Source organism: Osmerus mordax, chromosome 10 (genome assembly GCF_038355195.1).
Source record: "Osmerus mordax isolate fOsmMor3 chromosome 10, fOsmMor3.pri, whole genome shotgun sequence".
NCBI classification, from domain to species: Eukaryota; Metazoa; Chordata; class Actinopteri; order Osmeriformes; family Osmeridae; genus Osmerus; species Osmerus mordax.
In genome coordinates this window covers 4,006,828-4,295,185 of record NC_090059.1, presented here as the reverse complement: position 1 = coordinate 4,295,185, position 288,358 = coordinate 4,006,828, and the positions used below count along the sequence as shown (strand labels likewise).

The following is a 288,358-nucleotide window of genomic DNA, read 5'->3' as shown; positions in this document are numbered from 1 at the left end:
TTAGGAAACACGTTTTTTTGCTACTTCTCCTACAATTCTTGTCCAATCTTCCCCAGAATTGGCAGGTATCATCGTCAGAGCAACCCTCACTGAATTCTTTAACAGATTTTTGAATTTCAAAACCGTTTGTCCGGTACAGCCAATCAAAATCGTCAACAAAGCAACCAAACAGGAAGTTGGATCAAATCTCAGCAAATCTTTGAAATATCAACACCAAACTTGGTGTGTCACGTGAAAGACACTACGTCATGTTCCCATGTAGGAAGGCAAATTAATATCTTCAAAAATGATTGAAATGAAGGAAATCAAATTTATTTCTAACGCTAAAATAATGCTTTACACATCCGCCAGTCAAAAAACTCTGATTCAATCACAAGTTCATGAAGACTTTTGAGAATGTTTAGTACACAAATCTCAGAAAAAGTTGACTGTAAGATGAAAAGTTGAATTTAGGTGAATATTTGAAAAATGCATGCTTGGCTAATTGTTAAGGAAATTTCCAATGAAATGTCTCCCCTGCTCCTCAGCACGCGCGCTCCACATTCTCACACACTCAGCCTTTCCCTTGACACACGCACAAGCTTGGCGAGACGCATACACAACATTTCAGGCAATTGTGGGCTGACCAAGCCCCACTCATTGCTTGGTCTTTAGCAAAGGACCATGTGGATCTTGATGGTATTGCATTTCCGATTTTGTATGCAATGGTAAAAAGTTCTCAAAATCCTGAAACATTGATAGTATAGGCCAAGAGTAACTACCACACCACAAATGGCCCAATATCACCCATAAGTGACGCTACAGGCCACGCCCTGGTACACAAAGATACAAGGCTTTCTGGAATGGGTAGGCTCACCAAGCCCCCTCCCTTCACTCCTTGGCTTGAAATAAAAGCCCTTGTGGATCTTGATGGTATTGCATTTCAGATTTGGTATCCCATTGGTAAGTCTGCAGCATGGATTTTTACAGTGACAATTTGTGAAGAATATAAATTTTTCAGTGGTTTGCAATGTTTGGAGGAATCCGCCATTGCTGCTTGCAGTTATATTTATTATTATTATTATTATTCTAGTTCCATGGGAGTCAATGGCAGCCCCTAGAACCCTTGGATAACTTTTTGTTAAATTTGGCACACTCATTAAGGACAGTTCCTTCTATACCTACACCAAGTTTCATGTATCCCATCAGACCACTCTAGCGCCACCAATGGGTCAAAGTTGGACTTGTGTTTACACACGCAACTTTTGAACCGTATAACTGATTTTCAAAAATGAGGTACCATTGGATTCCTTGGATCAAGACGAGTTCAACGCACCCTATGACGTCAATTTCCGGTTATATAGATCTTCCGCTATTTCCGGTTGTATCAAAAACCTTTGAAAGCCTACTCCTCCTACAATTTTTGTCATATCTTCTTCAAAATGACCCGAGATGAGCTTCAGACCAAGCCTCACAAAAGTTATCCCATGGCGTTTTGATTTTATAAACCGTTTGTCCGGCACAGCCAATCAAAATCAGCAATAAAATAAACCAAACAGGAACTTGGGTCAAATCTCAGCAAATCTTTGAGATATCAACACTAAACTTGGTATATCGGTGGACGACACTACAACATGTTACCATATGCAAAGGCTATTTCATATCTCCAAAAATGGTTGATATAAAGCAAATCAAATTTATCGCTAACGCTTAAATAATGCTTTACACATCCGCCAGTAAAAAACTGATACTCTGATTCAATCACAAGTTCATATGAAGACTCTTGAGAATGTTTAGTACACAAATCTGAGTAAAAGTTGACTGTAACATGAAAAGTCGATTTTATGTGAATATTTGAAACATGCATGCTTGGCTAATTTCTAACGAAATTTTCAATGAAATGTCTCCCTCTGCTCCTCAGCGCGCGCGCTCCACATTCTCACACACTCAGCCTTTCCCTTGACACACGCGCGGGCTTGGCGAGATGCATACACAACATTTCAGGCAATTGTGGGCTGACCAAGCCCCCACTCATTCCTTGGCTTGAAGTGAAGGCCCTTGTGGATCTTGATGGTAATGCATTTTAGAAAAAGTTCTCAAAATCCTGAAACATTGATAGTATAGGCCAGGAGTAACTACCACACCACAAATGACGCACCATTATCCATAGGTGGCGCTACGGCCAGGCCCCAATTGTCCATTTACAAAGTGATGCCATTTGCATCCCATTTGTCCCAAAATTCTGAAATTCATTAGATATGCCTTATTTCTCATGAGGAACAAAAAAGCCTCAATAACCTATAACGGCCGCCATATTGGATTTTTTTGTACAATAAAGATTTAGGAAACACATTTTGTTGCTACTTCTCCTACAATTTTTGTCCAATCTTCCCCAGAATTGGCAGGTATCATCGTCAGAGCAACCCTCACTGAATTCTTCAACAGATTTTTGAATTTCAAAACCGTTTGTCCGGTACAGCCAATCAAAATCGTCAACAAAGCAACCAAACAGGAAGTTGGATCAAATCTCAGCAAATCTTTGAAATATCACAACCAAACTTGGTGTGTCACGTGAAAGACACTACATCATGTTCCCATGTGAGAAGGCAAATTAATATCTTAAAAAATGATTGAAATAAAGTAAATCTAATTTATTTCTAACGCTAAAATAATGCTTTACACAAAGTTGACTGTAAGATGAAAAGTTGAATTTTGGTGAATATTTGAAAAATGCATGCTTGGCTAATTGTTAAGGAAATTTCCAATGAAACGTCTCCCATGCTCCTCAGTTCGCGCGCTACACATTCTCACACACTCAGCCTTTCCCTTGACACACGCGCGGGCTTGGCGAGACGCATACACAACATTTCAGGCAATTGTGGGCTGACCAAGCCCCCACTCATTCCTTGGCTTGAAGTGAAGGCCCTTTTGGATCTTGATGGTAATGCATTTTAGAAAAAGTTTTCAAAATCCTGAAACATTGATAGTATAGGCCAGGAGTAACTACCACAACACAAATGACGCACCATTATCCATAGGTGGCGCTACGGCCAAGCCCCAATTGTCCATTTACAAAGTGATGCCATTCGCATCCCATTTGTCCCAAAATTCTGAAATTCATTAGATATTCTCTTCTCCTGTCTGGCCCCCCAGTGGTGGAATCAACTCCCCACCTCCATCAGAGATACTGACTGTCTCTCCACCTTCAAGAAAAGGCTCAAGACGCACTTGTTCCGGGAGTACAACGGTACTTAGGAATTGTTCGCTTGACCCGATGTTAGGTTCCTCAAGGATCACAATGACTCTTGCTTAGAGACTTGTTGCTCTTGTGGTTAGTGGTAACTGTTTTAAAAAAAAATTCTCGCTGTGATATATTGTTTTTATTACTGTTGCTTGCTATTTTCCACAGGTACACTTGCACTTATAGCGGTTCATGTTGTTTAATTGTAACTTGTTTAACTACATGCTCTTATGGTTCTTCCCTTTGGCACTTACTTTGGTTGTTCACAATGTGTGCTTCATGTTTTGGCTACTCGCGATGTTTTTTGGCTATCTTGTTGTTATGATCAGTGACCTATGCACTTTGTAAAGCTCTCTCTTGGAAGTCGCTTTGGATAAAAGCGTCTGCTAAATGAATAAATGTAAATGTAATGTCTCCCCTGCTCCTAAGCGCGCGCGCTCCACATTCTCACACACTCAGCTTTTCCCTTGACACACGCGCAAGCTTGGCGAGACGCATACACAACATTTCAGGCAATTGTGGGTTGACCAAGCCCCCACTCATTGCTTGGTCTTTAGCAAAGGCCCGTGTGGATCTTGGTGGTATTGCATTTCCGATTTTGTATGCAATGGTAAAAAGTTCTCAAAATCCTGAAACATTGATAGTATAGGCCAAGAGTAACTACCACACCACAAATGGCCCAATATCACCCATAAGTGACGCTACAGGCCACGCCCTGATACACAAAAGATACAAGGCTTTCTGGAATGGGTAGGCTCACCAAGCCCCCTCCCTTCAATCCTTGGCTTGAAATAAAAGCCCTTGTGGATCTTGATGGTATTGCATTTCAGATTTGCTATCCCATTGGTAAGTCTGCAGCATGGAATTTTACAGTGACAATTTGTAAAGAATATACATTTTTCAGTGGTTTGCAATGTTTGGAGGAATCCGCCATTGCTGCTTGCAGTTATATTTATTATTATTATTCTAGTTCCATGGGAGTCAATGGCAGCCCCTAGAACCCTTGGATAACTTTTTGTTAAATTTGGCACACTCATTAAGGACAGTTCCTTCTATACCTACACCAAGTTTCATGTATCCCATCAGACCACTCTAGCGCCACCAATGGGTCAAAGTTGGACTTGTGTTTACACACGCAACTTTTGAACCGTATGACTGATTTACAAAAATGAGGTACCATTGGATTCCCTGGATGAAGACGAGTTCAACGCACCCTATGACGTCAATTTCCGGTTGTATAGATTTTCCGCTATTTCCGGTTGTATCAAAAACCTTTGAAAGCCTACTCCTCCTACAATTATTGTCATATCTTCTTCAAAATGACCATAGATGATCTTCAGACCAAGCCTCACAAAAGTTATCCCATGGCGTTTTGATTTTCTAAACCGTTTGTCCGGCACAACCAATCAAAATCAGCAAAAAAGTAACCAAACAGGAACTTGGGTCAAATCTCAGCAAATCTTTGAGATATCAACACTAAACTTGGTATATCGGTGGACGACACTACAACATGTTACCATGTGCAAAGGCAACTTCATATCTCAAAAGATGATTGATATAAAGCAAATCGAATTTATCGCTAACGCTAAAATAATGCTTTACACATCCGCCGGTCAAAAACTGATACTTTGATTCAATCACAAGTTCATATGAAGACTCTTGAGAATGTTTAGTACACAAATCTGAGGAAAAGTTGACTGTAACATGAAAAGTCGATTTTATGTGAATATTTGAAACATGCATGCTTGGCTAATTGCTAACGAAATTTTCAATGAAATGTCTCCCCTGCTCTTCAGCGCGCGCGTGCTCCACATTCTCACACACTCAGCCTTTCCCTTGACACACGCGCGGGCTTGGCGAGACGCATACACAACATTTCAGGCAATTGTGGGCTGACCAAGCCCCCACTCATTCCTTGGCTTGAAGTGAAGGCCCTTGTGGATCTTGATGGTAATGCATTTTAGAAAAAGTTCTCAAAATCCTGAAACATTGATAGTATAGGCCAGGAGTAACTACCACACCACAAATGACGCACCATTATCCATAGGTGGCGCTACGGCCAAGCCCCAATTTTCCATTTACAAAGTGATGCCATTCGCATCCCATTTGTCCCAAAATTCTGAAATTCATTAGATATGCCTTATTTCTCATGAGGAACAAAAAAGCCTCAATAACCTATAACGGCCGCCATATTGGATGTTTTTGTACAATAAAGATTTAGGAAACACGTTTTTTTGCTACTTCTCCTACAATTCTTGTCCAATCTTCCCCAGAATTGGCAGGTATCATCGTCAGAGCAACCCTCACTGAATTCTTTAACAGATTTTTGAATTTCAAAACCGTTTGTCCGGTACAGCCAATCAAAATCGTCAACAAAGCAACCAAACAGGAAGTTGGATCAAATCTCAGCAAATCTTTGAAATATCAACACCAAACTTGGTGTGTCACGTGAAAGACACTACGTCATGTTCCCATGTAGGAAGGCAAATTAATATCTTCAAAAATGATTGAAATGAAGGAAATCAAATTTATTTCTAACGCTAAAATAATGCTTTACACATCCGCCAGTCAAAAAACTCTGATTCAATCACAAGTTCATGAAGACTTTTGAGAATGTTTAGTACACAAATCTCAGAAAAAGTTGACTGTAAGATGAAAAGTTGAATTTAGGTGAATATTTGAAAAATGCATGCTTGGCTAATTGTTAAGGAAATTTCCAATGAAATGTCTCCCCTGCTCCTCAGCACGCGCGCTCCACATTCTCACACACTCAGCCTTTCCCTTGACACACGCACAAGCTTGGCGAGACGCATACACAACATTTCAGGCAATTGTGGGCTGACCAAGCCCCACTCATTGCTTGGTCTTTAGCAAAGGACCATGTGGATCTTGATGGTATTGCATTTCCGATTTTGTATGCAATGGTAAAAAGTTCTCAAAATCCTGAAACATTGATAGTATAGGCCAAGAGTAACTACCACACCACAAATGGCCCAATATCACCCATAAGTGACGCTACAGGCCACGCCCTGGTACACAAAGATACAAGGCTTTCTGGAATGGGTAGGCTCACCAAGCCCCCTCCCTTCACTCCTTGGCTTGAAATAAAAGCCCTTGTGGATCTTGATGGTATTGCATTTCAGATTTGGTATCCCATTGGTAAGTCTGCAGCATGGATTTTTACAGTGACAATTTGTGAAGAATATAAATTTTTCAGTGGTTTGCAATGTTTGGAGGAATCCGCCATTGCTGCTTGCAGTTATATTTAGGATTCCTCCGTAAGGAGGAAACCTATTGTTATTGTTAGTTTTATTATTATTAGGATTCCTCCGTAAGGAGGAAACCTATTGTTATTGTTAGTTTTATTATTATTATTATTATTATTATTATTATTATTCTAGTTCCATGGGAGTCAATGGCAGCCCCTAGAACCCTTGGATAACTTTTTGTTAAATTTGGCACACTCATTAAGGACAGTTCCTTCTATACCTACACCAAGTTTCATGTATCCCATCAGACCACTCTAGCGCCACCAATGGGTCAAAGTTGGACTTGTGTTTACACACGCAACTTTTGAACCGTATGACTGATTTACAAAAATGAGGTACCATTGGATTCCCTGGATGAAGACGAGTTCAACGCACCCTATGACGTCAATTTCCGGTTGTATAGATTTTCCGCTATTTCCGGTTGTATCAAAAACCTTTGAAAGCCTACTCCTCCTACAATTATTGTCATATCTTCTTCAAAATGACCATAGATGATCTTCAGACCAAGCCTCACAAAAGTTATCCCATGGCGTTTTGATTTTCTAAACCGTTTGTCCGGCACAACCAATCAAAATCAGCAAAAAAGTAACCAAACAGGAACTTGGGTCAAATCTCAGCAAATCTTTGAGATATCAACACTAAACTTGGTATATCGGTGGACGACACTACAACATGTTACCATGTGCAAAGGCAACTTCATATCTCAAAAGATGATTGATATAAAGCAAATCGAATTTATCGCTAACGCTAAAATAATGCTTTACACATCCGCCGGTCAAAAACTGATACTTTGATTCAATCACAAGTTCATATGAAGACTCTTGAGAATGTTTAGTACACAAATCTGAGGAAAAGTTGACTGTAACATGAAAAGTCGATTTTATGTGAATATTTGAAACATGCATGCTTGGCTAATTGCTAACGAAATTTTCAATGAAATGTCTCCCCTGCTCTTCAGCGCGCGCGTGCTCCACATTCTCACACACTCAGCCTTTCCCTTGACACACGCGCGGGCTTGGCGAGACGCATACACAACATTTCAGGCAATTGTGGGCTGACCAAGCCCCCACTCATTCCTTGGCTTGAAGTGAAGGCCCTTGTGGATCTTGATGGTAATGCATTTTAGAAAAAGTTCTCAAAATCCTGAAACATTGATAGTATAGGCCAGGAGTAACTACCACACCACAAATGACGCACCATTATCCATAGGTGGCGCTACGGCCAAGCCCCAATTTTCCATTTACAAAGTGATGCCATTCGCATCCCATTTGTCCCAAAATTCTGAAATTCATTAGATATGCCTTATTTCTCATGAGGAACAAAAAAGCCTCAATAACCTATAACGGCCGCCATATTGGATGTTTTTGTACAATAAAGATTTAGGAAACACGTTTTTTTGCTACTTCTCCTACAATTCTTGTCCAATCTTCCCCAGAATTGGCAGGTATCATCGTCAGAGCAACCCTCACTGAATTCTTTAACAGATTTTTGAATTTCAAAACCGTTTGTCCGGTACAGCCAATCAAAATCGTCAACAAAGCAACCAAACAGGAAGTTGGATCAAATCTCAGCAAATCTTTGAAATATCAACACCAAACTTGGTGTGTCACGTGAAAGACACTACGTCATGTTCCCATGTAGGAAGGCAAATTAATATCTTCAAAAATGATTGAAATGAAGGAAATCAAATTTATTTCTAACGCTAAAATAATGCTTTACACATCCGCCAGTCAAAAAACTCTGATTCAATCACATGTTCATAAAGACTCTTGAGAATGTTTAGTACACAAATCTCAGAAAAAGTTGACTGTAACATGAAAAGTTGAATTTTGGTGAATATTTGAAAAATGCATGCTTGGCTAATTCTTAAGGTAATTTCCAATGAATTTTCTCCCCTGCTCCTCAGCGCGCGCGCTCCACATTCTCACACACTCAGCCTTTCCCTTGACACACGCGCAAGCTTGGCGAGACGCATACACAACATTTCAGGCAATTGTGGGTTGACCAAGCCCCCACTCATTGCTTGGTCTTTAGCAAAGGCCCATGTGGATCTTGGTGGTATTGCATTTCCGATTATGTATGCAATGGTAAAAAGTTCACAAAATCCTGAAACATTGATAGTATAGGCCAAGAGTAACTACCACACCACAAATGGCCCAATATCACCCATAAGTGACGCTACAGGCCACGCCCTGATACACAAAGATACAAGGCTTTCTGGAATGGGTAAGCTCACCAAGCCCCCCCTCCCTTCACTCCTTGGCTTGAAATAAAAGCCCTTGTGGATCTTGATGGTATTGCATTTCAGATTTGTTATCCCATTGGTAAGTCTGCAGCATGGATGTTTCTATACAGTGACAATTTGTGAAGAATATACATTTTTCAGTGGTTTTCAATGTTTGGAGGAATCCGCCATTGCTGCTTGCAGTTATATTTATTATTATTATTATTCTAGTTCCATGGGAGTCAATGGCAGCCCCTAGACCCCTTGGATAACTTTTTGACAAATTTGGCACACTCATTAAGGACAGTTCCTTCTATACCTACACCAAGTTTCATGTATCCCATCAGACCACTCTAGCGCCACCAATGGGTCAAAGTTGGACTTGTGTTTACACACGCAACTTTTGAACCGTATGACTGATTTTCAAAAATGAGGTACCATTGGATTCCCTGGATCAAGACGAGTTCAACGCACCATATGACGTCAATTTCCGGTTATATAGATTTTCCGCTATTTCCGGTTGTATCAAAAACCTTTGAAAGCCTACTCCTCCTACAATTTTTGTCATATCTTCTTCAAAATGACCAGAGATGATCTTCAGACCAAGCCTCACAAAAGTTATCCCATGGCGTTTTGATTTTCTAAACCGTTTGTCCGGCACAGCCAATCAAAATCAGCAAAAAAGTAACCAAACAGGAACTTGGGTCAAATCTCAGCAAATCTTTGAGATATCAACACGTAACTTGGTATGTCACAAGGAAGACACTACAACATGTTACCATGTGCAAAGGCTATTTCATATCTCCAGAAATGGTTGATTTAAAGCAAATTGAATTTATCGCTAACGCAAAAATAATGCTTTACACATCCGCCGGTCAAAAACTGATACTTTGATTCAATCACAAGTTCATATGAAGACTCTTGAGAATGTTTAGTACACAAATCTGAGGAAAAGTTGACTGTAACATGAAAAGTCGATTTGTGGTGAATATTTGAAAAATGCATGCTTGGCTAATTGCTAACGAAATTTTCAATGAAATGTCTCCCCTGCTCTTCAGCGCGCGCGTGCTCCACATTCTCACACACTCAGCCTTTCCCTTGACACACACGCGGGCTTGGCGAGACGCATACACAACATTTCAGGCAATTGTGGGCTGACAAAGCCCCCACTCATTCCTTGGCTTGAAGTGAAGGCCCTTGTGGATCTTGATGGTAATGCATTTTAGAAAAAGTTCTCAAAATCCTGAAACATTGATAGTATTGGCCAGGAGTAACTACCACACCACAAATGACGCACCATTATCCATAGGTGGCGCTACGGCCAAGCCCCAATTGTCTATTTACAAAGTGATGCCATTCTCATCCCATTTGTCCCAAAATTCTGAAATTCAATTAGATATGCCTTATTTCTCACGAGGAACAAAAAAGCCTCAATAACCTATAACGGCCGCCATATTGGATTTTTTTGTACAATAAAGATTTAGGAAACACGTTTTTTCGCTACTTCTATTACAATTTTTGTCCAATCTTCCCCAGAATTGCCAGGTATCATCGTCAGATTAACCCTCACTGAAATCTTCAACAGATTTTTGAATTTCAAAACCGTTTGTCCGGTACAGCCAATCAAAATCGTCAACAGAGCAACCAAACAGGAAGTTGGATCAAATCTCAGCAAATCTTTGAAATATCAACACCAAACTTGGTGTGTCACGTGAAAGACACTACGTCATGTTCCCATGTGAGAAGGCAAATTAATATCTTAAAAAATGATTGAAATAAAGGAAATCTAATTTATTTCTAACGCTAAAATAATGCTTTACACATACGGCAGTCAAAAAACTCTGATTCAATCACAAGTTCATGAAGACTCTTGAGAATGTTTAGTACACAAATCTCAGAAAAAGTTGACTGTAAGATGAAAAGTTGAATTTAGGTGAATATTTGAAAAATGCTTGCTTGGCTAATTGTTAAGGAAATTTCCAATGAAATGTCTCCCCTGCTCCTCAGCGCGCGCGCTCCACATTCTCACACACTCAGCCTTTCCCTTGACACGCGCAAGCTTGGCGAGACGCATACACAACATTTCAGACAATTGTGGGCTGACCAAGCCCCCACTCATTGCTTGGTCTTTAGCAAAGGCCCATGTGGATCTTGATGGTATTGCATTTCCGATTTTGTATGCAATGGTAAAAAGTTCAAAAAATCCTGAGACATTGATAGTATAGGTTAACAGTAACTACCACACCACAAATGGCCCAACATCACCCATAGGTGACGCTACTGGCCACGCCCTGATGCACAAAGATACAAGGCTTTCTGGAATGGGTAGGCTCACCAAGCCCCCTCCCTTCACTCCTTGGCTCGGAATAAAAGCTCTTGTGGATCTTGATGGTATTGCATTTCAGATTTGGTGTCCCATCGGTAAGTCTGCAGCATGGATTTTTACAGTGACAATTTGTAAAGAATATAAATTTTTCAATGGTTTCCAATGTTTGGAGGAATCCGCCATTGCTGCTTGCAGTTATATTTAGGATTCCTCCGTAAGGAGGAAACCTATTGTTATTGTTAGTTTTATTAGGATTCCTCCGTAAGGAGGAAACCTATTGTTATTGTTAGTTTTATTATTATTATTATTATTATTATTATTATTATTCTAGTTCCATGGGAGTCAATGGCAGCCCCTAGAACCCTTGGATAACTTTTTGTTAAATTTGGCACACTCATTAAGGACAGTTCCTTCTATACCTACACCAAGTTTCATGTATCCCATCAGACCACTCTAGCGCCACCAATGGGTCAAAGTTGGACTTGTGTTTACACACGCAACTTTTGAACCGTATGACTGATTTACAAAAATGAGGTACCATTGGATTCCCTGGATGAAGACGAGTTCAACGCACCCTATGACGTCAATTTCCGGTTGTATAGATTTTCCGCTATTTCCGGTTGTATCAAAAACCTTTGAAAGCCTACTCCTCCTACAATTATTGTCATATCTTCTTCAAAATGACCATAGATGATCTTCAGACCAAGCCTCACAAAAGTTATCCCATGGCGTTTTGATTTTCTAAACCGTTTGTCCGGCACAACCAATCAAAATCAGCAAAAAAGTAACCAAACAGGAACTTGGGTCAAATCTCAGCAAATCTTTGAGATATCAACACTAAACTTGGTATATCGGTGGACGACACTACAACATGTTACCATGTGCAAAGGCAACTTCATATCTCAAAAGATGATTGATATAAAGCAAATCGAATTTATCGCTAACGCTAAAATAATGCTTTACACATCCGCCGGTCAAAAACTGATACTTTGATTCAATCACAAGTTCATATGAAGACTCTTGAGAATGTTTAGTACACAAATCTGAGGAAAAGTTGACTGTAACATGAAAAGTCGATTTTATGTGAATATTTGAAACATGCATGCTTGGCTAATTGCTAACGAAATTTTCAATGAAATGTCTCCCCTGCTCTTCAGCGCGCGCGTGCTCCACATTCTCACACACTCAGCCTTTCCCTTGACACACGCGCGGGCTTGGCGAGACGCATACACAACATTTCAGGCAATTGTGGGCTGACCAAGCCCCCACTCATTCCTTGGCTTGAAGTGAAGGCCCTTGTGGATCTTGATGGTAATGCATTTTAGAAAAAGTTCTCAAAATCCTGAAACATTGATAGTATAGGCCAGGAGTAACTACCACACCACAAATGACGCACCATTATCCATAGGTGGCGCTACGGCCAAGCCCCAATTTTCCATTTACAAAGTGATGCCATTCGCATCCCATTTGTCCCAAAATTCTGAAATTCATTAGATATGCCTTATTTCTCATGAGGAACAAAAAAGCCTCAATAACCTATAACGGCCGCCATATTGGATGTTTTTGTACAATAAAGATTTAGGAAACACGTTTTTTTGCTACTTCTCCTACAATTCTTGTCCAATCTTCCCCAGAATTGGCAGGTATCATCGTCAGAGCAACCCTCACTGAATTCTTTAACAGATTTTTGAATTTCAAAACCGTTTGTCCGGTACAGCCAATCAAAATCGTCAACAAAGCAACCAAACAGGAAGTTGGATCAAATCTCAGCAAATCTTTGAAATATCAACACCAAACTTGGTGTGTCACGTGAAAGACACTACGTCATGTTCCCATGTAGGAAGGCAAATTAATATCTTCAAAAATGATTGAAATGAAGGAAATCAAATTTATTTCTAACGCTAAAATAATGCTTTACACATCCGCCAGTCAAAAAACTCTGATTCAATCACAAGTTCATGAAGACTTTTGAGAATGTTTAGTACACAAATCTCAGAAAAAGTTGACTGTAAGATGAAAAGTTGAATTTAGGTGAATATTTGAAAAATGCATGCTTGGCTAATTGTTAAGGAAATTTCCAATGAAATGTCTCCCCTGCTCCTCAGCACGCGCGCTCCACATTCTCACACACTCAGCCTTTCCCTTGACACACGCACAAGCTTGGCGAGACGCATACACAACATTTCAGGCAATTGTGGGCTGACCAAGCCCCACTCATTGCTTGGTCTTTAGCAAAGGACCATGTGGATCTTGATGGTATTGCATTTCCGATTTTGTATGCAATGGTAAAAAGTTCTCAAAATCCTGAAACATTGATAGTATAGGCCAAGAGTAACTACCACACCACAAATGGCCCAATATCACCCATAAGTGACGCTACAGGCCACGCCCTGGTACACAAAGATACAAGGCTTTCTGGAATGGGTAGGCTCACCAAGCCCCCTCCCTTCACTCCTTGGCTTGAAATAAAAGCCCTTGTGGATCTTGATGGTATTGCATTTCAGATTTGGTATCCCATTGGTAAGTCTGCAGCATGGATTTTTACAGTGACAATTTGTGAAGAATATACATTTTTCAGTGGTTTGCAATGTTTGGAGGAATCCGCCATTGCTGCTTGCAGTTATATTTAGGATTCCTCCGTAAGGAGGAAACCTATTGTTATTGTTAGTTTTATTATTATTAGGATTCCTCCGTAAGGAGGAAACCTATTGTTATTGTTAGTTTTATTATTATTATTATTATTATTATTATTATTATTCTAGTTCCATGGGAGTCAATGGCAGCCCCTAGAACCCTTGGATAACTTTTTGTTAAATTTGGCACACTCATTAAGGACAGTTCCTTCTATACCTACACCAAGTTTCATGTATCCCATCAGACCACTCTAGCGCCACCAATGGGTCAAAGTTGGACTTGTGTTTACACACGCAACTTTTGAACCGTATGACTGATTTACAAAAATGAGGTACCATTGGATTCCCTGGATGAAGACGAGTTCAACGCACCCTATGACGTCAATTTCCGGTTGTATAGATTTTCCGCTATTTCCGGTTGTATCAAAAACCTTTGAAAGCCTACTCCTCCTACAATTATTGTCATATCTTCTTCAAAATGACCATAGATGATCTTCAGACCAAGCCTCACAAAAGTTATCCCATGGCGTTTTGATTTTCTAAACCGTTTGTCCGGCACAACCAATCAAAATCAGCAAAAAAGTAACCAAACAGGAACTTGGGTCAAATCTCAGCAAATCTTTGAGATATCAACACTAAACTTGGTATATCGGTGGACGACACTACAACATGTTACCATGTGCAAAGGCAACTTCATATCTCAAAAGATGATTGATATAAAGCAAATCGAATTTATCGCTAACGCTAAAATAATGCTTTACACATCCGCCGGTCAAAAACTGATACTTTGATTCAATCACAAGTTCATATGAAGACTCTTGAGAATGTTTAGTACACAAATCTGAGGAAAAGTTGACTGTAACATGAAAAGTCGATTTTATGTGAATATTTGAAACATGCATGCTTGGCTAATTGCTAACGAAATTTTCAATGAAATGTCTCCCCTGCTCTTCAGCGCGCGCGTGCTCCACATTCTCACACACTCAGCCTTTCCCTTGACACACGCGCGGGCTTGGCGAGACGCATACACAACATTTCAGGCAATTGTGGGCTGACCAAGCCCCCACTCATTCCTTGGCTTGAAGTGAAGGCCCTTGTGGATCTTGATGGTAATGCATTTTAGAAAAAGTTCTCAAAATCCTGAAACATTGATAGTATAGGCCAGGAGTAACTACCACACCACAAATGACGCACCATTATCCATAGGTGGCGCTACGGCCAAGCCCCAATTTTCCATTTACAAAGTGATGCCATTCGCATCCCATTTGTCCCAAAATTCTGAAATTCATTAGATATGCCTTATTTCTCATGAGGAACAAAAAAGCCTCAATAACCTATAACGGCCGCCATATTGGATGTTTTTGTACAATAAAGATTTAGGAAACACGTTTTTTTGCTACTTCTCCTACAATTCTTGTCCAATCTTCCCCAGAATTGGCAGGTATCATCGTCAGAGCAACCCTCACTGAATTCTTTAACAGATTTTTGAATTTCAAAACCGTTTGTCCGGTACAGCCAATCAAAATCGTCAACAAAGCAACCAAACAGGAAGTTGGATCAAATCTCAGCAAATCTTTGAAATATCAACACCAAACTTGGTGTGTCACGTGAAAGACACTACGTCATGTTCCCATGTAGGAAGGCAAATTAATATCTTCAAAAATGATTGAAATGAAGGAAATCAAATTTATTTCTAACGCTAAAATAATGCTTTACACATCCGCCAGTCAAAAAACTCTGATTCAATCACATGTTCATAAAGACTCTTGAGAATGTTTAGTACACAAATCTCAGAAAAAGTTGACTGTAACATGAAAAGTTGAATTTTGGTGAATATTTGAAAAATGCATGCTTGGCTAATTCTTAAGGTAATTTCCAATGAATTTTCTCCCCTGCTCCTCAGCGCGCGCGCTCCACATTCTCACACACTCAGCCTTTCCCTTGACACACGCGCAAGCTTGGCGAGACGCATACACAACATTTCAGGCAATTGTGGGTTGACCAAGCCCCCACTCATTGCTTGGTCTTTAGCAAAGGCCCATGTGGATCTTGGTGGTATTGCATTTCCGATTATGTATGCAATGGTAAAAAGTTCACAAAATCCTGAAACATTGATAGTATAGGCCAAGAGTAACTACCACACCACAAATGGCCCAATATCACCCATAAGTGACGCTACAGGCCACGCCCTGATACACAAAGATACAAGGCTTTCTGGAATGGGTAAGCTCACCAAGCCCCCCCTCCCTTCACTCCTTGGCTTGAAATAAAAGCCCTTGTGGATCTTGATGGTATTGCATTTCAGATTTGTTATCCCATTGGTAAGTCTGCAGCATGGATGTTTCTATACAGTGACAATTTGTGAAGAATATACATTTTTCAGTGGTTTTCAATGTTTGGAGGAATCCGCCATTGCTGCTTGCAGTTATATTTAGGATTCCTCCGTAAGGAGGAAACCTATTGTTATTGTTAGTTTTATTATTATTATTATTATTATTCTAGTTCCATGGGAGTCAATGGCAGCCCCTAGAACCCTTGGATAACTTTTTGTTAAATTTGGCACACTCATTAAGGACAGTTCCTTCTATACCTACACCAAGTTTCATGTATCCCATCAGACCACTCTAGCGCCACCAATGGGTCAAAGTTGGACTTGTGTTTACACATGCAACTTTTGAACCGTATAACTGAATTTCAAAAATGAGGTACCATTGGATTCCCTGGATCAAGACGAGTTCAACGCACCCTATGACGTCAATTTCCGGTTATATAGATTATCCGCTATTTCCGGTTGTATCAAAAACCTTTGAAAGCCTACTCCTCCTACAATTTTTGTCATATCTTCTTCAAAATGACCAGAGATGAGCTTCAGACCAAGCCTCACAAAAGTTATCCCATGGCGTTTTGATTTTATAAACCGTTTGTCCGGCACAGCCAATCAAAATCAGCAATAAAAGAAAACCAAACAGGAACTTGGGTCAAATCTCAGCAAATCTTTGAGATATCAACACGTAACTTGGTATGTCACAAGGAAGACACTACAACATGTTTCCATATGCAAAGGCTATTTCATATATCAAAAATTGGTTGATATAAAGCAAATCGAATTTATTGCTTACGCTAAAATAATGCTTTACACATCCGCCGGTCAAAAACTGATACTTTGATTCAATCACAAGTTTATATGAAGACTCTTGAGAATGTTTAGTACACAAATCTGAGGAAAAGTTGACTGTAACATGAAAAGTCGATTTTATGTGAATATTTGAAACATGCATGCTTGGCTAATTGCTAACGAAATTTTCAATGATATGTCTCCCCTGCTCTTTAGCACGCGCGTGCTCAGCATTCTCACACACTCAGCCTTTCCCTTGACCCACGCGCGGGCTTGGCGAGACACATACACAACATTTCAGGCAATTGTGGGCTGACTCATTCCTTGGCTTGAAGTGAAGGCCCTTGTGGATCTTGATGGTAATGCATTTTAGAAAAAGTTCTCAAAATCCTGAAACATTGATAGTATAGGCCAGGAGTAACTACCACACCACAAATGACGCACCATTATCCATAGGTGGCGCTACGGCCAAGCCCCAATTTTCCATTTACAAAGTGATGCCATTCGCATCCCATTTGTCCCAAAATTCTGAAATTCATTAGATATTCTCTTCTCCTGTCTGGCCCCCCAGTAGTGGAATCAACTCCCCACCTCCATCAGAGATACTGACTGTCTCTCCACCTTCAATAAAAGGCTCAAGACGCACTTGTTCCGGGAGTACAACGGTACTTAGGAATGGTTCGCTTGACCTGATGTTAGTTTCCTCAAGGATCACAATGACTCTTGCTTAGAGACTTGTTGCTCTTGTGGTTAGTGGTAACTGTTTTAAATTTTTGTTCTCGCTGTGATATATTGTTTTTATTACTGTTGCTTGCTTTTTTCCACAGGTACACTTGCACTTATAGCGGTTCATGTTGTTTAATTGTAACTTGTTTAACTGCATGCTCTTATGGTTCTTCCCTTTGGCACTTACTTTGGTTGTTCACAATGTGTGCTTCATGTTTTGGCTACTCGCGATGTTTTTTGGCTATCTTGTTGTTATGATCAGTGACCTATGATCTCTTGGAAGTCGCTTTGGATAAAAGCGTCTGCTAAATGAATAAATGTAAATGTAAATGTAGATATGCTTTATTTCTCACGAGGAACAAAAAAGCCTCAATAACCTATAACGGCCGCCATATTGGATTTTTTTGTACAATAAAGATTTAGGAAACACGTTTTTTCGCTACTTCTCCGACAATTTTTGTCCATTCTTCCCCAGAATTGGCAGGTATCATCGTCAGAGCAACCCTCACTGAATTCTTCAACAGATTTTTGAATTTCGAAACCGTTTGTCTGGTACAGCCAATCAAAATCGTCAACAAAGCAACCAAACAGGAAGTTGGATCAAATCTCAGCAAATCTTTGAAATATCAACACCAAACTTGGTGTGTCACGTGAAAGACACTACATCATGTTCGCATGTGAGAAGGCAAATTAATATCTTAAAAAATGATTGAAATAAAGGAAATCTAATTTATTTCTATCTAACGCTAAAATAATGCTTTACACATCCGCCAGTCAAAAAACTCTGATTCAATCACATGTTCATAAAGACTCTTGAGAATGTTTAGTACACAAATCTGAGAAAAAGTTGACTGTAACATTAAAAGTAGAAATTTGGTGAATATTTGAAAAATGCATGGAAAGGAAATTTCCAATGAAATGTCTCCCCTGCTCCTCAGCGCGCGCGCTCCACATTCTCACACACTCAGCCTTTCCCTTGACACACGCGCAAGCTTGACGAGACGCATACACAACATTTCAGGCAATTGTGGGCTGACAAAGCCCCCACTCATTGCTTGGTCTTTAGCAAAGGCCCATGTGGATCTTGATGGTATTGCATTTCCGATTTTGTATTATTATTATTTGTATTATTTTGTATATTGTTCATTTACAAAGTGATGCCATTCGCATCCCATTTGTCCCAAAATTCTGAAATTCATTAGATATGCCTTATTTCTCATGAGGAACAAAAAAGCCTCAATAACCTATAACGGCCGCCATATTGGATTTTTTTGTACAATAAAGATTTAGGACGTTTTTTCGCTACTTTTCCGACAATTTTTGTCCATTCTTCCCCAGAATTGGCAGGTATCATCGTCAGAGCAACCCTCACTGAATTCTTCAACAGATTTTTGAATTTCAAAACCGTTTGTCCGGTACAGCCAATCAAAATCTTCAACAAAGCAACCAAACAGGAAGTTGGATCAAATCTCAGCAAATCTTTGAAATATCAACACCAAACTTGGTAGGATGACTCGGAACCCTCTTCTGAGGATGTCCAATCAATTTGGTGTCATGTGATCGGCGTGGCCGCAGGAACCAAAAATGTGTTTTGGCCTATAACTGTTGATTTGTTTGCCTTTAGTTCATGAAAACTCTTGAGAATGTTTAGTACACAAATCTCAGAAAAAGTTGACTGTAAGATGAAAAGTTGAATTTTGGTGAATATTTGAAAAATGCATGCTTGGCTAATTGTTAAGGAAATTTCCAATGAAATGTCTCCCCTGCTCCTCAGCGCCCACGCTCCACATTCTCACACACTCAGCCTTTCCCTTGACACACGCGCAAGCTTGGCGAGACGCATACACAACATTTCAGGCAATTGTGGGCTGACCAAGCCCCCACTCATTGCTTGGTCTTTAGCAAAGGCCCATGTGGATCTTGATGGTATTGCATTTCCGATTTTGTATGCAATGGTAAAAAGTTCTCAAAATCCTGAAACATTGATAGTATAGGCCAAGAGTAACTACCACACCACAAATGGCCCAATATCACCCATAAGTGACGCTACAGGCCACACCCTGATACACAAAGATACAAGGCTTTCTGGAATGGGTAGGCTCACCAAGCCCCCTCCCTTCACTCCTTGGCTTGAAATAAAAGCCCTTGTGGATCTTGATGGTATTGCATTTCAGATTTGGTATCCCATTGGTAAGTCTGCAGCATGGAATTTTACAATGACAATTTGTAAAGAATATACATTTTTCAGTGGTTTGCAATGTTTGGAGGAATCCGCCATTGCTGCTTGCAGTTATATTTATTATTATTATTATTCTAGTTCCATGGGAGTCAATGGCAGCCCCTAGACCCCTTGGATAACTTTTTGACAAATTTGGCACACTCATTAAGGACAGTTCCTTCTATACCTACACCAAGTTTCATGTATCCCATCAGACCACTCTAGCGCCACCAATGGGTCAAAGTTGGACTTGTGTTTACACACGCAACTTTTGAACCGTATGACTGATTTTCAAAAATGAGGTACCATTGGATTCCCTGGATCAAGACGAGTTCAACGCACCATATGACGTCAATTTCCGGTTATATAGATTTTCCGCTATTTCCGGTTGTATCAAAAACCTTTGAAAGCCTACTCCTCCTACAATTTTTGTCATATCTTCTTCAAAATGACCAGAGATGATCTTCAGACCAAGCCTCACAAAAGTTATCCCATGGCGTTTTGATTTTCTAAACCGTTTGTCCGGCACAGCCAATCAAAATCAGCAAAAAAGTAACCAAACAGGAACTTGGGTCAAATCTCAGCAAATCTTTGAGATATCAACACGTAACTTGGTATGTCACAAGGAAGACACTACAACATGTTACCATGTGCAAAGGCTATTTCATATCTCCAGAAATGGTTGATTTAAAGCAAATTGAATTTATCGCTAACGCAAAAATAATGCTTTACACATCCGCCGGTCAAAAACTGATACTTTGATTCAATCACAAGTTCATATGAAGACTCTTGAGAATGTTTAGTACACAAATCTGAGGAAAAGTTGACTGTAACATGAAAAGTCGATTTGTGGTGAATATTTGAAAAATGCATGCTTGGCTAATTGCTAACGAAATTTTCAATGAAATGTCTCCCCTGCTCTTCAGCGCGCGCGTGCTCCACATTCTCACACACTCAGCCTTTCCCTTGACACACACGCGGGCTTGGCGAGACGCATACACAACATTTCAGGCAATTGTGGGCTGACAAAGCCCCCACTCATTCCTTGGCTTGAAGTGAAGGCCCTTGTGGATCTTGATGGTAATGCATTTTAGAAAAAGTTCTCAAAATCCTGAAACATTGATAGTATTGGCCAGGAGTAACTACCACACCACAAATGACGCACCATTATCCATAGGTGGCGCTACGGCCAAGCCCCAATTGTCTATTTACAAAGTGATGCCATTCTCATCCCATTTGTCCCAAAATTCTGAAATTCAATTAGATATGCCTTATTTCTCACGAGGAACAAAAAAGCCTCAATAACCTATAACGGCCGCCATATTGGATTTTTTTGTACAATAAAGATTTAGGAAACACGTTTTTTCGCTACTTCTATTACAATTTTTGTCCAATCTTCCCCAGAATTGCCAGGTATCATCGTCAGATTAACCCTCACTGAAATCTTCAACAGATTTTTGAATTTCAAAACCGTTTGTCCGGTACAGCCAATCAAAATCGTCAACAGAGCAACCAAACAGGAAGTTGGATCAAATCTCAGCAAATCTTTGAAATATCAACACCAAACTTGGTGTGTCACGTGAAAGACACTACGTCATGTTCCCATGTGAGAAGGCAAATTAATATCTTAAAAAATGATTGAAATAAAGGAAATCTAATTTATTTCTAACGCTAAAATAATGCTTTACACATACGGCAGTCAAAAAACTCTGATTCAATCACAAGTTCATGAAGACTCTTGAGAATGTTTAGTACACAAATCTCAGAAAAAGTTGACTGTAAGATGAAAAGTTGAATTTAGGTGAATATTTGAAAAATGCTTGCTTGGCTAATTGTTAAGGAAATTTCCAATGAAATGTCTCCCCTGCTCCTCAGCGCGCGCGCTCCACATTCTCACACACTCAGCCTTTCCCTTGACACGCGCAAGCTTGGCGAGACGCATACACAACATTTCAGACAATTGTGGGCTGACCAAGCCCCCACTCATTGCTTGGTCTTTAGCAAAGGCCCATGTGGATCTTGATGGTATTGCATTTCCGATTTTGTATGCAATGGTAAAAAGTTCTAAAAATCCTGAGACATTGATAGTATAGGTTAACAGTAACTACCACACCACAAATGGCCCAACATCACCCATAGGTGACGCTACTGGCCACGCCCTGATGCACAAAGATACAAGGCTTTCTGGAATGGGTAGGCTCACCAAGCCCCCTCCCTTCACTCCTTGGCTCGGAATAAAAGCTCTTGTGGATCTTGATGGTATTGCATTTCAGATTTGGTGTCCCATCGGTAAGTCTGCAGCATGGATTTTTACAGTGACAATTTGTAAAGAATATAAATTTTTCAATGGTTTGCAATGTTTGGAGGAATCCGCCATTGCTGCTTGCAGTTATATTTAGGATTCCTCCGTAAGGAGGAAACCTATTGTTATTGTTAGTTTTATTAGGATTCCTCCGTAAGGAGGAAACCTATTGTTATTGTTAGTTTTATTATTAGGATTCCTCCGTAAGGAGGAAACCTATTGTTATTGTTAGTTTTATTATTATTATTATTATTATTCTAGTTCCATGGGAGTCAATGGCAGCCCCTAGAACCCTTGGATAACTTTTTGTTAAATTTGGCACACTCATTAAGGACAGTTCCTTCTATACCTACACCAAGTTTCATGTATCCCATCAGACCACTCTAGCGCCACCAATGGGTCAAAGTTGGACTTGTGTTTACACACGCAACTTTTGAACCGTATGACTGATTTTCAAAAATGAGGTACCATTGGATTCCCTGGATCAAGACGAGTTCAACGCACCCTATGACGTCAATTTCCGGTTATATAGATTTTCCGCTATTTCCGGTTGTATCAAAAACCTTTGAAAGCCTACTCCTCCTACAATTTTTGTCATATCTTCTTCAAAATGACCAGAGATTATCTTCAGACCAAGCCTCACAAAAGTTATCCCATGGCGTTTTGATTTTATAAACCGTTTGTCCGGCACAGCCAATCAAAATCAGCAAAAAAGTAACCAAACAGGAACTTGGGTCAAATCTCAGCAAATCTTTGAGATATCAACACTAAACTTGGTATATCGGTGGACGACACTACAACATTATACCATGTGCAAAGGCAACTTCATATCTCAAAAAATGATTGATATAAAGCAAATCGAATTTATCGCTAACGCTAAAATAATGCTTTACACATCCGCCGGTCAAAAACTGATACTTTGATTCAATCACAAGTTCATATGAAGACTCTTGAGAATGTTTAGTACACAAATCTGAGGAAAAGTTGACTGTAACATGAAAAGTCGATTTTATGTGAATATTTGAAACATGCATGCTTGGCTAATTGCTAACGAAATTTTCAATGAAATGTCTCCCCTGCTCTTCAGCGCGCGCGTGCTCCACATTCTCACACACTCAGCCTTTCCCTTGACACACGCGCGGGCTTGGCGAGACGCACACACAACATTTCAGGCAATTGTGGGCTGACCAAGCCCCCACTCATTCCTTGGCTTGAAGTGAAGGCCCTTGTGGATCTTGATGGTAATGCATTTTAGAAAATGTTCTCAAAATCCTGAAACATTGATAGTAAGTAAGTAAGTAAGACTTTATTTATATAGCACATTTCATACAAGAATTGTAGCTCAAGGTGCTTTACATAAAATCAATAAAAACAATAATACAAGTGATAAATAATTCAAACAATAATAAAAATCCCAATAAGATCTCTGTTCAAGAGAGAAAACAACTTTAAAAAGTAGGAAAACCCTTTTGAGATCAAATTACTTAAATGCTTCGGTAAAAAGGTAGGTTTTAAGCTGTCTTTTAAAAATGTCTAGAGTGTTAGCTTCCCTAATATTTATGGGTAATTTGTTCCATAGTTTTGGGGCGTAATTGACAAAGGCCGAATCACCAATCTTCTTATGACTGCTTCTGGTGACCTCTAATAGGCCTGCATTTGATGATCGCAGTGTTCTAGCTGGTGTGTAGTTTATAAAGGAGTTAGCAATGTAGCTAGGTCCTTGTCCGTGTAGAGCTTTGTATGTGAGAAAAAGGACCTTAAAGTCAATTCTGAAGGTAACAGGGAGCCAGTGTAAAGTAGCTAGGACAGGACTAATGTGTTTTCTCCTTTTAGTTTTGGTTAATAATCTAGCTGCAGAATTTTGAATGAGCTGTAGTCTTTCAGTGGTTTTCTTGGGAAGACCAGTGAAAAGTGCGTTACAGTAGTCCAGCCGGCTGGATATAAAAGCATGAATTAACTTCTCTGCATCATTTTGGTTTATGAATGGTCGTACCTTTGCTATATTCCTCAGGTGAAAGAAAGCTGTTTTGGTCACTTTATTAATGTGAGAGTTGAAATTCAAATCTGAGTCCAGGATTACGCAGAGACTCGTCACCTCTGGTTTAAGACAGGGGGTTAAGCCTCCAAGATTCTTAATAAGCATCTCTCTTTTGGATTTGGGGCCACATAGTAGGACTTCGGTTTTGTCTTCATTTAATTTAAGAAAGTTATCATTCATCCATTTGTTTATTGCCAACAGGCAGTTTGTAATGGAATTGATGGCCGTTGCATCGTTGGGTTCAGTGGATATATATAGTTGTGTGTCATCCGCATAGCTATGGAAATCTATGTTATGTTCTCTGATTATGTCGCCGAGTGGTAACATATAAAGAGAAAAAAGTAATGGACCTAACAGCTTCCTTGAGCAACCCCGTAGCAGTTCTGATGTTTCTTGGACCTATGGTCACCTAAACTAACATAAAACTTCCTTCCTGTGATATATGATTTCAGCCAGTTCAATACACTATCCGTGAACCCAATAAGCTTTTCCAGTCTATTGATTAGGATGTCGTGATCAATTGTATCAAATGCTGCACTGAGATCTAACAGGATAAGGATAGAGACTTTATTTGCATCAGAGTTTAGTCTGAGGTCGCTAATTATTTTGGTGAGAGCAGTTTCAGTACTGTGATATTTCCTGAAACCTGACTGCGAGACTTCCAGGATGTTATTTTCTTCAAGAAAATAATTTAATTGGACTAAAACTATCTTTTCCAGTACTTTACTAATAAATGGGAGGTTTGATATTGGTCTGTAATTTGCAAGTAGACTGTTATCCAATTTGGGTTTCTTTAATAGGGGCTTTACAACAGCTGTTTTGAAGGCATCTGGGAAGACGCCAGTTCTAAGGGATGTGTTTATAATCTCTAGCACCGGACCTGAGACACTATCAAACACTCGCTTAAAGAATGTTGTGGGTATAGGATCAATATCTGAGGTTGTGGAGTTAGATTCGCTGACAATTTTGGAAAGTTCACTAAGTGTGATACAGGTAAATGTGCTCATGGTTATGTTGCAGAATCTACTGATGTCAGTTTCGACCCCACTATTAATAATACTCGCTCTAATCAAAGTTATTTTGTTCTTGAAGAACAAAGCAAGCTCTTCACATTTAACTGCTGAGGATGGAGGTGGGGCAGGGACAGTGTTTAGCAGCTGGTCAATGGTGGAGAAAAGAACTCTGGAATTTCTGGCATTTTCTGTAATAATGTTGGAGAAATATTCTCTCCTTGCTAGACGGATGGTTTTGTTAAAGGTGGTTAGTGTATCTTTGTAGATATTGTAGTGGATAGTGATCTTTGTTTTCCTCCATTTTCTCTCTGCTGCACGGCATTTTCTTTTCGTTTCACTAACATTTTTATTTCTCAGCAATGGGGAGGTTCTGCTTGTGCACTTCTTTTTGGTTTTCAGTGGTGCAACTGAGTCTAACACAGATAATAGTGCATAATTGAGGTTCTCTACCATTTCATTCAGAGAGCAATCATGGTAAGTCGGCTCATGTAGAACAAATTGTTCAGAAAATGTCATCATAGCTGTATCGTCTAAATATCTTCTATGGACTAAGAATTCTTTTTTGGTTTTTGTTAGGATAATTTCCACATTAAAAAGTATATAATGATGGTCTGAGAGGGGTAGATCAGTTATTGAAATATTATTGATATTTAGTCCAGTTGTTATCACTAGATCTAGTGTGTTTCCGATAGTATAGGCCAGGAGTAACTACCACACCACAAATGACGCACCATTATCCATAGGTGGCGCTACGGCCAAGCCCCAATTTTCCATTTACAAAGTGATGCCATTCGCATCCCATTTGTCCCAAAATTCTGAAATTCATTATATATGCCTTATTTCTCATGAGGAACAAAAAAGCCTCAATAACCTATAACGGCCGCCATATTGGATTTTTTTGTACAATAAAGATTTAGGAAACACGTTTTTTTGCTACTTCTCCTACAATTTGTCCAATCTTCCCCAGAATTGGCAGGTATCATCGTCAGAGCAACCCTCACTGAAATCTTCAACAGATTTTTGAATTTCATAACCGTTTGTCCGGTACAGCCAATCAAAATCGTCAACAAAGCAACCAAACAGGCAGTTGGATCAAATCTCAGCAAATCTTTGAAATATCACCACCAAACTTGGTGTGTCACGTGAAAGACACCACATCATGTTCCCATGTGAGAAGGCAAATTAATATCTTAAAAAATGATTGAAATAAAGGAAATCTAATTTATTTCTATCTAACGCTAAAATAATGCTTTACACTTCCGCCAGTCAAAAAACTCTAATTCAATCACAAGTTCATGAAGACTCTTGCGAATGTTTAGTACACAAATCTCAGAAAAAGTTGACTCTAAGATGAAAAGCTGATTTTTGGTGAATATTTGAAAAATGCATGCTTGGCTAATTATTAAGGAAATTTCCAACTAAATGTCTCCCCTGACCCTCAACGCGCGCGCTCCACATTCTCACACACTCAGCCTTTCCCTTGACACACGCGCAAGCTTGGCGAGACGCATACACAACATTTCAGGCAATTGTGGGCTGACCAAGCCCCCACTCATTGCTTGGTCTTTAGCAAAGGCCCATGTGGATCTTGGTGGTATTGCATTTCCGATTTTGTATGCAATGGTAAAAAGTTCTCAAAATCCTGAAACATTGATAGTATAGGCCAAGAGTAACTACCACACCACAAATGGCCCAATATCACCCATAAGTGACGCTACAGGCCACGCCCTGATACACAAAGATACAAGGCTTTCTGGAATGGGTAGGCTCACCAAGCCCCCTCCCTTCACTCCTTGGCTTGAAATAAAAGCCCTTGTGGATCTTGATGGTATTGCATTTCAGATTTGGTATCCCATTGGTAAGTCTGCAGCATGGAATTTTACAGTGACAATTTGTAAAGAATATACATTTTTCAGTGGTTTGCAATGTTTGGAGGAATCCGCCATTGCTGCTTGCAGTTATATTTATTATTATTATTCTAGTTCCATGGGAGTCAATGGCAGCCCCTAGAACCCTTGGATAACTTTTTGTTAAATTTGGCACACTCATTAAGAACAGTTCCTTCTATACCTACACCAAGTTTCATGTATCCCATCAGACCACTCTAGCGCCACCAATGGGTCAAAGTTGGACTTGTGTTTACACACGCAACTTTTGAACCGTATGACTGATTTTCAAAAATGAGGTACCATTGGATTCCCTGGATCAAGACGAGTTCAACGCACCCTATGACGTCAATTTCCGGTTATATAGATTTTCCGCTATTTCCGGTTGTATCAAAAACCTTTGAAAGCCTACTCCTCCTACAATTTTTGTCATATCTTCTTCAAAATGACCAGAGATGATCTTCAGACCAAGCCTCACAAAAGTTATCCCATGGCGTTTTGATTTTCTAAACCGTCTGTCCGGCACAGCCAATCAAAATCAGCAAAAAAGTAACCAAACAGGAACTTGGGTCAAATCTCAGCAAATCTTTGAGATATCAACACTAAACTTGGTATATCGGTGGACGACACTACAACATGTTACCATGTGCAAAGGCAACTTCATATCTCCAAAAATGATTGATATAAAGCAAATCGAATTTATCGCTAACGCTAAAATAATGCTTTACACATCCGCCGGTCAAACACTGATACTTTGATTCAATCACAAGTTCATATGAAGACTCTTGAGAATGTTTAGTACACAAATCTGAGGAAAGGTTGACTGTAACATGAAAAGTCGATTTTATGTGAATATTTGAAACATGCATGCTTGGCTAATTGCTGACGAAATTTTCAATGAAATGTCTCCCCTGCTCTTCAGCGCGCGCGTGCTCCACATTCTCACACACTCAGCCTTTCCCTTGACACACGCGCGGGCTTGGCGAGACGCATACACAACATTTCAGGCAATTGTGGGCTGACCAAGCCCCCACTCATTCCTTGGCTTGAAGTGAAGGCCCTTGTGGATCTTGATGGTAATGCATTTTAGAAAATGTTCTCAAAATCCTGAAACATTGATAGTAAGTAAGTAAGTAAGTAAGACTTTATTTATATAGCACATTTCATACAAGAACTGTAGCTCAAGGTGCTTTACATAAAATCAATAAAAACAATAATACAAGTGATAAATAATTCAAACAATAATAAAAATCCCAATAAGATCTCTGTTCAAGAGAGAAAACAACTTTAAAAAGTAGGAAAACCCTTTTGAGATAAAATTACTTAAATGCTTCGGTAAAAAGGTAGGTTTTAAGCTGTCTTTTAAAAATGTCTAGAGTGTTAGCTTCCCTAATATTTATGGGTAATTTGTTCCATAGTTTTGGGGCGTAATTGACAAAGGCCGAATCACCAATCTTCTTATGACTGCTTCTGGTGACCTCTAATAGGCCTGCATTTGATGATCGCAGTGTTCTAGCTGGTGTGTAGTTTATAAAGGAGTTAGCAATGTAGCTAGGTCCTTGTCCGTGTAGAGCTTTGTATGTGAGAAAAAGGACCTTAAAGTCAATTCTGAAGGTAACAGGGAGCCAGTGTAAAGTAGCTAGGACAGGACTAATGTGTTTTCTCCTTTTAGTTTTGGTTAATAATCTAGCTGCAGAATTTTGAATGAGCTGTAGTCTTTCAGTGGTTTTCTTGGGAAGACCAGTGAAAAGTGCGTTACAGTAGTCCAGCCGGCTGGATATAAAAGCATGAATTAACTTCTCTGCATCATTTTGGTTTATGAATGGTCGTACCTTTGCTATATTCCTCAGGTGAAAGAAAGCTGTTTTGGTCACTTTATTAATGTGAGAGTTGAAATTCAAATCTGAGTCCAGGATTACGCAGAGACTCGTCACCTCTGGTTTAAGACAGGGGGTTAAGCCTCCAAGATTCTTAATAAGCATCTCTCTTTTGGATTTGGGGCCACATAGTAGGACTTCGGTTTTGTCTTCATTTAATTTAAGAAAGTTATCATTCATCCATTTGTTTATTGCCAACAGGCAGTTTGTAATGGAATTGATGGCCGTTGCATCGTTGGGTTCAGTGGATATATATAGTTGTGTGTCATCCGCATAGCTATGGAAATCTATGTTATGTTTTCTGATTATGTCGCCGAGTGGTAACATATAAAGAGAAAAAAGTAATGGACCTAAGCAGCTTCCTTGAGCAACCCCGTAGCAGTTCTGATGTTTCTTGGACCTATGGTCACCTAAACTAACATAAAACTTCCTTCCTGTGATATATGATTTCAGCCAGTTCAATACACTATCCGTGAACCCAATAAGCTTTTCCAGTCTATTGATTAGGATGTCGTGATCAATTGTATCAAATGCTGCACTGAGATCTAACAGGATAAGGATAGAGACTTTATTTGCATCAGAGTTTAGTCTGAGGTCGCTAATTATTTTGGTGAGAGCAGTTTCAGTACTGTGATATTTCCTGAAACCTGACTGCGAGACTTCCAGGATGTTATTTTCTTCAAGAAAATAATTTAATTGGACTAAAACTATCTTTTCCAGTACTTTACTAATAAATGGGAGGTTTGATATTGGTCTGTAATTTGCAAGTAGACTGTTATCCAATTTGGGTTTCTTTAATAGGGGCTTTACAACAGCTGTTTTGAAGGCATCTGGGAAGACGCCAGTTCTAAGGGATGTGTTTATAATCTCTAGCACCGGACCTGAGACACTATCAAACACTCGCTTAAAGAATGTTGTGGGTATAGGATCAATATCTGAGGTTGTGGAGTTAGATTCGCTGACAATTTTGGAAAGTTCACTAAGTGTGATACAGGTAAATGTGCTCATGGTTATGTTGCAGAATCTACTGATGTCAGTTTCGACCCCACTATTAATAATACTCGCTCTAATCAAAGTTATTTTGTTCTTGAAGAACAAAGCAAGCTCTTCACATTTAACTGCTGAGGATGGAGGTGGGGCAGGGACAGTGTTTAGCAGCTGGTCAATGGTGGAGAAAATAACTCTGGAATTTCTGGCATTTTCTGTAATAATGTTGGAGAAATATTCTCTCCTTGCTAGACGGATGGTTTTGTTAAAGGTGGTTAGTGTATCTTTGTAGATATTGTAGTGGATAGTGATCTTTGTTTTCCTCCATTTTCTCTCTGCTGCACGGCATTTTCTTTTCGTTTCACTAACATTTTTATTTCTCAGCCATGGGGAGGTTCTGCTTGTGCACTTCTTTTTGGTTTTCAGTGGTGCAACAGAGTCTAACACAGATAATAGTGCATAATTGAGGTTCTCTACCATTTCATTCAGAGAGCAATCATGGTAAGTCGGCTCATGTAGAGCAAATTGTTCAGAAAATGTCATCATAGCTGTATCGTCTAAATATCTTCTATGGACTAAGAATTCTTTTTTGGTTTTTGTTAGGATAATTTCCACATTAAAAAGTATATAATGATGGTCTGAGAGGGGTAGATCAGTTATTGAAATATTATTGATATTTAGTCCAGTTGTTATCACTAGATCTAGTGTGTTTCTGATAGTATAGGCCAGGAGTAACTACCACACCACAAATGACGCACCATTATCCATAGGTGGCGCTACGGCCAAGCCCCAATTTTCCATTTACAAAGTGATGCCATTCACATCCCATTTGTCCCAAAATTCTGAAATTCATTATATATGCCTTATTTCTCATGAGGAACAAAAAAGCCTCAATAACCTATAACGGCCGCCATATTGGATTTTTTTGTACAATAAAGATTTAGGAAACACGTTTTTTTGCTACTTCTCCTACAATTCTTGTCCAATCTTCCCCAGAATTGGCAGGTATCATCGTCAGAGCAACCCTCACTGAAATCTTCAACAGATTTTTGAATTTCATAACCGTTTGTCCGGTACAGCCAATCAAAATCGTCAACAAAGCAACCAAACAGGCAGTTGGATCAAATCTCAGCAAATCTTTGAAATATCACCACCAAACTTGGTGTGTCACGTGAAAGACACTACATCATGTTCCCATGTGAGAAGGCAAATTAATATCTTAAAAAATGATTGAAATAAAGGAAATCTAATTTATTTCTATCTAACGCTAAAATAATGCTTTACACTTCCGCCAGTCAAAAAACTCTAATTCAATCACAAGTTCATGAAGACTCTTGCGAATGTTTAGTACTCAAATCTCAGAAAAAGTTGACTCTAAGATGAAAAGCTGATTTTTGGTGAATATTTGAAAAATTCATGCTTGGCTAATTATTAAGGAAATTTCCAACTAAATGTCTCCCCTGACCCTCAGCGCGCGCGCTCCACATTCTCACACACTCAGCCTTTCCCTTGACACACGCGCAAGCTTGGCGAGACGCATACACAACATTTCAGGCAATTGTGGGCTGACCAAGCCCCCACTCATTGCTTGGTCTTTAGCAAAGGCCCATGTGGATCTTGGTGGTATTGCATTTCCGATTTTGTATGCAATGGTAAAAAGTTCTCAAAATCCTGAAACATTGATAGTATAGGCCAAGAGTAACTACCACACCACAAATGTCCCAATATCACCCATAAGTGACGCTACAGGCCACGCCCTGATACACAAAGATACAAGGCTTTCTGGAATGGGTCGGCTCACCAAGCCCCCTCCCTTCACTCCTTGGCTTGAAATAAAAGCCCTTGTGGATCTTGATGGTATTGCATTTCAGATTTGGTATCCCATTGGTAAGTCTGCAGCATGGAATTTTACAGTGACAATTTGTAAAGAATATACATTTTTCAGTGGTTTGCAATGTTTGGAGGAATCCGCCATTGCTGCTTGCAGTTATATTTATTATTATTATTATTATTATTCTAGTTCCATGGGAGTCAATGGCAGCCCCTAGAACCCTTGGATAACTTTTTGTTAAATTTGGCACACTCATTAAGGACAGTTCCTTCTATACCTACACCAAGTTTCATGTATCCCATCAGACCACTCTAGCGCCACCAATGGGTCAAAGTTGGACTTGTGTTTACACACGCAACTTTTGAACCGTATGACTGATTTACAAAAATGAGGTACCATTGGATTCCCTGGATGAAGACGAGTTCAACGCACCCTATGACGTCAATTTCCGGTTGTATAGATTTTCCGCTATTTCCGGTTGTATCAAAAACCTTTGAAAGCCTACTCCTCCTACAATTATTGTCATATCTTCTTCAAAATGACCATAGATGATCTTCAGACCAAGCCTCACAAAAGTTATCCCATGGCGTTTTGATTTTCTAAACCGTTTGTCCGGCACAACCAATCAAAATCAGCAAAAAAGTAACCAAACAGGAACTTGGGTCAAATCTCAGCAAATCTTTGAGATATCAACACTAAACTTGGTATATCGGTGGACGACACTACAACATGTTACCATGTGCAAAGGCAACTTCATATCTCAAAAGATGATTGATATAAAGCAAATCGAATTTATCGCTAACGCTAAAATAATGCTTTACACATCCGCAGGTCAAAAACTGATACTTTGATTCAATCACAAGTTCATATGAAGACTCTTGAGAATGTTTAGTACACAAATCTGAGGAAAAGTTGACTGTAACATGAAAAGTCGATTTTATGTGAATATTTGAAACATGCATGCTTGGCTAATTGCTAACGAAATTTTCAATGAAATGTCTCCCCTGCTCTTCAGCGCGCGCGTGCTCCACATTCTCACACACTCAGCCTTTCCCTTGACACACGCGCGGGCTTGGCGAGACGCATACACAACATTTCAGGCAATTGTGGGCTGACCAAGCCCCCACTCATTCCTTGGCTTGAAGTGAAGGCCCTTGTGGATCTTGATGGTAATGCATTTTAGAAAAAGTTCTCAAAATCCTGAAACATTGATAGTATAGGCCAGGAGTAACTACCACACCACAAATGACGCACCATTATCCATAGGTGGCGCTACGGCCAAGCCCCAATTTTCCATTTACAAAGTGATGCCATTCGCATCCCATTTGTCCCAAAATTCTGAAATTCATTAGATATGCCTTATTTCTCATGAGGAACAAAAAAGCCTCAATAACCTATAACGGCCGCCATATTGGATTTTTTTGTACAATAAAGATTTAGGAAACACGTTTTTTCTTTACTTCTCCTACAATTTTTGTCCAATCGTCCCCAGAATTGGCAGGTATCATCGTCAGAGCAACCCTCACTGAATTCTTCAACAGATTTTTGAATTTCAAAGACATTACATCATGTTCCCATGTGAGAAGGCAAATTAATATCTTAAAAAACGATTGAAATAAAGGAAATCTAATTTATTTCTATCTAACGCTAAAATAATGCTTTACACACCCGCCAGTCAAAAACCTCTGATTCAATCACATGTTCATAAAGACTCTTGAGAATGTTTAGTACACAAATCTCAGAAAAAGTTGACTCTAAGATGAAAAGTTGATTTTTGGTGAATATTTGAAAAATGCATGCTCTGCTAATTGTTAAGGAAATTTCCAATGAAATGTCTCCCCTGACCCTCAGCGCGCGCGCTCCACATTCTCACACACTCAGCCTTTCCCTTGACACGCGCAAGCTTGGCGAGACGCATACACAACATTTCAGACAATTGTGGGCTGACCAAGCCCCCACTCATTGCTTGGTCTTTAGCAAAGGCCCATGTGGATCTTGATGGTATTGCATTTCCGATTTTGTATGCAATGGTAAAAAGTTCAAAAAATCCTGAGACATTGATAGTATAGGTTAACAGTAACTACCACACCACAAATGGCCCAACATCACCCATAGGTGACGCTACTGGCCACGCCCTGATGCACAAAGATACAAGGCTTTCTGGAATGGGTAGGCTCACCAAGCCCCCTCCCTTCACTCCTTGGCTCGGAATAAAAGCTCTTGTGGATCTTGATGGTATTGCATTTCAGATTTGGTGTCCCATCGGTAAGTCTGCAGCATGGATTTTTACAGTGACAATTTGTAAAGAATATAAATTTTTCAATGGTTTGCAATGTTTGGAGGAATCCGCCATTGCTGCTTGCAGTTATATTTAGGATTCCTCCGTAAGGAGGAAACCTATTGTTATTGTTAGTTTTATTAGGATTCCTCCGTAAGGAGGAAACCTATTGTTATTGTTAGTTTTATTATTATTATTATTATTATTATTATTATTATTCTAGTTCCATGGGAGTCAATGGCAGCCCCTAGAACCCTTGGATAACTTTTTGTTAAATTTGGCACACTCATTAAGGACAGTTCCTTCTATACCTACACCAAGTTTCATGTATCCCATCAGACCACTCTAGCGCCACCAATGGGTCAAAGTTGGACTTGTGTTTACACACGCAACTTTTGAACCGTATGACTGATTTACAAAAATGAGGTACCATTGGATTCCCTGGATGAAGACGAGTTCAACGCACCCTATGACGTCAATTTCCGGTTGTATAGATTTTCCGCTATTTCCGGTTGTATCAAAAACCTTTGAAAGCCTACTCCTCCTACAATTATTGTCATATCTTCTTCAAAATGACCATAGATGATCTTCAGACCAAGCCTCACAAAAGTTATCCCATGGCGTTTTGATTTTCTAAACCGTTTGTCCGGCACAACCAATCAAAATCAGCAAAAAAGTAACCAAACAGGAACTTGGGTCAAATCTCAGCAAATCTTTGAGATATCAACACTAAACTTGGTATATCGGTGGACGACACTACAACATGTTACCATGTGCAAAGGCAACTTCATATCTCAAAAGATGATTGATATAAAGCAAATCGAATTTATCGCTAACGCTAAAATAATGCTTTACACATCCGCCGGTCAAAAACTGATACTTTGATTCAATCACAAGTTCATATGAAGACTCTTGAGAATGTTTAGTACACAAATCTGAGGAAAAGTTGACTGTAACATGAAAAGTCGATTTTATGTGAATATTTGAAACATGCATGCTTGGCTAATTGCTAACGAAATTTTCAATGAAATGTCTCCCCTGCTCTTCAGCGCGCGCGTGCTCCACATTCTCACACACTCAGCCTTTCCCTTGACACACGCGCGGGCTTGGCGAGACGCATACACAACATTTCAGGCAATTGTGGGCTGACCAAGCCCCCACTCATTCCTTGGCTTGAAGTGAAGGCCCTTGTGGATCTTGATGGTAATGCATTTTAGAAAATGTTCTCAAAATCCTGAAACATTGATAGTAAGTAAGTAAGTAAGTAAGACTTTATTTATATAGCACATTTCATACAAGAATTGTAGCTCAAGGTGCTTTACATAAAATCAATAAAAACAATAATACAAGTGATAAATAATTCAAACAATAATAAAAATCCCAATAAGATCTCTGTTCAAGAGAGAAAACAACTTTAAAAAGTAGGAAAACCCTTTTGAGATAAAATTACTTAAATGCTTCGGTAAAAAGGTAGGTTTTAAGCTGTCTTTTAAAAATGTCTAGAGTGTTAGCTTCCCTAATATTTATGGGTAATTTGTTCCATAGTTTTGGGGCGTAATTGACAAAGGCCGAATCACCAATCTTCTTATGACTGCTTCTGGTGACCTCTAATAGGCCTGCATTTGATGATCGCAGTGTTCTAGCTGGTGTGTAGTTTATAAAGGAGTTAGCAATGTAGCTAGGTCCTTGTCCGTGTAGAGCTTTGTATGTGAGAAAAAGGACCTTAAAGTCAATTCTGAAGGTAACAGGGAGCCAGTGTAAAGTAGCTAGGACAGGACTAATGTGTTTTCTCCTTTTAGTTTTGGTTAATAATCTAGCTGCAGAATTTTGAATGAGCTGTAGTCTTTCAGTGGTTTTCTTGGGAAGACCAGTGAAAAGTGCGTTACAGTAGTCCAGCCGGCTGGATATAAAAGCATGAATTAACTTCTCTGCATCATTTTGGTTTATGAATGGTCGTACCTTTGCTATATTCCTCAGGTGAAAGAAAGCTGTTTTGGTCACTTTATTAATGTGAGAGTTGAAATTCAAATCTGAGTCCAGGATTACGCAGAGACTCGTCACCTCTGGTTTAAGACAGGGGGTTAAGCCTCCAAGATTCTTAATAAGCATCTCTCTTTTGGATTTGGGGCCACATAGTAGGACTTCGGTTTTGTCTTAATTTAATTTAAGAAAGTTATCATTCATCCATTTGTTTATTGCCAACAGGCAGTTTGTAATGGAATTGATGGCCGTTGCATCGTTGGGTTCAGTGGATATATATAGTTGTGTGTCATCCGCATAGCTATGGAAATCTATATTATGTTTTCTGATTATGTCGCCGAGTGGTAACATATAAAGAGAAAAAAGTAATGGACCTAAGCAGCTTCCTTGAGCAACCCCGTAGCAGTTCTGATGTTTCTTGGACCTATGGTCACCTAAACTAACATAAAACTTCCTTCCTGTGATATATGATTTCAGCCAGTTCAATACACTATCCGTGAACCCAATAAGCTTTTCCAGTCTATTGATTAGGATGTCGTGATCAATTGTATCAAATGCTGCACTGAGATCTAACAGGATAAGGATAGAGACTTTATTTGCATCAGAGTTTAGTCTGAGGTCGCTAATTATTTTGGTGAGAGCAGTTTCAGTACTGTGATATTTCCTGAAACCTGACTGCGAGACTTCCAGGATGTTATTTTCTTCAAGAAAATAATTTAATTGGACTAAAACTATCTTTTCCAGTACTTTACTAATAAATGGGAGGTTTGATATTGGTCTGTAATTTGCAAGTAGACTGTTATCCAATTTGGGTTTCTTTAATAGGGGCTTTACAACAGCTGTTTTGAAGGCATCTGGGAAGACGCCAGTTCTAAGGGATGTGTTTATAATCTCTAGCACCGGACCTGAGACACTATCAAACACTCGCTTAAAGAATGTTGTGGGTATAGGATCAATATCTGAGGTTGTGGAGTTAGATTCGCTGACAATTTTGGAAAGTTCACTAAGTGTGATACAGGTAAATGTGCTCATGGTTATGTTGCAGAATCTACTGATGTCAGTTTCGACCCCACTATTAATAATACTCGCTCTAATCAAAGTTATTTTGTTCTTGAAGAACAAAGCAAGCTCTTCACATTTAACTGCTGAGGATGGAGGTGGGGCAGGGACAGTGTTTAGCAGCTGGTCAATGGTGGAGAAAATAACTCTGGAATTTCTGGCATTTTCTGTAATAATGTTGGAGAAATATTCTCTCCTTGCTAGACGGATGGTTTTGTTAAAGGTGGTTAGTGTATCTTTGTAGATATTGTAGTGGATAGTGATCTTTGTTTTCCTCCATTTTCTCTCTGCTGCACGGCATTTTCTTTTCGTTTCACTAACATTTTTATTTCTCAGCCATGGGGAGGTTCTGCTTGTGCACTTCTTTTTGGTTTTCAGTGGTGCAACAGAGTCTAACACAGATAATAGTGCATAATTGAGGTTCTCTACCATTTCATTCAGAGAGCAATCATGGTAAGTCGGCTCATGTAGAGCAAATTGTTCAGAAAATGTCATCATAGCTGTATCGTCTAAATATCTTCTATGGACTAAGAATTCTTTTTTGGTTTTTGTTAGGATAATTTCCACATTAAAAAGTATATAATGATGGTCTGAGAGGGGTAGATCAGTTATTGAAATATTATTGATATTTAGTCCAGTTGTTATCACTAGATCTAGTGTGTTTCTGATAGTATAGGCCAGGAGTAACTACCACACCACAAATGACGCACCATTATCCATAGGTGGCGCTACGGCCAAGCCCCAATTTTCCATTTACAAAGTGATGCCATTCACATCCCATTTGTCCCAAAATTCTGAAATTCATTATATATGCCTTATTTCTCATGAGGAACAAAAAAGCCTCAATAACCTATAACGGCCGCCATATTGGATTTTTTTGTACAATAAAGATTTAGGAAACACGTTTTTTTGCTACTTCTCCTACAATTCTTGTCCAATCTTCCCCAGAATTGGCAGGTATCATCGTCAGAGCAACCCTCACTGAAATCTTCAACAGATTTTTGAATTTCATAACCGTTTGTCCGGTACAGCCAATCAAAATCGTCAACAAAGCAACCAAACAGGCAGTTGGATCAAATCTCAGCAAATCTTTGAAATATCACCACCAAACTTGGTGTGTCACGTGAAAGACACTACATCATGTTCCCATGTGAGAAGGCAAATTAATATCTTAAAAAATGATTGAAATAAAGGAAATCTAATTTATTTCTATCTAACGCTAAAATAATGCTTTACACTTCCGCCAGTCAAAAAACTCTAATTCAATCACAAGTTCATGAAGACTCTTGCGAATGTTTAGTACTCAAATCTCAGAAAAAGTTGACTCTAAGATGAAAAGCTGATTTTTGGTGAATATTTGAAAAATTCATGCTTGGCTAATTATTAAGGAAATTTCCAACTAAATGTCTCCCCTGACCCTCAGCGCGCGCGCTCCACATTCTCACACACTCAGCCTTTCCCTTGACACACGCGCAAGCTTGGCGAGACGCATACACAACATTTCAGGCAATTGTGGGCTGACCAAGCCCCCACTCATTGCTTGGTCTTTAGCAAAGGCCCATGTGGATCTTGGTGGTATTGCATTTCCGATTTTGTATGCAATGGTAAAAAGTTCTCAAAATCCTGAAACATTGATAGTATAGGCCAAGAGTAACTACCACACCACAAATGTCCCAATATCACCCATAAGTGACGCTACAGGCCACGCCCTGATACACAAAGATACAAGGCTTTCTGGAATGGGTCGGCTCACCAAGCCCCCTCCCTTCACTCCTTGGCTTGAAATAAAAGCCCTTGTGGATCTTGATGGTATTGCATTTCAGATTTGGTATCCCATTGGTAAGTCTGCAGCATGGAATTTTACAGTGACAATTTGTAAAGAATATACATTTTTCAGTGGTTTGCAATGTTTGGAGGAATCCGCCATTGCTGCTTGCAGTTATATTTAGGATTCCTCCGTAAGGAGGAAACCTATTGTTATTGTTAGTTTTATTATTATTATTATTATTATTCTAGTTCCATGGGAGTCAATGGCAGCCCCTAGAACCCTTGGATAACTTTTTGTGAAATTTGGCACACTCATTAAGGACAGTTCCTTCTATACCTACACCAAGTTTCATGTATCCCATCAGACCACTCTAGCGCCACCAATGGGTCAAAGTTGGACTTGTGTTTACACACGCAACTTTTGAACCGTATGCCTTATTTTCAAAAATTAGGTACCATTGGATTCCCTGGATCAAGACGAGTTCAACGCACCCTATGACGTAAATTTCCGGTTATATAGATTTTCCGCTATTTCCGGTTGTATCAAAAACCTTTGAAAGCCTACTCCTCCTACAGTTTTTGTCATATCTTCTTCAAAATGACCAGAGATGATCTTCAGACCAAGCCTCACAAAAGTTATCCCATGGCGTTTTGATTTTCTAAACCGTTTGTCCGGCACAGCCAATCAAAATCAGCAAAAAAGTAACCAAACAGGAACTTGGGTCAAATCTCAGCAAATCTTTGAGATATCAACACTAAACTTGGTATATCGGTGGACGACACTACAACATGTTACCATGTGCAAAGGCAACTTCATATCTCAAAAAATGATTGATATAAAGCAAATCGAATTTATCGCTAACGCTAAAATAATGCTTTACACATCCGCCGGTCAAAAACTGATACTTTGATTCAATCACAAGTTCATATGAAGACTCTTGAGAATGTTTAGTACACAAATCTGAGGAAAAGTTGACTGTAACATGAAAAGTCGATTTGTGGTGAATGTTTGAAACATGCATGCTTTTCAAATTGCTAACGAAATTTTCAATGAAATGTCTCCCCTGCTCTTCAGCGCGCGCGTGCTCCACATTCTCACACACTCAGCCTTTCCCTTGACACACGCGCGGGCTTGGCGAGACGCATACACAACATTTCAGGAAATTGTGGACTGACCAAGCCCCCACTCATTCCTTGGCTTGAAGTGAAGGCCCTTGTGGATCTTGATAGTAATGCATTTTAGAAAAAGTTCTCAAAATCCTGAAACATTGATAGTATAGGCCAGGAGTAACTACCACACCACAAATGACGCACCATTATCCATAGGTGGCGCTACGGCCAAGCCCCAATTTTCCATTTACAAAGTGATGCCATTCGCATCCCATTTGTCCCAAAATTCTGAAATTCATTAGATATACCTTGTGTCTCATGAGGAACAAAAAAGCCTCAATAACCTATAACGGCCGCCATATTGGATTTTTTTGTACAATAAAGATTTAGGAAACACGTTTTTTTGCTACTTCTCCTACAATTTTTGTCCAATCTTCCCCAGAATTGGCAGGTATCATCGTCAGAGCAACCCTCACTGAATTCTTCAACAGATTTTTGAATTTCAAAACCGTTTGTCCGGTACAGCCAATCAAAATCGTCAACAAAGCAACCAAACAGGAAGTTGGATCAAATCTCAGCAAATCTTTGAAATATCACCACCAAACTTGGTGTGTCACGTGAAAGACACTACATCATGTTCCCATGTGAGAAGGCAAATTAATATCTTCAAAAATGATTGAAATAAAGGAAATCTAATTTATTTCTAACGCTAAAATAATGCTTTACACATTCGCCGGTGCAAAACTGATACTCTGATACAATCACAAGTTCATGAAGACTCTTGAGAATGTTTAGTACACAAATCTCAGAAAAAGTTGACTGTAAGGTGAAAAGTTGAATTTTGGTGAATATTTGAAAAATGCATGCTTGGCTAATTGTTAAGGAAATTTCTAATTAAATGTCTCCCCTGCTCCTCAGTGCGCGCGCTCCACATTCTCACACACTCAGCCTTTCCCTTGACACACGCGCAAGCTTAGCGAGACGCATACACAACATTTCAGGCAATTGTGGGCTGACCAAGCCCCCACTCATTGCTTGGTCTTTAGCAAAGGCCCATGTGGATCTTGATGGTATTGCATTTCCGATTTTGTATGCAATGGTAAAAAGTTCTCAAAACCCTAAAACATTGATAGTATAGGCCAAGAGTAACTACCACACCACAAATGGCCCAATATCACCAATAGTTGACGCTACAGGCCACACCCTGATGCACAAAGACACAAGGCTTTCTGGAATGGGTAGGCTCACCATAGACCCTGAAGCCGACGCCAAGTGCCACCAAGCGGTGCCATTTGAGTTTCAGCCAAAGCCAGCTAATATTTTGTAAGCCAAATTGAGCCACCATCTGATATTTTTTGGCTCAGCAAGATGAAATTATTTGCGTCAAACAATAATTATATCTATCACATAGAGACATACACACTCAAAAAATCAATGATAAACTAAATCAATTTTGCACACCGGATTCGCCACAGTCTTGTGCTCGTTGCTATGATACACAGGACTCACAGTGAATTGATGACCAATTAAAATTGTGCCTTTTCCGATAGTGATGATCATAGACATAGACAGTAAAAGAAGCAATGCGTTTTTCTCTCACGCTGAGCTGAAATGGCGGAAACAACTAGAAAAGGTAATTGTGTTGTTCTCACATACTTTCTTAATTTCTATTTTGCATACTCAGACGTTTGTTAGATCTTCAGTTTTTGGAAGTAAGAATGCTGTTTTGTCAGGACTAGGGTTTTGTCGATATTTTTGTACTCTTTTAAAACTTGGAAATATTGAGATCTAGTAAATCAGTATAACATAAACATCTGTAGACATGAAGTGGCAGCTTCAGGCATTTGTAGCTATTAACATTTTGGCGGCTGCAGCAGCCATTTAGGTTTTGGCTGAGCTGGCTAGCCAGCCAATAACTTCATCAGCCAGCCATTATTCTCAAAACAAATGGCTTCGGGGTCTAGCTCACCAAGCCCCCTCCCTTCACTCCTTGGCTTGAAATAAAAGCCCTTGTGGATCTTGATGGTATTGCATTTCAGATTTGGTATCCCATTGGTAAGTCTACAGCATGGATGTTTCTATACAGTGACAATTTGTGAAGAATATACATTTTTCAATGGTTCGCAATGTTTTGGAGGAATCCGCCATTGCTGCTTGCAGCTATATTTAGGATTCCTCCGTAAGGAGGAAACCTATTGTTATTGTTAGTTTTATTATTATTATTATTATTATTATTATTATTCTAGTTCCATGGGAGTCAATGGCAGCCCCTAGAACCCTTGGATAACTTTTTGTTAAATTTGGCACACTCATTAAGGACAGTTCCTTCTATACCTACACCAAGTTTCATGTATCCCATCAGACCACTCTAGCGCCACCAATGGGTCAAAGTTGGACTTGTGTTTACACACGCAACTTTTGAACCGTATGACTGATTTACAAAAATGAGGTACCATTGGATTCCCTGGATGAAGACGAGTTCAACGCACCCTATGACGTCAATTTCCGGTTGTATAGATTTTCCGCTATTTCCGGTTGTATCAAAAACCTTTGAAAGCCTACTCCTCCTACAATTATTGTCATATCTTCTTCAAAATGACCATAGATGATCTTCAGACCAAGCCTCACAAAAGTTATCCCATGGCGTTTTGATTTTCTAAACCGTTTGTCCGGCACAACCAATCAAAATCAGCAAAAAAGTAACCAAACAGGAACTTGGGTCAAATCTCAGCAAATCTTTGAGATATCAACACTAAACTTGGTATATCGGTGGACGACACTACAACATGTTACCATGTGCAAAGGCAACTTCATATCTCAAAAGATGATTGATATAAAGCAAATCGAATTTATCGCTAACGCTAAAATAATGCTTTACACATCCGCCGGTCAAAAACTGATACTTTGATTCAATCACAAGTTCATATGAAGACTCTTGAGAATGTTTAGTACACAAATCTGAGGAAAAGTTGACTGTAACATGAAAAGTCGATTTTATGTGAATATTTGAAACATGCATGCTTGGCTAATTGCTAACGAAATTTTCAATGAAATGTCTCCCCTGCTCTTCAGCGCGCGCGTGCTCCACATTCTCACACACTCAGCCTTTCCCTTGACACACGCGCGGGCTTGGCGAGACGCATACACAACATTTCAGGCAATTGTGGGCTGACCAAGCCCCCACTCATTCCTTGGCTTGAAGTGAAGGCCCTTGTGGATCTTGATGGTAATGCATTTTAGAAAAAGTTCTCAAAATCCTGAAACATTGATAGTATAGGCCAGGAGTAACTACCACACCACAAATGACGCACCATTATCCATAGGTGGCGCTACGGCCAAGCCCCAATTTTCCATTTACAAAGTGATGCCATTCGCATCCCATTTGTCCCAAAATTCTGAAATTCATTAGATATGCCTTATTTCTCATGAGGAACAAAAAAGCCTCAATAACCTATAACGGCCGCCATATTGGATGTTTTTGTACAATAAAGATTTAGGAAACACGTTTTTTTGCTACTTCTCCTACAATTCTTGTCCAATCTTCCCCAGAATTGGCAGGTATCATCGTCAGAGCAACCCTCACTGAATTCTTTAACAGATTTTTGAATTTCAAAACCGTTTGTCCGGTACAGCCAATCAAAATCGTCAACAAAGCAACCAAACAGGAAGTTGGATCAAATCTCAGCAAATCTTTGAAATATCAACACCAAACTTGGTGTGTCACGTGAAAGACACTACGTCATGTTCCCATGTAGGAAGGCAAATTAATATCTTCAAAAATGATTGAAATGAAGGAAATCAAATTTATTTCTAACGCTAAAATAATGCTTTACACATCCGCCAGTCAAAAAACTCTGATTCAATCACAAGTTCATGAAGACTTTTGAGAATGTTTAGTACACAAATCTCAGAAAAAGTTGACTGTAAGATGAAAAGTTGAATTTAGGTGAATATTTGAAAAATGCATGCTTGGCTAATTGTTAAGGAAATTTCCAATGAAATGTCTCCCCTGCTCCTCAGCACGCGCGCTCCACATTCTCACACACTCAGCCTTTCCCTTGACACACGCACAAGCTTGGCGAGACGCATACACAACATTTCAGGCAATTGTGGGCTGACCAAGCCCCACTCATTGCTTGGTCTTTAGCAAAGGACCATGTGGATCTTGATGGTATTGCATTTCCGATTTTGTATGCAATGGTAAAAAGTTCTCAAAATCCTGAAACATTGATAGTATAGGCCAAGAGTAACTACCACACCACAAATGGCCCAATATCACCCATAAGTGACGCTACAGGCCACGCCCTGGTACACAAAGATACAAGGCTTTCTGGAATGGGTAGGCTCACCAAGCCCCCTCCCTTCACTCCTTGGCTTGAAATAAAAGCCCTTGTGGATCTTGATGGTATTGCATTTCAGATTTGGTATCCCATTGGTAAGTCTGCAGCATGGATTTTTACAGTGACAATTTGTGAAGAATATAAATTTTTCAGTGGTTTGCAATGTTTGGAGGAATCCGCCATTGCTGCTTGCAGTTATATTTAGGATTCCTCCGTAAGGAGGAAACCTATTGTTATTGTTAGTTTTATTATTAGGATTCCTCCGTAAGGAGGAAACCTATTGTTATTGTTAGTTTTATTATTATTATTATTATTATTATTATTATTATTCTAGTTCCATGGGAGTCAATGGCAGCCCCTAGAACCCTTGGATAACTTTTTGTTAAATTTGGCACACTCATTAAGGACAGTTCCTTCTATACCTACACCAAGTTTCATGTATCCCATCAGACCACTCTAGCGCCACCAATGGGTCAAAGTTGGACTTGTGTTTACACACGCAACTTTTGAACCGTATGACTGATTTACAAAAATGAGGTACCATTGGATTCCCTGGATGAAGACGAGTTCAACGCACCCTATGACGTCAATTTCCGGTTGTATAGATTTTCCGCTATTTCCGGTTGTATCAAAAACCTTTGAAAGCCTACTCCTCCTACAATTATTGTCATATCTTCTTCAAAATGACCATAGATGATCTTCAGACCAAGCCTCACAAAAGTTATCCCATGGCGTTTTGATTTTCTAAACCGTTTGTCCGGCACAACCAATCAAAATCAGCAAAAAAGTAACCAAACAGGAACTTGGGTCAAATCTCAGCAAATCTTTGAGATATCAACACTAAACTTGGTATATCGGTGGACGACACTACAACATGTTACCATGTGCAAAGGCAACTTCATATCTCAAAAGATGATTGATATAAAGCAAATCGAATTTATCGCTAACGCTAAAATAATGCTTTACACATCCGCCGGTCAAAAACTGATACTTTGATTCAATCACAAGTTCATATGAAGACTCTTGAGAATGTTTAGTACACAAATCTGAGGAAAAGTTGACTGTAACATGAAAAGTCGATTTTATGTGAATATTTGAAACATGCATGCTTGGCTAATTGCTAACGAAATTTTCAATGAAATGTCTCCCCTGCTCTTCAGCGCGCGCGTGCTCCACATTCTCACACACTCAGCCTTTCCCTTGACACACGCGCGGGCTTGGCGAGACGCATACACAACATTTCAGGCAATTGTGGGCTGACCAAGCCCCCACTCATTCCTTGGCTTGAAGTGAAGGCCCTTGTGGATCTTGATGGTAATGCATTTTAGAAAAAGTTCTCAAAATCCTGAAACATTGATAGTATAGGCCAGGAGTAACTACCACACCACAAATGACGCACCATTATCCATAGGTGGCGCTACGGCCAAGCCCCAATTTTCCATTTACAAAGTGATGCCATTCGCATCCCATTTGTCCCAAAATTCTGAAATTCATTAGATATGCCTTATTTCTCATGAGGAACAAAAAAGCCTCAATAACCTATAACGGCCGCCATATTGGATGTTTTTGTACAATAAAGATTTAGGAAACACGTTTTTTTGCTACTTCTCCTACAATTCTTGTCCAATCTTCCCCAGAATTGGCAGGTATCATCGTCAGAGCAACCCTCACTGAATTCTTTAACAGATTTTTGAATTTCAAAACCGTTTGTCCGGTACAGCCAATCAAAATCGTCAACAAAGCAACCAAACAGGAAGTTGGATCAAATCTCAGCAAATCTTTGAAATATCAACACCAAACTTGGTGTGTCACGTGAAAGACACTACGTCATGTTCCCATGTAGGAAGGCAAATTAATATCTTCAAAAATGATTGAAATGAAGGAAATCAAATTTATTTCTAACGCTAAAATAATGCTTTACACATCCGCCAGTCAAAAAACTCTGATTCAATCACAAGTTCATGAAGACTTTTGAGAATGTTTAGTACACAAATCTCAGAAAAAGTTGACTGTAAGATGAAAAGTCGATTTGTGGTGAATATTTGAAACATGCATGCTTGGCTAATTGATGACGAAATTTTCAATGCAATGTCTCCCCTGCTCTTCAGCGCGCGCGTGCTCCACATTCTCACACACTCAGCCTTTCCCTTGACACACACGCGGGCTTGGCGAGACGCATACACAACATTTCAGGCAATTGTGGGCTGACCAAGCCCCCACTCATTCCTTGGCTTGAAGTGAAGGCCCTTGTGGATCTTGATGGTAATGCATTTTAGAAAAAGTTCTCAAAATCCTGAAACATTGATAGTATAGGCCAGGAGTAACTACCACACCACAAATGATGCACCATTATCCATAGGTGGCGCTACGGCCAAGCCCCAATTTTCCACTTACAAAGTGATGCCATTCGCATCCCATTTGTCCCAAAATTCTGAAATGCCTTATTTCTCATGAGGAACAAAAAAGCCTCAATAACCTATAACGGCCGCCATATTGGATTTTTTGGACAATAAAGATTTAGGAAACACGTTTTTTTTGCTACTTCTCCTACAATTTTTGTCCAATCTTCCCCAGAATTGGCAGGTATCATCGTCAGAGCAACCCTCACTGAATTCTTCAACAGATTTTTGAATTTCAAAACCGTTTGTCCGGTACAGCCAATCAAAATCGTCAACAAAGCAACCAAACAGGAAGTTTGATCAAATCTCAGCAAATCTTTGAAATATCACCACCAAACTTGGTGTGTCACGTGAAAGACACTACATCATGTTCCCATGTGAGAAGGCAAATTAATATCTTAAAAAATTATTGAAATAAAGGAAATATTTTTTATTTCTAACGCTAAAATAATGCTTTACACATCCGCCAGTCAAAAACTGATACTCTGATTCAATCACAAGTTCATGAAGACTCTTGAGAATGTTTAGTACACAAATCTCAGAAAAAGTTGACTGTAAAATGAAAAGTTGATTTTTGGTGAATATTAAAAAAATGCATGCTTGGCTAATTGTTAAGGAAATTTCCAATGAAATGTCTCCCCTGCACCTCAGCGCGCGCGCTCCACATTCTCACACACTCAGCCTTTCCCTTGACACACGCGCAAGCTTGACGAGACGCATACACAACATTTCAGGCAATTGTGGGCTGACCAAGCCCCCACTCATAGCTTGGTCTTTAGCAAAGGCCCATGTGGATCTTGATGGTATTGCATTTCCGATTTTGTATGCAATGGTAAAAAGTTCTCAAAATCCTGAAACATTGATAGTATAGGCCATGAGAAACTACCACACCACAAATGACCCACCATTACCCATAGGTGGCGCTACGGCCACGCCCCAATTGTCCATTTTCAAAGTGATGGCATTTCCACACCATCAGTCTAAAACGTCGTAAACTATACATGCCTTATTTATAATGGGAAACTATACAGTGGTGACCCATACAGTCCACCATGTACGGTGAACATTTTGAAAACGTACAAATATCTTCTTATGAACCATGACTCCAATTGACTAGAAATTTTGTTTGATGTGTAGGCCACACGTAGTTATGCTTGTTTGCTACCACAATAGCTATGGGAATAAGAGTGAATGCAATGAGGAGGTTATTGAAACGCAATACTCTGAGTTGGTGCATGTCAGTTTAGGCAGAGGTAGCTTTTTAAACCTCTACAGCCATGCCCCAATTTGCCTATATTCAAAGTGATGCCATTTGCATCCCATTTGTCCCAAAATTCTGAAATTCATTAGATATGCCTTATTTCTCATGAGGAACAAAAAAGCCTCAAGAACCTATAACGGGCGCCATATTGGATTTTTCTGTACAATAAAGATTAAGGAAACACGTTTTTTCGCTACTCCTCCTTCAATTCTGGTGCAATCTTCCCCAGAATTGGCACACATCATCGTCAGAGCAACCCTCACTCATGTATTGAACAGATTTTTTATTTTCACAACCGTTTGTCTGGTACAGCTCCTCAGCGCGCGCGTGCTCCACATTCTCACACACTCAGCCTTTCCCTTGACACACGCGCAAGCTTGGCGAGACGCATACACAACATTTCAGGCAATTGTGGGCTGACCAAGCCCCCACTCATTGCTTGGTCTTTAGCAAAGGCCCATGTGGATCTTGATGGTATTGCATTTCCGATTTTGTATACAATGGTAAAAAGTTCTCAAAATCCTGAAACATTGATAGTATAGGCCAAGAGTAACTACCACACCACAAATGGCCCAATATCACCCATAAGTGACGCTACAGGCCACGCCCTGATACACAAAGATACAAGGCTTTCTGGAATGGGTAGGCTCACCAAGCCCTCTCCCTTCACTCCTTGGCTTGAAATAAAAGCCCTTGTGGATCTTGATGGTATTGCATTTCAGATTTGGTATCCCATTGGTAAGTCTGCAGCATGGAATTTTACAGTGACAATTTGTAAAGAATATACATTTTTCAGTGGTTTGCAATGTTTGGAGGAATCCGCCATTGCTGCTTGCAGTTATATTTAGGATTCCTCCGTAAGGAGGAAACCTATTGTTATTGTTAGTTTTATTATTATTATTATTATTATTATTATTATTATTATTCTAGTTCCATGGGAGTCAATGGCAGCCCCTAGAACCCTTGGATAACTTTTTGTTAAATTTGGCACACTCATTAAGGACAGTTCCTTCTATACCTACACCAAGTTTCATGTATCCCATCAGACCACTCTAGCGCCACCAATGGGTCAAAGTTGGACTTGTGTTTACACACGCAACTTTTGAACCGTATGACTGATTTACAAAAATGAGGTACCATTGGATTCCCTGGATGAAGACGAGTTCAACGCACCCTATGACGTCAATTTCCGGTTGTATAGATTTTCCGCTATTTCCGGTTGTATCAAAAACCTTTGAAAGCCTACTCCTCCTACAATTATTGTCATATCTTCTTCAAAATGACCATAGATGATCTTCAGACCAAGCCTCACAAAAGTTATCCCATGGCGTTTTGATTTTCTAAACCGTTTGTCCGGCACAACCAATCAAAATCAGCAAAAAAGTAACCAAACAGGAACTTGGGTCAAATCTCAGCAAATCTTTGAGATATCAACACTAAACTTGGTATATCGGTGGACGACACTACAACATGTTACCATGTGCAAAGGCAACTTCATATCTCAAAAGATGATTGATATAAAGCAAATCGAATTTATCGCTAACGCTAAAATAATGCTTTACACATCCGCCGGTCAAAAACTGATACTTTGATTCAATCACAAGTTCATATGAAGACTCTTGAGAATGTTTAGTACACAAATCTGAGGCAAAGTTGACTGTAACATGAAAAGTCGATTTTATGTGAATATTTGAAACATGCATGCTTGGCTAATTGCTAACGAAATTTTCAATGAAATGTCTCCCCTGCTCTTCAGCGCGCGCGTGCTCCACATTCTCACACACTCAGCCTTTCCCTTGACACACGCGCGGGCTTGGCGAGACGCATACACAACATTTCAGGCAATTGTGGGCTGACCAAGCCCCCACTCATTCCTTGGCTTGAAGTGAAGGCCCTTGTGGATCTTGATGGTAATGCATTTTAGAAAAAGTTCTCAAAATCCTGAAACATTGATAGTATAGGCCAGGAGTAACTACCACACCACAAATGACGCACCATTATCCATAGGTGGCGCTACGGCCAAGCCCCAATTTTCCATTTACAAAGTGATGCCATTCGCATCCCATTTGTCCCAAAATTCTGAAATTCATTAGATATGCCTTATTTCTCATGAGGAACAAAAAAGCCTCAATAACCTATAACGGCCGCCATATTGGATGTTTTTGTACAATAAAGATTTAGGAAACACGTTTTTTTGCTACTTCTCCTACAATTCTTGTCCAATCTTCCCCAGAATTGGCAGGTATCATCGTCAGAGCAACCCTCACTGAATTCTTTAACAGATTTTTGAATTTCAAAACCGTTTGTCCGGTACAGCCAATCAAAATCGTCAACAAAGCAACCAAACAGGAAGTTGGATCAAATCTCAGCAAATCTTTGAAATATCAACACCAAACTTGGTAAGATGACTCGGAACCGTCTTCTGAGGATGTCCAATCAATTTGGTGTCATGTGATCGTGTCATGTGATCGGCGTGGCCGCAGGAACCAAAAATGTTTTTTGGCCAATAACTGTTGATTTGTTTGCCTTTAGTTCATGAAAACTCTTGAGAATGTTTAGTACACAAATCTCAGAAAAAGTTGACTGTAAGATGAAAAGTTGAATTTTGGTGAATATTTGAAAAATGCATGCTTGGCTAATTGTTAAGGAAATTTCCAATGAAACGTCTCCCTCTGCTCCTCAGCGCGCGCGCTACACATTCTCACACACTCAGCCTTTCCCTTGACACACGCGCAAGCTTGACGAGACGCATACACAACATTTCAGGCAATTGTGGGCTGACCAAGCCCCCACTCATTGCTTGGTCTTTAGCAAAGGCCCATGTGGATCTTGATGGTATTGCATTTCCGATTTTGTATGCAATGGTAAAAGTTCTCAAAATCCTGAAACATTTATAGTATAGGCCAAGAGTAACTACCACACCACAAATGGCCCAATATCACCCATAAGTGACGCTACAGGCCACGCCCTGATACACAAAGATACAAGGCTTTCTGGAATGGGTAGGCTCAACCAAGCCCCCTCCCTTCACTCCTTGGCTTTAAATAAAAGCCCTTGTGGATCTTGATGGTATTGCATTTCATATTTGGTATCCCATTGGTAAGTCTGCGGCATGGAATTTTACAGTGACTATTTGTAAAGAATATACATTTTTCAGTGGTTTGCAATGTTTGGAGGAATCCGCCATTGCTGCTTGCAGTTATATTTATTATTATTATTCTAGTTCCATGGGAGTCAATGGCAGCCCCTAGAACCCTTGGATAACTTTTTGTTAAATTTGGCACACTCATTAAGGACAGTTCCTTCTATACCTACACCAAGTTTCATGTATCCCATCAGACCACTCTAGCGCCACCAATGGGTCAAAGTTGGACTTGTGTTTACACACGCAACTTTTGAACCGTATGACCGATTTTCAAAAATGAGGTACCATTGGATTCCCTGGATCAAGACGAGTTCAACGCACCCTTTGACGTCAATTTCCGGTTATATAGATTTTCCGCTATTTCCGGTTGTATCAAAAACCTTTGAAAGCCTACTCCTCCTACAATTTTTGTCATATCTTCTTCAAAATGACCAGAGATGATCTTCAGACCAAGCCTCACAAAAGTTATCCCATGGCGTTTTGATTTTCTAAACCGTTTGTCCTGCACAGCCAATCAAAATCAGCAAAAAAGTAACCAAACAGGAACTTGGGTCAAATCTAAGCAAATCTTTGAGATATAAACACTACACTTGGTATATCGGTGGACGACACTACAACATGTTACCATGTGCAAAGGCAACTTCATATCTCAAAAAATGATTGATATAAAGCAAATCGAATTTATCGCTAACGCTAAAATAATGCTTTACACATCCGCCGGTCAAAAACTGATACTTTGATTCAATCACAAGTTCATATGAAGACTCTTGAGAATGTTTAGTACACAAATCTGAGGAAAAGTTGGCTGTAACATGAAAAGTCGATTTTATGTGAATATTTGAAACATGCATGCTTGGCTAATTGCTAACGAAATTTCAATGAAATGTCTCCCCTGCTCTTCAGCGCGCGCGTGCTCCACATTCTCACACACTCAGCCTTTCCCTTGACACACGCGCGGGCTTGGCGAGACGCATACACAACATTTCAGGCAATTGTGGGCTGACCAAGCCCCCACTCATTCCTTGGCTTGAAGTGAAGGTCCTTGTGGATCTTGATGGTAATGCATTTTAGAAAAAGTTCTCAAAATCCTGAAACATTGATAGTATAGATCAGGAGTAACTACCACACCACAAATGACGCACCATTATCCATAGGTGGCGCTACGGCCAAGCCCCAATTTTCCATTTACAAAGTGATGCCATTCGCATCCCATTTGTCCCAAAATTCTGAAATTCATTAGATATGCCTTATTTCTCATGAGGAACAAAAAAGCCTCAATAACCTATAACGGCCGCCATATTGGATTGTTTTGTACAATAAAGATTTAGGAAACACGTTTTGTTGCTACTTCTCCTACAATTTTTGTCCAATCTTCCCCAGAATTGGCAGGTATCATCGTCAGAGCAACCCTCACTGAATTCTTCAACAGATTTTTGAATTTCAAAACCGTTTGTCCGGTACAGCCAATCAAAATCGTCAACAAAGCAACCAAACAGGAAGTTGGATCAAATCTCAGCAAATCTTTGAAATATCACCACCAAACTTGGTGTGTCACGTGAAAGACACTACATCATGTTCCCATGTGAGAAGGCAAATTAATATCTTAAAAAATGATTGAAATAAAGTAAATCTAATTTATTTCTAACGCTAAAATAATGCTTTACACAAAGTTGACTGTAAGATGAAAAGTTGAATTTTGTTGAATATTTGAAAAATGCATGCTTGGCTAATTGTTAAGGAAATTTCCAATGAAACGTCTCCCATGCTCCTCAGCGCGCGCGCTACACATTCTCACACACTCAGCCTTTCCCTTGACACACGCGTGGGCTTGGCGAGACGCATACACAACATTTCAGGCAATTGTTGGCTGACCAAGCCCCCACTCATTCCTTGGCTTGAAGTGAAGGCCCTTGTGGATCTTGATGGTAATGCATTTTAGAAAAGGTTCTCAAAATCCTGAAACATTGATAGTATAGGCCAGGAGTAACTACCACACCACAAATGACGCACCATTATCCATAGTTGGCGCTACGGCCAAGCCCCAATTGTCCATTTACAAAGTGATGCCATTCGCATCCCATTTGTCCCAAAATTCTGAAATTCATTAGATATTCTCTTCTCCTGTCTGGCCCCCCAGTGGTGGAATCAACTCCCCACCTCCATCAGAGATACTGACTGTCTCTCCACCTTCAAGAAAAGGCTCAAGACGCACTTGTTCCGGGAGTACAACGGTACTTAGGAATTGTTCGCTTGACCCGATGTTAGGTTCCTCAAGGATCACAATGACTCTTGCTTAGAGACTTGTTGCTCTTGTGGTTAGTGGTAACTGTTTTAAATTTTTGTTCTCGCTGTGATATATTGTTTTTATTACTGTTGCTTGCTTTTTTCCACAGGTACACTTGCACTTATAGCGGTTCATGTTGTTTAATTGTAACTTGTTTAACTACATGCTCTTATGGTTCTTCCCTTTGGCACTTACTTTGGTTGTTCACAATGTGTGCTTCATGGTTTGGCTACTCGCGATGTTTTTTGGCTATCTTGTTGTTATGATCAGTGACCTATGCACTTTGTAAAGCTCTCTCTTGGAAGTCGCTTTGGATAAAAGCGTCTGCTAAATGAATAAATGTTAATGTAATGTCTCCCCTGCTCCTCAGCGCGCGCGCTCCACATTCTCACACACTCAGCCTTTCCCTTGACACACGCGCAAGCTTAGCGAGACGCAAACACAACATTTCAGGCAATTGTGGGCTGACCAAGCCCCCACTCATTCCTTGGCTTGAAGTGAAGGCCCTTGTGGATCTTGATGGTAATGCATTTTAGAAAATGTTCTCAAAATCCTGAAACATTGATAGTAAGTAAGTAAGTAAGTAAGACTTTATTTATATAGCACATTTCATACAAGAATTGTAGCTCAAGGTGCTTTACATAAAATCAATAAAAACAATAATACAAGTGATAAATGATTCAGACAATAATAAAAATCCCAATAAGATCTCTGTTCAAGAGAGAAAACAACTTTAAAAAGTAGGAAAACCCTTTTGAGATAAAATTACTTAAATGCTTCGGTAAAAAGGTAGGTTTTAAGCTGTCTTTTAAAAATGTCTAGAGTGTTAGCTTCCCTAATATTTATGGGTAATTTGTTCCATAGTTTTGGGGCGTAATTGACAAAGGCCGAATCACCAATCTTCTTATGACTGCTTCTGGTGACCTCTAATAGGCCTGCATTTGATGATCGCAGTGTTCTAGCTGGTGTGTAGTTTATAAAGGAGTTAGCAATGTAGCTAGGTCCTTGTCCGTGTAGAGCTTTGTATGTGAGAAAAAGGACCTTAAAGTCAATTCTGAAGGTAACAGGGAGCCAGTGTAAAGTAGCTAGGACAGGACTAATGTGTTTTCTCCTTTTAGTTTTGGTTAATAATCTAGCTGCAGAATTTTGAATGAGCTGTAGTCTTTCAGTGGTTTTCTTGGGAAGACCAGTGAAAAGTGCGTTACAGTAGTCCAGCCGGCTGGATATAAAAGCATGAATTAACTTCTCTGCATCATTTTGGTTTATGAATGGTCGTACCTTTGCTATATTCCTCAGGTGAAAGAAAGCTGTTTTGGTCACTTTATTAATGTGAGAGTTGAAATTCAAATCTGAGTCCAGGATTACGCAGAGACTCGTCACCTCTGGTTTAAGACAGGGGGTTAAGCCTCCAAGATTCTTAATAAGCATCTCTCTTTTGGATTTGGGGCCACATAGTAGGACTTCGGTTTTGTCTTCATTTAATTTAAGAAAGTTATCATTCATCCATTTGTTTATTGCCAACAGGCAGTTTGTAATGGAATTGATGGCCGTTGCATCGTTGGGTTCAGTGGATATATATAGTTGTGTGTCATCCGCATAGCTATGGAAATCTATGTTATGTTCTCTGATTATGTCGCCGAGTGGTAACATATAAAGAGAAAAAAGTAATGGACCTAAGCAGCTTCCTTGAGCAACCCCGTAGCAGTTCTGATGTTTCTTGGACCTATGGTCACCTAAACTAACATAAAACTTCCTTCCTGTGATATATGATTTCAGCCAGTTCAATACACTATCCGTGAACCCAATAAGCTTTTCCAGTCTATTGATTAGGATGTCGTGATCAATTGTATCAAATGCTGCACTGAGATCTAACAGGATAAGGATAGAGACTTTATTTGCATCAGAGTTTAGTCTGAGGTCGCTAATTATTTTGGTGAGAGCAGTTTCAGTACTGTGATATTTCCTGAAACCTGACTGCGAGACTTCCAGGATGTTATTTTCTTCAAGAAAATAATTTAATTGGACTAAAACTATCTTTTCCAGTACTTTACTAATAAATGGGAGGTTTGATATTGGTCTGTAATTTGCAAGTAGACTGTTATCCAATTTGGGTTTCTTTAATAGGGGCTTTACAACAGCTGTTTTGAAGGCATCTGGGAAGACGCCAGTTCTAAGGGATGTGTTTATAATCTCTAGCACCGGACCTGAGACACTATCAAACACTCGCTTAAAGAATGTTGTGGGTATAGGATCAATATCTGAGGTTGTGGAGTTAGATTCGCTGACAATTTTGGAAAGTTCACTAAGTGTGATACAGGTAAATGTGCTCATGGTTATGTTGCAGAATCTACTGATGTCAGTTTCGACCCCACTATTAATAATACTCGCTCTAATCAAAGTTATTTTGTTCTTGAAGAACAAAGCAAGCTCTTCACATTTAACTGCTGAGGATGGAGGTGGGGCAGGGACAGTGTTTAGCAGCTGGTCAATGGTGGAGAAAAGAACTCTGGAATTTCTGGCATTTTCTGTAATAATGTTGGAGAAATATTCTCTCCTTGCTAGACGGATGGTTTTGTTAAAGGTGGTTAGTGTATCTTTGTAGATATTGTAGTGGATAGTGATCTTTGTTTTCCTCCATTTTCTCTCTGCTGCACGGCATTTTCTTTTCGTTTCACTAACATTTTTATTTCTCAGCCATGGGGAGGTTCTGCTTGTGCACTTCTTTTTGGTTTTCAGTGGTGCAACAGAGTCTAACACAGATAATAGTGCATAATTGAGGTTCTCTACCATTTCATTCAGAGAGCAATCATGGTAAGTCGGCTCATGTAGAGCAAATTGTTCAGAAAATGTCATCATAGCTGTATCGTCTAAATATCTTCTATGGACTAAGAATTCTTTTTTGGTTTTTGTTAGGATAATTTCCACATTAAAAAGTATATAATGATGGTCTGAGAGGGGTAGATCAGTTATTGAAATATTATTGATATTTAGTCCAGTTGTTATCACTAGATCTAGTGTGTTTCTGATAGTATAGGCCAGGAGTAACTACCACACCACAAATGACGCACCATTATCCATAGGTGGCGCTACGGCCAAGCCCCAATTTTCCATTTACAAAGTGATGCCATTCACATCCCATTTGTCCCAAAATTCTGAAATTCATTATATATGCCTTATTTCTCATGAGGAACAAAAAAGCCTCAATAACCTATAACGGCCGCCATATTGGATTTTTTTGTACAATAAAGATTTAGGAAACACGTTTTTTTGCTACTTCTCCTACAATTTTTGTCCAATCTTCCCCAGAATTGGCAGGTATCATCGTCAGAGCAACCTTCACTGAAATCTTCAACAGATTTTTGAATTTCATAACCGTTTGTCCGGTACAGCCAATCAAAATCGTCAACAAAGCAACCAAACAGGCAGTTGGATCAAATCTCAGCAAATCTTTGAAATATCACCACCAAACTTGGTGTGTCACGTGAAAGACACTACATCATGTTCCCATGTGAGAAGGCAAATTAATATCTTAAAAAATGATTGAAATAAAGGAAATCTAATTTATTTCTATCTAACGCTAAAATAATGCTTTACACTTCCGCCAGTCAAAAAACTCTAATTCAATCACAAGTTCATGAAGACTCTTGCGAATGTTTAGTACACAAATCTCAGAAAAAGTTGACTCTAAGATGAAAAGCTGATTTTTGGTGAATATTTGAAAAATGCATGCTTGGCTAATTATTAAGGAAATTTCCAACTAAATGTCTCCCCTGACCCTCAGCGCGCGCGCTCCACATTCTCACACACTCAGCCTTTCCCTTGACACACGCGCAAGCTTGGCGAGACGCATACACAACATTTCAGGCAATTGTGGGCTGACCAAGCCCCCACTCATTGCTTGGTCTTTAGCAAAGGCCCATGTGGATCTTGGTGGTATTGCATTTCCGATTTTGTATGCAATGGTAAAAAGTTCTCAAAATCCTGAAACATTGATAGTATAGGCCAAGAGTAACTACCACACCACAAATGGCCCAATATCAGCCATAAGTGACGCTACAGGCCACGCCCTGATACACAAAGATACAAGGCTTTCTGGAATGGGTAGGCTCACCAAGCCCCCTCCCTTCACTCCTTGGCTTGAAATAAAAGCCCTTGTGGATCTTGATGGTATTGCATTTCAGATTTGGTATCCCATTGGTAAGTCTGCAGCATGGAATTTTACAGTGACAATTTGTAAAGAATATACATTTTTCAGTGGTTTGCAATGTTTGGAGGAATCCGCCATTGCTGCTTGCAGTTATATTTATTAGGATTCCTCCGTAAGGAGGAAACCTATTGTTATTGTTAGTTTTATTATTATTATTATTATTATTCTAGTTCCATGGGAGTCAATGGCAGCCCCTAGAACCCTTGGATAACTTTTTGTTAAATTTGGCACAGTCATTAAGGACAGTTCCTTCTATACCTACACCAAGTTTCATGTATCCCATCAGACCACTCTAGCGCCACCAATGGGTCAAAGTTGGACTTGTGTTTACACACGCAACTTTTGAACCATATGACTGATTTTCAAAAATGAGGTACCATTGGATTCCCTGGATCAAGCCGAGTTCAACGCACCCTTTGACGTCAATTTCCGGTTATATAGATTTTCCGCTATTTCCGGTTGTATCAAAAACCTTTGAAAGCCTACTCCTCCTACAATTTTTGTCATATTTTCTTCAAAAAGACCAGAGATGATCTTCAGACCAAGCCTCACAAAAGTTATCCCATGGCGTTTTGATTTTCTAAACCGTTTGTCCGGCACAGCCAATCAAAATCAGCAAAAAAGTAACTAAACAGGAACTTGGGTCAAATCTCAGCAAATCTTTGAGATATCAACACTAAACTTGGTATATCAGTAGACGACACTACAACATGTTACCATGTGCAAAGGCAACTTCATATCTCAAAAAATTATTGATATAAAGCAAATCGAATTTATCGCTAACGCTAAAATAATGCTTTACACATCCGCCGGTCAAAAACTGATACTTTGATTCAATCACAAGTTCATATGAAGATTCTTGAGAATGTTTAGTACACAAATCTGAGGAAAAGTTGACTGTAACATGAAAAGTCGATTTGTGGTGAATATTTGAAACATGCATGCTTGGCTAATTGATGACGAAATTTTCAATGCAATGTCTCCCCTGCTCTTCAGCGCGCGCGTGCTCCACATTCTCACACACTCAGCCTTTCCCTTGACACACACGCGGGCTTGGCGAGACGCATACACAACATTTCAGGCAATTGTGGGCTGACCAAGCCCCCACTCATTCCTTGGCTTGAAGTGAAGGCCCTTGTGGATCTTGATGGTAATGCATTTTAGAAAAAGTTCTCAAAATCCTGAAACATTGATAGTATAGGCCAGGAGTAACTACCACACCACAAATGATGCACCATTATCCATAGGTGGCGCTACGGCCAAGCCCCAATTTTCCATTTACAAAGTGATGCCATTCGCATCCCATTTGTCCCAAAATTCTGAAATGCCTTATTTCTCATGAGGAACAAAAAAGCCTCAATAACCTATAACGGCCGCCATATTGGATTTTTTTGTACAATAAAGATTTAGGAAGCACGTTTTTTCTTTACTTCTCCTACAATTTTTGTCCAATCTTCCCCAGAATTGGCAGGTATCATCGTCAGAGCAACCCTCACTGAATTCTTCAACAGATGTTTGAATTTCAAAACCGTTTGTCCGGTACAGCCAATCAAAATCGTCAACAAAGCAACCAAACAGGAAGTTTGATCAAATCTCAGCAAATCTTTGAAATATCACCACCAAACTTGGTGTGTCACGTGAAAGACACTACATCATGTTCCCATGTGAGAAGGCAAATTAATATATTAAAAAATGATTGAAATAAAGGAAATCTAATTTATTTCTATCTAACGCTAAAATAATGCTTTACACATCCGCCAGTCAAAAAACTCTGATTAAATCACATGTTCATAAAGACTCTTGAGAATGTTTAGTACACAAATCTCAGAAAAAGTTGACTGTAACATGAAAAGTTGAAATTTGGCGAATATTTGAAAAATGCATGCTTGGCTAATTGTTAAGGAAATTTCCAATGAAATGTCTCCCCTGCTCCTCAGCGCGCGCGCTCCACATTCTCACACACTCAGCCTTTCCCTTGACACACGCGCAAGCTTGACGAGACGCATACACAACATTTCAGGCAATTGTGGGCTGACCAAGCCCCCACTCATTGCTTGGTCTTTAGCAAAGGCCCATGTGGATCTTGATGGTATTGCATTTCCGATTTTGTATGCAATGGTAAAAAGTTCTCAAAATCCTGAAACATTGATAGTATAGGCCAGGAGTAACTACCACACCACAAATGACGCACCATTATCCATAGGTGGCGCTACGGCCAAGCCCCAATTTTCCATTTACAAAGTGATGCCATTCGCATCCCATTTGTCCCAAAATTCTGAAATTCATTAGATATGACTTATTTCTCATGAGGAACAAAAAAGCCTCAATAACCTATAACGGCCGTCATATTTGATTTTTTTGTACAATAAAGATTTAGGAAACACGTATTTTTGCTACTTCTCCTACAATTCTTGTCCAATCTTCCCCAGAATTGGCAGGTATCATCGTCAGAGCAACCCTCACTGATTTCTTCAACAGATTTTTGATTTTCAAAACCGTTTGTCCGGTACAGCCAATCAAAATCGTCAACAAAGCAACCAAACAGGAAGTTGGATCAAATCTCAGCAAATCTTTGAAATGTCAACACCAAACTTGGTAAGATGACTCGGAACCCTCTTCTGAGGATGTCCAATCAATTTGGTGTCATGTGATCGTGTCATGTGATCGGCGTGGCCGCAGGAACCAAAAATGTGTTTTGGCCAATAACTGTTGATTTGTTTGCCTTTAGTTCATGAAAACTCTTGAGAATGTTTAGTACACAAATCTCAGAAAAAGTTGACTGTAAGATGAAAAGTTGAATTTTGGCGAATATTTGAAAAATGAATGCTTGGCTAATTGTTAAGGACATTTCCAATGAAATGTCTCCCCTGACTCTCAGCGCGCGCGCTCCACATTCTCACACACTCAGCCTTTCCCTTGACACACGCGCAAGCTTAGCGATTTTGTATGCAATGGTAAAAAGTTCTCAAAATCCTGAAACATTGATAGTATAGGCCATGAGAAACTACCACACCACAAATGACCCACCATTACCCATAGGTGGCGCTACGGCCACGCCCCAATTGTCCATTTTCAAAGTGATGGCATTTCCACACCATCAGTCTAAAACGTCGGAAACTATACATGCCTTATTTATAATGGGAAACTATACAGTGGTGACCCATACAGTCCACCATGTACGGTGAACATTTTGAAAACGTACAAATATCTTCTTATGAACCATGACTCCAATTGACTAGAAATTTTGTTTGATGTGTAGGCCACACGTAGTTATGCTTGTTTGCTACCACAATAGCTATGGGAATAAGAGTGAATGCAATGAGGAGGTTATTGAAACGCAATACTCTGAGTTGGTGCATGTCAGTTTAGGCAGAGTTAGCTTTTTAAACCTCTACAGCCATGCCCCAATTTGCCTATATTCAAAGTGATGCCATTTGCATCCCATTTGTCCCAAAATTCTGAAATTCATTAGATATGCCTTATTTCTCATGAGGAACAAAAAAGCCTCAAGAACCTATTACGGCCGCCATATTGGATTTTTTTGTACAATAAAGATTTAGGAAACACGTTTTTTCGCTACTTCTCCTACAATTTTTGTCCAATCTTCCCCAGAATTTGCAGGTATCATCGTCAGAGCAACCCTCACTGAACTCTTCAACAGATTTTTGAATTTCAAAACCGTTTGTCCGGTACAGCCAATCAAAATCGTCAACAAAGCAACCAAACAGGAAGTTGGATCAAATCTCAGCAAATCTTTGAAATATCACCACCAAACTTGGTGTGTCACGTGAAAGACACTACATCATGTTCCCATGTGAAAAGGCAAAGTAATATCTTAAAAAATGATTGAAATAATGGAAATCTAATTCATTTCTAACGCTAAAATAATGCTTTACACATCCGCCAGTCAAAAAACTCTCAATCACATGTTCATAAAGACTCTTGAGAATGTTTAGTACACAAATCTCAGAAAAAGTTGACTGTAAGATGAAAAGTTGAATTTTGGTGAATATTTGAAAAATGCATGCTTGGCTAATTGCTAACAAAATTTCCAATGAAATGTCTCCCCTACTCCTCAGCGCGCGCGCTCCACATTCTCACACACTCAGCCTTTCCCTTGACACACGCGCAAGCTTGACGAGACGCATACACAACATTTCAGGCAATTGTGGGCTGACCGAGCCCCCACTCATTGCTTGGTCTTTAGCAAAGGCCCATGCGGATCTTGATGGTATTGCATTTCCGATTTTGTATGCAATGGTAAAAAGTTCTTCAAATCCTGAAACATTGATAGTATAGGTTAACAGTAACTACCACACCACAAATGACCCACCATTACCCATAGGTGGCGCTACGGCCACGCCCCAATTGTCCATTTTCAAAGTGATGGCATTTCCACACCATCAGTCTAAAACGTCGGAAACTATACATGCCTTATTTATAATGGGAAACTATACAGTGGTGACCCATACAGTCCACCATGTACGGTGAACATTTTGAAAACGTACAAATATCTTCTTATGAACCATGACTCCAATTGACTAGAAATTTTGTTTGATGTGTAGGCCACACGTAGTTATGCTTGTTTGCTACCACAATAGCTATGGGAATAAGAGTGAATGCAATGAGGAGGTTATTGAAACGCAATACTCTGAGTTGGTGCATGTCAGTTTAGGCAGAGTTAGCTTTTTAAACCTCTACAGCCATGCCCCAATTTGCCTATATTCAAAGTGATGCCATTTGCATCCCATTTGTCCCAAAATTCTGAAATTAATTAGATATGCCTTATTTCTCATGAGGAACAAAAAAGCCTCAAGAACCTATTACGGCCGCCACATTGGATTTTTTTGTACAATAAAGATTTAGGAAACACGTTTTTTCGCTACTTCTCCTACAATTTTTGTCCAATCTTCCCCAGAATTTGCAGGTATCATCGTCAGAGCAACCCTCACTGAACTCTTCAACAGATTTTTGAATTTCAAAACCGTTTGTCCGGTACAGCCAATCAAAATCGTCAACAAAGCAACCAAACAGGAAGTTGGATCAAATCTCAGCAAATCTTTGAAATATCACCACCAAACTTGGTGTGTCACGTGAAAGACACTACATCATGTTCCCATGTGAGAAGGCAAATTAATATCTTCAAAAATGATTGAAATAAAGGAAATCTAATTTATTTCTAACGCTAAAATAATGCTTTACACATTCGCCGGTGCAAAACTGATACTCTGATACAATCACAAGTTCATGAAGACTCTTGAGAATGTTTAGTACACAAATCTCAGAAAAAGTTGACTGTAAGGTGAAAAGTAGAATTTTGGTGAATATTTGAAAAATGCATGCTTGGCTAATTGTTAAGGAAATTTCCAATGTAATGTCTCCTCTGCTCCTCAGCGCGCGCGCTCCACATTCTCACACACTCAGCCTTTCCCTTGACACACGCACAAGCTTGGCGAGACGCATACACAACATTTCAGGCAATTGTGGGCTGACCAAGCCCCCACTCATTGCTTGGTCTTTAGCAAAGGCCCATGTGGATCTTGATGGTATTGCATTTCCGATTTTGTATACAATGGTAAAAAGTTCTCAAAATCCTGAAACATTGATAGTATAGGCCAAGAGTAACTACCACACCACAAATGGCCCAATATCACCCATAAGTGACGCTACAGGCCACGCCCTGATACACAAAGATACAAGGCTTTCTGGAATGGGTAGGCTCACCAAGCCCTCTCCCTTCACTCCTTGGCTTGAAATAAAAGCCCTTGTGGATCTTGATGGTATTGCATTTCAGATTTGGTATCCCATTGGTAAGTCTGCAGCATGGAATTTTACAGTGACAATTTGTAAAGAATATACATTTTTCAGTGGTTTGCAATGTTTGGAGGAATCCGCCATTGCTGCTTGCAGTTATATTTATTATTATTATTATTATTCTAGTTCCATGGGAGTCAATGGCAGCCCCTAGAACCCTTGGATAACTTTTTGTTAAATTTGGCACACTCATTAAGGACAGTTCCTTCTATACCTACACCAAGTTTCATGTATCCCATCAGACCACTCTAGCGCCACCAATGGGTCAAAGTTGGACTTGTGTTTACACACGCAACTTTTGAACCGTATGACTGATTTACAAAAATGAGGTACCATTGGATTCCCTGGATGAAGACGAGTTCAACGCACCCTATGACGTCAATTTCCGGTTGTATAGATTTTCCGCTATTTCCGGTTGTATCAAAAACCTTTGAAAGCCTACTCCTCCTACAATTATTGTCATATCTTCTTCAAAATGACCATAGATGATCTTCAGACCAAGCCTCACAAAAGTTATCCCATGGCGTTTTGATTTTCTAAACCGTTTGTCCGGCACAACCAATCAAAATCAGCAAAAAAGTAACCAAACAGGAACTTGGGTCAAATCTCAGCAAATCTTTGAGATATCAACACTAAACTTGGTATATCGGTGGACGACACTACAACATGTTACCATGTGCAAAGGCAACTTCATATCTCAAAAGATGATTGATATAAAGCAAATCGAATTTATCGCTAACGCTAAAATAATGCTTTACACATCCGCAGGTCAAAAACTGATACTTTGATTCAATCACAAGTTCATATGAAGACTCTTGAGAATGTTTAGTACACAAATCTGAGGAAAAGTTGACTGTAACATGAAAAGTCGATTTTATGTGAATATTTGAAACATGCATGCTTGGCTAATTGCTAACGAAATTTTCAATGAAATGTCTCCCCTGCTCTTCAGCGCGCGCGTGCTCCACATTCTCACACACTCAGCCTTTCCCTTGACACACGCGCGGGCTTGGCGAGACGCATACACAACATTTCAGGCAATTGTGGGCTGACCAAGCCCCCACTCATTCCTTGGCTTGAAGTGAAGGCCCTTGTGGATCTTGATGGTAATGCATTTTAGAAAAAGTTCTCAAAATCCTGAAACATTGATAGTATAGGCCAGGAGTAACTACCACACCACAAATGACGCACCATTATCCATAGGTGGCGCTACGGCCAAGCCCCAATTTTCCATTTACAAAGTGATGCCATTCGCATCCCATTTGTCCCAAAATTCTGAAATTCATTAGATATGCCTTATTTCTCATGAGGAACAAAAAAGCCTCAATAACCTATAACGGCCGCCATATTGGATTTTTTTGTACAATAAAGATTTAGGAAACACGTTTTTTCTTTACTTCTCCTACAATTTTTGTCCAATCGTCCCCAGAATTGGCAGGTATCATCGTCAGAGCAACCCTCACTGAATTCTTCAACAGATTTTTGAATTTCAAAGACATTACATCATGTTCCCATGTGAGAAGGCAAATTAATATCTTAAAAAATGATTGAAATAAAGGAAATCTAATTTATTTCTATCTAACGCTAAAATAATGCTTTACACACCCGCCAGTCAAAAACCTCTGATTCAATCACATGTTCATAAAGACTCTTGAGAATGTTTAGTACACAAATCTCAGAAAAAGTTGACTCTAAGATGAAAAGTTGATTTTTGGTGAATATTTGAAAAATGCATGCTCTGCTAATTGTTAAGGAAATTTCCAATGAAATGTCTCCCCTGACCCTCAGCGCGCGCGCTCCACATTCTCACACACTCAGCCTTTCCCTTGACACGCGCAAGCTTGGCGAGACGCATACACAACATTTCAGACAATTGTGGGCTGACCAAGCCCCCACTCATTGCTTGGTCTTTAGCAAAGGCCCATGTGGATCTTGATGGTATTGCATTTCCGATTTTGTATGCAATGGTAAAAAGTTCTAAAAATCCTGAGACATTGATAGTATAGGTTAACAGTAACTACCACACCACAAATGGCCCAACATCACCCATAGGTGACGCTACTGGCCACGCCCTGATGCACAAAGATACAAGGCTTTCTGGAATGGGTAGGCTCACCAAGCCCCCTCCCTTCACTCCTTGGCTCGGAATAAAAGCTCTTGTGGATCTTGATGGTATTGCATTTCAGATTTGGTGTCCCATCGGTAAGTCTGCAGCATGGATTTTTACAGTGACAATTTGTAAAGAATATAAATTTTTCAATGGTTTGCAATGTTTGGAGGAATCCGCCATTGCTGCTTGCAGTTATATTTAGGATTCCTCCGTAAGGAGGAAACCTATTGTTATTGTTAGTTTTATTAGGATTCCTCCGTAAGGAGGAAACCTATTGTTATTGTTAGTTTTATTATTATTATTATTATTATTATTATTATTATTCTAGTTCCATGGGAGTCAATGGCAGCCCCTAGAACCCTTGGATAACTTTTTGTTAAATTTGGCACACTCATTAAGGACAGTTCCTTCTATACCTACACCAAGTTTCATGTATCCCATCAGACCACTCTAGCGCCACCAATGGGTCAAAGTTGGACTTGTGTTTACACACGCAACTTTTGAACCGTATGACTGATTTACAAAAATGAGGTACCATTGGATTCCCTGGATGAAGACGAGTTCAACGCACCCTATGACGTCAATTTCCGGTTGTATAGATTTTCCGCTATTTCCGGTTGTATCAAAAACCTTTGAAAGCCTACTCCTCCTACAATTATTGTCATATCTTCTTCAAAATGACCATAGATGATCTTCAGACCAAGCCTCACAAAAGTTATCCCATGGCGTTTTGATTTTCTAAACCGTTTGTCCGGCACAACCAATCAAAATCAGCAAAAAAGTAACCAAACAGGAACTTGGGTCAAATCTCAGCAAATCTTTGAGATATCAACACTAAACTTGGTATATCGGTGGACGACACTACAACATGTTACCATGTGCAAAGGCAACTTCATATCTCAAAAGATGATTGATATAAAGCAAATCGAATTTATCGCTAACGCTAAAATAATGCTTTACACATCCGCCGGTCAAAAACTGATACTTTGATTCAATCACAAGTTCATATGAAGACTCTTGAGAATGTTTAGTACACAAATCTGAGGAAAAGTTGACTGTAACATGAAAAGTCGATTTTATGTGAATATTTGAAACATGCATGCTTGGCTAATTGCTAACGAAATTTTCAATGAAATGTCTCCCCTGCTCTTCAGCGCGCGCGTGCTCCACATTCTCACACACTCAGCCTTTCCCTTGACACACGCGCGGGCTTGGCGAGACGCATACACAACATTTCAGGCAATTGTGGGCTGACCAAGCCCCCACTCATTCCTTGGCTTGAAGTGAAGGCCCTTGTGGATCTTGATGGTAATGCATTTTAGAAAATGTTCTCAAAATCCTGAAACATTGATAGTAAGTAAGTAAGTAAGTAAGACTTTATTTATATAGCACATTTCATACAAGAATTGTAGCTCAAGGTGCTTTACATAAAATCAATAAAAACAATAATACAAGTGATAAATAATTCAAACAATAATAAAAATCCCAATAAGATCTCTGTTCAAGAGAGAAAACAACTTTAAAAAGTAGGAAAACCCTTTTGAGATAAAATTACTTAAATGCTTCGGTAAAAAGGTAGGTTTTAAGCTGTCTTTTAAAAATGTCTAGAGTGTTAGCTTCCCTAATATTTATGGGTAATTTGTTCCATAGTTTTGGGGCGTAATTGACAAAGGCCGAATCACCAATCTTCTTATGACTGCTTCTGGTGACCTCTAATAGGCCTGCATTTGATGATCGCAGTGTTCTAGCTGGTGTGTAGTTTATAAAGGAGTTAGCAATGTAGCTAGGTCCTTGTCCGTGTAGAGCTTTGTATGTGAGAAAAAGGACCTTAAAGTCAATTCTGAAGGTAACAGGGAGCCAGTGTAAAGTAGCTAGGACAGGACTAATGTGTTTTCTCCTTTTAGTTTTGGTTAATAATCTAGCTGCAGAATTTTGAATGAGCTGTAGTCTTTCAGTGGTTTTCTTGGGAAGACCAGTGAAAAGTGCGTTACAGTAGTCCAGCCGGCTGGATATAAAAGCATGAATTAACTTCTCTGCATCATTTTGGTTTATGAATGGTCGTACCTTTGCTATATTCCTCAGGTGAAAGAAAGCTGTTTTGGTCACTTTATTAATGTGAGAGTTGAAATTCAAATCTGAGTCCAGGATTACGCAGAGACTCGTCACCTCTGGTTTAAGACAGGGGGTTAAGCCTCCAAGATTCTTAATAAGCATCTCTCTTTTGGATTTGGGGCCACATAGTAGGACTTCGGTTTTGTCTTAATTTAATTTAAGAAAGTTATCATTCATCCATTTGTTTATTGCCAACAGGCAGTTTGTAATGGAATTGATGGCCGTTGCATCGTTGGGTTCAGTGGATATATATAGTTGTGTGTCATCCGCATAGCTATGGAAATCTATATTATGTTTTCTGATTATGTCGCCGAGTGGTAACATATAAAGAGAAAAAAGTAATGGACCTAAGCAGCTTCCTTGAGCAACCCCGTAGCAGTTCTGATGTTTCTTGGACCTATGGTCACCTAAACTAACATAAAACTTCCTTCCTGTGATATATGATTTCAGCCAGTTCAATACACTATCCGTGAACCCAATAAGCTTTTCCAGTCTATTGATTAGGATGTCGTGATCAATTGTATCAAATGCTGCACTGAGATCTAACAGGATAAGGATAGAGACTTTATTTGCATCAGAGTTTAGTCTGAGGTCGCTAATTATTTTGGTGAGAGCAGTTTCAGTACTGTGATATTTCCTGAAACCTGACTGCGAGACTTCCAGGATGTTATTTTCTTCAAGAAAATAATTTAATTGGACTAAAACTATCTTTTCCAGTACTTTACTAATAAATGGGAGGTTTGATATTGGTCTGTAATTTGCAAGTAGACTGTTATCCAATTTGGGTTTCTTTAATAGGGGCTTTACAACAGCTGTTTTGAAGGCATCTGGGAAGACGCCAGTTCTAAGGGATGTGTTTATAATCTCTAGCACCGGACCTGAGACACTATCAAACACTCGCTTAAAGAATGTTGTGGGTATAGGATCAATATCTGAGGTTGTGGAGTTAGATTCGCTGACAATTTTGGAAAGTTCACTAAGTGTGATACAGGTAAATGTGCTCATGGTTATGTTGCAGAATCTACTGATGTCAGTTTCGACCCCACTATTAATAATACTCGCTCTAATCAAAGTTATTTTGTTCTTGAAGAACAAAGCAAGCTCTTCACATTTAACTGCTGAGGATGGAGGTGGGGCAGGGACAGTGTTTAGCAGCTGGTCAATGGTGGAGAAAATAACTCTGGAATTTCTGGCATTTTCTGTAATAATGTTGGAGAAATATTCTCTCCTTGCTAGACGGATGGTTTTGTTAAAGGTGGTTAGTGTATCTTTGTAGATATTGTAGTGGATAGTGATCTTTGTTTTCCTCCATTTTCTCTCTGCTGCACGGCATTTTCTTTTCGTTTCACTAACATTTTTATTTCTCAGCCATGGGGAGGTTCTGCTTGTGCACTTCTTTTTGGTTTTCAGTGGTGCAACAGAGTCTAACACAGATAATAGTGCATAATTGAGGTTCTCTACCATTTCATTCAGAGAGCAATCATGGTAAGTCGGCTCATGTAGAGCAAATTGTTCAGAAAATGTCATCATAGCTGTATCGTCTAAATATCTTCTATGGACTAAGAATTCTTTTTTGGTTTTTGTTAGGATAATTTCCACATTAAAAAGTATATAATGATGGTCTGAGAGGGGTAGATCAGTTATTGAAATATTATTGATATTTAGTCCAGTTGTTATCACTAGATCTAGTGTGTTTCTGATAGTATAGGCCAGGAGTAACTACCACACCACAAATGACGCACCATTATCCATAGGTGGCGCTACGGCCAAGCCCCAATTTTCCATTTACAAAGTGATGCCATTCACATCCCATTTGTCCCAAAATTCTGAAATTCATTATATATGCCTTATTTCTCATGAGGAACAAAAAAGCCTCAATAACCTATAACGGCCGCCATATTGGATTTTTTTGTACAATAAAGATTTAGGAAACACGTTTTTTTGCTACTTCTCCTACAATTCTTGTCCAATCTTCCCCAGAATTGGCAGGTATCATCGTCAGAGCAACCCTCACTGAAATCTTCAACAGATTTTTGAATTTCATAACCGTTTGTCCGGTACAGCCAATCAAAATCGTCAACAAAGCAACCAAACAGGCAGTTGGATCAAATCTCAGCAAATCTTTGAAATATCACCACCAAACTTGGTGTGTCACGTGAAAGACACTACATCATGTTCCCATGTGAGAAGGCAAATTAATATCTTAAAAAATGATTGAAATAAAGGAAATCTAATTTATTTCTATCTAACGCTAAAATAATGCTTTACACTTCCGCCAGTCAAAAAACTCTAATTCAATCACAAGTTCATGAAGACTCTTGCGAATGTTTAGTACTCAAATCTCAGAAAAAGTTGACTCTAAGATGAAAAGCTGATTTTTGGTGAATATTTGAAAAATTCATGCTTGGCTAATTATTAAGGAAATTTCCAACTAAATGTCTCCCCTGACCCTCAGCGCGCGCGCTCCACATTCTCACACACTCAGCCTTTCCCTTGACACACGCGCAAGCTTGGCGAGACGCATACACAACATTTCAGGCAATTGTGGGCTGACCAAGCCCCCACTCATTGCTTGGTCTTTAGCAAAGGCCCATGTGGATCTTGGTGGTATTGCATTTCCGATTTTGTATGCAATGGTAAAAAGTTCTCAAAATCCTGAAACATTGATAGTATAGGCCAAGAGTAACTACCACACCACAAATGTCCCAATATCACCCATAAGTGACGCTACAGGCCACGCCCTGATACACAAAGATACAAGGCTTTCTGGAATGGGTCGGCTCACCAAGCCCCCTCCCTTCACTCCTTGGCTTGAAATAAAAGCCCTTGTGGATCTTGATGGTATTGCATTTCAGATTTGGTATCCCATTGGTAAGTCTGCAGCATGGAATTTTACAGTGACAATTTGTAAAGAATATACATTTTTCAGTGGTTTGCAATGTTTGGAGGAATCCGCCATTGCTGCTTGCAGTTATATTTAGGATTCCTCCGTAAGGAGGAAACCTATTGTTATTGTTAGTTTTATTATTATTATTATTATTATTATTATTCTAGTTCCATGGGAGTCAATGGCAGCCCCTAGAACCCTTGGATAACTTTTTGTGAAATTTGGCACACTCATTAAGGACAGTTCCTTCTATACCTACACCAAGTTTCATGTATCCCATCAGACCACTCTAGCGCCACCAATGGGTCAAAGTTGGACTTGTGTTTACACACGCAACTTTTGAACCGTATGCCTTATTTTCAAAAATTAGGTACCATTGGATTCCCTGGATCAAGACGAGTTCAACGCACCCTATGACGTAAATTTCCGGTTATATAGATTTTCCGCTATTTCCGGTTGTATCAAAAACCTTTGAAAGCCTACTCCTCCTACAGTTTTTGTCATATCTTCTTCAAAATGACCAGAGATGATCTTCAGACCAAGCCTCACAAAAGTTATCCCATGGCGTTTTGATTTTCTAAACCGTTTGTCCGGCACAGCCAATCAAAATCAGCAAAAAAGTAACCAAACAGGAACTTGGGTCAAATCTCAGCAAATCTTTGAGATATCAACACTAAACTTGGTATATCGGTGGACGACACTACAACATGTTACCATGTGCAAAGGCAACTTCATATCTCAAAAAATGATTGATATAAAGCAAATCGAATTTATCGCTAACGCTAAAATAATGCTTTACACATCCGCCGGTCAAAAACTGATACTTTGATTCAATCACAAGTTCATATGAAGACTCTTGAGAATGTTTAGTACACAAATCTGAGGAAAAGTTGACTGTAACATGAAAAGTCGATTTTATGTGAATATTTGAAACATGCATGCTTGGCTAATTGCTAACGAAATTTTCAATGAAATGTCTCCCCTGCTCTTCAGCGCGCGCGTGCTCCACATTCTCACACACTCAGCCTTTCCCTTGACACACGCGCGGGCTTGGCGAGACGCATACACAACATTTCAGGCAATTGTGGGCTGACCAAGCCCCCACTCATTCCTTGGCTTGAAGTGAAGGCCCTTGTGGATCTTGATGGTAATGCATTTTAGAAAAAGTTCTCAAAATCCTGAAACATTGATAGTATAGGCCAGGAGTAACTACCACACCACAAATGACGCACCATTATCCATAGGTGGCGCTACGGCCAAGCCCCAATTTTCCATTTACAAAGTGATGCCATTCGCATCCCATTTGTCCCAAAATTCTGAAATTCATTAGATATGCCTTATTTCTCATGAGGAACAAAAAAGCCTCAATAACCTATAACGGCCGCCATATTGGATGTTTTTGTACAATAAAGATTTAGGAAACACGTTTTTTTGCTACTTCTCCTACAATTCTTGTCCAATCTTCCCCAGAATTGGCAGGTATCATCGTCAGAGCAACCCTCACTGAATTCTTTAACAGATTTTTGAATTTCAAAACCGTTTGTCCGGTACAGCCAATCAAAATCGTCAACAAAGCAACCAAACAGGAAGTTGGATCAAATCTCAGCAAATCTTTGAAATATCAACACCAAACTTGGTAAGATGACTCGGAACCGTCTTCTGAGGATGTCCAATCAATTTGGTGTCATGTGATCGTGTCATGTGATCGGCGTGGCCGCAGGAACCAAAAATGTTTTTTGGCCAATAACTGTTGATTTGTTTGCCTTTAGTTCATGAAAACTCTTGAGAATGTTTAGTACACAAATCTCAGAAAAAGTTGACTGTAAGATGAAAAGTTGAATTTTGGTGAATATTTGAAAAATGCATGCTTGGCTAATTGTTAAGGAAATTTCCAATGAAACGTCTCCCTCTGCTCCTCAGCGCGCGCGCTACACATTCTCACACACTCAGCCTTTCCCTTGACACACGCGCAAGCTTGACGAGACGCATACACAACATTTCAGGCAATTGTGGGCTGACCAAGCCCCCACTCATTGCTTGGTCTTTAGCAAAGGCCCATGTGGATCTTGATGGTATTGCATTTCCGATTTTGTATGCAATGGTAAAAGTTCTCAAAATCCTGAAACATTTATAGTTTAGGCCAAGAGTAACTACCACACCACAAATGGCCCAATATCACCCATAAGTGACGCTACAGGCCACGCCCTGATACACAAAGATACAAGGCTTTCTGGAATGGGTAGGCTCAACCAAGCCCCCTCCCTTCACTCCTTGGCTTTAAATAAAAGCCCTTGTGGATCTTGATGGTATTGCATTTCATATTTGGTATCCCATTGGTAAGTCTGCGGCATGGAATTTTACAGTGACTATTTGTAAAGAATATACATTTTTCAGTGGTTTGCAATGTTTGGAGGAATCCGCCATTGCTGCTTGCAGTTATATTTATTAGGATTCCTCCGTAAGGAGGAAACCTATTGTTATTGTTAGTTTTATTATTATTATTATTATTCTAGTTCCATGGGAGTCAATGGCAGCCCCTAGAACCCTTGGATAACTTTTTGTTAAATTTGGCACACTCATTAAGGACAGTTCTTTCTATACCTACACCAAGTTTCATGTATCCCATCAGAACACTCTAGCGCCACCAATGGGTCAAAGTTGGACTTGTGTTTACACATGCAACTTTTGAACCGTATAACTGATTTTCAAAAATGAGGTACCATTGGATTCCCTGGATCAAGACGAGTTCAACGCACCCTATGACGTCAATTTCCGGTTATATAGAATTTCTGCTATTTCCGGTTGTATCAAAAACCTTTGAAAGCCTACTCCTCCTACAATTTTTGTCATATCTTCTTCAAAATGACCGGAGATGAGCTTCAGACCAAGCCTCACAAAAGTTATCCCATGGCGTTTTGATTTTATAAACTGTTTGTCCGGCACAGCCAATCAAAATCAGCAATAAAAGAAACCAAACAGGAACTTGGGTCAAATCTCAGCAAATCTTTGAGATATCAACACTAAACTTGGTATATCGGTGGACGACACTACAACATGTTACCATATGCAAAGGCTATTTCATATATCCAAAAATGGTTGATATAAAGCATATCAAATTTATCGCTAACGCTAAAATAATGATTTACACATCCGCCAGTAAAAAACTGATACTCTGATTCAATCACAAGTTCATATGAAGACTCTTGAGAATGTTTAGTACACAAATCTGAGGAAAAGTTGACTGTAACATGAAAAGTCGATTTTTGGTGAATATTTGAAACATGCATGCTTGGCTAATTGCTAACAAAGTTTTCAATGTAATGTCTCCCTCTGCTCCTCAGCGCGCGCGCTCCACATTCTCACACACTCAGCCTTTCCCTTGACACACGCGCGGGCTTGGCGAGACGCATACACAACATTTCAGGCAATTGTGGCTGACCAAGCCCCCACTCATTCCTTGGCTTGAAGTGAAGGCCCTTGTGGATCTTGATGGTAATGCATTTTAGAAAAAGTTCTCAAAATCCTGAAACATTGATAGTATAGGCCAGGAGTAACTACCACACCACAAATGACGCACCATTATCCATAGGTGGCGCTACGGCCAAGCCCCAATTGTTCATTTACAAAGTGATGCCATTCGCATCCCATTTGTCCCAAAATTCTGAAATTCATTAGATATGCCTTATTTCTCATGAGGAACAAAAAAGCCTCAATAACCTATAACGGCCGCCATATTGGATTTTTTTGGACAATAAAGATTTAGGAAACACGTTTTTTCGCTACTTCTCCGACAATTTTTGTCCATTCTTCCCCAGAATTGGCAGGTATCATCGTCAGAGCAACCCTCACTGAATTCTTCAACAGATTTTTGAATTTCGAAACCGTTTGTCTGGTACAGCCAATCAAAATCGTCAACAAAGCAGCCAAACAGGAAGTTGGATCAAATCTCAGCAAATCTTTGAAATATCAACACCAAACTTGGTGTGTCACGTGAAAGACACTACATCATGTTCGCATGTGAGAAGGCAAATTAATATCTTAAAAAATGATTGAAATAAAGGAAATCTAATTTATTTCTATCTAACGCTAAAATAATGCTTTAGACATCCGCCAGTCAAAAAACTCTGATTCAATCACATGTTCATAAAGACTCTTGAGAATGTTTAGTACACAAATCTGAGAAAAAGTTGACTGTAACATTAAAAGTAGAAATTTGGTGAATATTTGAAAAATGCATGGAAAGGAAATTTCCAATGAAATGTCTCCCCTGCTCCTCAGCGCGCGCGCTCCACATTCTCACACACTCAGCCTTTCCCTTGACACACGCGCAAGCTTGACGAGACGCATACACAACATTTCAGGCAATTGTGGGCTGACAAAGCCCCCACTCATTGCTTGGTCTTTAGCAAAGGCCCATGTGGATCTTGATGGTATTGCATTTCCGATTTTGTATGCAATGGTAAAAAGTTCTCAAAATCCTGAAACATTGAGAGTATAGGCCAGGAGTAACTACCACACCACAAATGACGCACCATTATCCATAGGTGGCGCTACGGCCAAGCCCCAATTGTTCATTTACAAAGTGATGCCATTCGCATCCCATTTGTCCCAAAATTCTGAAATTCATTAGATATGCCTTATTTCTCATGAAGAACAAAAAAGCCTCAATAACCTATAACGGCCGCCATATTGGATTTTTTTGTACAATAAAGATTTAGGAAACACGTTTTTTCGCTACTTCTCCGACAATTTTTGTCCATTCTTCCCCAGAATTGGCAGGTATCATCGTCAGAGCAACCCTCACTGAATTCTTCAACAGATTTTTGAATTTCGAAACCGTTTGTCTGGTACAGCCAATCAAAATCGTCAACAAAGCAACCAAACAGGAAGTTGGATCAAATCTCAGCAAATCTTTGAAATATCAACACCAAACTTGGTGTGTCACGTGAAAGACACTACATCATGTTCGCATGTGAGAAGGCAAATTAATATCTTAAAAAATGATTGAAATAAAGGAAATCTAATTTATTTCTATCTAACGCTAAAATAATGCTTTACACATCCGCCAGTCAAAAAACTCTGATTCAATCACATGTTCATAAAGACTCTTGAGAATGTTTAGTACACAAATCTGAGAAAAAGTTGACTGTAACATTAAAAGTAGAAATTTGGTGAATATTTGAAAAATGCATGGAAAGGAAATTTCCAATGAAATGTCTCCCCTGCTCCTCAGCGCGCGCGCTCCACATTCTCACACACTCAGCCTTTCCCTTGACACACGCGCAAGCTTGACGAGACGCATACACAACATTTCAGGCAATTGTGGGCTGACAAAGCCCCCACTCATTGCTTGGTCTTTAGCAAAGGCCCATGTGGATCTTGATGGTATTGCATTTCCGATTTTGTATGCAATGGTAAAAAGTTCTCAAAATCCTGAAACTTTGATAGTATAGGCCAGGAGTAACTACCACACCACAAATGACGCACCATTATCCATAGGTGGCGCTACGGCCAAGCCCCAATTGTTCATTTACAAAGTGATGCCATTCGCATCCCATTTGTCCCAAAATTCTGAAATTCATTAGATATGCCTTATTTCTCATGAGGAACAAAAAAGCCTCAATAACCTATAACGGCCGCCATATTGGATTTTTTTGTACAATAAAGATTTAGGAAACACGTTTTTTCACTACTTCTCTGACAATTTTTGTCCATTCTTCCCCAGAATTGGCAGGTATCATCGTCAGAGCAACCCTCACTGAATTCTTCAACAGATTTTTGAATTTCAAAACCGTTTGTCCGGTACAGCCAATCAAAATCGTCAACAAAGCAACCAAACAGGAAGTTGGATCAAATCTCAGCAAATCTTTGAAATATCAACACCAAACTTGGTAGGATGACTCGGAACCCTCTTCTGAGGATGTCCAATCAATTTGGTGTCATGTGATCGGCGTGGCCGCAGGAACCAAAAATGTGTTTTGGCCAATAACTGTTGATTTGTTTGCCTTTAGTTCATGAAAACTCTTGAGAATGTTTAGTACACAAATCTCAGAAAAAGTTGACTGTAAGATGAAAAGTTGAATTTTGGTGAATATTTGAAAAATGCATGCTTGGCTAATTGTTAAGGAAATTTCCAATGAAATGTCTCCCCTGCTCCTCAGCGCGCGCGCTCCACATTCTCACACACTCAGCCTTTCCCTTGACACACGCGCAAGCTTGGCGAGACGCATACACAACATTTCAGGCAATTGTGGGCTGACCAAGCCCCCACTCATTGCTTGGTCTTTAGCAAAGGCCCATGTGGATCTTGGTGGTATTGCATTTCCGATTTTGTATGCAATGGTAAAAAGTTCTCAAAATCCTGAAACATTGATAGTATAGGCCAAGAGTAACTACCACACCACAAATGGCCCAATATCACCCATAAGTGACGCTACAGGCCACGCCCTGATACACAAAGATACAAGGCTTTCTGGAATGGGTAGGCTCACCAAGCCCCCTCCCTTCACTCCTTGGCTTGAAATAAAAGCCCTTGTGGATCTTGATGGTATTGCATTTCAGATTTGGTATCCCATTGGTAAGTCTGCAGCATGGAATTTTACAGTGACAATTTGTAAAGAATATACATTTTTCAGTGGTTTGCAATGTTTGGAGGAATCCGCCATTGCTGCTTGCAGTTATATTTAGGATTCCTCCGTAAGGAGGAAACCTATTGTTATTGTTAGTTTTATTATTATTATTATTATTATTATTATTATTATTATTATTCTAGTTCCATGGGAGTCAATGGCAGCCCCTAGAACCCTTGGATAACTTTTTGTTAAATTTGGCACACTCATTAAGGACAGTTCCTTCTATACCTACACCAAGTTTCATGTATCCCATCAGACCACTCTAGCGCCACCAATGGGTCAAAGTTGGACTTGTGTTTACACACGCAACTTTTGAACCGTATGACTGATTTACAAAAATGAGGTACCATTGGATTCCCTGGATGAAGACGAGTTCAACGCACCCTATGACGTCAATTTCCGGTTGTATAGATTTTCCGCTATTTCCGGTTGTATCAAAAACCTTTGAAAGCCTACTCCTCCTACAATTATTGTCATATCTTCTTCAAAATGACCATAGATGATCTTCAGACCAAGCCTCACAAAAGTTATCCCATGGCGTTTTGATTTTCTAAACCGTTTGTCCGGCACAACCAATCAAAATCAGCAAAAAAGTAACCAAACAGGAACTTGGGTCAAATCTCAGCAAATCTTTGAGATATCAACACTAAACTTGGTATATCGGTGGACGACACTACAACATGTTACCATGTGCAAAGGCAACTTCATATCTCAAAAGATGATTGATATAAAGCAAATCGAATTTATCGCTAACGCTAAAATAATGCTTTACACATCCGCCGGTCAAAAACTGATACTTTGATTCAATCACAAGTTCATATGAAGACTCTTGAGAATGTTTAGTACACAAATCTGAGGAAAAGTTGACTGTAACATGAAAAGTCGATTTTATGTGAATATTTGAAACATGCATGCTTGGCTAATTGCTAACGAAATTTTCAATGAAATGTCTCCCCTGCTCTTCAGCGCGCGCGTGCTCCACATTCTCACACACTCAGCCTTTCCCTTGACACACGCGCGGGCTTGGCGAGACGCATACACAACATTTCAGGCAATTGTGGGCTGACCAAGCCCCCACTCATTCCTTGGCTTGAAGTGAAGGCCCTTGTGGATCTTGATGGTAATGCATTTTAGAAAAAGTTCTCAAAATCCTGAAACATTGATAGTATAGGCCAGGAGTAACTACCACACCACAAATGACGCACCATTATCCATAGGTGGCGCTACGGCCAAGCCCCAATTTTCCATTTACAAAGTGATGCCATTCGCATCCCATTTGTCCCAAAATTCTGAAATTCATTAGATATGCCTTATTTCTCATGAGGAACAAAAAAGCCTCAATAACCTATAACGGCCGCCATATTGGATGTTTTTGTACAATAAAGATTTAGGAAACACGTTTTTTTGCTACTTCTCCTACAATTCTTGTCCAATCTTCCCCAGAATTGGCAGGTATCATCGTCAGAGCAACCCTCACTGAATTCTTTAACAGATTTTTGAATTTCAAAACCGTTTGTCCGGTACAGCCAATCAAAATCGTCAACAAAGCAACCAAACAGGAAGTTGGATCAAATCTCAGCAAATCTTTGAAATATCAACACCAAACTTGGTAAGATGACTCGGAACCGTCTTCTGAGGATGTCCAATCAATTTGGTGTCATGTGATCGTGTCATGTGATCGGCGTGGCCGCAGGAACCAAAAATGTTTTTTGGCCAATAACTGTTGATTTGTTTGCCTTTAGTTCATGAAAACTCTTGAGAATGTTTAGTACACAAATCTCAGAAAAAGTTGACTGTAAGATGAAAAGTTGAATTTTGGTGAATATTTGAAAAATGCATGCTTGGCTAATTGTTAAGGAAATTTCCAATGAAACGTCTCCCTCTGCTCCTCAGCGCGCGCGCTACACATTCTCACACACTCAGCCTTTCCCTTGACACACGCGCAAGCTTGACGAGACGCATACACAACATTTCAGGCAATTGTGGGCTGACCAAGCCCCCACTCATTGCTTGGTCTTTAGCAAAGGCCCATGTGGATCTTGATGGTATTGCATTTCCGATTTTGTATGCAATGGTAAAAGTTCTCAAAATCCTGAAACATTTATAGTATAGGCCAAGAGTAACTACCACACCACAAATGGCCCAATATCACCCATAAGTGACGCTACAGGCCACGCCCTGATACACAAAGATACAAGGCTTTCTGGAATGGGTAGGCTCAACCAAGCCCCCTCCCTTCACTCCTTGGCTTTAAATAAAAGCCCTTGTGGATCTTGATGGTATTGCATTTCATATTTGGTATCCCATTGGTAAGTCTGCGGCATGGAATTTTACAGTGACTATTTGTAAAGAATATACATTTTTCAGTGGTTTGCAATGTTTGGAGGAATCCGCCATTGCTGCTTGCAGTTATATTTATTATTATTATTCTAGTTATTATTATTATTCTAGTTCCATGGGAGTCAATGGCAGCCCCTAGAACCCTTGGATAACTTTTTGTTAAATTTGGCACACTCATTAAGGACAGTTCCTTCTATACCTACACCAAGTTTCATGTATCCCATCAGACCACTCTAGCGCCACCAATGGGTCAAAGTTGGACTTGTGTTTACACACGCAACTTTTGAACCGTATGACTGATTTACAAAAATGAGGTACCATTGGATTCCCTGGATGAAGACGAGTTCAACGCACCCTATGACGTCAATTTCCGGTTGTATAGATTTTCCGCTATTTCCGGTTGTATCAAAAACCTTTGAAAGCCTACTCCTCCTACAATTATTGTCATATCTTCTTCAAAATGACCATAGATGATCTTCAGACCAAGCCTCACAAAAGTTATCCCATGGCGTTTTGATTTTCTAAACCGTTTGTCCGGCACAACCAATCAAAATCAGCAAAAAAGTTACCAAACAGGAACTTGAGTCAAATCTCAGCAAATCTTTGAGATATCAACACTAAACTTGGTATATCGGTGGACGACACTACAACATGTTACCATGTGCAAAGGCAACTTCATATCTCAAAAGATGATTGATATAAAGCAAATCGAATTTATCGCTAACGCTAAAATAATGCTTTACACATCCGCCGGTCAAAAACTGATACTTTGATTCAATCACAAGTTCATATGAAGACTCTTGAGAATGTTTAGTACACAAATCTGAGGAAAAGTTGACTGTAACATGAAAAGTCGATTTTATGTGAATATTTGAAACATGCATGCTTGGCTAATTGCTAACGAAATTTTCAATGAAATGTCTCCCCTGCTCTTCAGCGCGCGCGTGCTCCACATTCTCACACACTCAGCCTTTCCCTTGACACACGCGCGGGCTTGGCGAGACGCATACACAACATTTCAGGCAATTGTGGGCTGACCAAGCCCCCACTCATTCCTTGGCTTGAAGTGAAGGCCCTTGTGGATCTTGATGGTAATGCATTTTAGAAAAAGTTCTCAAAATCCTGAAACATTGATAGTATAGGCCAGGAGTAACTACCACACCACAAATGACGCACCATTATCCATAGGTGGCGCTACGGCCAAGCCCCAATTTTCCATTTACAAAGTGATGCCATTCGCATCCCATTTGTCCCAAAATTCTGAAATTCATTAGATATGCCTTATTTCTCATGAGGAACAAAAAAGCCTCAATAACCTATAACGGCCGCCATATTGGATGTTTTTGTACAATAAAGATTTAGGAAACACGTTTTTTTGCTACTTCTCCTACAATTCTTGTCCAATCTTCCCCAGAATTGGCAGGTATCATCGTCAGAGCAACCCTCACTGAATTCTTTAACAGATTTTTGAATTTCAAAACCGTTTGTCCGGTACAGCCAATCAAAATCGTCAACAAAGCAACCAAACAGGAAGTTGGATCAAATCTCAGCAAATCTTTGAAATATCAACACCAAACTTGGTGTGTCACGTGAAAGACACTACGTCATGTTCCCATGTAGGAAGGCAAATTAATATCTTCAAAAATGATTGAAATGAAGGAAATCAAATTTATTTCTAACGCTAAAATAATGCTTTACACATCCGCCAGTCAAAAAACTCTGATTCAATCACAAGTTCATGAAGACTTTTGAGAATGTTTAGTACACAAATCTCAGAAAAAGTTGACTGTAAGATGAAAAGTTGAATTTAGGTGAATATTTGAAAAATGCATGCTTGGCTAATTGTTAAGGAAATTTCCAATGAAATGTCTCCCCTGCTCCTCAGCACGCGCGCTCCACATTCTCACACACTCAGCCTTTCCCTTGACACACGCACAAGCTTGGCGAGACGCATACACAACATTTCAGGCAATTGTGGGCTGACCAAGCCCCACTCATTGCTTGGTCTTTAGCAAAGGACCATGTGGATCTTGATGGTATTGCATTTCCGATTTTGTATGCAATGGTAAAAAGTTCTCAAAATCCTGAAACATTGATAGTATAGGCCAAGAGTAACTACCACACCACAAATGGCCCAATATCACCCATAAGTGACGCTACAGGCCACGCCCTGGTACACAAAGATACAAGGCTTTCTGGAATGGGTAGGCTCACCAAGCCCCCTCCCTTCACTCCTTGGCTTGAAATAAAAGCCCTTGTGGATCTTGATGGTATTGCATTTCAGATTTGGTATCCCATTGGTAAGTCTGCAGCATGGATTTTTACAGTGACAATTTGTGAAGAATATAAATTTTTCAGTGGTTTGCAATGTTTGGAGGAATCCGCCATTGCTGCTTGCAGTTATATTTAGGATTCCTCCGTAAGGAGGAAACCTATTGTTATTGTTAGTTTTATTATTATTATTAGGATTCCTCCGTAAGGAGGAAACCTATTGTTATTGTTAGTTTTATTATTATTATTATTATTATTATTCTAGTTCCATGGGAGTCAATGGCAGCCCCTAGAACCCTTGGATAACTTTTTGTTAAATTTGGCACACTCATTAAGGACAGTTCCTTCTATACCTACACCAAGTTTCATGTATCCCATCAGACCACTCTAGCGCCACCAATGGGTCAAAGTTGGACTTGTGTTTACACACGCAACTTTTGAACCGTATGACTGATTTACAAAAATGAGGTACCATTGGATTCCCTGGATGAAGACGAGTTCAACGCACCCTATGACGTCAATTTCCGGTTGTATAGATTTTCCGCTATTTCCGGTTGTATCAAAAACCTTTGAAAGCCTACTCCTCCTACAATTATTGTCATATCTTCTTCAAAATGACCATAGATGATCTTCAGACCAAGCCTCACAAAAGTTATCCCATGGCGTTTTGATTTTCTAAACCGTTTGTCCGGCACAACCAATCAAAATCAGCAAAAAAGTAACCAAACAGGAACTTGGGTCAAATCTCAGCAAATCTTTGAGATATCAACACTAAACTTGGTATATCGGTGGACGACACTACAACATGTTACCATGTGCAAAGGCAACTTCATATCTCAAAAGATGATTGATATAAAGCAAATCGAATTTATCGCTAACGCTAAAATAATGCTTTACACATCCGCCGGTCAAAAACTGATACTTTGATTCAATCACAAGTTCATATGAAGACTCTTGAGAATGTTTAGTACACAAATCTGAGGAAAAGTTGACTGTAACATGAAAAGTCGATTTTATGTGAATATTTGAAACATGCATGCTTGGCTAATTGCTAACGAAATTTTCAATGAAATGTCTCCCCTGCTCTTCAGCGCGCGCGTGCTCCACATTCTCACACACTCAGCCTTTCCCTTGACACACGCGCGGGCTTGGCGAGACGCATACACAACATTTCAGGCAATTGTGGGCTGACCAAGCCCCCACTCATTCCTTGGCTTGAAGTGAAGGCCCTTGTGGATCTTGATGGTAATGCATTTTAGAAAAAGTTCTCAAAATCCTGAAACATTGATAGTATAGGCCAGGAGTAACTACCACACCACAAATGACGCACCATTATCCATAGGTGGCGCTACGGCCAAGCCCCAATTTTCCATTTACAAAGTGATGCCATTCGCATCCCATTTGTCCCAAAATTCTGAAATTCATTAGATATGCCTTATTTCTCATGAGGAACAAAAAAGCCTCAATAACCTATAACGGCCGCCATATTGGATGTTTTTGTACAATAAAGATTTAGGAAACACGTTTTTTTGCTACTTCTCCTACAATTCTTGTCCAATCTTCCCCAGAATTGGCAGGTATCATCGTCAGAGCAACCCTCACTGAATTCTTTAACAGATTTTTGAATTTCAAAACCGTTTGTCCGGTACAGCCAATCAAAATCGTCAACAAAGCAACCAAACAGGAAGTTGGATCAAATCTCAGCAAATCTTTGAAATATCAACACCAAACTTGGTGTGTCACGTGAAAGACACTACGTCATGTTCCCATGTAGGAAGGCAAATTAATATCTTCAAAAATGATTGAAATGAAGGAAATCAAATTTATTTCTAACGCTAAAATAATGCTTTACACATCCGCCAGTCAAAAAACTCTGATTCAATCACAAGTTCATGAAGACTTTTGAGAATGTTTAGTACACAAATCTCAGAAAAAGTTGACTGTAAGATGAAAAGTCGATTTGTGGTGAATATTTGAAACATGCATGCTTGGCTAATTGATGACGAAATTTTCAATGCAATGTCTCCCCTGCTCTTCAGCGCGCGCGTGCTCCACATTCTCACACACTCAGCCTTTCCCTTGACACACACGCGGGCTTGGCGAGACGCATACACAACATTTCAGGCAATTGTGGGCTGACCAAGCCCCCACTCATTCCTTGGCTTGAAGTGAAGGCCCTTGTGGATCTTGATGGTAATGCATTTTAGAAAAAGTTCTCAAAATCCTGAAACATTGATAGTATAGGCCAGGAGTAACTACCACACCACAAATGATGCACCATTATCCATAGGTGGCGCTACGGCCAAGCCCCAATTTTCCACTTACAAAGTGATGCCATTCGCATCCCATTTGTCCCAAAATTCTGAAATGCCTTATTTCTCATGAGGAACAAAAAAGCCTCAATAACCTATAACGGCCGCCATATTGGATTTTTTTGGACAATAAAGATTTAGGAAACACGTTTTTTTTGCTACTTCTCCTACAATTTTTGTCCAATCTTCCCCAGAATTGGCAGGTATCATCGTCAGAGCAACCCTCACTGAATTCTTCAACAGATTTTTGAATTTCAAAACCGTTTGTCCGGTACAGCCAATCAAAATCGTCAACAAAGCAACCAAACAGGAAGTTTGATCAAATCTCAGCAAATCTTTGAAATATCACCACCAAACTTGGTGTGTCACGTGAAAGACACTACATCATGTTCCCATGTGAGAAGGCAAATTAATATCTTAAAAAATGATTGAAATAAAGGAAATCTAATTTATTTCTATCTAACGCTAAAATAATGCTTTACACTTCCGCCAGTCAAAAAACTCTAATTCAATCACAAGTTCATGAAGACTCTTGCGAATGTTTAGTACACAAATCTCAGAAAAAGTTGACTCTAAGATGAAAAGCTGATTTTTGGTGAATATTTGAAAAATGCATGCTTGGCTAATTATTAAGGAAATTTCCAACTAAATGTCTCCCCTGACCCTCAGCGCGCGCTCCACATTCTCACACACTCAGCCTTTCCCTTGACACACGCGCAAGCTTGGCGAGACGCATACACAACATTTCAGGCAATTGTGGGCTGACCAAGCCCCCACTCATTGCTTGGTCTTTAGCAAAGGCCCATGTGGATCTTGGTGGTATTGCATTTCCGATTTTGTATGCAATGGTAAAAAGTTCTCAAAATCCTGAAACATTGATAGTATAGGCCAAGAGTAACTACCACACCACAAATGGCCCAATATCACCCATAAGTGACGCTACAGGCCACGCCCTGATACACAAAGATACAAGGCTTTCTGGAATGGGTAGGCTCACCAAGCCCCCTCCCTTCACTCCTTGGCTTGAAATAAAAGCCCTTGTGGATCTTGATGGTATTGCATTTCAGATTTGGTATCCCATTGGTAAGTCTGCAGCATGGAATTTTACAGTGACAATTTGTAAAGAATATACATTTTTCAGTGGTTTGCAATGTTTGGAGGAATCCGCCATTGCTGCTTGCAGTTATATTTAGGATTCCTCCGTAAGGAGGAAACCTATTGTTATTGTTAGTTTTATTATTATTATTATTATTAGGATTCCTCCGTAAGGAGGAAACCTATTGTTATTGTTAGTTTTATTATTATTATTATTATTATTATTCTAGTTCCATGGGAGTCAATGGCAGCCCCTAGAACCCTTGGATAACTTTTTGTGAAATTTGGCACACTCATTAAGGACAGTTCCTTCTATACCTACACCAAGTTTCATGTATCCCATCAGACCACTCTAGCGCCACCAATGGGTCAAAGTTGGACTTGTGTTTACACACGCAACTTTTGAACCGTATGCCTTATTTTCAAAAATTAGGTACCATTGGATTCCCTGGATCAAGACGAGTTCAACGCACCCTATGACGTAAATTTCCGGTTATATAGATTTTCCGCTATTTCCGGTTGTATCAAAAACCTTTGAAAGCCTACTCCTCCTACAGTTTTTGTCATATCTTCTTCAAAATGACCAGAGATGATCTTCAGACCAAGCCTCACAAAAGTTATCCCATGGCGTTTTGATTTTCTAAACCGTTTGTCCGGCACAGCCAATCAAAATCAGCAAAAAAGTAACCAAACAGGAACTTGGGTCAAATCTCAGCAAATCTTTGAGATATCAACACTAAACTTGGTATATCGGTGGACGACACTACAACATGTTACCATGTGCAAAGGCAACTTCATATCTCAAAAAATGATTGATATAAAGCAAATCGAATTTATCGCTAACGCTAAAATAATGCTTTACACATCCGCCGGTCAAAAACTGATACTTTGATTCAATCACAAGTTCATATGAAGACTCTTGAGAATGTTTAGTACACAAATCTGAGGAAAAGTTGACTGTAACATGAAAAGTCGATTTGTGGTGAATGTTTGAAACATGCATGCTTTTCAAATTGCTAACGAAATTTTCAATGAAATGTCTCCCCTGCTCTTCAGCGCGCGCGTGCTCCACATTCTCACACACTCAGCCTTTCCCTTGACACACGCGCGGGCTTGGCGAGACGCATACACAACATTTCAGGAAATTGTGGACTGACCAAGCCCCCACTCATTCCTTGGCTTGAAGTGAAGGCCCTTGTGGATCTTGATAGTAATGCATTTTAGAAAAAGTTCTCAAAATCCTGAAACATTGATAGTATAGGCCAGGAGTAACTACCACACCACAAATGACGCACCATTATCCATAGGTGGCGCTACGGCCAAGCCCCAATTTTCCATTTACAAAGTGATGCCATTCGCATCCCATTTGTCCCAAAATTCTGAAATTCATTAGATATACCTTGTGTCTCATGAGGAACAAAAAAGCCTCAATAACCTATAACGGCCGCCATATTGGATTTTTTTGTACAATAAAGATTTAGGAAACACGTTTTTTTGCTACTTCTCCTACAATTTTTGTCCAATCTTCCCCAGAATTGGCAGGTATCATCGTCAGAGCAACCCTCACTGAATTCTTCAACAGATTTTTGAATTTCAAAACCGTTTGTCCGGTACAGCCAATCAAAATCGTCAACAAAGCAACCAAACAGGAAGTTGGATCAAATCTCAGCAAATCTTTGAAATATCACCACCAAACTTGGTGTGTCACGTGAAAGACACTACATCATGTTCCCATGTGAGAAGGCAAATTAATATCTTCAAAAATGATTGAAATAAAGGAAATCTAATTTATTTCTAACGCTAAAATAATGCTTTACACATTCGCCGGTGCAAAACTGATACTCTGATACAATCACAAGTTCATGAAGACTCTTGAGAATGTTTAGTACACAAATCTCAGAAAAAGTTGACTGTAAGGTGAAAAGTTGAATTTTGGTGAATATTTGAAAAATGCATGCTTGGCTAATTGTTAAGGAAATTTCTAATTAAATGTCTCCCCTGCTCCTCAGTGCGCGCGCTCCACATTCTCACACACTCAGCCTTTCCCTTGACACACGCGCAAGCTTAGCGAGACGCATACACAACATTTCAGGCAATTGTGGGCTGACCAAGCCCCCACTCATTGCTTGGTCTTTAGCAAAGGCCCATGTGGATCTTGATGGTATTGCATTTCCGATTTTGTATGCAATGGTAAAAAGTTCTCAAAACCCTAAAACATTGATAGTATAGGCCAAGAGTAACTACCACACCACAAATGGCCCAATATCACCAATAGTTGACGCTACAGGCCACACCCTGATGCACAAAGATACAAGGCTTTCTGGAATGGGTAGGCTCACCATAGACCCTGAAGCCGACGCCAAGTGCCACCAAGCGGTGCCATTTGAGTTTCAGCCAAAGCCAGCTAATATTTTGTAAGCCAAATTGAGCCACCATCTGATATTTTTTGGCTTAGCAAGATGAAATTATTTGCGTCAAACAATAATTATATCTATCACATAGAGACATACACACACAAAAAATCAATGATAAACTAAATCAATTTTGCACACCGGATTCGCCACAGTCTTGTGCTCGTTGCTATGATACACAGGACTCACAGTGAATTGATGACCAATTAAAATTGTGCGTTTTCCGATAGTGATGATCATAGACATAGACAGTAAAAGAAGCAATGCGTTTTTCTCTCACGCTGAGCTGAAATGGCGGAAACAACTAGAAAAGGTAATTGTGTTGTTCTCACATACTTTCTTAATTTCTATGTTGCATACTCAGACGTTTGTTAGATCTTCCGTTTTTGGAAGTAAGAATGCCGTTTTGTCAGGACTAGGGTTTTGTCGATATTTTTGTACTCTTTTAAAACTTGGAAATATTGAGATCTAGTAAATCAGTATAACATAAACATCTGTAGACATGAAGTGGCAGCTTCAGGCATTTGTAGCTATTAACATTTTGGCGGCTGCAGCAGCCATTTAGGTTTTGGCTGAGCTGGCTAGCCAGCCAATAACTTCATCAGCCAGCCATTATTCTCAAAACAAATGGCTTCGGGGTCTAGCTCACCAAGCCCCCTCCCTTCACTCCTTGGCTTGAAATAAAAGCCCTTGTGGATCTTGATGGTATTGCATTTCAGATTTGGTATCCCATTGGTAAGTCTACAGCATGGATTTTTCTATACAGTGACAATTTGTGAAGAATATACATTTTTCAATGGTTCGCAATCTTAGGAGGAATCCGCCATTGCTGCTTGCAGCTATATTTAGGATTCCTCCGTAAGGAGGAAACCTATTGTTATTGTTAGTTTTATTATTATTATTATTATTATTATTATTATTCTAGTTCCATGGGAGTCAATGGCAGCCCCTAGAACCCTTGGATAACTTTTTGTTAAATTTGGCACACTCATTAAGGACAGTTCCTTCTATACCTACACCAAGTTTCATGTATCCCATCAGACCACTCTAGCGCCACCAATGGGTCAAAGTTGGACTTGTGTTTACACACGCAACTTTTGAACCGTATGACTGATTTACAAAAATGAGGTACCATTGGATTCCCTGGATGAAGACGAGTTCAACGCACCCTATGACGTCAATTTCCGGTTGTATAGATTTTCCGCTATTTCCGGTTGTATCAAAAACCTTTGAAAGCCTACTCCTCCTACAATTATTGTCATATCTTCTTCAAAATGACCATAGATGATCTTCAGACCAAGCCTCACAAAAGTTATCCCATGGCGTTTTGATTTTCTAAACCGTTTGTCCGGCACAACCAATCAAAATCAGCAAAAAAGTAACCAAACAGGAACTTGGGTCAAATCTCAGCAAATCTTTGAGATATCAACACTAAACTTGGTATATCGGTGGACGACACTACAACATGTTACCATGTGCAAAGGCAACTTCATATCTCAAAAGATGATTGATATAAAGCAAATCGAATTTATCGCTAACGCTAAAATAATGCTTTACACATCCGCCGGTCAAAAACTGATACTTTGATTCAATCACAAGTTCATATGAAGACTCTTGAGAATGTTTAGTACACAAATCTGAGGAAAAGTTGACTGTAACATGAAAAGTCGATTTTATGTGAATATTTGAAACATGCATGCTTGGCTAATTGCTAACGAAATTTTCAATGAAATGTCTCCCCTGCTCTTCAGCGCGCGCGTGCTCCACATTCTCACACACTCAGCCTTTCCCTTGACACACGCGCGGGCTTGGCGAGACGCATACACAACATTTCAGGCAATTGTGGGCTGACCAAGCCCCCACTCATTCCTTGGCTTGAAGTGAAGGCCCTTGTGGATCTTGATGGTAATGCATTTTAGAAAAAGTTCTCAAAATCCTGAAACATTGATAGTATAGGCCAGGAGTAACTACCACACCACAAATGACGCACCATTATCCATAGGTGGCGCTACGGCCAAGCCCCAATTTTCCATTTACAAAGTGATGCCATTCGCATCCCATTTGTCCCAAAATTCTGAAATTCATTAGATATGCCTTATTTCTCATGAGGAACAAAAAAGCCTCAATAACCTATAACGGCCGCCATATTGGATGTTTTTGTACAATAAAGATTTAGGAAACACGTTTTTTTGCTACTTCTCCTACAATTCTTGTCCAATCTTCCCCAGAATTGGCAGGTATCATCGTCAGAGCAACCCTCACTGAATTCTTTAACAGATTTTTGAATTTCAAAACCGTTTGTCCGGTACAGCCAATCAAAATCGTCAACAAAGCAACCAAACAGGAAGTTGGATCAAATCTCAGCAAATCTTTGAAATATCACCACCAAACTTGGTGTGTCACGTGAAAGACACTACATCATGTTCCCATGTGAGAAGGCAAATTAATATCTTAAAAAATGATTGAAATAAAGGAAATCTAATTTATTTCTATCTAACGCTAAAATAATGCTTTACACTTCCGCCAGTCAAAAAACTCTAATTCAATCACAAGTTCATGAAGACTCTTGCGAATGTTTAGTACACAAATCTCAGAAAAAGTTGACTCTAAGATGAAAAGCTGATTTTTGGTGAATATTTGAAAAATGCATGCTTGGCTAATTATTAAGGAAATTTCCAACTAAATGTCTCCCCTGACCCTCAGCGCGCGCGCTCCACATTCTCACACACTCAGCCTTTCCCTTGACACACGCGCAATTTTGGCGAGACGCATACACAACATTTCAGGCAATTGTGGGCTGACCAAGCCCCCACTCATTGCTTGGTCTTTAGCAAAGGCCCATGTGGATCTTGGTGGTATTGCATTTCCGATTTTGTATGCAATGGTAAAAAGTTCTCAAAATCCTGAAACATTGATAGTATAGGCCAAGAGTAACTACCACACCACAAATGGCCCAATATCACCCATAAGTGACGCTACAGGCCACGCCCTGATACACAAAGATACAAGGCTTTCTGGAATGGGTCGGCTCACCAAGCCCCCTCCCTTCACTCCTTGGCTTGAAATAAAAGCCCTTGTGGATCTTGATGGTATTGCATTTCAGATTTGGTATCCCATTGGTAAGTCTGCAGCATGGAATTTTACAGTGACAATTTGTAAAGAATATACATTTTTCAGTGGTTTGCAATGTTTGGAGGAATCCGCCATTGCTGCTTGCAGTTATATTTATTATTATTATTATTCTAGTTCCATGGGAGTCAATGGCAGCCCCTAGAACCCTTGGATAACTTTTTGTGAAATTTGGCACACTCATTAAGGACAGTTCCTTCTATACCTACACCAAGTTTCATGTATCCCATCAGACCACTCTAGCGCCACCAATGGGTCAAAGTTGGACTTGTGTTTACACATGCAACTTTTGAACCGTATAACTGATTTTCAAAAATGAGGTACCATTGGATTCCCTGGATCAAGACGAGTTCAACGCACCCTATGACGTCAATTTCCGGTTATATAGATTTTCCGCTATTTCCGGTTGTATCAAAAACCTTTGAAAGCCTACTCCTCCTACAATTTTTGTCATATCTTCTTCAAAATGACCAGAGATGATCTTCAGACCAAGCCTCACAAAAGTTATCCCATGGCGTTTTGATTTTCTAAACCGTTTGTCCGGCACAGCCAATCAAAATCAGCAAAAAAGTAACCAAACAAGAACTTGGGTCAAATCTCAGCAAATCTTTGAGATATCAACACTAAACTTGGTATATCGGTGGACGACACTACAACATGTTACCATGTGCAAAGGCAACTTCATATCTCAAAAAATTATTGATATAAAGCAAATTGAATTTATCGCTAACGCTAAAATAATGCTTTACACATCCGCCGGTCAAAAACTGATACTTTGATTCAATCACAAGTTCATATGAAGACTCTTGAGAATGTTTAGTACACAAATCTGAGGAAAAGTTGACTGTAACATGAAAAGTCGATTTTATGTGAATATTTGAAACATGCATGCTTGGCTAATTGCTAACGAAATTTTCAATGAAATGTCTCCCCTGCTCTTCAGCGCGCGCGTGCTCCACATTCTCACACACTCAGCCTTTCCCTTGACACACGCGCGGGCTTGGCGAGACGCATACACAACATTTCAGGCAATTGTGGGCTGACCAAGCCCCCACTCATTCCTTGGCTTGAAGTGAAGGCCCTTGTGGATCTTGATGGAAATGCATTTTAGAAAAAGTTCTCAAAATCCTGAAACATTGATAGTATAGGCCAGGAGTAACTACCACACCACAAATGACGCACCATTATCCATAGGTGGCCCCACTCATTGCTTGGTCTTTAGCAAAGGCCCTTGTGGATCTTGATGGTAATGCATTTTAGAAAAAGTTCTCAAAATCCTGAAACATTGATAGTATAGGCCAGGAGTAACTACCACACCACAAATGACGCACCATTATCCATAGGTGGCGCTACGGCCAAGCCCCAATTGTCCATTTACAAAGTGATGCCATTCGCAACCCATTTGTCCCAAAATTCTGAAATTCATTAGATATGCCTTATTTCTCATGAGGAACAAAAAAGCCTCAATAACCTATAACGGCCGCCATATTGGATTTTTTTGTACAATAAAGATTTACGAAACAAGTTTTTTCGCTACTTCTCCTACAATTTTTGTCCAATATTCCCCAGAATTGGCAGGTATCATCGTCAGAGCAACCCTCACTGAATTCTTCAACAGATTTTTGAATTTCAAAACCGTTTGTCCGGTACAGCCAATCAAAATCGTCAACAAAGCAACCAAACAGGAAGTTGGATCAAATCTCATCAAATCTTTGAAATATCAACACCAATCTTGGTAGGATGACTCAGAACCCTCTTCTGAGGATGTCCAATCAATTTGGTGTCATGTGATCGTGTCATGTGATCAAAGTGGCCGCAGGAACCAAAAATGTGTTTTGGCCAATAACTGTTGATTTGTTTGCCTTTAGTTCATGAATACTCTTGAGATTGTTTAGTACACAAATCTCAGAAAAAGTTGACTGTAAGATGAAAAGTTGAATTTTGGTGAATGTTTGAAAAATGCATGCTTGGCTAATTGTTAAGGAAATTTCCAATGAAATGTCTCCCCTGCTCCTCAGCGCCCACGCTCCACATTCTCACACACTCAGCCTTTCCCTTGACACACGCGCAAGCTTGGCGAGACGCATACACAACATTTCAGGCAATTGTGGGCTGACCAAGCCCCCACTCATTGCTTGGTCTTTAGCAAAGGCCCATGTGGATCTTGATGGTATTGCATTTCCGATTTTGTATGCAATGGTAAAAAGTTCTCAAAATCCTGAAACATTGATAGTATAGGCCAAGAGTAACTACCACACCACAAATGGCCCAATATCACCCATAAGTGACGCTACAGGCCACGCCCTGATACACAAAGATACAAGGCTTTCTGGAATGGGTAGGCTCACCAAGCCCCCTCCCTTCACTCCTTGGCTTGAAATAAAAGCCCTTGTGGATCTTGATGGTATTGCATTTCAGATTTGGTATCCCATTGGTAAGTCTGCAGCATGGAATTTTACAGTGACAATTTGTAAAGAATATACATTTTTCAGTGGTTTGCAATGTTTGGAGGAATCCGCCATTGCTGCTTGCAGTTATATTTATTATTAGGATTCCTCCGTAAGGAGGAAACCTATTGTTATTGTTAGTTTTATTATTATTATTATTATTAGGATTCCTCCGTAAGGAGGAAACCTATTGTTATTGTTAGTTTTATTATTAGGATTCCTCCGTAAGGAGGAAACCTATTGTTATTGTTAGTTTTATTATTATTATTATTATTATTCTAGTTCCATGGGAGTCAATGGCAGCCCCTAGAACCCTTGGATAACTTTTTGTTAAATTTGGCACACTCATTAAGGACAGTTCCTTCTATACCTACACCAAGTTTCATGTATCCCATCAGACCACTCTAGCGCCACCAATGGGTCAAAGTTGGACTTGTGTTTACACACGCAACTTTTGAACCGTATGACTGATTTACAAAAATGAGGTACCATTGGATTCCCTGGATGAAGACGAGTTCAACGCACCCTATGACGTCAATTTCCGGTTGTATAGATTTTCCGCTATTTCCGGTTGTATCAAAAACCTTTGAAAGCCTACTCCTCCTACAATTATTGTCATATCTTCTTCAAAATGACCATAGATGATCTTCAGACCAAGCCTCACAAAAGTTATCCCATGGCGTTTTGATTTTCTAAACCGTTTGTCCGGCACAACCAATCAAAATCAGCAAAAAAGTAACCAAACAGGAACTTGGGTCAAATCTCAGCAAATCTTTGAGATATCAACACTAAACTTGGTATATCGGTGGACGACACTACAACATGTTACCATGTGCAAAGGCAACTTCATATCTCAAAAGATGATTGATATAAAGCAAATCGAATTTATCGCTAACGCTAAAATAATGCTTTACACATCCGCCGGTCAAAAACTGATACTTTGATTCAATCACAAGTTCATATGAAGACTCTTGAGAATGTTTAGTACACAAATCTGAGGAAAAGTTGACTGTAACATGAAAAGTCGATTTTATGTGAATATTTGAAACATGCATGCTTGGCTAATTGCTAACGAAATTTTCAATGAAATGTCTCCCCTGCTCTTCAGCGCGCGCGTGCTCCACATTCTCACACACTCAGCCTTTCCCTTGACACACGCGCGGGCTTGGCGAGACGCATACACAACATTTCAGGCAATTGTGGGCTGACCAAGCCCCCACTCATTCCTTGGCTTGAAGTGAAGGCCCTTGTGGATCTTGATGGTAATGCATTTTAGAAAAAGTTCTCAAAATCCTGAAACATTGATAGTATAGGCCAGGAGTAACTACCACACCACAAATGACGCACCATTATCCATAGGTGGCGCTACGGCCAAGCCCCAATTTTCCATTTACAAAGTGATGCCATTCGCATCCCATTTGTCCCAAAATTCTGAAATTCATTAGATATGCCTTATTTCTCATGAGGAACAAAAAAGCCTCAATAACCTATAACGGCCGCCATATTGGATGTTTTTGTACAATAAAGATTTAGGAAACACGTTTTTTTGCTACTTCTCCTACAATTCTTGTCCAATCTTCCCCAGAATTGGGAGGTATCATCGTCAGAGCAACCCTCACTGAATTCTTTAACAGATTTTTGAATTTCAAAACCGTTTGTCCGGTACAGCCAATCAAAATCGTCAACAAAGCAACCAAACAGGAAGTTGGATCAAATCTCAGCAAATCTTTGAAATATCAACACCAAACTTGGTGTGTCACGTGAAAGACACTACGTCATGTTCCCATGTAGGAAGGCAAATTAATATCTTCAAAAATGATTGAAATGAAGGAAATCAAATTTATTTCTAACGCTAAAATAATGCTTTACACATCCGCCAGTCAAAAAACTCTGATTCAATCACAAGTTCATGAAGACTTTTGAGAATGTTTAGTACACAAATCTCAGAAAAAGTTGACTGTAAGATGAAAAGTTGAATTTAGGTGAATATTTGAAAAATGCATGCTTGGCTAATTGTTAAGGAAATTTCCAATGAAATGTCTCCCCTGCTCCTCAGCACGCGCGCTCCACATTCTCACACACTCAGCCTTTCCCTTGACACACGCACAAGCTTGGCGAGACGCATACACAACATTTCAGGCAATTGTGGGCTGACCAAGCCCCACTCATTGCTTGGTCTTTAGCAAAGGACCATGTGGATCTTGATGGTATTGCATTTCCGATTTTGTATGCAATGGTAAAAAGTTCTCAAAATCCTGAAACATTGATAGTATAGGCCAAGAGTAACTACCACACCACAAATGGCCCAATATCACCCATAAGTGACGCTACAGGCCACGCCCTGGTACACAAAGATACAAGGCTTTCTGGAATGGGTAGGCTCACCAAGCCCCCTCCCTTCACTCCTTGGCTTGAAATAAAAGCCCTTGTGGATCTTGATGGTATTGCATTTCAGATTTGGTATCCCATTGGTAAGTCTGCAGCATGGATTTTTACAGTGACAATTTGTGAAGAATATAAATTTTTCAGTGGTTTGCAATGTTTGGAGGAATCCGCCATTGCTGCTTGCAGTTATATTTATTATTATTATTATTCTAGTTCCATGGGAGTCAATGGCAGCCCCTAGAACCCTTGGATAACTTTTTGTGAAATTTGGCACACTCATTAAGGACAGTTCCTTCTATACCTACACCAAGTTTCATGTATCCCATCAGACCACTCTAGCGCCACCAATGGGTCAAAGTTGGACTTGTGTTTACACACGCAACTTTTGAACCGTATGACCGATTTTCTAATATGAGGTACCATTGGATTCCCTGGATCAAGACGAGTTCAACGCACCCTATGACGTCAATTTCCGGTTATATAGATTTTCCGCTATTTCCGGTTGTATCAAAAACCTTTGAAAGCCTACTCCTCCTACAATTTTTGTCATATCTTCTTCAAAATGACCAGAGATGATCTTCAGACCAAGCCTCACAAAAGTTATCCCATGGCGTTTTGATTTTCTAAACCGTTTGTCCGGCACAGCCAATCAAAATCAGCAAAAAAGCAACCAAACAGGAAGTTGAGTCAAATCTCAGCAAATCTTTGAGATATCAACACTAAACTTGGTGTATCGGTGGACGACACTACAACATGTTACCATGTGCAAAGGCAACTTCATATCTCAAAAAATGATTGATAAAAAGCTAATCGAATTTATCGCTCACGCTAAAATAATACTTTACACATCCGCCAGTAAAAAACTGATACTCTGATTCAATCACAAGTTCATATGAAGACTCTTGAGAATGTTTAGTACACAAATCTGAGAAAAGGTTGACTGTGAGATGAAAAGTAGATTTTTGGTGAATATTTGAAACATGCATGCTTGGCTAATTGCTAATGAAATTTTCAATTTAATGTCTCTCTCTGCTCCTCAGCGCGCGCGCTCCACATTCTCACACACTCAGCCTTTCCCTTGACACACGCGAGCTTGGCGAGACACACACACACACAACATTTTTTGAAAAAGTGGGTCGACCTTGGCTTGAAGCAATGTGTCTTAGTAGCTATTCTGTGGCTAGTTAGGCTAGTAGCATATTTCTATTTTCTTGGAAATATTTACTCACAAATGAAAAGTCACCCTTTGCTTTTCCATGTTTGTGTTCCAAATTCTCTCACACACATGCTGGCCCCTTGACACTATTCATTCTATTTTCTTCAAAATATTTACTCACAAATGCAATAGTTTAGCTTTGAAAATGTGCTGTAAGAGGAGAATAGTGTGCAAAAAATATATAGTTTGGAAAAATGTATCTGAGGATCATTTGTAATTTAGAAGACATTTTCAAGGGGTCTGAATACTTTTGTAAGGAAATGTATGTGTAGGAAACATGTCTGGCAAATTCATATTCCTATGGAATTTGCTGTCAGATTTTTTATAATTGGATTAAAGGTGTCAATAACTTTTGTTTAATTGTATTTACTAGTTTGATCATGTATTTTGTATGATTTGTTTTGGATAATGGAACCAGATATACGGTTTGAAATAAGTATACGTTGGAAGGTGAACAGAAGGATAGTACCTTGTTGACATCAAGAGAAGAACACCATTTTTTTGTGTGCAGAAGATTTTCGTTTACATTTGATCGTAAGTAATAAAAGCATACCTATTACAGCGGTAAACAACATGTATTATAGTGTTTAATTCGTATGATAACTTCAACCTCATTTTATTCTGTTTTTGTTCTTGTTTAGTTGAGGTAGGGATTCGTCTTTGCTAGTAAACAGTAGGCTATGTATTTCAGCATAGCAAGCTATATATAACCTTTCTGCTTGTGTGAGACGGCGTATGGAATTAATGTTCTGTACGTGCCTGTACGGTTGGGTTATTCTATATTTCGTCATGTAATTGTGTTGTTTTAATGTGTGCCTTCCAAGTTTTGGTGACTGTACTTACAACCCAAATGTTTTGGTCGAAATGGTAGCTAACTAGCTTAGTTAGCTGCATAGTTACCTAGCATTAGGCAGAAGGCAATAAAGAGAGGCGATAGGAGCGATCGCTAGATGTTTGAGTAGTTAATTGTGTTCAGACAGTGATGAAACCAAACGATAGAAGTTTAACTTAGTTCGTGTGCGTTGATGAATACATAGTCAATGTTTCATTGACTTGTTCCAGTATCACTTTGTGACTCTGTACTGTGTTGTAGATATGTTGGCCTAATGTTAATGTCGAGAAAAGCAGAGATGGCCCTTCGACATGCGGTTAATACTATAAGTAAATGTACTTGCGGTATAGTTGGGTTAAATTGGCAGCGACAGTTGTGTGTAAATTGATGTGGGATCTTATAGTTAGTAATGTTCGTGGTAATTATTGTTTTCACTTGGTGATAGGTGGTGAAGTGTCTTGATCATTGTTCTGGGAGAACGGTCTTACAGATGTAACTTTACATGTGTCTGCACAGGTGATTGTGTAGGCTTCTAATGTTAGCATAGTCTTGCAGGGATTGACATTATTATGGTTTGTCTGCTTGTTTGGGACAAGTGTTTTTTTTGGTAGGGCAAGTGGAAAATAAATGTTCTTGCCCCACTGGACAAGGTAAAACTCAAACTAAATAAAATGCCATGTTACTTGCACTGGCCAGCGTGCAAATGTTGAGGATAGCCCACCGAAGTAGAGTTAGCCAATGTTTTAGCTAACTAATGTCAGTTTGCTAGTTGTATGTAACATTTCACTGGGTCTTGCAGCTGTTTGATTTACTGAAATAATTATGTAATGTTCTATTAGCCATTTCCTTAGTTTAGCAAGTCACAGTATTTTCAAGCTTTCATAGGTTAACTAAGAAGACACAGTAAATAATTCCTATTTTTATATAGACTTTAATAGTTTGCATATTTATTTTGTTTTAGACCACACAGACAAACAAACATATACAAACCCAAAGTTATTTTAGTAAAATAAATGAAGAATGCCTGTGCCTTGTTTAGTGTTCTTATCAACATTCTATGGTGACAACTAAACCCCAACCTTGAGTCAACAACACCCAAACTTCCCAACATGTGGTATGTTACATTGTATAGTGTTTGTAATGTTTTTTTGATGTGCTTTTAGATGCCACGATCCAGCAAGAAATCGACAGCAGCCAAGAAAAGGACAGCTGCAGAGGCCACTGTTGAGGTTTGACTTCCTTGTGAACAAAGCAAAACCAGCTTTTTTTACCCTCGTGCTGCCTTCGGGTCACATGACCCAAAGGTTCATAACGAACCATTGTTGTGTTTACCCAATTTTACCCAATACAAAAACAAATAAAAATAATTTTCTTTTAACCTTCGCAATGTGGGGGGTCTGAGACAGCCCAACGGTTAAAAGAAAATGCTTCACTTTGTTTTTGTATGCGGTAAAGTTGTCGCAATACGACGGTGGGTCACAATGACTGATGGGTCAGAACGACCCGAAGATAACACAAGGGTTAAGTGATAAGATTAATGTAGAAAAATGAATGTGAATGAGCATTCTTAAGAACCTCATTGTTACAGACCTATGTTTGTAATTTTCCTAATTTAGTCAGTGTTTGTATAGTTGTGGTTGTGTGTTTTTTATTTTCTATTCTCCCCTCTTTCTTCCTATTCACTGCATGCAGGTACGGTGTAGTTGGTGTTTCCCAATCCTGTGACCGGCAATCAGCTGCCCACTTCCAACCAGCTGTTTAGTTTCACATGAAATTACCGGAGTCGTCTGTTGTTTGGCAACACAGTTGCTTCTTTACAGTTTTTCAGACAGACTTCTAGTTGAAATCATTGCTAATATACCCTAACCCTATCAAACTGGCAACCTTTAGATTACTAGCCGCTTCCCTAACCGCTCAGCCACCTGACTCCCATGGACTTGCACATGGGGGCTTTAAAATTGGTAAACTGTTTAACATGGGCATATTCTCCATCACACACAGCGAACCTCTGGTAACACAGGAGGGAAGGAACGGGTGCCACCTCATGTATGTTTAGTCTAGGCTCTAGGTGTTTACTAGATCAGATACTTTTTTGGCATTTGCTTTTCTTAGGCATTGTTAAGCATTTATTGTTTTTCTGTTGTGACAATTGTGACAAACATCACTTTTAGTCACACAATTATCAATTAATGTTTCACGCATTGACATTCCCTCTTGTGTTAGGCAAAGAGGGTCATAACAGGTACTGACTAATGTTTGCATTAAGGGTTGGGGTTAAAGATGTATTTTCTGAAGTGAACTGTAGGGTCAATCAAAGTAAACAAACTAGTTTATCATTTAACAATGAGCAGAGACCTCATGTGATTTCCTTAATGCTTGTTTTTGCGAATGTTTAAATGCTAATTGATAGTGAAACAATTTTAATGTTGATGGCTATAGACACTGTCTGAATCATTTATTAATACATATGTCACTAATTTCATGTCATGCTATTGTCATTTAATGATATACTTGAAGGACTGTGTTCCTGTATTGACAAAATACAGACCATGACATTACATGGCCTTCCAAATGTTTTCCTGTTTTGTATTGTATAAAATGTAATTGTCTTAGGTTGCTGTCACTTATTTATGCACTACCATGTGTTTGAGAAGTCTTTACCTTTTTTCTGCCCCATAATTAAATAGCCATGTACTTTTGATGCCCAATATAAAAACGTGTTTGTTACTGCTAATAGCAGTAATGTACACTTGAGAAATATACCAATATAGCTTTATGAAGACTAGTCCTGCAGATGTGTAGTTATTATTCTTCTTTAATATTGTTTTCCTGTTTTTCAGATGCGAAGGGAGAGCAGGCGGAAAGGTGATGCTGTTGCAGCATTACAGTCTGATTTTTCTCTATCCACTGATCCCCCTTCTACCCCTTGTGATATCCCACCTCCTTCTTCATCCCCCACCCCAAGCTTCACCTACTCTGATTTTCCTCCTCTTCCGACCTCTCAGTCATCTGTCTTTAGGCCCTGTGATTCTCTTTCACAGTCTGTGCCTCTGTCGAGATGTGAGACAGAGACCTCACATTCTCATTCACAGGCCAGTGATAACCAAACTGTTCCTCTTAAATCTGCAAGGTGTGCTCCACTACCACACCGTTCTGATGGTGACTCTCACCATGTAATAAACTCTGAACAAAACTCTGAACAAAACTCTGAACAAAACTCTGAACAAAACTCTGAACAAAACTCTGAACCGAACTTTGAAAATCTTGAACTAATACCTTCTGCAGTGTTACTGAGCACCATGTATCCAAGCTGTAATAACAGGTTTCTACAAGGAACTTTTCATCAAGGACATGTGATGTTTGGAGAAAATGCAGGTGTACAATGTCTGACAAACAGTTTAACAGCAATTTTGATGAATGAATTAAAAGATGTGTGCACATGGCAATGTAGTGACGTTGATAATATTCTTGTGAATGGAAACAAGCTTTACACATCAGTGCAGAACTGCAATCAGGTAAATGATACTCATCTATTGGTAAGTGATTTGCCAAAGTCTCTTGTGCTTCATCATGTTGATTTTACAATAAATCTTGGGCAAGCATTTAGTGGCATAGTAGGACTACATGATTATGATCCAGAGTTGGCAGATATGTCAATAAGCCTTTATGAAGCACTGCAGAGAGTATTACTAGGAGATGACAGCTGTTTTTTGACAATGAATAAAAGTACATGTGCCATTATTAAACACACCAGTGGTTACGCAGTGTTTGATTCCCACGCACGCAGCTATGATGGCCTTGTTCATCCAACAGGAAAAAGTGTTGTGTGTTTCTTTCAAACCTTTGAGGATATGTACAGTCAGCTCATTAAAAGGCTTGCAAGTTCAATGAATGCCTTTGGAAAACCTTTTGAGGTAACTGGAATCAGCGTAATAATGAAATGTGAAGACGGACCCAACGTCAACACTAAACCAGTACACAGGTCTAGTAGACGGAAACGCAAAGTCAATGCCTTGAAACCACAAGTAACAACAGAGGTATTTGTTGATGTGAATATTCATGTTGCCGAGAGCACTTTTGAAACACAAACAGAGTGTGGTCATTCATTGCCATCACAAAATGAGAATGAGTTGTGTAAAAACAAAAGGCCTATCAATGCTACCAGTGATGAAAAACTTTCGACAACAAAAAGTATTGATCTAACTGTAGACAAATACAATGAGTGTGTTGATAACACACTGAATGTTATAGACTGTAGGGCTAGTGCAACAACAGAAACAGAAAATATGTGTACAGACAGAATAAAAAAATTTGACTTGAATGTCACAACTTTGGACGATGTTGATGAAGTGTGTAAAAATACTGATGATGTTGTAGTTGGTGATGTGACACTGCCAACGTGGACGTTTTCTCCCTTAACATTTATGCATCAAACTGCGTTATGTTCACAGTTCGATTTGCAGAATGTAAATGATAACCATGATTCAACCATAATTCAACAATGCACAGTATTAAGTTGTCCATGTGAATCAAAAGCTATCAGAAAAGATGGAAACTGCTTGTTCCGGTCACTGGCTATGGCAATTTGCGGCAATGAAAGCCCTCACATGAAAATACGAAAAAATGTGGTAAGACACTTAATGAAAAATGAGGAAACATTTCAAAAGTATTTGACAACTGAATACACTTCTGTAGAACACTACATAAAGTCTTCACGAATGATGTATGCAAACACATGGGGCACTGAATTGGAAATTATAGGTGCAGCAGATCTGTTCCGTACTGACATTTACACATTTAATTCTGATCGCTGGAACATCTACAAAAGTCTTTCAAGAACAAGTGACAATGCCATATATTTGAATCATGTCAATGGGAATCATTATGAATTGGTAACTTGTGTAACGGATACACATTGTGAAGGTGCATGCGCATCATTGTGCCAAGCAAAAAAAGCAATGCCAAAGTGTAATGTAAATTTGAGGAAAAGGTTATCAACAACTGGTAAAATACAACAAAGTCAAGATAAAGCTGCCATTAAGAAGCAAAAATATCAGAATGATATTCAATTCCGACAAAATTGCAAAATGTTGCAACAAAAATTATATGCAACGGATGATCAATTCAGAAAAACAAAATTGCAGTCCAGCCAAGATCAGTACAGAACAGATGAGGACTTTCAAACTAAAGTTAAAGAATACAGTCAAAGGAAATACAAATGTGATGAAGACTTTCAAACTAAAGTTAAGGAATACAGTCAAAGGAAATACAAATGTGATGAAGACTTTCAAACTAAAGTTAAAGAATACAGTCAAAGGAAATACAAATGTGATGAAGACTTTCAAACTAAAGTTAAAGAATACAGTCAAAGGAAATACAAATGTGATGAAGACTTTCAAACTAAAGTTAAAGAATACAGTCAAAGGAAATACAAGTGTGATGCAGATTTTAAAAAGAAAGTTAAAGAATTTAGCAAGAATAAATACAAATGTGATGCAGACTTTCAAAGCAGTGTAAAAACACAAGGCATGCAAACATATATTTCTAAGAAAAATCAGACATATTCCATGGATTTTGTCATCGAATCTTTTAGAAAAAATGTCAAAACAGGCCCTCAATTTGTTTGCTCAGTTTGTCATCGCCAGCTTTTTCGAAAGCAAGTCATTGAATGTAAACATGATACGTACACAACCAGTCTAACTGTTGTTGCTTTGGCTAAAAAATGCATTACAGAAACATATTTACAGACATGTAATGAAGAATGTGATGATAACTGCACTGCTCATATTCAATCATCTAAGTTGTGGATATGTCACACATGTCACCGTAAAATATGTGCTGGTAGAATGCCTGAACAAAGTGTAGCCAATAATTTGCATTTGGAAGCCATTCCTTCTCAGCTACAGTGCTTAAATTCTCTTGAGCAACACTTAATAGCGAAACATATTCCTTTTATGAAACTTTTGGCATTACCAAAAGGTGGACAAAATGGTTGTCATGGACCTGTCGTTTGTGTTCCATCTAATGTCAATCAAGTAACAAACATGCTTCCAAGAAATGATGGAAATGATTTAATGTTACGAATTAAACTGAAACGCAAATTAACATACAAGGGGCATTATGAATATAAACATGTACATACAAACCATGTCTATAATGCCTTAGAGTACTTAAAGTTAAATAACAAATGGTATCATGACATTAGCATCAATAAAGAATGGGTTAACCCTCTGGACAAAATAGACGATGTGCAAGTCAGTCATCATCAACAAAATGTCATCAGTGACACACTCCAAAATGCGGAAAATACTGATCATACACATATGGAAATTTGCAATAATAATAACACAACATCTCAAGTTGACACAACTGTTGGAGATGTAAATAAAAACAGTGAAATATGTATTACTGCTGTGCCAAATGACATGGTTAGTGAACCAATGCAAACAACAAGCGTTGCTAATGAAAGAAAAAAGAACACAACGGAAAATGATTCAGAAAGTGATGATCCTGAAGAAGAGTTGACATACACTGAACAAACACATGGAATGTTTCTAGACACATGTTTACAACCAGTAGATATTGCTCAAGAAGTGTTGGATCAACATTTTGACTCTGTGTTATCAGTTGCCCCTGCTGAGAATAATCACCCCATTAAACTGTTAGAAGATGCTACAAATGAAGGAAAATGTTTTCCTATGTTATATCCAACGGGAGCTCCTACTTTTCATGACCATCGCAAAGAAAAAATAACCCTGGCAAAATATTTAAACACGCGTCTACTAAATGCTGATGGCAGATTTGCTAAAAACACGGACTTTATATTCTATGCGCAGTACATATCAGAGGTGCAACAAGTTTTGTCAAATGTATCAATTGCCATGCGCAAAGGTTTAGGCACTGAATTGCCGTACAAAGAGCAACCCAATTTTCTAACTGATGCAGAATCTTTAAAACGAGTGTTAAAAAATGACGAAGGTTACAAGTTTTTACGACCTATACGTGGAACACCCCCCTTTTGGCAATCTGCACAAAAAGATCTGTTTGCTATGATACGCCAACTCGGAATCCCCACATGGTTTTGTTCGTTTTCCTCAGCTGACATGCGCTGGCCTGAAATGATAACAACACTCAGTCATGAACAAAATAAAAATGTTCCTACAGATGAACTGACTTGGTCAGAGAAATGTGCCTTGTTGAAACAAAACCCAGTTACAGCTGCAAGAATGTTTGACCACAGATGGCACAGTTTCTTGAAAGATGTGATCATGTCTCCAGCTGCTCCTATTGGAAAAATATCGGACTACTTTTACCGTGTAGAATTTCAAAACAGAGGCTCCCCTCATTGTCATTGCTTGTTCTGGGTGGAATCAGCCCCTCAAATTGACAAAGACCCTGATGATAAGGTTGTAGACTTTATTGACAAATATGTATCTTGTGAACTGCCATCATCCGACGATGAAGAAATGTGTGAGATTGTCAACACAGTGCAAAAGCATAGCACTAAGCACTCAAAAACCTGTAGGAAAAAGAAAACTGAATGTCGGTTTAACTTCCCACGACCCCCATCTTGTCGAACATTTATTGATCGTATTGTCAAACCTGCACAAAATCAATGCAATACAGAACAATCACATCAACCAATGACTGAGGAAGATGAATTGAGAAAACTGATGACACCAGACATGGCTGAAAAGATTTTGAAAATGGTCAGAACAACTTTACTAAATAGTGATCAAACATTTGAATCGCCAGAGGAACTCTTTGAAAGCATCGGAATTTCACAATTGCTTTTTGAAATTGCAAATTCACAACTAACCAATAAAACCAACGTTGTTTTAAAAAGAAAGCCCGGTGACATTTGGATTAACCAATTTAACAAAGACCTGTTACGAGCTTGGAATGCCAATATGGATATTCAGTACATTGTGGATGCATATTCTTGTGTAGTGTACATTATTTCTTATATATCCAAAGCAGAGAGAGAAATGGGATTGTTACTAGATTGTGCACAAAAAGAAGGAACTAAAGGCAATCTGGATGCCAAAGCTGCATTCAAATCACTTGGCAGTGTTTACCTTCATAATAGAGAAGTGTCTGCACAAGAAGCAGTATACAGACTGACTGGAATGCATTTAAAGGAATGCTCACGCAAAGTAACTTTCATACCAACAGGAGAACACCCTATGCGCATGAGTTTACCTTTGAGTGTATTGCAAGACAGAAAACTAAATGACAACAATGAACAAAACACTATATGGATGACAAGTGTAATAGAGAGGTATAAACATAGACCACAATCACCACCGTTCCAAAATATGTGCCTTGCCACGTTTTGCTCAGAATATCGAGTCTTGAGTCAAAGTGAAGTCCCAGCTAATCCAAGCGAATCTGTCATTCAACTTCAGGACAAATATGGTTACATTAAAAAAAGGTTGCGCACAGAACCAGCTGTTATTAGATATGCAAGACTGTCACCCACAAAAGATCCAGAAAAATACCATCATAGCCAGCTCCAATTGTTTTTGCCCCACTATGAAGACTGTCAATTGAAACCACATCCTTTTGTATCATTCGAAGAGTTTTACAATGTTGGAATTGTACGTGATTTCAGTGATAACATAGACACAGTTAAAGAAATTATTGAGAATAATAGGTCTTTGTATGAACAAAATTCTGACAAACTAGATGATGCTCAACTTGTCATGGAACAACAGGGTGATTTGGATGATGCATGGGCACATATTTGTCCGCAATCTGAAATGGAACGGCTTCAGTGTTTACAATCACAGGACATAATTCATGATGAAAATGATTTACAGCCCATTTCTGAAAATATTCCAGACTTGACAGAAACTGTGCCTATGACGGGTAACATAGAAGTTAGAAAAACATTTATGACTAAAGAAGCAGCATGGGACATAATGAGATCTTTAAATGATGAGCAAGCGCGCATATTTTACAAACTACGTCAGTGGAGTTTAGAAACAGTATGGGGACAAAAACCACAACCAATACACCTTTTTGTCACTGGTGGAGCAGGTACAGGAAAAAGCCATTTGATAAAAGCCATACATTATGAGTTGTCACAAATTCTAGTGCAACTATGCACAAACCCTGATGACACTACAGTGCTATTAACAGCTCCTACAGGCGTTGCCGCATATAACATTAATGCTGCTACAATACACAATACTTTTTGTATTGGCACAGATGTGCGATTACCTTACCAGCCGTTAGGTGAGGAAAAGATCAACTCTTTACGAGCAAAACTTTCCAATTTGCAATTACTGATCATCGATGAAATATCAATGGTAGACACCAGACTGTTTGCATACATTCACGGAAGACTAAGACAAATAAAACAGTGCGGAGATCATTCTTTGTTTGGAAAAGTTAGCATTGTTGCGGTTGGAGATTTTTACCAGTTACCACCTGTTAAAGGGAAACCTCTGTACAGTGATATGCCAGGACTAAACATTTGGAACGATCACTTTGAAATTGCAAATTTGACACAAGTTGTGAGACAAAAAGATTCTACTTTTGCTGAGCTGCTGAATCGCATACGTGTCCATGAAAAATCAACTCCTATGTTGCCTGCAGACGTTGAGATATTGAAACAATGCGAAACAGGAGGAGTCTTGAATGTATTGCACATTTTTGCAACAAATAAACAGGTTTGCTATTATAACTCTGAAATGCTCAATTCAATTTGCCCAAATGCTATAACTATTGAAGCACAAGACTTTGAGCGAAATCCAAAAACAGGACGTATGGAAAGAAAGAATGGCCACCACAGCAAAGTTTTTAATACCTGTCTTAAGCCAAGTGTCAATGTGGGAATACAAGCTCGCATCATGCTGACTAAAAACATTGATGTTTTAGATGGACTTGTTAATGGTGCTTTCGGGACAGTTTTCCAAATCATGTTTGATACAGACAAATACTTTCCCTCTTTAATACATGTTGAATTTGATGATGGCAAAATTGGACAACTGCAAAGAGCTAAAATAACTACACCAAACAATACTCATCGAAACATCACAATCATTAAACCCGTAGAAGACAGAGTCTCAAACAATGGTGGAATACGGCGGCAGTACCCATTACAATTAGCCTGGGCTTGTACCGTACACAAAGTTCAAGGTTTAACAGTTAACAGTGCAGTGGTAAACTTGAAAAAAATATTTTCACCAGGACAAGCTTACGTCGCTTTAAGTCGTGTCTCTTCTCTGTCAGGCTTAGTAATTGAAGACTTGAAAGAGTCAAAGATTTATTGCAACAGTAATATCAAAGATGTTCTTGCAACAATGCCAACATTCATCTCCAAAAACTCACCTTCAACCACTCCATTATTCACAATTGCTTTTCATAACATTCAAAGTCTCAATGCACATTTTAAAAACATGCAAGCAAACAACAGTATTTTGAAATCACAATGCATTTGTGTTGCTGAAACATGGCTTCAACCAAACTTTCCAACTGAACATTTACTTTTACCTAACTTCACGTTTTACAACAACACACGTTTCAATTGTTACAGTCCAATAAACAGTTTCACCAAGACTTTAAAACTTCAGGCAAATGGTGGTGTTGGAATATATTGTCAAACAGATCAAAACATTGAAGTCAACACACCATGTAATACAAATCTGGAATCATTAGTCTTCCACGTTCCACAGTTTCAATTAATCGCTGCAGTTCTATACAGGCCCCAAACATACCAAGTTGACATATTTAAAGAAAATCTATTACATCTTATTGCTGAAATTAACACATTTCCAGGAGCTAAAATGATCATGGGAGACTTTAATGAAAATCTGCTTACTTCTAAAACAATACAAACTGTTTTTGAACAACACCATTACATTCAATTAGTTGACTTTTCAACCACTGATGCTAACACAATAATAGATCATGTATACACAAAAGATGTCCAATTTCAAATATCGCTTGAATTGTTGTCAACATATTACAGTCATCATAATGCTATACTAATTCACATAAAGTAACTACACATTATCTGCTAAACAATGCATGTTAAAACAAAAGTCATAGCTTAAGTAAATCAACGTAGTATACACATTAACTAATATATTTTCAAACACACTATTTGTACAGCAGGTGAGAGATAAATTATATCATATTAATTGAATTTCCATATTTTTCTGTTAATTTATGAAAAAACACTTCAAGGACTTATATGACATTAACATGTCAACATGTAACAGGTAACTTATGCTTTGTATTTTATAAGCTTCATGTATTGTACAATGTTATGACACTTATTTGTATGAAATTACTAAATGTTAAAGTGCTATAACAACATGTTTTGTAGTCGTGTTGATATTTAAATATCATTCTGTAATTTTCTCTCCCAGCCTTCTGGCAGCACACACACACACACACACACACACACACACACACACACACACACACACACACACACACACACACACACACACACACACACATACACACTCACACAATGCTGTGCAATACTTTTCTCATCAGCACACTAATCCTTGTGCTTTAAAATGTTGGACTACATTCAACCACCCAACATCTGAAACCTCAAGTACCACATCAGGTAATGTAAATGACACATTTCATATGTTTTTACTGTAATAAAGCTTACGTTACACACCACACTCATACAATTTTCATGTTTGCTTTTCAGCAATCACCTCAAACCTTCAAGCCATGTGGACCTATCACTGCTTCCATCATTCATCAACCTTGGTTTGGCAAGACTAAAGCAACTTCAATTACAAGGTAGGTAATTACTTACTTACAATTGTATTCTTTCTGGGGCAAACATTTATTTTCTTTCTATATTGTTTCACTGCATTAAAATATATATTTACGTATCACTAAAGGAGCCTTGTCCAGATACCAAACACAGCATTGAAATCTTCTTGCTGAATCCTTATGCTTTGAAATGGTGGATTTCATTAAACCAGCCAACTACTGAAAACTCTCTCACCACCACTACTACATCAAGTAAAGTATATTATACATTTACCAAGTTTTTATTGTAATAAAGGTCACATTGTAAACATGATTCTCTTAAAATCTTAATGTTATGCTTTTCAGCTACCCACTTCAGGCCTTTAAACCTTGTGGAAGTACCAATGGTTTCATCATTCAGCAATTTCAGTCTGGAAACACTAAAACACCTGCACTAAAAAGTATGCTTTTATACCTACCTACTTACAATTAACAATTAGTCTCTCTTGGGGCAAAATGTCTGTTCTACCTAAATTGTTTTACTGCATCAACTAAATATTTATGTATAATTACAGGAGCCTAGTCCAGATTTCAACCAAGCATTGAGATATTCTCGCTGAATACCCTGAGAAACTACTATTACTATACTGACAACTAAGATGTCTCCTGGCTGGCTGATAAGACCCTACTCCTTCCTACCTTGTGGTAAATATATTTATAATTTATTTTTCTTTGGATTTCACAATCCATACACTGTAAACATATTAACATGAAGACAAAACATGTAGTTACAGCATAATAGTGCCTAGTAATCCTATACACAAAATATTGTACAGTACAACATGTACAACATATATATTTCAACAAACACAATCACATATGTGCTTAAAATAATTCACCTATACACTGCTTACTGTCAATAACATATTTGTAACACATGCAAATGTCACAAATGCACCTTTTAATGTTTCATTTATTCAATATTTTGTTTATATACATATACATGTTTCTCTATTTTGTGTTTCCACACAGGCTAACTACAATTATCTAAAATGTGAAGCATAACTCAATGAAAACTCTGGACCACTGGATACAACATCAAGAACTGGATGTACAGATATCAAAGAAGTCTGTGGCTGCCTGAAATTTCACAAGGATGTTGATGGACCATGTGTTTTAAATCCACCCTACTTAACAACCTTCTAATTCATAACAATCCAAAGTCACACATGAGAATTGTATTGCACTCAATATTACACATTACACGATTGCAGCATACAGTACATCACATTTTGTATTATATTGTGTCAGCATAGAATACGTAGAAAGACACACATTACACAAATTTAGCACTGCAAATACATTCCACAATCATTGCACAATTTTTCCCCACTTTTGTTCTCATTTACATTTTACTATAATACATGTGTTTCTGCATTTGTGCATATTTTGTTTCTTGTTACCTTAGCTATATATACAACAAGCTACCTTAAAAGAAATGACAAATGAAATGTTTCTATTTCTGAATTCCCACTTAAACATTTTTAACACCACTTCCCTTACTTAATATTGATAACAGTTTTCAATGCAATTTTCTTTGTTAATATGTCAAATGTATACCTTTACCAAATAAAATACTTGTATTCTTACACAACTGCCTCTTGCCCCCTATTTCAAAAACTAATTCAATCACTAGACATGAGGCAAGGGAAAGCCCTTCACTCTGCAGTATGCTTTTTTTTGTATATGTCAGATTTTCCAACTAAACAACTCAATTCCACTAACCAGTTCCCTTATTGATAAACTGGTAAAACACAGGCTTAACAGTTTCTTATTGTATTTTTTCTCTTTTTAGTTATCAGTGAAATATAGATTTGCAAAGTTACTAGCTCTGTGCACAAGTGTAGTAACGAACATCCGCTGTAGCCAGTGATGGCAAAAATAGCCAGTCATGCCAATAAAATGTTGGCAAATCAGTTTCCGGTTTCCTTGAGGCAATCACCCGCGTCGCCAAAAATGTCCAGTTTTAGTTGATGTCTCCAAGACCTGCTTAAAATAAGCATCAGTGATGTCCATTGAATTGTAAATGCCTGGTCCCTGCTCCAAAAAGCAAGCAAAACAAGGGATTCAAACTCTACATATTGAGTTATCTGCACAACTATGAAATTAAGTAGTTTAATGTGATGTGCCGGCCAGCTAGCAAATAAGCTAGTTACTGACGTGTTTATTTTTAGTGTAATATAGAAGCTTGTTTTTCTTCATTTTACATGCAAACTATCCGTTTATATGTATTATCATCTGTATTTCTGTCATTCTCAGTTTTTTAATAAAAATCAGGACGAGTCGTGGTCAGGGCATTGTGCTACAGCTCCATAAAAAAGCTGAGAAACCTCACTGTTTGAGTGTATGGTGAAGTTAGGATTGATAACGACACGCAGCTGTACCTGTTGTTCCCCCCAACTGATCCGGGAATCTCAGCTAGGATCAAGGCCTGCCTCACAGACATCTCCACCTGGATGACCAAGCACCACCTCCAGCTGAACCTAGCCAAAACAGAACTTCTCATCATCCCGGCCAAACCCTCCATCTTCCACAATCTGTCAATAACCCTGATAGGTTCATCCTCTGCCAGGAACCTCAGGGTTCCCATGGATGACGAGCTCTCCCTCACAGTTTACAATGCTGCAGTCTCCCCTGGTCGTGTAGATTCACCCTCTACAACTTCTGTAAGATCAGGGGATACCTGTCTGAGCATTCCACCCAGCTGCTAGTCCAAGCACTTGTTCTCTCCAAGTTGAACTACTGCAACTCACTGCTCGCCACTCTCCCAGCATGCGCAACACGCCCTCTCTAGAGAATTCAGAACGCAGCAGCCCGCCTGGTCTTCAATCTACCCAGACGCTCCCATGTTACCCGGCTCCTCATCTTTCTCCACTGGCTACCCATCACAGCCCGTATCAGATTCAAGACCCTGGTACTGACCTTCCGAGTGCTGAACGGGACTGCACTTGACTACATCAAGTCTCTCCTCCAGCCTTACACCCCCACCTGCCACCTACAGTCTTCTTCTGACAACCACCTGGTGGTCCCACCGCTCAAGACCGTCTTGGTCCCAACACAAGCTCTTCTCCTGTCTGGCCCCCAGTGGTGAAATCAACTCCCCACCTCCATCAGAGACACTGACTGTCTCACCACCTTCAAGAAAAGGCTCAAGACACTTGTTTCTGATTCCACTCATGGAAGTTCTATGTTCCACACAAAAGAACACTCTGATGTCTTCGGGAGACAAAGCAAACAATTTTAGTCCAAAGAAGTTAGTAAAATGATACATTTAAAGCTGCTGTCTTAGCGACTCTAATTCCCTCAACATATCTTCATACTGCTCCCAATCCAGACATACAGTACCGCTGACCCCAGAGTCGTGGTCAACAACAATCAAGACCATAAAATGTTGCTCAATGTCCTCCTCTGGCTCTGCTGGGTCAGGTTCTGGACTTTGTGGTCAAGATCAACGCTCCCAAACACCAGCATGTGACTTATTGGTATTGGTACTTATTGGTATTCCACTTAAATAACAAAGGAACAGAGCCTGCTGCAAAAACCCGTCTACCCTTAGCAGTAGTGATGATTTCATGGTCTTGGAAATGTCAACTCCATACCTTGATGTGTGGGGTCACCAGAATTCCACCCTCCTTATTTTGTGCAGCCACAGTGAACAAAGGCAGGTGTCTTTTGAGAAACAATGGAAGGGCAAATGGCTGTTATAACGACCAACCCACAGTAGCTTGAAACTTAAATGAGTCACGTACATTATATTTCTTTTTACTTAATTTTTTCCATACAACAGCACCACTCATCTTGTTGTTTGTTCCCAGATTGAGACAGTAACCAAAAACTGATTTGCCAATTTCTGGCTACACCAAAAGTTTGTCACTACGCTTGTGCACTGAGCTAATTCTAAACCAAGTGTTATTAGTTTTCAATTATACACTTACACACGCGCAAGCTTGGCGAGACGCATACACAACATTTCAGGCAATTGTGGGCTGACCAAGCCCCCACTCATTGCTTGGTCTTTAGCAAAGGCCCATGTGGATCTTGATGGTAATGCATTTTAGAAAAAGTTCTCAAAATCCTGAAACATTGATAGTATAGGCCAGGAGTAACTACCACACCACAAATGACGCACCATTATCCATAGGTGGCGCTACGGCCAAGCCCCAATTTTCCATTTACAAAGTGATGCCATTCGCATCCCATTTGTCCCAAAATTCTGAAATTCATTAGATATGCCTTATTTCTCATGAAGAACAAAAAAGCCTCAATAACCTATAACGGCCGCCATATTGGATTTTTTTGTACAATAAAGATTTAGGAAACACGTTTTTTCGCTACTTCTCCGACAATTTTTGTCCATTCTTCCCCAGAAGTGGCAGGTATCATCGTCAGAGCAACCCTCACTGAATTCTTCAACAGATCTTTGAATTTCGAAACCGTTTGTCTGGTACAGCCAATCAAAATCGTCAACAAAGCAACCAAACAGGAAGTTGGATCAAATCTCAGCAACTCTTTGAAATATCAACACCAAACTTGGTGTGTCACGTGAAAGACACTACATCATGTTCGCATGTGAGAAGGCAAATTAATATCTTAAAAAATGATTGAAATAAAGGAAATCTAATTTATTTCTATCTAACGCTAAAATAATGCTTTACACATCCGCCAGTCAAAAAACTCTGATTCAATCACATGTTCATAAAGACTATTGAGAATGTTTAGTACACAAATCTGAGAAAAAGTTGACTGTAACATTAAAAGTAGAAATTTGGTGAATATTTGAAAAATGCATGGAAAGGAAATTTCCAATGAAATGTCTCCCCTGCTCCTCAGCGCGCGCGCTCCACATTCTCACACACTCAGCCTTTCCCTTGACACACGCGCAAGCTTGACGAGACGCATACACAACATTTCAGGCAATTGTGGGCTGACCAAGCCCCCACTCATAGCTTGGTCTTTAGCAAAGGCCCATGTGGATCTTGATGGTATTGCATTTCCGATTTTGTATGCAATGGTAAAAAGTTCTCAAAATCCTGAAACATTGATAGTATAGGCCAGGAGTAACTACCACACCACAAATGACGCACCATTATCCATAGGTGGCGCTACGGCCAAGCCCCAATTTTCCATTTACAAAGTGATGCCATTCGCATCCCATTTGTCCCAAAATTCTGAAATTCATTAGATATGCCTTATTTCTCATGAGGAACAAAAAAGCCTCAATAACCTATAACGGCCGATGACTGTTGATGCGTTTTCCGATAGTGATGATCATAGACATAGACAGTAAAAGAAGCAATGCGTTTTTCTCTCACGCTGAGCTGAAATGGCGGAAACAACTAGAAAAGGTAATTGTTACTTGTTACATACTTTCTTAATTTCTATGTTGCATACTCAGACGTTTGTTAGATCTTCAGTTTTTGGAAGTAAGAATGCCGTTTTGTCAGGACTAGGGTTTTGTCGATATTTTTGTACTCTTTTAAAACTTGGAAATATTGAGATCTAGTAAATCAGTATAACATAAACATCTGTAGACATGAAGTGGCAGCTTCAGGCATTTGTAGCTGTTAACATTTTGGCGGCTGCAGCAGCCATTTAGGTTTTGGCTGAGCTGGCTAGCCAGCCAATAACTTCATCAGCCAGCCATTATTCTCAAAACAAATGGCTTCGGGGTCTAGCTCACCAAGCCCCCTCCCTTCACTCCTTGGCTTGAAATAAAAGCCCTTGTGGATCTTGATTGTATTGCATTTCAGATTTGGTATCCCATTGGTAAGTCTACAGCATGGATGTTTCTATACAGTGACAATTTGTGAAGAATATACATTTTTCAATGGTTCGCAATGTTTTGGAGGAATCCGCCATTGCTGCTTGCAGCTATATTTATTATTATTATTATTATTATTCTAGTTCCATGGGAGTCAATGGCAGCCCCTAGAACCCTTGGATAACTTTTTGTTAAATTTGGCACACTCATTAAGGACAGTTCCTTCTATACCTACACCAAGTTTCATGTATCCCATCAGACCACTCTAGCGCCACCAATGGGTCAAAGTTGGACTTGTGTTTACACACGCAACTTTTGAACCGTATGACTGATTTACAAAAATGAGGTACCATTGGATTCCCTGGATGAAGACGAGTTCAACGCACCCTATGACGTCAATTTCCGGTTGTATAGATTTTCCGCTATTTCCGGTTGTATCAAAAACCTTTGAAAGCCTACTCCTCCTACAATTATTGTCATATCTTCTTCAAAATGACCATAGATGATCTTCAGACCAAGCCTCACAAAAGTTATCCCATGCCGTTTTGATTTTCTAAACCGTTTGTCCGGCACAACCAATCAAAATCAGCAAAAAAGTAACCAAACAGGAACTTGGGTCAAATCTCAGCAAATCTTTGAGATATCAACACTAAACTTGGTATATCGGTGGACGACACTACAACATGTTACCATGTGCAAAGGCAACTTCATATCTCAAAAGATGATTGATATAAAGCAAATCGAATTTATCGCTAACGCTAAAATAATGCTTTACACATCCGCCGGTCAAAAACTGATACTTTGATTCAATCACAAGTTCATATGAAGACTCTTGAGAATGTTTAGTACACAAATCTGAGGAAAAGTTGACTGTAACATGAAAAGTCGATTTTATGTGAATATTTGAAACATGCATGCTTGGCTAATTGCTAACGAAATTTTCAATGAAATGTCTCCCCTGCTCTTCAGCGCGCGCGTGCTCCACATTCTCACACACTCAGCCTTTCCCTTGACACACGCGCGGGCTTGGCGAGACGCATACACAACATTTCAGGCAATTGTGGGCTGACCAAGCCCCCACTCATTCCTTGGCTTGAAGTGAAGGCCCTTGTGGATCTTGATGGTAATGCATTTTAGAAAAAGTTCTCAAAATCCTGAAACATTGATAGTATAGGCCAGGAGTAACTACCACACCACAAATGACACCATTATCCATAGGTGGCGCTACGGCCAAGCCCCAATTGTCCATTTACAAAGTGATGGCATTCGCATCCATTTTGTCCCAAAATTCTGAAATTCATTAGATATGCCTTATTTCTCATGAGGAACAAAAAGCCTCAATAACCTATAACGGCCGCCATATTGGATTTTTTTGTACAATAAAGATTTAGGAAACACGTTTTTTCGCTACTTCTCCTACAATATTTGTCCAATCTTCCCCAGAATTGGCAGGTATCATCGTCAGAGCAACCCTCACTGAACTCTTCAACAGATTTTTGAATTTCAAAACCGTTTGTCCGGTACAGCCAATCAAAATCGTCAACAAAGCAACCAAACAGGAAGTTGGATCAAATCTCAGCAAATCTTTGAAATATCAACACCAAACTTGGTGTGTCACGTGAAAGACACTACATCATGTTCCCATGTGAGAAGGCAAATTAATATCTTAAAAAATGATTGAAATAAAGGAAATCTTTTTTATTTCTAACGCTAAAATAATGCTTTACACATCCGCCAGTCAAAAACTGATACTCTGATTCAATCACAAGTTCATGAAGACTCTTGAGAATGTTTAGTACACAAATCTCAGAAAAAGTTGACTGTAAAATGAAAAGTTGATTTTTGGTGAATATTAAAAAAATGCATGCTTGGCTAATTGTTAAGGAAATTTCCAATGAAATGTCTCCCCTGCTCCTCAGCGCGCGCGCTCCACATTCTCACACACTCAGCCTTTCCCTTGACACACGCGCAAGCTTGACGAGACGCATACACAACATTTCAGGCAATTGTGGGCTGACCAAGCCCCCACTCATAGCTTGGTCTTTAGCAAAGGCCCATGTGGATCTTGATGGTATTGCATTTCCGATTTTGTATGCAATGGTAAAAAGTTCTCAAAATCCTGAAACATTGATAGTATAGGCCAAGAGTAACTACCACACCACAAATGGCCCAATATCACCCATAAGTGACGCTACAGGCCACGCCCTGATACACAAAGATACAAGTCTTTCTGGAATGGGTAGGCTCACCAAGCCCCCTCCCTTCACTCCTTGGCTTGAAATAAAAGCCCTTGTGGATCTTGATGGTATTGCATTTCAGATTTGGTATCCCATTGGTAAGTCTGCAGCATGGAATTTTACAGTGACAATTTGTAAAGAATATACATTTTTCACAGTTTGCAATGTTTGGAGGAATCCGCCATTGCTGCTTGCAGTTATATTTATTATTATTATTATGTTTTACCCATGGGAGTCAATGGCAGCCCCTAGACCAGTACCGTAAAAAGTTGTGAAATTTGGCATGTTGAAACTGCAGACCATTAGTAACTACCATACCAAACATGGGCCATGTGAGACAATAGGTGGCGCTACAGACCACGCCCCAATATGTCAATTTTCAAATTGATGCCATTTGCAGGCCATAATTCTGAAATTCATTACATATGCCTTATTTCTCATGAGGAACAAAAAAGCCTCTGGAAGCTATAACGGCCGCCATATTGGATTTTTCTGTACAATAAAGATTAAGGAAACATGTTTTTTCCCTACTCCTCCTACATTTTTGGTCGAATTATCTTCAAAATTGCCATAGATGATCTCCAGACTGAGCCTCACAAAAGTTATCGTTGGGATTTCTGATTTTCAAAACCGTTTGTCCGGTAGAGCCAATCAAAATCTGCAACAAAGCAACCAAACGGGACGTTTGGTCAAATCTAAGCAAATCTTTGAGATATCAACACCAAACTTGGTATGTCACGTGGAAGACACTACAACATGTTACCATGTGCAAAGGCAACTTCATACCTCTAAAAATGATTGATATAAAGCAAATCGAATTTATCGCTAACGCTAAAATAATGCATTACACATCCGCCGGCCAAAAACTTATACTCTGATCCAATCACAAGGTCATATGAAGACTCTTGAGAATGTTTAGTATACAAATCTGAGAAAAAGTTGACTGTAAGATGAAAAGTAGATTTTTAGTGAATATTTGAAACATGCATGCTTGGCTAATTGCTCCCCTCGCCTGCTCCAAATTCTCACACACTCAGCCTTCCCTTGACACACACGCTTTCTTGAAATTGTGTGCTGACCAAGCCCCCACCCTCGTTTTTTAGCCCGTTTCATTTCGCTTCCAATTGCAGCTCGCCGTTACGAATATAAATTCTTTTTTGGCGGCCATTGTTGTTTTCAACTGGAGTCCCGTTATTGCCGTGTTTGAGGCAGACACTTTCGGTAAGTCCTGTTTTTACACATTTTAAGCTAGAATTAATGATTGGGTTTGTGAAAGTACACTACTCTTGAATTATGGTGAAGGTTTAGCACTTTTAGACCTTTTAGATCGTGATTCTGAAGTGACGGAAAACCGAACTCGAAAAGTAGCTACTGTAGCTCTAGCTTTTTTCCTCTCTGTTTTTAATTAGTGAGTCATTTTGCATCTCGGCGAATTGTTCATCAAAAAGGTAGAGGAGAGCAGCCTTTAGGAGAAAAAGCAATTCCCCACAGACCTGTCGGCTCATAATTGTGATTTGGGGCGTGAAAGTCTTTGTAATAAGAGTTATATTGCGTCCCGGGGGTACATTGTTTTGACGTTAGCCTCAGAGTCAGGCTCTGCTCGCCCACTGGCAGTGTGTAAACAATTTTGTATTTCACTCAATTCTACTCCAAAAACGTCAGGGAGGACTGCTTTTTGTAGACAAGGGCCTGCTAAAGATAGTCAGTATATCTGATTTTTCAAGGCGAGCCTGTTTCATTCGTCATATGCCCTGAGAAAGCGACCTACGTTAGCCAGGCTAGTTTAGCCAATTTCGGTAAGTCAGGCTATTTAAAGGTCTCTGACAGTCAGAATCACTGTTTACAAGCAAAGGTCGAGCTGGTCTTTTGTCAGATGTGTATATATTGACCAGTTTAGAGGTAAATACTCTTGCCAGAGCCTGGAATCGAACCCGTGTTTTGAGTGACTGCATGGGTCTCCATGAGGTCAACACATTTGGATTCAAGTTCAAGTAATGACACTGCATTTCACAGTCAAAACTGAAGTCTGTATCAAGTGTAGATGGGAAAAGCTTCATTTTTCACAACTGACATGGACTTCACTTTGACAGGTCTGGAGGGTCATGCAGAGGCCTGCTCAACAGAGTTCAACAGAGGATGCAACAGACTCGAGGATGGTGAGATCCACACAGACCCCTTGCTGGACTACCCCTCTCTAGCTGGACAGCTTCTCTTCAGACCTGACCCCAGGACAGCTTCATCCAGCTGGCCTGCCTGCCTGCAGGCCCTGCTTGCCCCTGCCTGCCAGCACTCCAGAGACAGTCACCCCACAGACACAGTAGCTCTGCAGCCTGCTTTTTTGAGGACATTGATGAAAAAGGACAAGCCAGCATTACTTTGATGAAAGTCTAAATGTTTAATCCTTTCCATGTGCCAGTATGCCAAGCTGCTGACTTTGTGTCTTAAGTGATGAAACTAGTTCAAGTGATAGACTTTTGACCTGAATCCAATGATTATTCATCTGAATAAAAACCACTCAAGAGAAGTACTGCTTCTTGGATCATTTGTGCTCCACATCAGTACATCTCACACATTTGCCTTTGTTTCCATGGGATTCATGGAATTGTTAGTTTCTGCTCCACCATTTCCACCCTAGTGTAATAATAAGTATAATTTAGGACAGCAATTACATTTTTGTGTTATCCTTTCGCATTACACAAATTTAGTCAATGTTCTTAAACTCAACCGATTATTGTCATTTTACCATACTGTTCATATTGAACAGACATCAGTGTTTACTTGGAAAGATGACTGTATATTTCCACTTTTGATTTGTATTTCCATCGTAAGTTTGGTCTTTAATTTCATTTGGAAGTGGTATTAAAAGGTCTTACATTTAACTTGTTTATACCTGTAGACACCCTGTGAAGCCCCCACCCCCCACTCCAGAGACAGTTGGTGACAGAGAGGTGCAGACATTAAGTTAAACATGCCTTAAGAGTAGAGTAACAAATAGAGACTAAATGTGTAAATGGATGTTGAAACTCAGTTCTCTGCGTTGGTGCATGTCAGTTTAGGCAAAGGTAGCCTTTTAAACCTCTAGGTTTAAAACAAATTCAGATTTGATTGGAACTCTCTCTTTTATACATTTATAGTTGGATTTGACATTTAACAGACATTTAATTCATTTAGCGAGTTGTTTAACTCAAACAACCATAACACGGTACATATGGTATACAAAGCTGCAGTCAGATTTGGCGAAATTGTTAGCTTGGATGTTATCTTTACATATAGACAAGTTTATGAGCCGTTTCCGCTCTACTTCCTAAACTCCTCCCTTCGATGCAATTCACTTCCGTTCTGGCGAGCTGGGTTTGTTTTGCTAGCTAGCTCCGTTGTGCCGACAAAGCACTGATATCGCAGTGACAAAGAGGATATACAATTTACAACATGAAGAAAAGTGGTTCGGGAACGACGTGTGCGGTAGTTGGTTGCAAACACTCGAGAAAGCACCTGAACGAGTGGTTAGATAGAGTGCTACGACCACCAGTTTTAAAACCTAGAATCGCCTCTAGCCTGTTACAGTTATACTACAGTAGTATGGTTATTGTTTGTAGGCTATTCACATTTTGTTGGTGTTCCTTTGTAGTGGATTTAATAATTATACATTGATATGTGGATATAATAATTCAAACCTTTCAAAGTGCCAATACACACATCTGTAAAAGCCCGGCATGAGGTGTGTAGCCAACCGGTGCTTGTTTAAAGCAGTCATAACCGGGTTCATAGGAAGAATAGATAGATAAGTAGGCACTTCAGGCAGTGACAAGCCACTTAAATAAGGATAACAGTGTACTGCCTGTCTTGTCCTTCTGAAGTTGTTAATAGGCTGAACATCAACATGTAACATCAATAGCCTAGAAATTCCAAACTAATTAGCTTTCAATGTTATGTATACCTAGGCTACTTGGACCGTGTCCTGGCAATAAATAAACAACATTATGCTACATGTTTTGCCAGGATAACTGGCAAGACCATTGAATGTTCATGATGTTCCTGTGTGTTTATTCCTTTGACTGGGTACAACAACGCGATCAGTCAACCGACTATAAATGTTTTTAATGCCGGGCTACGAATTTATAGAACAACTTCTGTCTGATACGTGTGGCATCCTTTAGCCAAATAATTTGCCTACATTTTGCTGAGAGATTGAAGGGCTAGACAACAAATGTTCTAATGAATCACCGACTAAAGTCATCTTCTGACATTGCCTTTTCTCCATGTTAAAAGCTACAAAATGATGGACTGGCAAAAGCTTTATAACTATAAATCTACTCTAAAATGTACTTAAAAGTATGGCGACGACGTTGGCAACTTATCCAGTAGTAAATGTCAAACGACAAGTATGTCAAAGTAGTAGAACCGTGATCCCAAGCTAGCATCAACATCGCTGTGTTTACACCGGCAGACGCTTTGCAAACCACTTCCGGCGGAAATGAAATGCATTTGTGTAGAGTTATGGCGGCCCCCTGGGATTTGGCGCGTAAACTTGTCTATAGATGGGGTCTTGTTGATGCGCACGCAGCTTCAAGGCAGAAAGACGCGTTCCATTTCACTTTTACTGTACCTACACCTTTAATGTTCCCGCCATCCCCCCATTTCTGAATAAAGTTCGACTGATCTGATTTGTTGATTTCTGTTGCTATGAAAACCAGTTTAGCCAAGCTAACTAACATTGTTTTTAGCTAGCTCGCATTACCATTCAATTGCTAACAAAACATTAGTAGATATAGCTTGCTAATCGGGCAGAACTTGAACTCGGGCAGGAGTCTCTGAGACCTCAGCGCGCCACTAGCATCTCGTCATATCACGCAGTCGGAGCACAGCTAGATAATCAGCGTCAGCGCTCTTGGGTACTGTGGAAGAAATTGGGATTTCCTGTGTGCTTACATTAATCACTAATCAATAGAACTAGTCATTGGATACTAGTTAGTACGTTTATCATGTAAGCTTGCTATTAATAACAGTATATTGTGTCTATGTGTCAGGTTAATAGATGTTCAGGGTCAGGAGAAAGTACTGGCTAAACGGTCCTTGTCATGACTACAAGGAGAGCTCCAACTATGAACTCTCTAGTGTGAGAGCTGTTATGTGTTGGGAGCAGTGAATCTTTTTCTCTGAGACTGTTGTAACGTCATTCCTGCCTGACTGTCACAATCTATGTTTACATTCTTGTGCCCTATAAAAGATGGTCCTCCGGCTTTCGGAGCGGGGGAGAGACCTGGGGGGTGTTCCATCAACGTCGCTAACGCAAGTCGCGCTAACACGAATAAGTCTCACTTGGGTAAACGTCAACTTAGACTTACGCCTCAAGCCGTTCCACTAACGTCCCGTTCCACTAACAGGCAACGCTAATTCAAGCTAGACCTCAATAAGCTTAGACTGTGCAGCCCAGATCAAGCGATCGTCGAAAAGAAGAGTTATGTCACAAAAAGTATAGCGTAAAGCAGCAGAGGTGTGTTGTTTCAGCAGCGTAAATTGATTTGTTGATTTTTTTTGTTCCCTAAAAGGGCAATGTTGCCGCAATTAACATGGCAAGGGAGACAACTTGTCAAACCATTACGACCATTAAAATGCGTAAATTGTAGACCTACCAAATCTACTTAACATATATATATATATATATATATATATATGCATTTAGGCCTACTGATAATTAGCGTAATTTGATGAGCTGTCTGAAACCGTTCTGGCAGGCTAGCCTATGGTCGATATTTTCAACAGGAGATTGAGAATAATAGCCCAAAAAAGAACGTGGCAGCAATTGAAAATTGTAGGATAAAATTCAAAACACTGAAGAAGGCCATGGTTAATTGCACTTGATGTGGGCTAATAATGTTTTTGTCTTCACATCTTGAACAAAATCAAAAATTACTTCAAAATAACTTTGCCACACACATTTATTAACTGATAGGCTAAATGCTGAGCTTTAAGATAAAAGGGAAAGATAACCATGACTTAAATGGGGATTCACTGAAATGACTAGTATTGCACAGATCCAGCACTGACTTTTTAGATCAGAAGGTGACCCAAACTGCACACTTTGTTTGGCAGAACAGTCATTTAAAATTGCTCAGCATGACTATCATTATTATATTACGAGTATTTCCAATTAACATAGTCTGCCTCCACAGATCCAGAGGGGGCTTGGACAGTGACAGACTGTGGCTGTGCCAAGTGTTGTCACAGCCTCACTTTGGGAAAGCATGCCCTACTGGGAACATTAGGGGAGACTGTTGGGCACAGAATCTAATTGTCTTCTTTGGAAAGGGCAACATTTGGGACACTGTCATGTAGGGGCAGCATAAAGGGCACTTCATAACAGCACCTTTTTCCATTGGAAGTAAGGGCATGGGAACAGTCCAATTTAGGCCATTGTAAGGGCACCTTATAGGGTACTGCATCACATTTTCTATACTATAAAGGAACTCTTTTTACATGTATAGAGGGCACACTGTCATTTATTGCATGGGGCATCCTGTGCACTCAAGCATATTTCACAATGTGAATGGCAGACAGTAGGGCACTTGGTCTAATTTTTGCCACTCTGGGCATTTTAGAAACGCTTTCAACCATGGGGGCACCAGGCAGTCACCCCCTGAGTCTTCCAATGGGCCTGGATATACCCATGGGGACAGTATATTGCACCTATTATATTGGGGAAGCCAGAGGAGAGGTAATATACAGGCTTGTCAACATATAGGCTACTTTAAACAATGAAAATACTTTATACAATTGAATAAAAAGTCCTCCTTGATTCTTTGTGTTTCAAGATTACCTGAAAAACTGATGATAATATTCAGGTACTGCTTTGAAGCAAGGTATACCCTTCATATTTCCTGGCATAGTTGCCCGTTCAAGAATGTCCCACATGCAAAGACATAGACAGATGCAGACAGACTGAACAGTGTCAAGGCTTGGCTACAGTGGGTTTGCTTCCTTGTGTGTGATTCCAGCAGACTACATAGTCTAGGCCTACCTACATAGACTGCAGTCTACTACCCTCCTTTCTACTGTTATAGTCTACTCTCCTTTCTATTACTTTTTACAAATGATGGTAGGCTCGCTTTTATGTGTTCATTGCCATCCTTAAGAGTTGCTAAAGTGTTATTTCATATATATATATTTATTTATTTTTTATTTTTAAGAATGACAATTACATTTATCTAGATAAACTATGCTGGGCCTGCTGAACCTATACTTCTTCCACAGATACTGGTCAGGGAACCATTTCTTCTGTCTCTGAAGACCCTTGGGGCTGGTGGGATAAACGCTCTTTGTATAATCTGAGCACCTTCATCCACCACAGGGTTGTCAAAGAACGGATACGCCATAATTGATTGTAACTTGTCTAGACGCTCTGCTTAGTTTCTAAGTCCTTATTTTATGTCAATTAACCAATGGCTTTTGAAAACAAAAGTGACATTATTTCTTAACTTGTTTATTTAAATTAATATATTTTTTGGAGATTAAGTAAACATGTAGCTAAATCATTAATGTCTGCACTTCAAAAAGTCTGAATTTACTTTTTCCGAACACGGACTAAAGTGGTTTGCGCGCAGGAATTTACTCTACGGAACTCTCTTTTGAGATTCTGTTTCCGCCTGTTTGAAATTATTTGCAACACATTTTAGTTTAGCTTGACTTTTAGCCTGACACGGATCAGGCTAGTTCCGAAGTATAAGTTACCTTGGTTACGTAGCTAGAACTAAAATAAGCCACCTTAATGGAACGGAACTCTCGCTAAAGTAAGTGAGACTTGGCGAGATAAGTCTAGCTTTTCCTTAATCGACGTTGATGGAACACCCCCCTGGTTGAGACCTAAGCTTGGTGTTGTGTTGTCATTTATGGTCAGAAGACTGGTTTTCTCTCCCAATCTGCAGATTGATAAATACGTATTAAAATCCAGAACTCAACTGAACTTAGTCACTCCATTTATGAAGAGACGGACAAACACTTTCTTCATCAGTACCCAGCATGCAGTGCGGCATGTACAAAAACAACAGCTACGCAAGGGATTTCAGTTGTTGTGTTCGTTCAGTTAGATGTTTGTAATGTTATTGTTTGTTAGTTAATATAATCTTGTTGGTCACCTTGAGTGTGCATGCTGTGTAGTTTAATGGGAACAGAGAGTCGGCCATTTTACTATCACAGGCTATACTTGCAAGGAGCTGAACGTGGGCTGTGCCCTAGACCAGACCAATTGCCTATGAGGCTAATCTTGATTCTGGATTGACTGAGATTCTGGAAAGAGATCTACTCAAGAAGAGAGTCAATATCTGTGGTTTTCAAGCCATCTTTGAGAAAGTTTGAAAACAATGTTGCGGTTAATATGTTTTGATTGTGGGAGGCAACTTTTGGACTACACCTAAACCTCATGCGGCCACCGCACCACCTGCACTGGGAAACAGCATGGATGGGGAAAGTGTGTGGGCAGAGCAAGCAGTAGTAGTACATAAACTACATACGTCCTTTACTAAAGTGTATTCTGACTTTCATAAAGTTATTGTTGTAATCAAAGCTTTTAAAGAATGGATCTCTGCATGATTGGCCTGACCAGAGCACAGGTGGCCTGACAGAACACGCTTCAAAGTTGACACTTTCAAAAGGGTGGCATTTTAACCCTGTCAGTCCAAAATGTCTAAAAGTTGATACGCATGTCTTATTGCCAATGGGGAACAAAGAAGTCGCAAGAAACCATAATGTTGGCAGCATGGATATTTCTCTACAGTGACAATTTGTGAAGAATTTCAAAAAATGACTTCAAATCAGCCATTGATCCAATTGTCTTGAAATGTTGTGTACATGTATGAAATACATGTCTGTGTCATGTCAATTTTTTAATGGTTTGCAATGCTGAGGAGGAACCCGCCATTGCTGCCTGCAGCTATATTTATTATTATTCTTAGGACTGGGTGTCTATGGCAGGCCCTAGAAGCGCTTAGTCGAAAGTTGTGAAATTTGGCACACTCATTAGGGACAGTCCCTTGGTCCAATTCACAAAGTTTCATGTCCCATACTTGGGCACTCTAGCGCCACCAATGGGTCAAAGTTGGACTTGTGTTTACACACGCAACTTTTGAACCGTATGACCCATTTTCAAAAATGAGGTACCATTGGATTCCCTGGACCAAGACGAGTTCAACACACCCTATGGGGTCAATTTCCGGTTATATAGATTTTCCGTTATTTCCGGTTTTATCAAAAACCTTTGAAAGCCTACTCCTCCTACAATCTTTGTCAAATCTTCTTCAAAATTACCAGATATGCTCTTCAGACCAAGCCGCACAAAAGTTATGGTAAAAAATGTTGATACCCACAACCGTTTTTCCGTGACAGCCAATCAAAATCAGCAGAAAAGCCACCAAACAGGAAGTGAAGTCATATCTCAGCGGTTGTTTGAGGCAGTGAAACTAAATTTGGTACGCCGCCTCGGAACCTTATTCTGAGGATGTCCTCCAAAGATTGTGTCATGTGACTAAAAGGGGGCGTGGCCGGAAGCATAAACGTGTTTTGGCTAATAACTGTTGAAGTGTTTACCTTAATAAAGTAATTTCTTTGTCTGTTGATATCTTGTGAGATATCAAGCCTGACTATTAATAACTTTTCATAAAATTCGGACGGACGTGGCCGCCATTTTGGATTTCATGGAAAAGTGTAAAAACCTTTTGCACGCCCCAATTTTTGTCCAATGTTTACCAAATTTGGCAAAGATGATCTTTAGACCCAGTTTCACAAAAGCAATCAGATGAATTTTCAATTTTCAAAAACGTTTGTTCGGTAGAGACGATCAAAAGCGGTGGCGAAGCCGCCAAACGAGGCGCAAGAGCATATCTCAGCAACCATTTGCGCGATTGTCACCAAACTTGGGTTCCATCGTTCCCATGAGGAGCAGAGGAGGCCTGCAGTGTTATACCAGAAAAATAACTTTGAACTCTCAGTACTCTTGAACGCAAACATATATTTCAACCAAACTTGGTGTGTTGCATGAGTGCAACAGGTTGTTGTGACTTAATTGTTGCACAAGTGCTATGGAGGCCATGTCCTGCTCTGGACTGCTTGGCCCCTCCATTGCTGCTTGCAGCTATATTTATTATTATTACTATACATCTGCCATGGGAGTCTATGGCAGCCCCTAGAACCACATGGTCAGAAGTTGTGAAATTTGGCACACTCTTTGGGACCAGTCCCCTCATCACTTTCACCAAGTTTCATGTCTCCCATTCCAACCCTCTAGCGCCACCAATGGGTCAAAGTTGAAGGTGTGTTTACACACATTACCTTTGAACCATATGCCGCATTTTCCAAAATGAGGTATCATTGGATTCCCTGGATCAAGACAAGTTCAACGCACTCTATGACATCATACCCAGTCATATAGATTCTCCGCCATTTTGAATGTTAAGGAGAAACGTTTTTTCGCTACTCCTCCTACAATTCTTGTCGAATCTTCTTCAAAATTGCCACAGATGATCTTCAGACCAAGCCTCACAAAAGGTATCCCCTGGAGCTTTGATTTTCGCAACCGTTTGTTAGTTACAGCCAATCAAATTCAGCAACTGATCCGGAAAAAGGGAAGTGAAGTCATATCTTAGTGAATCTTTGATGCATTGACTCCAAACTTGGTGTATGGATTCATGACCCTGTTATTAAGAGGTCCGAAAAAGGCAGGGTCATTTGAGGTCTAGGGGGCGCTACAATAGGCAAAACTGTGTTTTTACCAATAACTGTTGATTTGTTTGTCGTATTTAAGTGATTCCTATGTCTCGTGATATCTTAGGAGATCCTGTGTCTGACGCATGTTAACGCATGATACCAGACGAATTGATGAGGCCGCCATTTTGAATGAATGAAACTTTTTTCCCTACTCTTACACAATGTATCCAATATTCACCAGATTTGGCACAGATTATCTTCAGACCACAATCACCTTGACATGTCAAAATAGGACTGAATTACAGCTGTTGGGGCAAAAAAATCCCACAGGAGAAACTGCTTACTTTTTTTATACAGTAACTGAACACAGCATTTCCCTGCAGTGAGAATAGCTCACTGGGATAAGACGGGTTCCTCTGAAGTGCAAGGTCATAGGTTCGAACCCAGCCACAGTCATCAAGCATGTCATGATACTGGTTAATCTGTTTAGTGAAGCCAGGTATGCCACAGTAGCTGTATAATGGTAATGATCATGTTTCATTCCCAGGGGATCTATACTCAAGAAGAGTCAGATTTATTGTGCTTTGTAGATATGTGTCCTCTAACCTCTAGGGGGGCGATCCCGTGTCTGACACATGTTAACTTGTGATACCAGCCGAATTGATGCAGCCATTTTGAATGAATTAATAAAACGTTTTTGTTCACTCCTCCTACAAAATGTATCAAATATTCACCAAATTTGGGACAGATTATCTTCAGACCACAATCACCTTGACATGTCAAAAAAGGACTGAATTACAGCTGTTTAAACTTGGGCCAAATCGGACAACCGCTTGCCACAGGAAAAACTGCTTATATTTTTACCCAGTAACTGAACTGTGATTTGCAGCACTGACAATCGCTCACTAGGATAAGTTGGTGTCCTGGCAACGGCAACGTCAGAGGTTTGAATCCAGCCAAAGCCGACAAGCTTGTCATGTCTCTGATTCTCTGTTTAGCGAGACTGTAAGCCACTGCAAAGGAAGCCAGGTACACCGCAGTCGCTAGTTACCTGTAGTCAAGCTACAAGCTATAGTCAATGCAATCCTCACACAAACTATCAAAATGATTTTAGATTTTCGAAACCGTTTGTCCGGTACAGCCAATCGAAATCGTCAGCAGAGCCGCCAAACAGAAAGTTGTGTCGTATCTCAGCAAATCTTTGATGGATTCACGCCAAACTTGCTGCGTGTACTCGGAACACTCTTCTGAGGATGTCGACAGTTTCTTTTGGGTCATCTGACCTGCTTGACCACCCCATTGCTGCTTGCAGCTATATTTGGTGGCCAAGCCGCGAAGCGGCAAAGCCACTTAAGTGTTTCTACCTTTTCTTATTGGTGGCCAAGCGGCGAAGCCACAAGTGTTTCTACCTTTTCTTCTTATTATTACACTTCTTCTGCCATTGGAGTCTATGGCAGCCCCTAGAACCATATGGTAAAAAGTTGTGAATTTTGGCACACTCATTAAGCACAGTCCCCTCTTTATATTCACCAAGTTTCATGTCTCTCATTGGAGCACTCTAGCGCCACCAACTGGTCAAAGTTGGACTTGTGTTTACACACGTAACTTTTGAACCGTATGACCGATTTTCAAAAATGAAGTACCGTTGGATTCCCTGGATCGAGACGAGTTCAACACACCCTATGACGTCAATTTCTGGTTATATAGATTTTCCGCCATTTCCGGTTTTAGCAAAAACCTTTTGAAAGCCTACTCCTCATACAATTTTTCTTCAATCTTCCCCAGAATTGGAACACATCATCGTCAGAGCAACCCTCACAGAAGTTATCCAAAGATTTTTGATTTTCAAAACCGTTTGTCCGGTACAGCCAATCAAAATCGGCAACAAAGCAACCAAACAGGAAGTTGGGTCATATCTCAGCAAATCTTTGAGAAATCAACACCAAACTTGGTATGTTGACTCTGAACCGTCGTATGAGGATGTCCAATTAATTTGGTGTCATGTGATCACTGGGCGTGGCCGCAGGAAGCAAAAATGTGTTTTGGCCAATAACTGTTGCTTTGTTTGCTTTTATTAAGTGATTCCTTTGTCTCATGATATGATGGGACATCCCGTGTGTGATACATGATAACTTGTGATAATAGCCGAATTGATGCGGCCGCCATTTTGAATTCATTGAAAAAGTTTTTTCTTTACTCCTCCTACAAATGTATTCCAATCTTCACCAAATGTGGCAGAGATCATCTTCAGACCAAGCCTCACAAAAGCCATCATATGTTTTTTGGATTTTCAAAACCGTTTGCCCGGTACGGCCAATCAAAATGTGCCGTTAAGCCAGCAAACAGGAAGTTGGTATCTACATCGTATCTACATTTACATTTATGCATTTAGCAGACGCTTTTATCCAAAGCGACTTCCAAGCGAGAGCTTTACAAAAGAGCATAGGTCACTGATCATAACAACGAGATAGCCCCAAACATTGTGAGCAACCAAAACATGAAGCATACATTGTGGAAAACCAAATAGGTGCCAAAGGGAAGAACCATAAGAGCATGCAGTTAAACAAGTTACAATTGAACAACATGAAACTCAAAAAGTGCAAGTGTACCTGTAGAAAACAAGCAACAGTAAAAATATTTCACAGCGAGTACAAGAATTTGAAACCATTACAACTAACCAACAAGAGCAACAAGTCTCTCAATACGAGTCATTCTGATCCTGGAGGAAACTAACATCAGGTCCAGCCAAGCATTCCTAAGTGCCGTTGTACTCCCGGAACAAGTGCGTCTTGAGCCTTTTCTTGGAGGTGGGGAGTTGATTCCACCATTGGGGGGCCAGACAGGAGAAGAGCTTGTGTTGGGACCGGGCGCTCTTGAGCGGTGGGACCACCAGACGGTTGTCAGAAGAAGACCGTAGGTGGCGGGGCGGGGCGGGGGGGGGGGGGGGGTGTAAGGCTGGAGGAGACACTTGATGTAATCGGGTGCAGTCCCGTTCACCGCTCGGAAGGTCAGTACCAGAGTCTTGAATCTGATACGGGCCGTGATGGGAAGCCAGTGGAGGGAGATGAGGAGCGGGGTAACATGAGAGCGTCTGGGTAGATTGAAGACCAGACGGGCCGCCGCGTTCTGAATCCTCTGGAGAGGGCGGGTTGCGCATGCTGGGAGACCGGCGAGCTGGGAGTATCTCAGCAAATCTTTGATGGATTCACACCAAACTTGTTGCGTTATCTCGTAACCCTCTTCTGAGGATGTCTAACATGTTTTATGGGTCATTTGACTGCTTGGCCAATTCATTGCTGCTTGCAGCTATATTTATAATTACATTTTCCTAAATAAATCATTGTGTATAATACTCGCTTATCTCTCACGTCTCTGATCTGCCCTACTGTCATAGAATTCACTACTTAAGATTAGACTGATTATTACGAAGGCTATTATTCAATAAGGTTAAACAATGTGTCCCTTTAACAAATAAGAGGTGGTGCCCCCAAGAACTACATACTTTATTATAAATTAAGTATTGCTAATCTTAACCGTGCAAACCCGCTACAATACATATTTGGAAACTACAAACTCCCCTGAATACAAATCTGTTTAAATCACTCAGATATCTTCATCACAACTGAAGTTACATAATTTAAAAGTTGACCTGTGTCAAAAAGTGATAAGGGACCAAATTGCATTCAAAGATTCCACTCCGTTTCATTCTAATTCTGTGGCGAATATGGAAAGGAAATAATTTTGTTCATAATAACGTTGTGAATTTAAATGTCAGTTTAACCTTTCTGGAATCCTGTTAAATTTGCCTGAAAACGCCTAAACAGCATACCCAAAGTAAATTGAAAGCTGTTCTTGAACCATTTGGAGTACATGCATGTAAATGGTCTCTTTTGAAAGCTGACACTGAAGTTATTTACCCTGTTGTCAGGACCCCTGTTAGTCCTACTAGTGTTGAGTAATAGAAGCTTGAACACAAGGAAAGTTAAAGTTTCTATTTCCGCCTAGATTTTGTATTGAAAACAGAGGCCTGAAGAGGCCTAGAGGTGGTAGGTATTAGCTGGAAGACAAAATTGGACCACAGGTTGAAGCCTTACCCAATTCAAATCAAAAGTCAAACATAATACCACAATATATTCATATTTGACACATGTTTTTATAAGAGTACATCCAGGCGTTTTCTGAAAGGGCCTTTTGGAGACTCCAAAATGACCCTTTGTAACCAAGGTCAAATACTTAGGATAAAAAGGTATTCTTTTTCATAATTGTTATCTCTAATGAAAGGTGGTACTTACAACGATCATATACATTAGCTAAATCCCTAATTAGTATTACTGAAACACATAAACTGAAGCATGAACACATTGGAGTGCTTTATCTGATTCCCAGGATTGGTGCACAAAGAACACTGATTCTGTCAACCACATTGCGCAATCGACTTTTATTTTGAAGGCTCCACAGAGGCTCCACAGAGACATACATAATACATATGAGGTATTAGCATTTGGGGGGGGGGGGCGGGTGGGGGTTGGGGTTGGGGCAGGACGCACAGACCTAGTTGGCTTTAGAGGGATGTCAACGGGGCATGGAAGCTCCTACTGGGTCAAACAAGGTGTCAATCGAAAGGGCAGAGTGTAGCGGACATTTTAAGACCATCCACTCCTTAATACTCGAACCACATCTCCTCCTATTTTTTTTATTTATCTCTCACATTGGTGAATATATAGGCTATATTTACATTACATTTATTCATTTTAAGGTAGACAGCAATGTATGAGATAAAGGATGGAGATACATTTTGAGTGGATTTAGGGGAGGGGCCTCGAGCTCCGACTTTGCGGGGAGGCCTCTGCAAAGTCCCGGCCGCTACTGCCCCTGTCCTGCATGTTTGAGATAGTTCCCTGTTCCAACACACCTGATTCAAATGAATGGTCGTTAACAGGCTTCTGCATAACCAGATAACGACCCATTCATTTGAATCAGGTGTGTTGGGGCAGGGAAACATCTCAAACATGCAGGACAGGGGGTACCCGAGGACCAGGGTTGAGAACCACTGCCTTAGCTCACACGCTCGCGACAGGTTGTCGCAAAGTATGATGTGTACAGCTAGTTGCTAGTGATGTGTCGTTTGTGAACGATTCGTTCATTTTGAAAGAATCATTAGTATGACTCGGGAGTAACGAGTAGTCTCAGAGAATGATTCATTCATTTTCTCGTGGCCGAGATTTTTTTTAAGTAAAAATAACAAAACCTGTCATTATCCCTCTAGCTACCAGCACTGAGCCTATGCAGGTCACGTGAAAAATTATCCAAAGACTCGTACCCGAACACACGGTCGGCAGATGAACGAATCATTGATCCGAAGACTCGGTCGGGAGGTGACATTTCGTTCCTTATTTCAAGTACCAGTCTTTGGATCATTTTTCACGTGACCTGCATAGGCTCAGTACTGGTAGCTAAAGGAAACAGAAATGATTTGTTCATTTCCCGACTGGGTCTTCGGGTACGAGTCTTTGGGTCATTTTTCACGTGACCTGCATAGGCTCAGAAGAGGAAACAGAAAGGATGGTTATGGATCTGTTAATTCAATAAATTAATAAAATATGGTTAACATCTCACAAGTTCCTCCAAAAGCTTATTTTTTGTGGCCTCACTGTCAAACTTTGTTGGCCTTGAGTCGTGATAGAGAGAGACTGAGTGCATCTGTTCACACTGATTTCAATAGCAGATATCTTTTTATAATGTCCATGTATCAATCTTAATATTTTTATGAAAACATGTTTGAAGGAACGCCTGCCCCCTTGCCGCAGGTGTTATTCTTCTGTGTTGAATGTGGCAACCCTAGGCGTCAAAAAACTTCGAAAAGGGCGGCCCCGGCGTCAGTATAGTGACGCCAAAGGTGTCTGCTCAAGCGTCAATATTTGACGAGTTGGGATGAGATTGGGTTGCTCGAAAGGTAAGGGCACCATATGACGTGTCATAAAATGTAAAGTCAGTTCTAACTCAGCAGCCTACCCTGGAAGAACTGGGTTGGTGAGTTTGGCATTGTGTTGAGGTTGACTCTTCTACAACGTAACGCGTCCAAAAATGACACGTTAACACGGCAAACATTTACATTACGTATTTTTGGACATGTTAACATGCTCTTCTAAGACGTTAGATGCACTAATGGCCTTCCATACAATCGCTGCGCTTCGCAGCCAGTGTGTTCCAGGCGTTACGCGAGCATGTGGGCGTGTCGGGAGCGGAGATTATTGTGTCGGTCTACCCATGTCTCGGTTTCAGTTAAACAGTAGGACAAACTGGTTTATTTGACTAAAACCTGCCAGCAAACAGGTTATGCTCACGGAATATGTTGCTGTAGTAACTGAACGCTGAACTGGCTCTTTGAAACCTTAAACTCAAGAGTTTATTTTGCTGAGAGTCATACTCGATACCGATTTCTGAAACACCCCCAACATGCGAGAGAGCGAGAGAGCGAGAGAGCGATAAAAAATCCCCAACGTGTTCCCCTTAAATTCGCTCTGACAGCAACAACAACTATGGGTTTAACAATCTGACGGGGACTCTGAAGTCATCTGTTTCATATGTAGCTTGGTAATTTGTGGGCTATTGTAAGATGCAGTATTGTAAGATACAGTACAAAGAAGTTTGTTAAAAGTGGTACCGTAGAGTAATTAATTATGTAGTTATAAACTTGAAGAACTGGTACAAATATTCAGTTGGCTTTCCTGCTTTCCCAGTTTTTTTTTCACCTGTCGGCAATGCACCTTACACCTGACTTCAGAAACCCGTCAACAATAGGCTACTCGCAAATGGAAATTTTGTAGCAACGATCATGGTCGGGAAACGAAGTTCCTTCAGTCTTCTGACTTTTGTAATTTTACTTAGTTACATCTTAGAAATTGAGAACAATGGTAGGTTATATATAATTTACAAATAGTAGCCTATAATGTGGTCTGAACGCATCACATGCGATGGTGTAGCCTATTCCCGAAACTTACAATAATTTTGTAGGCACTGGAGATCATAAGAGGCTACGCTACTTTTATTTGGCATACAGGTGTCCAATACACTTCAGTATGTAATAGGTATTGTCTTTTTACTTTCAGATATTTTCAATGGACAGACATCTAAACCCGTCAGCTACACTGTGGTGAAACCTCAATTGATTCGGAGATGGAAAAGAAATGCAAACATCCCCAAAGAAAACAAGGTACAAACTTCATAAACCATTTCACACTAGTTATATTTATATAGTTATATTAAACTAGTTATATTTAAAGTTACATTAATGATTCATTCTATTCCAGGCAGACGAAACAGATCACCTGGCTTACACTTTGAACATAAATGACAACAAGCATATCCTCTATCTTAAAAAAAACAAGTATGGTTTGAATTTGCTGAACAATTTATTAGTCTCAAACGTTTCAGCAAAAATGCATGTTGAAACATTTGTATCCGTTTTATCCACCAGAGACTTTCTATCACAAGACTTTGTTCAGTATTCTCATGACAAAAGTGGATCCCCTAAAACAACATATCCAAAACTAAATGTGAGTAAAATGCAAGTATTATCTTTCTTGTAATTCCAGGAATCTCTATGTGTGTGTGTGCAAACAAATTAGAATGGGTTTAGTTTCAGATCAGAGATCAGATCAGAAAAGAACCGGGCACTCGGCAAAGTTAATATCTTGCAGATGTCCTCTTTATAATCCAACGGAGAGCAGTGACGCGATTGTCGTTGTTTGGATAAGCATTTCAACATTAAATAATGAAAAAATTATTTGCCACAGCTTGGCTTGCTCTCTTCGCGTCACAGCCCCTTCACTCTAATTGGTCCTCTGGTCTGCAGCAAGTTTCCTATGAGATTTTCAACTCAAGAACCGGGCACTCAGCAACGTTTATAGTTTGAACAAGTACTTCAGAGATGACAGAATTTCAATTGTGATCTGAGAAATATAGGTAGGATACCAAAACCACTGAGAAGAAATGTCCGCACCAACTGCATCACGGGCACTGCACTGTCTACATTATCTAAAATATCTAAAATTCCAGAAATCTGTGTGTGTCACCAACATCATCGCAGCACTGTGCTCTATCTATAATTCCAGGAATTTGTGTGTGTGTGTGCCACTAATTTAATTACATGCACTATGTATTATCTATAGTTCAAGTAATCTGTATTTGTGTGTTTCACTGACATCTTAATCACTGACTGCATCACAAGCACGATGCACTAGTAGGCTATTATAAAATAAAGCAAACATTTGCTTGTTTCAAGGTCCTCCTGACTGATAAGGTCTGTCAGAAACTGTCTTGTTTAGGATTATATTATTATTTGCAGGACCATTGCTACTACCATGGGAAAGTAAAGGGACATGATGACTCGCTGGTTGCACTCAGTACCTGCTCAGGTTTAAGGTACAACATGTCTGACTTGTCTACTGTGGTGACTTCTCTCCTGTTGATTCTGAATGTAAAATGAATTACAATGATATAACAAATTTAGTTTCCTGTTTTGTCTGTTTATCTCAATCAGGGGTGTAATTATTGTTAACAATGAGTCTTATGGCATTGAACCAGCCCCACCGTTTACAGCCAACAAGCACCTTCTGTACCACCTTAAGCACAGCCACTCTGAGGCCTTCGCCTGTGGAGTGACAGATGAGGACTCACACAATGAGAGTCACTATGTCTTTGACCCCGCCATGTCACTGACCGCACTTATACGGGTGGGGATGCTCATCATACAATTTACAGTTATAAACTGAGATTTAACCATTCCTGTAGTAAACAGTTACCAATTACGGTTCGGCCTGTAAAAATGTAAACAAGAACTTGTCTTCTACGCTGCCTTCACAGAGAAAACGTAACCTACCTCAAACTAGATATGTGGAGTTGGCATTAGTTGCAGACAATCTCAGGGTGAGAAACCAATGCCTCATTGTACAGTATGTGTAAATTGATTTCACTGCAATAGAATAACAAAATAATCTGTACTGTATTTAGTTGCTTTATACACGGTCGCAAGTACATCCATATCTTAAGAGATTTCTCCTGTACTACTATATTTACAGTATAAATTCAAGAAAGAAAATGAGAGCGCAGTGCGAGAGGAAATGGTAGAATTGGCCAATCTACTGGACGGGGTGAGAGGTTACATTAATTAATAAACATGGTATCATTATTTCCTGATCCATTGATGATTAACTGAACTTATATACTCAGTTTTTTATTATTATTGGGTTTTGAATGTATTATTCCAGTACTACAAGCAGCTGAATATCCGGGTGGTTTTGGTTGCTTTGGAGATATTTAAAACCGGGAATCCTTTTGACGTGGAAGGTTCTGCTGGGGAAGTTCTGGGGAGGTTTATGGCCTGGAGAAAAGAGACCCTCTTGCCTAAGAAAAGGAATGATGCCAGTCACCTCATTGTGTGAGTGTTTTCTATGAATGATAAATATTCACTCGAAGCCTGAGTTACAAAAGTGCTACATAGTTGAGGTCTCATCTTAAACACAAAAACTCTGTCAGCCTCTGTTTTACATTTCACATTTTGTTTCTACAGTGGTCGACCCTCTGCATATAGGGGTGGGATCCTGGGAATGGCGTTTGTGGGAACAGTGTGTTCGGTGGCAAGCTCTGGAGGAATTAACGTGGTCAGTTCAACACTATACTTTTTAACTTCTAACGCTATTTGATATTATGGTCCTATCAGAAAACCGATACCATCTGCAATATTCATGAGCAACTCTAAATGGCAACAGTGCCAATTGTTATCCCAGACAACATGAATAACAGAGGAGTCAAACACGTTCGTTAGGTAGGAAACAGGCATTCAGGTTAGGAAATGACAGTGCAATGCCTTTGGGGATTTTAACATTCCAGATTCCTGCTGTGTACCCTTTGTGTAAATATTTTAACAAAAATGTTGTGGAAAATGTGTTAAACAACTTTCAGTGATACCTTCAACAAAATCCTCTCAACAGTTTAGTGACAACAGTCTACCCTACTTCTCCACTGTGGTGGCTCATGAATTGGGCCACAACCTAGGAATGAACCATGATAATGGCCGCTGCTCTTGTAATGGAGGAAGCTGTATCATGGATGCCTCTGCCACGTAAAAAAAAAAACTCACCTTAAAAAGGATTTCAGTTTTTTCATAGTAAATTGGTTGTGCAGAGTTTTTCATTTTATTCTTTTGTTTCACAGCGGTTCCACCAGCTTTAGTATGTGCAGCGGGGCCGATTTCGAGAGATTAGTTCTACGTGGAGGCGGGGTGTGTCTGAAGAACCAGCCCTTGTTGTCAGATGTGGTCAATGTGGCTAAATGTGGCAATGGCATTCTGGAGGAGGGAGAGCAGTGTGACTGTGGATCACCAGAGGTACAGCTTACCACAGACAATAGGGCAAATGTGTCATGCCGAAACATGAGCTCAGACACAGGCAGTTATGAATGTGTGACTTAGTTAATAATTAATCATCACAGGGGTGTCAAACATACGGCCCGTGGGCCGGATCCGGCCCGCCAGGGCGTCCATCTCGGCCTGTTGGATGTCTTTTTGTAAATGACAGAAAGACATAAATCGCAAGTAACTTCTATTCCGAATCCAAATGTCTATTAAGAATATGCAGGTTTATGAGTACAAATGTTTTGTAATTTTTTTAATCGATCCAGTAAAAAAACAGCGTAAATGCGATGTCTGCTCCGGAGGCAGAAGCGCTCATTGCCACAGGCAGCAGCGCTCGCTCCCTGTTCGCTTTGTGACGCATTTGACCTCAAACGCATCACAAAGCAAGGGAATCAGCAGAGGAGAGCCCATGCAGATAAAAAGTGGGCTGATGTCTGAGATTTTGGTCTTTATGTTTTCTAGTTTATTGTAGAAATACCTTAAAATAGGGTTTATCATCAACAACGTTCACCAATGATTTAAACATCAAGAAATATTGTCGTTATGTATGCGTTATTATGCTATGATTTTACTGGTCTGGCCCACTTGAGATCCAAGTGGGCAGTATGTGGCCCCTTACCTTAAATGAGTTTGACACCCCTGATCTAGAAGCTACTTAGTTTCATTGTGACCAGGGACAGCTTTGTGTTTTCTATTGTTTTATAGGTGTGCACAAATAAGTGCTGTGATGCAGCTACCTGCAAGTTCACCAGGGGGTCTTCCTGTGCTCAGGGAAGTTGCTGCAACAACTGCCAGGTGAGTCTGTATCTGTATCCAAAAAAATACGGTATAAATGAGAAAAAAGATACATAATTGAAAACATAGCCATAGATGTGTCTTAAGTTGTTCTTAAATTCTGATACAGTACCATGTGTAAATTCTGTATTGTTGTGTTTTAGGTCAGCGTTTCAGGAACACCATGCAGAAGCTCTGTAAATTCATGTGACCTGCCTGAGTTCTGCAATGGGAAATCTGCCTTCTGTTCCACTGACCACTACATTATGGATGGCCAGACCTGTGAGAGCAATGCAGCTTATTGTTATGAGGGTCGTTGTCAGACATATGACTACCAGTGCAAACATCTATTTGAGAAAGGTAATTCTATGTATAACTTGAAGCACTTACTGCTCTCTTGTTACTGTCTAAAGATCTTTGAGGACATGATGAAGCATTTTGTAACCTCTAGTTTGACTTCTAGGTGCAACGAAGGCAGCAGATATTTGCTTTCAACATGCCAACACAAAGGGGGATTTGTTTGGTAACTGTGGGATAACCAGCACAGGAGCCTATATCAAGTGTAGTGTGAGGTAAGAAGGCCTTTGAATGCCTTGTAGCTAAGTAGGGGTTGAGGACCCTTCTTGACATTTTAGGGTCGCTGGTTCTGGCCTCCACCTCACCTTGCCTTAATCCTTCCGATGTACCTTTGAGCAAACCACTAAACTCTTAAAACTAACTCAATCCATTCAGTGGAGTGCACAGTGGCTTTCTTGTAAATGACAAGCAGTGCATTTACTGTAACAATGGAATAATTAATGATGTAATCTCCTTTGCTGCAGCAATGCCATGTGTGGAAAGGTTCAGTGCACCAATGTAGACACAAACAATCCCCCTCCTGGTGCGCAGGTCAGCATACAAGTGATTGATGGGTCTTCGTGTGTGAACGCAGACTTCAACCTCGGAAGTGATGTGCTGGACCCTGCTTATGTGAATGAAGGGAGTCTCTGTGACAAGGGAAAGGTGTGTGTCACTACAAAAGGATTTTAAAAAATACTGACAAAGACATGTAAACATATTGGTTGAAACAAGTTAGTGAGATGTTTAACTTCTAACAGGCCTGCATTGACTTCAAGTGTGTGAACGCCACGGCTCTGCTACCACAACTGAACTGTGATGCCCAGAACACCTGTAATGGTCGTGGGGTGAGAGGCACATTGTTTGAGGGGAGCCGTTTTTATTTTATTTATTTTTATTTAGTTTACAGGTACATTTTTTTAAATAATTGTTATAACCAAAAAAAACTTTTGGTTATATTAGGTTGTTCTAAAGTTTGTGTGGCTAGTTTGACTTGTTTTGTGGTTTTCATAGATCTATTAATTATATATATAGTTTTACTTTTTGTTTTGTTTTACGGTACTGCACTGTACAGTATGCATTGATGACAGTCTTGATTTTTTGTGATTTCCTGGCTAGAACTTATCTGTGTATTCTGTGTTTTCCTCAGTGGTGTAACGACCAAGGGCACTGCCATTGTAATGATGGCTGGGCCCCTCCCCTCTGTGATAGGTCTGGGAGAGGAGGCAGCATAGACAGTGGTCCTGCCCAGATAGGTAGGCCAACCATGTCTGTTTTTAAAGTTATGTATACCATTTTTCCATGATATGTGTATTTTGCATGTAAAGTATCACTTCATGACTTGTTGGTCACGGTCATCTTCACAGACCTTTGATCTTTGTTGGTCAGTCATCTCCACTGACCTTTTATCTTTGATCTCAGACTACTCCCTCAGGAACGGCTTGCTAATCTTCTTCCTGTTAGTGATACCCATCCTGGTCCTGCTGGTTCTAGTTCTGCTGTATGTGTTCAAACAGGATACTCTGAAGTGTGTTAATCAAAGTTGTGCCACTCGCCACAGGTAATCATGCTCTAAAGACAAAGTAGTCTAAACACTTAAAATTATGTATTCATTTAGCAGATGCTTTTAACCAAAGGGACATAGAGTGAGGGATTTTTGGGGGGGATCCCCTGCCGATTTTGTATACGTTTGCCCACTGTCAAAGAAATGATCAGTCTATAATTTTAATGGTAGGTTTATTTGAACAGTGAGAGACAGAATAACAACAAAAAACATTTTTATAAATGTATTTGCATTTTAATGAGTGAAATAAGTGTTTGACCTCTCTGCAAAACATGACTTTGTACTTGGTGGCCAAACCCTTGTTGGCAATCACAGAGGTCAGACGTTTCTTGTAGTTGGCTACCAGGTTTGCACACATCTCAGGAGGGATTTTGTCCCACTCCTCTTTGCAGATCTTTTCCAAGTCATTACGGTTTTGAGGCTGACGTTTGGCAACTCGAACTTTCAGCTCCCTCCACAGATTTTCTATGGGATTAAGGTCTGGAGACTGGCTAGGCCACTCCAGGACCTTAATGTGCTTCTTCTTGAGCCACTCCTTTGTTACCTTGGCCATGTGTTTTGGGTCATTGTCATGCTGGAATCTCCATCCACGACCCATTTTCAATGCCCTGGCTGAGGGAAGGAAGTTCTCACCCAAAATTTGATGGTACAGTGCCCCGTCCATCGTCCCTTTGATGAGGTGAAGTTGTCCTGTCCCCTTAGCATAAAAACACCCCCAAAGCATAATGTTTCCACCTCCATGTTTGATGGTGGGGATGGTGTTCTTGGGGTCATAGGCAGCATTCCTCCTCCTCCAAACACAGCTCCATTTTGGTCTCATCTGACCCGACCACAACACTTTCACCCAGTTCTCCTCTGAATCAACCCAAGTGTCTTTTAAACAGGTAACGAGCTGAGATTAGGAGCACACTCTTAAAGGGAGTGCTCCTAATCTTAGTTTGTTACCTGTATAAGAGACACCTGGGAGCCAGAAATCTGTCTGATTGAGAGGGGGTCAAATACTTATTTCACTCATTAAAGTGCAAATCAATTTATAAAAATTTTGACACACGTTTTTTCTGGATTTTGTTGTTGTTATTGTGCAGTGTTGCCACAGTTACTTTGAAAAAGTAATCTGATTACTGATTACTCCTTTAAAAAGTAACTTAGTTACTTGACAGTTTACTTGATTTTAAAAGTAACTAAGTTAGATTACAAGTTACTTTATTAGTTACATTCAGCAGCTGCCGACAACACCCCCGCCACCTCAACATAAAAATGACAACCGTTTTTTCCAACAATCACTTTATTAGAAGTGCATTTTTAACAGTAATGTCCACAACAACAATGAATGTACAACGAACCTTGATATTTCCATCTTTAGCTGACAAATACTCAAAATAGTGAGTATTTCCAACTCGAAAATGCACATCTCTCTCCTCCGTTGTTGTTTGCGTCGCTGTGCCTACTTCAATTGTCTCCAAACATCTCCACTGTAACTTAGCCGATGAGAGGCAAGACACTAGTGTAATGTTGATTTATGGTTTCTTTTGAAATGTGGACCTAAGAACGCACTTGGAAAAACGACTCAAATCGTAGGCCTAGCCTACTTGGGGAAAAAAACACACCATAAAAAACGCCCCGAGTACAGTATATCTGAGATCGTTTGCGAACCATTACTTTTCGAAAAAACATGGATTTAGTTGCGGTTCGTCGCATTTGTTCATGTAATAGTTTATTAATCTTATTTGTCTTTCTTATTTGTCACATATAACCAAATCGAGATGGCACCGGAGCAAAGGGGCTTGAGGAAAGTGGCGACTCAGTCACTGGGAGGGAGTGGTAGATCTATATATATACACATGACGTGACCCTCATGCTGAAAACGTGACTTAATTGTTGCATAGGCTACATGACTTCACTCCCAGAGACGCAAGAAGAAATCAAATATATATTTTACTATCCATCTATCCATCCATCATCTTCCGCTTATCCGGGGGTCGGGTCGCGGGGGCAGCAACCTAAGCAGGGAGGCCCAGACTTCCCTCTCCCCCGCCACTTCCACCAGCTCTTCCTGGGGGACCCCGAGGCGTTCCCAGGCCAGCCGAGAGACATTGTCCCTCCAGCGTGTCCTGGGTCTTCCCCGGGGCCTCTTCCCAGTGGGATGTGCCCAGAACACCTCACCAGGGAGGAGTCCAGGAGGCATCCTTATCAGATGCCCGAGCCACCTCAACTGGCCCCTCTCGACGCGGAGGAGCAGCGGTTCTACTCTGAGCCCCTCCCGGATGACCGAGCTTCTCACCCCATCTCTAAGGGAGAGCTCGGACACCCTGCGGAGAAAACTCATTCGGCCGCTTGTATTTGCAATCTCGTTCTTTCGGTCACTACCCACAGTTCGTGACCATAGGTGAGGGTAGGAACGTAGATCGACTGGTAAATAGAGAGCTTCGCCTTTCGACTCAGCTCCTTCTTCACCACGACGGACCGATGCAGAGCCCGCATCACTGCAGACGCCGCACCGATCCGCCTGTCGATCTCACACTGCACGAAAACCACATTGCTCCTCCTGAATCTGAGGTTCGACAATCTGACGGACCCTCCTCTCCAGAACCCCTGAATAGACTTTCCCAGGGAGGCTGAGGAGTGTGATCCCCCTAAAGTTGGAGCACACCCTCCGGTCCCCCTTTTTAAAGAGGGAAACCACCACCCCGGTCTGCCAGTCCAGAGGCACTGTCCCCGATGTCCACGCGATGTTGCAGAGTCGTGTCAACCAAGACAGCCCTACAACATCCAGAGCCTTAAGGAACTCCGGGCGGACCTCATGCACCCCAGGGGCCCTGCCACCGCGGAGCTTTTCAACCACCTCGGCGACCTCAGCCCCAGAGATAGAAGGGCCCCCCCCAATGTCCCCAGACTCTGCCTCCACGTCGGAACGCGTGTTGGTGGGATTAAGGAGGTCTTCAAAGTATTCCTTCCACCGATCCAGGACGTCCCCCATCGAGGTCAGCAGCGCACCATCCCCACCATATACAGCGTTGACAGTGCACTGCTTCCCCCTCATGAGTCGCCGGATGGTGGTCCAGAACCTTTTCGAAGCCGTTCGGAAGTCATTCTCCATGGCCTCGCCGAACTCCTGCCACGCCCGGGTTTTTGCCTCCGCGACCGCCAAAGCCACATTCCGCTTGGCCTGCCAGTACACATCAGCTGCCTCTGGAGACCTACCAGCCAACAAAGTCTGATAGGCCTCCTTCTTCAGCTTGACGGCTTCCCTCACCTCCGGCGTCCACCACCGGGTCCGAGGGTTACCGCCGCGACATGCACCGACCTTGCGTCCGCAGCTCCGGTCAGCCGCCTCAACAATGGAGGCCCGGAACATGGCTCATTCGGACTCAATGTCCCCGGCCTCCCCCGAGACATGATCGAAATCAAATATATATTTTACTATTAATGACAAAATAGTAACGCACAGTGACTTGGACAAGTAATTTCAATCTGATTACTGGTTTGGAAATAGTAAAGCGTTAGATTACACGTTACTGAAAAAAGGGGTCAGATTAGAGTCACCGTTATCATCATCACCGTTATTCTTTCTCTCACTGTTCAAATAAACATACAATTAAAATTATAGACTGATCATTTCTTTGTCAGTGGGCAAACGTACAAAATCAGCAGGGGATCAACAAAAACAAAAAAACTCACTGTATGTGTACAAGGGGGATTTGAACCTGGGACCACTTAATCTGCAGGCAAATGCTCTACCATTGAGCATTGCAGATTTTTATAATTGACATAGTTATTTTTGTATTGTGAACACAGGTCCCACAATGCTGCTAATGGTCAAGCCAACAGCAAGACAGATGTTCCTGCAAACCCCACTGCACAACCTCACAGACATGGCCCTCCTACTCAGGTAAGCTAACTATTTAGTTGGGAGCACAGTTTTTACAAACTGTACTAGTACAGTTTGTAAAAACACGTTTCTATCAGCTTACTTATTAGGACATCATGTGTACATGTAAGTCTATCCATAACTAGCATTAACTGAACATGATCAGGAACCAATAGATTACGTGACTATGATCTATTTTCAAAAGCTTCTAACAATGCTATTTTATGTTACAATTACAACTCTAATATCTTTGTTTCTGATTTTATATCAGACTATTACCCCAGACCCTGCCTTAGAACAAACATCCAGGTATTTATCTGTACATTACATAAATATATATATATATATTATATCTGTTATGTATGGGTTGTAAGGATATTTCTAGTTTGACCAACACGTTATTCTTGCATATTCCATTATTTTCAAGGTGTGTTCAATATATTTTTTGACTGGTCCATTTCAGGAATGGAGATCTGTATCCCTGGAATACAGAATCAGCCTCTGTCCCCAATCCACTTGTTCACCAGCAGGGCCCAGGGGTCCCCAGACCCATCCCATCCAAGCAAATAACACACTGACATCCTAGGTGTTTTGCTGTGCTTCCTTCAAAGGTAGTTCCACTACGTTCATGTCCTTATTTGTACTTTAAATCTCAAAGGGTTAACATTTAATAAGGAAAAACATTTTGGGGCATTACTTAAACAGAACTTGAACTCCTAACTGTCATTTTTGTTGTACTGCTACAGAAATTATTTTAGCTGATTTAAATTAAAGTTAAATCTGACTCAATGACAATAAATAATAACGTTGTGTAAAGTTTGCCTTACTCTTATTCATGTGTATAAACCTCCTGCCCATTAGGTTGCAGTAAAAGGTCACATTCAATACTATCAACAACCACAACATAAACAACTCTGTTGAAAAGATTGTATGTGTCCTTGATAAGATCTGTGTTGGATTACAGAAGTGTTACATACGGTTCAGCAGCCAGGTTTCTTATAAGGAAATTGGATGTGATTCAAGGACAGGCATTGAAAGTGTGCAGTGTGAAATTCGTGAAAACATTGCCAGTACCTGCATTACTGGTAGAAATGGAAGAAATACTGTTGTAAGTAGAGAGGGTACAATTTCTGGGGAAATTGTAGGGTGTGCTTGCGTCGGTTGCACAGGGGTCCATTTTTGAATGACATTTTTACAACTGATATTTCTGTATATTTTATATAAAAATGCATACTTATTATTTATAAAGATAACATAGATTTTTTTGCTGCTCATTTACAACTCAAAATACGAGTGAAACGTAGAATGAAATAGATGTCTTCTCATTTCCCCTGCAAGAGGCAGCCTCATCGTTGAATCAAAACGAATACATTTGGCAGACCGGTGTAAAAATTGACCTAATCTTTATGACTTAAACGTCCTTTTAAGTTTTTCCCTTATCGTGATATGTTCAGGCATTGAGCCTACTCATTGCATTCATTCATTAATAAAGAACCCCCTTTGAATATTATTCTACGACGTTACCGGCAGTAGAAGATGGAATCGCGATTCAAACAGTACCATCTGCTAACTGAAAATATGCCCCCCAAAACGTAAATAAAGTTGACATTTATTTAGTGGAAAATCGCTCATTCATAAAAAGCTCACTGGTAGCGATCATTGTCAGTAACAACGCAAAATGCGATATAGCCCTGTGTGGAGAAGCTGCCCCGGTAAATTGTACTACTACGGTACAGTACTAGACTACTGCTGTGTTTGTCTTGGTAGCAATTGCGTTGAATTTGATTTAACATTCCGTTGTACGGTTTAGGCTGAAATTAATTATTTTCATGAACAGATTGACAAAGTTTAGGCTGTGGCAATGAAGTTCAGGTTAGTAGTTAGTGCCGAACATGTTCTGTCGCCGTTTGACTTCCTAAACAGCTGTGTAGATGTTTTTGTAGTGTCTCGCGTAGGCCACAGCGTTGCAGTGAGCTACAGTGGTTTGAAACCACAGGTAATGATAATTTCACCCACAAATCGTTTACTTGTAATCTAATGTCATAATAAATCCTACAACGAAAATGTATTTGTGAGGAATGTTTATTTTAACGATTGAAAACAGATGCATCATAAACCACTGTAGTATGTGTTGCCCGGGTAACAGAGGCTAATGTCATGATGCTAATACTTCAGTGAAATAGTAGACTACCGTTTCCGAAAGTAGATGTACTTCCTTAATAATATCAGCTTATATTGTACATTACACATCACAATTATGTGTCATATCACAAAGTAAAATTAGTAAATAGTTATCACCCTGGCCTCTTTTCTTGTGGCGTTTCTGCAGTTGCCTTGCAGTAAAGCAGTTAGCTTAGCTATCTCCCAGAAGTTAACGAGCTGCTAAACTAATGTTCTGCTAGAGGTAGTCACGCGAGTTTTCGTGACGTTAGTGACGTACGAGCATCATTGACTGTGGCTAGCAAGTTAGCCACTGTTAGCTTCACTTTTCGCCACAAAAACGTAATTTCTACTTAAACTGTGCAACGAAACGTAAATCCCAATAGAAGCAACTCAATCGCTACCAAGACAAAACTTTTGACACCTAGGTTGTCCATGTAGGCCAAATATTGACTGAGTTTTAGGGGCACGAAAATAAACAATAATAATAGCTAGAAAAGGCTGTTCCTGCGAAACAGCAGTGAGAATGCTGAAAACCTCAATGGGGATAGCTGACCATGCTAAAAAAGCGGAAAATTGTGAAAATTTCGTAGAAAGTTATAAGCTGAAGCGCCTGAAAGGTATTTTTGAAAGGGGCTGGAGCTGAACGAAGGTATAAAACTACAGTAAAGAGAAGAAGAATGCAAAAAGAGAAATAATTCTGAAGAATTTGAAAATTAAGCAGAAAATTATTTGCTGGAGTTTCAAAAGGCCTGAAATGTATGTTAGAAAGGACCTGCAGCAAGATGAAGGCAGAAAAGTACAGAAAAGAGAAGAAAAATGCAAAAGTACTGGCAGTTGGAAGGTACTGCTGTGAAAGGTATTTTTGAAAGGACCTGGAGCAAGATGAAGGCAGAAAACAGAAGAAAAGAGAATAAAAGAAGAAAAATGCAAAACAATAAGGGCAAGAATTCAGAAAGATGAGCTGCAGGAAAATGTGAAGAATTAGCAGAAAACCAGTTGCTGAAGTCTGGGTTGAACGAATTTGAAGGTAAAAGGACAACACTGGAATGACTTGAACTTGCTGGAAAAACGTAGCAACCGTTGGTCATTGGCAACAGACTGGCAACATTTATAACCTAGAATCTAGGTTTCAGGTTCAAGGTGGAGGAGAAACTAATCATGTGTGCCTGCACACCCAGCCCTGTTCAGACACTTCATTTAAGATGACATAAAAATAAAAACTTAAATTCAATCACGTCACTATACGTGACTTTGTTGGTTGTGCAACTGCAAAAGCTACTTGAACTCAGATTAAAATGCTGCTGCAAAAAAAGCTGAACTACAGTATTGTGGGTATTAAATAAGATCATGCTACATCTAACCAGCGGATCATTTCTTGCAAGTGTGTCAAAGTGGTATGTGTACAGACTGTATTAACACCGTAGGCGTGAACAATGCATGCATCGTCATCGTCGTCCATCTGACTTTAGCCGAAGCGAAGCTAGAGAGAGGATGCATTGGGAGATTTCCTATAGTAAGCTAGATACTACTTCAAATTGAAAACGGAGAATATATTTCAGTAAAGACAACACACTTAACATCTGTGTTCAATATCGTCAATTAAAAGTAAAAACTTTCCAGTTACGAAGCGTTTGTTCGTAGGATTAACGCCAGCTGCAGCAAACACTTACCCCAGCCCCGGTAGCGAGGTGAAGTTAGTTTCATATTCGACATTCGTCTCACATTCGGAAAACGCTACTTTGCAGCGTCGAGTTAGGGACCGGGTGAAAATTACCCATACAATTTTGAAAAATTATGACTTTTATAATATTTTTATGGATATAAAAACCAAACTGTCACCAGATTATTCTAATAATGTCTGGCCTGCTTCCACACCCTTTATTTTTTCAATAACGTTTCGAATAAAATTCCAATTAATCGCTAATCTATGAAAATAGCATGAAACCTCGCTAATCTCAATATCTTTATCAAACCTGTGTCAAAAAATCTCAAATATACACCAGATTATTCTAATAATGTCTGGCCTACTTCCACACCCTTTACTTTTTCAATAAAACTTTTTTTTAAATGATAGAAAATTGCTAATCTCTGAAAATAGCATGAAATCCTTGCTAATCTCAATATCTTTTTCAATTGTTTTTCAAAAAATCTCAAATACACACCAGATTATTCTAATAATGTCTGGCCTACTTCCACAACCTTTACTTTTCCAATAAAGCTTTGAATAAAATTCCAATTAATCGCTAATCTATGAATATAGCATGAAATCCTTGCTAATCTAAATATCTTTTTCAAATTTGTTTCAAAAAATCTCAAATGCACACCAGATTATTCTAATAATGTCTGGCCTACTTCCACAACCTTTACTTTTCCAATAAAGTTTTGAATAAAATTCCAATTAATCGCTAATCTCTGAAAATAGCATGAAATCCTTTGCTAATCTCAATATATTTTTCAAATTTGTGTAAAAAAATCTCAAATATACTCCAGATTATTCTGATAATGTCTGGCCTACTTCCACACCCTTTACTTTTTCAATAAAGTTTTGAATACAATTCCAATTAATCGCTAATCTATGAAAATAGCATGAAATCCTCAATATCTTTTTCAAACTTGTTTCAAAAAATCTCAAATATACACCAGATTATTTTAATAATGTCTGGCCTACTTCCACACCCTTTACTTTTTCAATAATAAAATTCCATTTAATCGCTAATCTATGAAAATAGCATGAAATCCTCGCTAATTTTATAGAAGACGAGTAATCATTTCATACAAGACGACAGGATCACATCTACCACAACACTTCCATTGACAGTCTCAGCTGTCAAGTCTTAGGTAAAACACTTTATATGTAAGGAATATTTTGAATCCAGTCAATACTGAGAGAGAGAGAGAGGTATGTGTAAGATTACTCTGATGTAACCCCTCGACACACCCCATCACATGGAGTGTCTGCCTGTCAGAAAAATTGAAGATGTAACTTTTTTATTCTGTATAAAATGATACTGTGTTCAGCATTCCTTGTGTGCAAAGAGAGGCCTACCCCCAAATCTGAACTCTGGGTACACACACAATACCCTTATCTTGGAGCTGAGGACTAAGGGGGGGTTTGTTTGTTTTAAAGAGATACTATTTGACAAGGGCTAGATGGAGACGCAAACTCTGGTGACCATTTGCTTGACACCTATATGGTTGAGTTTTTACGACACCAGAACCAGAGATTCAACTAGGGTTGATGACGCAAACACACACGCGCGCGCGCCAGGTCTATGCAAGGGAGCCAATGAAAGAAGAGTGTGGAAGAAATTGTCAAGGGAATCAAGTGGCTGAGCGGTTAGGGAATCGGGCTAGTAATCAGAATATTGCTGGTTCGATTCCCGGCCGTGTGCCTGTACTCACTGTAAGTCGCTCTGGATAAGAGCGTCTGCTAAATGACTAAATGTATGTCTCCACTGGAACTGCATGGCTATTAGTTTAGTCTAGAAATGTGTAACTACAAAGCAACCAGATGATTGGAGAGTCTCTACATACTTTAAAAAGTAAGTGTTTGGAATAATCCTTTGACGTCTGAATGAACAACAATTGCTACTCTCATTAATACTCTTCTACTTGACATTATATAGATTGCATGCTCTGAATGCGTGAGGTGGTATCATGCAGAGTGCTTGGATATGACCCATAGAGAGTTCAACGCAGCAAGAAAAGAAACAGACTGGAAATGCCTTGCCTGCAACAGACGGTGTCTGAAAATGTCCTGCACTAAAAATAATGTCTTTGTTTTAATAAATGACTAATACAACAGTAATAAAGACTTGAGTTATGATGTTTGGCGTGGATTTCATGCTATTTTCAGAGATTAGGGATTTTCGTCAACAGAGGCTGACAGGGCTCTCACGTAGCAAACCAATCAAAGATTTTACAGCAACCTACTTTAAAATCTCACCATCTGGCTGTCTTGACAATAGTCATATCGTCATAACATTGCCGTCCTTCTGTTTTCTGGTGTAGAATTGACCAAACTATAAAATTATGAAAATACTAAACTACTATGAGGCATGGCTGCCGCCTAGGCTTGAGCGCACTAGCCAAAGGCTTGAGCGCACTAGCCGAAAAACTTTTTCAGAAAAAAGGGCTGCCTTCAGCGCCTTTTTACATGCAACCCTATGGGAAAAGGAAAAAACGTCTATAAAAGCGATGAGCCCGATGCCTTTTTGAGTTCAATTTTCTCAACTTTTCAGAAAAGCGCTGGGTGACGTCAAGCGCCTTTTTGACAGCTGACCAATCAGGACGAGGAGAGTAGGTACGAGTGTACCTTCCCTAGTAACCAAGATAATCACCAGATAATCCAAGATGGCGCCGATGATGGCTGCCTCGGTTGCTAGGTGCGCTCTGTTTTGTCTTGTTTTGTCTGTTAATTCGGTGTTCTGCCAAGATTTCCGGGGTTCTCTAACAAGAGAAGTACTTATAAACATCAGGACTACAACTCCTGTGGATTTGTTTCCCACTTTTCTGCTTCCAGCGGCAGATTTAGTGGGAATTCTAGCCAGTGCCGTGCTAGGCTTTGCTCATGCAGTGAAATGCCGAAGAACGGGAAAGCGAGCGGGAGCGCTAGTTCGGCTTCGCAGACGTGGAATCCGAACAGTGCTTCCAAGTTTTTTCCTCTCCAACGTTGGTTCACTGTGCAATAAAATGGACGAACTTCAGCTACTGATGGTGAAAAACAGAGACTTTCTTTCATCTTCGGTTTTGTGCTTCACGGAGACATGGCTGTGCGATTTGATCCCGGACACTGCATTACATCTGGCAGGCTTTGAACTCGTGAGAGCTGACCGGGACACTGCACTCTCCGGCAAAACCAAAGGCGGTGGTATCTGTTTCTACATCAACAGTGGCTGGTGTGTAGATGTGACAGTGATTCTGCAACATTGTTCTCCGGATCTGGAATCATTTTTTATAAACTGTAAACCTTTTTACTCGCCACGAGAATTTGCGTCACTCATTTTGGTCGGAGTTTACATGGCACCGGGTCCACAGGTTAAAGAGGCCCAACGCATGCTCGCCGACCAGATTCTGAGTGAGGAGCGAGCAAACCCGGATTCCCTTGTTATCGTACTCGGCAACTTTAACAAAGGTAATCTCAGCCACGAACTCCCTAAATACAGACAATTCATCAAATGCCCAACCAGAGAAGAGAACACTCTGGATCACTGCTACACTACAGTCAGTAGAGCCTACCACGTCGTCCCTCGTGCAGCACTGGGTCATTCTGACCATACCATGGTCCATCTGATTCCTGCATACAGGCAGAAATTAAAGCTCTGTAACCCTGTTGTGAGGACATCAAAACAGTGGACCAGTGAGGCTATGGAGGATCTGCGGGCGTGCTTGGACTGTACTGACTGGGATATGTTCACGACTGCTACCAATAGTCTGGATGAACTCAAAGAGGCTGTGACATCATACATCAGCTTCTGTGAGGACTGCTGTATTCCAACACGCACCAGGGTGAACTTCAACAACGACAAGCCCTGGTTCTCAGCAGAGCTCAGAAGGTTGAGGTCAGAGAAGGAGGAAGCATTTTGGAGTGGGGATAGAAACAGATTCAAGGAGTCGAAGAACAGGTTTAGCAAGGCGGTGAGAGAGGCTAAACGACTGTACTCAGAAATACTGAAGCGTCAGTTCTCTGCTAACGACTCTGCTTCTGTCTGGAGAGGGCTCAGGCAGATTACCAACTACAAGCCCAGAGCCCCCCACTCCACTAACGACTCCTGCCTGGCCAACGACCTGAATGAGTTCTACTGTAGATTTGAACGACAATTGGACTGTCCTGAACTACCCCTTCCCACCCACGAGGCCTCCTCCCTCACCCCCTCTACAGTGACAACTCTCTCCATTCAGGAGGGTGAAGTTAACAGACTTTTCAAGAGGCAGAACCCCCGCAAAGCAGCTGGGCCGGACTCTGTCTCTCCTGCCACCCTCAAGCACTGCGCTGACCAGCTGTCTCCGGTGTTCACCTACATCTTTAACACCTCCCTGGAGACATGCCATGTGCCAGCCTATCTCAAGTCCTCCACCATCATCCCTGTGCCCAAAAAGCCAAGGCCAACAGGACTCAATGACTACAGACCCGTCGCCCTGACCTCTGTGGTAATGAAGTCTTTTGAGCGCCTTGTGCTGGCACACCTCAAAGCCATCACAGACCCTTTCCTGGACCCACTGCAGTTTGCCTACAGAGCCAACAGATCTCTGGATGACGCCGTTAACATGGCCCTCCACTTCACCCTACAGCACCTGGACTCCCCAGCATCCTATGCCAGGATCCTGTTTGTGGACTTCAGCTCTGACTTCAACACCATCATCCCTGCCCTGCTTCAGGACAAGCTCTCCCAGCTGAACGTGCCTGACTCCACCTGCAGATGGATCACAGACTTCCTGTCTGACAGGAAGCAGTGCGTTAAGCTGGGAACACAAGTCTCTGACTCCCGGTCCATCAGCACCGGATCTCCTCAGGGCTGCGTCCTTTCCCCTCTGCTCTTCTCCCTGTACACCAAAAGCTGCACCTCCAGTCATCCGTCTGTCAAACTTCTGAAGTTTGCGGACGACACCACCCTCATTGGGATCATCTCTGACGGGGATGAGTCTGTCTATAGGTGGGAAGCTGACAACCTGGTGACCTGGTGTAGCCAGAACAACTTAGAGCTCAATGCTCTTAAGATCATGGAGATGGTTGTGGACTTCAGGAAGAATACAGCTCCACTCATCCCCATCACCCTGTGCGACTCCCCAGTCAACACTGTGGAGTCCTTCAGCTTCCTGGGCACCATCCTCTCCCAGGACCTCAAGTGGGAACTGAACATCAGCTCCCTCACCAAAAAAGCACAACAGAGGATGTACTTCCTACGGCAGCTGAAGAAATTCAACCTGCCAAAGACAATGATGGTGCACTTCTACACAGCCATCATTGAGTCCATCCTCACCTCTTCCATCACCATCTGGTACGCTGCTGCCACTGCCAAGGACAAGAGCAGACTGCAGCATGTCATCCGCACTGCTGAGAAGGTGATCGGCTGCAATCTGCCTACCCTCGAGGACCTGCACACCTCGAGGACCCTGAGGCGTGCGAGGAAGATTGTGGCCGACCCCTCCCACCCTGGTCACTCCCTGTTACAGCTACTCCCCTCTGGCAGAAGGCTGCGGTCCATCAGGACCAAAACCTCACTCCATAAGAATAGTTTCTTTCCATCTGTTACTGGCCTCTTCAACAATGCCAAGGGCTCCCATTGACATTCATTCACTTATTTAACTATTATAAGTCCATCAAATGGCAATTCAGTATGCATAAGCCACTTTATCTCAGTATCCGATTGCACTATGTTGACCATTCACGCTGCTCATTCTATTCTTATTTTTATATATATTTTATTTTATATTTAAATTGTTGTATTCTTAGATTGTTTAGTTCTTAGAAATAGTTAAACTTTTGTACTCTTACTTAATTTAAGATCTGTATATGTTTAGTGTTTTGCACCTCCCTGCCACAGTAAATTCTGTGTTTGTATAACATACATGGCGAATAAACCGAATTCTGATTCTGAACCTTCTACCTTAGTTACGAGGCTATGGCTCCTCAAACGCCAAAGCTAAAGCAAGTAATTGCATTTTATTGGCCATAGTAGCTAGCTGTCGAAAAGTAACCAACGGAAAATAACGGATAATAATGTATCGCTAGAATGTATGATTCCCGTTCAAGTTACAAAGATTCTCGTCAGAAAGGCGCTTGACGTCACCCAGCGCTTTTCTGAAAAGGCAGAAGGCGCTCAAAAGGCGCTCAAAAGGCGCTCAAAAGGCGCTCAAAAGGCGCTGAAGGCAGCGCTTTTTTCTAAAAAAGTGTCAAGTGTGAAGTCAAGTGTGAACAAGGCCAAACTCTGTCTTGTGACTCCACTAATCAGCTAATACCAATCACCTGTGTGAGAGGCTAAGTGGTGCGTGTCTGTCGTTGCCACGATGATGGTGCAGCTATGATTGCTAACGTGCTGAGGGCAGAGAATAACAGAAATGTAGCTAGAATCCACACCTCAAACAAGTTAACCTAGACGCAAAACTATACGTCCAATCCAAAAAATAAGGATATTTTCCGAGACCAAAGACTGCCGAAACTAGAGATGTCATTTATGTCTGTGCGGTCAGAAATACGACTCTACCGGCAGTTTCGAAATCTTGTTCCTTCTGCTTTCTCTGACGAATTTGTCACCAGATTTGCATTGGACTCTATGGGGCGAGAGTTGGACTTTCGCTTTCGTGGGGCTCTGAACAAATGTGTACGTCTGTTGGATTCCACAGACAACTGTCTTCGACCAGCACAAAATTAGCTATCTATTGATCCAAAAATGAAGCATGAAGACTGAAAATTGCAATGCTGGCAAACTAGAAATATTTTTTTAAGAATATTTCGAAGCTCCCCTCCACTCTAAGCGTTTCAGTCTGCACTCTAGGCTTTCACGTACACACCCATGTAAATCTCAGAAACGGCTTGAAAAAGTCATGAAACATAATCAGTGATATTTTAAAAAGTTGAATAGATATCAAAAAGCGGATTTTTTAAAAAATAGTTTAGGGTTTTGTCAACATTTTTAAGTTTACATGGTGGCTCTAGCTGAAAGATTGAGGAAGAAGAAAGATTTGGAAGTTGAAGAAGTTTTAGGAAGTTTGAGAGGATTTGAAAAAAAAACTCAATTGGAAAACCATGTTAAAAATATTATGAATATTGATTTATATTAATTCAAGCATAAGAGGTACAAGGCTGAAAAGTCATAGCAGTCATGGCCTGAAACTGCTGAATTTTTTGATAGCTGAACGGTTTTAAAGCTGAAGATTTGGCGCTGTCAAAAGCTGTCAAGGCGCTGAAAGGTGTCAAGGAATAAATAGAAGAAGAAGAAGAATATGAAGAAGTTGAATAAAGATTCCAAGAACAATACTTGGAATGCTGAAGCAGCATTCCAACAAATATATATGAGAGAACAAAGGTTGTGCCCTTGCCGAAGGCAAAGCACACCCAATTATTAGGATGGTGAATTACTGAGCTGATTAAGAAGATGTCATTATCCTCTCCCCACAAAATGATTTTTGCAGGAGTACTGGGAGATTGGGAGGTATAAGAGGAATTACTATAGTCAAATGACAAAATCATAGCTACATAAGTTTGATCCGAATTAAGAATTTTTAATCAGAAGACAAACCCTTCAGTAATGCGGTGGTGGCTCCATGGATGCGTGTGGCCTGATATAGAATGGTATTTGTTAGAAGTAAAAAGGAAAGAAAGAGAAACCATTTATTTGGTGAGTTCATTCAACAATTATGTAATGAAAGAGTACAGTGATTTTACTCAGATTTATATGGACTAGTGCACAGTGCCCATGATGCAGGTCGATGAAGATGTCAGTGAAACACACAAATACAGATTAAGAGGTATAGAACTATAGATAGGGCACAGTGCCCGCGATGATGTCGGTGACACACATATTTCTGGAATGATTGATAGATAGAGCAGTGCCTGTGATGCAGCTGGTGAGGATATTTCTTCTCAGTGGTTTTCCTACCTATACTTCTCAGATCATAATAAAAATTATTTCATCTCTGCAGTACTTTTTCAACCTCCACATCATCTATTCTAGTCAAATTGCCAATACTGTGGTAGTATACCAAATGATTATGTAGCCATCATTTGTCTGCTGTTTCCTAAGTTATAAATTGCTTATATTATGTTGATCAAAATGTACTATATTGGTTCTCTGATTGTCTTATCACCACAAACATGTAAACATGTAGTTAATATTAGAAGTCATTACATGCACAATGGTTGAGCCTTTGTGCAATTACGAGTTGTCATAATTGTAGGCCTAATTCACCATACAGCGCTTGCATGTACATTTGCATTGTGCAGGCAGTTTTGACATCAGTAAACACATTAATATATGTTACAAAATTCACTGATATATAGTGAAAGTTTATCCATTTTATATTGTCATTCTGTTAGCTAGCCAGCAAACCCCTTTGAAAGAAGCTGATTATCGATTGTAAAAACGAATTTTCTTCTAAAGAATGAAACAGAATTTCCCTATTTTCCTCACTACGAACTCCGGTGCGTTAAACGCTTAGTTTCATTGCGAATGCCTTTGTTAATCACATTAGTTCAATCGCGGTACTCAACTCTGTTGGATTATAAAAATGACACATGCAAAATATGGACCTTGCCCGGTCCTTGAGATATTCGTAGGAAACTTGCTGCGCACATGCACACACACACACACACACACACACACACACACACACACACACACACACACCTGTGTGTTTCATGGTATATTAATAATATATTTGTGCTGGCCAATGCCTTGGAGGACACTGGCCTGTTGTCAATAGGATTGAAAGATGGGGTGGAAGATATACTCTGTGTTGTTCCTGGAGTGTGTTACGGTGAGGGGGAAAGGACCAATCAGAGTGAAGGGTCTGGGACCAATCAGAGTTAAGGGGCTAGGATGAGTTCCCATGATGTCATGGAGGGATGTTGTGGAAATTTAGAATATAGTTACAATGTATGTGTTAGATAGGTATATAGATAGGTAATGCAATGAACTGGGGCTTTGTAGGATGTAAGCTCTGTAGAATGGATGTAGCAGTTGGTCTTAAGGTAGTTAAGGTATTTAAGATACCGAACTAAGAAGCCAGAGGCATGAAGGTTGGGGGATTCTTGAGTTCCCGTGGCCTAAAGGGAGCTGACCTTTTGGCCAAGGAGATTGTGTCCTGTGTTCTGTTTGTGTTTCATTAAAGGTATCTTTACTATCCTCTTTTAGAGAGGGAGCTATGACATCAAAGAACTGTGGGACACTTGATGTGGAGTCAAACTGTCACTGAGTAGTGCTGGCCAATCACAGAGACCACTATATTGATTGAACATCTAGAGATCCTTTGTTCTAAGTTTATATAAGGCAGGGCTTTATGGTTGTTCTCCATCACTCTACCGAACGACCTGTAGCTTACAGCTTACATGTCCTCCGTTATGACTGGTCACAGAGTACTCTGTTAATTCTTAAGTTGTACAAACTAAATAAATTGTATTGAAACCGCCATTCTTGACTATATTCGAATCTACACAGTGCCACTAGAATTTTCTTTCACAGTTTGGTGCCGAAACCCGGGATCCTCGATCGGCCTTCGGCATTCAGCAGGCGGCTCCCCTCTGCGAATTGATTTTCCGGCAAAAAGCCGCCTTTTCCTCCATGCGTGAGACCAGGGGTCTCCAAAACGCCCGTTGGATGTTTTGTGGCTGATGTGGGATCCTAAGAAAAAAACGGTGAGATTCTTTTTGGTCACTGTGTGATTTGAATTATCTAAATGTGTGTTGTTTAGGCTATTGCCAATAATTTGGGGTTAATTTTGGGGACAAACCGGAGGAGAGTTGTTCCTTACGTTTAAGGCGTAAAACACATGCAAGTAAATGTATTGACGGATATATAAAGGGTAATAATTCACACGTGATATTGTGTTGTGTGTCTTTAAGTCCCTGGGGAAATTGGGTCAGGGATTGTGTTAGGTTATGCGAAAGGAGGAATTGTATTGAATTTCGTGGTCATATCTAGTTCTTATTTATTAACGTTGCCTAATATAATTCTGAGTCTCAAGAGAGAATTTGGTAAAAAAAAGTACTTGAGAGAATAAGTCAGCTGAGTGTTAAAAACAAATAAAAAGTCAGGAAGTAGCCTAAAGGCCTATGGAATTTCAAAATAAAGGGTTGAGTTTGTAGCGCGCGTTCATTTTGTTTTATTTACAAAGATGTTTTTTGGAGTAAAAGTAGTACGAGCGATTATTAAGGGTGTACATCAAGAAATTGTGCACATATATTACAAATAATCAACATTTTATTTTTCACTTTGTTTTGGGTAATTTGTGATTGTATTCAGTGGGGTAAATTTACTTTGTAAAGTTGTGAAGTTGGAATTTAAGGGTTTTAGAAAGGAAAAGGAGTAATTTTGTAAATTCTTATTTTCCTTCGTTGGTTATTGTTGGTTTAATGTGGTCAAATATGGATTGTAATTCGAAAATGAATAGGGCTAACGATTGTCTGGAGGCAGAATTAACCTGTCCAAACATCGATTACATGAAACAAAAGTATGGTAACGATAGTTTATTGCAAATGCAAATATGGATTGATAAATGTGGATTTCCGAGTGTGGGGTCCTTTTGTTTTAAGGACCCTATTGATTTGGGAAATAAGTTTGTGGAGAGAAATTGACACACGATTTGAAAAAAAAGAAAATAATAGATTTAAGCCTGATTGGAGGGCTTTTTCTGATTGGATGGAGGCAGGTAGAGTTAGAGATAAAGAAATATTAGGACAGAATAGTGTGGGGAATTTTTCATCTATTTCCCCACAGATTCACGATTCAGATTTTCTGGATGGTACGGGAACGACGGCGCGTGTTTCTATTAAATCTGACGAGGTTTTGCTGGGAGCATGAGAACAGACTACGAACGTGAGGTCAGAAATTTGTCATTCCTTTACAACTCAGGCGTCTTCTGACAGACGGTTCCGAGAACGTCTTTTGAAAGACAGCTTGTTTGGGATAAAGAATGTTATAGGCTTGGTTGGTATTGTTTCTGTCTCAAGGGACAGCACTGAGTTACGGTTGATCAAAGCGAATGCAGAGCATGTTGAAATGTTGTTGAAAAACATGCAGGAAAGTCGAGGACACAAAGTTAGTCCAACACGATTGGCCAGGAATGGTCAATCTATGATAAGCACAAATGCGTGCTTTAACTGTGGGAATTTGGGTCATTATGGACGTGAATGTCCGGAGATGGGTCATCACTGTTGAAAGTTTTCGTGACCGGAAGTTGAATGAGTTCCGAACTGGTGACGTAGTATATTGTTTTCACACGTACACAGATGAAACACTTGGAGAGAACTTATCAGAATCAGAATGGGATTTATTCGCCATGAAAGTTTGCACAGACAAGGAATTTGCTTTGGCAGGAAGGTGCATACAATAAACATATAGGGACCTAAAATTTAAATATGTGGACTATCTATACTAAGGGTACATAAACTAGCAGTACTAAGTGGAATTAGACTTAAATAAAATATACAATAAAATAAAATATAAGTTGCCGTAATTTACAATATAAAACTACAAATATTACAAAAGATACAAATGTACAAGATACAATTTTGTAATGCAGTGCAAAAAGCAGTGTGTTTTAAGCAGGAAGACATTAGAGTCAGTGTGGTCCCTTGGCCTTGTTGAAGAGGCTAACAGCGGAAGGGAAGAAACTGTTTTTGTGGCGTGAGGTATTGGTCCTGATGGACCGGAGCCTTCTGCCAGAGGGGAGTAACTGAAACAGGGAGTGTCCAGGACAGGAGGAGTCGGCCACAATCTTCATCGCTCGCCTCAGGGTCCTCGAGGTGTGCAGGTCCTCGAGGGTAGGCAGATTGCAGCCAATCACCTTCTCAGCAGTGCGGATGATACGCTGCAGCCTGCTCTTGTCCTTGGCAGTGGCAGCAGCGTACCAGACGGTGATGGAGGAGGTGAGGATGGACTCAATGATGGCTGAGTAGAAGTGCACCATCATTGTCTTTGGCAGGTTGAACTTCTTCAGCTGCCGAAGGAAGTACATCCTCTGTTGTGCTTTCTTGGTGAGGGAGCTGATGTTCAGTTCCCATTTGAGGTCCTGGGAGAGGATAGTGCCCAGGAAGCGGAAGGACTCAACAGTGTTGACTGGGGAGTCACACAGGGTGATGGGGGTGAGTGGGGCTGTGTTCTTCCTGAAGTCCACAACCATCTCCACTGTCTGAAGAGCATTGAGCTCTAAGTTGTTCTGGCTGCACCAGGTCACCAGGTTGGCCGCTTCCCACCTATAATCAGACTCGTCTCCACCAGAGATAAGCCCAATAAGGGTGGTGTCGTCCGCAAACTTCAGGAGTTTGACGGACGGATGACTGGAGGTGCAGCTGTTGGTGTACAGGGAGAAGAGCAGAGGAGAAAGGACGCAGCCCTGAGGTGATCCGGTGCTGATGGACCGGGAGTCAGAGACTTGTGTTCCCAGCTTAACGCACTGCTTCCTGTCAGACAGGAATGTTATGTTATATTCTCTTCAGATTCTTATGGATGTTTATCGGTTATGACATTGTTGGTAGAGGAGAAACAATTGACTTGTTATATTGTTTTACAACTTTGTGTTAACCGTTATATATTTGATGTTAGACTTAAAGACTTTACATCGGTCTGATTACCGCCAGAAGGCATTTGTTTTGAAGACAGAGAAATATGAATGTAAATTCCTTGTCTGAATTCTCCACTTGGAAAAGAGGCGCATGCGCTTGAGCCTAGCGGAAGTTGAAGCTCATTCTGCGTGCAGTGGCCCACACCAGTAGCCTGGTCCAAACCAGACTCTCGTACATTTCATTTGCACAGAGAGTCTGGCCTCGCTACATTGACAAGCATTTGACTTCCTTGTAAGCGAGTACTCTGTTGAAGTTTAAAACTATTGGATCTGCCCAGAGCCACTCTGATCTGCCATAACCAAACGCTAGAGTTCACCTTAGCCAATTCCTTCACCACAACTGTAACAGAGCTAGCTGCCGTAGCTGGAAAATCAAACTGTTCCCGAACACTGGACATATTGTACAATAAAATGTTTTATTGAATGCAATTGGTTGCCTTGTATATTCTGTTTCTATTTACCAAACTCCTTTCTTGTCTTAAATTGAGCACTTGCTGGTGATAATGGTTAGATTCAACTTGCATCAAGTACTACAAATATAAGTGTTGTTAATGTGGTAAATTGTAAGTGAGCTGATGAATAAAAAAACGTTTAACAAGTCCTATTTACTTCAACAGTCGAAGGTTAAACGTTAAGTGGAACAATATAGTCCTCATTAGGCTACTGTTTGATATGTACAGTATGGTACAGTTGGTACAGTATGGTAGCTAGCATAGCCATTTCTAGCTCTGCTTCACAATATTGCGTTATGTATTATAAGTTAATGTAATATACATAAATGTTAATAAAGTATCAGACATATGCATGATACAACACACCAGTAACCAACTGATATTATGGGCCCGATCTTGCACCCAGCGCAATTGACTTAGTCAACGACGCAAGTATCATTCCTAGTTTGCACTCGACGCAAAGCGGACTTTTCCCTCTACAGACGCACGTCGAAATGACCTTGCGCTCCCGTGGGCGGTTCAGTGAAAAAGGAGGCGTGTTCCCTGGTGCTATTTTGCAGTTTCCGAAAAACAATTCCGCCACTGACCAGGAAAAACGTGGTCTAAAGTCAATGGCGCATTATTCAGATGCTATTTTAAGGGCGCAAGCTTGGTCCATGCACACTGCTGGCGAGGCCAGGGTCTTCTTTCTGCGAAGCTACGTTACATTGTTTTGATTTATGGCATGTTACATTTCTTCAATGTTTATAAAAAGATTTTCATGAGAAATCTCTATGTATGTGAACATGATTTGTAACAATTGTGGCAATTTTCTCCCACGCCTGTTTAACCGGAGCTAATTTGGGTGTGTTTCTTCTCCCCTCTCCATCAGAATCAGAATTAGGTTTATTCGCCATGTAGCCTATGTTACACAAACACGGAATTTACTGTGGCAGGAAGGTGCAAACAATAAACATATACAGGTCTTAAATTAAGTAAAAAAGTACAATAGTTAAACTAATTCCAAGAACTAAACAATTAAAAAAATAAAATATGGGGTAGGCTATATAAAAATAAGAATTTGAATGAGCAGCATGAGCGGGCAATTTAGTGCAACGAGAAAACTGCTCTGCCTTTCCCATACAATGTCACTTATCTATCTGTTACGGCCCTGACTAGAACGTCGGTCTCCTTGGCTGTGAACCGCTCCTGGCGTGCGCCTGGCAAATCCGCCGTTATAATAGCAATCCCCCATGGAACAAGCGCTGCTCTTAAAGGGAATGTGAGATGACGCTCTGATTGGTTTATTGCACGTTACGCCCAAACCACACCCATTAGTAATGTAGCTACTTCGGACCTACCCATTTTAGATTTGCGCCAGGCGCAGTCATTTATCCCGCCGGCAAAATAGCAACCGAGCCGGAGTCCCGCCCACAAAGTTACTTGCGCTTTGCGTTTTGATACTTGCGTTTCAGATCGTCAAAATAGGGGGGTATGTGTTAATATACCGAAAATGTCCGTGAATCGAGATGGTGCTGCTGTCTGTCCCGTCGAAAACCATTCAAAGGTTGACAGCAGTGGGGTTTTTGGAACTGCAGCAAGCTACCGGAACCACGTGAAAAAAAAGCTCTAGCTTTTTTCCTCTGTGTTTCACTGGCAGTGAGTGTTCACAATGTTGTATTTCACTCCATTCTACACAAAAAACGTCAGGGAGGACTGCTTTTTGTAGATACGAGTCTGCTGAAGATAGCCAGAGTCTCGGATTTCTTTAACCAAGCCTGTTTTATTCGTCATTTGCCTGAGAAAGCGACTTCCGTTAGCCAGCTGCATTGAAAACCATTCAAACAGGTTGACAGCAGTGGGGTTTTTGGAAATACAGCGAGCTACTCGACGAGATCAAAGCGTGTCGCAACTCTCTTTTTCTATGGCTCTGGCTACCAGTACCGTGACCTACCAGCACCGTGACCTATGCAGGTCACGTGAAAAAGCATCCAAAGACTCGGTACCCGGCAGAGGAATGAAACATTAGGTGCGTTCGACTTCATGTAGTGCCACAGCCGGCTGCAGGCGGCTGCAGGCGGCTGACTTGAAACAGTGAATTCTGGTTAGACTTTTTGTCCGACTTGAGACGGCGCCGAGGCTGGGTAAGTGTGATGTAGCCATCAAAGTACCGTGAGATCGATTCGAGAACTGCCGGCTGTGTAGTCGAGCGCATTTTCTCAAGAGCAACTGCACGGGTTCTAATGACGACACAGCTATTTCATGATTGGCCAGACTCACACACGACAACTTTGACGCGTGTTTTTTAATTACAGGTTTCGTTATTTTAACTTTTTTGTACTTTACTTACAGTTCAGTGCAGCGTAATTGTTTGCCTTGATAATTGCAAAATGTTAGTGTGATAATAAATGACCATTTCAAAACATACAAACTGTCATGATACTTCAACTTTAAACTTTATTTATCCTTCAAAAGGAAATTAGTGTGCAGCAGGGGTCAGAAACACATATACAAACACAGAACAGCATCGCCAAGTGCCAACAACATTACACAACACAGAACACACAATAGAGACACACCTTCCCCAAACCCAATGACAGGGTCCAATTGGGACAGTAGCCTACAACATGAATCCATCAAATGGCCATTGGCAGGAAAAAATAAAATAAATCTAGATGTCAGCCAAGTGAATTTAAGTTCCTAATAGCCACAGGAATTAAGTAATCTCTGGAAATCTCTGGAATCTCTCTCCTGAAATCCTTCTCTGCCCGCATAACTGATGCTAAAACACTCTACTTCCTGAACAAAATTAACTCTGCCTCAAACCCTCACAAACTTTTCTCTACCTTCTCCACCCTTCTTAACCCACCAAACTTTCTCTCTCAGAACAACCTGCTTGACCCCAACCAATCGGGCTTCAAGACTGGCCACTCCACAGAAGCTGCCCTCCTGTCAGTCCCCACTTCCCTCCAGTCTGCCAGAGCGGCTTCGAGGTCATCCGTCATCATTCTGCTGGACATTTCTGCAGCGTTTGATACGGTCAACCATCAAATCCTGCTCGCCAGACTTTCTGAGATGGGCATCACTTGCACTGCACTTCAGTGGATATCATCCTACCTGTCGGGAAGATCCTACCAGGTCTCCTGGGGAGGCAAAGTGTCAGGCACACGCCAGCTCTCCACTGGTGTCCCACAGGGCTCCGTCCTTGGACCCCTCCTCATCTCCCTGTACACCACCTCGCTTGGACCAATCATCACCTCCCATGGCTTCTCCTACCACTGCTACGCTGACAACACGGCAGCTGTACCTGTCGTTCCCCCCGACTGATCCGGGGATCTCAGCTAGGATCGAGTCCTGCCTCACAGCCATCTCCGCCTGGATGACCGAGCACCACCTCCAGCTGAACCTCGCCAAAACAGAACTCCTCATCATCCCGGCCAAACCCTAAATCTCCCACGATCTCTCAATCACCCTGGGATCTGCGACGGTGACCCCTTCATCCTCTGCCAGGAACCTCGGGGCGACCATGGATGACGAGCTCTCCCTCACAGCCCACATTGCTGCGGTCTCCCGGTCGTGTAGATTCACACTCTACAACATCCGGAAGATCAGGAGATACTTGTCTGAGAATTCCACACAGCTGCTAGTCCAAGCCCTTGTCCTCTCAAAGTTGGACTACTGCAACTCGCTGCTCGCCGGTCTCCCAGCATGCGCAACCCACCCTCTCCAGAGGATTCAGAATGCAGCGGCCCGTCTGGTCTTCAATCTACCCAGACGCTCCCATGTTACCCCACTCCTCATCTCCCTTCACTGGCTTCCCATCACGGCCCGTATCAGATTCAAGACTCTGGTACTGACCTTCCGAGCGATGAACGGGACTGCACCCGACTACATCAAGTCTCTCCTCCAGCCTTACACCCCCACCCGCCACCTACGGTCTTCTTCTGACAACCGGCTGGTGGTCCCACCGCTCAAGAGCGCGCGGTCCCAATACAAGCTCTTCTCCTGTCTGGCCCCCCAATGGTGGAATCAACTCCCCACCTCCATCAGGGACACTGACTGTCTCCCCACCTTCAAGAAAAGGCTCAAGAGGAGTCACGTGGGATCGCCGAGTAAGATGGTCGCACATTAGAAGCTGTCCAGAAGCCCCACCGAATTAATATCAATTCATCCGTTAATTTCTTCATATTTTTTGACGAATTTTTGTTTGAGAATACTCCATCGTTAATTTATACCAATTTATACCAACTGAAGCACAGAAATATAAACTATGGCTTCCTCCAAATACTTCAAGTCCACACGTGGGAAACCTGCTCCCATTGACTGCAGTGGTGCTAGCCCAACACAAGTTGAGCAGGATGCTAGCCTGGAAACCCTTTTTGCTGAAGTGGGTAAAATTAGCGCCACACTACATAAGGTCGCTTCAGATGTTTCAACGATCAAAGAAACTACTGCTGAACTAAAAAATGCTGTAAACGCCATGCAAGAACGGCTGACTGAGGTGGAAGGCAGAGTATCGGACATTGAGGACACTAAGCAGCAATTGGTGAGCAACAGCGAGCTACACAGCAAGCGCATAAACACCCTATGGGACCGTGTGGAGGATTTGGAGAATAGATGCCGCCGTAACAATGTGAGACTGCTAGGTCTATCAGAGGGCATCGAAGGGGACAACATAAAGGCATGCATTAACAAGATCTTGTCAGAGGGACTGGGCTTGGACGTTGACAGTGAGTTCAAAATTGAAAGAGCACACCGCTCTCCTGGATCTCGCCCGACTAACGTTCAATCGCCGAGACTGGTCATGATGAAATTCCTACATTCTACTGCGAGAGACAAAGTTCTCAAAGCTGCTAGGGAGAAGGGTGGAGCAGTGTGGTGTGGATGCAACATTTCCCTTTTCCCAGACATGACAAAGGAGCTAGCTGAGAGGAGGAAAGCCTTTTCAAAGGCGAAACAACTGCTCCACCAAAAGAAGGTTAGATTCAGTCTCGCTTTTCCGGCGACACTAGGATTTACATGGAGGGGGAGGAGCAGAAAGTTTCAAGATGCGTCAGAGGCTGTCAAGTTCATCGAGCAACAAATGACTGTGACGGAGTACAATGCCGGAGACAACCCGGATGGAGAATAAAAAGATGAGCGAAAAGATGAGCGAAAATAACAAGGAGAATATGAGAGAGGTATGGTGGGGCTGGACAATGTTTGTGTGGCTATCTGAACTAGGGAGCTAGTCGAACATTCCACAGACCAAATTGATTTCTTTTTTTTTTCTTCCCTTTGACTGTTTTAAAGGGGAATGAGTCTCAAGTTGGTGTTCGGAGGCTTGTTTATGTTAATGTGTTCTCCTCTATTGAAGAGGATAGGTTTAGGTTGACCAGTTTGGTCATGTTTGTTTACTTAGACATTTTCATTATACTCAGTAATGGTACATAAGTCTTTGATTATAATATTGGTACAAGAAGGTAAAGATAAAATTAGATAAAATGAGATTGCTGTTATATAACTATACTTACATACATTTCTATTTTCTCATTACGTGAATGGCAAGTAATTCCTACGTTAAGGTAGTGTCCTGGAATATTAATGGCTGTGGGAATCCGGTGAAACGGAAGAAGGTACTTTTATATCTTAAACATAAACAAACTGACTTTGCATTCATTCAAGAAACACATCTTAAAGATGATGAGGCCAAAAAATTTAAAAGAGACTGGGTAGGGCAAGTTTATTATAGCTCCTTTTCCAGTAAGAAAAATTGAGTTCTTATTCTAGTTCATAAGAGGCTGAATCTCTCAGTGGTAAAATAATCTAAAGATGACAATGGAAGAATTATATGTCTTGAAACCATCATAAATGGTATGCAATTAACACTCTGCAATATTTATGCCCCCAATAAAGGTGACCCATCTTTTTTTCACGAGGTCAATAGCATAATCGGGAATGCACAAGGTCAAGTGATTTTGGCTGGAGATTTTAATCAGGTTCTAGATGGTGTAATTGATAAAAGCAAACTTTTAGGAACCCGAACATCAACACCTAAAGATAGAGCTGCCATTCGCTCACTGATAGAGGACAATGGTCTGATTGATGTATGGCGATTGGTTAACCCGAGAAATCGAGAATATTCATTTTACTCCCACTGCCACAAATCCTACTCACGAATAGACATAATTTTGATATCTCAAAACCTGATCAATGATGTAATTGATAGCAATATTAATGCTATGTTCCTGTCGGACCATGCACCTGTTGAACTCTGTATAAACATACAGTCAGATAGATTAAGACGAGGCAGGTGGAGAATGAATACATCCCTGCTGCATGATGAATTATTTAATAACGAACTAGCAGCGGATTTGTCATCATTTTTTTAGATCAATATGGGTAGCACAGACAGAGTAGCAATGGTTTGGGAAGCATCAAAAGCTTATGTTAGAGGCCAGATTATTGCACATCTTCCAAGAAGAAAAGAGAAAATATTAATGCCATCAAGAAATTAGAAGCGGAATTGAGTGAAATGGAAAGAGAACTGGCCAGACAATATTCTGACAGCTTGTTTAATAACATCTGTAAATGCAAATTTAAATTACACGAGATATTTAATAAAAAGGCTGAATATGCTTTGTTTAGATTAAAAACAACCTTTTATGAGTTAGGGGAAAAAACAGGCAAGCTTTTGGCTAGACAGCTCAAACAACAAAACTCCACACATGTAATTCCAGCAATAAGATCAGGGGGTTCTCTGGTGACCTCCTCCAAGGGAATCAATGAGGTCTTCAAAAACGTTTGAGAATCTGTACAGATCATCAGCTACACCAAACAAACTATCAGTGCAGAACTTTTTCATGAACATAAATCTTCCAAACCTTTCACCCGAACAGGTAGCCCTCTTAGACAAATCAGTGACCCAGGAAGAGGTGAAAAATGCAATTCGATCAATGAAAACGGGGAAATCTCCCGGAAATGACGGGTTCCTGGTAGAGTACTATAAAGAGTATATAGATATAATTGCCCCTGTACTGACCAATGTATTTGATGAGGCCTTTCAGACTGACTCACTCCCACCGACTCTGAATGAAGCACTTATATCACTGATTCCTAAAAAAGGTAGAGATCATACAGACCATGCTAATTTCAGAACAATTAGCCTCATTAATGTAGATAGCAAAATACTGGCCAAAGTACTGGCCTTACGGCTTGAAACGGTTTTACCATACATTATACATACAGACCAAGTGGGCTTTATAAAGGGTAGATCTTCAACTGATAACTTACGAAGGCTTTTACATTTAATGTGGCTGAACTCTGAGTTTGGTTTTGGCACTGGTTTCAGCAAATGGATAAAAATAATGTACAACTCCCCCAAAGCAGCGGTCATGACAAATGGTGTAACTTCATCATTTTTTTATCTTTCCAGAGGAACACGACAAGGGTGCCCCCTTTCGCCACTCCTATTTACAATTGCCCTCTGGCTGCTGCAATTAGAGCAAACCCCTCCATTAAAGGAGTGAATGGTGGTGGTAGCGAGCATAAACTAATGCTGTATGCAGATGACATTCTTTTTCTGATCAGTGATCCTAAAAACTCATTGCCTGCTCTAATGAACACCATAGGTGAATACTCTAAGCTTTCAGGTTACAAAATCAACTGGACCAAATCTGAAGCAATGCCCATATCCAAACACTGCGATCCACAAGTAATAACACAACATAACTTCAAGTGGATTACTAAGGGCATGATCTACTTGGGTATTAAATTAAGCTCAGACCTACATGAGATGACCACACTCAACTCCATTTTCCCCACGTTTATGCCTTCTGGGTGATAAAACAGAAATTCCACAACTGACAAAAAGTGCCCATTCAGTTTTGATGGTTGGGATAGCCTCAGCTGCCAGAATTATACTGAGATATTGGAAAGCTCCCACATTACCAACAAAAAACGGCCTTTGCACACATGTTCCATGTTCCAATCCATTTTGTTATGCTCTTATTTTAATTTTAATGCCATGGTGTATGTATGATGTCGGTGCTCGTATACCTTTGTAGCTTTTCTTTTCTGTATATTGTTTTCTTTTAACCAGGAACCAATATGTAACTTTGTATTCTGACCTTCCTTCCACACTGTACCTTATGAGATATGTACCGTGTATGTTCATAAATGAAAACTTTAATTGCAAAAACAAAACAAAAGTTATCACACCAAGCAATGAAATAATCAACTACAGGACCATGCCCCTCCTCCTCATTGTTCAAAAGGCTCACTATAACTGTGTCATCTGCAAACTTCACACATTGCCTATTCTCATACTTACTCCTACAGTCATTAGTATATAAAATAAAAAGCAATGGTGAAAGGACACAGCCCTGAGGAGAGCCTGTGGAACAAAGGACTTTAGAGGATGAGGCACCATTAACCCTCACACACTGCGACCTATCTGACAGAAAATCTAGTAACCAGCCAATTAGGGTAGAATTCAAGTTAAAAAGAGCCTGGAGTCTAAAAAGAGCCTTCTCAGCCAACAAGTATGGCTGAATAGTGTTGAATGCTGATGAGAAATCAGTGTCTGTCAGCCACGTCTCGGTGAAAGCCGTCACACAAGCGTCCCTGAACTCGCGCATCGAGGCCACACTCGTTTGCAGTTCATCAGCCTTATTTCTTTCTAGGGACTGGACATTAGCCAGCAGCATTGAGGGTGAGGGAAGACGTTTCTTTTTAATTAATTTCCTTAGTTGTTGCCGCACTAGTTGTTGGACGCATTGTCACCGATTAAAACATAACGATCAAACTCATCCCCACGACTTAACCCTTGTGCTGCCTTCGGGTCACATGACCCAAAGGTTCATAACGAACCACCGTTGTGTTTACCCAATTTTACCCAATACAAAAACAAATATTTTTTTTTTCCTTTTAACCATTGCAATGTGGGGGGTCTGAGACAGCCCGACAGTTAAAAGAAAATGCTTCACTTTGTTTTTGTAGGAGGTAAATTTGTCGCAATACGACGGTGAGTCACAATAACTGATGGGTTAGAATGACCCGTAGATAACACAAGGGTTAATAGCCGGGTTAGATCTTGATCCACGTAATAGCTTGATTTAAATCCCAGGAGAAAGTCCCTCGTATATTGGATTCTCTCTGGCTTGACAAACAAACCCTTACAAAAAAAAGTATATTAAAGTATACTATAAGGAGTCATAGGGACTCAGGTGGCTGAGCGGTTAGGGAGTCGGGCTAATAATCTGAAGGTTACCGGTTCGATTCTGGCTGTGCATAATGACGTTGTGTCCTTGGGCAAGGCACTTCACCCTACTTGCCTCTGGGGAATGTCCCTGTACTTAATGTAAGTCGCTCTGGATAAGAGCGTCTGTTAAATGACTAAATGTAAATGTAAACTATAAGTGTACTAAAAAATGGATAGTACACTTTTAGTTCACTTGCTTAGAAAATAGTTCACTTTTGATATACTTATAAAAAGTAGACTTAGAAACAAAATGTTTTATACATTTCTTTTGGAGTAGGATGTAGGCTACGTTTTATTTTATTATACAGCAAAAACAGTCAAAATACTTTTAAAGTACATTACAAGTTAAATTTTTAGATCCATCTTGTATATTCTAATTATTCATGTCTAGGAAAATGTTACTTGTTACTGAAGCTGTAACCTTAATTACGGCCAAAACATTTTGAAGCCCTATACTCTTATACGATACTAATAATGATCAATTGGAGTATTAATGGAAAAAACAAAAAAGCTACTTGAGAAAGAAGCAGACAGAAGGGTTGCATTATGCATTTGAAGATTATACTGTCAAACTGACTGAAGAACGAAATAACGTGAAAAAGTGAAGATAGCGTGGCTCATTGGCTGGTCAATTCCCATGATGAAAGGCGGTAAATAGTGTTAACATTTGCTAATAAATTTGCCGTTTGTTCAAAATACAAATGTAACTTCATGAATTTCGTTTTTTTATTGTGTCTGCTAGAATGTAGTGTTTTGTTGCGTGGTAATTGTCATTGTTGTGCTGGTTTACCATTGTAACTATGAGTTAAATGACTGTTACGTTTGATAAGAAGAGCTGGATTAAAGCAACATGAGACCATACGCAGGAATTAGCTTCTTTCAGCTAATAATAAGTGTCACTTGGCGAGGGCCCCCGTTCTCGTCAAGTGATGCAAGATCGGTGGCGTTGGAGGGGCCCCTAAACATATAAATATTATAGTAAATCATAGTAAATGGACATTTATTAAGTTTACTTCTTGAAGTACTTACATTAATTGAAAGTGCACTTGAAAGTATTCCAAAGTATATTTTGAAGTACTTTAGGAAGTATACTTCATGAACTGAAAGTGCACTACACAGGATACTTTAGAGTATTCAAAGGTATACTTCAAATACATTTACATTTTGTCATTTAGCAGACGCTCTTATCCAGAGCGACTTACAGTAAGTACAGGGACATTCCCCCCGAAGCAAGTAGGGTAAAGTGACAACGTCATTTGACACGGCTGGGAATCGAACTGGCAACCTTCAGATTACTAGCCCGATTCCCTAACCGCTCAGCCATCTGACTCCAATACACTGGGAGTCAGATGGCTTTAAAAGTACACTTTAAAGTACACTAGTGTACTAAATGACCTAAAAAGTGGGCCAATTCAGTTTACTTAGTACAAAAATATTATATAAATAAGTACACTGCTAGTATACTTTAGGTACCATGTATACTATAACAGTATACTTTTTATAATTAAGTATACTTACAAATTAAGCTTGAAGTATACTTCCTTTTCGTAAGGGTTGCCCAAGGACACAACGTCATTTTTCACGGCCAGGAATCGAACCTGCAACCTTCTGATTAATAGCCTTACTCCCTAACCGCTCAGCCATCTGACCCCGGTTTACAATGGTTTACAATGAGCGAAGCTGCGGAGCAAAGAAGCAACATAACCAAACGTATCGTGAATTGTAGATTTACATGACAACACAGGTTATTTATTTGAACGAAACGCATTCAGGAAAATAAAATAACGTTAGCTCCATTGCCAATAAACTAAATTATCACACATTCTACCTATGCTAGATACAGGAGACAGTCGGAACATCACCTCTTTTCAGCAACAGCGGCTTAGCAAATCCTGCTTTAAATTGTCCAAGGTTTTCTAAACTGTGGTGAAATGGTTCGAGCAAATGAACAATTGAGTGTCGAACTTCACTGGGATCTTCATAGACAAACATCAGCCATGCTCATCTAGTGTTTGGTTCCTTGCAGGGGCGTTGTTAGACATAAAACTCTACTGGGGCACAGGCCCCTATTCATATCCCTTTTTTTCTTTCAAGCTTGCTGCGCACAATGCACTATTAGGCTATAGAAACTCCCGTTGCATAAACCACTATACAGCAGTTCAGGGACGAAAGTTTGATATCAGTGTTATCAGGTGGATCTGGGGAGGTTAGGAAGTGACGTAAGTTTCTAGCAGAAAGTTGGATTTGCGATTTCCTGAAGGTGGCGCGGTAGATGACAGTGCATGGTGGTGTCCAAGGAATCTGTAAGTTTGAAGTTACTAAGTGATAAAACTAATAAATACTGTCATTGGATAGTAGATGGAATTCTCAGTTCGATACATATGGCAGATGGTTTTGTAATGTGTTGGTGGTGCATTGATGGAAAAGGATAACGTGTGATGGTTGGAGCTTGTTAGCAACGTTCCATGTGGCGACGTGCGGCTACATGTCTTGGAAATGTTTAATCTGTTTGCATAATGTGTTGTATTGTATTCCAAGGTTTGTTGTGGAAAGATACTGATGGTTGATTTGTGTTCTTCACGCATAGAACTAAGCAGACGTTTGGATTTGTGTGTGGTCGTGTTCAAAGTCGAACTATTGTGAGTATGTTGGGAAACGGTTATTGGAACGTGTAGGAATGAATATGCCATGTATGTAATAAGAAATGTATGTTATTTCTAATTGTAAATGTTTTATCCTCTAGGAAGTGCCACTACCGTATTTTTGATCTGTATTTTGTTAAGGTTTATTTTCTTTTGGTTACAGCTTGTATCGCGGGCTAGAAGGCATACATACTGTGTACTGTGATAAAGAAAATAACACTGCAAGAAAAGCAGTATAGCATTTATACTTTTTTATTTGACAACTATATATACTAACTATAAATCTACCAACCCACACATTGTTTCCTGTGTGTCTTTTCCCGGGTTACAACATTTGGTACCAGGAGTGGGGTATATTTCAGTTAGGGAGCTTGTAAGTATAGTCATAAATACGGTAGTGGTGAAGAGCAGCGTAGCAGTGCCATCCAAAGAAGGGGAGATACTGGTGTGTGACGAAGAGCCAGGCGGGGTGTCGGACAACAGGAACGGAAGGATGTGGACGACAACACCTGGGAACCAACTTCAGATCAACTTCAGATCATCTTTGTGGACTGTTTTCCAAATATTTATCCTTTTGAAAGCTGTTATCAGACACTGGACTAAACATGTCACAAGAAAATGAGGAGGAGGGATTTGGGGAGCTTGATGTTCAAGCGCAAATTAGCGAATTAACTAAGAAACATGAACAAGCCATGGAAACGATTGCAGCACTAAGTGGTGCAGCCAATAGGGCGTATGTCTATGTCCCTAGGGAGTGACACATCACACCGTTTAGTGGGGATTTAGACAGGGATGGAAGGTCAGTAGATGACTTCATTGAAGAAGTTGACCGTGTGTTACGTGCCAGAAACTCTGCTGATGATGAGTATGACTTTGTCATGTCCCTGTTGAGGGGAGTTGCCTTAGAAGAACTAAGGCTGCGGAGCAGTGGTGAAACAGACCAAGTTTGTGACATGTACCATTACCTTAGAGAGGCATTCAGAGATAGACGCAGTACTCCTTAGCTGTTGAGTAGTTTCTATGGTCGTACACAAAGAGAAGGGGAGGATCTCCGTGACTTCTCACATGCCTTGTTGCAAGCACTTAGCTTGGTGTATAAACAAAGCCCTGAGGTAGTAGCCAATGAGAAGCTGATGTTAAGAGACCAGTTCATCGAGGGAGTCAGGGACCTGGCTCTTAGACGAGACCTTCGAAAATATGTAAGGGACAGACCTGACTCTACCCTCATAGACGTACGTGAGGAAGCTTACATGTGGACTGTTGAGGACCCCTCAGGGAATGTAAAAGTACCCCAAATGAAAAGTAAAACAGGTGATTTTGTTGGGGATGCACATTGTACTGCTGTCACTGCTAGGGAGCAGAAGTCAGTTACTTTGGAGGATGTTTTGAAGGTAGTTGCAGAGCAAGGTAAAGCCATTAGTGAGTTAACCCAGGCTGTGAAGAATCTTGTTACTCCAGAGGTAGGCGCTAGTAGAAGGACGAGCAGTAACCTGCGGACACAACCAAGATTCACAGAGGATGGCAAACCCATATGTTTCAAGTGTCAGTCAGAGGGACATATCGCTAGGAATTGCCCCACAAATCGAAATGTCACCAGAAAAGATACCACTGTGTCTGGTGTGCAGGGAAAAACGAGAGCCCCCGGTTGTGTTGAGTCGAGCAGTTCGGGAGTGCACCTCAGACTCATCTAAAGTGAGCCCATCTCATGACCAGTTATTAGAGCGTGCTGTGGGAACATGCCCTGTAGTGGACGTCAAGATTGGGGGGGTTGTAGCGTCTTGTTTATTGGATACAGGCAGTCAAGTAAGCACTATTTCAGAAGGGTTCTTTCGAAAACATTTGGGCAGGGAGGATGGAGATATGCTCTCTACATCTGGTTGGCTCAAGTTAATCGCAGCCATACAAGTAGCAAATTTGTCACAGGAGGATATGTGGCTCCATCCCAGAACCCGACTGGGTGTCTTGTCTATAGTGGAGTATGAGAATTCTGAGTGGCCTTGTGAAGTTAAGTTTCAGCGTATTTCTAGTGAGTATCGAACAAGTGACCGTGGATGTAAAGGATGTACAGGACCCAAATAACTTGCAGCTTATCTTAGACCGGCTAGACATTGGTGGTACTAAAGATCAGCAGTTGGAACTAGGTGCAGTCTTGGCAAAATATACAAGTGTTTTTGCCTTGGAGGATGAAGACCTCGGGTATACAGATAAAGTAAAACACGGAATTGATCTTGTCGACGAAGTACCTATGACCCAGCCGTACCGCCGCATTCCAACCACACAGTATGGGGAGGTGAAAGAGCACATTTCAAAACTACTAAGGAAAGGTGTCATTCAGGAGAGCACAAGCTCCTATGCCTCACCCATTGTGTTAGTGAGGAAGACTGATGGTAGTATACGGCTGTGTGTAGACTATTGAAAGCTCAATCTGAAGACAAAGAAAGATGCGTTTCCCTTGCCATGCATAGATGAAAGTTTTGATGCCCTGCAAGGTGCAGAGTTCTTTTCTACCATTGATCTAGCGAGAGGATATCACCAGGTAGCAGTAGAGGAGCCGGACCAGCATAAAACAGCATTCACCACTCCGTTTGGGCTATATGAACATCTGCGGATGCCAATGGGTGTTTGTAATGGACCCGCAACCTTTCAGAGGTTAATGCAAGCTACTATGAGTGATCTAATTTTCCAGATAATGTTAGTGTATTTGGATGATATCATGGTCTACTCGCAGACATTAACTGAACACATATAGAGGTTGGACACCGTGCTTAAACGCCTACAAGAGGCAGGTCTCAAAGTTAAATTGGAGAAATGCAATTTTTTTAAGAAATAAGTCAAGTTCCTGGGGCACACCGTTTCAGCAAATGGTTTAGCTACTGATGCTGACAAGATCTCAGCTGTCAAACAATGGCCAGTCCCGTCCAAAGTAAAATAACTCAGATCTTTCCTTGGTTTTTGTAGTTATTATCGAAGGTTTGTTGATGTATTTTCACGGATTGCAGGCCCACTACACAATGTCGTAAATCTGTGTCTAAGTGCTGCACCTTCCAAAACAAATCAGATGCCTAGTAGTTTGTGGGGTCCAGAATGTCAGGTCTCGTTCGATGCTTTAAAGGATAAGCTTACCAGTGCACCCATTCTAGGATTTGCTGATTTTACTAAACCCTTTATTGTGGAGACCGATGCCAGCAATCAGGGTTTGGGAGCTATTCTTTATCAGCAACAAGGTGACAAGAAGAGAGTGATTTCATATGCAAGTAGGAGGCTGAGAAATGCAGAAAAGAATGATAAGAACTACAGTAGTATGAAATTAGAACTCCTTGCACTAAAGTGGGCTATAGTAGAGAAGTTTCGTGGATACTTGCTTGGTTCAAAATTCACAGTAATAACCGACAACAACCCTTTGTGTCATCTCAACACTGCCAAACTAGGAGCCATTGAACCAAGATGGGTGGCACAGTTGGCTGTGTTTGATTTCGAAGTTCAGTATCGGCCAGGTCGACATAATGCAGCCGCTGATGCCCTCTCTAGACAGCCTTTGGCAGGGGAGCCAAAGGTTGTACCAGAAGATGCAGAATTGGATGGTTGATGGTTAATTTCTTTTGGTTACAGCTTGTATCGCGGGCTAGAGGGCATACATACTGTGTACTGTGATAAGGAAAATAACACTGCAAGTAAAGCAGTATAGCATTTATACCTTTTTATTTGACAACTATATATACTAACTATAAATATACCAACCCACACATTGTTTCCTGTGTGTCTTTTCCCGGGTTACAACATCAGCTTTGGCAGGGACATCAATAGTTAATGCGATACATGTAATATTGTTTTTATCACATGACATAAGACACCAACTTCCGACCGAAAAGGCTAAATTCGTAATTTGTATTCCTGTTGTATGCCCGTTAGCGGCCCGAATCATCAAGTTACAGACCCCATGCAGTATGCAACCGGTGCTTAAGATGTTGCTTAGTTGACTCGGTGGCACACAGACACACACAGATATTCCTGGAATTATAGATACTTTAACGTCTCCACACATTAGACAATTCCACGTTTTATTACGAAACCACACGAAAACAAGAACACTGATCCACAGAAAATATCAGAATACTCCAGTTACACAAGGTACTATACAGTAGGTTACTAGCTAGAGTAACACAGAGTTCAAAAAGTAAAAACAGTAAGAGAATGCCCCCCCCCCCCCCCCCCCCCCCCCCCCCCCTCCGGCTGCTCCACCAACCACATGCACGCACAACACCAACATTCCATGCATTCTTGTGGTTGGCAGAGAGCGGGGTGATTGACGGCTGACCCCGCTAACCCAGAGCAGGGTACCTGGAGTGCTGGGGACACGGGGAAAATGTCAGGGGATTCAGTCACTGGATAAGGGGAAGAGGGGATGGGAACTCCTGGGGGTGGTTGTCCCAGGGGTCAGGGGACCTGGATGGGGATTTCGGATGACGGGAAAAGGATGAGGGAGCAGGAGACCTGGGGCCCTCTGGGTTGCCAAGGGGAAGATGGCAGGAGGGGAACCAGATAGAAGGGGGCGGGACGATTTAGCTGAAAATTGCGCTTGGCCTGGTCAACCGCAGTGTAAGAAAATGATGTACATTGGGGACAGGCGGATCACACACCTCGGCATCACACGAATGAGGGTGGATTGGTTCATCCGCGGCCTGTCTGCGAGGTCCGGCAGAAAAGTCCCAGTTGCAGAGAATGTTTACAGTTGATTTGCTTGACTTTTGTAGGGAATTCCAACACAGGGCCCAGCCCACCCAGTACAGAGATCCAAAAGAATGGCTCTCGGATATCTATAATGACTTATCAACCAGTCATTGTGGGCCAAACATCTGCACAATCCCTGAACTCCCGCTCGCCTTAATCTCCCATTAGCGATGTCCTCTAAAAGTGCTAAAGCAGCAATTGTGCACCTATAGTATATGATAAATACTGTACATTTCACATTTGGCATAACTCATTTGTGGTCCAAATTTAAAAGTTTTCTTTCTGGCTAAATAAGCAAAAGTGAGATCATTGGCATAATTTATAGATGATCTATACAATTTACTCCGATTGTAGATTAACTTAAACTGTCATTTTTAATGCATGCACTTCCTTTCCGCCTTTCGGTCACTCTGCGTCACGGTTTCACATCTAAAAAATTTGCATAGGCATCAGTTCTGAAGTGCCCAGAGGTCCGCAGATTCTCACGCCACGTGATTTTTCATAAATCTGAAACTCTGTATAGAAACACCCATACACGTTTCTGCGCCCATTTTCATGTGTACGCACCTTTGCACATTTGTTCCCATGCCGAGGAAGCTCTTCAGCTGCTTCTGGTTGGGGGGTATTGGTGATGGGCTGCGTCTTCTCCTCCTTGGGGCCGATGCCTTCACCCCCCACCAAGAATGATACCTCTGTCTGCATAAAGTGGCACTTCTTGGGGTGCTTCAGGCCAACTGCTCTAATCCTTTCCAGAACCCTCCGCAGGGACCCCAGGGCAGTCTTTCATGCACCAGAATATCATTGAGGTATACTGGGCATTGCTGACGGGGAAAACCAGACAGTACCTTGTCCATCAACTTCTGGCTGGAATCTGGCTGGGGCATTACAGAGTCCAAAGCTGAGGTCTTTGAACTGCCACAGCACCAGCCCGGTGCAGAAGGCTGTCTTGGGTTTGCCTCTTGGGAGTGGGGTACCTGGTAATGCCCGCTGTAGAGTTCCAATGGGGAGAACCAGGAGGACCCCATCTCTGCTGCCAGTGAGATGAGTCTGACAGGGGGCGTGACTGAGGGGTTTTGAAATTCTCTGTCATTTCTGAAGTACTTGTTCAACCTCCACATGTATTGTAGTCCAATCGCCAATGCTGTGGTAGCCTACATTCATGCAAATGATTATATATCCTTCATTTGTCTGCTGTTTCCTACGTTATAAATTGCTTATGTTATGTTGATCAAAATAATTTTATTGCGAATGCCTTTGTTAATCGCATTAGTTCAATCGCTGTACTGTAATCCGTTGGATTATAAAAAAAGACACCTGCAAAATATGAACTTTGCAATGTTTCCGGTTCTCGAGATAATCTTTTTGTAGGAAACTCACTGCAGACCAGAGGACCAATCAGAGTGAAGGGGCAGTGACGCGAAGAGAGCAAGCCAAGCTGAGGCAAATACTTTTTTCAGAAAAATACGTTTTTTATTTTAATAGACAAAGATTACCACCAAATGTGGCCTTTATTGGTAATCTTTGTTTGGCTATGGGGAAATACCATATTTATAAACAGAAATGGGCTAAAGCAAACCAAGCTTTTTATTATTTCAGATTTTCAAATTATATTGAGTTACTGCAAAGCAAAACGTACTAGGTTTTCATTGTTTTTAATGTGATTGGCATTTTTGTTATTAATATTTTGGAGCACTGCTGCTGTTGCTGTTGTATCAGTCAGTGGTTAGATCAGCATAGTAGTCAATAAACGGGACAAGGGATGTCACATATGGGCAGGGCCATTGATAGGAATTCCAGGCCCTGTGGCAAAATATGCGTATATGCATGTACATACTGTTGTAAGGCCAGAGACGCTTGTGTTTGTCCCCGGCTGTGAAACAATTCGATTTGATGGCAGACAGATTGACTCGTTAATATTTGACTCCAATTTAAGAATGTGCAAGTACGTTACCTGTAACCTCGAGCGCTAAACAGACAATTACATGAAAGTCGGACGTAGGTAAAAATCGTATGCATGATCAGGGCACCAACCTTAAAGTATGCATATTCACTAATCAGCCGTTTATCTCTACTATGGATATGGACTTAACCACCATCACAGTATGCAAACTGACCCCTAGAGGCTACGTATTACTTCGATCTGTGTTTGATTTAGTTACAAATGATCGCTCCTCATTTACATAAAGTTGAGAAAATCTCAACTTGAATCGTGTCGCTGTAGTAGTGGACACACACTGTTACGTACAGGCTAGCCTAGCTACAAGCAAGCCCTAGTCTAAGTTTGCAAGCTAGCTAAAATTAAAGGCAGGGTAGGCAATGTTGTTGAGAAGCACTTTTTGTCATATTTGCCGAAAGTCAAATCTTGATAGCAACCAATATTAAATAATTCCGACATCTGTGGGCGTCGCATACTGTAAGAAACAAGACCAATCATTAAGAGGTACCCTGACTATTGATTAGACGCGCTACCTGTCTGTCTACCTACCTACCTGCGTGCAAAAATAATAATCCAATCGTTAAAAAGCTAATTTCCAAATAAGCACATAAATTCCATGAGGAAAGACTAGAAAGATTAAATGTGTTCTTACCAGATTAAGTGCATCTTAAATTTATATTTTTGTATGATCTGGCAGCTTTGAGTAGGGCCTTCTCATTCATTACGTGTCTATACAACTCCTGGCAGGTGTAGCTGTAGTTCACTTTCACCAGGAGTAAACTTTTTATGTTAACAAGTTATAATTTTTTTTATGACAGTTGCTTGGTTCCTTGTCTCTGTTGCTGTTTTTTTTCTTAATTTTTTCAGTGTTTTCCTGGTCTGGCCAGAACCAGAGCCATGTAAAGAGAGAGTCGTGTCAACTCTGTTCACTCAAATGGACCAGTTTTTCACAGCAGTGGCAGATTGTGGAACCTCTCAATAGTTCCCAGAAGTTAGCAGCAAATACTATCAATAGAGCGTTTGTGATGCACCGTTAAATGATAAGACGTTTAAAGAATCATATTGTATATTATTAGCACATCTGAATGTGTATTAAAGCATGTTAGTGGATTACCCCCCACTAAATTAGTACATTTAGGGAACGTTAGAACAGATTTGTCTACTCTAGGTTACAGGATAAGGTTAGCAACAAACGTTGTGGATTCTAGGTTCTAGGTTGTGTTACCATGTCAACGTTGCCCCTTCGTAGATAGTTGGATTGTATGGAAATCCAAATGTGGAAGACCGCGAGGACGGAGAATGATTTGAGATGTGTGTGTTCTTGGCTATTATCTTGCAATGACTTCTGGGAAATCAGATGCGTTCTCTCTGGCCAAATCACCAACCGATGCATCTTTGATAAAAGGGGAGGATCAAGAACACTTCCGTTCTTGGTGACTTGTATTCTTTGGATTGGAACCGTACTTGGGCAATGAAAGATGACGTCAAACGAGTTCGCAAGAACACAAGAAAAAAACGTGGATTGATGAACGGGCAGAGACGTCTGTACACTGCAATTTTTAACGTTGTTACACGTTTAAAATTGAGTGCTACTAATTCATTCATTTCTGAGGTGAAACCTACGACGGCGTATTACCAAAAAATATGAACCGGAGGAGGGGGGGTAATATTCAGAGAAAAAACTCTGAGATTCTCAGAGATTATAAAATCACAAATCTGCGAGAAAAAAGTCTGAATTTCCAAAATTAAAGTCGTAAATTTACAAGAAAAAAAATAGTAATTTTGTGAGAAAAAAACTTTATAGAGATTATAAAGTCATTTTTTCTTTTTAAGGAACCTCACCGCTTCACTATGCATGGTCAACCTCATCACAGCAAAAACGCCTCCGCTTGCCATGTAGAAAGCCTGCAGTAATGGATGACCTGATCAAATTATATTTTTCAATAGGATTCAGTAATAAGGAAATACTCAGCCCAATAGCCCAGAATGACCAGACCATAATAATCATTCGGACTTTGAAAAGACATTGGCGTGATTTGGGCCTATTCAGAAGGAAACATCATACTAATTTGGATGAGGTGCTTTTGTGCATCAGGAATTAGATTACAACGCAATGGACAGATGCAAGGATATCGCTGGTTACATCTACGGGCGATTCAATTGGGATTCGTTGGGCGTGGAGCTTAGAAGAGCTCAGCGTCTTAGGCGCCGGCAGTACAACACTAAAGGGCCTAATGCTCTTTGGTACATGACTCCTACGACAAATTGAAGCAAATTGAAGCATTAATCCCTCCATCCATGCACAAAAACGACTGAAACCATCGGCAATGGATGCACCGATGGTTTCAGTCATTTTGTTGTATGGATGGAAGCATACACAACTAAGAATGACCCCAAGGTGGTAGCTGACTATTATATTCAATGCGTTACGCGCTTGGGTTGGTGTCCAGAGGGAATGCGTGCGGACAATGGCACTGAAAACGGACATGTAGCAAACATGCAAGTGTTTCTGAGGAGAAACCAAACCGACGCTTCCGCTAAAGACAAGAGTTTTATTAATGGACTCAGTACGGGCAATCAACCAATGGCGTAGGTTTGGTTTGAACATGGTGGAGACACAGTTTTACCAAAAACATTTTACAAGTTTGCAGGTACTAGCTAGAATAGCTTCGACCGCAACTACGGCATAGTCTCCATTCAAGACAAATGAATGTCCGATAGCTAGCAAGCAGGCAATTCCGTAGTTGTGTTCCAGACTTAGCAAAGGCTCGTTAACTTTAGAAATACTATACATTTTCAACAATAATATACAGGAATGTAATATAATTCAGTTTTATCGTTTATTATTCACTCAATGTTAATATATACCTTACAGGAGTAGCCTGCCAAAAAGCCAATCATTAAATCTCTTCTCACAGTCTCGCTTCGATGCTCACCTGACCACTGTTAGCTGACAGGCTACAAATTGTGATCAGCGCTCTCCTGCCAATCAGGAGTAACGCTGACCTTGAGAGAGTTAGCTGTAACCAATTATGGAGCAGAAAATGTTAAAAGAATGAAAAAAATATGTTTAGACTCGCAATTATTGGTAGGGACAATTACATGTTTCCTAACATTGGTGGGGACATGTCCCTGCCGTCCCACCCTACATTTACGCCTATGCAATCAACGCATTGAATCCTGGTGGGGAATGCTAAGAAAACAAAGTGGTCAGTTCTGGATGAACATGTTCAAAGCCTTCCAAGATAATGGCCACTTCTCTGGAGACTTTTTGGATAAAAGCCTCATCCAGTTCTGCTTCCTTCACCTCGTTCAGGTAACCCGTGTTGTGTAGTGTAACTTATACAACAAAAGTAAACTAAACAGGAGATGGGAGTTGAGACCAACGTGTCTTGCTTCTTTATTAAAACGAACTGAATACCAGATTCCACATCCGCTCATAAGGGGGGCATTACAGGTAACCAGAAGGGACAAATAGAACATCAATATATTGATACCACCGTACCCGGAAGATGAATGAATCGTTCACCTCCCAACCGTGTCTTCGGATCAATGTTTCGTTCTTCTGCCAACCGAGTCCACGGATCAATGATTCGTTCATCTGCCGGGTATGAGTCTTTGGATCATTTTTCACGTGACCTGCACAGGCTCAGTACTGGTAGCTAGAGGAAACATAAATTATTCGTTCATTTTGACTGGGCCTTCGGATACATTTACATTTAGTCATTTAGCAGACACTCTTATCCAGAGCGACTTACAGTAAGTACAGGGATATTCTCCCCGAGGCAAGTAGGGTGAAGTGCCTTGCCCAAGGACACAACGTCATTTTGCACAGCCTGGAATCAAACCGGCAACCTTCTGATTACTAGCCCGATTCCCTAACCGCTCAGCCTCCTGACTCCTGATACGAGTCTTTGGATCATTTTTCACGTGACCTGCATAGGCTCAGAAGAGGAAACAGAAAGTATTTGTTTCCTTTCGTGTGACAAGGTTTAGTAAGACGTGAATGATATTCGTTCACAAGTGATAATTACAGGTTTTGTTATTTTAACTTGTATTTTTTCTCGGCCACGAGAAAATGAACGAATCACTCTCTGAGACTACTTGTTACTCCAGAGTCATACTTTCATTTCTTTCAAATTGAACAAATCGTTCACGAACGACACATCACTCAGGGTTTTTCCTGGGTCAAAAGGGGTCTTTGGTGCTCCAAAAAAAAAAAAATGTATACATATATATTCTTTTTTTTCTTCTTTTTTCTAATCAATGTATTTATTCACCCCCACGCCCGCCGAAACTAAACCTATATTTCGGAACAGGTTAATGTAATAGTCTAATAGCTAATGTAATATTGCACATATTTTAGTCCTATTTCCCCTAAAGCAATAAAGTTAGGCTACTTAAAGACACCTTACACTCAGAAAGTATATTGAAAATGCTGCCAATTATTAATTGACGTAACAACTTATTGTAAATGGTCAGTAGCCTAGCCTATCGATTAAGGTAGGCCACTCTGAAGCATGTACACTGCCTGCTTCATTTGATCTTGATAGGCTAAGCATTCTGTGGCAAATAATAACAATAAACCCACTTTTTATTAATTAAAACTACTTCAGCATAATAAGGCACCTAAAATACAAACCTGAGCAAGGGCAGCAATCGCTATCGAATCAACAGACAATTTAGCTAGCAGGGGAAGAATACAAACAACGAAAATCACCAGTTAACTTGATTTAAATTTGCAAGAACTATAGACTTATACAATGATAGGCTTAAATTAACTGACAACATAAGTTATGCGACCTACAGTTCTCAAGGACGCACACACGCAATCTCAACTGCGGTGTGAAGCGCGTGTCCGTGCAATTATCCGTCATGCACTCTAACAGTGCGTTCACACTGCAGCGACGCGAGCGACGCGACAACATGCTCTCCATTCATTTTCAATGCAGCCAGGCGAATCACTTGCGTGGTGCATTGTGGGTAGCGACGCAACGCGATTGAGTTGAGATTTTCTCAACTTTATGCAAATGAGGAGCGATTTTCGCTAGCGATGGCCAATCAGAGTGTTCTTGTTTCTCGTAACGTAACAACCATGGTAAACATTTCTAGCTTTCAGTTTTTAAGGAGGAGAAACTAATCGCCTGTGTGGCTGCATATCCATTCCTGTACGATGCGTCTCTGTATTTGTACAAAGACATTAATAAAAAGAATGAGGCCTGGCACATGGTTGTCAACGTTGTCGGTGCTTCTGGTGGTTTTTTTGTACTTTCAAATTCAGTCTCTCGTCACATTACGTACCTTTGTTCTGTGGTAACTAGCTAGCTAGCCTGGCTGGGACTCCCTACAGTAGTCGTATCGACAGATTAGCAGAGACTTTGAGTAATATAATAAAACGTTTTTACACATGTCAACGTGTATGTCTATTAAACAGTTTTGTATTTTGTATACAAGTTGTATTTTGATCGATGTTGCGAGTACGTAAACCCAAGTCTGCACACTTGGCCATGACAACTACAACAGTGACTTTAGAGAACTACATTCTACATTAATCTGCTTGAAACGCCCCCGAGCGTGGTGAACTGTGGGAAGGCGACCGATGGCAAGTGATTCGCGTCGCTGCAGTGTGAACGCACTGTTACAATCACTGCTGATAGACGGCCTAAAACTTTGTACAGCCTGATTTCTGATACCGTGGTGGCAGAAATTTAGCCATAGAGGAAACACTGCACTATATCCCTCGTGCTGCCTTCGGGTCACATGACCCAAAGGTTCATAACGAACCATCGTTGTGTTTACCCAATTTTACCCAATACAAAAACAAATAAAAATAATTTTCTTTTAACCATTCCAATGTGGGGGGTCTGAGACAGCCCGACAGTTAAAAGAAAATGCTTCACTTTGTTTTTGTATGAGGTACATTTGTCGCAAAACGACGGTGGGTCACAATGACTGATGGGTCAGAATGACCCGAAGATAACACAAGGGATATATTATCATTCCCGGTTAAGAATACCAATGGAGGCTGCGTTGGAAATCGTAAATACAACTTTTGTCAGCATTTTGAGTGGAAATTTCATTTGCATTTGTACAGGTGTATTCGTGCACGTCGGGCTGGCCCTCGCAGCGGAACGACAGTTGACTGGCTGCTCTGTCCATTCTCGCACCTCACAGTTGCGTATTGATCAGACAAGAAGACACGCTTATCAACTCGATTACTATTGATCAAAACAGAACGAGGGTTCGGCTGTAGCCTACATGAAACATATTCGCTGACATGCATTGCACGCGTGATGAACACAGTCTTTTTTTTGCTTTTGCCGCTCGGGGGATTTGTAATTGGCGCTCGGGAAAACGGCTTTGGCGTTTGGCGCCCACATTTTCTCTATGCAGGAAAAACCCTGATCACTACAAGAAAGCCTTTCCGCTGCCTGCCACCCATTATAAAGTCCTACATTTTCTTTGAGTCTGTTGCTTTTGTGTTGAGTCTGTTGCTTTTGTGTTGCCAAAATACCGATAGTTGTTGTTCTAATCGAAGAGGAGACAAGCCTGGACTGTGTTTTTTAAGACTTTATTCCGATAAATAAAACCCAGAGAGGAGGAGATTGTGGATTTGTGCCATTAAACCTAACGTTACCTCTGTCTCCAGGGAGGGCAAACAATGCCAGCCGTCCAAATATACATGTATTTGCAGCAAACACTTCATCAAAGCTAAGCACAAGTAAAGTTAACACAAGAATATACAGGTATATGAATTATGGTATTTTTAGCCATAAAACACATATTTATGTAATTGGTTTGACATAGTTTGTTGTGTATCGAGGCCACCAACTGCAGTGGTCGTAGTGAGTTAGTTAGCTAAGTAGTTGGGTTGTTGTGTTAGATGCCAACACTTGCAGTTTGTGTCCATATCTTTCCTTTTCTTTACCTGAGAGGTGATCCAAAGAATCAGAATTCGGTTTATTCGCCATGTATGTTATACAAACACGGAATTTACTGTGGCAGGGAGGTGCAAAACACTAAACATATACAGATCTTAAATTAAGTAAGAGTACAAAAGTTTAACTATTTCTAAGAACTAAACAATCTAAGAATACAACAATTTAAATATAAAATAAAATATATATAAAAATAAGAATAGAATGAGCAGCGTGAATGGTCAACATAGTGCAATCGGATACTGAGATAAAGTGGCTTATGCATACTGAATTGCCATTTGATGGACTTATAATAGTTAAATAAGTGAATGAATGTCAATGGGAGTCCTTGGCCTTGTTGAAGAGGCCAGTAGCAGATGGAAAGAAACTGTTCTTATGGCGTGAGGTTTTGGTCCTGATGGACCGCAGCCTTCTGCCAGAGGGGAGTAGCTGGAACAGGGAGTGACCAGGGTGGGAGGGGTCGGCCACAATCTTCCTCGCACGCCTCAGGGTCCTCGAGGTGTGCAGGTCCTCGAGGGTAGGCAGATTGCAGCCGATCACCTTCTCAGCAGTGCAGATGACACGCTGCAGTCTGCTCTTGTCCTTGGCAGTGGCAGCAGCGTACCAGATGGTGATGGAAGAGGTGAGGATGGACTCACTGATGGCTGTGTAGAAGTGCACCATCATTGTCTTTGGCAGGTTGAATTTCTTCAGCTGCCGTAGGAAGTACATCCTCTGTTGTGCTTTTTTGGTGAGGGAGCTGATGTTCAGTTCCCACTTGAGGTCCTGGGAGAGGATGGTGCCCAGGAAGCGGAAGGACTCCACAGTGTTGACTGGGGAGTCGCACAGGGTGATGGGGGTGAGTGGGGCTGTATTCTTCCTGAAGTCCACAACCATCTCCACGGTCTGCAGAGCATTGAGCTCTAAGTTGTTCTGGCTACACCAGGTCACCAAGTTGTCAGCTTCCCACCTATAGTCAGACTCTTCCCCGTCAGAGATGAGTCTCACTCCGAAATGCTTCCTCCTTCTCTGACCTCAACCTTCTAAGCTCTGCTGAGAACCAGGGCTTGTCGTTGTTGAAGTTCACCCTGGTGCGTGTTGGAATACAGCAGTCCTCACAGAAGCTGATGTATGATGTCACAGCCTCTTTGAGTTCATCCAGACTATTGGTAGCAGTCGTGAACATATCCCAGTCAGTACAGTCCAAGCACGCCTGCAGATCCTCCATAGCCTCACTGGTCCACTGTTTTGATGTCCTCACAACAGGTTTACAGAGCTTTAATTTCTGCCTGTATGCAGGAATCAGATGGACCATGGTATGGTCAGAGTGACCCAGTGCTGCACGAGGGACGGCGTGGTAGGCTCTACTGACTGTAGTGTAGCAGTGATCCAGAGTGTTCTCTTCTCTGGTTGGGCATTTGATGAATTGTCTGTATTTAGGGAGTTCGTGGCTGAGATTACCTTTGTTAAAGTCGCCGAGTACAATAACAAGGGAATCCGGGTTTGCTCGCTCCACACTCAGAATCTGGTCGGCGAGCATGCGTTGGGCCTTTTTAACCTGTGGACCCAGTGCCATGTAAACTCCGACCACATCTACACACCAGCCACTGTTGATGTAGAAACAGATACCACCGCCTTTGGTTTTGCCGGACAGTGCAGTGTCCCGGTCGGCTCTCACGAGTTGAAAGCTTGCCAGATGTAATGCAGTGTCCGGGATCAAATCGCACAGCCATGTCTCCGTGAAGCACAAAACCGAAGATGAAAGAAAGTCTCTGTTTTTCACCATCAGTAGCTGAAGTTCGTCCATTTTATTGCACAGTGAACGTACGTTGGAGAGGAAAAAACTTGGACTCCACGTCTGCGAAGCCGAACTAGCGCTCCCGCTCGCTTTCCCCTTCCTCGGCGTTTCACTGCATGAGCAAAGCCTAGCGCGGCACTGGCTAGAATTCCCACTAAATCTGCCGCTGGAAGCAGAAAAGTGGGAAACAAATCCACAGGAGTTGTAGTCCTGATGTTTATAAGTACTTCTCTTGTTAGAGAACCCCGGAAATCTTGGCAGAACACTGAATTAACAGACAAAACAAGACAAAACAGAGCGCACCTAGCAACCGAGGCAGCTATCATCGGCGCCATCTTGGACAATCCATGGGAAAAGCCGGTCAATTTGCCGGCTTTTTCTGCGTCTCAAGGGTGTGAGCCGCTAATGCCAGAAGCTTTCTGCCCTCCAGGTCACCGAGCATGTCACGTGACTGAAAACTATGAATGGAGCTCCGGGAGTTGATGTCACGCAATCCCAGCATGCACCGGTCATCGCCATTTTGGCAGGAAAGTGGAGAGCCAAGTGGAGCGCCAGAATGTACATACATATATACTTACATACATATTATACATAGTTTAATTTGCTGCCTATTTCAATAAACGTTGATTCAACATGGTGGATAGCTGCTGTGCGTAGGGATGCCTGAACCATCGGGGAAAAGATAAAGGGAGAGCATTTTATACGATTCTTAAGATCCAGAGAGAAGAACCCCATAATTCCTGACAACCACCCATGGCTTCAACTGAGGATCATTCAGTCTTTTGGAATGACTTATCTGTAATAAATATGTAATGGCATTTTTGTGATGAAAAGTGCATTGATATCATGTACGTTAGCCAATGTTAGTAGCTAACCGTTGACGAACGTTAGAGACTAGCTAACGCTAGCTAGCTAAACAAGTTATAAAAGTGACTGCATTAACGTTACACATAGCAATTTGTAGCCGGTAGACTTCAAAGCTGAATATTCATCACTAATCCAGCTGATTGCTTCCATTTATATCCCTCCAGGCTTTTGTAGGCTTTCAAAGACTCTCCAGAGTAGGCCGAATGAAAGTTGATAGAGAGTTGTAAATATCTGGATACAGAAGGTCAGGGAAGCCTGGTGGTTAAATCTGCTTTAAAATAACGGAAATAAACTCTACAAACAACCGTCATGTATGTGCGCAACCATTGTAAAACTTACAATGGTTACAATCTCTACGTGCACCTCCTGATTTTCCTGACTATAGGCGATATATGCTTCTGCGTTTTTCAAAAAACGGACACATAGGAACGCCCTCCTCTACGGGGAACGCCCTCTCCGAGCTCTCCGAGAGCCCTCGCAGAGCCCCGGAGAGCTTGACGTGCACCTCCTGAATTTTCTAAAGGCTTATATATGCTTCTGCGTTTTTCGAAAAACGGACAAGCATCTGAATAAAAATGTGACGAGAAATGGGCAGTGTAGTTGCTGAAAATGTGCGTATTTTATTGATGAAACGGCTAATTTGTAAATTTGCTCCGACTTCTCGATAACCTAGGTAAATAAACACTCTACGATGACTTACAAAAAACCGTTGCGCCACCTACTCTTCTGGCGGTGAATTGTTTTCAGCACCCACAGCCCTCGGAGTACTATAAATTCAAACAATCTGTCCGACTCCGTCCGTCCGTCTGTCCGTAACGGAGTGGGAGAAGTATAATTCGGCCTTAATTCGGCTTTAAGAACCGCTTGCGTCAGGGGCAGGGTTGCCGTCATAGACTATGGTTGCCGTGACCAACAAGACGGAACAGAATCCTTTGACCGCCATTGCTGTAAGTTTACAAATCATATTTCAGCTAAACAGTACATGTAAATCAGCATCTGAATTAAAATGTGACGAGAAATGGGCAGTGTAGTTGCTGAAAATGTGCTTATTTTATTGATGAAACGGCTAATTTGTACATTTGCTCAGACTTTTCGATAACCTAGCTAGCATTGCAGCGCCACCTACTCTTCAGGAGCCGAGTGCACCAGCTGGGCGTACGCCTGGGTGTAACGCTACGTCCGACGTAGAACTGAAAGTTACGACTAACTTAAAGTTACGACTAGTGCACCAGTTAGACTTAAGCCCTTTATGTGCTGCACCTGGGTGTACATTTTACGTCTAGTGGGGAGCAGGCGTAAGTTGGAAAATCGGACTAATATCCATGGTAATTATAATGTACAACAGTTTGATCGCACATGCAGCGCGTCTTGTTTATAGGCAACATATGGAAAGGGCATTAAGGCGAGAAAAAGTTGTCCGTGATCGCACAAATCCACTGTTAATTTTATTGGTGATCTATTTCCAAGCTGATTGTTTCTGTTTGTTTGTTTGTGTTGATATTATTAAATTTCCCAGTGAGCACGCTTCTATTCTGAGTAAACAACTCTAGAGGTTTTCTAATTTCTCTATCAGTAAAATGTATTTTCCTTTTTTTTTCTTCTCTTTTTTAAATCATGGCTTGTTTTGAAGGGAGATAGGCTAGCTAAGTGGCTCTTAAATGTATTGCTTGGCAACGATCAACGCTTTCGCATTTTCACAAGGACGCGCATCTTAAAATCAGGCGTAGCTACGACCGTGGCCTGTCAAGCTTGGTGCACTCATTTACTGTGTAAATTCAAATCACAAAGTCGGACGTAGCTAAGACCGACGTAGGAGTTAAGACCAACTTTTTTACGCCCAGCTGGTGCACTCGGCTCCTGGCAGTGAAGTGTTTTCAGCACCCACAGCCTTCGGAGTATGATAAATTCAAACAATCCATCCGACTATGGAGCTAAATCAGGGCCAAATGTTTTGTTAATTCGAAAAAAAAATCTTTAGTCGAAAAACTAAAGCTTGACATTGAAAATGTAAGTTTTGGTCGAAAACTTGAAAAATAAAACCATGTATTCAAATTCAGGTTTTTGATCAGGTGATCAAAAAGGTTAATTTAGAACCCTGATGACAACCGAAAAAATAGGCAGGACCTTCCAGGTTAGCCTATCTATATTTTGCCTATAAACCCAGCGCTGCGATAAGAGCCACTTTGAGTAACAGTGGTATGGTGTCGACACCATGGCCGCACGTTTTGTTCCTCTAAACAATATAAAACTCTCCATGATTGTTTGAGTAGGCTATCTAGATTAAGAGACATTAGTGGAATACACGAAGAAGTCATTTGGGTCACAACTTCCGGGTCACCAAAAACAAAATTTCAAAATCATTTTCGGTCAGTGCCCCGTTTTTGGATTTGGTTTTTGGATTTTGGTTTCTCAATTGAATAACAAGAAAAACAATAGTTTTTCGTTTCTCGTTTTTGGTTTCTCAATTGAATAACGGAAAAACAAATAATTTTTGTTTTTTGGTTTATCAATTGAAAAATGAAATAACGAATGATACACGGATTAAAATAGTGTGTGGAAATAGTTCTTTCTCAATTTTGCGTAGATTTTTGTGTTGTGACCCCGAAGTTGCTCCCACGAGCTTGACAGTCACATTCAGGATGTCAGCAGAGGGCGCATAGCAGAGCAGATGAACGATAAAATTGCTCGCAGAGCAATCGAGCCTCAATGCAAAATTGGATTACATCGGACTGAAGCATGGTTCCAGAGTCTCATCAGCCACCTCACAAAATAAAGAAGGTTCTTCACCAAATTTGAATATTTTTCTAAGAAAGTCAGCGACCGGATATATTTTATAAATTATTTTAAAGTGAGTCTCTTTGACTTTTGGGGAAATGGGCCATTTAATGAATTTTAAATGTTAGTTTTTTTTATGGACAATGCAACCATATTCGGAACCTGTACACACAATCTTCTGTTATCAAAAAAATATTTAGATTTCAAAGCATCACTAATATATGTATTATTACATTTACTGTCAAATATAGTACAATCATTAATAAAAACATTTGGTAAAGTTGGTAAGGGTCTTATTCTTACATATAACAATGTGCTTTGAACTAACTGTAATAATGGTATCGGTATTGCTTTACAGATCTTGTTGTATTCTCTATAAGTACAGTTTAAATTATATTTGTCGAAGAAAGCTATATATTACAAAAGGTTACCAGACATCTATAACATCATTCACAAACACAATGCCCTTTTCATAACAATCATATTTAAACAATGATTTCCTATTGATCACAATGACCCTATTGTTCCATAAGGCTCAAGTTTGTTAAGATAGAATTTTTTTGTCTCGAAGTTGATAGGCTCGAAATTTTTAAGCTCGATTTTTTGGGGGGGCACGAATTTGAGCAACCTGAATTTCCGAGTCTTGAATTTTTGGGTCAGATTTTTTTTTTTTCATTGAAATATGTGAATTCGGTGTTGTTTAAATTACTCAAAGTATTCAATTCCTTTTAAAATTCAAAACATTATGTCACTGATTTGCTTCCATACAAATGGCAGCGCGCCCTCTGCTGACATCTTGAATATGTGACTGCAAGCTCGTGGGTCCGTGTACGTGAGTTTAATTCCTTATGTCATTATAACGGAACACGCATGAATACGAAAAACGTTTGTGAGTCAGTTTTTTCGTTTTTTTGCAAAAACGGAAAAACTGATTTTGACGTGTTATTTTGTTTTCTCGTTTTTTAAACACAAACCATAAAACAACTTTATATTTGGATTTTTCTCACGTGGGTGGAGCTAAGTGTGAAATGCCTGTCATTGACCGAATGTGTCGTCAGCAGTACCTGTTCCTTCAAAGTAAAAGTTCTATCTATCAGTTACATTTTAGGGTATTCACGTTTATAAACTTGCCAATTAATCTTAATTGACTTGGGAGTTCGCCCCTCCAACTTCATTCAATGCATCTACTTTTTTATCATTGATGTAGGGCCTACTGATATCTACATAATAAACTAAATAAACTAATGTCAAAATGCTGTAGGCCTAGTCGTGTTTTTCCATTTATATTTGTATTAGTAATATTATAAGATCACATCAATCAATTGTATTGGCCTGTTAGTGTGGTGGTGTTGCTGTAAATTGTTAGCTAACTAATAGTGCTTATAGATTCAACATTCCATTGAACTTCCTTCATATTATAAGATTAGATTAAACTTTGTCATTGAACAGTACAAGTATACAGTACAACAAAATGCAATTAGCATATAACCAGAATTGCAAATAGTATTTATACAGTTAGGTCCATAAATATTTGGACATTGACACAATTTTCATCATTTTGGCTCTGTATACCACCACAATGGATTTGAAATGAAACAATCAAGATGTGCTTTAAGTGCAGACTTTCAGCTTTAATTTCAGGGTATTTACATCCAAATCAGGTGAACGGTGTAGGAATTACAACACATTTGATATGTGCCCCCCCCCCCTTTTTAAGGGACCAAAAGTAATTGGACAATTGGCTGCTCAGCTGTTCCATGGCCAGGTGTATGTTATTCCGTCATGGGAGTTCGTTATTTGCTAAAGACAAAACTGAAGGGAAAATGCCCCAAGAACAAGCAGGAACTGAAGACAGTTGCAGTAGAGGCCTGGCAGAGCATCACCAGGGACGAAACCCAGCGTCTGGTGATGTCTATGGGTTTTTGACTTCAGGCTGTCATTGACTGCAAAGGATTTGCAACCAAGTGTTAAAAGTGACAATTAGATTTATGATTATGTTAGTTTGTCCAATTATTTTTGGTCCCTTAAAAAGGGGGGGGCCACATATAAAATGTGTTGTAATTCCTACACCGTTCACCTGATTTGGATGTAAATACCCTGAAATTAAAGCTGCAAGTCTGCACTTAAAGCACATCTTGATTGTTTCATTTCAAATCCATTGTGGTGGTATACAGAGCCAAAATGATGAAAATTGTGTCAATGTCCAAATACTTATGGACCTAACTGTATGTATTAAGTAGCCTACATTAAGTATATGTATATAACAAGTGAAAGACATAGATGTGCAAATGGTTATTCTAAGTGGCATTATAGATGCCATATTACATTTAGTCATTTAGCAGACGCTCTTATCCAGAGCGACTTACAGTAAGTACAGGGACATTCCCCCTGAGGAAAGTAGGGTGAAGTGCCTTGCCCAAGGACACAACATCATTTGGCACAGCCGGGAATCGAACTGGCAACCTTCAGATTACTAGCCCGATACCCTCACCGCTCAGCCACCTGACTCGCCATATGAAGGCGAAGGTTGCATGGGCACCCGGGATGCGGAGATAGCCGCCGTCGAGTCCCCGAGGTAGACATGCGTATGTAACAACTGTAAAAATATATACATGGAAATTCTAAATGTGCAGACCAAAATTGAATATGCAAGGAGCATGTGCAACTGAAATGCAGGGATAGCAGCATGTGCGGTTCTTATGCACTGATGATCCTGTGTACCCTGCTCAGACACAGCTTGTGCATGTGAGGTTCTTATGCACTGATGATTCTGTGCACCCTGCTCAGACACAGCTTGTGCATGCCGCTAGGCGCTTGACCTCCTCCCTGTAGTCTGTCACTGACACAGAGTTTCATGCATTCAAATTTCCCCCCAGTCATCTACACACCATACTCCACTAATTTAATGGTTACTTTTAAGTGTCAAAAATAAGTTGCACTATTAATAATCCAAAAGCTGTGTCAAGTTGCATGGGTAGTTTTGATGGAGAGCAATCTTCAAGACATGCCACACATCTTTCATTGGATATAGGTTGGGGCTCTCATTGGGTCACTCAAGGATATTGACCTTTTTATTCCTTAGACCAGTGGTCACCAATCTTGTTGCAGGAGAGCTCCCTTTGTGTAAAGGTTTCACTCCACACGGCCTTAGCTGCCGTTAGTGAGTGGTTGCACAACTTACTAGCACACACATGGTGTACTTTTCTCTGTTCCTTTGTGATGCAACATTCAAGTACCATACAAAGTCAAATACATTTCAACACCTAACTGCACCTTCTCTTTCTGCATGAAATACTGTATCTTAAATATATCCAGATACATGTGCTAGTTATACTACATTCATTTAAGAACTCTGAAATCCAAACAAACATTCATGCACTTAAACTTTATAAAAAATATCATTTCTGAAGAAGGGTCATTTCAGGTTTCAAAGAAATTTTATTACAGACAAATGCAAAAGGGCAACATGGCGTTAAACTTGGAGATTTTTTATATACAAACTGTATATGTCAAAACTTAAAGATCCTGTAAAGTGGACCTGGAAACGAGTTTTAAGTTCGCCACACCACAGAATAATGTGTTATTAACTACCCATCCAAATTCTAATGAAAAAATAACACAGACAAGTATGTTAAATTAGGCTTTGAAATCGTGAAAAAATCAGCAGTCTTCTCTGCTTGAGACTGGGGGGGCTGAAGGAGCTGAAGCTCCCCCCCTCGCTGCCTAGTGCCTACCTCTGACCCAGATAATGGACGCTATGTCAAGCCGAACAAAACCATATAGGCTATAGAATTTATTCGTTCAATGAGTGAAACATACAGATGCATATAAATGAAATGTTCCCCTGAGCTGTAACAGTAAAAATGGACACCAGAGACAGCAGACAGTGAGCTCTCCAACTAGGCTACTTCTAACACATTAGCTACCATTTCACCAAAATACCATCATTCTACACCGAGTAGCCTAATATCAATTTAGCGGTTTGCACTAACTCATAGCAGAGAGACCTCTGGAAAAGTTATCTAGTATAATTATAACAAGCACACAGAACAGAGTGATGAACTGCTGGCAGCGGTGGATTGTCCAGGTGCGACCGGAGGAGGAACGGCCGGGAGGGCGATGCTCGGTACGGCTCCGCGCTGCAAGAGAAGCTGTGTGTCCGCGAACCCCGTCTGTCTCTGGTCCATGTTAAAACTATCCTCTGTGAAATGGTCAGTGCAGAGGCGGCTGTTGGAGTTCATCCGAAGCTTTCCATGAGCGTGGCTCTTCACAAAATCTATCCACCTATTTTTCCTTTCATTATCAATAGGGAACTTAAATGGCGTTGCAGCGCAGCTGGAGTTCTTGCATCCAGGGAAGATGCAGTTGCGGGTGGTGGGAGACATCCTGAAGCTAGCTAGCTAGCTGATGTAGGATACAATAACAGTACAGCAGGAGGAGCCATTCAGTGATCTGACGTAGATAGGGCGAAATTACGTAGATAGGGCATTTTTTGGCTCCGCCCATTAAAACCTGATCTGAAAACGGAAGAAAAACTGTTCTTCGGTTTAACTCCACATTTCAGTGTGACAAAGTTTTAGCGCTTTGCACATGCTTTCAGGAACTAATTTCACACGTATATAATGTACTTAGAAGCAAAACATGGAATTTACTTTACAGGATCTTTAATAGGGCGTTTGTGTGTGTGTGTATGCATGCAGTTGTTTGTCTCTGGGATAGAGGAAGTTATCTTTTCATAGGTTTACAGTTGAGTAAGATGGATCAGATGCATAAGAGAATCCTGGAAGGGCGTATATGTATTGTTTATTACATTGTCATGGAACTTTGTTTATATACAAACTGTATATGTCAACCCTTAATAAGGCAACAAGAGATGTTAAGGGTGTTAACGCGTTTGTGTGTGTGTGTGTGTGTGTGTGTGAGAGAGACAGACCCTTTATAGGTCTTTTATTACGGCCAGAGCAGTTGACAGACCAGCCACCTGAATGAGGGTCTTAAGTGGGCAGTCGGCCCGGCACTTTGGGCACTGGGTGGATGTCAGTGCCCATTCATCAAAGCATGCCCTTCACCCAAGCAAGCTCCGGCAACACCCAGACAGCATAGGCTCATCCATTATTTCTGCAAAAGATATAGCAAAGATATCCAAACATTTATATGATAGTGCTCTATTTACTAATTCTTTAAACAAAAAATCTGTCTATTCAGATGCTGAAATTCACTGATTCCATTCATATAAATGGCATTAATCCATCGTTAACATACTTCCGTGACATCACAAACTTTGATCATGTTTTTATATGTTTGTCTGTGATCTGTGTGGTCCAGGCATACACATACTATGGATAAAAGGAAAGATGTCACTAAGATTTGTTTGCATTCTCAATGATTAAACCAATGACTTGCCAGATCAGAATAAAACAAGTGTGAGGCTCTGCTCCACCAGATGTCCATTAAAAGTCTGGTATTGAGACCAGCCACTCCAGAATATATCAAATACCTTAAAGATTTTCTGGCCTATATGCATGCAATGTACAATTAACAAAATAGTTAACCAACACTACTTATTTATAAAGAAATAGGGCAAATTATGACTTAATTGCACAATAAAAAATGGTCTGTTTTCTACCTCTGCAAATCATGCCGGTAAAGGACTCTTTCAGGTGGGTTGCCCGGGGACACGGGATGTTGATGGAGTCTCTGGTGACCAGAGTGGTCAGCGCCCTCATTTGGTTAGCTACAGCCTCTAGACCTTGGGAGGCCTCCAGCACTTCTTCAACTTTGTCCAAGACCTCCTGCAGTCCAGAATTGTCATCTCTTTGGGAGAAGTAACATAACAAAACAGGACAAAGTTAATAATTTAGTTGTTTTTGATAACTTGGACAGTGACAACAATGTCAAACAACATTTTACATAAAGTTTTTATTCGTTTACAGCATCAGTCAAAAGTCGGGAGAAAACTACTAATTTCCTTGCATGAGAGAATGTGTCAAAGCAATTGAATGGTAATATATACACTGCTCAAACAATTGAGGGAACACCTAAATCACACATTGTGTCTTGATGAAGGAAACATTTTCAGATGAAAATCGTTATTGTACATTGTGTTATTCATTGAGAACAAAATGACATAACAAAGATCAACGGAAACCAAAATCACCAAATTGAGGCCTGGATTAAAATGAACCAAAAATCTAAGTAAATGATTGAAATCAGTCTGTTCCGACTCATAATGTGACTTATATCAATAATAATGTGGAAAGTAGTGTGTATGGCCCAAATGTGTTAAGCAAGGGATACCATAGATTGTAAAAAATGTGAACTGCCGCCAACGATATGTTTCTAAACAGGACCCAAACACATACCTGGTCCTTTTCCTTCTCAGTCGAATAAAATCTGAGTTGGACACAGCATTAATTTTGTGGGAATTTTGCTTACAATACATTGACCCTGGGAAAGACATTGAAAACAAACCACACAATGAAATGTATACTCAGTTCTGAAAAAGTGTTTTACCACCATAGCCATTATTGAATGACTCAATGTAGTAACATCATAATTTTATTGAATCAGTATTTAGCATTATTGAGTTAAATACCTCTTGTTCCTTCGGTGTCCAACACTTCGCACCAATTGGCATCCGTCAGCACCATTGACTCAGTTGTCTTCAGACCCGTCATCACTTTTTCAATGATGCTCGGTACGTTTGCCTCCATTTATGTGAACCGTACCGTCACCACACTTACTGCGACTGGCTTTCCATTATGTACCTCACCAATGCTGATTGCTCTATAACACAAAATAGAATAAATATTATACTTCATTAGTATGTGATCCCATGGCAATGAAGTGTCAGTGGATTGGAAAATATTTGTTGACACTTATTTGTATTATATATCAAAATACTAATAATCAATAGTATATCAAATTAAGGTAAACCTTGTCCAAGACTTTACAGTGCTGGCACGGGGGGTACTAAAGGCAAAAGCAGAGCCAGCTGATACTGATGGCTGCGATTAAAATGTAAACCTTGGTCCCGATCCTGAGGTAGGAGTGATGGGTGGAGTGGTGGTGGTGGTGGGAATTTCACTCTCTCCATGGACCTCATAATGGGACCTATAAACAAGGTCAATGGCGCTGAAATAGCCTGGCTCTCCAGGGAATATGGCAACGTTGGCATCGTCAGTCAAGTAAAGACTGCTACCGGTGATCTAATAAAGAAGCACATTTTGTTATAGTAAGTTAGCTCTAGCTAACTTTAGCTAGCAACTGCCCCTTAATTCAAAATCTTATGATTTAACAAAATACCTGAAATATGCGGGTGATCTTCTCGACCTGCATGTCCTCCTGTTTAAAAGTCAGCCTTTTGCTGCCACGGTAGAGGATATATGTATCCATATTACTATTTTTTATAAAGGTAGCTAGCCTAACTTTTTTGTTGCACGTTGACGATGGTGATGGTGAGTTCTTGCCAGTGTTGCGCGGTCAGATTCGTCACGTGTTGGAGTTCTAAATATAATCTGAGAATAATGTTGAGGGGGCACGTTCGGTAACTTCATACACTGTTTTATTTCAGTACACATATACATTAAATTAATCCAATAGTAGGCTACCTTAATTGTTTGTTTGTTTTTCAATGTTTAAAAGATTTAATTAAAAACCTATTGAGCGGGAGAACCATGGTTGAAATACATTTTTAGCAGACCCTGTGTCAGTACAGCCTTTCTACTGAATGTTTAAGAATCAGATTTTGGGCTGGGAATCTGATCTTAGATCTGCAGCTATAAAACAATAATAATAATTAACACATTAAGTTAGCTTTGAACAGGCGACCGGTTACGTAGACTACATACAGGAAGTTCATGTGACACTAGACTCGGCGTACCAGGCTCTGAACGTACCTCAAATAGGCCTACCTATGAACCATAGATAACGGCAAAATATTGAAGCCTGCAATGAATTCACCAACACTTGAACCCGCGAGGTTATTAAAGAAATGAAGATGCAAGGGAAGACATACAAAGAAATGTCATCATTCCTGACTTCCACTGGTGTCCAAAGAGGGTGTTCTATAGACAACATAAAGCGGTTTTGTGCTGACAATAACTTTTTAAAAGGAGTTGTGTCGGCCACTTATTTGGAATTGGCAGTGGCCAAAGGTATACAGGAGGTGGGTACACAAGAAGTATGTTTCTCTGTGTCATGAACCACAGAACTAAATTAATATATAGTGGTGATATAAATATTTACTTCACATTCAATAAAAAATCTAAACATATATAAAGTTGTATTTCAATATACATATTCCTAAACATATTTACATATAAGTTCATATTTTTACATCTGTCATATACATACACATCAATGTTGCATAAATGTATTGAAACAAATTACTTCTAGGGTCTTTAAGCACCAGGTAGTGTGTCCATCATGAAAAAGGTCACATAAAGAAGGCTTCTGTCTAATGTCTATTGGTGTGTTTGTCACTATGTCACAACAGACCGGACCCACATTTGGACGTAAAATGATGACTGGGTACCTGACCACCAAGGGTATTCATGCATCTGAGGGTCGAGTTGGGGCTGCGCTAAGATCAGTCCAGCAACCAAACCACGAAGCACGTTGTCATGTAAGTATTTTGCCCAACGGGCCTTAATTGTTATCCCACATGTGCTGATGCTAATGTTTTTTCTTTACAGAAAATGGTTATGCTTCAATCTAAATAAATATGGTTGTTTTAGGGGGCACGGAACTTAAACCATTCCCTACCATGCTGAATACATGGGACACAAGCTTCACATGGACCAGAATGAAAAGTTGGTGATGTTTGGGGCCACACATGTCTTGGCGATTGATGGCTTGACTTCTAAGATTGTTGGTCATTCAACCATGCCTGTGAAAAATAACCTCATAATTTATGAGAATGTTTACTGGTAAGCAGTTATTGATGTTGTATACATTTTCAATTTGTATTTAATACACATATATAACTATTAGTGGTATCTTGTTTTTCGTCCGGGCCCGCCCGCGGGACCGAAAACACTGCCCCCTACCCCCCCCCCCCCCCCCTACCCCCTGTTACTACGCACTAAATGTTAATAAATATATTTTTTAGACTACTACACATGTTATACATCATTGGAAAGCTACGATTCTTGTGCTTGTAGATATGTAAACCATTTCAAGATCGAGTCACAACAACAAGTTTAGTCAACGTCTTTGTCCAGTCACCACTTTGGTGTTGTTTACAAAGCCAAACGTCTCTACTTACCCTCAAAGGTTCCCTGTCGTCCAGGTATGCAAACAACACATTAAAACTTGATCTACGTACATTCCCAAGGGTTCAAAGTCTCTAACCATGTAAAGTAATTCGTCCAAATACAATGTTTTACATTCATGAATAGCCATTATCCTTTGTTTCATTATGCAAGTTAGCCGACGGAAGAAACACTAAAAGTGTTCTTTTCTCCGGTTAGCAACGGAGTATTTACGATATGAAGGTCCGTTGAACCCTCCCCTTTTGATTGACACCTTGTTTGACCCAATAGGAGCTTCCATGTCCCGTTGACAGCCCTCTAAAGCCAACTAGGTCTGTGCGTCCTGCCCCCCCCACACTCGTTCTAAACTAATTTCTCGAACTGGCTTCGACTGGCTCTGAAATTAGCTCGTTAGCCTTGTAGCTGACAGCTAGCTGAAAATGCCAATACCTCATTTGTATGTGTCTGTGGAGCCGTCAAAATAAAAGTCGATTGCGCAATATGGTTGACAGAATCAGTGTTTGTGCGCCAATCCTGGGAATCAGATAAAGCACTCCAATGTGCTCATGCTTCAGTTTTTGTGTTTCAGTAATACTAATTAGGGATTTAGCTATTATATATGATAGTTCTAAGTACCACCTTTCATTAGAGATAACAATTATGAAAAATAATACCTTTTTATCCTAAGTATTTGACCTTACAAAGGGTCATTTTGGAGTCTCCAAAAGGCCCTTTTAGAAAACACCTGGATGTACTCTTATAAAAACATGTGTCAAATATGAATATATTGTGGTATTATGTTTGACTTTTGATTTGAATTGGATAAGGCTTCAACCTGTGGTCCAATTTAGTCTTCCAGCTAATACCTACCACATCTAGGCCTCTTCAGGCCTCTGTTTTCAAAACAAAATCTAGGCGGAAATAGAAACTTTCACTTTCCTTGTGTTCAAGCTTCTATTACTCAACACCAGTAGGACTGACCGGGGTCCTGACAACAGGGGAAATAACTTCAGAGTGTCAGCTTTCAAAAGAGATCATTTACATGCATGTACTCCAAATGGTTCAAGAACAGCTTTCAATTTACTTTGGGTATGCTGTTTAGGCGTTTTCAGGCACATTTAACAGGATTATGAAAAGGTTAAACAATTATTTGTTGTCATGAATGTAAAAAAAAAAAAAATTGTGTTTGTGCTCTTTGTGTTGAATATTTGTTTTAACAGACCAGCGGTTTTGGAATATGGAATGTGGGGTCAAGTAAGGGTAGACCACGGGAAAGAGTTTTACCTGACTCTATTTATCCAACAACAACTGTCAGGTTACAGAAACAACCTGGACAGAGCACCTTACCTACAAACCAAATCAACAAGGGTAGGTTGATGCCATGAGTAAATAACTCACCAGTACATGTGATGAATGAGCTGCCATTCCAGAAACCCCCACACACATACAGAGACATGGAATTCATCAGTGTCATACCAGTACTTAATACAAATAAACTCAACAATTCTTGTTTGTCAAATTGGAATGTTGGTATTTAATTACTTTAATTAATGTACAAAATGCACTTTGGAAAATAATTGTATTACATTGCTGCAGATGTTCAATCAGTTTTGGAAAACAATTTGCAAAAATAGTTTGTTTACAGTATATTCTCAAATTATTCAAATGTCAGGGATACTACATATTTCTTTCTTCTTGATCTACAGAATCACAGAATTGAGCGGATTTGGCCTGAAATGAACAACAGGGTCAACTACCCAATAAAGACAGCTTTAGTCAATCTACTTGACCAAGAGCGGATCAACATGGAAGACAGTACTGTGAGGTTCTGTGTTTCTAATCTGACATGTCAGATTGCCAGCATTGGGATCAACAGAGTTGTGGACTCATGGAATGCCCATAGAATTCCAGGTATTTTAATGCAGTCTTCTCACATCAGTTCATGTCAACCTTTAACATTATGAGGAAAATTATGCAAGCAGTCATTTAAAGCTCAAGTAATTAACTACATTGCTCCAATGAATATACAATGCATGCAGTTACATACAATATATTACTTCAATATTCAAGGATGTGATTCTAAATCCATACCACCATTTCAAGATGTGCATTTGTGAATCACGATTGAATTGTTATAAATAAAAAGTGTATAACAATGAAATAATAAGAGTTTCACACCAGGCAGAGGAGTTCCAAACATTTTGGCACCACATGGCTGTGTCAAGAAGGTCACAGAGGATCTCCTACCCTGTGCCTCATCAGCAGCGGATCTTTATGAGGCAGACACCAGATTGTCATTGACCAGATCCTCAACATTTGGCATCTACCCGTTTGGAAATGCAGAAGAGCAAGCCCAAGTGGAGAGACACTTTGAAGAACAGTTTCCAGACATGACAGTCATTTATGACAATGTAATAAACAATACATATACGCCCTTCCAGGATGCTCTTATGCATCTGATCCATCTTACTCAACTGTAAACCTATGAAAAGATAACTTCCTCTTTCCCGGAGACAAACAACTGCATGCATACACACACACAAACGCGTTAACACCCTTAACATCTGTTGTTGCCTTATTAAGTGTTGACATATACAGTTTGTATATAAACAAAGTTCCAAGTTCAGCGCCATGTTGTCCTTTTGCATTTGTCTGTAATAAAATTTATTTGAAACCTGAAATGACCCTTCTTCAGAAATGATATTTTTTATAAAGTTTAAGTGCATGAATGTTTGTTTGGATTTCAGAGTTCTTAAATGAATGTAGTATAACTAGCACATGTATCTGGATATATTTAAGATACAGTATTTCATGCAGAAAGAGAAGGTGCAGTTAGGTGTTGAAATGTATTTGACTTTGTATGGTACTTAAATGTTGCATCACAAAGGAACAGAGAAAAGTACACCATGTTAGTTGTGCAACCACTCACTAACGGCAGCCAAGGCCGTGTGGAGTGAAACCTATACACAAAGGGAGCTCTCCTGCAACAGGATTGGTGACCACTGGTCTAAGGAATAAAAAGGTCAATATCCTTGAGTGACCCAATGAGAGCCCCAACCTATATCCAATGAAAGATGTGTGGCATGTCTTGAAGATTGCTCTCCATCAAAACTACCCATGCAACTTGACAAAGCTTTTGTATTATTAATAGTGCAGCTTATTTTTGACACTTAAAAGTAACCATTAAATTAGTGGAGTATGGTGTGTAGATGAGTGGGGGGAAATTTGAATGCATGACACTGTGTCAGTGACAGACTACAGGGAGGAGGTCAAGCACCTGGCGGCATGCACAAGCGGTGTCTGAGCAGGGTGCACAGGATCATCAGTGCATAAGAACCTCACATGCTGCTATACCTGCATTTCAGTTGCACATTCCATTTTGGTCTGCACATTTAGAATTGCCATGTATTTTTACAGTTATTACATACGCATGTCTACCTCGGGGACCCGACGGTGGCTATCTCCGCATCTCGGGTGCCCATACAACCTTCGCCTTCATTTGGCATCTACAATGCCACTTAGAATACCATTTGCACATCTATGTATTTCACTTGTAATATACATATACTTAATGTGCTTAACACTTGTAAATACCATTTGCAATTCTGGTTCTATGCTAATTGCATTTTGTTGTACTGTACTTTTACTGTCCAATGACAAAGTTCGATCTAATCATATAAGGGGAAAGAAGTTCAAGGGGGTGTTGAATTTATAAGCACTATCAGTTAGCTAACCGTAAAGCAACACCACTACACTAACAGGACAATAAAAATGATAATTGCTGTGATCTTATAATATTACTAATACAAATATAAATGGAAAAACATGACTATAGAATCATGGCATTAGTTTATTTATATCAGTAGGTCCTACATCAATTATGAAATAGTAGATGCATTGAATGAAATTGGAAGGGCGAACTCCCAAGTCAATGAAGAGTAATTGTAAAGTTTATAAACTTGAATAAAATGTAACAGATAGATAACCTATATTAGGCTAATCGAGTTAGAAGGGGGAAACTTTTACTTTGAAGGAACAGGTAGTGCTGACGACACATTCGGCCAATGACAGGCATTTCACACTTAGCTCCACCCACGTGAGAAAAATCAAAATATAAAGTAGTTTATGGTTTGTGTGTAAAAAACGAGAAAACAAAATAACACGTCAATATCCGTTTTTCCGTTTTTGCAAAAAAATGATGATATAAGGAATTAAACTCACGTACACGGACCCTCGTGGGAGCAACTTCCGGGTCACAACACTAAAATCTATGCAAAATTGAGAAATGAGATTTCCACACACTATTTTAATTCCAGATTTCCATGTTTAAGCACATCAAAGAAAATCAGATAACGTATTTATTTTTTATTTTTTTCATCTAAACAAAAAACGGAAAATGGGTAGTTTTCCGTTTTTTGTTTTCCTATTTCTAAATGGTAGTCGGGAAACAGATATTTTCCCGATTTTGGTTTTCTAATTTCAAAACGAAAATCCATTGGCCGCAAAGTACACGGACCAGTAGTATAATTCGGCCTTCAGTCTATCGTCTGAACCTCACTCCGGAGCAGAAGGTGGCGGTAATGTACCAATTGTCTGAATGCCAAACACCGTCAAACAAGAAGAACAAAAACATAAACAATATTCTAAAGAATTCACTACACCTCAGAAAACACTGGCAGTTGTCACAAATGGATTTAAACAAAACGCCTGCAAAGGTTCAAAGTGAGCGTGCATGCTTGTGTGTTCTCTGCGGTTTACCGGCATCAGGAAAATCAACACTCGCTCAGGCTGTCAAGACTCTGACTGGTCAGCAACACTGGAGATCATCGGTTATATCTTATGATAATCTGATTCCAGATTATGCTTTTCATTCCAAAACAGTCGAGGGTTTTGAAGACACGGTACAGAGGGTAATGATGATCTAATTTACAATGTTATCAGACAATCAATATTTATCAATAGCCTACAATTCGTATTGACTGTATGTGTATTTCTGTATTTTTATTATTGAATCCAAACTGCGTTGCAGATGCCACATGAGTGCTGTATCGTAGGCTACAGGCTGGTTTGGGCATTTCATTTTCAAAGTCATGCCCAGCTGTGAACTAAATGCAGTTGAAAATACAATCCCACAATAGCATTTTCATTTTCCAGATGTACATTGGCCGGTATGCCTCTGACGAAGCTTGCAAGACCACGTCTGTTACAGAGGGTTAGACGTATGGAAGCAAATCGTTACCAAAATTCGAATGCAAATGCATTTCCAGAAAAGCATTTGCATTTTAAGAATGTGGCTGCATTATTTGACTCATATATGAAATTAGTAAACAATCATCCTATTTGCATTTTAATTTTCTTCTTCAAGAGTGCTCAATCTTTCACTTAATTAAAATGAAAAAGAAATAGACATATGAGATTTAATTTTCAAAACATGCCCCAGCAAATAGATACCAAAATTCAATTTGAAATGTAAAATTTGAAAATTAAAATGCATTTCCAGAAATGCATTTTCATTTTAAGAACGTGGCTGCAAAATCGTGACCACAATTCAAATGAAAATGCATTTCCAGAAATGCATTTTCATTTTAAGAACGTGGCTGCAAAATCGTGACCACAATTCAAATTCAAATGCATTTCCAGAAATGCATTTTCATTTTAAGAACGTGGCTGTAAAATCGTGACCACAATTCAAATTCAAATGCATTTGCAGAAATGCAAAATGAACGAAAAAGCATTCTGAGTCGAGCAGCAGAGTGACGTCAGTAGCCGCTCTTCTTCAGCTCCCTGCTGACCGAGCTATCCATCTTGTTCGGTAGGGGGCGGTGTGCACATCTGCATTGCATTACATTGCAAATGTAAATCTGTGACGGCAGAGTATGCAGCCAAGCTCTCTATGACTTGTTCTACTCGGTCACGGGCATCAGACTCAGATATATTATTAGATTCTACCTGTTCAGCTAATTCTAACAGTGTTTGCACAATTTGAGGGAGCGCCATGGTCTGTGATGCGTCCTCTAAAGCAGCGGTCCCCAACCTTTTTTGCGCCACGGACCGCTTTCCTGTAAGACATATTTTCACGGATCGGCAGAACGGACTGGGAGGAAAGATAGGCCCTGGACAGCTGCGCTGCTAATGCATGTACATTCTGGGTTTGATGTGATCCTAGTTAGTGACTTCCACACCTAATTTGAGCGCGCGAAGCGCGCGAGACAAATAGTTTAGCTGATTTGAGCGAAAAATAGTTTTTTGAGTTTTATGTAAAATAAACAGCCGTTTTTTCAATTGACCCATCTTTAAGTTTCTTAGCCTGGTTTTCCATCGTTATATTGTTACTAGGTAGCTTTCGATGTGTCAGTCCCACTGTTGTGTGTGTGACTATAAGCTACGACAGTGACACCCGAAGTGCGTTCCTTATATCCAGTTCAGGCCTATTCCATAATTGTGTTTGATTGCTGTCACGGCAGAAAATCCCGCTTCCAGTGCTTTAGTGGCGATCTCAGGATAGCCTTCATCCAAAACACCGATAGAGTTGTTGTCTCAAACAGGCTTCATTGAGTGGTAACTATCACTTTTCGTGTGTCAAGAGGAAGAGACGCGCATGATACCGTTCAATAAAGCCCACAAACTTGCTAAAAAATGAGTAAACACACGTCTTTGCAGAGCTTTTTTGCTCAGGGGAAAAGGCCATTTTTCAGAATAAAACGTCTTTCAGATTCTGATAATCAATTAAAAGGAAATAATGTTATTAATTATTTTTTGTGCGGCCCGGTACGAAATGACCAGTACCGGTCCGCAGACTTGTGGGCACCGGTTGGGGAACGCTGCTCTAAAGACCCGGCAATTTAATCAATTTCCCAGCACATTTGCAATGTAATGCAATGCAGATGTGCACACCGCCCCCTACCAAACAAGATGGGTAGCTCGGTCAGCAGGGAGCTGAAGAAGAGCGGCTACTGACGTCACTGCTGCGCCGCTCAGAATGCTTTTTCGTTCATTTCTGCAAATGCATTTGAATTGTGGTCACGATTTTGCAGCCACGTTCTTAAAATGAAAATGCATTTCTGGAAATGCATTTGAATTTGAATTGTGGTCACTATTTTGCAGCCACGTTCTTGAAAATGAAAATGCATTTCTGGAAATTTATTTTAATTTGAATTTTTTACATTTCAAATTAAATTTTGGTATCCATTTGCTGGGGCATGTTTTGAAAATTAAATCTCAAATGTCTATTTCTTTTTCATTTTAATTAAGTGAAAGATTGAGCACTCTTGAAGAAGAAAATGTAAATGCAAATAGGATGATTGTTTACTAATTTCATTTATGAGTCAAATAATGCAGCCACATTCTTAAAATGCAAATGCATTTCGGGAAATGCATTTGCATTTGAATTTTGGTAACGATTTGCTTCCATATAGACTTAACTCCCGACAAAGGAACCGCAAAAGCACATTTCACCCTGCTGAATTCAAATTTCTGCATGCATCAGGATTAAAGAGTTGTAATTCAGTCATCTTTTTACATATCAAGGTGAAATGATGCAAGGTACTTCAGAGTGATGTCATCTTGAAGACTGTTAAGTTTGAAAAACCATCAGTCAAAATGACATTTGATTTATTGACATATATATATTGAAGCAATGTGTACATTTACATAAATACACCCCTTCAGCCATTCTGTATTGTATTAATTTTTCCTAAGCAACAAATGGAAAGACATCAAGTACATACACATGTCTACCAAATTCCAAGTCAATTGGATTTACGTTTCAGAATCCATCATGGTGGATTTATGGGTCCTTGAAGCTGTTTCCCAATGAGAACTTCTTCCATATAGTCTTACAGTAAAGTGTTTTCGGTAGCTTTTATTTTGAAACAGGTTCTTGTTTTTCTGGGGGGGTTATTTTGAAACTTGGCCTCTTGCCTTGTCATTTGATGTTTATTGACAATATTTCCATTTGCCCTTTATATGTATGATTGCAGTATAATCAAGAAGTTTATTTTGTCACAATGAACAATTAGGAGACCAGTTTAGACTGGTAATGCGTGAGAGTAATAATTAAACTTTTTTCCAGCAGTGAAAAGTACAGTGAATGCCAATTCCAGTAAATGGTCAAATCTGGACTAGATAACCAAGCAGACTAAACAGACTCTTCAAAAGCAGTTTATTCATATTGTAAAAATGCAAAGAAAGAGTTGTGCTGGCTTGAACCCCGGAATCGCTGCTTTTGGCTGTATTTGTTCTGTTTTTTTTTTCTCAGGAAACTAAATGGAGGTTGTACAGGCAAGCAATTCTACAATGTGTCGAGCATATCCTGCAGAATCCTCAAGCCTTGGAGCTGCCACCCACCACCTGCTATATCAACAGTTTTGCTTGGAGACAATGTGTTTATGCGGTAAGGGCTACAGAGGGCTCCAACACCCACCAAACACCACTCATCCTTCTACTGGATGACAACTTCTACTACCGAAGCATGAGATATGAAGTGTATCAACTGGCAAGAAAGTGTAAGTAGAATTTGTGTGTCAGTTCATTACATGAATTATTTGTGGGTAATCAACTGTAGTTTGTATGTTGTGTTAACATGTTTGCCACAGACTCCATTGGATTTTGTCAGGTGTATCTGCACTGTCCAGCGGAATCATGCATAGACAGAAACCAAAGACGACCCCAGGCCTTACCCAATGAAGTCATCATTGCGATGGCCCAGCGCATGGAGCCTCCCAATCCTGAGAAGAATCCATGGGAGCAGAGCAGCATCTCACTGGACACCAAAGACGGCTTCACAGACAAGGCCTTGTGAGCTGTGAATCAATTGATCAACTAACTAGAACATTAATGTAGTGATTTATTTGATCACATTCTGAATAAATCTATATTACTCTCTATTTATCTTACTATGTACATACTCTTTTACTGTATCTCAGACAGAAGTTGAAGGAGCTTATCTCTATAGCTTTGGACAACCCACTGAGCCCAGTTCAGGACAACACAGAACAAAAGGCATGTTTGGGTTTCTTAATGTATATGTTCATACAATATATTTATTTAAAAAGATGACTTGTATTTATGAAGAGTGTCTCCTAACGTTTTTTGTTCCAGGTGGCAGATCGTCTAATCTGTGCCAACAGTGTCGTTCATAAATCTGACCAGGCTTGTCGACACCGGGTATCTCAGGCCATGCAGAAGGCAAGAGGTCAGCTAAAAGCCGTGCCTAAAGCATTGCTTAAAACTTGTGTTATCTTCGGGTCATTATGACCCATCAGTCATTGTGACCCACCATCGTATTGCGACAACTTTACCGCATACAAAAACAAAGTGAAGCATTTTCTTTTAACCGTTGGGCTGTCTCAGACCCCCCACATTGCGAAGGTTAAAATAATTTTTTTTTAATTTGTTTTTGTATTGGGTAAAATTGGGTAAACACAATGATGGTTCGTTATGAACCTTTGGGTCATGTGACCCAAATACAGCACAAGGGTTAAACATGATTCAAATGTACACACTAACACACATGCTTAGGTAATAGTTTTGGAACGTTATTTATTTTTTGCAATGGACTACTGAAGTATTTAATTACGCGATTGCCTCAAGCATAGTTTGTGTTAAAATATATTCTTAAGTGTAATGTATTTTTGGTTTAGAGCATTTTTCTTACATTTACTCCTATGTTCAGAGAACAAGATGTCTCCAGATCATATGAGGTCTCTGGCAGCAGAGTTGAATAACTCAAAGACAACATTTCTTCAAAACCTGCGAAAGCAAGTTCTTCGAGACCTACCTAACACCCCACGGGAAACCATAGATGGAGAGAGTGTGGCAAAAAGAGCACTGGATGTTTTTGATCAAGATACAAAGGAAATCATGGCAAGATTCCTTCTGAATTAAACAAATGCCACAGGAAAAGTATTAAAACCCCATCATTGATAAATATTAGTTTATGATGAATTGTTTCTATGTACCTTTTTTATACATACAGTTAGGTCCATAAATATTTGGACATTGACACAATTTATCATTTTGGCTCTGTATACCACCACAATGGATTTGAAATGAAACAATCAAGGTGCTTTAAGTGCAGACTTTCAGCTTTAATTTCAGGGTATTTACATCCAAATCAGGTAAACGGTGTAGGAATTACAACACATTTTATATGTGGCCCCCCCCTTTTTAAGGGACCAAAAATAATTGGACAAACTAACAATCATAAATCTAATTGTCACTTTTAATACTTGGTTGCAAATCCTTTGCAGTCAATGACAGCCTGAAGTCTGGAACCCATAGACATCACCAGACGCTGGGTTTCGTCCCTGGTGATGCTCTGCCAGGCCTCTACTGCAACTGTCTTCAGTTCCTGCTTGTTCTTGGGGCATTTTCCCTTCAGTTTTGTCTTTAGCAAGTGAAATGCATGCTCAATTGGATTTAGGTCAGGTGATTGACTTGGCCATTGCAGAACATTCCACTTCTTTGCCTTAAAAAACTCTTTGGTTGCTTTCGCAGTATGCTTCGGGTCATTGTCCATCTGCACTGTGAAGCGCCGTCCTATGAGTTCTGAAGCATTTGGCTGAATCTGAGCAGATAATATTGCCCGAAACACTTCAGAATTCATCCTACTGCTTTTGTCAGCAGTCACATCATCGATAAATACAAGGGAACCAGTTCCATTGGCAGCCATACATGCCCACGCCATAACACTACCTCCACCATGCTTCACTGATGAGGTGGTATGCTTTGGATCATGAGCAGTTCCTTCCCTTCTCCATACTCTTCTCTTCCCATCATTCTGGTACAAGTTGATCTTGGTCTCATCTGTCCATAGGATGTTGTTCCAGAACTGTACAGGCTCTTTTAGATGTTTTTTGGCAAACTCTAATCTGGTCTTCCTGTTTTTGAGACTCACCAATGGTTTACATCTTGTGGTGAACCCTCTGTATTTACTCTGGTGAAGTCTTCTCTTAATTGTTGACTTTGACACAGATACGCCTACCTCCTGGAGAGTGTTCTTGATCTGGCCAACTGATGTGAAGGGGTTTTTCTTCACCAGGGAAAGAATTCTTCTGTCATCCACCACAGTTGTTTTTCCGTGGTCTTCCGGGTCTTTTGGTGTTGCTGAGCTCACCAGTGCGTTCTTTCTTTTTAAGAATGTACCAAACAGTTGATTTGGCCACACCTAATGTTTTTGCTATCTCTCTGATAGGTTTGTTTTGATTTTTCAGCCTAATGATGGCTTGCTTCACTGATGGTGACAGCTCTTTGGACTTCATATTGAGAGTTGACAGCAACAGATTCCAAACACAAATACCATACTTGAAATTAACTCTAGACCTTTTATCTGTTCCTTGTCAATGAAATAACAAACTCCCATGAGGGAATAACATACACCTGGCCATGGAACAGCTGAGCAGCCAATTGTCCAATTACTTTTGGTCCCTTAAAAAGGGGGGGGGGGCACATATCAAATGTGTTGTAATTCCTACACCGTTCACCTGATTTGGATGTAAATACCCTGAAATTAAAGATGAAAGTCTGCACTTAAAGCACATCTTGATTGTTTCATTTCAAATCCATTGTGGTGGTATACAGAGCCAAAATGATGAAAATGGTGTCAATGTCCAAATATTTACGGACCTAACTGTATACACACACTAAGCACCCTTGTGTAATACAGTGAACTGCATGTTTGTTTTCTTTTTATACATTTAATTTAATATGCTCATATGAGAGATTTTGAAATGTGGAAGCTATTGAGGCCATGGATAATTTCAATATTTTATTGACTGCACAGTAAATGTCAGTGTCTTTAAGTTGGAAGATTTATATCCAATGAATACGCTTGACTTTTTCCCCTCACAAAGTTTTTTAATTCAGAATGTACAAAAACAGTAGGTAAGATTAGTTAATCACAAATGGTTAATTATTAAGTAAATTGAGGTTTAAATTGCTGATGTTCCTGAGTGAACATAAAGCTGCTAGTAAGCTTATGCGGTTCCTCAGTTACACCAACTGCATTGATAAGTCAGTCCAACATAAGTTGAAGAAGAATGTAACTGCAACAAAATCCATTGAAGTATTAAGTCACATTCACATACTTGATTCCTGTAAAGATTAGAAGGTGTTCTGATGGTGACACCTAACAGATACAAGACTAGTACTGTAATCAATAGTAGTGGACCAACACAAACTGTCCAAATGCTACATGATAAAAAGAATCAGCACCAACAACAGTATAAAGGCATCATTCTGAAATCAGAACAAACAAATCTAAAAGGTTTATCCAATTTAACTAAAACTATTTTCTTTTTTTAATACTTAGTAATATATGAATACACTTTAGTTACTGTAACAATATATAAGACAATAAAGGCCTTTTCAAGGTAGAAGACAGACTATGGTCTACATAATGTACACTTGATGTCTACTCATCACAGTTTCCAGATAACATACACTATCTTGAGACACAAACTTTCCTATTCACATACAATAAACATATGGAAGATTACACAACACTCAGTTGGTGTGCAAATAATGTAAAATACTTTACGTAAGTCTTACATTACAGACTGTACAGACCACACAAACAGTGCTACAAGGCTTCTACAGACCTAATGTACAACTTTCCTATAGACATTTTGAAAGAAAAAGAACACTTTGGTCTTCGAATTATCAAGTTTTAATTGAGTGGTGGATGTGAAATATTCCAGGCATGTCGAAATACGTTTTTGGCGACATTCTGAACCAGTGAACAATAAAGGAGCTAACAGCACAGAACAACAAGCACAATTCAGTCAGGACAAAATGACTTTTTGGGAAGATATGATTGGCAGCAGGGAATTTTTGTGCAACAGAGTGTACATCAAATGTATTTAAAAGTGCCAAAGTTATTGAGTTGTAGTGTTAAACGATTTAACATAAAATTTTCTCCTTGTCCGTCTAGCTAATTGACTAGTAAAGGGCCTAGTACTATTGTAATGGCAAAACATGTCTCTGACATGGTTGAACTTCTCTATAAAGGACTGTCTCCTGTACTTCTCATTTAAAGTGAAACATTTTAGCTCCAAACTATGTATTACAACCACATCTTTAAACAGTCACTGAATCTGAAAGTATATGTATTCTTATAAGTTCCAAGTAATTTCATACATATTCAGACAAAATAATATGCTGTATGTGGGCAAAACAAAGAAACTGTTATTTAGCTTGAACTTTTGAAGAGTTACTGCTTATGCTGTCCCTGAGCAAAATGGCAAGCAAAGTCATACTTATCACTGCACTTACTGCCACAGATGTTGCACTGGAATGGATTCTCATAGCTGTGGCAGCCCATGTGGATGGTGTAGAGGATGTTGTCTGCAAAGTAGGTCTGGCAGTACTGGCAGCTGTGAAGCAGCTGAGGGTCCTGTGGTGGCAGGCCAGGGACAGGTGTGCTGGGCATGCTGTTGCTAATGCTAGCTGAGCTGTGTTCACTGCTGGGGCCTGCTACTGGGCTGTAGTTCCTGCGTGCTGGGGGCTCTGATGAGCCGGGGGGAGACGTGTGAGGTCCACCTGCAGACGCTTCAGCCGGTGTACAAGAAGCCTGCTGGATAAGAAATGGTTTCTCATCCCTGTCTGGAGACACAGTGGTCTGGCATTCAGGAGGCAGGCTGGCTAACTGGCCTGCCAACGTTGACAACTGGTTCAGTGGGTTGTCCGTCATCATATGCCGTGCATCCTTGCCATCGCCGGCATGTGCTTCATATGCATTAGAATGCAGGTGGGGTAGCTCATGTGAGAGGTCATTCGGATAATCCGGGTTTTGCACCACCATGGATGGAGGACTGAAGTTGATGAAGAGCCTCCTGGTGTAGGCCAAGGAGCTGGTCCTCTTTTGCAGGACACTGAGCATCTTCCGACTGGAAAGCGTGGAGCGCGGCCCCTTCATGGGCAGCAGCTTGTGGCGGCGGCGACGGTGGTGGGACAGGTTGCTGCGGTCACTGCAGCGGAAGGAGCAGAGCTCGCACTTGTAGGGCTTCTCCCCAGTGTGAGAGCGCATGTGGGCCTCTAAGTGCCGCTCATAAGCTGATGCAAATGGGCACAGGTGGCAGCGATGGGGCTTTTCTCCTTTTCCACACCACACAAGGGAGAAGACAATAACGAGAAATAATAAGAAAGACATGCATGAAAAAGATGCAACATGACAAAAATAAAAGGCATAAGACAGAAGTGTAGTAAAATGAGGAAAAAAATACTACCCCATGTTAAAAAAACTTTACCTGTATGGATGCGCATGTGCTCTATCAGCCGAGCTGTGCCTTTGCTGGCATAGTTGCAGTAGCGGCACTTTAGCTTGCCATCGTAGGTCCTCTCAAAATCATCTGCAAGTAACCCTGAGCTGTCATCCAGTGACACCTCCACAGAAGGATGGTCCAGCCCATTATGCTCACTCTCTGTAGCAGCTGCAATAAGTACACATAGATAAAACAGCATGTCAAATTAGATGTTTCTTTTAGTGGTTTAGATTATGGTATTTAGGTTGATGAAAACCGCTGTTTAAAGTTTGTTTGTCAAAGTTAGGGCTTAGTCATCTTCACCAGTTTGTGGTGGAGATTCTGTTTCTCTGTCAACACCCACGGAACCAGAGATCATGTTGACATGCTGGGTTTGCTGTGTCAGATACTCTTGGAAGTCTTTCACAAAATCGAGAGGCTCTGATTTGATTTCTTCCATGATTCTCCTGTGGGTGGTGGTTACTGATTACATAAGGAAAAATACAATATTAGACAATGCATCTTTAAAAAGTATTGTTTCCATATCATATAAAGAACTCGCTGTCAATCAACATTGCAAAACAGTTAGCTAGCTAGCTAGTCCAACTACTGAAGCTAAGCAGCCATATCCCCCTTGCTAGCTAGTTACCTAGCAGAGCTAGCTTAACTGGTTAAGAGGCCAACAGCTCTACTGTCAATTTACTTAACGTTACGTAGTAGGTACAGTACTCACATCCGCGCTAAACAATGAAATGTCATATATCGGCGTGATTAGACATTGATTTATAAGAGCAAACTGTCAAACCCCAGCTGGGTTGAATTAAGACACCCTACCGATGTAGCACACATAAAAGGACTCCCACTTTAAAAGAGCTGTATTATCAGAAGTTCCTATCTGGCGAATTGAAGGTATGGCGAACTATTGATTATTAGAAGATCAGGAATCATAAACAGATGATTAATTTGTTATTATGAAATGTCTAGATAGTGACCGCCGTACACATGAAATACAGTGGGACTTGTAATCAAGTCTGTATTCCACCCGGTCTACATAAATTGAAACACGTTCTTTTACAGCTGATGCCCGTATGTAAACAACAAGAATCATGGCAGCCCCACTATTCAGGATCTCTACGAAGGTGAGGAGATATGTAATGGAAACCGAAAAGTCCATGAACATCATTGTCAATCATGTTTTTTGTATTTTCTTTCGTTTAGCTTGACGCTATAGACACTTTTGCCAGTTTTGGACAAAAGTGGGTTTGTGTGCTAGACGCGCTTAAATAACCCCATTACTGTACGTAAAGTTCAATCTCGCAATCATGGAACGGAACTGCTACAACTCGTTAGCTGGATAGCTAGCCTAGGAAATTAGCTGAATATCTAACTATAATTCCATGACTCTATATCTGTCTGTGGCTCGATTCTATCGAGAAGAGGGTATTATGGTTGCATGTCGTAAGGTGTCTTGTTCGGACCCAAGGACGTGCAGTTTTTCAGGGATGCAAACTCATCAGGAGTGAAAAAGGTGACAGTATTTACTTGAATTGTAATAAACACAAGGTAATTTCATTTATTCGTTTTCAGTTTACACGAATTAATATGACATGTCAGAGCCTTTTCCTGTCCGTTTACAGTTAGCTAGTCAAGAAGTCATACGCATAGACTGTAACATGAATGGACGGTGTAACCGCTCTGAAAAGTGAAGCCAAAACATTTCGATCGCCTCATGTCATGGTGGCAGGCTGCAGAAGTCCAGCCCCATCTGTTAGCGGGTGGGACATGAGCCAAATAAAGAAATCTTAATGCACGTCTAATAATTTAGAATTATATTTCCAAAGATGGTTTCTGTCATTTTAGCTAGTTCTTACCACGCTGATGTCTGTTCAAGTGCTTATTTTTCTGATTAGTTGGCTTTTAAATTCATTATTTGATTAAATAAAAAGGGGTTAATAGGTGTGTTCGACTTTATGCAGCGCCGCAGCCTGCTGCAGCCGGCTGACTTGAAAGCAGTGAATTCAGTGGCGGCCGGGACTTTGCAGAGGCCCTGTCAGGCCAAATAGTGACCTAGGGCCAAATAGTGTCCTACCTAACGTCACACTGCCGATCCGATGCAAGGACGCGTCCGTCGCTATGCGGACCTTAAATTCCTGAGATATCTACGTGTGCTAGCAGCAGTACCGACGCTCCGATAACGCGCACTACGCGCTGTGCGTAGGGCACCAAGTCCTGAGGGGGCACCAAAAAATTGCCAACTCAAAAATCACCATAGTACTAATAATTATAATGCCGATATTATATCAGTATATAAATATTAGGCACCTTTTAGGCATGTATATCACAAAACAGGCAGAACAAGAGATATATTTAATTGCTCAAAAAAAGTTACGATGGTGCCCCCCCCCCCCCCCCCCCCCCAAAAAAAAACCAAACAAAACAAACAAAAACAAATACACACTCAACTTCCCAAGCTCGCCATGGCTGCCCTTTCCTATCTCAGTGGCCTGACGAACTTTGACAGTAGGGTCAACTTTTCGAAAATGGCCTCAAAAAGACAACAGGAGTCAGGGGCAGAAATAAGAAAGAGAAAGAAACTGCGAAATGATGCCCGTGCATCACTTTCAGGTAAGTCCATGTTTAATCATTGTTAAATACGGGAAATGTGCTGCTAATTTAATGGTTAGCCTATGCATACACCTCGAACTAGCTGACGTTATTGCTAATGTTAGCACACTCAAATATGTTAGGTGCAAGCTAAATTGAGATTTTACTGTTAAACATTATCTATGCATTTTACAAGTAACTGACGCCAGCTAGCTGTTACTTTACTTTACATTCTATGATGCTTTAATATTCGATTTATCAAATCGTTTTTAAATGAGTAATAAAGGTGGAGAGCTCCTTGGCTGCATGCTTTCAGTTTTAAATGTTTATAATTTGGAAAACCAGGCTAAGAAACGTAAGGGTGGGGCTGAAGCATTAAGAGGGAATAAAATACAACACCTTCACTAGACAAGGTTTTACCAATTGAAAAACGGCTGTTTATTTTACATGAAGCTCAAAAACTATTTTGCGCTCAAATAAAGGCCAAAACCTTTCGCTCGCACATGTTGCGCGCTCGCATTAAGTTGGGAACTCCGTAACTAGCATCACATCAAACACAGAATGTGGATGCATTGGCATGGCAGCTGTGGTGGCGTATAAGGGGGCCAGTTCTGGTGGGCCGGTCTGGATCAAAGTCCAGGGCCTATTTTTACTCTCAGTCCGTCCCTGCCAAGCCCTGATCAACCACCCTCAACCAGCTGTTTAGGGACAGATACGCAGCAGAGAACCACCACCTCTCAATAAGTGTTACATTGTGATGCTGCTGTTGTGTTAGGCTATTGGTATTGAGTTATATGTTTGGTAATAAAAAGTTAAACTGGCAAAAACAATCGTTTTTTTTAGGGGGGGGGGGGGCATTATAAAGGAATTATGCTTAGGGCACCAAAATGGCTAGCAGCGGCACTGGCTAGCAGGAAACTGTCATGGTTGCTATACTGGTTACTAGGTACGAAGTTTGTATTTAGGCTTATTTAAACCAGTTTATTCTACTCTACGATTTAAAGTTTTCACTCGTTCGACATTCCCGAGACAGCAACACGCGCAGGTAGAATACTATACGTCAGGGGTGCCCAACCTTTTTTGAACCAAGATCTAGTTTTAAAGTTGATAGTGTATCGAGATCTACCAAGCCATAACGAAAGCCGTAGCGTAGCCACAACTTATTGTTTGACTGTTTTCTGACACATAGATAAAGTTTTAACAATAATAATACATTTACTGAAGTAAATGTGAATGTGCGTGGTGCAAAGAATAACCACAAGTAGGCCTAGGACTGGACCGTAACAACACAACTGACAAACAACCCAAACTAGAGAGGGTACAATTTCTGGGGAAATTGTAGGGTGTGCTTGCTTGCGTCGGTTGCACAGGGGTCCGTTTTTGAATGACATTTTTACAACTGATATTTCTGTATATTTTATATAAAAATGCATACTTATTATTTATAAAGATTACATAGATTTAAAAGCATTTTTTTTTGCTGCTCATTTACAACTGAAAATACGAGTGAAGTATAGAATGAAATAGATGTCTTCTCATTTCCCCTGCAAGAGGCAGCCTCAACGTTGAATCAAAACGAATACATTTGGCAGACCGGTGTAAAAATTTACCTAATCTATGACTTAAACGTCATTTTAAGTTTTTTCCTTCTCATGATATTTTCAGGCATTTAGCCTACTCATTGCATTCATTCATTCATTAATAAAGAACCCCCTTTGAAGATTATTCTACGACGTTACCCGGTAGTAGAAGATGGAATCGCGATTCAAACAGTACCATCTGCTAACTGAAAATATGCCCCCCAAAACGTAAATAAGCTTGACATTTATTTAGTGAAAAATCGCTCATTCATAAAAAGCTCACTGGTAGCGATCATTGTCAGTAACAACGCAAAATGCGATATAGCCCTGTGTGGAGAATCTGCCCCGGTAAATTGTACTACTACTGTACAGTACTAGACTACTGCTGTGTTCGTCTTGGTAGCAATTGCGTTGGTTGAATTGGATTTAACGTTCCGTTGTACGGTTTAAGCTGAAATTAATTATTTTCATGAACAGATTGACAACGTTTAGGCTGTGGCAATGAAGTTCAGGTTAGTAGTTAGATAGACTTTTGATTTAAGTAAGGGGAGTGCCGAACATGTTCTGTCGCCGTTTGACTTCCTAAACAGCTGTGTAGTGTAGATGTTTTTGTAGTGTGTCTCGCGTAAGCTACAGCGTTGCAGTGAGCTACACTGGTTTGAAACCACAGGTAATGGTAATTTCACCAACAAATCGTTTTCTAATGTCAGAATAAATCCTACAACGAAAATGTATATGTGAGGAATGTTTATTTTAACGATTGAAAACAGATAACGCTACATCATAGACCACTGTAGTATGTGTTGCCCGGGCAACACAGGCTAATGTCATGATGCTAATATTTCAGTGAAATTGTAGACTACTGTTTCCGAAAGTAGATGTACTTCCTTAATAATATCAGCTTATATTGTACATTACACATCACAATTGTGTGTCATATCACAAGGTAAAATGAGTAAATATTTATCACCCTGGCCTCTTTGCTTGTGGTGTTTCTGCAGCTGCCTTGCAGTAAAGCTATAGTTAGCCTAGCTATCCCCCAAGTTAACAGATGCGAAACGAATGTTCTGCCAAAGGTAGTCACGCGTGTTTTCGTGACGTTAGTGACGTAGTGACGTTAGTAACGTCAGTGACTGTGGCTAGCAAATTAGCCACCGTTAGCTTCACTTTTCGCCACAAAAACTTAACCTAAGCCCAAACCATGCAACGGAACGTAAATTCCAATAGAAGCAACTCAATCACTACCAAGACAAAACTTTTGACACCTACGTTGTCTATGTAGGCCAAATATTGACTGAGTTTTAGGGGGGCAAAAAGAATAATAATAAAAATAATAATATATATGTGAGAGAACAAAGGTTGTGCCCTTGCCGAAGGCAAAGCACACCCAATAATATATATGTGAGAGAACAAAGGTTGTGCCCTTGCCGAAGGCAAAGCACACCCAATAATAATATATATGTGAGAGAACAAAGGTTGTGCCCTTGCCGAAGGCAAAGCACACCCAAAAATACAATGCCTAATTCAAGTTGGAAAAGTGGTATTTCGCTACCTTACAGTGCGTGTCCACTGCAGCGACGCGAAGCGAGCGACATGTTTTCCATTCATTTTCAATGGAGCCAGGCGAATCGCTTGCGTGGTGCATTGTGGGTAGCGACGCGACCGAGTTGAGATTTTCTCTACTTTATGCAAATGAGGAGCGATTTTCGCTAGCGATGGCCAATCGGAGTGTTTTCTTGTTTCTCGTAACGTAGCAACCATGGTGAACATTTCTAGGTTTCAAGGTGGAGGAGAAACTAATCGTTTGTGTGGCTGCTTACCCAGTCCTGTACGATACATAGCTGTATTCGTACAGAGATATTAATAAAAAACGATGCATGGCGCAAGGTTGCCGAAGTTGTTGGTGCTTGTACTTTCAAATTCAGTCTAGTCACATTACGTAACTTCGTTCTGTGGTAACTAGCTAGCTATCCCGGTTGGAACTCCCTATCGTATCGACAGATTAGCAGACTTTGAGTAATATAATAAAACGTTTTTTTAAACAGTTTTGTATTTTGTATACAAGTTGTATTTTGATCGATGTTGCGAGTACGTAAACCCAAGTCTGCACACTTGGCCATGACAACTACAACAGTGACTTTAGAGAACTACATTTTGCATTAATCTGTTTGAAACGCCCCCGAGCGTGGTGAACTGTGGGAAGGCGAGCGATGGCAAGCGATTCGCGTCGCTGCAGTGGACATGCACTGTTAGTGGGATTTCTGGCACTGAGAGGAGGAAGCTAGTCTCTCATAGTCCGGACAGTAGGAGCTGAGTGCCAGCCGTAAGCAGACCGCAAGGTGGTCATCAGTCATGGTGGATCTGTGTTTTGACTTGATGATTTTCAAATGTGAAAAGGCAGACTCACACAAATATGTTGATCCAAAAAGTGCAGTCAAATTCTGTGCAGTTTTTCTGAGGTTGGGGTACTTCTCTTTCTGCATTAGATTCCAGAATTGGACATTCATGTCAGGTGTTGCTCTGGATTTGAGCTCAATGTCATTTTTCAGTGTGAGGATCTCATTCTCAATAGCACAGCTATCCAGGTTGAAGAGTGATGCCACTTTGGACGTTAGACAATCTACATTTATATTTTCCCCAAATGGAAAACAGAGATAACTGACAACAGGCTCAATGGATGCCAAGTCAGTAAAGCACCTGTCAAATTCTGACAACATGCTCTGCACTTGATCATCATAACGTGCACTCTCAAGCTCTGCACAGTCTTTGCCCTGACACTTAAGTTCTGTGTCCATGTGTGGAAAGTTCCGCAGATCACACTGTTGCAGCCGACTTGATACCAGGTGTAACTTGCTTTTAAACGTGTTCACGGAACTGATCATGTTCATGATGTGTTTCTCCTTACCCTGCAGCTCTAGATTCAAGTTATGAGATTCTCGGTCAGATCGGTAAGAAAGGCTAAATCCAAGAGCCACTGACTGTCTTCTAGCTGTGCATATTCAGCATGGTTTGAACGTTTCAGAAATTCTTAAATTTCGGGCAACAATTCAGAAAACCGTTGCAGAAATGTACCTCTGCTGAGCCACCTAACGTCTGTGTGCAGCAGCAGATCTGAGTGTTCTGCACCTGTCTCCTCCAGCTGCGCACAGAATAATCGCCTCTGCAGACTCCTGGCCCGAACAGAACACACAATCTTGTTAGCCACATCCATCATGTCTTTCATGTTTAAAATCTTTCTGCACAACCCTTGCTGGTGAATTCTGCAATGATAAGTCAGGAAATCCGTGAAGGATTCACACTGTTTGCACAATCCAATTAACCCAGCAGTGCGTCCAACCATCGCTGGAGCCCCATCGGTTGTAATGGAGACGAGTTTGAAGAGGGGCAACTGGCTCTTATTAACAAATTCCATAAAAAATTGAAAAATATCTGTGCCTCTCGTGTGCCCTTTCAAAGGCAAAATGGTCAGCAGCTCTTCTTTTACACTCAGGTCGTCAAAAACCATTCTAACAAACACATAGTTGAGACATGTCCACAGCATCAGTGGATTCATCGAACTGGAGAGAGAAACCCTCACATGTGCTAAGATCATTCTTCAATTGCTGTTCAACATCCTCCGCCATTCCCTCGCATCGCCGTGTAACAGAATTTCTTGATAACCTCAAGTCCTGAATAGCAGACACAATCTCCTTTCGATTTTTAAAATCGGCAAAAAGCACATCTGCGGCTTCCATGAACGCTTCTTTCACAATCTCACCATCCTTGAAAGATTTCTTTCCTTTTGCAAGAACGCGACTGACACGATACGATGCTATGGTTGCAGCCTTACTTTTGGTGTTGGGCCTGGTAAAAACGGACTGTTGTGCTGCTACCTGACTTTTCAATTCCTGGACTTTTCGGGCGTGCAGAGGTGATTTAGCTGGGAAGTTTGTATCGTAGCTCTTGTGGATCGTTTTGAAATGCCGCTCCAAATTCCCTTTCTTTGGTAAAGCTACGTTTGCATTGCAGATAAGACAGATGGACTTTGCATTCGAATACACAAAAAATAATCCTCCCACTCTGAATGAAAATGATAAGTTTTTGATTTTTTAGCTTCTGCCATGGTAGTAGCGCCTATCCACTTGCTCTAGTCTAGTTTCTTGCGCCCTTTCGAGTCCTTAGTTACAACCTAGTAACCATACCCTGCATGCACAGATAGAAAGAAGCTAGTGAGATTTTATTTTCATTATGCCTGATATAGCCTACTATTGTAGGCTACAAATCTACACGCTGCTGCTTCACGCGATCGGCAATTCATTGTGCCTATTCAAGATGTTTAAGTTGGAAGTTTTAATGTGTTTTACACAACAGTAGAAATAGGCTACACACAACGAGTGACACAACATTTCTCGCGATCGACTGCAACTCAGCCCGCGATTGGACTGGTTGGGCACCCCTGCTATACGTGTTGCCTTCCCGGTCTGTTAAAATTGATGCTAAATAAGTAATTTTTTCTACGAAAACAACTAGCTAGCTAGCACTAGCTATCGAATGAGTGAAAACTTTAAATCGTACAGTAGAATAAACTGGTTTAAATAAGCTGGTTTAAATACAAAACTTCCTACCTAGTAACCAGTATAGCAACCATGACAGTTTCCTGCTAGCATGCGTAGATATCTCAGGAATTTAAGGTCGGCATAGCGACGGACGCGTCCTTGCATCGGAACGGCATTGTAACGTCAGGTAGGACACTATTTGGCCCTAGGACACTATTTGGCCTGACAGCCCCCCCGCAAACTCGGAGCTCGAGGCCCCTCCCCTAAATCCACTCTAAATGTATCTCCATCCTATCTTATAGATTGCTGTCTACCTTTAAAATATAGCCTATATTCACCAATGTGAGAGAAATAAAAAAGTTAAAAAATAACAAAAGCACAACAGCAGCCTATTTGTGTGGCGTCCTGCGGGAACCCAGATGTTGCGGCCGCTCATTGTTGGCTATAAGCCATAAAAGATCGAAAAACAATTTCTGTCAATGTAGATTTTTGATGTTTTCTGTAGTTAACGCCCTAAACTTCATTGTAATGTACAAAAAGTATATAATTGCTTCTGAAAAGCTGTTAATTTCAATGGTTTTTGGACATGTCAGCTAGCAAGATTTCCAAGCCATTTCAAATCAAATGCTCAGTTTGCCTGCTCTTTTGAGTGCTGCAGCAGCCCGAAACAACTGATCAATGAAGTCAGGCTGTTAAACTTCAAAATAACTTGCTGAGAAGTTATGAATGTAGCCTATACTTAAACTGACATTTACATAAACAACGTGATTATGAATAAAAGGATTTCCTTTCCATATTCGCCACAGAATTAGAATGAAACGGAGTGGAATGCAATTTTCTCGCTTATCACTTTTTGACACAGGTCAACTTTAAAATTATTTAACTTCAGTTGTGATAAAGATATGAGTGATTTAAACAGATTTGTATTCTGGATATTTTGTAGTTTCCAAATATGTATAATGCCCATGGAAGTGGATAAAGATCTGTTACGTTGCCTACATTACGGAATTCCTTTACCTGGCAGTTGGAACTTGGGGCTCTCAATGAGCGCCCTCAGTGTTTTCCTTGTTTTTATTATTTTTTTTTTTTTTATATAGGCCTAGTCTGTCTTTTGATATGCAGGGTTGGGCCCTTAGGGCGTGGGGGCCCCCCCGTCTCGCGGGGGCTGCGGGGGCTTCCCAGCCGCCACTGAGTGAATTATGGTTAGACATTTTCTCCGACCTGAGATGGCGCCGAGGTTAGGTCACTGTGACGTATCGATCAAAGTACCGGGAGATCGATTCGAGAACTGCCGGCTGTGTAGACGAGCGTATTTTCTCAAGAGCAACTGCACGGGTTCTAATGACGACACAGCTATTTCATGATTGGCCAGACTCACACACGACAACGTTGGCGCGTGTTTTGTATTTATTCTGACACCGGACCAAACAGTACAATTGAATTAAATATTTGCCTTTATTGACAGATTGCAATAGCCTACTATTGTTTAAGAAAGGGTTTTAGTCTGCCTCTTCACTATTTTTTTTTAATTTATTTGTCAGGGACAATGCAGCGCACATTATTACATACATAGATAATGCTGTAGATGTGTTGCATAAAAGGTTTTTAGCCAATAGGCTAATTTGCAACCCCAGTCCCTGGTCAGACCTTTCTAAAAAGTTAGGCAAATACAATTTACTGCATGAGTTACACAATCATGCAGCAGATGCAATGTATTAATATATCAACATTTCACAGATTCATGACCACATTACACACAACAGCACATCACGTAACAACACAATACATTACAACAGGGACAACCGAGACACACTGTGTGCTCCTGCCTTTATGGACCTGACTTAGTGGCTATATGTTTGGTTTTCTTTCAGCCAGTGTTCCACCTTTCTATGAAATGTTTTCAGTTTGGTTTGTGTCTTTATTTCAGTTGGTAAATTATTCCATAAATGGGTCCCTATCACTGAAAAACATGATTGGCCGAAAGTGGTTTTGCGCACCTCTACTATGCAGTTGCCACCCACTGCCCCCCTAGTAGCCACTCTTCTTGTATTTGTTTTTGTCACAAAAGGACAGAGTACGGCTGGAGCAAAATTATTGGAACATTTAAAAGTCAGTTTAAGAAAAGCAAACTTCATAAAATATCAAAATTAAAAAGCTTGTATTTCTGTAAAATCAAACTTAAAAACTTACAGCAATGGCGGTCAAAGGATTCTGTTCGTCCTGTTTATCACGGCAACCCCGCCGCAAGCGGTTCTTAATACGGACCAATCACAGCCAAGGGGTATCCGTAAAATGACGGACGGACGGATAGTCAGGAAAATCAGGAGGTGCACGTAGAGCTCTCCGAGGGGCTCGAAGAGGGCACTCCTCGTTGGAGAGGGCGTTCCCTGTGTCCGTCTCCGTAAAAACGGAGAAGTATAAATTGGCCTTAACACAGTAGGATAAATGAGAAAGTATCATGGCATGAAAAAACAGTAAAGCTGCCTTGACAGGTATGTGATGCCTTATCATTCTGAAACAGTTTGTCCGGACAGTCTTACAGAGTTTGTTAAAGGTGTAGGTACAGTAAAAGTGAAATGGAACGCGTCTTTCTGCCTTGAAGCTGCGTGCGCATCAACAAGACCCTATAGACAAGTTTACGCGCCAAATCCCAGGGGGCCGCCATAACTCTACACAAATGCATGTCATTTCCGCCGGAAGTGGTTTGCAAAGCGTCTGCCGGTGTAAACACAGCGATGTTGATGCTAGCTTGGGATCACGGTTCTACTACTTTGACATACTTGTCGTTTGACATTTACTACTGGATAAGTTGCCAACGTCGTCGCCATACTTTTAAGTACATTTTAGAGTAGATTTATAGTTATAAAGCTTTTGCCAGTCCATCATTTTGTAGCTTTTAACATGGAGAAAAGGCAATGTCAGAAGATGACTTTAGTCGGTGATTCATTAGAACATTTCTTGTCTAGCCCTTCAATCTCTCAGCAAAATGTAGGCTAATTATTTGGCTAAAGGATGCCACACGTATCAGACAGAAGTTGTTCTATAAATTCGTAGCCCGGCATTAAAAACATTTATAGTCGGTTGACTGATCGCGTTGTTGTACCCAGTCAAAGGAATAAACACACAGGAACATCATGAACATTCAATGGTCTTGCCAGTTATCCTGGCAAAACATGTAGCATAATGTTCTTTATTTATTGCCAGGACACGGTCCAAGTAGCCTAGGTATACATAACATTGAAAGCTGATTCGTTTGGAATTTCTAGGCTATTGATGTTACATGTTGATGTTCAGCCTATTAACAACTTCAGAAGGACAAGACAGGCAGTACACTGTTATCCTTATTTAAGTGGCTTGTCACTGCCTGAAGTGCCTACTTATCTATCTATTCTTCCTATGAACCCGGTTATGACTGCTTTAAACAAGCACCGGTTGGCTACACACCTCATGCCGGGCTTTTACAGATGTGTGTATTGGCACTTTGAAAGGTTTGAATTATTATATCCACATATCAATGTATAATTATTAAATCCACTACAAAGGAACACCAACAAAATGTGAATAGCCTACAAACAATAACCATACTACTGTAGTATAACTGTAACAGGCTAGAGGCGATTCTAGGTTTTAAAACTGGTGGTCGTAGCACTCTATCTAACCACTCGTTCAGGTGCTTTCTCGAGTGTTTGCAACCAACTGCCGCACACGTCGTTCCCGAACCAGTTTTCTTCATGTTGTAAATTGTATATCCTCTTTGTCACTGCGATATCAGTGCTTTGTCGGCACAACGGAGCTAGCTAGCAAAACAAACCCAGCTCGCCAGAACGGAAGTGAATTGCATCGAAGGGAGGAGTTTAGGAAGTAGAGCGGAAACGGCTCATAAACTTGTCTATATGTAAAGATAACATCCAAGCTAACAATTTCGCCAAATCTGACTGCAGCTTTGTATACCATATGTACCGTGTTATGGTTGTTTGAGTTAAACAACTCGCTAAATGAATTAAATGTCTGTTAAATGTCAAATCCAACTATAAATGTATAAAAGAGAGAGTTCCAATCAAATCTGAATTTGTTTTAAACCTAGAGGTTTAAAAGGCTACCTTTGCCTAAACTGACATGCACCAACTCAGAGAACTGAGTTTCAACAGCCATTTACACATTTAGTCTCTATTTGTTACTCTACTCTTAAGGCATGTTTAACTTAATGTCTGCACCTCTCTGTCACCAACTGTCTCTGGAGTGGGGGGTGGGGGCTTCACAGGGTGTCTACAGGTATAAACAAGTTAAATGTAAGACCTTTTAATACCACTTCCAAATGAAATTAAAGACCAAACTTACGATGGAAATACAAATCAAAAGTGGAAATATACAGTCATCTTTCCAAGTAAACACTGATGTCTGTTCAATATGAACAGTATGGTAAAATGACAATAATCGGTTGAGTTTAAGAACATTGACTAAATGTGTGTAATGCGAAAGGATAACACAAAAATGTAATTGCTTTCCTAAATTATACTTATTATTACACTAGGGTGGAAATGGTGGAGCAGAAACTAACAATTCCATGAATCCCATGGAAACAAAGGCAAATGTGTGAGATGTACTGATGTGGAGCACAAATGATCCAAGAAGCAGTACTTCTCTTGAGTGGTTTTTATTCAGATGAATAATCATTGGATTCAGGTCAAAAGTCTATCACTTGAACTAGTTTCATCACTTAAGACACAAAGTCAGCAGCTTGCCATACTGGCACATGGAAAGGATTAAACATTTAGACTTTCATCAAAGTAATGCTGGCTTGTCCTTTTTCATCAATGTCCTCAAAAAAGCAGGCTGCAGAGCTACTGTGTCTGTGGGGTGACTGTCTCTGGAGTGCTGGCAGGCAGGGGCAAGCAGGGCCTGCAGGCAGGCAGGCCAGCTGGATGAAGCTGTCCTGGGGTCAGGTCTGAAGAGAAGCTGTCCAGCTAGAGAGGGGTAGTCCAGCAAGGGGTCTGTGTGGATCTCACCATCCTCGAGTCTGTTGCATCCTCTGTTGAACTCTGTTGAGCAGGCCTCTGCATGACCCTCCAGACCTTTCAAAGTGAAGTCCATGTCAGTTGTGAAAAATGAAGCTTTTCCCATCTACACTTGATACAGACTTCAGTTTTGACTGTGAAATGCAGTGTCATTACTTGAACTTGAATCCAAATGTGTTGACCTCATGGAGACCCATGCAGTCACTCAAAACACGGGTTCGATTCCAGGCTCTGGCAAGAGTATTTACCTCTAAACTGGTCAATATATACACATCTGACAAAAGACCAGCTCGACCTTTGCTTGTAAACAGTGATTCTGACTGTCAGAGACCTTTAAATAGCCTGACTTACCGAAATTGGCTAAACTAGCCTGGCTAACGTAGGTCGCTTTCTCAGGGCATATGACGAATGAAACAGGCTCGCCTTGAAAAATCAGATATACTGACTATCTTTAGCAGGCCCTTGTCTACAAAAAGCAGTCCTCCCTGACGTTTTTGGAGTAGAATTGAGTGAAATACAAAATTGTTTACACACTGCCAGTGGGCGAGCCGAGCCTGACTCTGAGGCTAACGTCAAAACAATGTAAGCGCCTATGCGGTCTCCCTGTCGCATAGGCTTATTACAAAGACTTTCACGCCCCAAATCACAATTATGAGCCGACAGGTCTGTGGGGAATTGCTTTTTCTCCTAAAGGCTGCTCTCCTCTACCTTTTTGATGAACAATTCGCCGAGATGCAAAATGACTCACTAATTAAAAACAGAGAGGAAAAAAGCTAGAGCTACAGTAGCTACTTTTCGAGTTCGGTTTTCCGTCACTTCAGAATCACGATCTAAAAGGTCTAAAAGTGCTAAACCTTCACCATAATTCAAGAGTAGTGTACTTTCACAAACCCAATCATTAATTCTAGCTTAAAATGTGTAAAAACAGGACTTACCGAAAGTGTCTGCCTCAAACACGGCAATAACGGGACTCCAGTTGAAAACAACAATGGCCGCCAAAAAAGAATTTATATTCGTAACGGCGAGCTGCAATTGGAAGCGAAATGAAACGGGCTAAAAAACGAGGGTGGGGGCTTGGTCAGCACACAATTTCAAGAAAGCGTGTGTGTCAAGGGAAGGCTGAGTGTGTGAGAATTTGGAGCAGGCGAGGGGAGCAATTAGCCAAGCATGCATGTTTCAAATATTCACTAAAAATCTACTTTTCATCTTACAGTCAACTTTTTCTCAGATTTGTATACTAAACATTCTCAAGAGTCTTCATATGACCTTGTGATTGGATCAGAGTATAAGTTTTTGGCCGGCGGATGTGTAATGCATTATTTTAGCGTTAGCGATAAATTCGATTTGCTTTATATCAATCATTTTTAGAGGTATGAAGTTGCCTTTGCACATGGTAACATGTTGTAGTGTCTTCCACGTGACATACCAAGTTTGGTGTTGATATCTCAAAGATTTGCTTAGATTTGACCAAACGTCCCGTTTGGTTGCTTTGTTGCAGATTTTGATTGGCTCTACCGGACAAACGGTTTTGAAAATCAGAAATCCCAACGATAACTTTTGTGAGGCTCAGTCTGGAGATCATCTATGGCAATTTTGAAGATAATTCGACCAAAAATGTAGGAGGAGTAGGGAAAAAACATGTTTCCTTAATCTTTATTGTACAGAAAAATCCAATATGGCGGCCGTTATAGCTTCCAGAGGCTTTTTTGTTCCTCATGAGAAATAAGGCATATGTAATGAATTTCAGAATTATGGCCTGCAAATGGCATCAATTTGAAAATTGACATATTGGGGCGTGGTCTGTAGCGCCACCTATTGTCTCACATGGCCCATGTTTGGTATGGTAGTTACTAATGGTCTGCAGTTTCAACATGCCAAATTTCACAACTTTTTACGGTACTGGTCTAGGGGCTGCCATTGACTCCCATGGGTAAAACATAATAATAATAATAAATATAACTGCAAGCAGCAATGGCGGATTCCTCCAAACATTGCAAACTGTGAAAAATGTATATTCTTTACAAATTGTCACTGTAAAATTCCATGCTGCAGACTTACCAATGGGATACCAAATCTGAAATGCAATACCATCAAGATCCACAAGGGCTTTTATTTCAAGCCAAGGAGTGAAGGGAGGGGGCTTGGTGAGCCTACCCATTCCAGAAAGACTTGTATCTTTGTGTATCAGGGCGTGGCCTGTAGCGTCACTTATGGGTGATATTGGGCCATTTGTGGTGTGGTAGTTACTCTTGGCCTATACTATCAATGTTTCAGGATTTTGAGAACTTTTTACCATTGCATACAAAATCGGAAATGCAATACCATCAAGATCCACATGGGCCTTTGCTAAAGACCAAGCTATGAGTGGGGGCTTGGTCAGCCCACAATTGCCTGAAATGTTGTGTATGCGTCTCGTCAAGCTTGCGCGTGTGTCAAGGGAAAGGCTGAGTGTGTGAGAATGTGGAGCGCGCGCGCTGAGGAGCAGGGGAGACATTTCATTGGAAATTTCCTTAACAATTAGCCAAGCATGCATTTTTTTAATATTCACCAAAAATCAACTTTTCATTTTACAGTCAACTTTTTCTGAGATTTGTGTACTAAACATTCTCAAGAGTCTTCATGAACTTGTGATTGAATCAGAGTATCAGTTTTTGACTGGCGGATGTGTAAAGCATTATTTTAGCGTTAGAAATAAAAAAGATTTCCTTTATTTCAATCATTTTTTAAGATATTAATTTGCCTTCTCACATGGGAACATGATGTAGTGTCTTTCACGTGACACACCAAGTTTGGTGTTGATATTTCAAAGATTTGCTGAGATTTGATCCAACTTCCTGTTTGGTTGCTTTGTTGACGATTTTGATTGGCTGTACCGGACAAACGGTTTTGAAATTCAAAAATCTGTTGAAGAGTTCAGTGAGGGTTGCTCTGACGATGATACCTGCCAATTCTGGGGAAGATTGGACAAATATTGTAGGAGAAGTAGCGAAAAAACGTGTTTCCTAAATCTTTATTGTACAAAAAAATCCAATATGGCGGCCGTTATAGGTTATTGAGGCTTTTTGTTCCTCATGAGAAATAAGGCATATCTAATGAATTTCAGAATTTTGGGACAAAATGGATGCGAATGCCATCACTTTGTAAATGGACAATTGGGGCTTGGCCGTAGCGCCACCTATGGATAATGGTGTCATTTGTGGTGTGGTAGTTACTCCTGGCCTATACTATCAATGTTTCAGGATTTTGAGAACTTTTTCTAAAATGCATTACCATCAAGATCCACAAGGGCCTTCACTTCAAGCCAAGGAATGAGTGGGGGCTTGGTCAGCCCACAATTGCCTGAAATGTTGTGTATGCGTCTCGCCAAGCCCGCGCGTGTGTCAAGGGAAAGGCTGAGTGTGTGAGAATGTGGAGCACGCGCGCGCTGAAGAGCAGGGGAGACATTTCATTGAAAATTTCGTTAGCAATTAGCCAAGCATGCATGTTTCAAATATTCACATAAAATCGACTTTTCATGTTACAGTCAACTTTTCCTCAGATTTGTGTACTAAACATTCTCAAGAGTCTTCATATGAACTTGTGATTGAATCAAAGTATCAGTTTTTGACCGGCGGATGTGTAAAGCATTATTTTAGCGTTAGCGATAAATTCGATTTGCTTTATATCAATCATCTTTTGAGATATGAAGTTGCCTTTGCACATGGTAACATGTTGTAGTGTCGTCCACCGATATACCAAGTTTAGTGTTGATATCTCAAAGATTTGCTGAGATTTGACCCAAGTTCCTGTTTGGTTACTTTTTTGCTGATTTTGATTGGTTGTGCCGGACAAACGGTTTAGAAAATCAAAACGGCATGGGATAACTTTTGTGAGGCTTGGTCTGAAGATCATCTATGGTCATTTTGAAGAAGATATGACAATAATTGTAGGAGGAGTAGGCTTTCAAAGGTTTTTGATACAACCGGAAATAGCGGAAAATCTATACAACCGGAAATTGACGTCATAGGGTGCGTTGAACTCGTCTTCATCCAGGGAATCCAATGGTACCTCATTTTTGTAAATCAGTCATACGGTTCAAAAGTTGCGTGTGTAAACACAAGTCCAACTTTGACCCATTGGTGGCGCTAGAGTGGTCTGATGGGATACATGAAACTTGGTGTAGGTATAGAAGGAACTGTCCTTAATGAGTGTGCCAAATTTAACAAAAAGTTATCCAAGGGTTCTAGGGGCTGCCATTGACTCCCATGGAACTAGAATAATAATAATAATAATAATAATAAAACTAACAATAACAATAGGTTTCCTCCTTACGGAGGAATCCTAATAAAACTAACAATAGGTTTCCTCCTTACGGAGGAATCCTAAATATAGCTGCAAGCAGCAATGGCGGATTCCTCCAAAACATTGCGAACCATTGAAAAATGTATATTCTTCACAAATTGTCACTGTATAGAAACATCCATGCTGTAGACTTACCAATGGGATACCAAATCTGAAATGCAATACCATCAAGATCCACAAGGGCTTTTATTTCAAGCCAAGGAGTGAAGGGAGGGGGCTTGGTGAGCCTACCCATTCCAGAAAGCCTTGTATCTTTGTGTATCAGGGCGTGGCCTGTAGCGTCACTTATGGGTGATATTGGGCCATTTGTGGTGTGGTAGTTACTCTTGGCCTATACTATCAATGTTTCAGGATTTTGAGAACTTTTTACCATTGCATACAAAATCGGAAATGCAATACCACCAAGATCCACATGGGCCTTTGCTAAAGACCAAGCAATGAGTGGGGGCTTGGTCAGCCCACAATTGCCTGAAATGTTGTGTATGCGTCTCGCCAAGCTTGCGCGTGTGTCAAGGGAAAGGCTGAGTGTGTGAGAATGTGGAGCGCGCGCGCTGAGGAGCAGAGGGAGACATTACATTGGAAATTTCATTAGCAATTAGCCAAGCATGCATGTTTCAAATATTCACTAAAAATCGACTTTTCATCTTACAGTCAACTTTTTCTCAGATTTGTATACTAAACATTCTCAAGAGTCTTCATATGAACTTGTGATTGGATCAGAGTATCAGTTTTTGGCCGGCGGATGTGTAAAGCATTATTTTAGCGTTAGCGATAAATTCGATTTGCTTTATATCAATCATTTTTAGAGGTATGAAGTTGCCTTTGCACATGGTAACATGTTGTAGTGTCTTCCACGTGACATACCAAGTTTGGTGTTGATATCTCAAAGATTTGCTGAGATTTGACCAAACGTCCTGTTTGGTTACTTTTTTGCTGATTTTTATTGGCTGTGCCGGACAAACGGTTTAGAAAATCAAAACGCCATGGGATAACTTTTGTGAGGCTTGGTCTGAAGATCATCTCTGGTCAGTTTGAAGAAGATATGACAAAAATTGTAGGAGGAGTAGGCTTTCAAAGGTTTTTGATACAACCGGAAAAAGCGGAAAATCTATATAACCGGAAATTGACGTCATAGGGTGAAATCAGTCATACGGTTCAAAAGCTGCGTGTGTAAACACAAGTCCAACTTTGACCCGTTGGTGGCGCTAGAGTGGTCTAATGGGATACATGAAACTTGGTGTAGGTATAGAAGGAACTGTCCTTAATGAGCTTCGCTGCTTGGCCCTCGCAGCTTCGCTGCTTGGCCCCTAATAATACTAACAATAACAATAGGTGCTTCGCTGCTTGGCCCCTAATAATACTACCAATTACAAGGTGCCTCGCAGCTTCGCTGCTTGGCCCCTAATAAGAAAAGGTAGAAACACTTAAGTGGCTTCGCGGCTTGGCCACCAATAAGAAAAGGTAGAAACACTTAAGTGGCTTCGCCGCTTCGCGGCTTGGCCACCAATAACGTTTCATTGTCAGGGGATTTATAGTCAAGAAGAAGCGGATGCATTGTGCTTTGTAGATATAACGCTGCTACATCTAGCCAGCGCATTTTGTCTCAAAATTACATGTTTACCAAACGCTTATTAGTGTTTGCTGCAAGCAAAAACACTATTGTTATTCTGCATACTTCTACATATTTTTTTTATTATTTTCTTTTCCTCCCACTTTTTTCCGTCGCCTACTCCTTTCACACCGTTTAAGCTAGAAACACCGTTCAAACTTCATTTGATAAAGTCTGAACTGCTCTAGTGTGCTATTACTTTTCTCATTGATAACTTTTAAAGTTTTTAAGGTATTAAAGTTTAAAGTGCTAAAAAAAAATGAATGGGTTTCAATGGTTCAGAATGTTCAAGTCAAATTCAATTGTGACGTCATGCACTGACAGAACTGTTTCTCACCGCGTCAATTTTTGACACTTTAACACTTTCCTGCCTGAATATGCAGACCTTTTCAAATAATATACCTGAACTGTTTATACCATTTTAAAGACAAGATTTAGGGCTTTCTAATGATGTAAATATTTATATGATAATGTTAGGCAAATCATTCTTTATCAAGACGATTTCACGGAGCCATTCTGACAAAAGTCTTCTCCGTCTGCATTACTTTTTTAGAAAACCTACTTTTTAACCACTTTCACTACAAGATAGAGGATAAGTTAGAGCGTATGAAATGTGCGTACTTTTGTCGTGAATTCAGAACAGCAGACAGATTTAAGATAGACAATTTTGTTTAAAAGTTATTACCACTGAAGTGATGAGTGGGATAACGCAATTCCAAGCTAGCGCGATGGCTCTCCATAACTAAAAACGGTTCTACTTTTTTCCACAATCGACCTAATTGGCCAAACAAGGTATGTACATTGAACTTAAAGTGTACATAATCTAGCTAGTTTATTTTTCTTTAAGAAAGTTTCACAGAAATCTGCACAAATCGAGGCTCTACACTGTCATATCCGACTCAGCCAGTCACGAACAGCCAAACCGGGGTCACGAAAGGTTTACTGCAGCTGGCTTTACTACAAACAAAAGCTTCGTAACTGAAAAGTTTGTACTTTTAGTTGACGATATTGAACACAGACGTTAAGAAACTTGTCTTTACTCGAAATATCTTCTCCGTTTTCAATTTGAAGCAGTACATCGAACAGTAGGAATTCTCTCACGACACCTGCTCGCTCTGCTTTGACAAATATGTTTTCTCAGTCCACCATACCTTAGACAAGCTAATTTTCGAGCACTTTCAATACAAGATACAGGCCATGTTAGAGTTGATATATATACATAATTGTGTGGGCAATGTAGAACAGCAGACAGATTTGAAATATGATCTTTTGTTTTAAAGTTCTGGTCATTCTAGTGACGAGTGCTTACAACTCTAGCTACGACTGTCATCATACAGTACTGTACTAGCTGCCATAGAACGGCGAAACTAGCTACGTCTATCGTTCGTTACCTACAAACAAATGCTTCGTAACAGTATTTACTTTTTATCGGCGATATTGACAACAGAGGTTAAGGAACTTGTCTTTAATCAAAAGATCGTCTCCGTTTTCAATTTGAAGCAGTATCTAGCTTACTGTAGGAAATCTCCCATTACATCCTCTCTCTAGCTTCTTCGGCTAAAGATGGACGACAATGACGATGCATGCATTATTCACGCCTACGGTGTTAATACAGTCTGTAAAAATACCACTTTGACACACTTGCAAGAAATGATCCGCTGGCTAGATGTAGCATGATCTTATTTACCACCCACAATAGTTCTGCTTTTTTTGCAGCAGCATTCTGAGTTAGAGTAGCTAGCTTTTCCAGTTGCACAACAAAGTCACATAATGTGACGAGATTGAATAAAAAAAAACTCACCAGGGACAACTACAACATCGGCAACCCTGCACTATGGATTATTATTTTGATGTCATCTTTAAATTAAGTGTCTGAACAGTATAATCATGTGTGCAGGCACACATGATTAGTTTCTCCTTCATTTTGAACCTAAAACCTAGATTCTAGGTTAGAAATGTTGACAATGACCAACAGTTGCTACGTTACAAGGAACCAATCCGATTGGCCAACGCTCTTCACTGTTCCACTGTTCAAACTTTTTTCTCTTTCAATTATTAATACTTTTCAGAATGGGTTTTATTTGCCAAGAAACATCACACAGACAAGGAATTGACTGTGGCAGGAAGGTGCACACATTAAACATATAAGAATCTTAAATAAGAAGTGTACAAGTCTAACTAATACTAAGGTTTAAAAATGTAAAAGGTTTAGAATTAAATAAAATGGCTCTAACATAAGGCTTTAACATTCATGAAATTAAATAATATACCCTTTTCATCACTCCTTTTTCAACCGTGAGAAAATATTGCAATGCATAACAATGACAGATGTACTTTTAACACTGTCTCACCATTTTGGTTTCAAAGCAACACTTTTTTTCACCTTCATACTGCTGACATACTTTTGTCTGCTATGATATTGATAACTGTTATGCAATATACTCTTCATAACTATATTTGCTCATTTTTCTAACTTCAAACTTTTTTTTGTTTCTCAATCTTTCATTCTTAAATACTTTTAACTAGTGGTGGGCCGTTATCGGCGTTAACCTGAGACTCTTATCGGGCGATAAAAAAAATATCGCCGTTAATCTATTCTCAAAGTTGGGTTGGGAGCTGGGTCTGTACTACGCAAGCTATAATGACTTTCACCTTGATATTTTAGCGCGGATGTATACCTTGCCGAATTGCACTGTAGAGGGCGAGAATGAGTCTTTGAACCTGTGTGTATGCCTTGTGTATGAAATTATCACATCAAACGTAACGTGCTAACATGGATGCAGCTATGAAGCCGCCTGGGGGGTGTTCCATCAACGTCGATTAAGGAAAAGCTAGACTTATCTCGCCAAGTCTCACTTACTTTAGCGAAGTTCCGTTCCATTAAGGTGGCTTATTTTAGTTCTAGCTACGTAACCAAGGTAACTTGAACTTCGGAACTAAGCTGATCCGTGTCAGGCTAAAAGTCAAGCTAAACTAAAATGTGTTGCAAATAATTTCAAACAGGCGGAAACAGAATCTCAAAAGACAGTTCCGTCGAGTAAATTCCTGAGCGCAAACCACTTTAATCCGTGTTCGGAAACGTCAATTCAGACTTTTTGAAGTGCAGACATTAATGATTTAGCTACATGTTTACTTAACCCTTGTGCTGCCTTCGGGTCACATGACCCAAAGGTTCATAACGAACCATCGTTGTGTTTACCCAATACAAAAACAAATAAAAATATTTTTCGCAATGTGGGGGGTCTGAGACAGCCCAACGGTTAAACAGAAAATGCTTCACTTTGTTTTTGTATGCGGTAAAGTTGTCGCAATACGATGGTGGGTCACAATGACTGATGGGTCAGAATGACCCGAAGATAACACAAGGGTTAATCTCCCAAAAATATATTAATTTAAATAAACAAGTTAAGAAATAATGTCACTTTTGTTTTCAAAAGCCATTGGTTAATTGACATAAAATAAGGTCTTAGAAACTAAGCAGAGCGTCTAGACTAGTTACAATCAATTATGGCGTATCCGTTCTTTGACAACCCTGTGGTGGATGAAGGTGCTCAGATTATACAAAGAGCGTTTATCCCACCAGCCCCAAGGGTCTTCAGAGACAGAAGTAATGGTTCCCTGATCAGTATCTGTGGAAGAAGTATAGGTTCAGCAGGCCCAGCATAGTTTATCTAGATAAATGTAATTGTCATTCTTAAAAAAAAGAAAAACATAAATATATATATATATATGAAATAACACTTAAGCAACTCTTAAGGATGGCAATGAACACATAAGAACAGCCTACCATCCTTTGTAAAAAGTAATAGAAAGGAGAGTAGACTATAATAGTAGAAAGGAGGGTAGTAGACTGCAGTCTATGTAGGTAGGCCTAGACTATGTAGTCTGCTGGAATCACACACAAGGAAGCAAACCCACTGTAGCCAAGCCTTGACACTGTTCAGTCTGTCTGCATCTGTCTATGTCTTTGCATGTGAGACATTCTTGAACGGGCAACTGTGCCAGGAAAGCAGTACCTGAATATTATCATCAGTTTTTCAGGTAATCTTGAAACACAAAGAATCAAGGAGGACTTTTTATTCAATTGTATAAAGTATTTTCATTGTTTAAAGTAGCCTATATGTTGACAAGCCTGTATATTACCTCTCCTCTGGCTTCCCCAATAGTATAGGTGCAATATACTGTCCCCATGGGTGTATCCAGGCCCATTGGAAGACTCAGGGGGTGACTGCCTGGTGCCCCCATGGTTGAAAGCGTTTCTAAAATGCCCAGAGTGGCAAAACTTAGACCTAGTGCCTTACTGTCTGCCATTCACATTGTGAAATATGCTTGAGTGCACAGGATGCCCCATGCAATAAATGACAGTGTGCCCTCTATAAATGTAAAAATAGTTCCTTTTATAGTATAGAAAATATGATGCAGTACCCTATAAGGTGCCCTTACAATGGCCTAAATTGGACTGTTCCCATGCCCTTACTTCCAATGGAAAAAGGTGCTGTTATGAAGTGCCCTTTATGCTGCCCCTACATGACAGTGTCCCAAATGTTGCCCTTTCCAAAGAAGACAATTAGATTCTGTGCCCAACAGTCTCCCCTAATGTTCCCAGTAGGGCATGCTTTCCCAAAGTGAGGCTGTGACAACACTTGGCACAGCCACAGTCTGTCACTGTCCAAGCCCCCTCTGGATCTGTGGAGGCAGACTATGTTAATTGGAAATACTCGTAATATAATAATGATAGTCATGCTGAGCAATTTTAAATGACTGTTCTGCCAAACAAAGTGTGCAGTTTGGGTCACCTTCTGATCTAAAAAGTCAGTGCTGGATCTGTGCAATACTAGTCATTTCAGTGAATCCCCATTTAAGTCATGGTTTCCCTTTTATCTTAAAGCTCAGCATTTAGCCTATCAGTTAATAAATGTGTGTGGCAAAGTTATTTTGAAGTAATTTTAGATTTTGTTCAAGATGTGAAGACAAAAACATTATTAGCCCACATCAAGTGCAATTAACCATGGCCTTCTTCAGTGTTTTGAATTTTATCCTACAATTTTCAATTGCTGCCACGTTCTTTTTTGGGCTATTATTCTCAATCTCCTGTTGAGAATATTGACCATAGGCTAGCCTGTCAGAACGGTTTCAGACAGCTCATCAAATTACACTAATTATCAGTAGGTCTAAATGCATATATATATATGTTAAGTAGATTTGGTAGGTCTACAATTTACGCATTTTAACGGTCGTAATGGTTTGACAAGTTGTCTCCCTTGCCATGTTAATTGCGGCAACATTGCCCTTTTTGGGAACAAAAAAACTTCCCAATGGAAACCAAAAAAAGCTTCCCAATGGAAACCTCGACAAGACTAAGGTTGTTTGCACCTTGTGCTATGCGGAATTAGTTTACTGTAGGAGTTCTTCCAGTCTCAAATACCGCCTAAACGCAAAGCATCCCTTAGCTAATGCGGAAGATGCCGGGCCAAGCACTGATGTAGCGCAGGGGAAGAGTCGTCGTCAAACTACTGTTTGAGTGCAACCGAGGCAAGCCCGTCAGCACAGCTCTATCAGCCAAGCTAACTAATCTAATAAACAGTTAATAAACACAAGTACATCTTATTGAACATTATGTATTTTCATCACCAATTATATAGAACAGCTTTCTCAAGCAGTTTGTGATGCATTTTGGAAACAGGAGATGAGCCCCTGGTCTAATGCGCCACCTGGCTTGAGAAACCCGTTCTCAAAGACTTACTTTTAGTCATTATTTGGGTAGCACACATATTCTGAATGCCTTCGGTGGAATTCAAATGAGCCATTTTAATCTAGATTAACGCCAAAATTACAGTGAGATTAATCTAGATTTTAAAAACTTAATCTATGCCCACCACTACTTTTAACGATTAAAAATGTATGAAAGTCCATAAGATACTCATTTCATCACTGTTTTTTCTCAATTTTCAACAGTAAGAAAATATGGCAATGCATAAAAATGACAGATACTTTTAACACTTTCTCACCATTTTCTTTTTAAAGCACATACCTCTTTTAAAATTTTTGTAAAACCTTCTTCACTATTCAAGCCATCAAAACAATCGTTTCAACTGCTTTCAGCAAACACACACATTTTCTTCAGGAAATGTACCTTTATAGTTGTTACAAAACTCGGTGTACGTCTTTTGCGCAACACCGTGAAGGTAATCGAAAGTTTCGGGATAGCGCCACCGCGTTGCCGAAAAGTATAATGCGATTTTAAAAAAGCGAATGTTTTTTATTAAAAGTTTTGCTTTGCTTCTTTAGCTACTGAATTTCCATATCGAATGCTGCTTGGCCCCTTCATTGCTGCTTGCAGCTATATTTATTATTTATTTTTGCCCCCCTAAAACTCAGTCAATATTTGGCCTACACAGACAACCTAGGTGTCAAAAGTTTCGTCTTGGTAGCGATTGAGATGCTTGTATTTTTATTTGAGTTCCGTTGCACGGTTTAAGTAGAAATTGGGTTTTTGTGCCAAAAAGTGCCTTCTGTCAACGAAGGGTACTCAGTGCTAGCCTACATCACTACGTCAGCACACGTTAGCAACGACGCATGGATACAACGTGATAGAGACGTTCTAGCACGCAAGTTGGAGCTTGGATTATGAGTGAAAAATGCCAATTCCCAAAATTACCAACCATTGGGCTTTGTTGAGAAAGCAATTTCGAGTGGAACTGCCATCTTGGATTTTTGATTTAGGTCGTGAAAGTCTTTGTAATTTGAGCGAGTGCGGGTCGCCCGTGAGACTGCCTAGGCAGCAGCCATGCAGCGTCATAGTAGTCTAGTATTTTCGTATTTTTATAGTTCGGTCAATTCTACACCAAAAAACAGAAGGAGGGCAATGTTATGACGATATGACTTGTGAAGACAGCCAGATGGTGAGATTTTAATGTAGGTTGCTGTAAAAACGTTGATTGGTTTGCTACGTGAGAGCCCCGTCAGCCTCCGTTGACGATTGTGTCAGCTGTCGATCTCTGATGAGTATTTTCTTAATTTCATACCAGGGTCAATTCTACATAAAAATCAGAAGGAGGGCAGTGTTTTAAAAATATGGCGATTGCGAAGACAGCCATATGGGTCAGCATATTTTTGTGATTTGTGTAAAACTTGGAATTTGAGTGACACCGCGGCTTGTTTTGACGTTAGCCTCAGTCAGACTCGGCTCGCCCACTGACAGTGTGTCGTACTGTCCTCAAAGCCACAGCTAAACTTTATGTCAAAAGAAACGTTCTCATTTCCGGTGCTTTCAAACAATCAGTGAAATGTGGAGCAACAGCAGCTAGCTTGCCTCTAGCAAACTTATTATGAATTAGCCATTTCCCCCTACATTAATGTCAAACTTATTTACGTTTTGGGGGGCATATTTTCAGTTAGCAGATGGGACTGTTTGAATCGCGATTCCACACTGCCAGTGACAACGTTGTTACAGTAGCTTGTTTCAAAGGGGGTTCGCAGCCCCTAGAACCCTTCGATAACTTTTTGTGAAATTTGGCACACTCATTAAGGACAGTTCTTTCTATACCTACACCAAGTTTCATGTATCCCATTAGACCACTCTAGTGCCACCAATGGGTCAAAGTTGGACTTGTGTTTACACACGCAACTTTTGAACCGTATGGCCGATTTTCAAAAATGAGGTACCATTGGATTCCCTGGATCAAGACGAGTTCAACACACCCTATGACGTCATTTTCCGGTTATATCAAAAACCTTTGAAAGCCTACTCCACCTACAATTTTTGTCATATCTTCTTCAAAATTACCAGAGATGATCTTCAGACCAAGCCTCACAAAAGTTATCCCATGGCATTTTGATTTTCTAAACTGTTTTCCGGCACAGCCAATCAAAATCAGCAAAAAAGCAACCAAACAGGAATTTGGGTCAAATCTCGGCAAATCTTTGAGATATCAACACTAAACTTGGTATATCGGTGGAAGACACTACAACATGTTACCATGTGCAAAGGCAACTTCATATCTCCAAAAATGATTGATATAAAGCAAATCAAATTTATCGCTAACGCTAAAATAATGCTTTACACATCCGCCGGACAAAAACTGATACTCTGATTCAATCACAAGTTCATATGGAGACTCTTGAGAATGTTTAGTACACAAATCTGAGAAAAAGTTGACTATAACATGAAAAGTAGATTTTTGGTGAATATTTGAAACATGCATGCTTGCCTAATTGCTAAGGAAATTTCCAATGTAATGTCTCTCTCTGCTCCTCAGCGCGCACGCTCCACATTCTCACACACTCAGCCTTTCCCTTGACACACGACGCATGCACAACATTTCAGGCAATTGTGGGCTGAGCAAGCCCTCACTCATTGCTTGGTCTTTAGCAAAGGCCCATGTGGATCTTGATGGTATTGCATTTCCGATTTTGTATGCAATGGTAAAAAGTTCTCAAAATCCTGAAACATTGATAGTATAGAGTAACTACCACACCACAAATGGCCCTATATCACCCATAGGTGACGCTACAGGCCACGCCCTGATAAACAAAGATACAAGGCTTTCTGGAATGGGTAGGCTCACCAAGCCCCCTCCCTTCACTCCTTGGCTTGAAATAAAAGCCCTTGTGGATCTTGATGGTATTGCATTTCAGATTTGGTATCCCATTGGTAAGTCTACAGCATGGATGTTTCTATACAGTGACAATTTGTGAAGAATATAAATTTTTCAATGGTTCGCAATGTTAGGAGGAATCCGCCATTGCTGCTTGCAGCTATATTTAGGTTCCTCCGGTAGGAGGGAACCTATTGTTATTGTTGGTATTCTTATTCTTATTCTTATTATTTTTCTTATCCTTGCGCCCCAATATCTCAAAAAGTCCCTGGTCATAAATTTTCTTATTTGGCACATTGATACTACATCCAAGTGGGTACCCCCACACCAAATATGGGCCACATCGGACCATAGGGGGCGCCACAGGCCACGCCCAAAAGTACGATTTTCAAAGTGATGGCATTTCCACCCCATTGCTCCAATTCTTCTGAAACTTGGTGTGCATGCCTCATTTTTCATGAGGAACAAAAAAGCCTCAAGGACCCATAAGGTCCGCCATGATGGATTTTCCTGTACTGTGATAATTTGGGAAAACCTTCAAAATTCCTCTTCTCTTGAACCAAAGGTGAAATTGACTTGAAATTTGGTACAGATATGTATCATTGACGTATTTAAAAACGTTACTTAAGGCAATTGAATCAAGTACAAAATGGCTGAAATGGGTGTATTTATGTAAATGTCCACATTGCCTCAATATGTTTGTGTCAGTAAATCAAATTTATTTTTGAAGGATGGTTCAAACCTAATAGGCTTTAAGGTGACATGCCCCTGAAGTCCCATGCAAAGTTTCACCTTGATATGTTGAAATATGACTGAATTACAGCTGTTTGAACTTCGACCAAATCTGACAATGCTCGCCATTGGAGAAACAGCTTTTTTTATTATCCAGGTTTGTGTAATCCCTGTCTGGGAATGTCTCAATTGGCTGAGATGTTGTGCTGGTAAGCAAAGGGTCAGAGGCATATTTTTTTTTTTTATTCTGACAAAATGGTTTCTAGTCTTCCGATCAATCCTCCGGTTGTAAAAACATAGCAATGCGTGTTTATTTGAGCCCTCACAACACTCTGATCATCTGTTTAGCGAGACTGTGTAAACCACTGCAAAACAAGCCAGGTTCACCACAGTATCTAACTACTTGTAGTCTACGCATGGTAGAGATAACTCTAATGAAGTAAATTGATTGTTCAGGTGGATCCCTTGCCTGTTGCACAAATTCATTTCAGTAACCTAAGCCAGGACACATTCCCACTAATGCTAGGCATGATTTAAAATTCCCTTCCATGACAAGTTATGGCACTCCAAACAACCTGTTTAAAAAAACGATGAGAAAGTTATTCTTTACAGCAGCAACCAGTCATCCCGTTGTCCGTTTTTATAGGAAATGTACAAGCAGTTTCAACTTAGGCTGAATCTAACAACGCTTACCACAGGAGAAACAGCTTACTTTTTTATACAGTAACTGAACATGACAATATTCAACACTGAGAATAGCTCAATGGGCTGGCATGGTGACCTTTAAAGTATAAGGTAGTTGGTTGGATTCCAGCCATTATCTTTTGGCCTGTCATAATTTTGATTATCTGTTTAGTTAAACAGGATGACATCATTCTGAAATACAATGCACAATGTCATGCAATTTCACCTTGAAATGTCAACCGTTTCTTAACCTTTGTCCCAAAGCTGACCAAAGCTAATACTCTGCCCTTTTACTTCATACAATCTCAACAGTTGGTGTGTAGCAGAGAGGATAGAGAGACTGACTTGTGACCTTATGCTCATGAGTTCAAATCCCCATTCAGCCTGTTGTTGGCCAAACATGAAGTAGTTTTGCTCCCTTGTTGTCCAACTCCCGATCTTATACAGTGTACATGTTTATAATATTTTGCCATTTTGCGGAGGAACCCGCATCGCTGCTTGCAGCTATATTTATTGTTATTATTCTTCCGCCATGGGTGTCAAGGGCAGCCCCCAGAAGCGCTTGGTCGAAAGTTGTGAAGTTTGGCACTGTCATTAGGGACAGTCCCGTGGTCCATTCCACAAAGTTTCATGTCTCATACCTGGGCACTCTTGCGCCACCAACGGGTCAAAGATGGAGTTGCTTCTACACAAGTAACTTTTGAACCGCATGTCCGATTGTCAAAAGTGAGGTACCGTTGGATTCCTTGGATCAAGCTGAGTTCAACGCACACCATGGCGGTTATAAAGATTTTCCGGTTTTATCAAAAACCTTTGAAAGCCTACTCCTCCTACAATTTTTGTCAAATCATCTTCAAAATTACCAGATATGCTTTTCAGACCAAGCCTCACAAAAGTTATGGTAAAGAATTGTGATCCCCACAACCGTTTGTCCGTGACAGCCAATCAAATTCAGCAGAAAAGCCACCAAACAGGAAGTGAAACCATATCTCAGCAGTTCTTTGAGGCAGTGACACCAAATTTAGTACGCAGCCTCGGAACCTTATTCTGAGGATGTCCTCAAAAAATTGTCATGTGACTAAAAGGGGGCGTGGCCGGAAGCATAAACGTGTTTTGGCTAATAACTGTTGAAGTTTTTACCTTAATAAAGTAATTTCTTTGTCTCTTGATGTCTTGTGAGATCCCAAGCCTGACCATCGATAATATTTCATAACAACCGAATTGACGCGGCCGCCATGTTGGATTTTATGGAAAAGTGTAAAAACCTTTTGCACGCCCCAAATTGTGTCCAATAATTACCAAATTTGGCACAGATTATCTTCAGACCCAGCTGCACAAAAGGTATCAGATGGATTTTCCATATTCAAAAACGTTTGTTCGGTAGAGCCGATCAAAGGCGGCGTCGAAGCGGCCAAACGAGACGTGAGAGCGTAACTCAGCAACCATTTGTCCGATTGGCACCAAACTTCGGTTCCTTCGTTCTCACGAGGAGCAGAGGAGGCCTGCAGTGTTATGCCAGAAAAATAACTTTGAACTCTCAGTAGTCTTGAATGCAAACAGATATTTCAACCAAACTTGATGTGTTGCATGAGTGCAACAGGTTGTTGTGACTTAATTGTTGCACAAGTGCTATGGAGGCCATGTCCTGCTCTGGACTGCTTGGCCCCTCCATTGCTGCTTGCAGCTATATTTATTATTATTATCATGTGTGGACTCAAATATACATAAAGAAATATTTTTCATTTCCGGCGCATTCAAACAGTCCCCTCAGTGACGTTTGGCTAGCATCGGTAGCAGTGACTGTAAGAAATATTAATATTTAACAAGTATTGCTTGATAAAGATTAAATGTATGTATATATATATATATATATATATATATATATATATATATATATATACCTATATACCTGTTTTATAGGAAAGGTAACCTTAAATGACTACTTTTGTGATCGGGCGCTATATATATAAAAATTAGGGGCGCCCCCCTAATATAATGGTAGGGGAAACACTGACTTATTATGTTTTATGTTTACTGTATGAACCTGCCCATCAAAGTAAATTTATTGTTTGTGTACACTTACTTGGCCATTAAACAAAATTCAGATTCTTCTGATTTGAAATTTCATAATCATTGAATGCTTTTATGATTTTTTTCCTTTAAATAGTTGATCATGATTATAATCATAATAAAACAATGGACAAAGAGTTTTGGCAAGTAACAAATATTGTTTATATCATCAATATAACAATATCAACAATATAACAGTATAACAAAAAATGTCCTTTCATTACACACAATTGTTTGTGATGAATAAAGTCAATAGTGCAAATTTTAAAAAAGTGCAAATAACTGAACAAAAGCAAAAACTACTATTGGCTCTCATTCACGACCTTTGGCTTTTTTCCCCCAATGCCTTCCTGTGTCCAAGGAATTCTTCCCTGAGGTCCCCTTTTTGAGCCCCGTCCCCATGTTGAGAACTACAGATTTATAGGTTTTTGGTCAAAAACAACATGTTTTATATTTTTGCCTTTTATGGCACTTCTTCTCTGACTTACTAACTCATAAGTGTTTCTTGGCAGCTTGCTCAGAGATTGCTCTTGCTCGTTTTCCACCAATGAAGTGAGTCTCCATCCCGTGGAATTGGCTTCTCTTCTGAGTACCGGCACATTTCAATGAAGGCATCAGTGCCAGTTGTGCGATGCTGCTGGGATGCAAGGACTTGAGAGTAGGGTTGGGAACCGAAACCCGGTTCCACTATGGATATTATTGTAGTTGTGTGTTAGGTGACTTAGGTCTACTTTTTATATATTTAGGTAGGCTACTATAAAACTAGTGCTGTCAAACGATTACAATATTTAATCGCATTAATGTCATAGTTAACTCGCAATTAATTGCACATTTTTATCCATTCTAAATGTCCCTTGATTTTTTTTTTCTCCATAATTTTTCCTCTCATTTTAATGCTCTTATCAACATGGAAAAGTGGATCGGATTGCTTGGTGCAAATGTTTTTTTTTTTTTTTACAACATTGCAATCGCCTGGCTTTGACGAGGGGGCGGAGAATTCGCATCAGCTGTGTGCTTGGCCATCAAGTGGTGTTTCAGACTGGATGTGCTGCGATGATAGCTCTGTTCACAACGACAAAACACACAGATCACTTTGGTCTTGTCAATGGAACCATTTGGCAACTTTTTAAAATTAAACTTTCCTTCAGAATTTTATTGGCATCCATTTCGGCGTCTCGCGCTCGCCATCCACTCAAAACGTAACATTAGCCTACTACTCTTTAGCCGGCTCGCAAACTCAAACAAGTGTGTGCGGCGTGCCTGTTGTTTTGTTTCCGGTCTAGCTAGATCCGGTGTGGTGTTGTAGTTTTTCTAACGTCAGTAGTTCTTGCAACAGCCTGTGAAAAAAAACTACAAAGTTTGCTAGGCCAAAAAGAACGTTAATCTTGCGATAAAAAAATTTGACGCCTTTAAAATGGGTTTGCGTTAACGCCGTTAATAACGCGTTTAACTGACAGCACTAGTATATATGCCTTATTTCTCATGAGGAACAAAAAAGCCTCAAGAATCTAACGGCCGCCATATTGGATTTTTCTGTACAATAAAGATTTGTCCAAAACTCATCTGTATTGTATGTCTGCAAACTGCTATCTTATGGGCCTACACGAAAGTTCTAAAGTCATTGGACTTGTGTGGGGAGGGTTTGACAAGTGTGATGACTGTATTCCTCCACAGATACCATAGGCTTGGACATGGAGTTGGATCAGTTAATATTCACTTTGACTTGATGGGTGTGATCTGTGGCACCATGCAATGGTGAAGGGCTATAACCCAGGGTTGATTGTAATTGGTGTTGGAAAACACATGTAGTATGGCAAAATAGAGGAATTGGGCACTGTATTAACAGCTAATGGGTCTAATTTGTTGGATATAAAAGATGTAACACAGACAAAGAAAATCAGATTTTTCTGGGAACCCTTTTGGTGCTGCTCTGTGTTTTTTTTTGGACTTGGAAGATGAATTTGGACTTAGAATATGATCAGAACTTTGAAAAAAGTATCCACAACAGTGCTTCTGTCAGTTGTGTGAGTTGAAAGCAGTAATGTAGGTGGGGGGAGAGAGGGTTGGGGAGGGTTTCTTGCACAGGGGTGATTGTCTTTTTCAATTGATATCGTATGGCATCAGATAGAGGAACTGGGCAAAAGGTGCTGGTGTGTAAAGTCCCCAAAAACTGTGCAGAACGGGCAGAAAATATTATATGGCATTGTATCAAGGTCCAATGGAGAAGAAGCCATAGGATATTTACAATTGTAGAAGGCCAATAGATCTGTTCAGGGGTGTAATTTGTTGGATATAAAGCCCCCACCCGCCACTCAAGAGACAGTTGGTGACAGAGAGGTGCAGACCATAAGTTAAACATAGTCATGCATTAAGAGTACAGTAAAAAATAAAAATGGAGACTAAATGTGTAAATGGATGTTGAAACTCCATGCTCTGAGTTGGTGCATGTCAGTTTAGGGCAGAGGTAGCCTTTTAAACCTCTAGGTTTAAAAATAATTTCATTCATTTAGCAAGTTCTTTAACTCAAACAACCGTAACACAGTACATATGGTGTAAAAACTGCAGTCAGATTCGGCTAAGTTGCTAGCTTGGATGTTATCTTTACATATACATTGTCATTTAGATAATCATATTGTATTGTCAGTGCCCTTGGGTACCCAGCATGCAGTGCAGCATGCCAAAAAAGGGAAAGAGTTGTGGAAAATAGTTTGGTTAGAAAAGCCGTGCGAGGGATTTCAGTTGTTGTGTTTGTTCAGTTAAATGTGTGTAATGTTATTGGGCCTCATTCACAAAATGTTTTTAACAACAAATTTGTTCTTAAACCCCACTTACGCAGTTTTCACGAAGATTCTGGCATTCACCAATGTTTTCTTATTTGGGATTTGTTCTTGGGTAAGAACAGAATTTATGCACACCCAAGAGCACTCTTACACACAATTGAGAGCTGACATGTTTGCGCAAAATAAGTATGTTCGTCCGTTCTAATTTAAAATGTAATATTTCTCTCCTTTATAATTTTGCAACTAATAATTTTCATAATTTTACACAATTATATGTTTGTTTGTTTTAATAAATACACACTACACTACACACTTCTGCTCATTTGTAAAGCACTTTGAATTGCCATTGTGTATGAATTGTGCTAGACCTATATAAATAAACTATCCTTGCTTTGCCTTCAATTCACATCAATTATGTTAACGGGGAACCTTGCCTTCCAATAATAATAATAATAATTGACTTATCACGGTATTTATAGGCCCAAAGTAGGCCTATTCCGCACACTAGGACTACACCATATAATGGCGTATTTATTGCTGCTGCAAAATTTTGCAGATCGTGCCCTGTGGAGGGAACGCATCTTCCGTGACCATACCGATTTATTTGCAGAGTGACGAGTACCGGTTGGGACGCTTTAGGCTACCAAGAGCAGTCCTCATGGATATTTATAACAGTCTTCTATGTTTAAAAAAAAACAGATATCCAATCAAAACATTTCTTTTTCACTTCATCAGTTCTGCGCCCTTCTCCAGATACACGTCTTTTCGACATTTTTCTGAGTGTGAACACGGTCCTGCCGTCTCATACCCTTTTATGGGAATTAACGGGGCGTTACCTATGCTAAATAGGAGCAACGGGGCACAAGCTTTCAATTTACGACATATTGGGATTCATCATTCTAAGACCACACCTGCGAACAATTCTGCTGGAACACGTCATGAATCACACAGACTTTTCTGAGGAACTTTCTTAAGAACAAATGTAAGAAAAAACTTAGGAAGATATTGGTGAATGAGGCCCATTGTTTGTTAGTTAAAGATCCTGTAAAGTGGAATTAAAAACGAGTTTCAAATTCACCACACAACAGAATAATGTACTACCCATCCAAATTCGAATGAAAAAAACCCACAGACAAATATGTTAAATTAGGCTTTGAAATCGTAAGAAAATCAGCAGTCTGCTTTGTTCGAGACTGGGGGGGCGTGTCGCCTGCGCCTGAAGGAGCTGAAGCTCGGCCCCCTCGCTGGAAGGCGCCACCTCTCTCAAGTAAGCTACGACCGAGATAATGGACGTTACGTCAAGCCGAACAAAACAGTATAGAATTAGAATTGATTTGTTCAATGAGTGAAACATACAGATGCATATAAATGAAATGTTCCCCTAAGCTGTAACACAGGAGTAAAAATTGACACCAGAGGCAGCAGACAGACGGTGAGCTCTCCAACTACTCTAGCACATTAGCTACCATTTCACCAAAATACCATCATTCTACACCGAGTAGCCTAATATCAAGTTAGCGGTTTGCATTAACTCATAGCAGATATACCTCTGGAAAAGTTATCTAGTATAATTATAACAAGCACACAGAACTGAGTGATGAACTGCTGGCGGCGGTGGATGGTCCAGGTGCGACCGGAGGATGAACGGCCGGGAGGGCGATGCTCTTGATGAAGAAATTCAATGTACTAAGTCCTTGGGTCAATTTCTCTAAGTTTGAAACAGCACAGGAACTTCCACAGAGTTTGATGCAAAGTGTTTAATCAGAATCCAATAAAACAGGGTGATTCCATTCAAACGTGAGCCAGATTCTGCAGAATCAGACTGAGAAATCTTCTCTGGACATTTTCTTTTATATCAAAACCTTATCAGTTCTGTATATTTGCTATTGGTACAATATTGTTTGTCACAAATGCATAATTCATTTTACACTCTATTGGTCTCTCTCTTTAAAGGCTTCAGATTACAGTTGCATAGAGAATTAATCTATTTTCTGTAGACCTGCTCTGACCCTGACGGCCAGTCACACTGGGCTCTGGGCCGTGGGTCGTAAAATTGACTCATTACTGCTGGGTTTTGTAGTTTTTTCTATAGTAGGAGCCTGATCACATATCCTTCTCTCACACCCAGCCCCAATCATCCAGATTAACACTTTTGGGCTTAATTTTCCTTCTATATTTTAGGGGAAATACTAAACAATCAACGGCTTTGCATCAGGCTTTTTCAGTAGTGTAACATATAAAGGTATAAAAGTGATTAAAAGGCATTTTTCAATCATATAATCCATACTCATTCTTCATCTTCATAATTACAACAGTGTGATATTATTCCACTTCTGTCCGCCGTGAAATGGTCAGTGCAAAGGCGGCAGTTGGAGTTTATCCGAAGCTTTCCATGAGCGTGGCTCTTCACAAAATCTATCCACCTATTTTTCCTTTCATTATCAATAGGGAACTTAAATGGCATTGCAGCGCAGCTGGAGTTCTTGCATCAGGGAAGATGCAGTTGCGGGTGGTGGGAGACATCCTGAAGCTAGCTAGCTAGCTAGCTGATGTAAGCTACAATAACAGTACAGCAGGAGGAGCCATTCAGTGATCTGACAGAAATGACGTAGATAGGTAGTTTTTTGGCTCCGCCCATTAAAACCTGATCTGAAAACGGAAGAGAAACTGTTCTTCGGTCTAACTCCACATTTCAGTGCGACAAAGTTTTAGCGCTTTGCACATGCTTTCAGGAACTCATTTCACACGTATATAATGTACTTAGAAGCAAAGCATGGAATTTACTTTACAGGATCTTTAAGATAATCTTGTTGGTCACGAATCTTGTTGTGTAGTTTAATGGGACCAGAGAGTCTAACCACAGGTTAGTTTCTCAGGTCTGCTGTACTCTCACCAGGTACACTCGCAAGTAGCTGAACATGTGCTCTGTCCTAGCCCAGTTGCCCTCATGACTCTTGTCACTTGTGTATTGACTGAGATTCTGGAACAAGATCTACTCAGGAAGAGTAGCAATATCTGTGGTTTTCTTGCCAAATCGTGATACGCTGAAAACAGTGCCGCTGGTGAAAAATGTATTGTTGGTGGGTTTTGTTAAAATGACTGGTAGGGGTCAGATTACTGAGTGGTTAGGGAATCGGGCTATTTATCAGAAGGTTGTCGGTTCGATTCCTGGCTGTGAAAAATAACTTGTCCTTGGGCAAAGCACTTCACCCTACTTGCCTTGGGGGGAATGTCCCTGTACTTACTGTTAGTCCCTCTGGATAAGAGTGTCTGCTAAATGACTAAATATAAATGTTTTGGCCTACTTCTAAACCTCATGCGGCTGCAGATCTCTGCCTTTGGGTGACCTGTGCTGGGAGAGACGGAAATGTTTCACATTACTACTTTTGACAAGGGCAACCGTCTCATTGCAGATTAAACACATCGGTTTTGTGCTCCCCACCGGAAGCACAAATGCATACGCGTCAGTCCACTCTGTTCCAAAATGTTCCGATTTTCAGAATCAACTTTTCGCTTTTTGTCGGGTTGCTGGGAGTCAGGTGGCTGAGCGGTGAGGGAATCGGGCTAGTAATCCGAAGGTTGCCAGTTCGATTCCCGGTCATGCCAACTGACGTTGTGTCCTTGGGCAAGGCACTTCACCCTACTTGCCTCGGGGGAATGTCCCTGTACTTACTGTAAGTCGCTCTGGATAAGAGCGTCTGCTAAATGACTAAATGTAATGTAATGAAATGTTTAGAGCACAGTATGATTTCGCTAAGGAAGAAACGGGTACCGTTAGCAAATCAATTGGCCTGCGTTGTTGCAAATGACACGCACAACCTGCGTGACACACAGAAGTTGCGGCCAACGTTGAGTGAGTTGTCATGGTGATTACAGTTATTACAGCTCCTGTAATAACTGGACCTTTGGATAGGACACGGAAGATAGAAACCACATCTAGTAGGAACAAAATATAGGCTATAGCGTGAAATCACGCACCAATGAAAACTCGCTTGGATCATGACTAATTTAGAATGTTGATTTTGGCTTCGGTCCAAATTGTATTGCGTCTGGGTCCGGACCGCGGTCCGCCTATTGAGTACCCCAGCCCTAAAGCAATAATGTTAGGCTACTTAAAGACACCTTCCACTCATAAAGTATGTTCTAAATGGCATAAATGCTGCCAATTAATAATTGACGTAACAACTTATTGTAAATGGTCAGTAGCGTAACCCATCGATTTAAGGTAGGCAACTCGAAAGCACGCGTACACTGTCTGCGTCATTTGATCTTGATAGGCTAAGCCAGGGGTCCCCAAACCTTTTTCTGCGAGGGCCATATAATTTTTGCTTTCTTTAATATAGGGCCGGGTCGGTCTGTAACAGAAAATTACATGGGCCGGAGTGACTACCAGTATTATTGTGGAGATTTTATGATTTTAAATGTATTCATTATGCTAGATTAGTTGTTTTGTTATGCACCATACATCTGTACATATCAAGGGATATATAGCCTATTAAAAGAGCAGTATTACTATCGTAATGACCTTATTTCATATTCATTGCTATTGAAAGCAAAACATTTACTTCGTTCTGCATATTAATCAGTGTGAACAGATTGTAATTTTTGTCTGGCATTGTTCAGAGGGCCGGTCCAAATGCGTGCGTGGGCCGTAGTTTGGGGACCCCTGGGCTAAGCATTCTGTAGCAAATAATAACAATAAACCCACTATTAATTACATTATCTTAATACAGTGTTACTACTTCAGCATAATAATGCACCTAAAATACAACTTGAGCAAGGGCAGCAATCGCTATCGAATCAACAGCCAGGTGTAATTTAGCTAGCAGGTGAAGAGTACAAACAACGAAAATCAGCAGTTAACTTAATTTAAATTTGCAATAACTATAGACTAATACAATAACAGGCTTAAATGAACTGACAACATAAGTTATACGAGTCAGGAACAGGAGTCAGGTGGCTGAGCGCTTAAGGAATCGGGCTAGTAATTTGAAGGTTGTCGGTTTTGCTGTGCAAAATGGCGTTATGTCCTTGGGCAAGGCACTTCACCCTACTTGCCTTGGGGGAATGTCCCTGTACTTACTGTAAGTCGCTCTGGATAAGAGCGTCTGCTAAATGTAAATGTAATACGACTTAGTTCTCAAGGACGCACACACGCAATCTCAACTGCGGTGTGAAGCGCATGTCTGTGCTATTCTCCAACATGCACTCTAACAATCACTGCTGATAGACAGCCTTTTATACAGCCCTGTTTCTGATACCGTGGCGGCAGAAATTTAGCCGTGGTAGGCCGCCACGGCTAAATCAACATAGAGGAAACACTGGGTGGTGATGGGAGGGTAGACTGCTTTTTCTCCTTCTCCTAGTAATCCTTCAATTGGCACTATCCACTCACGATACCATGCAAGCAAATACAGTTGCAATCAGAAATACTAAAATCCAGTGATGACCAAGGTTTAATTTGTCAACAGAAGGCATTATGTTCCTCTTTAAAATGGCATGGTATTTCTTGGAATCCATGATGCCAGGTACACGATCAAGATTCCCAGTTCCTGCTGCAGAAAAACAGCCCCACATCATCAATGACCCACCTCCATGCTTGACCCTGGGGATGGTATTCTATATTATCATGCCTGGTATATCTGATATACCGCTGGTCCATATGTCTAAACAGTTCCAGTTTGGTTTAATCAGTCCATAGAACTAGAAATGTCTAGTCTTATACAAATTCCTCCTGGCATTTTGTAGTCGACTTTTGATGTTCTTTGTTGTCAAGACTTGAGTTTGTCTTGAGTCTGGCCATGAGCCCTTGTTTATTCAGTGCACGTCTTATAGCTGCCACTCAAGCACTTGTACCAGCCTTCATCAGGTCATCCTGTAGGTGTCTTTCAGTCACACAAGGGTTTCTCTTATTTTCTCTGACTAAGTTCCTAAGGGCCCTTGATGAACAACAATATTATGTAGGGGTTGAATAATTGTGACATGGCTATCTTAACTAAATATAATGTTACACTCTACTACATCATGCATTTTGTGTGTTGATTTGATGTATCACTCAACTCATAAAGAAGTCATCCGAGCAGAATCTTGCTCTTTTTTTTTTGTACTGTTTTTCTTTCTTGCATATTACAAAAGTAAAATAATAAGTGTTGAAGAGGCTTACCCAGCAGTCTGCCAACATGGGAAACACATTGCAGCTCCATATCGCCCCTCACCCCCAGCTGTTCTAGAATACCTACTATTGAGCGTACACTAAGAGCAATCATGTGAAAGGACTTCACATCTCCACTGCTGACATCTGGGCCATCCATTAATTATGCAATACAGTGCATCCGGAAAGTATTCACATCACTTCACTTTTTCCTAATTTATTATGTTACGGCCTTATTCCAAAATGGACTTCCAGGTTGGCCTACAAAAAGATGTGATCCATGCAATACACTCTTGGTCTTTGTAAGGATAACATGGGTGCAAGTTAACCCATTTTGGATTTGTTGAAACAAAGAAGTCGGATGCCAAAACGGAAATGCATTACCGCCAAGATCCATCCGGGCCTTTGCTTCAAGTTGAGGTTCTGGGGGTGGGGCTGGTGGGTGGTGAGGCTTGTGAGCTGCACAAACCATGGAACCATGGATCTTACGAGCTGCAAACTATGGGATGAATATCATTCCAGGATTCAAAACCTTAGAAAAAAGTTTTGAAAAGTCGTAAAATAATTCTAAACCGAAATAAGTGTTAAAAAAGTCCAATCAGAAAACAACATTTTCAAAAATCTGAATATTTTTGTTTTCACTTTTTTTTACGATGTTTTGCTTCCACAGTGGTGTTTGTATGATCGTAATTCAAGTTTTCCAAACTTGAATTTAGATTTTCGAAAGAGCAAATTTAATACATGACATTACATTTCCACTCGTACTCTTTCAGAGCTGAATATGAAACACCCACATTTCAAAGATATGCCCAGACATTTACGAATTTGCGAATTATGTGATTCCTGCCAGTGTTCTCTCGCAGCTCTCAGATCTGTGAAGTCTGTAAAAACACGTTCAAGTCATTATCCTCCAAAAACAAGTCGTAAGCCCCCCCCCCCCTCGTTGAAATGAACAAATGACTTGAAAAAATGATTTGTCAATTTTACTGAACAAGATCCATCACTAACACAAATGCTTTCTGTTTCCTCTTCTGAGCCTAAGCAGGTCACGTGAATAATTATCCAAAGACTCGTACCCGAATGAAAGATTTGTTTACCTCCCGACCGTGTCTTTGAGTAGAAGATTCGTTCATCTGACGACTGAGTCTTCGGGTAAAACATTTGATCATCTGACGACAGTGTCTTCAGGTAAAGAATTCATTCATCTTTTGACTGTGTCTTCGGGTACGAGTCTTTGGATCATCCACGTGACCTGCATAGGCTCAGAAGAGGAAACAGAAAGGATTTGTTTACCTCATTCACTTTCACATGACTGCTAAGATTACATTTACATTTAGTCATTTAGCAGACGCTCTTATCCAGAGCGACTTACAGTAAGTACAGGGACATTCTCCCCGAGGCAAGTAGGGTGAAGTGCCTTGCCCAAGGACACAACGTCATTTTTTGCACGGCCAGGAATCGAACTGGCAACCTTGTGATTACTAGCCCGCTTCCCTAACCGCTCAGCCACCTGACTCCCTAGATTAGTAAGACATTATATTCAGTTCACAAGTAATAATTACAGGTTTTGTTATTTTTACTTTTTTATACAGTTCAGTGCAGTGTAATTGTCTGCCATGATAATTAAATGCAAGTGTGATAATAAATTAAATTACCATTTAAAATCATACAAACTGTCATGATGCACTGTATTTAATGTGGGAATTTTTCTTTTAAAATATTATCTGCCACACGTGTAATCTTGGCTGGTTTAGAGGCACTAAGATATATTTATATATAGATATATATATGAGAATATGATAAATCTTTGCTTTGGACGTATTCAGGCCAGGGAATTGGCTATAAAATATTGAGCAACCCCCTCCCCCCGTTGAAATGAACGAGTGACTTGAAAATATATTTGTTAATTTTACTGAACAAGATTCAAAGAACCGAGGTAGTAAAATGATACGAATTTCCAATCACTAGCTAAGTGATGATGCCATGGATCTCCCAGGCCCCCCAACAGGCATTGCACTACATTTGTCACAAACGGGCATTGCAATATGAAGATTTGTGCTGATAATTGTATCATTTAAAAGTTAAACGTTAACAGAAAGAATTAGTTGAAACACATTTAATTATTTGTGTCCATATTTTATTATTTTAACCTAACCCCAATCTAATACATTATTTCAAGAATTAGGCCCATATATTTCAGTATTTAATTATTCATTTCTGTATTTATTTCCCCAATGTAATTATTTATTGTATATATACATTAAATTATTTCATGATTTATTTTAGGACTGTTGGTGTTCTCTGCACTGTGAAATAAAACAGCACGGTTAAACCCAGCCAGTCTCGAATACATTTACATTTAGTCATTTAGCAGTGTAGGATTATCCTTAATATTGCCGTGTCAAAAGATTGTCCTGAGCAACCTATTTACATTGTGTTCGTAGTCAGCCTAATGTTGGTTTAACGATGGGAGACAAAACTGTTACTGTTTTAATCCAGCCTCAGACTTGTGACCAATGCCATTTCTGAATTGACATATTGACATTCTTTCAGGGAAACAGCAATAGTCTGTATTTAATAGAACATACGGAAGTGGCTCAGAGCGCCCAAAAATCAATTGGAAAACCTCAACAGCAATGTCTCTGTCCAGACATCATGACCTGGTCACTAAAGACAATCCACTGACCTTGTGTGCAGTTTAATGTAGGAAGTTTGGTAGAAGGAAAATAGTTCCTACATTCAGCTTCTCAGAGCCAGGTCTGTGGATTACAGACTACTAACTCATCAACTAGCTGTTTTATAATAAGGATTAGCATCATTGTTTGATTACAGATTGGTAGATGGGTCTCCCAACCATGGGGCACTTGCCAGGTATGGCTGCAGAACAGGTCCACATGGTCTGCACCAGAGATGGCCTCAGACCAAGCTGCTGGCCTGAGAGTCTCCTACCCTCCCCTCCAGACTTTCTCTGAGGAAGAGGGAATGATGAGGGATGCTGGTGAGTGAACTTAATTTTTAGTGGGGAATGCCGAAGAACATCAATGGTTATACCTAGGATTTGGGCTGGGCGATATATAAAAACAAATATATATATCAATATTGTACATTTTTACGATATTCGGTGTATATCTCGATATGTTTGCATTTACATTGAAATCATAAAAAAACATGATTTTAAAAAATATATCTTTTTTTTTTACAGTGAAGAAGTTTGCCCAGGAGCGTATTGCCCCTTTTGTGTCTAAAATGGATGAAAACTCCAAAATGGATGATGAAGTGATATCCTCATTATTTGAACAAGGGGTGTGTGTCCTCATTAAGATTATTGTTGCTGTCTCGCAAAATTTGAAATTAAGAATTAATATTTGTTTGCTATTGATCTTAACAGCTGATGGGCATTGAGATAGACCCAGAGTATGGCGGCACTGGCTCCAGTTTCTTCTCTTCTGTCCTGGTAATTGAGGAACTGGCTAAGGTGGACCCTTCTGTGGCTGTGCTGTGTGACATCCAGAACACTCTCATTAACACTCTGGTGGCCAAACTGGGGACCCCAGCCCAGAAGGAACAGTACCTCAGCCGACTCTCAACAGACATGGTCAGGGATATCCCTTCATTGATTATTTCAATGCATTGTATTAACTTGCACATACTGTATATCACACAGCAATTGTGGACTGGGGTCTGACTTTCTTGTACTGATCCTGAATCTTTGTCCTACAGGTAGGTAGCTTTTGTCTTTCTGAAGCTGAGTCAGGTAGTGATGCCTTTGCCCTGAAGACACGCGCTGAGAAACACAAGGACTATTACATCATCAATGGCTCTAAGATGTGGATCAGCAATGCAGAGCAAGCAGGGGTGTTCTTGGTCATGGCTAACGTGAACCCTTCAGCTGTGAGTTAAACCTATTCACCAGTGTTGTAGTACCCGAGACCGGTCTTGGTCATGAGACCACATTTTGAAGGTCTCGGTCTTGTCTCGGAATCGACCGCATTTTTACTCTGTCTCGGACAAAGAGGACTCATGATTTTTTTTCAAGACCATAACTGCAGGAGTATCACTAAATTGCCTGTGCATTGTTTAATTTATTTGTTAATATCATTACTGTTATTGGATGCAAAACATCACGCTTCAAATGCAACCAATAACTTAACTCATTTATAATTTTAAATTACCCATCACCCCTCCCTGCACCCCAAAAGTGAGTAAGGAAGATAGATATCAGCTATAACTAGAGAGGGTACAATTTCTGGGGAAATTGTAGGGTGTGCTTGCTTGCGTCGGTTGCACAGGGGTCCGTTTTTGAATGACATTTTTACAACTGATTTTTCTGTATATTTCATATAAAAATGCATACTTATTATTTATAAAGATTACATAGATTTAAAAGCATTTTTTTTTTGCTGCTCATGTACAACTGAAAATACGAGTGAAGTGTAGAATGAAATAGATGTCTTCTCATTTACCCTGCAAGAGGCAGCCTCATCGTTGAATCAAAACGAATACATTTGGCAGACCGGTGTAAAAATGTACCTAATCTCTATGACTTAAACGTCCTTTTAAGTGTTTCCCTTCTCGTGATATTTTCAGGCATTTAGCCTACTCATTGCATTCATTCATTAATAAAGAACCCCCTTTGAAGATTATTCTACAACGTTACCGGCAGTAGAAGATGGAATCGCGATTCAAACAGTACCATCTGCTAACTGAAAATATGCCCCCCAAAACGTAAATAAGCTTGACATTTATTTAATGTCAAGCTTATTTCAGCGTATTTAATTTCACCGTACAACGTTCCGTTGTACGGTTTAGGCTGAAATTAATTATTATGTGCCGAACATCTTCTGTCGCCGTTTGACTTCCTAAACAGCTGTGTAACGTTAGATGTTTTTGTAGTGTCTCGCGTAGGCTACAGCCTTGCAGTGAGCTACACTAGTTTGAAACCACAGGTAGTGATAATTTCACTCACAAATCGTTTACTTGTAATCTAATGTCATAATAAATCCTACAACGAAAATGTATTTGTGAGGAATGTTTATTTTAACGATTGAAAACAGATGCATCATAGACCACTGTAGTATGTGTTGCCCGGGCAACAGAGGCTAATGTCATGATGCTAATACTTCAGTGAAATAGTAGACTACTGTTTCCGAAAGTAGATGTACTTCCTTAATAATATCAGCTTATATTGTACATTATTATATCACATTTTGCAGCTGCCTTGCAGTAAATCAGTTAGCTAAGCTATCTCCCAGAAGTTAAAGATCTTGTAAAGTGGACCTGGAAACGAGTTTTAAGTTCACCACACCACAGAATAATGTGTTATTAACTACCCATCCAAATTCGAATGGAAAAAATAACACCGACACGTATGTTAAATTAGGCGTTGAAATCGTGAAAAAAATCAGTAGTCTTCTCTGCTTGAGACTGGGGGGGCGTGTCGCCTGAAGGAGCTGAAGCTCCGCCCCTCGCTGCCTAGTGCCTACCTCCGACACAGATAATGGACGCTATGTCAAGCCGAATAAAACCGTATAGAATTAGTATTTATTTGTTCAATGAGTGAAACATAAAGATGCATATAAATGAAATGTTCCCCTGAGCTGTAACAGTAAAAATGGACACCAGAGACAGCAGACAGTGAGCTCTCCAACGAGGCTACTTCTAACACATTAGCTACCATTTCACCAAAATACCATCATTCTACACCGAGTAGCCTAATATCAATTTAGCGGTTTGCACTAACTCCTAGCAGAGATACCTCTGGAAAAGTTATCTAGTATAATTACAACAAGCACACAGAACTGAGTGATGAACTGCTGGCGGCGGTGGATGGTCCAGGTGCGACCGGAGGATGAACGGTCGGAGGGGCGATGCTCGGTACGGCTCCGCGCTGCAAGAGAAGCCGTGTGTTGGTGAACCCCGTCTGTCTCTGGTCCGCCGTGAAATGGTCAGTGCAGAGGCGGCTGTTGGAGTTTATCCGAAGCTTTCCATGAGCGTGGCTCTTCACAAAATCTATACACCTATTTTTCCTTTCATTATCAATAGGGAACTTAAATGGCGTTGCAGCGCTGCTGGAGTTCTTGCATCCATTTACATTTAGTCATTTAGCAGACGCTCTTATCCAGAGCGACTTACAGTAAGTACAGGGACATTCCCCCGAGGCAAGTAGGGTGAAGTGCCTTGCCCAAGGACACAACGTCAGTTGGCATGACCGGGAATCGAACTGGCAACCTTCGGATTACTAGCCCGATTCCCTCACCGCTCAGCCACCTGACTCCCTGCATCCAGGGAAGATGCAGTTGCGGGTGGTGGGAGACATCCTGAAGCTAGCTAGCTAGCTGATGTAGGCTACAATAACAGTACAGCAGGAGGAGCCATTCAGTGATCTGACGTAGATGGGGCATTTTTTGGCTCCGCCCATTAAAACCTGATCTGAAAACGGAAGAGAAACTGTTCTTCGGTTTAACTCCACATTTCAGTGTGACAAAGTTTTAGCGCTTTGCACATGCTTTCAGGAACTCATTTCACACGTATATAATGTACTTAGAAGCAAAACATGGAATTTACTTTACTGCTAAACTAATGTTCTGCAAGAGTAGTCACGCGGGTTAGTGACGTAATAGTCATTGACTGTGGCTAGCAAGTTAGCCACCGTTAGCTTCACTTTTCGCCACAAAAACTTAATTTCTACTTAAACCGTGCAACGGAATGTAAATCCCAATAGAAGCAACTCAATCGCTACCAAGACGAAACTTTTGACACCTAGGTTGTCTATGTAGGCCAAATATTGACTGAGTTTTAGGGGGGCAAAAAGAATAATAATAACTAGAGAGGGTACAATTTCTGGGGAAATTGTAGGGTGTGCTTGCTTGCGTCGGTTGCAGGTGGGTCCGTCCTCTAAGTTTTTCCCTTCTAGTGATATTTTCAAGCATTTAGCCTACTCATATTGCATATTTCATTAAGAACACCCTTTGAAACAGCTGCGAACCCCCTTTGAAACAAGCTACTGTAAGAACGTTGTCACTGGCAGTGTGGAATCGCGATTCAAACAGTACTGTCTGTTAACTGAAAATATGCCCCCCAAAACGTAAATAAGTTTGACATCAATGTAGGGGGAAATGGCTCATTCAAAATAAGTTTGCTAGAGGCAAGCTAGCTGCTGTTGCTCCACATTTCACTGATTGTTTGAAAGCACCGGAAATGAGAACGTTTCTTTTGACATAAAGTTTAGCTGTGGCTTTGAAGACAGTACGACACACTGCGAGCCGAGTCTGACTGAGGCTAATGTCAAAACAAGCCACGGTGTCACTCAAATTCCAAGTTTTACACAAATCACAAAAATATGCTGACCCGCTGGCTATCTTCGCAATCGCCATATCTTTAAAACACTGCCCTCCTTCTGATTTTTGATGTAGAATTGACCCTGGTACGAAATTAAGAAAATACTCATCAGAGATCGACAACAGCTGACGCAATCGTCAATGATAAAAAATCCGAGATGGCAGTTCCACTCGAAATTGCTTTCTCAACAAAACCCAATGGTTGGTAATTTTGGTGTTTGGCATTTTTCACTCATAATCCAAGCTCCAATTTGCGTGCTAGAACGTCTCTATCACGTTGTATCCATGCGTTGTTGCTAACGTGTGCTGACGTAGTGACGTAGGCTAGCACTGGTACCCTTCGTTGACAGAAGACACTTTTTGCCACAAAAACGTTGTAACCTCCTAAACTGTGCAACAGAGTGTAAATAAAAATACAAGCAACTCCATCGCTACCAAGACGAAACTTTTGACACCTAGGTTGTCTATGTAGTCCAAATATTGACTGAGGCTTAGGGGGGCGACAATAAATAATAATAAATATATATGTGAGAGAACAAAGGTTGTGCTCTCGCCGAACGCTTGAGCACATCCAATAATATATATGTGAGAGAACAAAGGTTGTGCCCTTGCCGAAGGCAAAGCACACCCAATTAGATTTGGTTACCTGAACCACAAAGAGTTTACAAAAACGTCAACAACAAAAAACACAGTTTGTGTAAATTCTGTAAAGAGACGCTCGCTGATACCCCCGTTTCCACCAAAGTGAACCAGGAGCTAGTTCGGAGCTGGTGCTAGAGCCAGTTCGGAGCTGGTTCAATTTGCGAGCCTTCTAATAACCGGTTTGCTTTTCCATGGGCTAGAGAGCCACGTCATTACGTCACTGTATACGTCTCATCTTTCCCAGCAACACTAGCGCGGCAGCGCCAACCACAAAGCAGAGCCCGTCTAAAGGCTGTTTATCAATCCAAAGAATGCTAAGAACGCAAGGTTGAGATGTGTGTTTTCTTGGCTATTGCACAATACCCTGGACTCGCAGCAGGATGACACTGGCATTATCAGCGCAACATTTTATAAACTTTTGCTGTATAGTGCTTGTCTATAACATTTGTGTTTGTCATTTCACTCATTTGATAGGATTATGATCAAATGCAGCAACTAGTGTCTGCACTGCACTGCGATGCTTGCTAGGTTATCGAAAAGTCGGAGCAAATTTACAAATTAGAAGTTTCATCAATAAAATAAGCACATTTTCAGCAAGTACACTGCCCACTTCTCGTTACATTTTAATTCAGATGCTGATTTACAAGTTCCGTTTAGCTGAAATATGAATTGTAAAAACTTAAAGCAGTGGCGGTCAAAGGATTCTGTTCGTCTTGTTGGTACGAACCAGCACCCAAAACACATCGGTGGAAAAGGGGTAGAAGTGGTGCCCGTTGCAAACCACTATCCCTGGTTCGGAGCGTCGGTGGAAAAGGGGTAGAAGTGGTGCCCGTTGCAAACCACTATCCCTGGTTCGGAGCGTCGGTGGAAAAGGGGTATTAGACGGCTGGCACTAGGCCTACATCAAACTTTTACAGGCAATTAGAAAGAAAACGTAAGAAAAGGTAAGCTAGGCATAAGTGACGCTAGCAAAGCTAGCTATCTAACGTTTGCAATGTGCCTCTGTACCAAAACTCTTCAGAAATGTCTTCCCCCATTACACAAAGAGATTCAGCTAGTATTAGCTATGTAACATACTGTATGTTTCAGGGCGTTAGTTTCAGTTGCTTGCCAGATATGTTTGTGATAACGAGCCAGGCCACATAAAGCAATGTAGCTAATGATGACTATAAAGTTATGTTACATCAACGTTAACTCATGTCAGCTGCATACCTCTCCCAACTTCATAATGTTAAGTTAAACGCCACGGTACCGCGCTCCTTCACTTGGAAGAGAAAGATATAACTCGAGCAACACTTAATGGCATTTAAAATCAATAAGCTTGCATTCACAATTAAGAGTAGGAAACTAAGATCACAGATACTGTCAAAACCAAAAAATAAAAGGCGATTTTAAGAGATGAGTCAACAAAGTTTGTCCACCAAAAGTACGCTATGTGAGCTTAAACAAGTTTTTCCAATAAACTGCGCATTGTCGCCGTTTAATATGTCACCAACGAGACGATAACGAAACAGACTATTCATTGAATATCAAAGTAAACTGATTATTTGCATTTGTTTCTGAGAATATGCAACAGCAAAACAATTGAACATGTTATGCGCCACGTTATTTACATTATAAATTGTAGATGATCCGAATGTTTTTATTTTCAGTAGCCAAACTCGCGCTAACGGATTGCCCTCTTTCTGGCTCTCACGAGTGCTTATCCAATCACAGGATGCGTACATGTCAAGTTCAGCATAAGGCTTTCTACCTGGCCTTTGGTGTTGCAGACTCGAGATCTGATTGGCAATCGCAATTGACCTTCTCCTTTCACTTACACCGCACGGGAGCCGGCTCTGTTGATTCTGAAGGCCAGATTTCAAAGAACCTGACATAACAAGCTAGCTAAATTATGATTGGATAAAAACTCTACCATAATTTACAACACTGTCAGTAGCTCAACCAAGTGGATATAATATGACATGAAGACAGATTACGTAGAATATTTTTTTAAATATATGTCAGTGTATTTATTGAATGACATTAACTGGAGGGAGAATTATGAAGAAAAAAACAAAAACATTTCATAATTTCATTTCCATATTTTTTTAGTATGTTTAGGCCAGCAGAGAAGTCCTTGCAGGCCCTGACAGTCCGCCACTGAATAAAACCCTACTGCTTGTGTATTTTGAGTGGTCTGGTCTTGACCCGGTCGCGCCCTGCCTTGGTCTTGGTCTTGACCCGGTTGCGCCCTGCCTTGGTCTTGGTCTTGACCCGGTCTCGCCCTGCCTTGGTCTTGGTCTTGACTCGGTCTCGACCCCTCAAAGTCTTGGTCTTGTCTCGATACACTCTTGTCTTGGTCATGACTTGGTCTCGGGTTAGGTGGTGTTGACTACAACACTGCTATTCACTCACAAATTATCTTATCCTATTATGGGGTGACAATCATTCCAACATTCCAGTAGCACAAAGACCACATATCAGAATGTAGGCTACACTTAGTTCAAGGCATACTCTTCCTGTTTTGGCAGGGCTACAAAGGAATTACCTGTTTCATCGTAGACAAAGACACAGAGGGGCTTCACATCGGCAAGAAGGAAAATAAGCTGGGCCTGCGAGCCTCCTCCACCTGCCCTCTTAACTTTGACAACCTCAAGGTCATATCAGATACATTTCCTTTCAATAGGACTTTGTTGTTGTTAAAACATGACATAATGACACTAACTTGAGTCTATGTGCGATAGGTTCCAGAGAAGAACATTTTGGGGGAGATCGGTCATGGGTACAAATACGCCATTGGCATGTTGAACGAGGGCCGGATTGGAATTGCTGCTCAGGTATGCGAGCAAAAGAGTGCCCCCCCCCCCTGCTTGTTCAGCCACATTGTTGAAGGAATATCTAAATGCAGTGTACTTCTCGTTGCGTCTGTCTATGCCAGATGCTGGGCCTGGCTCAGGGCTGCTTTGATCAGGCTGTGCCATACACCAGGCAGAGGGTGCAGTTTGGCCAACGGATTTTTGACTTCCAGGTAAAAGTTATTGAATTTGTATGGGAACGCACAGTAATACAGTTATGCTAATTATAAATGTTTCTGACCCTTGATGTGTTTCAGGGGATGCAGCATCAGATAGCCCATGTGGCCACTCAGATTGAAGCAGCAAGGCTGCTGACCTACAATGCTGCTCGCTTGAAGGAGGCTGAAAGACCTTTCATCAAGGAGGCCTGCATGGCCAAATACTTTACTGCAGAGGTGACTTCGTAAAATATAACTTGATATTGATGGTTAAACACACTTTGTGTGATATTTATGCCATTTATCATTCTGTTTTGTGACTACTTTTAGCTTGCAACTTTGACTACATCCAAAAGCATTGAGTGGATGGGAGGAGTGGGCTTCACCAAAGACTACCCTGTGGAAAAATACTACAGAGATTGTAAAATAGGTGAGTTGCAAGCAACCAGCCATTTACGATTCAGATTTGTCCCTCATGACCAGTTCCAAGGCTATGGCTCCCATGTATGCTTGCAGTGTAAAGGCAATTGGGTTTAGGAAAGTCACAACTACAGACTGACTGTGCCAAAGTGAGATAAGAAGGGGGTTGTCCTTCGGACCTTCTCACAGGACTTTCTCTGTTTGACAGTTGCTATAAGAAAAAGGAAATAGTCATAAAAATTGGGAAAGGAAGCACTCAGTACAGAAAGTTACTTTATATTTCACACAACTTCCTTCTCCTTGGGAGTTTTCCTAATTAGGATTCCTCCGTCAGGAGGAAACACTCTGCAAATCTTTGAGATATCAACACCAAACTTGGTATGTCACGTGGAAGACTACAACATGTTCCCATGTGCAAAGGCAACTTAATGATTGAAATAAAGGAAATAGAATTTATCGCAAACGCTAAAATAATGCTTTACACATCCGCCGGTCCAAAACTGATACTGTGATTCAATCACAAGTTCATATGAAGACTCTTGAGAATGTTTAGTACACAAATATGAGAAAAAGTTGACTGTAAGATGAAAAGTAGATTTATTGTGAATGTTTGAAATATGCATGCTTGGCTAATTGCTAGTGCTTTTTCGAATGAAAATTCTTCCTTTGCTCCTCAGCGCGCGTGCTCCAAATTCTCACTCACATACTGGCCCCTTGACACACGCGTTAGTTTGGCGAGACGCACACACAACATTTCAGGAAATTGTGGGATGACCAAGCCCCCACTCACTCCTTGGTTTTTAGCATAGGCCTTTGTGGACCTTGGTGTAATTGCATTTCCGGTTTTGTATGCAATGGTAAAAAGTTATCCAAACCCTGAAACATTGATAGTATAGTATGGCCCACCATTACCCATAGGTGGCGCTATGGCCCACGCCCAAATTGTCCATTTTCAAAGTGATGGCATTTCCACCCCATCAGTCTAAAATGCCGGAAACTATACATGCCTTACTTATCTTGGGAAACCATACAGTGAACAGGAAGTTGGGTAATATCTCAGAAAATCTTTGAGAAATCAACACCAATCTTGGTATGTTGACTTGGAACCCTCTTCTGGGGATGTTCAAACTATTTGGTGTCATGTGATCACTGGGAGTGGGCGCAAGAAGCAAGAATGTGTTTTGGCCAATAACTGTTGATTTGTTTGCCTTTATTAAGTTATTCCTTTGTCTCATGATATCTTGGGAGATCCTGTGTGTGAAACATGAAAACGTGGCATACCAGCCGATTCGATGCAGTCGCCATTTTGAAATAATGACAAAAACTTTTTTTCTCTACTCCTCCTACAAATGTTGTCCAATCTTCACCAAATTTGGCAGAGATTATCTTCAGACCAAACCTCACAAAAATGTGCACATGGTTTTCATAATTTCTAAACCGTTTGCCAGGTACAGCCAATCAGAATGTGCAGCTAAGCCGCCAAACAGGAAGTTGGGTCGTATCTCAGCACAAACTTGCTGCGTGCACTCGGAAACCTCTTCTGAGGATGTCTATTTTTAAATGGTTCGCACTATTTTGGAGGAATCCGCCATTGCTGCTTGCAGCTATATTTAATATTGTTTTCCTTTCTTGTTTTCAATGTACAGGAACCATTTATGAGGGCACAACCAACATTCAACTCACCACCATGGCCAAGTTCATTGACAAAGAGTATGATAACTAAACAGACCTAGGAAGTTTCGAATAGAGGCTGGCCACTTGCACTTATTTTAGTGACACTCCTTGATTTTATCTAAAGACTGTAGTTGGGGTTTGGAGGTTTAAAAAGCATTGTTATATCAGTTTTGTTTTTTATAAAACACTCACAATGGATCATCCTTATGTGTGTTATATGCTATGTACATTATATGAATGTTTGCGGCTCCCATCCACTATGGATTATCAGGTTACATTTGCCAGGCAGTCTAGTTCTGGTGTTGATAAGGTGTTGTTAGGTTTTTCTTCATCCCAGAATAATTTGCTGGGATCCCAACAAAAATGCACATTGAACCGTATAAATGTCTCTGTATTTTCCCTTTTGTTGTGTTTTCCCTGTTGTTCTGTCTCTTTCCCTTTAGGAGCGTATGTGTTTCTAATGAATAACACCACAACTTTTGAAACTTTATCATCTTGACACAGATTCTCATTATTATTACTTGATCCTGTTTTGCAGTATAAGCTAGTTATAGTTGATTCAGATCCTAGTTTAAAAAACAGTGCCTTTATCACACCATAGTTACTTTGGGCTTTTAAGACCATGAATTTCTCATGAGAGGCATGCACTAAAGACCTGTTGTATGGCTTTGTGTTTTCTTTTCTATTATATTGTTGGCTTTCCTGAAAAGTGGGCCGTGAAATTTGTCAGTGGCATTTTTTTTATGTACGGTAATTCTACGGTGGCCGACATGTGCAAACGCGCTGCAAATTAAGAAAACACATGCAAATAGACAAAACACAAGCAAATTAAGAAAACATCTTCATTAATTTGACAACACATGTGCAGCATTCAGCAAACGTGCTGCAAATACACACAACACAACCAAATACATAAACGCGTTGCAAAAACGAAAGCACGCAAACCAAAAACGCTGCAGTACATCAACGCGTTGCAAAAACGAAAGCACGCAAACCAAAAACGCTGCAGTACATCAACGCGTTGCAAAAACGAAAGCACGCAAACCAAAAACGCTGCATCCAGTTTTCACAACGGAAGTTCTCCAGGCCGGAGCGAGAGAGCATATGAGAAGTTTGGACCAACATCGAAGTAAAGAGGCGACATAAAAAGGTTAGTATTCATTTTTACATGTGGCCCTCCTCTTTTACAGTTTTTCATAAGAGAAACTTCGATTTTGGTCCCATTTCCAAAACAAACTTCTCATATGCTCTCTCTCTCGCTCCGTGGGGCCGAAAATCAAGCTGTTCCACTTAGCGCTCCCCCTAGAGGCCTGGAGAACTGCCGTTGTGAAAACTGGATGCAGCGTTTTTGGTTTGCGTGCTTTCGTTTTTGCAACGCGTTTATGTATTTGCAGTGTTTATGTTTTTTTAAACCACCAATATCCAGTAAGCTTTGGCCCTTTTTCCTATGTTTGTTTTTGTCCAGTGTTCCTATTCCTTTTGTTTCCTAGAGAGAACAACACACACACACTAACCACTACAAGGTTCATAAATATGATCATTCATCTGGAATCCTTAGTCTTGCTTGTGCGGGATGCCAGAACTCAAATAAACCCATAAAATTATACTGAGTGTTGGATGGTCTTTGATTAATGCTAAACCAGCCAACTTTGCAGCCCCACTTGCTGGTCCTCTGCACTAGATGGCAGCCTTTTGCATGCTTTCATGAACACTTGATTGTATTTGTTGTGTTTTCCCTGTTGCTCTGTCTCTTTCCCTTTAGGAGCGTATGTGTTTCTAATTGAAACCTAAAATTCTCTACAATTTTATTTTATTTGGTCAGGAAAATTAAAGGTTTTGTAATTGATTGTAAAGCCACCAGACTGAAGAGCAGTCAATTACAAAACCTTTAATTTTCCTTCCTGACCAAATAAAATAAAATAGTATTTGAATAGCAATTTTTACTTTTTATAAGCAATGTCACAGAGGGCTTCACATACGCCCATAGAAATGCCCCTCAACCAACCTAAACCCTCAAGGAAGACAAGTAAAAACTCATTTGAGAAAAAATTGAAGAAACCTTGGGAGGAGCAATTCAGTGAGAGATCCCCTCCTCCAGAGATGGTTGGTGAAAGAGAGGTGCAGAACACATGCTAAACATAGTAATACATCAGGAGTAGAAATAAAAGTGCCAATGGATGTTGAAACACAGAAATTAAAAGTTCAACTCAGGTCAGAGTTGGCGAATGTCAGTTTAAGCAGCGGTAGCCACAGGGCTGGGAGTGTGTGATCGGCGCAGCATCTCAAGACAGCCAGGTATATGGATGGACAGGAAGGGACCAGAAACTCCCTGTTGTCCATCAAAGGAGACCGATGTCCGTGGTAATGGACAGTGGTAATGTTTTTATTCAGTTTAGTTATGCTCGGATCCCTGGACCCGAGCATAATTTTCAGTAACTTTGCTAGGAAAATAAGATTGATAAGGTTTCCGATTGGATTGATTAATACTATTCCCTCAAACCAGTTATTTTTATACATTGGTATTATGCTACTATCTCTTATGTACTTAACGTCCAAGAAAATATTTTGGAGGGACTTATCAATCATAAAATTTGTCATAACAAGGCATCAAACATACTGTAAATGAACACTGTATGTCCTGTGTGTATCCTAACAGAGAAACGTATGTGTTATGATATGAAAAGTATATGATATGGCATTTATCCTTTTACTTTTTAAGAGGTAATGGATAATGGACCATATTGCATTCAGGAATGTACTTCATTGGAGAGTATCCACCTTTCAGAACTACAGACTGAGTGAAATAAAACTTCTCTCCTAATGTGGCTGATGTTTGTGCTGTTTGCATTTTTTTTTGTACAAGAGACATTGCCCCTTTGCCAAATTGTGAAGTTTTACAAGCACATGCTGCATAATTAGTTGCAAAAGTAGATCTCCTTTGAATGCTGTTGAATTTTAAGGCATGTGAGGGGATGAACAAATTACATTTAGTCATTTAGCAGACGCTCTTATCCAGAGCGACTCACAGTAAGTACAGGGACATTCCCCCGAGGCAAGTAGGGTGAAGTGCCTTGCCCAAGGACGCAACGTCATTTTGCACGGCTGGGAATCGAACCAGGAACCTTCTGATTAATAGCCCGACTCCCTAACCCCTAAGCCATCTGACCCCTAAGCCATCTGACCCCTAAGCCATCTGACCCCTAACTTTTGACTAGTACTGTACATATGAACAGTTCTGATGCCAACATTGTCCTGGTTTGTCACTTTGTGTATTCCTAGAGGTTACATTTTCTTCAGGTCTAAATTAGCCTACAGGTAATTCTTAATTGAAAAATAGAATAAATGACTAATGGTCTATGTTTGACTGGCATGCAGAACACTCACATTTTATTTGAAGGCTAACGAAGTCCAAATGCAAATGGCCTGCTTATAAAATAGCTTTTTATAATAGTTATATTTTTATATAGGCCTACAATTAAATGTAAAGTAGGCCTACGTTGTTATCGTAAGCCTTCATTCAGGCTTAGGCTATTGCTTGTGAAGCCTATTCAGTAATTGTAAATTATGGTGGACAAAGGATGCATTCGAGATTAGGTGATCGATAAGTGACATTGAAATTCAGAGTCGTCCGATGGCTTAGCCTACCATGCAGACTGTGCTAACTAATGCCGAATGGCTAAAGAACAATACAACAACATTACTGTGTGTCAACAGACTGGATCAATGATGGAGATTTTTTGTATTGTTTTATTTTTTTCATTTTATTTCTCACTTTGCTGTGGTCATTAGTGTTTTTCAGAGATGTTTGAAAAGGAAATTATAATAAATTTTTGCTATTAGCCTACTGCATTACTGTGAACTTAAAATAAGACAAACAACATGGAACTGGTTGGCTATAGCAGACTGGTATCCTTTCATAAAAAGCTTTGTACAAATTGTGTGTATAGGCTATAGGCTACGTTATATTTGATTTTATATTCGATCCTAATAGGCCTACATAGAATATTCTGGATTATTTAAATGGTTGATGTAATACCCAGACACTCCCATGTTACCCCGCTCCTCATATCCCTCCACTGGCTTCCCATCACGGCCCGTATCAGATTCAAGACTCTGGTACTGACCTTCCGAGCGGTGAACGGGACTGCACCCGACTACATCTAGTCTCTCCTCCAGCCTTACACCCCCCCCCCCCCCCCCCCCCCCCCCCCCCGCCACCTACGGTCTTCTTCTGACAACCGTCTGGTGGTCCCACCGCTCAAGAGCACCCGGTCCCAACACAAGCTCTTCTCCTGTCTGGCCCCCCAATGGTGGAATCAACTCCCCACCTCCGTCAGGGACACTGACTGTCTCCCCACCTTCAAGAAAAGGCTCAAGACGCACTTGTTCCGGGAGTACAACGGCACTTAGGAATGCTTGGCTGGACCTGATGTTAGTTTCCTCCAGGATCACAATGACTCGTATTGAGAGACTTGTTGCTCTTGTTGGTTAGTTGAAACGGTGTCAAATTCTTGTTCTCGCTGTGAAATATTTTTACTGTTGATTGTTTTTTCTACAGGTACACACTTGCACTCTTGTGGGGAGTTTCATGTTGTGCAATTGTAACTTGTTTAACTGCATGCTCTTATGGTTCTTCCCTTTGGCACTTATTTGGTTTTCCACAATGTATGCTTCATGTTTTGGCTGCTCGCAATGTTTGGGGCTATCTCGTTGTTATGATCAGTGACCTATGCTCTTTTGTAAAGCTCTCTCTTGGAAGTCGCTTTGGATAAAAGCGTCTGCTAAATGCATAAATGTAAATGTCATACAATGCAGTCTGTCCTTTTGATCATAGGCCTACAAGCAATATTGTCTCTCGTCCGAAGCTTGCCTACTTGTTCTTAACATAGCCTAATTAGAGGTCTCGCCATGTTAAACATAACAAGAGATGGAACTAAAATTGCACGGAAAAACGTGCTTGCTCAGTCAAATTGGACGACCCACGCGTGCGCTATATGGAGCAAGACGGGTGGACTTTTTTCACGTTCCTGTCCTATCCCTCTCTGTATTTCTTCAAATTGCATTTGCCATTGTACGCTTAGTCGCTGAGGACTGTGCGCATTTAACTTGGATGTCATTTTTATTTAATCGTTAGAATCCGTCGCAAGTCTGACGCAGTAATCATAGTGACAGAGCCTGGATGCACTTAGCACATTGACCAAAGCGAACATAAACTTGGGATAGCCTATACGTTAACATCGTTTGATGCTTTTCCTCTAAAGTTTTTTTTATGTGCAAACATCTAATGGCAATGTCAGAGACTCAAAAGACCAGTCAATCGGCTAAAGACTCCCCATTCTCCATAAGGAACCTTCTGAACTGTGACAATAAGCCCTTAAAACGAAATACCTTTCTGGCCTCAGGACTATTTGAAGGTGGCTTTTCTCTATCCCGGATCGGTGATTTGTCTTTTCCACGTTTTGAGTTACCATCCCAGCGATTTGGACTATCTGCGCATTATCTGGAACGAACTTCTACCTGGTGGTACCCTTACTCATTGGGCACATCTGGGCATATACGCACTGCAGGTAGGCTATCGCATGCATTAGTCACAGTTACACAGTTCACAAAATTAGTTCCCCCGAGGTCAAATTGTTTTGTTAACAAATATAATTTTGTTTTCAAACCGGATAACTGACAGATACAAGCCCATTATTCATGATTTAACCTAGTCACAATTTAATACAACCCATTTAAACCAAATTAAACTGACACTATTTTTTGTTATGTTTTGGTTATGACCTTATGATAGGACAATAACAGTATCAATGATTTCTGATGTGTTTTAGGAAAATGCCAAATACGCTGTCCAAATGCTATGTCTTCAGTGATTTTTTGTATTTGATCTGAAATTAGATTGATTAATAGTTTTAAAAGTGTGAAAAATTTGATACTTTTTCCTTTTAGTGTCTGAAAAAGCCAGTGTGCGAGATCAATCACCGGGCATGGAAGGAGATTCTCTGCAGCTGGTTCAAAAATCCCAAGTTGATCTCAAAGAGGATGACGACAAAAGCGCTGATGACATTGTATTGGAGGAAAGTGATGTGGAGGAACCAAAGAGAGACGACGTGGGGGATGACTGGAGGAGAATGGATGATCATTTTGATAAAAAACCGTGTCGCAAAAAGAAAACGCGCACAGTATTTTCCAGGAGTCAAGTTTTCCAGCTGGAGTCCACATTCGACATGAAGCGCTACTTGAGCAGCTCCGAAAGGGCAGGCCTTGCAGCATCTTTGCACCTGACGGAGACACAGGTGAAAATTTGGTTCCAGAACAGAAGAAATAAGTGGAAAAGGCAGCTTGCTGCTGAGTTGGAGGCAGCCAATTTGAGTCATGCAGCTGCTCAAAGGATTGTGCGTGTGCCCATACTGTACCACGAAACCCCATGCTCAGAGACTGGCTCTGATGGAAATTCACATGCAAGACAGTCGCTTCTAACATTTCCTCATCCCATGTACTACTCTCATCCAGTGGTGACATCCATTCCTTTACTGACACCAGTTTAGAGACTCCATTACTGTTTTATTTGTATTAGGCTATGCCTATAGCCTATTGTTTTTGGAATTGTGTCAAAACGGTTTGTTTTGGAAAGTATAATTGGAGGCTATATTGTGCTGTTTATCTAGCCTATTGTAATTATTATTGTTAGTGATAACATAATTCTGTATGTGTCCTACAGCAAACGCTAGCTATAAAGTTTGAACATTTTCATCTTGGTCCACTTCAAAATGCATTTGTAATTTGTATTTCTTAACTAACTAAGCTAATGTGAAGGTAAGTGCTTGGGTCTGTGGTCATAATATTTAATGGAATAATTTCATATTGTACAATGTTGGTACAGGCACTATTCTTCTGTTCCATAGCTAGCTCGGAAACAGTGAGGACAATCATCTGTACATGATAACTTAAAACCCAGCATTCTTCTGAAGAAAATAGACTCAAAATATTCAGATAGAGTCCCTTTATGAATCAGCAAAAGCCTGTTTTATTGCCTGTTGTAAGAACATTGCGGAAATAAATTCTAAATTAAAGGCCTACTATTGATTATAATTTAATACAGGGTTACCTTTATTATAATATAAAATACTAAAATAATGGATGTAAAACTTTTGAAATATTTTTGGATTGACCAAGGTTGTGGAAATGGTGGTTATGTATATCAAGATATGTCAAGACATTTAGAAGCTAAGTTTAAATACTCTTCATGGAATAACAAAATTATTAATTAGATAGGAATTAGACAGCAAATAGGAAAGAAAACATCAGCTTTCATTTCCTTTGGTACAGATTTTTTATATAATTTGCATTTTGGGCCAGTACTTGTTCTTCTGAGTCTTCAAGAGTAAAATGTAGGCAAAAATATGGATAATATGACATTTATTAGACAGTCGTTGGGAACGTCTACTTTAAGGAATTAATGGAAAAATATAAATATAAATAAAGCTAATGTAGGCATGGCTGGAGATGTTATTTCAGCCACAAAGCAAAATAAATAGAAACCAAGCAACTCATAGGGAATTTGTTTCGAAATTGCCGGGGCTCTAGCTTGCCCGTGTGAAAAAGTATTGGCTTATTACAGAACATGAGGAAGTGGAAGTCAAGTAAATTGGCTGAAGGGTGTGCAATGGGCTAAAGCTTGACTTGGACCTTTTATTTATTTATGATTAATGATTTATTATCATTATTCGCAAAATATGCGAATAATGATTATGGAATCAGATGATGGAATATGACAAACCTTGCGCACTGTCCTCTGATGCATATTCTCCTGATGACTATTGCTGTATGGCCCAATGTTGTAGTAGGCTAATCGAGACCGGACATTTTGAAGGTCTCGGTCTTGTCTCGGAATCGACCGCATTTTACTCGGTCTTGTCTCGGTCTCGGACAAAGCGGACTCGGGATTTTATTTCCAGACCGGTCACGACCACAACTGCGGAAATATCACTAAATTGCCTGTGCATTGTTTAATTTATTTGTTAATATCACAACTGTTAATGGATGTAAAACGTCACGATGCAACCAATAACTTCACTAATTTCTAATTCGAAATTACCCATCACCCCTCCTCGCACCCCAAAAGTGAATGAAGAAGGTTGGCGAAACAGTGTCTGTCTGAAGATGTTGGCCAAATCATCGATAATTAGATTTGGTTACCTGAAGAGTTTACAATAACGTCCAAAAGAAAACACACAGTTTGTGTAAATTCTGCAAAGAGACGCCCACTGATATGGGGCGCCGTTTGTAAAAGGTTGCACGTCCGTTAATTCTGCTCAGTTTTTGCACATTTAGCACAATTAAATGCAGCAGAATTTTCAACTTTCACTTTTTTAAACATTAGGAGGGAAATTAATCTAAATACATTTCAGTCAAGACAATCACGACACGTATTAGATTTGAGCATTTATTGTTACATGACATGGACATGTAGATTTAACTTTGGCAGAGTGGATGATCTAAGGGAAGCACTCCCTGCCTGCTCGATGCAACACATACATACATGACATATGAGGCAGGGAGCAATAGAGATATAATCCCCCTGATGGATAGAACATACAGACAGCATGGAGGAGAAGGGGATGGTGGATTGCGGTAGCAGCACTGATCATACAACAACCGGTGTGAGTGTGTGCGGATCCGCGCGTCTTTTAAAGACTTCTTATCGGACGTGGCCCAATGGATATGCGCTGCTAACATGGGTGTAGTTGTGGGCAGAGGAAAGGAAGGTGGAGCAAGACGCCTTACGTCCCCGACAACTGGATGACGCGCGCTACCCGATTGCCATGCCTGAACTAGCTGCGCGCTTATGTCATAACTTATCCAAAGCCAGGGCCGGTCCTTCCTACAGGCTACATAGGCAGCCGCCTAGGGCGGCATGAAGAGGAGGGCGGCATTTTCCGAAGTGCATCCATCAATTAACCCTCCCGCACTACAAGCAAAGGGTGCCAACCGCGCCACGTAGTCATATGTCCGTGTTGTGGTTGGGGGGGGGGGGGGGGGGGGGGTGTATGCAGTATGCAAAATAATAAAATATAATTTTACAGAACTGTTAAATACAGTTAAGTATTTGTACATTGACACAATTTTCATCATTTTCACACGTTACTTTTGAACCATATGCCGCATTTTCCAAAATTAGGTATCATTGGATTCCCTGGATCAAGACAAGTTCAACGCACTCTATGACGTCATACCCAGTCATATAGATTCTCCGCCATTTTGAATGTTAAGGAGAAACGTTTTTTCGCTACTCCTCCTACAATTCTTGTCGAATCTTCTTCAAATTTGGGACAGATTATCTTCAGACCACAATCACATTGACATGTCAAAATAGGACTGAATTACAGCTGTTTAAACTTGGGCCAAATCGGACAACCGCTTGCCACAGGAAAAACTGCTTACAGTTAGGTCCATAAATATTTGGACATTGACACAATTTTCATCATTTTGGCTCTGTATACCACCACAATGGATTTGAAATGAAACAATCAAGATGTGCTTTAAGTGCAGACTTTCATCTTTAATTTCAGGGTATTTACATCCAAATCAGGTGAACGGTGTAGGAATTACAATACATTTGATATGTGCCCCCCCCCCTTTTTAAGGGACCAAAAGTAATTGGACAATTGGCTGCTCAGCTGTTCCATGGCCAGGTGTATGTTATTCCCTCATAAAGGGAGTTTGTTATTTCATTGACAAGGAGCAGATAAAAGGTCTAGAGTTCATTTCAAGTATGGTATTTGTGTTTGGAATATGTTGCTGTCAACTCTCAATATGAAGTCCAAAGAGCTGTCACCATCAGTGAAGCAAGCCATCGTTAGGCTGAAAAATCAAAACAAACCTATCAGAGAGATAGCAAAAACATTAGGTGTGGCCAAATCAACTGTTTGGTACATTCTTAAAAAGAAAGAACGCACTGGTGAGCTCAGCAACACCAAAAGACCCGGACGACCACGGAAAAACAACTGTGGTGGATGACAGAAGAATTCTTTCCCTGGTGAAGAAAAACCCCTTCACATCAGTTGGCCAGATCAAGAACACTCTCCAGGAGGTAGGCGTATCTGTGTCAAAGTCAACAATTAAGAGAAGACTTCACCAGAGTAAATACAGAGGGTTCACCACAAGATGTAAACCATTGGTGAGTCTCAAAAACAGGAAGACCAGATTAGAGTTTGCCAAAACACATCTAAAAGAGCCTGTACAGTTCTGGAACAACATCCTATGGACAGATGAGACCAAGATCAACTTGTACCAGAATGATGGGAAGAGAAGAGTATGGAGAAGGGAAGGAACTGCTCATGATCCAAAGCATACCACCTCATCAGTGAAGCATGGTGGAGGTAGTGTTATGGCGTGGGCATGTATGGCTGCCAATGGAACTGGTTCCCTTGTATTTATCGATGATGTGACTGCTGACAAAAGCAGTAGGATGAATTCTGAAGTGTTTCGGGCAATATTATCTGATCAGATTCAGCCAAATGCTTCAGAACTCATAGGACGGCGCTTCACAGTGCAGATGGACAATGACCCGAAGCATACTGCGAAAGCAACCAAAGAGTTTTTTAAGGCAAAGAAGTGGAATGTTCTGCAATGGCCAAGTCAATCACCTGACCTAAATCCAATTGAGCATGCATTGAGCATGAGACAAACCTGAAGGGAAAATGCCCCAAGAACAAGCAGGAACTGAAGACAGTTGCAGTAGAGGCCTGGCAGAGCATCACCAGGGATGAAACCCAGCGTCTGGTGATGTCTATGGGTTCCAGACTTCAGGCTGTCATTGACTGCAAAGGATTTGCAACCAAGTATTACAAGTGACAATTAGATTTATGATTATGTTAGTTTGTCCAATTATTTTTGGTCCCTTAAAAAGGGGGGGGGGCACATATAAAATGTGTTGTAATTCCTACACCGTTCACCTGATTTGGATGTAAATACCCTGAAATTAAAGCTGAAAGTCTGCACTTAAAGCACATCTTGATTGTTTCATTTCAAATCCATTGTGGTGGTATACAGAGCCAAAATGATGAAAATTGTGTCAATGTCCAAATACTTATGGACCTAACTGTACATGTTAAATGGTAAATGTTAAATTTAAATGTTAAATCGGTTGCCGAATGTAAAGCTAAATATTTAAAAAAGAGCCAATGGCCACTCCTGGCAGTAGCAGGCACAGCTGGCACAGCTGAGGGGCTTCTCTCTAGTTTGGATCCTGCGATGAGCTGTGAAATGGTAAGCCTGTCTAAAGGTTTTACCACAGAGGTCAAAGATGTAAGGCTTCTCTCCAGTGTGGATCATCATGTACTTCTTGAGGCTACTGGATGAGGAAAGGCTCTTCCCACAGGTGTCGCAGTGATGTGACTCCATAACTCTGGTCTCTCTTGTTCTCACATTTAACATTTACATTTAACAGTTCTATAAAATATTATTGAATTATTTTGCATACTGCAGAACATTGCTTTGGATAAGTAATGACATGTATTTAGATGAATTTCCCTCCAAATGTTTAAAAAAGTGACAGTTTAAAATTCTGCTGCAATTTTTTGTGCTACATGTGTAGCACAAATATGCGAAACTGAGCAAGATTAACGGACGTGCAACCTTTTACAAACGGCGCCCCATCATACACTGAGACGGCTGGCACTAAAGGCCGAAATAGGCTACTCCGACCCCGTTTACGGATGGACGGGCGGACGGATACGGACGGATAGACTTTGTTTATGGTTCTCCGTAGGCTGTGGGTGCTGAAAACAATTCACAATATGAATTACAATATGAATTTACAATACGAATTGTAAAAACTTACAGCAATGGCGGTCAAAGGATTCTGTTTGTCTTGTTGATCACGGCAACCCGGCCCCCGCCCCTGACGTAAGCGGTTCTTAATACTGACCAATCACAGCCAAGGGGGTATCTGTAACTATACGAAATTACGGCGAAATTGGTCTTGACTCGGTCTCAACCCCTCAAAGTCTTGGTCTTGTCTCGGTCTCAATCTCGATACACTCTGGTCTTGGTCATGACTTTAGCCGAATCCCAATTCTCTGGCTTACCCCTACCCCCAGGGGCGCAAAAAGTATATGCAGTGCATAGGGGCGCAGCACCATGGGGGCGCCAAAGCGATGGTAAAAAAGAATACATTTAAACAAATTAAAAACATTATTTTGGGGTATTTTCTATATGTAGCTGTTGTTGTGCGTTTCTGCATTTCCTCAATGTTATATACAATTTTAGAGGACTAACAGGCTAGAGTAGGCACCCTATCTCATAAGATTCCATCGTTGAATTTTTACATAGAAGAGGGAGCAGGGGCGCCTTGAGCACTGAGCGAGCAGGTACCAAATAGTATGAACCTGCAGAGCCGGAGAGCCCGGAGAGCCGGAGAGCTGCAGTTTCAGGACCGCAGTTCTAGGACCCTCGTTTATCTGACAGCGGCACCTAGAAAATTGGATTACGAAAGGCAGTGTGACTAGATCGCAACCAGATTTTTGAATGGTTTGCAAGAAGCAAGAAACAAGGAAAACTCTGGTATATGTGATGATGTTTGATGAGACAATTATATAGAAAGAAATTGAACGGAGGCAATCATCAACATAAAAATTGTCTTTCACTGTGCTCACAACCTCTGGAAGGAAGTGATCTGCATTGTCATCTGCAGTTCTCCTCAATGCATAATTGGCACAGCTTGGCGATGATGCAGCTCCAAATAGATCATGCGGTATTCCTGCAGAGCCCATGCAGTGTCACCACCTGGCCACCAGAGGAAGCGGAGAAAGTCAACGTGCTTATTTGAGACATGAACCTGGTGAAACATAGATTGGATATCAGCCACTATGGCAATAGGTTCCTTCCTAAATCGGAATAAAACTCCAATAAGGCTGTTGGTGAGATCATCAATGCAGTAATGACCTCTAATTAGTTTTGTTGTGATACTGACAATATCCATGAACTTAATGTCTTCTCTGGACATTTCAATCTGCTGTTCTGATGATTTCTCATTAAAGTCATGTTGATATTGTTTCACAAGCATTTCTTGCAGGTGTTCAACAGTGATGCGATTTGCTGTTACAGCAGAATAGCCGCTCTTACCTCTATGGCTTCCACCATGAAGAGGACCATTAATGACCCAGCCGATCCTGGTTCTGACAGCGTACGGGCCCTCATCTAGGCTATTTATTACTTCCCACGGCTCCAAAACTTTAGGGGCATTAGTTCCAGTAAGCAGATTTACATTTGCATGAATGTCATAGATTAAGGAGGTCTTCAAAGTATTCCTTCCACCGATCTTGGACGTCCCCCATCGAGGTCAGCAGCGCACCATCCCCACCATATACAGCGTTGACAGTGCACTGCTTCCCCCTCCTGAGTCGCCGGATGGTGGTCCAGAACCTTTTCGAAGCCGTTCGGAAGTCATTCTCCATGGCCTCGCCGAACTCCTCCCACGCCCGGGTTTTTGCCTCCGCGACCGCCAAAGCCGCATTCCGCTTGGCCTGCCGGTACACATCAGCTGCCTCTGGAGTCCTACCAGCCAACAAAGTCCGATAGGCCTCCTTCTTCAGCTTGACGGCTTCCCTCACCTCCGGCGTCCACCACCGAGTCCGAGGGTTACCGCCGCGACATGCACCGACCGCCTTGCGTCCGCAGCTCCGGTCAGCCGCCTCAACAATGGAGGCCCGGAACATGGCCCATTCGGACTCAATGTCCCCGGCCTCCCCCGAGACATGGTCGAAGCTCTCCCGGAGGTGGGAGTTGAAGCTCCTTCTGACAGGGGATTCTGCCAGCCGTTCTCAGCAGACCCTCACATTACGTTTGGGCCTGCCAGGCCTGACCGGCGTCTTCCCCCACCATCGTAGCCAACTCACCACCAGGTGGTGATCAGTTGACAGCTCCGCCCCTCTCCTCACCCGAGTGTCCAAGACATTCGGCCTCAGATCCGACGACACGACTACAAAGTCTATCATCGAACTGAGACCTCGGGTGTCCTGGTGCCAAGTGCACATATGGACACCCTTATGCTTGAACATGGTGTTCGTTATGGACAAGCCGTGTCTAGCACAGAAGTCCAACAACAAAACACCGCTCGGGTTCAGATTGGGGGGGCCGTTCCTCCCAATCACGCCCCTCCAGGTCTCACTGTCATTGCCCACATGAGCATTGAAGTCCCCCAGGAGGACGAGGGAATCTCCGGGAGGAGCGCTTTCCAGCACCCCTCCCAGAGACAATTAGGGTGGGTACTCTGCACTGCCATTTGGTGCATAAGCACAAACAACAGTGAGGACCCGTCCCCCCACCCGAAGGCGGAGGGAGGCTACCCTCTCGTCCACCGGGGTGAACCCCAACGTACAGGCGCCGAACCGAGGGGAAACAAGTATTCCCACCCCGGCTCGACTCCTCTCACCGAGGGCAACTCCAGAGTGGAAGAGAGACTTCTCTACCTCGCGCACCAGCTCCGGCTCCTTTCCCGCCAGCGAGGTGACGTTCCACGTCCCTAGAGCTAGCTTCTGCAGCCGAGGATCGGACCGCCAAGGCCCCCGCCTTCAGCCGCCGCCCGTCTCGCACTGCACCCGACCCCCATGACCCCTCCTGCGGATGGTGAGCCCACTGGAAGGGGGTCCCACGTTGTCTCTTCGGGCTGTGCCCGACCGGGCCCCATGGGAAAAGGCCCGGTCACCAAGCGCTCGCCATCGAGCCCCACCCCCGGGCCTGGCTCCAGGGCAGGGGCAACTGAGAACCATTGTTAGTTTTCTTCATGGTAGTTTTTTTGAGCCACGCTTTGTCTGATCCTTCGCCTGGAACCTGTTTGCCTTGGGTGACCCTACCAGGGGCATAAAGCCCCCGACAACATAGCTTCCAGGATCATTAGGACACGCAAAGCCCTCCACCGCGGTAAGGTGGTGACTCAGGGAGGGGCTCGCGTTCCGACGAGGAGGCAGAGTCTGGGGACATTGGGGGGGGCTCTTCTATCTCTGGGGCTGAGGTCGCCGAGGTGGTTGAAAAGCTCTGCGGTGGCAAGGCCCCTGGGGTGGATGAGGTCCGCCCGGAGTTCCTTAAGGCTCTGGATTTTGTAGGGCTGTCTTGGTTGGCACGACTCTGCAACATCGCGTGGACATCAGGGACAGTGCCTCTGGACTGGCAGACCAGGGTGGTGGTTCCCCTCTTTAAAAAGGGGGACCGGAGGGTGTGCTCCAACTTTAGGGGGATCACACTCCTCAGCCTCCCTGGGAAAGTCTATTCAGGGGTTCTGGAGAGGAGGGTCCGTCGGATTGTCGAACCTTGGATTCAGGAGGAGCAATGTGGTTTTCGTCCTGGCCGTGGAACTGTGGACCAGCTCTATACCCTCGGCAGGGTTCTGGAGGGTGCATGGGAGTTCGCCCAACCAGTCTACACATGTTTCGTGGATTTGGAAAAGGCGTTCGACCGTGTCCCTCGGGGGCTCATGTGGGGGGTGCAGCCAGGGCGTTGAGGGGGTCCGGTTTGGTGACCTCAGGATCGGGTCGCTGCTTTTTGCAGATGATGTGGTCCTGATGGCTTCATTGGGCCGTGACCTCCAGCTCTCACTGGAGCGGTTCGCAACCGAATGCGAAGCGGCTGAGCACTTTTCATAGAAATGAATGGGGACGCCATCTTGGAAGACAGAAGTAGCTATCTCTATTACAGTTTCTTTCAATCGCTAACAAGCGCTTACCCATACTTCGGATACTTTTTCTAAACTCTTAACACAGACTGACACCTACAAAACACAATTGGCCAAATGGATAATTTTCTTCTCAAAAACACATTTTGTTAAATATATACTAATTCTCCATTTCAAGACAGAACACATGTTTCTTTGCACTCACTGACTTTACCAAAACACTGGAAATCTGACTCAAAATGAATTTATTCTGTCAAAGAATAACACTTGTTTTCACTTCACAAGGTACATGCAATCAATCAAAGTACACCAGGTTTCAAAATACTGGCTATTGTTGACATTATAAAAACTGCATAGACTTATGTTCAGGTATTTGCATGCAAAACATGCAATCCACCTTTTACACTACATTTCTTGGTTAGGAACTGTATGTCCACATGTACAATAATGTTCACATTCAAACACATTTCAGTAAAAAGCAAATCAGTTTTTTTCCCTTACTGTTTACTAAAGGAAGTACAGTAGAAACACAGTATACAGTAATAGAACAGAAAAAGTTTTACAGTAATGCTTACAGTGAACAAAATATTGGTTTGTTGAAAGATGCGTATAATGGAGGCAACCGTTGACCGCCTCAACTTGGGTTGCACTCTTTCACCAGCCTCTCTTAGTGAAAGACCGTGGTTGATTACATGGTCAATGATAGTGGCACAAAGTTCATCACTGACTACTGTTCTTGCAGCCCTTGGAATTCCACCACCACACATTCTTACACCTCTACCTTGCCCTCTCCTTGGGCCTGCTCTTCTCCCCAGCCCTGCTCCTCTCACTGCCCCTGCACCTCCTTCTGCATCTCTCACTGCTTCTGCACCTCTCCCTCCATCTCTCACTGGGCCTGCTCTTCTCCCTGGGCCCCTTGCTCTTCCTCGTCCAGACATTACAGTGTTTGTATTTTTCTGTTTCTGTTTCCAAAAACATCACTTCTCAAAGTCCTTCTTTTATAGTAATTGAAGGAAATAACCCCTGCCACTGAGTCTAAGCCAGACTGCAATCAGCTGTGGTTGGCCCACTTTACCCAACATAAATCAGCTGTGTGTCAATTTTTCAATTGTCTTTTTTTTTTCTCAGCTGAGATATGTTGTTTTTGAACTAATATCATTGCAGAAGCAGATGTTTTTGTACTGTATCTAAGGTTTGGATAATTGTTTTTGCTATTGTGGGATGTTGTGTGTTAACATTCGTAAATACTACACAAACAATCCATCATTTTGTTGGGAGGTATAGCTTGTCTGTTAACCCTTGTGTTATCTTCGGGTCATTCTGACCCATCAGTCATTGTGACCCACCTTCGTATTGCGACAAATTTACCTCATACAAAAACAAAGTGAAGCATTTTCTTTTAACTGTCGGGCTGTCTTAGACCCCCCACATTGGAATGGTTAAAAGAAAATTATTTTTATTTGTTTTTGTATTGGGTAAAATTGGGTAAACACAACGATGGTTCGTTATGAACCTTTGGGTCATGTGACCCGAAGGCAGCACGAGGGTTAAGAAAATGTAAGCGTTGTGGAAATGTCTGCATATTGTGTGAAAATGACATGAAATATGTGAATTGTATGGCCAAAAAAGACTGATGCTGTGCTAATTGTGTTTAGTGTTTTGAAAATGTGGCAACTGTTTGGACAAATGCTTGTCAGCGACTGAAAAAAACTGTAATATGGGGGGTCAGTTGGCTGAGCGGTTAGGGAGTCGGGCTATTAATCAGAAGGTTGTTGGTTTGATTCCCGGCTGTGCCAAATGACGTTGTGTCCTTGGGCAAGGCACTTCACCCTACTTGCCTCGGGGGGAATGTCCCTGTACTTACTGTAAGTCGCTCTGGATAAGAGCGTCTGCTAAATGACTAAATGTAAATGTAATATATAAGTCTATGACCAGACTCCCACCCAGACCCCCACCCCTCGCCCCCTGGATTGAGGCAACGGCCCCGGTGGATGTAGGTGGTATTGCATTTCCGGTTAGGTACCCAGCTCGTCCGGTCGTTTTTATTCTATTAACTCCAGTCAACATATCCAAAACTATCTCCCCCAATCATTTTTGTTCGATTCTCGAACCTGGCTCATACTACTAGCTTTTTCATCAATTTTCTTTCCCGATCTTTGCATTTTTAAACCAATCCAAAATGGGTAAACGAGCACCCCATTTATTTGCTTACGTCAAGAAAAGTTGCCTGGAAATGTGCTCGCGGATACGAACAAGGCCCGAGCACAAAAGTTAATATTAGCTGATTGCTGATTTACCTGAGCTGAATGAGCACAAGGAGAAAGGGCTTCATGATCTACAGTTGCCTGCCTTAGCTGTAGCCAGTTATAGAAATGTTTGCACACATACATGACGGTTGTTTGTAGAGTTTATTTCCGTTATTTTAAAGCAGATTTAACCATTTTGTAATGAACGTTATTATGTTCATGGCATGACAAACGTAATTATAGCCTAATATAATAAGTGATATCGTGGCATGTTAAGGCATGTTAATCGTGGCATTATAGATTGTTGACGTCCTCCAGAGCAAAGACAAAGATGAATAAATCATGTCTGATAACCACAATATTGTCATGGTTATGTAACGTTATGTCATTTAACACCACAATGATGGCATTAACAATAACTGTAAGCTAGTAATAGTAAAGCAACACTCATAATCATTATAATAGTAACATATTTAT

General features: G+C 40.5%; 5 protein-coding genes and 1 pseudogene across 9 annotated transcripts; 5 read left to right on the top strand and 1 right to left on the bottom strand.

Annotated features, from left to right (window-relative positions):
- Positions 1 to 134,670: 134,670 nt before the first annotated feature.
- Positions 134,671 to 201,317, top strand: adam9b (ADAM metallopeptidase domain 9b). Of its 3 annotated transcripts, none has more exons than XM_067244757.1 (23): positions 134,671 to 134,885; positions 135,081 to 135,184; positions 135,282 to 135,358; positions 135,449 to 135,527; positions 136,319 to 136,395; positions 136,514 to 136,706; positions 136,837 to 136,899; positions 137,052 to 137,123; positions 137,241 to 137,410; positions 137,543 to 137,633; positions 137,964 to 138,094; positions 138,187 to 138,358; positions 139,091 to 139,180; positions 139,324 to 139,519; positions 139,623 to 139,731; positions 139,981 to 140,161; positions 140,257 to 140,343; positions 140,646 to 140,751; positions 140,918 to 141,056; positions 144,855 to 144,948; positions 145,199 to 145,236; positions 145,391 to 145,538; positions 201,203 to 201,317. In XM_067244757.1, exons 1-22 carry the CDS (start codon positions 134,807 to 134,809, stop codon positions 145,503 to 145,505), a joined length of 2,463 nt encoding a protein of 820 aa, XP_067100858.1. In that variant the 5' UTR covers positions 134,671 to 134,806; the 3' UTR covers positions 145,506 to 145,538; positions 201,203 to 201,317. The 3 variants fall into 3 exon arrangements, with proteins under 3 accessions (XP_067100858.1, XP_067100857.1, XP_067100856.1); XM_067244756.1 differs by lacking the exon at positions 201,203 to 201,317 and adding an exon at positions 150,717 to 150,893 and having other exon boundaries at positions 134,672 to 134,885; XM_067244755.1 differs by lacking the exon at positions 201,203 to 201,317 and having other exon boundaries at positions 134,672 to 134,885; positions 145,391 to 146,088.
- Positions 201,318 to 201,483: 166 nt separating this feature from the next.
- On the top strand, positions 201,484 to 204,616 carry LOC136950672 (uncharacterized; annotated as a pseudogene).
- Positions 204,617 to 206,600: 1,984 nt separating this feature from the next.
- LOC136950703 (L-seryl-tRNA(Sec) kinase-like) lies at positions 206,601 to 211,904 on the top strand. The gene is made up of 6 exons (XM_067245146.1): positions 206,601 to 206,869; positions 210,217 to 210,463; positions 210,554 to 210,755; positions 210,884 to 210,959; positions 211,059 to 211,152; positions 211,633 to 211,904. The coding sequence occupies exons 1-6, from the start codon at positions 206,648 to 206,650 to the stop codon at positions 211,842 to 211,844; spliced, it is 1,053 nt and encodes a 350-aa protein (XP_067101247.1). The 5' UTR covers positions 206,601 to 206,647; the 3' UTR covers positions 211,845 to 211,904.
- Positions 211,905 to 214,610: 2,706 nt separating this feature from the next.
- LOC136950432 (zinc finger protein Pegasus-like) lies at positions 214,611 to 217,178 on the bottom strand. 2 transcript variants are annotated; one of them, XM_067244775.1, is made up of 4 exons: positions 216,933 to 217,178; positions 216,524 to 216,682; positions 216,206 to 216,388; positions 214,611 to 216,053 (listed from the first exon to the last, which is right to left on the bottom strand). In XM_067244775.1, exons 2-4 carry the CDS (start codon positions 216,657 to 216,659, stop codon positions 215,170 to 215,172), a joined length of 1,203 nt encoding a protein of 400 aa, XP_067100876.1. In that variant the 5' UTR covers positions 216,660 to 216,682; positions 216,933 to 217,178; the 3' UTR covers positions 214,611 to 215,169. The 2 variants fall into 2 exon arrangements, with proteins under 2 accessions (XP_067100876.1, XP_067100877.1); XM_067244776.1 differs by having other exon boundaries at positions 217,034 to 217,178.
- Positions 217,179 to 217,276: 98 nt separating this feature from the next.
- Positions 217,277 to 271,571, top strand: acadsb (acyl-CoA dehydrogenase short/branched chain). 2 transcript variants are annotated; one of them, XR_010877487.1, is made up of 12 exons: positions 217,277 to 217,338; positions 259,730 to 259,895; positions 260,100 to 260,200; positions 260,286 to 260,492; positions 260,618 to 260,788; positions 267,390 to 267,515; positions 267,603 to 267,695; positions 267,797 to 267,886; positions 267,971 to 268,108; positions 268,202 to 268,301; positions 269,938 to 270,502; positions 270,567 to 271,571. XR_010877487.1 is itself a non-coding variant. In XM_067244772.1 (11 exons), the coding sequence occupies exons 1-11, from the start codon at positions 217,306 to 217,308 to the stop codon at positions 270,012 to 270,014; spliced, it is 1,302 nt and encodes a 433-aa protein (XP_067100873.1). In that variant the 5' UTR covers positions 217,277 to 217,305; the 3' UTR covers positions 270,015 to 271,571. The 2 variants fall into 2 exon arrangements, 1 of the variants encoding a protein (XP_067100873.1); XM_067244772.1 differs by having other exon boundaries at positions 269,938 to 271,571.
- Positions 271,572 to 275,249: 3,678 nt separating this feature from the next.
- LOC136950845 (homeobox protein HMX3-A-like) lies at positions 275,250 to 276,510 on the top strand. Its single transcript, XM_067245326.1, has 2 exons — positions 275,250 to 275,532; positions 275,912 to 276,510. Exons 1-2 carry the CDS (start codon positions 275,250 to 275,252, stop codon positions 276,508 to 276,510), a joined length of 882 nt encoding a protein of 293 aa, XP_067101427.1.
- Positions 276,511 to 288,358: the final 11,848 nt, after the last annotated feature.

Coding starts and splice junctions, on each gene's coding strand:
- adam9b (XM_067244757.1), top strand. CDS start 134,807: ATGGTCGGGAAACGAAGTTCCTTCAGTCTTCTGACTTTTGTAATTTTA. Junction 136,396..136,513: donor AGTACCTGCTCAGGTTTAAG/GTACAACATGTC, acceptor TATCTCAATCAG/GGGTGTAATTATTGTTAACA. Junction 139,181..139,323: donor GTTGCTGCAACAACTGCCAG/GTGAGTCTGTAT, acceptor GTTGTGTTTTAG/GTCAGCGTTTCAGGAACACC.
- LOC136950703 (XM_067245146.1), top strand. CDS start 206,648: ATGGATTTAAACAAAACGCCTGCAAAGGTTCAAAGTGAGCGTGCATGC. Junction 206,870..210,216: donor TTGAAGACACGGTACAGAGG/GTAATGATGATC, acceptor TTTTTTTCTCAG/GAAACTAAATGGAGGTTGTA. Junction 210,960..211,058: donor AGGACAACACAGAACAAAAG/GCATGTTTGGGT, acceptor TTTTTGTTCCAG/GTGGCAGATCGTCTAATCTG.
- LOC136950432 (XM_067244775.1), bottom strand. CDS start 216,659: ATGGAAGAAATCAAATCAGAGCCTCTCGATTTTGTGAAAGACTTCCAA. Junction 216,389..216,523: donor AGAATCTCCACCACAAACTG/GTGAAGATGACT, acceptor TACTTATTGCAG/CTGCTACAGAGAGTGAGCAT. Junction 216,054..216,205: donor GCACATGCGCATCCATACAG/GTAAAGTTTTTT, acceptor GGTGTGGAAAAG/GAGAAAAGCCCCATCGCTGC.
- acadsb (XM_067244772.1), top strand. CDS start 217,306: ATGGCAGCCCCACTATTCAGGATCTCTACGAAG. Junction 267,696..267,796: donor GGATTGGAATTGCTGCTCAG/GTATGCGAGCAA, acceptor TGTCTATGCCAG/ATGCTGGGCCTGGCTCAGGG. Junction 268,109..268,201: donor CCAAATACTTTACTGCAGAG/GTGACTTCGTAA, acceptor GACTACTTTTAG/CTTGCAACTTTGACTACATC.
- LOC136950845 (XM_067245326.1), top strand. CDS start 275,250: ATGGCAATGTCAGAGACTCAAAAGACCAGTCAATCGGCTAAAGACTCC. Junction 275,533..275,911: donor TGGGCATATACGCACTGCAG/GTAGGCTATCGC, acceptor TTTTCCTTTTAG/TGTCTGAAAAAGCCAGTGTG.